The sequence below is a fragment of the Lygodium microphyllum genome, chromosome 13 (genome assembly GCF_053477565.2).
Source record: "Lygodium microphyllum isolate KBCC chromosome 13, Lygodium_microphyllum_v1.1.10, whole genome shotgun sequence".
Lineage (NCBI taxonomy): Eukaryota > Viridiplantae > Streptophyta > Polypodiopsida > Schizaeales > Lygodiaceae > Lygodium > Lygodium microphyllum.
This window is the reverse complement of record NC_141147.1, coordinates 9233840-9522197: the sequence shown is the minus strand read 5'-3', so window position 1 is coordinate 9522197 and position 288358 is coordinate 9233840. Positions and strand designations below refer to the sequence as shown.

Genomic DNA, 288358 nt, shown 5'->3' with positions numbered 1-288358 from the left:
GTCTCACAGGAGCGACTAGCCAAATGGCGGTCCCAAAGAGACCCGAACTATGTGGCACCAACTTCATTTCGAGTTCTAGCTACAGTTTGAGGTATGGACCTAGCTGAAACTAGCCTAGAGAGCGCTTTGATTGATAAAGTTCTCACTGAGGAGGAGCTACATGTTTCCAGTAGACTCAAACAAGGCTCCATGCTACTCGATGTTGCCAAATATTTATTATTGCTAAGTAGGCTACCACAGAAGCTAGATATGTGTGCCACACTCGAGTACAATCTTGAGTTCTACAATTGGTTTTTATCCTCACGGAGTGACATGGTTTCATGAACATGTACATAAATAAAAAACATATTTTGTGACTATGTAAATAATACCAAAAGAAGCAAAGGCCAACACACCCCATGAGCAATGATAACCAAGTGCAAGTGATACGCATCAAGTCAAAACTAAGGGATTCAGGTTGGCGATGTCTTGTTTAGCTGGACATTTTCATTATGGTTGAAGCATGTGACTTGCAAGCCTAAGCCTCCACGGGAAGGGAAGCTTAAAGCCTCCAAATGAATGGAAGCTTAGAAGAGCCCCCCTTAGAAGCTTCCCCAAGAAGCTTCCAGGAAGCTTCTGGGGTAATCAAATCTATGTGGAGTAAGAAAACTCCAAAAGGAAGAGGAGGGACGGCGTTAGAATTTGGCGTGTGTAAGGATGGATGGCGACTGTTGGATAATCGGCCCCATGGCACAGCACGGACGTGATCTGGAGGCGACCCCCACCGCGCAGCCGAACGTGAGCCAATGCTCGATGGACTTTCTGCATGTACTCTCACGCCTTTCCAAGTGAATGCAGAATGACACAGGTCAATGCCTAAAAGTGTTTAATATCCAAGTCACCACAAGACCACCAACTCCACAAAGAACCATTATGGAGAAAGTGACAAGAATACCAAGAAACAAAAGCTATGACGGAAGTGCCACTGGACGAGAACCCAAGGACACCTATGCAGAAAGCACATATTGCAACTGAGCATGGCCAAAGCATAATCATCGATTACCTCCTTGGCCAAACTCTATGTTCGGGCAGGAGTCACTCTCTCAACAAAGGCAAATATCTCTTCATCATCCAGGATTCAATTCGCAAGTTGCTCTGCCCTTGTCCATGCACAGCTCACTCCAAGTGCTACCTCAATTGTTCGATGTCTCACATGTCATAAAGAGGTTTGCAAAATCTCAAGTGTATCTCTTCATCTCAACAACAGTTCCTCTAGCATCAAGGCTGGTGACACAATCATCTCTGTAATATCCATTCTTCATAGCCTTTGGATCCCAACATTTCTCAATCCAAATGAAAGGCTAACCACCTCAATGTATGGCATTGATTGTATTCATTTTTTCCACCAAAAAAAAAGAAAGAAAGAAAAAAAAAAGAAAAGAAAAGAAAAAAAAAGGGCACACGATCACAGCACCGCACCTAGGGGTCCTCAAATTAGGTACGTCCAGTGACCTTGGTCGGCTGGCTCCGTCCCTAATCCCCTAGCCCTTTGTACATCCCCCACAATTGTTCAGGGCACATCAAGGGTAGGACATACCTAGGGAGCTCGCCTCGCCTATGATTAGACCTGTCACCCTGAACCACTTGCACAATTCTTTTGCACTTCATCTCAATGCCATTACAATCAACAGTGGTAAGCAACGCATGAAAGATAATGGAAAAGTACACCGTACTTTTCAAGCACTACAAGTAGCCACTAGCTACCAAAAGCTAAGACATCAAGGAGCTCAATTATGCTACATTGCCTTAACAAGACCATAATGATGTCTAAAGCAATCTTCAAGTGTACTCCTCGTCTTCATCGACAAAATTTTCCATAAACTTAGACCCTTTCTTCACTGACCCATTGCTATACAAGGAACCAGGCTGACAGTCTTCTAACTAAGTAATACCGAAATATACATGTGTACTCACTTAATATTCACACTATAACCTATACACGGTTTGGGTCCTCAAGTGCAGGACAATACTCCAGGCTTGCTTAGAGTTCGACTTGTCTCCCAAACTAATCAAAATATGTCTTGTGCACGATAAGAAGACTAGCACTACCCCTTAGGGAGAGACCACATGAGAGGTTTTCCAATTGCAGGTATTAAAGACTCCAACGAAAGCGTCATCAGCTCTACATCAACACTCAACTTTTAACTCTTGTCCTTTACTTCATCATGCAAGACCACCAAAGAATCATCACGAGCAGAATCCACCATGAGCATTCCAAGAACACCAACACCCATGCCAGCTATGAGTGACCATTCCCAACAAAGAGTAGCCCTATCGCCACCTACAACAATCATATCACTAGCCAATCAGAACAGCAAAGTGCCACCGACGACCTCCATCTGCACCAACATCAGAACTTCTCCAAGGCAAACCACAACAGTCTCTTCCACCCACGTCTTCGGTGCAAGCTCTGCATGCTACCTTTGACGAAGAGTGCCATGGGACTCGCACTCGTCTAGGAGGGGGGCAATGCTGACCCCAACACGAAGAAAGCAAAAGGAAATAAAAAAGACGCAGGGCAAAGGCAGAAAAAATGTAGCCCGACTGAAGAAAGAAAAGGAGAAAATGCCAAAAGCGCAAGGGCAACCTTAAAAGTCCAAGGCAAATGCAAAAGGGAAAAGGTGCATTTTACAATACAAAGGCGCACCCTGAAATCTTGTAAAAGAGTGCCAGGCTCTCCCCTGTGCAAATTGTAAAGATAGACGGGCGGTGGAGAAGAAGCGAGAAGGATAGGAAGGAAATAGGAAAAGATGACCTAGGCCAATGGCCGGTCATGTAAAAAGGGGATGACCGCCCAAGGAGGAGTAGGGCATGTATAAAAGCCAAAAAGTGGAATGAGAAGCTCATTCTTGTGTGTGGCCAAAAGTAGCTCTCCTCTTCTTCTTCTTCTTCTTCTTGCTTGCTTGAGCTTGTGCTTGAGAGAGGGAGTGTGAGGGAGTGAGTGCGTGAGGGTGAGGAACCGTGGGGTGGAGAAGCTCTCCATCTTCTCCTCTCTTCTTCTCTTCTCTTCTCTTCTCTTATCTTGCTCGCGGCGATGGAGCTTGGATCTTGGAGCGGGAGGATCGAGCTTGCTTGAAGCTTGCACTTGGATTGTGGAGCTACCAGAGTGCACGAGAGAGGAGGTAACTAGATCGGCATGGAGATAAGCTCACTACACCCAGTAGGAATGAGAGTGCATAGGCTATGTGATAGGTAGCCATTAGCATTCGGCTTGAAACGCTTGAAGCAATAAGCGGTCCGTGGGTCTTTACAATTGAGCGTGAGCTCCCACTACATCCTCATCTTGTAAGAACTAGGCAAGACAAGTGTTAATGGGGCTTTAAGGCCTGTGGGTTAGGATCCACCATGCATTCGTTTTGCAGCACTTTGATCACTCATAAGCATGCGGTCTTTGAGAATAACAACTTATTGTATTTTGATATATGCGAGTTTGGATTTACAAGAGAAAAGTTTATTGTAGTTACATCTCATGAATATCTTTTAGGATTTCCTAAGTATATGGTATATTCTTGATCACTGGAGCTTGTACAATTTCATTCCTTCTAAGTCCAAGTTCTTTTTGAGTTTTGTTGGGACAATTGACATAGTGATATCCAATGTTGTGGCACCCGGAGCATCAATGTTTAGGATGCTTTGGACATTTCCTTTTGAAATGGCCTAACTCCCTGCAATAAAAATAGCGCAAAGCTTTATCACTTGTGGTCACAAGATTCCTAGTTGTCCTTGGCAGGATTTTCTTCTTTAGACCAAATTGCCCTATGATCCTTTTAGCGGATCAAAGTGGTCCTTTATCTCGAAAACTCTATTTCCAGATTGTCCTCTTCTTAGTTTGGGACTGAGCTCCATGGACAATCGGCTTTTCTTATAATACTAAAGAATACTTCCAAGCTTCGAAATTCTCGTAAGATCCAATGTATATTAGTTGAGAAGAAACAACTTAAGAGAAATTCATTGCAAGTTATAACTGTCATTCCTTACTAAAGTATCTTTGATCACTTGTAAGTTCTAAGCTCAAAATTGATGCAACTCATATTTACTTGGATTAACTATAATTATGAGAATAAAGATTATTCCAATACAAGTTGTATTTCATGTCGATAAAATTTCTAAGATTTCTAGTCATCCTGAAGAGGTGTAGTGGGTTCTAAGTCTTCGTCTTCATCTGATTCCTCTATATATCCAAAGACTATACTTGTGTAGTTTTATTTTCTTGGAGACTCCATATCTTCTAGACTTAAGTCAGTAGCGTAGTCTACTTGGACATGCCCTAGCTCATTGCAGTGGAAACATCGCTGGTTGGGACATCTCCTATGAATGTTCTCTATCTCTCCACACATGTGGCATCTCTTGTACTGATCTCGGGAATCATCTTTGCTACAACTGTCCGATTTAAGTTCTTGGATAATTGGCTTTGCTTGAAGTAATATATCTTGCAATTCTATTAGACGCATTGCTTCAAGACGGTGGTTTAGAGGAGTATTCAGTAGGGCATGGCAAAAGTTGGATACTTGCTGCGCAATGTCCATAGGAGGTGCATATTTTAGTAGGGTTACAAACTTTGAGTAGTAAGCTTCCAGGGTTAATTCCAGCTGCTTGAGCTTCAATAATTCATTCATCTTCAAAGTCTGGTAGGTTGGTAGAAGGTATCATCTACGTAGAGCATATTTCAAAGCTGAACCCAAGTGAAAGCGGCTTCATAATTACCTTGATCTTTGCACCATTACTTCCACCATATTCGAGCCTATCCAACCGGCTAGAATTTCTTGATTGGTAGAGGTCGTTCTTTCCGAAGCAAAGAAATAATCATCCATCAACTCAATCCATATATCTGCCTCTGCTGCAATGTCTATCCTTTCTCCATCAAACTCGGGTGCTTTAATTTGCTTGAGAATGAATTTCTTCTCTTGCATATCAGCATTCGTGGATGCAGAAAGGTGCCTGACGGTCAAGCCATACCACTTTGGTTATTCTGTTTAGGATATGCCTACGATCCATACATTAATCAATTGGAGCCCCGAGAGGAACACCAAGGAAAAGGGAATTCTCTTGCAAGAAAATCTATCTTGTAACATCAACAAGCTTGTTTATCATGTTTCATATGATCACAATGAAGAAAAGAACACCAGGCACAACAAATCTTCATACAACATCATGTAGATCTCCCACGGATTTAATAGAATCAACCATATTCTTCAATACCTTCACAAAATCCATCAAGAGAACAAAGAAAGAAAAGGAATACACCATCTTTGAATGGAAATACATCACATAGTATTCATCTTCAATATCTTCATAGTCTTCTCTCTCAATCTCTCATATACAATCACTCTGTTTGAGTAGAATTGGCTATCTCTGACTCTCTCTCTCTCACTCTATCAATAATACATCATGTCCTCACTACAATCTCTCAAAATCATTCTCAATAATCCTTCTTAGGTCGTGGATACCCCTCCCAAGAGGTATGTCTGATATGAAGAGTCACCAGAGCCACTACAGTGTCCTTTCATAGCTCACTACTGTCACTTCACTCTAGTCTTCACTTGAGTCTTCAGCAGCTACTTCTTCCAGCTCTTTTGCACTTGTATTCACCTCTTTCCAAGGCTAGAAAACTTTCCCAAAGTCACACATACATTCCACAGAACACTTACAGAAGCATACAGAACAGTCTACAGAACAGCTACAGAACAGAAGCAGAAGCTCTACAGAAGACCTACAGAAGGTTATCAAAACCACATAACTCACTCTCAAACCATTCCAAACTCTCACAAACCATTCAACAAGCTTTCACAATATCTCATTCTTCATCAATCAATACTCCATCCCTCTTTACAGAAGACAATCAGAACAAAACAGAGCAAAACAGAGCAAAACAGAACAAAACAGAAGGTATACAGAACCTATCAAAACCTATCAGAACATCACAGAACCACCAACAAACATCATGATCTTCCAAAACAAAATCAATATCATCCAAAACACTCTCAAACCACTTCCAAATCAATCAATCATCTCATAAAATCAACCATTCAGCTCTCAAAAACAACAAAAATCAGCCAAAAAACAAGTCATTTCAACACTCAACATATCCCCACACTTAATAAGGAAGCGTCCTCGTGACCCAGGAAAAAGGGAATATAAGTTCAGGGAAAAGCTCAACTTTAATCTTCAATATCTTTTCAAAAAGAATTCATCTACCACGACCCCAACTTTTAACCTGTTTCTGATATAAAAATACAAAGAAAGGAAAACTCTTTATACATCAATACCTCTTATCAAACTAAAATCACAACAAATTTATAAAGGATATAAGAGTTTGCTTCTTCTTCATCTGCATCTGCTTCAATTCTCCAACCACGACCCCATCACCACAAATCTCCAAAACGTAGCTCGTACACGAAATCCAATAGGAAACCACCACGTTCGTTTGACATAAATGAACTCACAACACAAACACTAATACACAACACAACCATTTGAATGACTCCTTCAAAAAGAGAGTTTTTCATTAAAAGCTTCCACCATACATTGGAAAGGTATCAATGAAGATGATCCCTCTTAAAAGATTGATGTTGTCGGAATCGATCCATAGATAAGGATTCATCTACAAAGTTTTTGGGAGGATTTTGAAAAAATTGGAGACAGCACATCCTTTCCAACAGGACCAAGTATCTGCTAGGCAAATAGAGGGCATGAAAATACAATATCTCCAGTTGTTGGGAATCAATGCTAACATTGACATTCATGCACAACTTTGGAATAGGCTTTGAATCATTATGAGAGTGCATATGCATATACGCCAGGTACCAAGCAAAGTGAGCAGTTAATCTCACTGAGGGATCTGCAGACTGTGAATACTGCTGGGCAAAATGAACATAGTTCTGATAAGCTTGACTGGAAGCTGTCCATTCTCCTGGAATTACTGGCCAATTAATCTGTGGTCCTGTAAGGCAATCATCCGAACTCCATCCCCTTCTTCTGGAAATCTAATTATCAAACCCGTCAGTCACTAACCAACTGAGGTGGTTGAGATATGGAAGTGTTAGGAGAGGGTAGTGGAATAAGGGAAAGTGGATGAAGGGAAGGATAGGAAAAATCATAAAAGGAAGAAAAGGTTAAAGAAGGAGTGGCAGAAATTGGTAAGGAATCACTAAGGAATGGTGTTAACTGATAAATAGAAAATGTGGAGGGTACATTAATGGAGAGAGAAGGACAGGGTGGAGAAGGGGAAAATACCCTATCCTCAATAAAGGAACAGTAAGTGAAAATAGGAATTTGAGGGAAAGATGAAGGTTGGAAAAGAAGGGGTAAAATTATTGTGGAATTAGATTGACAAAGGGAAAGATATATAGCATAGCAGTGAGCCATTTGTTGGTAATAGAGGAGGGTAGGAACAGAAGGTCCTAAGAGAGATCGTCTATGATAGGCATCAAAGAAGGGAGCATCAAATGGATTATGTTTGGAAAGATAGGTTAAGAGATCCATCCTCAGGTGGTTAGTACTCTGGGCAAAGGTAGGAGGTGTGTTTTGTCTTTGATTGAGAACCACCGAATCAATCATGGGATGCCATGAATTATCATGACAATCAGCTACTTTGGAGGGATAACTCTGGAACATGTCAGCTATGCGCAACTCCAAATGATTGACATATAAAACAGCCTGTAAGACCACATCCCCCACATACCATGCCATATCTACCTCATCTGGAATTAACAAATCTCCTCGGAGATACATGTATGACATCAACATGGTGTCTGCTGTGACAGAATCTTCGAAGACCATTCTGACTACATCTGTCAACAACTCAGCAGACCAAGCGCCACTCCAGCCATCCTCTGGAAAAGGTAAATCCATCGTGGAAAGCTTCATGTAGAAGACCAACTTCTGTAAGTGGTAGTGGACAAAGAAAGAATGGTCTGGTAAGACATATTCCTGAAACTGCTCAAAGGTAGACCATAACAAATCCATTCTGGACTGCAACCTTTCCACTTTATCTTGGAATAGAGGGCACAAAGTAGCCTGTCTCTGAAGAGTAGCCAAGTCCTGCTGTGAAAGAGAAGGAATCAATGGAACAGGAGGGCTTGGAGGAACAGAGCGGGACTGTGCAAGTTGATCTTGCAACTGCTTGATTTGGGAGGCTTGGGATGCCACTGTGTCATTAGCAATCTGTAAAGCTGAAAGTTTGTCATCTAAGATAGCGTGGAATTCCTTCGCTTCTCTGGACATCCGCTCCTTCTCTTCTGAAAGGCTAGTAACCTGGGATTGAGCCTCGAGTAACTGGGTCTTCAATGAAGAAATCTCATCGCTTTGGGTGGCAACCAGTTGGGTTTGTTGTTCCATTTGCTTAAATAAATCTGCTAGGGTATCCTTAGCAGAAGCTAGCTCAGATGTTGCCTTATGCAACTGGTCCTTAGACTGCATGAGCTCCTCATAAAAAGACGCGTACAACTGTTGAACACAGGCTGTCACTGACAACTCAATGGAACTTTGAATATCCTTGCAGATGAAAGGAATGGCATCTCCTGAGACGAGACTGTTCAGGGAATGAACTGATATGTCCAAGGATCCTTCTCGATGTGCTCTGAACAGGTTATTACAAGTGAGATACCCAGGGAGTTCACTGCCAGAGGTAGCAGGGATAGGCACTGAGGGAAGTACAGAAGGAGCTTTATCCGCTACCCTCTTCAAGCGTTTGCGCTGTATGACCAGGGGAGGCGGAGAATCATCATCCTCTATGTCAATGGGTTCTGACTCTTCTGAAGGTGGAGGAGGAGGTACTGGATCTGATGGAGGAGGTGGAGGCACAGTCTTCTGTAAACCTGAATAGGTCAAGAAGGCAGACAAATATAATCCATACGTGACATTGGTAACATTACCCCTGGTGACTTTAACAAAATGCTGATCCATTTTAGTGAGGAGGTAAGTGCTCCAATCAATAGCAACTCCTTTCAGCACCATCCTGGAAGCTGTGAAAAGCTCTTTGGACAAATAGTGGGATGGCGTTTTGGCAGGCATAAACCTGTCCTGAAGGAACTGACAGATCGTCTTCCATACGGGATCAATGATCATAGAAAAGGAAACTCCTGAAGAGTTGATTACCTTCTTAACATCGAGGATTTTCCTTGTCTGCTTCTGCAACAGCTTTAGAATCTCTTCATTAGAGAAGAGCTGACGAGTGGTCACAAAAGGGTCACCTTTGAAGGGTAAAGACAGAGCTTTCCCTAAGCCTCGAGATGTCAAAGTCATAGACATTCCTTGGACTACGCTTGTCTTCTTGCTGTAAGAGGCCAAGAACTCATCACATAACGACGGATCCTCTGAAAGCAATGGAAAAGGAGTGACCACAAAAGCAGCAAGTCCCGCCTTCGTGAGAGGCTCAAAAGTAAGTAAGGAAGAGTAATCCCTACTAACTAATGGGACGTACTGGATAGGGGGAGGAGCATGAGAAGGCGCCATTCAGATGGTTACACACACACCACAAACACAGACAATCAAGGAGAATGCCTGCAAAGCAACAGACAAAAACCAAGGATAAGAGAATAACCAATAAAACGTGACACGACCAACTAACCCCAAGCAAACCACATCCTAGAAAAAATTCGACATGACCTTGAGACAAATGCGACCGAAAGCTTCATGCGATGCATCAGACAAACACCTAGAACCCCGTATCAGGCAATAAAAGAAAAAAAACTGCATACCGTACCCTTAACCGGAACAAAAACAGGAAACCAAAACAATACCATATCCGACACATATCAAGACTATATCGTGGATAAACCAAGACTGGACCATGGAAAATAACGCTAATAACTGCGCATACCCATCCCACGAAACAGTTCATTAAAAAGGGAATTAAGTGCAATGAAGGGGAAATAATTTAATGAAGGGTTGATTTTAATCAATTATTAAAAATGGGTGAATTTTTATTAGGTGATAAACCTTAGCAAGAAAACGGCGGTTCCTTATTATAAATTAAATTACCCATTATTAGGTTAAAACGGTGCTTTAATGCGATTCCCGGACTTCGATACCCGACTGGGTCTCTAAATGCAAGTTCATTGGTTACAAATTAAGGTGATGTGGAGCGCTTTTTTGCCAGCGCGTGCTCATGTGACGGCTGGTTCATTTTAATTAAAATTTTAAAGTGCCTCTGTAGCGCACGTAGCGCGTGCTAAGTGAACGACGGGTTTATTTTAATTTAAAAAAAATATGTGTATAGCGCGAATGCGCGTGGAAACTGTGGGTGAATTAAAGGGTTCATTTTAACAATTAATTTGTGAGTAAGGGGGAAATGAAAATAAATAAAGCACATAAAATAAATACCTGGAAGGGGTGTGTATGTAATGCAGAAATGCGCACGGAAGAGTCTCCCAAAAGAAGTGAATCCAGTAAAGGAAAAGTAAAGACCACTGATGAAACAACAAACACAACACTTTAGCGGATGTGTGGATTTGATTGTGGTTGGTTTTTGATTTTTTGTTATTTTTATTTTTATTATTTTTTAGTAGTTATTTTATTTTATTTTTTTTGGTGTTAAGTTGTGATTATTTATGGTTGAATAAATGGAAAATGAGCAAGGGAGGTGAGTATAATTTTTGAGAATTTTTTAGAATTTTGTACTATTTTTAAATGAATTTTCTACATTTATTGGCAATTGAGGGGATTAATTAGGAAAGATTTAATTTTCAAAAATTGTAGGGTAGGTAATGGCCAGCGGACAAACTCCCAAAAATTGGCAAAAAGCAAAAGGAATTTTTAGAAATTTTTTTGAATTGTTTTTATGGAAAATATAATTTAAAAATTAATTAAATCACATAAATCATGTTAATCAGATAAGTCAATTAGAAATAAGTCAGTTAAGTCTGGTTAGTGTGGGTAAGTCATGGTAGTCACAGGAAGTCAAGTCAGGTTAGGTTAGTCAGGGTAGGTTAGTCAGGGTAGGTTAAGTTAGGTTAGTAAACTAAATTAGGTCTGTGGGGACTAACCTAAGGAGGGTTAGTGTAACTAGGCTAGAGTTAGTTTAACTAGGGTAGGGTTAGTGTAACTAACTTAGGGTTAGAGTAACCTAACTAGGGTTAGGTGGTTAGGGGGTGGGGTTAGGTTAGTTAACTAGGGTTAGGGTTAGTTAACACTAATTAGGTTAGTGACTAACCTGAGGGAGGAGGTGGAAGAGGAAGAGGAGGAGGAAGGGGAGGTGGATGGCGGCGTCGGGCGGTGGCACGGCCGAGGAGCGGTGGCGACCTGCGGGCGTGTCGGCAGCGGGACGCAGAGGCACTGGGAGACGGCCGGGCGCCGCACGCAGACAGGCGGGGGCGGAGAATCACGGGGAGGCAACGCGTCGAGGAGGGCGGCGACCTGCAGCACCAAGGCGGCCGGGGGAGGGCAGCGGCTGGCTGGAGGGAGAGGAAGGAGGGGAAGGAGAGGGGAGGAAGGAGGAGAGAGGGAGAAGAAGAGGAGGAAGGAGGAGAAGAGGAGGGAGGATGGCGACATCAGAGAAGGAGAAGAGGGGAGGAGGAAGAGGGAGAGGAGGGAGAAGAGGGAGATGGAGAGGGTGGGAGGGAAGGGGTCGGGCGGTTGGGGGGAAGGGGTGGGCAGGGGCAATGGGCGGGCGGGGTGGTTGGGTAGGGACAAGGGTAGGGTGGTTGGGTAGGGACAAGGGCAGGGTAGGGTAGGGGGTGGGCAGGGTAGGGTAGGGACAAGGGTAGGGTGGGGTAGGGACAAGGTTAGGGTGGGGTAGGGACAAGGGTGCGTACCCCCGTCCCGCGCACATGCACGGGGCGGGGTAAAAAAATTTTGCCGTGACAGGATTGAAACGGCACTGGGATGACGATACGGGTTAGGCGGACACGACCGGGGCACGTGGGGATGCGTAAAATCGAAAAAAGGCGCGTTCACGCGCAAAACGGGCGCGCGAATATACGTAAAAATTAAAAAAAATTAATAACTCCCAATCCGGACATCAAAACAAAATAGCGTAAAAACAAAAAGTGGGCAGGACAACAGGGGGAAAACAAGAAAAATATATGACGGAGGTTCCGGGAGGGATAAAGGGCGGTCACGTGCAAAAAACACAAAAAACGAACCAAAAAACGCATTTAAAAATTAATATCGAAAGATCCGTGCATCGGAACGAGGTGCAGAAAAAAGGAAAACTATGCAGAAAGATATGCCCGACAATTCTATCACCTCAAAACATAATTCCGACGGAGATAAGACGCGTTCACATGGGAAAAACCCAAAAAAAAACCCAAAAATGGGATCGGAAATTAATATCGGACAAACTGTTCACCGGAATGACATACAGTAAGAAGGAAAAATGTTCGCAGGAAGGAGTGCCACAGGGTTATCATGTTAAACCGCAGTTCCGGTGGAAGTAGGAGGGGTTCACATGTGAAAAACTCCAAAAATACACCCAAAAACTCATTGAAAAATTAATAAGTAAAAATCCAGAAGTCGAAAGAGGGGGGAGGAAAAAAGGAAAAATGTGTGGGAAGGCACAAGGGACATAGCTGTCAAATCAAATGGAAATTCCGATGCAAACAGGGCAGGTTCACATGGAAAAATGTCAAAAATACGCACGAAAAAGGTGTAAAAAAACGGAAAATTAATATTGGACAAATCATGTAGCAGAATGACTCGGATAAAAAGGAAAAATGTCAGGGGAAAAGTGGTTGTCAGGGCTATGACGTCAGAGCATGGTTCCGAAGCAAGAAAAGTGTGTTCACATGGAAAACCGGCTAAGGTGCGCAAAATGCTTCAAAAATTAATAACTCAAAAACCGTGCACCGGAACAGGGGTAGGTAAAAAGAAAAAATGATCAGTTCAAAGGGAGGAACAAGGGTATAAGGTTGGATTTGAACTTCGGTGAACGTAGGGTGCATTCACATGGCAGGACCTCAAAATCAGGGAATGAAGGAAAACTGCAAGGGAACAGCCCCAAGGGTGGATGGAACATAAACGGGTGGGTGGGAAAGGACCCCATCAAGGTAAAAGCAAGGCATGGCAGACATGCATGAGGAGGTTGAGGCATATGCAGAGGATATACAATGTAGACGTGCAGGGACGCGTCCCCACACTTAAGGCCTTAACGGATAGGGTTAACCGAGCAACAGGGACCTAGGACCACTCCACAGACCATCCACTAACGTCCCCACACTTAAAACATGACCGTCACGAAGAAACCAAAGTGTAGGGTTAAAAAAACTTGGCCCGTTTCGTCAAGAATCAAGGTTGAGTGTCGACGGCACGTCCAGGGTGGTTGTCGGTGCTGGAGGGACCAAGGCATCTTTTCGGCACACGTTCATCATGGAAGGGACCACGCGGCAACACCCAAGGAGGTAGCTGATTGAAGGAATCGCAGGAAATTCGTCGATGATGAGGGATACTACACTCAACTCACAGTCACTCAATTGGAATGAAAGAACAGTCACGTGCCCCATGACTAATATCACTCGAGGAAAAAGGATTAAAACCCATATCTCATACCCGGTTGAGGAATCAACAAGGGGGGAATGGCGTAGAAGGAGTATGCCAGGGTGCACAGTTGATGGTGCATTAGTGCGTCCAACCCGTCTGGCATAAGTGTAAGGAGGAAGGCAAGGGAGCCTTATGGTGCAGTGTACAGAACATGGTGAAGTGTCTTGTGATGACGGCAAAAACCCATCCCGTGGGTGCATAGGGAAACGGGAACATACCTGACTCCAAGTGTCGTAACGTCCCTCAATCTCAACTCTCGGTAATTGATTGAAGAAACTCCAGTCACACTCAACCCACCCTCTGTCTCACTCTCTGTTGATAGATACAGGAGGGCAGCCTTTTCCTGAAACCCATTGATGTAATCCTCACAGTCGCTTGTGCAATAATTGTATGCCTTGTGCGCATTTGATGGTGCAACTGTGCATCCCGCCCTGTGCCGGCATACGGTGTGAGAAGGAAGGCAAGGGAGCCTTATAGTGTAGTGCACAGAAACAAATTGTGCTTTGTGCATTGAGAGGCCCATCCCGTGCGTACAACACTTCATTCATACTTCTCACCTCTCATTTGATTTGAAGGGAAAAGACTGGTCTCTCGCCCCACCCTCTGTCTCACTCGTTGTTGATAGATACAGAGGGCAACCGTACTCACTTCCCCATCCGGTTAGGATGAAAGCTCACGTCACTCTATTGTTTGTCGATGAAGATCACGTCATCAGTTGTTGAAGAGGCATTCCCAGGGAGGTAGCCATCAAATCGAACGTTGTATTGGACAGGAACATGGCGTCTGCTAGAGGACAGGTAGTCACTTTGCAGAGAGACCCAGGACACAGCGTACCAAGGGAGGCAGCTTCGGAATTGGATCCTAGGAATATCAATTAATGAATCCACTTTCTGGACTGCTGGGTGTTACCACCTTTTCCACAGCCAACTTCCCGTCCAAGGGTGTTTACCACCTTTGCTTGGAACGAGGCCTACTATGACAAGGAATTTCTTCCTTTTCTCTCATAACAGATTTTTTTTTTCTTTTTCTTTTTCTTGTTTTCCCCTATTCCCGAGGGTGTTTCCACCTTTTCTTGAAGAATAAGTCGGCATGACAGGGACCTAAGTCCTTTTCTCCCATGACCGATATGTTTTGTTTTTTTTTTTCTCTTTTTTTTCTCTCTCTGCAAATTGAGCAAGGGAATGGTAGAAAAACCATGTGTCAAGACCAACCTCGCCACTGTCGCTGGTGGAAAATAGAGGATAAGAGATCAAGGCTGGAAGGGAGGTTTAAGGGGACAGAGGGTTGCGCCCACTTCATCAAGAATGATTGAAGAACAGCTATCAGAAGTAGCATCATAAGAAGTACAGTGCCGCGCCAACGAGGGAAAGGATCAAGTGTCCGTGATTGTCAAGATCCCCAAGGAGGGAAGTACTTCTTCAAGCGATATCCATTAATTAGAAAGGGATCATCAGAGGCATCAATGGTCTGCACTTGGACAGAGCCATTAGGGTTGACGGCAAGTACCTTATAGGGGCCCATCCACCACTGTTGAAGCTTGCCAAGAAACTTACCAAATCGTGAATCATAGGCTAGGACCAAATCACCTTCTTTGAACTCCTTGTGCTTGATGAAACTGTCATGGTAAGCCTTACGTCGGGCTTGCGTGGCTTCCATGCACTGTAGAGCCATCCTGCGAATTTCGTCCAAACATTCCAAATGTAGGAGACGGCGTTGCAGTGAATCATCCTCCCCCAAACGCTCTTTGATAGCCACTCTCAAAGAGGGTAGTTTCAATTCAACAGGAAAAACAGCTTCTGTACCATACACCAGCTGGAAGGGTGTCTGTCCTGTTGCGGCTTTATGGGAGGTTCGGTATGCCCAGAGGGCCTCTGTAAGTCGATCGTCCCAATCACGACGATGTGCGGTAATTGTTCTTATCAGAATCGAGCAGAGGATGCGATTCGTGACTTCGACTTGGCCGTTGGCTCTAGGGTAATAGGGAGTGGACTTGTGATGGCGGATCTTATACAACTCTGTCAACTCTTCCATGACTTTGTTGAGGAAATGAGTGCCTCTGTCACTTACCAGCTCTAAGGGACTACCAAAACGGGTGATGATATTCTCGTACATGAATAGGGCCACGCTGTTACCATCGTCCCGCTTTAGGGCTTTAGCTTCACACCACTTTGTGACATAATCCGTACATACGAGGATGTATCGGTTCTGTTTTCTTCTGGTAGGAGGATCGATCGGACCTACGAAGTCAATACCCCACTTCTCAAACGGCTTCAAAGGAAGGATAGGTTGCAGTGGCATGGCACTTGTCTTCGTGGGTTTCCCCATTCTTTGACAAGCATCACATCTTTTACAGTAATCATAGGCATCCTTATGAATGGTAGGCCACCAATATCCTGCTAGCAGAGCCTTCCTGGCTATAGCTTCTCCTGCAAAGTGACCTCCACATGGCTCGTCATGGCAAGCCTTCAGAACAATCCCAATCTCATCTCTTGCAACACATCTTCTGAGCACTTCATCTTTGCCTTTCTTGTACAGTGCGCCACCTAGCAGGGTGTAGGGGGCTGATTCTAACATGAGCTTCTTCCTTTCCCGACTAGAGATACCATGAGGGTACTGTTAGGTTGCCAGCAGATTGGCAATGTCTGCATACCAGGGAGTTATAGTTTCTACCAAGAACAAGGAAGCATCAGGGAGGTCTGGATCATCTTGCTCCTCGTCTGCAGTTTGTGGGATACGCGACAGATGATCAGCCAGAACATGGGAACGACCAGGCTTCGTAATCACCTCAAAGTCGAACTCCTGGAATAGAAGGAGCCATCTCATCATTCGTCCTTTCACATCTGCTTTGTTCATCAGGAAGGACAGGGCCTCATGATCCACATAAAATTTAAAGTGGGTAGATAGGAGGTAATGGCGAAACTTCTCTAGGGCAAACACCATTGCCAAGCACTCCAGCTCGGTCACTGTATAGTTCCGTTCCCTATCAGTGACTTTTCGGCTTGCATAATAGATCGGTTGATCCAACTTCGAGGAGCCCTTCTGGCAGAGGACAGCACCTAAACCTTCAATTGATGCATCAGTGTGTACATGGAACTCTTTCGTCCAATCAGGAGGTTGCAGAATGGGTGCCTCTATCAGACACTGCTTCAGAGTGTGAAAGGCTTGGTCACATTCTTCTGTCCAAGTAAACTCTGCATCTTTCCTCAGAAGCTTGTGCAAGGAAGTTGCCTTTGTCGCAAAATGGGCTATAAACCTTCTGTAGTAACCCACATGGCCTAGGAATCCCCTCAACTGTTTGAGGTTGGTGGGTGCTGCCAGAGCTGCGATCTTTTCAATCTTTGCAGGGTCTGTTGATATCCCTTGTGCAGAGACAATGTGGCCCAACAGAACTCCAGAAGAGACCCCAAAGATGCATTTGTCGGGGTTGAGGGAAATCCCATACTCATGGCATCGATCAAAGCATTGCTCCAAATGTCCCCAGTGTTAACTGATCAAACTATAGACACAGAAGTCATCCAAATATACCTCAATAAAGTCGTGCAGATGATTTTGAAATGCAGCCATCATGACTCGTTGGAAAGTAGCAGGGGCATTGCAGAGCCCAAACGACATCACTCGGTATGCGTAGGTCCCCCATTCTGTGGTGAAGGTTGTTTTGGACTGGTCTTCTTCTGCGATTTGGACTTGGTTGTATCCGCTAAATCCATCCAAAAGAGAATAAAGTTCATGTCCTGCCACTGTGTCCAACAGTTGATCTGTGAAAGGGATAGGAAAGTGATCCTTCTTTGTTTTGGAATTAAGCTTTCGGAAATCCATACATATTCGCAATTTTCCATTCTTCTTGGGTACAACCACGATGGGTGAAACCCATTCACTGTTTGCCACTGGATAGATGAACTCGGCTTCCAGAAGCTTCAGCAGCTCCGCTTTCACCAATGTGGAATAATTCGGGTTCATTCGCCTCTGTCGTTGCCGTACTGGCTTGGCATCAGGCTCCAAGTCAATATGATGTTGACATATTGTGGGATCAATCCCCTTTAGGTCTTTGTAAGACCACACAAACACGTCCAAATTTTCTTTCAACAAGTTGTACAAGGTTGACAACTCCTCTTCTGGGAGACTGCTACCCACCTTCAAGTGGCGTTCAATGCCTTCAGCATCCACAAGGATTAACTGCCTTTCACCTTCTACTTCACGGATGAAGGTCCCGCGGACTGCTTCTGGGTACAGATCCAACTCCTTCAAGGGAGTGGTATCCTCTTCTGATGTCCCACTAGAACCAATTTCTTCTTTTGGTGGAGACTTAGGTTGCTCTTTAAGATATTGGAATGGGATTAAAGCTGTTTCGGGTTTGGTTTCAAGATTAATTACTTCTTGGCTTGAAGACTCATCTTCTGATGATACATCCAGGAACGTCACATAACAGGGACCCTCTGATGCCTGTTGGATTGGTGGAACTGGTACTTGTTGGCACGGTGCATCATCATCATCTTTCTTTGGCAAGGATGGGTTAGGACGGCAGGAGCCACTCTTAAAAGACGGCTTGTTCTTCTTAATCCATTCCTTATAAAGGTTTTGCATATGAGAAGATCCATTTACTAGACCAAATGGTACCATCACCATTCTGCCCCGTAGCATGAGGTCGTCTGTTTCTGATGCTTCTGGAACTTCTTCTTCAAATGTATCCTCTTCAGGTGGGATAGACCCTTCCATTTCACTTTCATAATCTTCTTCGTCCATATCATATCCCTCCTCTTCTGTCTCTGTCTCTGTCTCTGCGTCTGCTTCTGCTTCTGCTTCTGCTTCTATCTCTGTAGGAGCTCTGTAATAGAAGAATAGATTCTCTGTTTCCTCTCCTGTCTCTGTCTCTGTTTCTACTATGGCCATGTAACAGGGAGAGCAGTACATCCATGCTTCTATCTCACTGTCAGAAGTGATTTCAGAAGTCATGCCCGGTTCAGGCAGGATGTATTCACCCATTGATAATGGCTTGGCATCTTTTGGAAGTCGGCCTACAGTATCCACTGTTAAGGAATGTGCCACTGTTTTCTTGGGAAGGATCTGTTTGACAGCATCTTCGTCTGCTGATGTTCCATCTGTAGCCTCATTAGGGGAGTTAGAAGATAATTCCAAAGGAGGTGGATCCATGTCCTTTTTGAGAACTATACAGTTTCAGTACCACTTTGTTGGGTCCTCTACCCAAGGTCAAGGTTCCTTTGAACCAATCCGTCCTTGCTCTGGCTTCAAAAAGCCATGGTCTACCCAGTAACAGAGGATAAGATGTACCATAAGAGTTTGGCTTCACCACCAAATAGGTCAGCCAATAATCTTTTCCAGCCACTGTAGTCTTCACATATGGAAGAATGCCCAAAGGCTTGATTCTACTCTGATCTGCCAGTCTGATGAGCCATTGGGTGGGTTGCACACCTTGTAGGCCTAGATCCTTCATTGTCACATCCGTCATAATGTTTACTGATGAACCACCATCAATCAGTGCGTTTGCAATGAAGCAGCCTTCTATCCACACACCAGTCTCTGGAGTACCTGGATCTAGGAAAGCATTAGCTGCATCCACTTCTTTTACAGGCTCTGGAGCCTTATTGGACTTTGTTGCTGTTGAGGGAGCAATCCTTAAGCCACGTCTTCTTGTCAGTATACTTTTGAACCTTTTCTGGCAACTGGGAGACAACATCAATAATTGTCGGAATGTGAGGTTTGGTTTAAAGATATCTAGATCTCTGACCAGATCGTATTCCTTAATAGGATCCACTGGCTTCTCTAACCGATTAGGGAATGGGGCAACACCCATTTTCATTTTCCCTCTTTCTTCCAACAGAGGAATTACAGGAGCTTCTTCTACCAATTGTGGCACTTCCTCCTCTTCTGTCTCCTGGACCTCTGGTCCTGCCTCTGTAACTGTCTCTGTAACTCTCTGTGGCGCTGTAGTGCTCTGTACGGCACTGTTAGGCTCTGTTTTGTTCTGTTCTTCTGGTGGAAGATTGAACTTCACTATTCTGGCAGGAGGGTTATTTTCTTTCTGGATAGGTGGTTCCTTCTACTTTGCACGCGTGATGGCAACAACTTCCAATTCCACTAAATTGGAGGTAGGCTCTTGGGCCTTGGCCGGACTATCAGTAGCACTGTTTTTCACTGGGGCTGGGCTTGGACAGTCTTTTGCAGTGTGGCCTTCTCCTTTGCATCGACTGCATAAGGGCTTGTAATCCACTGACCTTCTGGGATTTGGACAATTTGGTGAAATGTGTCCCTTTTCTCCGCATCTGTAACATTTCACTTCTGATCTCTGACCACCGCCAGACTGTCTTCCTCTGTAACTTTGAGAGGGAAATCTTCTGGGTCCAAAATTAGGACCAAACTCTCTAGGCTTGGGTCCAATATCCTGTGTTGTCATTTTGGATTCCAGCAGGTTGAATCTTGCGTCTTCTTCCTTCCTTCTCCTATCATGCATCTCCTTCAGAGAGCAAATGTCCTCTGTATGGTTCTTCCGCAAACAGTAGGAACAGAAGGCTCCAGGAATGGTTGGTTTGCGTGTACATTCAGTGGCTAAATGGCCTGCTTGATGAAACTTACCACACCAAGTATTTGACCACATCATATCTCTTCCTGCTCCTGCAACGTTGGATATGCTAGCGGTATTCACTTTCAACGTCTGTAGTTGTTTTGTAATCACATCCATCAACTCCTTTTTGATGTTTGCAACTGAGTTGGATAAATAATCCTTCAAGCTTTCTCCTCCTGACTTACTGGCAGGAGGGTTTTGAGGAGTTTCTGTAATTACTGCATAAACGGGTTGGGCTGGTACAGAGGGATCTCTGTTCTGGTTCTGATTCAGAGCTCCTGTTTGAACTGTTGGTTGTTGGCTCCAGTTGGTAGGATTCCACTGTTGCTGCTGATTTGTCATTGAGGAAATTGGTTGGGAACATTGTTGTTGTGGTTGAGCCATCATTTGAGGCAGGGATTGTGGCCACTGTGGATTTGGTGCACTGTACTGTGATACCAGGGGCATCTGTTGGTAAGGGTAGGGAAGAGTCCCTGGAACTGCATTTGGTGGGTACATCATTCCTGGCATCAGAGGAGGTAGGACTCCTCTTCCTGTATTCATCGCCAATCTAGCTTCCACTTCATCGTACAGTCTTGCACCTTCTGTTGCAGCTTGCAGGGTGGCTGGTCTTTGCAGCTCCACAAACTTACGGACTTCTGGTTGTAATCCTCTGAGAAACACTCCCTTCTGAATGCCATCATCTAGATTATGGTTAGTCCATCTCTTCAGGACGGATTCCATTCGTGAGACATAAGCTTCCACTCTTTCTCCAGAAGACTGACTTAGGTTCATAAATTCCTCTCTCATCCGCTCTTCAAAACCTTCACGCCTGAATTTAGTGAGGAAGGCCAACTTCAGGTCGTCCCATGTGCCAAAAGTTCCTGTTGCTTGTCTCTCATACCACTGAAACTCCGCGCCCTTGAAAGTGGCGGGGAATATTGCTAACCAATGCTCAGGGGTTCTGGCATTGTTAGCCACACATGCTACCATAAACTCTGCTACATGAAGATCGGGGTCTTCATTGTACTCTCCCTTAAAAACTGGCAATGGAACTACATTTGCTGGCCTGTCATCAATATTTCCAGGACGGATCTGGCTTGGAAGTGGACCTCCCGCAGGAGAAAGGGCTTGATGTGCCATTGGGACTTCTATAAAGAGTTCCGCAAGGGCGTCAAAGGCGGCTTCTGCTGCTAGCTCGTTCTCAGCCTTGATTTTTGCTTTCTCTCTTCTCACGTACCTCTGGACTCGTTCTAACGCTTGCCTTTTTATTGCGTCATTCATCAGGGGTTTGGCTCCACTATGTTGTTAGTGCTCCGTAGAGGGTTACCAGAAGGCTTCAGTCTCTGGAGGACTCTCTTGCCAACATTTCTTCTACTTCTTTCCTTTCAACGTCCCCGAATTCTGCTTTCATGCCACTGCACAGAGGAAGGTATTCGGTTCTGAAGGTGTCAAAATGCATACGTCTGAGCATTGTAGTGGTGCCATCATCATACTAATACCAGCTTCTGATGGTTTCAACAGTGTATGTTGTAAAGAACACTCTGTCTACCAACTTTCAGTGGGTTGCTAATTGAACAAACAGAAGATTATCAGTACACCAAGCATCCCATGTATCTTGCTGTTGAGCGTCCACGAACACATTCCAACTTTTTTCCTTCTTGTCTTTGTGAACCTCTACAGACCAAGACTCCTGAAGCTTCTTCACAATCTCCCACTTGATGTTATCTGGAAACTTCTCAATGAATGCCAAATCTTCCATGGATGGTCAGTCTCTCTGTTTCTACTCTTCAGTTTATTCCCAAACATTTTGCCACCAAGATGCAAGTTTCTGCTGCTTCAACAAGAAGAGGAAACTGTCCACCACATAGAGCATGCATCATGATGGTGATGTACTTCCGCCATTGTGGGATGAACTTCTTGTGGAAAGTGGCTTTGATTATGAGAAATTCCAACTCTTCAGTGGAAGAAGGAACTTTACAAACATCCATTGAATTCTTCTCTTCTTGGCAATGCCATTTCCTTTATTTTCAGCCTCTTTTGGTGCTTGTTGATGGCAAGTTTCCCCGGCTGCGCACCAAAAACATGGAGCCCTAAGAGGAACACCAAGGAAAAGGGAATTCTCTTGCAAGAAAATCTATCTTGTAACATCAACAAGCTTGTTTATCATGTTTCATATGATCACAATGAAGAAAAGAACACCAGGCACAACAAATCTTCATACAGCATCATGTAGACCTCCCACGGATTTAATAGAATCAACCATATTCTTCAATATCTTCACAAAATCCATCAAGAGAACAAAGAAAGCAAAGGAATACACCATCTTTGAATGGAAATACATCACATAGTATTCATCTTCAATATCTTCATAGTCATCTCTCTCAATCTCTCATATACAATCACTCTGTTTGAGTAGAATTGGCTATCTCTGACTCTCTCTCTCTCACTCTATCAATAATACATCATGTCCTCACTACAATCTCTCAAAATCATTCTCAATAATTCTTCTTAGGTCGTGGATACCCCTCCCAAGAGGTATGTCTGATATGAAGAGTCACCAGAGCCACTACTGTGTCCTTTCATAGCTCACTACTGTCACTTCACTCTAGTCTTCACTTGAGTCTTTAGCAGCTACTTCTTCCACTTCTTCCAGCTCTTTTGCACTTGTATTCACCTCTTTCCAAGGCTAGAAAACTTTTCCAAAGTCACACATACATTCCACAGAACACTTACAGAAGCATACAGAACAGTCTACAGAACAGTACCAGAACAGCTACAGAACAGAAGCAGAAGCTCTACAGAAGACCTACAGAAGGTTACAGAAGGTTATCAAAACCACATAACTCACTCTCAAACCATTCCAAACTCTCACAAACCATTCAATAAGCTTTCACAATATCTCATTCTTCATCAATCAATACTCCATCCCTCTTTACAGAAGACAATCAGAACAAAACAGACCAAAACAGAGCAAAACAAAACAAAACAGAAGGTATACAGAACCTATCAAAACCTATCAGAACATCACAGAACCACCAACAAACATCATGATCTTCCAAAACACAATCAATATCATCCAAAACACTCTCAAACCACTTCCAAATCAATCAATCATCTCATAAAATCAACCATTCAGCTCTCAAAAACAACAAAAATCAACCAAAAAACAAGTCATTTCAACACTCAACATCAACCATGTAACTTTACAAAGACTCTTCCTGGCACTCCCATGGAATGTGACGGGGTTTATTGCCTAAGGTTTCTCAATTCGGCCTTGCAATGGAATGTTCGCGGAAAACCCACTAGGATCGACCTGAAACTTGGGTCCCTAATGATCAAGGTCTCCTAACAGCATTCTAGCATCACAGATCCTAGAGATCCTACTTTACATAGAGATACCCAAGCCAAAGTAGACCCATGCCACACTTGGTTCAAAGAGAATGGGAAATGAGAGGGATGTGCTGCTCAACCTCTCTACCCATAGGGCATAGTTCCATTCCGGTCCCCTAAAACGGCATGAATCAGGTTCTAACTTAACCATACCTAAAGGTCACGAACGACGGTAAAACCTTGTGAGAAGCCTCTTGGTTCTCTAGGACCACCCTACCATAGGATGGCCCCGTCAGGTGTTCCACCCACCCGCTTTCCTTACTAGCTTTAGTTTTCTAATTAGGTCCTATCACATTTATATGTGATATTTAAAATCAACTTCCTTAATTAAGCCTTTTACAAAACATGATTTGTTCACGTAACTTATGGCACAAACACAAAAAGACTGCCAGCAGTCCTTTTGAAAAACAAGTTCCTTAACTTATCTTCAAGTTAATCTTTGACTCCTGGCCATATAGGAGAAATTATATATCCCTTCTGCCCAACAGAAGTACATGGTCCCATTCACATAGCACCATAATTTCCATCCTTTATCTAGAATAGGATCTTCCAACGCCACACAGACGTTGGGCTCACGACAGTCTTCAACTCCATTCCGGACTAGGCAAGGGGTGTCTAGAGCTCCACCTAACCCCAAGTGACCTAGAAGTGAAACACAATTTCCGTGGTTCGCCTTTTCACCACTCAATCTTCGGCCCATGAATCGAGGAGTGCTCTCTCAGATTAATCGATTGTGTGATTCTGGGGATGATCCACCCATGAAAAATATCATTTCCTTAATTCATTTATTTAAGTATCAAGCATAAATAAGACATTCATCCCTAATATTATCTTTAAGAAAACATTTCTTTATTCCCATGGCAACTTCTCATCACAGACCTCTGCCATGCATTTACTGTCAAACACAAGCACTTGGAATAATCATCCAATCATATCGCAACAATCAGTTTAATGCAAAACTATTTAGGACGTTGTTTGATCAATCAACAAAAACAATGGTATCTTTATCTAAACATTGCAGGAATAGTCGTGATAACCTTTCCATCGTATATTTGCTCTCCCCCTTGGGATCAAGAGCGGTTCCATGTAAAATTTACTTAACACACCTTCTTTCAACTAAGGTATATGTTAAGGTTTCAAACACTGTGCAATACATAAGTTCATTCTATTAATCACTTACATTTGTCGATAACCCAGTCTTCTTCCACACAAGTACAAAAGCATCGGTCTTTCTTTTGACTTAGGGTTTCCTAATCCTTGAGCTCTTCATTTGCCCTAGAGTTGTTGTTGCATCTAGCTCAACCCCAAATATGATTGATAAACATAGTAGCTATTGGATAGATCTCACACTGCACCTTAATTTTAATCCTTATGATCGTTATTTGTGTTAACTATGCACAACATCAAGATCCCAATGAACTAACAGTTCAAGATATTAGCGAGAGCTTGGGCAAAGATGTTAGAGTTTTTGGGAATGGATTTCACTTAGGCTAGACTTTCTATCATCCAATCCGTCAAGTGTGCAGGCTACAACATACCTTCAATGGGGTGAAAAACATTACTACTAATTTGCAAGAAGGGAAAATCAACAATACCTTGGAACTTTATACATTGTTTATGCTATGCATGAATTTTATCGCATAACATCTAGTCACGGTTTTACTTCTCTTAATGGGAGTACTTTGCAAACTGCATCTTTTGAATATTTGGGATGAACTTTATCCTTTCAATTAAACCATCCTTGTGCGGCATAGTATGGGTCTAATGCGTCTCATGTGGAAATCAAAGCAAGCATTCGTAAATTTGGAAATACATTACTTACAACCAATGCAGTAGTTTGATTGACAGTGGCATCCTTGCCTGAGGTTTTGTTATGGATTATGGGATTTCTGCCTACATTCAACATTCTTTGCTTTGGGGCCATTTCCTGGTCTTCTTCGCTTTAAAAGCAATCCCACAAGACTTCAACTACCTCTTTTTGGAATAGCGGGGCCAATTGGGGGAAAAAATTAGGCTACGGATAACCAAGTGGAAGGAGGGGGAGAAGAACACTATGTGTGATCACCCTCTAAGGAGGGGGAGAGAAGGAGACTCCTTGGAATTATTTCTTCTCCCCCCTCTCTCTCTCTCTCTCTCTATCTCTCTCTCTTCCTATGTAGCATCCATGCATTTCGTCCTTCCTTTTCTCTTACCATTGGTGGGGGGGGGAGGGGGGGGGGGTGTGGTGGTGGTGGTATTCACCCCTCCTACCAATTGTCTGTTGGCCTGGCGGAGTAGTCGAGAGGGGGGGTAGCAAGCATGTGGCCTCCCTCCTCCATCATCTTTATCATCACCTACTTCTCCCACGTCGTCATCATCACCGCATTCTTCCTCTTTGACGTCTCCTTCTTCTCCATGTCATCGCCATCTCTCCTTCCTTTCTATCATCATCACGATGTCTCCCCCCTCCCTTCGCCAGCTGTCGATGTGACAAGGGGGGTGTAAGAAAAAAAATTTGATTAATTTTAATTGTCAAAGGGGGGGAGTTCCCATGCGGAGTGCAATGGGGTATTACAGTAAAGGGCACAAAAGACATTATATCAACATTCCAAGCTGTTCAAAATAGCAAGCTACTTTTCCTATCAAGAAAAGGTAATCGCCCTAACAAAAGAATGAAGCTCCAAGATAAACAAATAGACTTGAGATCTTCACCTGCTCCTCAAGAAGAAAATAATTCACCGAATCCCACAAGCTCAAAGTCAAAATCACCTACTCTTGTTGTTAGTATGGCTGCTAACACTACTAAGAATGATGGCACTTTACCTTCCATGCTGGAAGTTACATGTGCAAAGCCAATAATTTCTCTTGAGATCAAGGGAGTAGAAAGAACATTAGATTTTCTTGAGATAGTTAAAAAGAAGGGAAGGAAGGAAGAATCAGGATTTCACATGTTTGAAAAATTCTTTTCACTTGGTCCAACAACATAATTTCCTATTCTCATTGATAGGCGCTATGAGGCACCTCCTTTGTGTGCTTATAGGTCATTGTGTTGGGATTATGTAGAGAAGCTAGCCACGTCTTTCATAAAGAATCCCATGATTCCAATAATCAGCATATCTTATGCCTTTTGTACAAGACAACAATGAGAAGAGACCCATGCATAGTGATAAGGTGGATGCTAATATGTTAGACACTTATAGTTATTGGATTATATCAAGGCTTCACTCAATTCATGTAGCAAATATATATATTCAAAGTAATACTACACGTCGTCTAACAACCAAGCATTTATACACTATGAGAAATGCTAGAATATTAGTTGATTGTCCTACAGAAATGTGCATTGAGCTTTCATGAATGAAAAATATGGAATCACATAATGTTATGAAGCTCCTTATGTTGAGAAACTTCAATAATTAAGAGATCAGTGGTGGCTAGCATTTGGTTCTCCACCAAAACCTCGACAAGGGCTTTCTAAGACAAGCTCTCAAAGAGTACCATGGCAAGTAATCATATATAGGCTTACCTTCTCTTTTTTTGAAGATCAGTGTGATGCGCTTTCTTTTGTTCTATGCTCACTATTTTGATTTTTTTTTTTGCAGAGATTTGCGGCATACATTGGAGAAAATTGTGCATCTAGAGATTGCCATATGATTGTTAGCACCCAAGAAATATTTGATAGTTGGATCAAAATCATGAAGAGATACTCTAGAGGTGCGCTTATATCCCAAGAGGAGAGTTCGAGCAAGAAGGGAAGGCAACCTTGTCCTATTGCATTTCATTGCCTTATGGGTCTAAAGGATGGAGACATCCTTACACTACAAGAGGAGATCAATGAAGGTCATGTCCTTTTTCTATGAAAAAAAATGAGATAAAGAAGATATGATTGACATGGAAACAAGGGCTAAGCAAATCAAGCAAGATAGGATCCTAAAGGAGAAATTAGTCACTCTTTTCAATGCCTCAGTTCTAGAAAGTAGCACTATGATGAAGACTTGGGAAGATCTTGTTGATGACTATGATATCAATGATGAAGTCTACACAAAGATTTTAGGCATTTTCAATGATTGGGTATCAAAGAAGCTCACACGTGGGGCTGATGCAGGGTCCCTACCAAATGGATTAAAAGATATTGTGAACTTCTTAATTGGAAAAAAGTAAAATCCTCTTCAATCCTGCACTACTTTGCCTTGGCATGTATATGTTGTCAGATGCAATTTAGAAACCTTTGATATTATACATCATGTTTATAGAAATCCAATTATCATTGGGGTTGTTATTCTAGATGCAACACATGGGGTTGAGGGAATGAAATGGGACTCTATAAAGTTTGGAAAGGTTGTATCGACTCTACTACAAATGACATGTGAACCTAAACAATTCATATTATTATCATTTATTGATCAAAAGAAAATGGAAGCTTTGAAAAATACTCTTGAAAGCAATTCTTGCAAATATCACATGCTAGTTGGTAGTGTTGACTTCCTACCAATGGATAGAACCTTTGCTTTTGGATCTATAGATTCTTTTTTAGTTTTGACATTAGTGACCATGGAGAAAAGCTTCATCAATTTTGAGCGATATATAAACAATATCAACAAGCCTTCCATTTTGAACTTTGAAGGCTTGGACAAGGAGTGCAATGATGAAGATCTTGAAGAAGACTAGAGGATTGCAAAGGTCATTTTGAGAAAGAAAATGAAAGTTATGGGAACTACAATCAAAGCATTCAATGATGCTCATGAGGTTGTATTTGATGTATATACAACTGGACTTGCATCTAAGGTGGCATTGGTAAATCACATGAATACTATTGCAGTGGTTTGCAACACTCAAGAGCAAAGAGAGGCCGAAGCACAACTGTGAAGGGTCCATAAGAGTGCCAAACAAAATTAAAACTCCCAAGAGGTTCCTCCTACTAAAGTTCAAGTTCTTTAAGTACCACTTAAGGGTATAGAAGAATCAAGCCAAGATATAGCAAGTCTAATTATGAAAGAGAAATTAAAGGCTACTTCAGGTGAACTCTGTTCCTTCTCCTTTCATTAAGGAATACACATTGATGTAATTTTGATTTTTTTTCTTGAGAAGTTATTTCCATTAGCATTTGTGATATTTTCTTTCTTTGGTAATATTACTTAAAGAAACTATGTCTTTAGTTTTTTATTTTTTTACAAAAGGTACCAAGCATGTTTGGTTTAAAAAATCTATTTAAGTAAATATTTTGCTAAAATAGTATTAAAGAGCTCATTAAAATTTATCATCCTTTGTGAGGATAACTGATTAATTGTAATCTAGTGTGTAAGAGTACTTATCATAATGAAAAGTTTGAGCTAGCTATGCAAAATTTACTTAGGTATATTTTAGATCTTATTTCAATTAAACTCTTATATGTGTTGTGTAATGATTTTGTCATGTTAGTTTTAGTTAGATTTGTCCACATGGCCAAATCACTTATCTCTTATAACCTCTTTTACTACATCACTAGTGTATGTCTATGCAGTGGTTTACAACACTCAAGAGCAAAGAGAGGTTGAAGCACAACTGTGAAGGGTCCATAAGAGTGCCAAACAAAATTAAAACTCCCAAGAGGTTCCTCCTACTAAAGTTCAAGTTCTTTAAGTACCACTTAAGGGCATAGAAGAATCAAGCCAAGATATAGCAAGTCTAATTATGAAAGAGAAATTAAAGGCTACTTCAGGTGAACTCTGTTCCTTCTCCTTTCATTAAGGAATACACATTGATGTAATTTTGATTTTTTTTCTTGAGAAGTTACTTCCATTAGCATTTGTGATATTTTCTTTCTTTGGTGATATTACTCAAAGAAACTATGTCTTTAGTTTTTTATTTTTTTACAAAAGGTACCAAGCATGTTTGGTTTAAAAAATCTATTTAAGTAAATATTTTGCTAAAATAGTATTAAAGAGCTCATTAAAATTTATCATCCTTTGTGAGGATAACTGATTAATTGTAATCTAGTGTGTAAGAGTACTTATCATAATGAAAAGTTTGAGCTAACTATGCAAAATTTACTTAGGTATATTTTAGATCTTATTTCAATTAAACTCTTATATGTGTTGTGTAATGATTTTGTCATGTTAGTTTTAGTTAGATTTGTCCACATGGTCAAATCACTTATCTCTTATAACCTCTTTTACTACATTACTAGTGTATGTCTATGCATGTACCTTAGGATAAGAGAGCAACAATATATTGCACACCCCAAAAAAGATTCATTGCACCTCCCAAAGGAGTTTTACCTTAGTAGCAAATATTGGAATAAAGATTTCACCTCCAATGTATCTTTTGAGATGTGTATATGGAATATTAAGATAAAATCCTTGTTACAATTCATGAGTTTAAATATCTATGGGATATAACTAGTTCAAAAATAGAATGGTTAGTCCTTAAGAAGAAACTATGAAAACTTATCTAAAATCCTTGTTACAATTCATAAGTTTAAATATCTATGGGATATATCTAGTTCAAAAATAGAATGGTTAGTCCTTAAGAAGAAACTATGAAAACTTATCTAAATAGAGTATAACTTATCTCAATTAAATTGTCATGTGTCACTTATATGTGACATAGTTTTGGTCACATGGTCAAAAGTATCATGTTTAAATTTTCTTTTAATAATTATGACTAATAAACACCTTCTTTGTACATGCCATTTTGAAGGTCTTTTTAGAAATCGAGTATGTTTAATATTATAATGATAAGATACTTTTTGTAATTAATTACGAGAATATGTTGTTAGTATCTCAAGTATACTTATAATTAATGATAAAAAGGAGGTATGAAAAATGAATTTATTAGAATAGATTTTACCTCAAAGAAATCATCATATATATTTTTTTCACCTCATGATATTACTCTTGGTTAGATTTGTCCACATAGTTAAATGTCTATTTTCTTAAGATATCATTTATTAAGTAGTACCTATGCATGTATTTGTCAATGTGAAGTTAAATTGCTTTAGTGTTCTATGCCAATTTATAGCTTAAACATTAAGTAGAATGATGAGAAAGTAAATAAATCAAATGTGCTTCTTTTTCTTCTTTTCAACTTCAACTAAGACATCTATGGTTGGATTATTTAATAGATTCAACAACAATAGAGCACGATGATGTGATTGATGTGTTCTTGATAAGAAATACAATACAATTATGTGTAATACTTGATCACAATGGTCTTCTTTTACAACGATGCTTTGCTAGGTCCAAAAAGTTTCAAAGCTTTCAAATGGGAAAGCAATGGCTTGTTCTTCGACCAAGATGTATGGAGTTTCTTGAAGCCTTATTTACAAGATTCCAAGTGGGAGTTTGGTCAACAGCTTTACATAAGAATGTCATGGTAGTTATTAAGTGCTTGGAGATCCATGCAAAAAGAAAGTATCATTTCTTCATGATTTGGGGCCAAGAACAATGTTATAGACATCAACTCAAAATCATATATAGGCCAGATAAGATGGGAGTAGAAGCAATGTTCAAGCCTCTGAAGTATGTATGGGATCAATATGGAGATGTTTTTCAGCATACCAAGACTATTCTCATAGATGATAATACTTACAAAGGATGTCCAAATCCTATTGAGAATTGTATTTATTCAAAAACATTTGATATTGATCATGGAGACTCTGTCTTGATCAAAGAACTTCTATCATACTTGACTCGCTTAAGCAAATACCATGATGCACGTGAAGTCATCAAGTTTGATTAATATGGACAGGAGCCAGTTCAATATGGACATGAATTGTATACACAATTCAAGGTTGCCATTGATGAATGGACTAAAGCAGAGAATGATGGTATTTCATCATCATCATCATCAACACTGCACAAGATCATGATTGATAAAGACGGTATATATGTTCAGCCTTTAATTACTTCTTGCTTCAAGAGACCGTTTATTATACAAACATCCTCAACAAATGCCTCACGTCATCTGTCTCTTACATTGAATAACTCACAATTATCCATGTTGAAGTAGACTCCTTTAGTCTCTAGTTTGAAAGATATGGAAGCAATGCAACTTGCTCATAAGTTAGAATATCACAAACATTTCATAAACGGTAGTGCAACTAAATATTTTATACAAAATCTACAAAAGTTGTATTTTTCCAATATACATGATGTAACAAGGCAGTGGCTCTATATGGACTAATTTTGACTTTCATAATAAATATATCCCTTACATTAAGGGCTTTTGCATGGCTATAAAATATATTCTTGTTAGAAATTTAAAGTGTTTTATGTAGTCACCTTGGTGTTTCTAAACACCACCAATATCAATGAGAGAATCTGCTTAGTATTTTTTATTCTTTCAATAACATTAGTTAATTGTGTTGAAATTTCTTATAAAGTGGTTTAAGTCCTATTTTGTACTTTATGACTGTCTATTATACAAACATACTCAACAAATGCCTCACGTCATCCGTCTCTTACATTGAACAACTCACAATTATCCAAGTTGAAGCAGACTCCTTTAGTCTCTGCTTTGAATGATATGGAAGCAATGCAACTCGCTCGTGAGTTAGGATATCACAAACATTTCACAAATGGTAGTGCAACTAAATGTTTTATACAAAATCTACAAAAGTTGTATTTTTTCAATATACATGATGCAATAAGACAGTGACTCTATATGGATTATTTTTTACTTCCATAATAAATATATCCCTTACATTAAGGGGTTTTGCATGGGTATGAAATATATGCTTGTTAGGAATTTAAAGTGTTTTATGTAGTTACCTTGGTGTTTTTAAACACCACCAATATCAATGAGAGAATCTACTTAATGTTTTTAATTATTTCAATAACATTAATTAATTGTGTTGAAATTTCTTATAAAATGATTTAAGTCCAATTTTGTTCTTCATGTCTTAGCTAACAAATAAATCTTAATTAATAATAAAATTTATGTCTATTTCTTTGAAAACAAAAACCATTGGTCAAATGTTAAATCTTTTGTCTTAGAAAAATCATAAACTTTTAGCTTGGTATATAAATTTTTATTTTATGATATGAAATTTCATTTAGCTAGTCAAAATGTTAAGCTAGTTGGTTTTGGCCAAAGCAAATATCCATCTTGTCCATATATTATCAAGATAGATAGAGCTTTTGAACAAAAGACATTTATATATCATGCATATACATATAAAAAATACAAATAGGATGAGCAATTATTTAACATACTTGTGTCTATCGGTTTACACAAAAAAAAGAACCATCACATCATAGGTTATCCAAACTTATTACTATATGGTATTAGATCAAGTTATTAAACCACACCTAGTTAGTGAAGACTCTTTTAAGGTCCTAGTTCATGAAACTTATACAAGTCACTTTAAATGATGCTATATCTAAAAGAAAAAACTCATATTATAATATCTTCAAATCCATAACATTATAAATTTTGGCCATGATAACATATCTTCATATAATGTTTAAGGCTCTTGTATTCTAAATTCTCTCTGCACTCTTCCAAACCTTTGTAATCTTACATTAAACGAGGAAATTTCCTAGGTATATCCTAGCCTAAGCCTCCTTGATGTTTCAACCACCATATAATATCACATTTTGTTAGTATGCTAGAAAATATAGAGGTGAAATCCAAATCTCCTAATAGCTACATAGCTTACACTTCATCACTTAAGCTATCAAGATGTGTGAGCTCATATTTGTAACATACAAAGTTCCCTTTAAAGACAAACATAAAATTAGTGCTCTCTTTCATTCACAAAAGTAAGACATTTATTAAAAATGGGACTTGGGAAATTCCCAAAATCTCTAATATGGTGTTATGTCTGGATTGACCAAGTTGAACCATTCAGTTAATCAATATCCATTTGGTAGATATAAGCTGAGGTTGTGTGGGGACTCATCAACAACCCTCTTGTATGTAGATTGGGCTACATAGGTACTCATAAAGTACTATGAGTTATCTATGGACCGTCTCTCAATGTACTAACACTCCACCATTTAAGAGGTATCTTAGTTCTTATATCGTGTGTAACTGATCAACTACACATCTAATCTCATGTGATACATGAGCATACATGTATCTTGGATGAATAATAAATCCATCATTAGTAATAATACATGTATCTTGGATGAGCATACATGTATCTTGGATGAATAATAAATCCATCATTAGTAATGTGGAGAATATGGTCTCATAAAAATCCATATTTGTCTACAACACATGTGTTAGTACTAGCCATGTTCTCCTAGTCTACAACTAAATAAGATCATGTCTGTTGATCTTGCCAATACCGACATGGCTCAAGGTAAGAGACAGTGCATCAAGAGAGCACTAGAAGGATGATAGCATGTCCAAGATAAATTCATGTAACTCAAACCATGATAATATATTTGCATATCAAGAGAAAGTATCACCCTTAGCAACAAGTTGTCATGAGGACTCAAGGGTTGGCCATGGATATCTGTGTCTAGATAGCTGCCACAAGGTATGCATGAATAGTAGTAACTTAGTAAGAGTCTCTACAAAAGTCTAAGGAGTCCTCAACTTGGCTCTAACTATCATGTGGGAATGAAGCCTAACATTTCATCATGTTCTAAATCATGGATAGCAATAGCCTCTCCATCGATCTCCATCAATCATATGTGTGGCCTGATCTACTACAATGGTCAAGGCTAGGTTCCCATATCTATACTTTGTATAAAAATGTAGATGTGACCAACATATCAAATAGCCATAGCTCACTTTGGGGATCCTAGATTTGTAACTATGAGCACATCCTCTCCAACCAATCCAATGTTGCATATTGCTATGTCAAGCCAATCTCTACTGCCTCTTTCATAGAGAAAGTGGGACCGATGAGTAAGATATTCAAATATATCTAGGAATCTAAAAACTCTATCTCCTGCCCATAAGTAAAACACAATGTTGATGTTCTAACCCACTATGGTGTGGTTTTAAATCCCGTAATCTTATGTGTAGGAGTATACTTATCAAGAGATTGTTATAGCCCTTATTTTACCAAGATTGACTGAAAGCCCATAATCTTGTGTGTAGGAGTATATTACATCAAGAGATTGTTATAGCCCCTATGGAGAATCAGTTATTAACACTACATATGACAAGAGAGGTATCTAAGTAACTAGCAATGGGGTTCCTCTATCCCTTCACTTGGACATCCATATTGGAGATCTTACTATACACTAACCCAAAAAATATTGATAAGAGAGAATATCCTTGCTTCACTCCAATGGTAGAGTGGCTAGGGGTCGAAAGACCCTCAAGTGCATGTACTCTACCAACCGTCCTCTCTTTTAATGCTAGAATGACCCAACTGAACTCTCTAGGTACTCCCATGTCATATACTTGCATATGAATGTGGCTCTCAAGATAGTATCAAAAGCTTTGTTGAAATCCACAAAGTAGTAGTAGATCCATCTCCCATGGTTCTACCCCTTAAATAATGGCTCGAGTGTAAAGGCATGATCCAATGTTGAAAAGCCTCTCCCGAATTCAAATAGCCCCTTGCTTTGAGGTCCACTCTCTTTGTCCATCAACTTGACTCCTGCTTGAGGATAGAGGCTTATAACTTGCCCAATATATTAGCAACCATGATAATTATATACTATTAGGTTAGATAGAAACATAATGCATGCCTTTAAGGCTTCATGTGTCATTTCTTCCTATCTTTGAGTGTTCTTGTTGGCTAGAAGGTCCTTCATAAACCTTTTAATTCAAGAAAAAAAGAAATGGAGTGCATGCATGCATGTGTGGGGATGTCTGTGTGTATATACTTACCTATTATCACACACACACACACACACACACACACACACACACACACACACACACACACACACACACACACACACACACACACACACACACACACACACACACACATCACATCCAAAACATGTCAAAAATCCCAAATGACTTCAAAAGCTATAAAATTTGACTTCAATAAGAGAGAAACAAGAGTAAATTTTTATCCTCTTCTATTATTTTGCATGTGATCTTGTTGCTTTTATAAAGAAACTAGAAAAACTTTCTAAAATTGAACCATAAAAAGAAAATAGAAAATAATTCCATAAAGAAAGCTTATGTTAATAAAAATCTTTTTTAAATCTAATGCTCTAGTATTAATTATATTAAAATAATTAAATCAAAAAATACTAAAGCAATGATTTAGTGAAAATTATCACTAAATATCTTAGAATTATGATTCATAAATAAATTTAATAATAGACAATATCATGTAAATACATGATAGAATACATTATGCTAACTATATAGATTTACCTAAAGATTATTTGTACTTGATGATTCTTCAAAAATATTAATTCACCTAAATTTTCCTAATAATATACTCATCACAATACAAAATGCATTACTCCCCTGCCATTTATCTATCAAGCACATAATGTGACCAATATCATATGTATTGCTTATGTATAATAAGTCACAATTATATGGTAAATAGACAAATCCACAAATAAGTAAACATTACCCTTGCCTACTTCTCAATCCTTGTCAATGTGGTTGGATTGGGCCTTCATGAAAGTAGAGGAGTTTTTGAATTGGTTGGCTAATTACATCTACCACAAAATGGTAGAGGATAAGAGATGGATTACAAAGAAAACTAATAAGTTTTGCTCTCTGCATGATAGTACAATTAAGTGGCACAATCACATGATTCATCCATGGAAGTCAAAGCTTCCCTATCAAGGAAAGTATTTATATGGAGGCTTCTTATTGGTGGCTTGTCCACTAGAAATGTGCTACGAGCTCACAAGATATCATGTTGGAGATGTGTTTTTTTTATACTATTTGTGACGAGACCACTACTCACCTTTTCATTTCTTGTTTGGTGGCCATGCAAGTTTGGAACTTCATCTCCAAGAGTGTGGAACTCATTCTTAGGTTAGCGAACCATTTGTTCTTGTGTCTTAGGCAAGATGCCATCCATGGCTAGGTTGTAGACTCACCATCCCTACCTCTTTTAGTTCATGTGATGGATTGATTTTTGGCACATTTGATGAACTCCCAATGCTTTTATTTTTTATTCAAACTCGAGTATCCATGGTCTTCTGGGTCGTGTGAAAGGCTTGCTATTATGGCGGATTTCTTCCATGATTTTAGTTGGCTTTATAAATGGAGAGGTGGCTACCTTGTACATGGATATGGTTTGCTCCACCCCTTTTATGCCCCTTTCATGATCCTTTTATTTTGTTCTTGTAGAATGGTATTTTAATAGCCTTGTGACTTCATGAGAATTTGCTACCTATCATTGCTACCTATTAGGCATGGCTAGCCTAAAGGCTTGATGTAAATATTTATATACATGAATTGAAACTTCTTCATGGAGAGAGAGAGAGAGAGAGAGAAAGAAAGAAAGAAAGAAAGTTATATTAACGTCTTCTAAAGACCAAAACTGGCCTATGAGACAAACTGTGATACAACTGATGAGGTCCAACTATCCAAAATAAAAGTGTTGAATGAAAAGCTAAAAACTGGAAACTGAAAATACGGTGCTGTGAGTGTGATAAGTGTCGTGTATGTGTATGTGCGTATGCAGCTCTGGTACTCCAGATAATGGCTACAAAAGGGGAACAAATGTCGGCTGTGATAGGGGAACAACTGTCGGCTATGATAAAGTGGTGCGATGTGTATATGTAACAGATGCAGGGAGATATACTATCCTGGGATGTAGTAGCAGTCGTCGAAGTCGCTAATAGCAGGTGATCCCTCCTGGATGCAGGATGTGGTACATCGGCGGTGGAGAAAGAGCAAACTAGAGATCTGAGATCCAATGTGTCGAGTGTCGTCGGATCTCAGTCTGCTGTCAATGTAGATCAAGAATCCTCCGATCTCCTATCGGTGTGGCTGTGGGGTCTGAAACCCACGGATCCTCGTGCGGCGTCGGGTACGCTGGTCCTCAGCCTGCTGTAGTGTGAGCCCGGAGGTCTGGCTGGAGGCTGGTACAGTAGCTCTCACTCTGTCTGTCTGAAAGAACTGTGTAATAGTCGTCTGGGTGGGCCCCTCTCTGACTGGGACCCGCTGTGTGCTCTGCTCTCTGATGTGCCATGCCTCTCCCAGAAAACGGCCAAATGATCTTTGATCCATATCAGTCATACATCCCTGAAGTGAGCTGCTCAATGTGTATCTAGATCTCAACTCTGAGTATGCCAGGCATCTGAGAACAAAATGCTCCTCACTCTCCACCTCTGATCTGCAAAGGGGGCATATCCTCTCCTCCCGTGGGATGCCACTGGCTCTGCCACTCTCAATCATAAGCTGATGTGATGATACCCTGAGCTGTCCAATAAGAACTCTCAATTGATGTGGCATATAGATCTGCATATATCTCGGAATCTCTATGAATCCCTGCTCTAATATCCTCAAGAACTGTGTATAATAATGTGCCATCTTCGATGGCAGTGGCTGTGCAGGGCTGACCCATATCCTCTATATATAAATATGCCATATCTCCTGTCTGGTGACTCTGTTCCTCTCAGAGAGAGAGAGAGGGTGTAAGTGGGAGCCTGAGTATCATATAGAAGAGGTGGGAGTCTATCAATGTCTAGCCCATGTCTGTCAAGCCAAGCTCTAGTCTGTGCATACCATGATGTGGTATCCCCCGCTCGAGCCATCTCCTGAGATGCCATATATGCTCTATATGCAATGCGATCTCTGTCCATATCCTGAAATCTGTGTAGGAAGCAGACTGTCTGAAATAATGCCTCGACTAGCATGGGCGGTGTGGCAAGCTCTGCTCGCACAATGTCATGTGGGACTGAGGCCTTGTTGCGAATCAATCTAGATATCATGATCACCTGAGGTCTCTCCATCAATGTCCATACATAATCGGCAAGGCCTGGCCCTCATATAGCTGCTCCATACATCAGTGCTAGAGTGACTAGAGTATCAAAGAGCCACCCCTTGGTGCGGGGCTCCTGGAAATGTGCCTGATGACACTGTCGCTCCATAAGAGCCAATGCTGAGTATCCTCTAGTGAGGCGGTCACGAGCTGCCTGTGTCATCGAGAAAGTCCCTGAAGCTGCTGTAAAGGTGACTCCCAAATATACATATGATCCAGTGACCTCAATACTCCCTCCTGCTGCCATGAAAATACTCTGTCCGCGTATCTGAGCTGATGTATGGAATATAAGAACCTTGGTTTTACCAAGGTTCACTGTCATGCCTCTCTGTATGCAAAAATCATCCAATGCTAATAAATGCTGCTGTAATCCCTGAGCTGAGTCTGAGACCAACACAATGTCATCTGCATATAGTAAGATATGAACTGTGGCTCCACTGAGATCTATACCTCCACCAGCTCGTTGTTAAATAAACTCTGCTATCTCATCAATGTATAGCCCAAATAGAGTCGGTGAGAGTGGGCATCCTTGCTTCACACCAATGGTGCTCATAAGGGGATCTGATATACCTCTCGGACATCTGACTCTGCCAGTAACCCGCTCATATAGTGCATAAATACCCCACATCATGTCATCATCCACCCTTAGATCAAGTAGGCGTCTGAAAAGCCTCTCTCTCGGAACCATGTCAAAGGCTTTGCGGAAATCCACAAAGCAACAGTACAATCTCTGTTTCTTCACTCGTGTCTGGTCGATCAGACAACGGAGAGTGAAGATGTGGTCTATGGTAGAAAATGCCCGTCTGAACCCTGCCTGTCCGGGTGTGCGCATGCACTCTCTCTCTGCCAGCGTGCTGAGCTCCTCCTCCATCACCGTGCCATAAAGTTTGGACAAAACGGGTGTATGTGTGATGTGGAAAACTGAGTGTAGCAGAATCATGCAGAATGCATGTGATATCAGAGAGAGAGAGAGAGAGAGAGAGAGAGAGAGAGAGAGAGAGAGAGAGAGAGAGAGAGAGAGAGAGAGAGCATGTGTGTATATGTATATTGCAAAACTTAAGGGATTTCTTCAGCGGTATCTTAAGCTTATTTGACATGTTCATATCTTGAGCAAAGATGATTTAGTTTCTTGGTGTCAAGCTATCTCTTCAATGACCCTACCTTTGCTTTTTTACTTCTTTTATGACTAATATACATACTTTTTACAAAGATACACACACATGCACACATCCACACATACACACACACACATAGAGGACCAACCAAAATTTAATCATATGGCACGTTTGGTTTTCTCTTCCATTTGTTGATGTCATTCTAGTGAGCTATAAGATGTTGATGTCTTTCAGCACAACCACGAGGTTTTTTTGAATCCCTCATGGATACCATGACTTAATGGGCCAAATTAAGAGGGTGATATAGCCTATGCAACCCTTCCTTACACTTGATTCTAATTGTCCTTGGCAGAATTGGGATCTTGGAGTTGATTTAACCTAGAAAAGGATGTGACTAACCAAGTGTGTCATCTCATGATTTAAGGATCATCATTGGCTAGCCATCAACATTAATTATATTTGTAGCATACATAAATTTAAGGCTTGGTGGAAAATGACTGTGATGGAAGGTTGGATGAAAAAGACCTTGCTCAAATGCAAGGTCTTTCTTTGGAGAGTCCTCATTGGTTCCCCTTGCCTCAGCTCTTTCAAAGTGCAAAATCTCCAATTGTAATTTCGTTTTTTGCACTAGAATTAGTGTGAAATCCTTGCATCAATATTTATTTATTTCCCTTTAGCTAGAAAAATCTGGACCTTCTTGTGTTAGATATTTAGAGAGTTGCGGTTGGCTTATCACTATCTCTATGATTGAGGGCAAAAGATCCCACCTCGATGGTGCAACCACATATAAAGATTTTGTTCCATTTTTTAGATTTTGGGGTGGTTGGAAAAATTAGGTTACTCAGAATGCATTTGTCTTCAACTTTGCTATGGGCATCCAAGAACATATTGCTAGGATCAAGGGTCTTCTACATTAGTAGTTGGATCTCATTCAACAATGATGATCGTCTCCCTTCGGGGGATTTGGCTCCTTGGCATAGGGCAATCTCTTTTGTTTATTTGCCATGACTCTTTTATTCCACCTATGACTTGTGACTTTTGAACTCCTCTAATTTGATATAATATAACTACGCATTACAAAGAGGGGGGGGAGAGAGAGAGATATTAAATGAAATGAAATGCTCTATTAACATCTACAAGAGGCCAAAATGACCTATGAGACCAATAGTTACAACAAAAAACCATGGTGATACAAATCTCTAGTAAAGTAATGAATATACATGAACAATAAAAAAAATAAAGAAAATCTAAATACCTTACAAAAACTATATAGCCAAAACTACAATGAGTCTAACTAATACAAACATGGATGATAGGATCAAGGTGTATGAGTCTTCGCTCTAGCAGGAGTAATAATCTAATGTATCCATCTACATGTGTCATTGGTGCCTATGTGAGGTCTAGGATGCCTAGATCAATCAAGCTAGACCACTTGATCTGTCATAACCCTTAGTATAAGTATGAACCATAACCATGGTTATGTCTTGAAGTCTCCTCAATGCCTCAACCAAGTGTAGAGTGGGGTTGGAACTATTTTGGGATCCCTTGGACACTGGTAAAGAAACTTGTAAGCTACCTCTATGTAGGCGTATGGTGACCTAATTCTTTGCCTTTGAGTAATATCTCTCTAAACCATTATATCTCTAGGAGAAAGAGGCCCAAACATCACTAACCATCATAATCCTTGACCTCAATAGTGGTCCAAAAAAGTCTCTAAATAGACAATGAAATCAGCCTTGAATCTCATAGTATGTTGGGTAGTGGTAAATATAGTGCTCCTCAATCTCTAGTCCTAGTTGACACATGTGCTCCTCTAGGGGGATGGATCTAAAGTTTTCAATCTCTATCTCTATCCAGTGTGAGGAGGTGTGCAATTGGCCAATAGCACATTTGATTCCATGGAATATGTGATTGCCCATATATCTTAGGCCGACTAATCCTTTGTGGTATGAAGAAGATGATCATGATAGAAGGTCATCTTCATCCCCAATTCCTATATCGGTGCTATCCATGTTCTCTTGACATCTATTTGCATGAGGTCCATTATGATGACTATGCTAATCTCTAACTACATAGAGGAAGGGAGGGTGCATCAAGGGAGTATTGAAAGGGGAGCAATATATCCATAATGAAACCATGTAGCTTAGACCAAGCATATATTATGCATACCGACATGAGGTATCTCCCTCTCTATCTCTCTTGGTAAAACCCATAAATTGTGCATAAATGATACTAATTAAGTAAGGACCCCCATCTATTGATGTTGTCCCTAGCTCAACTTTGATAATATCATGTCAAAATGAGGCCTTAGACTTGATCAGCCTCTTGAGATCATGGATATAAGAGGCCCATATCTACACTCCATATAGTAGTATCGATGTGACCAATGCCATAGCTTAGTATGAGGGTCTTCGAACTATACCTATTGAACACATCCTTACCAGACCTCCTAGTGTTGCATACCCTTGTGGCTACCTATCTTATAGAGAATATGTGACATGTGAATAAGACTCCCAAATATGTATAAGAGTCTATGTACTCAATCTCATCTTGTCCATAACCAAAGCTAGGTGATGACCACTTAATTCACTATGGTGTGGTGCTAAATAACATATCCTTGGTTTCACCAAGATTCACCAAAAGCTTGCTATCTAGTTCATATTGATGCAATGCATTCAAATGCCCCCATGGTCTTTGTAGGGAATCAACTATAAATACAATGTAGCATATAATAGGAGAGGTGTCCAAGTTCCACCTAGTGGAGCTCCTCTAAATTTTCCATGAGAGATGTAATTAGCAATATCATCAGTATACAATCAAATAACGTTGGAGAGAGAGGAAATTCCTATTTCATATTGATGCAATGCATTCAAATGCCCCCATGGTCTTTGTGGGGAATCAACTATAAATACAATGTAGCATATAATAGGAGAGGTGTCCAAGTTCCACCTAGTGGAGCTCCTCTAAATTTTCCATGAGAGATGTAATTAGCAATATCATCAGTATACATTCAAATAACGTTGGAGAGAGATGAAATGCCTATTTCACCCCAATGGCATAATAAGTAGGTGCAAAAAGGCCCTTAGGTGTTCATACTTTGCCCAGAACCTTCTCACAAAGTGCCAAAATCCCATATATGAGCTTCTTACTAGCACCCATACCATATACTCTACACAACAATGTATCTCAATCCCCTTGATGATGTCATGCTAATCCATTAAGTATGGCTATTTCCATGTTTTTACCCATTTCCACTAGGTACCTTCCATACTCTCTAACCTTCCCTATATGTTGGGAGTTCCTCTCCATCTCCTCCACCTCCTACTTGTGGAGCATCTTCTCAAATGCACTAAGGAAGGATATTTGATAGTCTGCTATCTTGGTACTAAAATCGCCTAATAGGAAAATATTTCTTTTCTCTAGAACTCCCAAATATCATCATCTAGAGCAATGTAGGGTAATTGTCCGCATATTTTGACATCATAGGGGGGCGAGGGGGAAGGGGAGTACCAAATGACAATGTTTAGAGAAAGCTCTACCCTTCCCACCTTGGTACTCTCACCCACATGTTCCTAAACTGCTCATCCCTACAAACTACTTAAATCATTTGTTAGAGCTCCTCTCAAAATAACATTGCCACTCCTCTTAAGCCTTTACTATGTATAGAAATTACATGTCACAACAATCAGAATCTAAGCAAGGATTAGAGAACACACAACAAATATAAGAAGAACAAAGACTACTTTAATTTCAAACAAATTGATACAAAAATGCCTTTATCCACCCATGTGCTTCCACTGTGAAGCTTGGATGGCAATCCAAACAAATGATAGGCAAAGAGCTTAAAGGTAGCTAGAAGAACTTTGACTTGGTGAAAGACAGATTGATGATGGATTTAGAGAGGTCTTCATTTTATAGCTCGAGAAGGTAGTCTGGTTGACATGTTTGATGATATTATGAATCTTCCCTAGTTCGCCAGGGAATATTATATTTAGCTAGGGATCCTTGATAACTCTCACACCCTGCAACTCGATGCATTATGCCTCAAGTTGCTACCAGCATCACTACTCTATCTAGCCCAAAGGCTATATCCACAAAGGTCACCCTTTTGCCATCCAGTCACATAGACCTCATCTGACATACAAGTCAGGACCCACCCAATTTCCAAGCTCACACATGGCTTCTCCTCATCATGGGGTAGAGCACTATGGATCGTTGGTGGCACCTTATGAGGGTGGGTTATTGAGCATATCTAACACTATGATCAATATGTGTCTCTCTCCAAAATGCTAGCTCCCCTCTATAACCTACTACTTATGGTAATGTAGTATGTTACCCCTAGTTTATCTCTAAATGTATGTATGTATGTATGTATGTATGTAGAGACCAAAATCGACCTATGAGACAAAAACATGTACAATGTTTATCATCACTAGACATCCAAATGTGACCTACTAAAAGATGGTCCATGCTATACTATGAAACCATGAAAAGAAGTTAAGATGATCTACAAGATAAAATAGTACCTATGTAGAGATACAATAGGAAGATCAAGTGATATATATCTAGCTACATGCCTGAATGAGATACAAATATCTAGTTTGAGTGAGTGAGGATTAGTGAGTATAGTATATCATACATCCCTGATGAAATAGTATAGTACTAGCATCTAGATTAGTCTCTCATCTCTATCATATGCTCCATATATCATAGGTGGATCTCCCTTATGTCTCTCTGGTGTAGCATTTATGTCTAGTATCCTCGCATCCATGGTTAGTGTGATACTCTGTGTGTCTATCACCCCCTCTCTATGTGGTTATTGTGTGTTCTCGATAAGCTGTGACTAACATCCCCCTATTTGTATGATGCATGCCTATAATTTTTAATTATTTTGCTTCACTTTAATCATGCCTATAGAAGGATGTTAGGGCATAATCCTTTGAGGAATTATCCCTTAGGCTTATAGGGGTGACTTCATGGAAAGTCATTATGCAAAGAAGTCTTAGGAAAGTATTCTCCTTGAAATGATACCTAATTATTGAATGCTTTTATAGATTTCCCTTTTGGCTAGTTACAACTAGAAGTGCTACAATTATGCCTTTACCTTATACCTAACTTGATTTTGTCTATGGCTGCCTCAATTTACCTAGGATAAAATGTTTAGAACTTACAATCAATTCATGGGTTCCAATAAGCTCATGCCTTATTTTTGTGGCTTATTAGGCTAAGATTAATTGTTGATGGAAATAGCCTTGAAGTGGATGGTGAAGTCTCATAGTGCTTCCTTGGTGTCATGTATTGTATATGTGTAGTTCAACTAGCAATTTCGCTTTGCACTACTTCAATGGTTTGAAGTTCAGGGACTACAACAAGAGAATTAAGGTCACTAATATGATAGGCTCACCCTCTAACTCTCCTTCTTTCTCTCCCTACTCCTAGTGTCCTCTGAGCTGCCATGACATTTTAGGAGGGATTGTCCAAAGCTTGGTGAAAACCATCACCAAGGCCAATTCCAAGGTCAAGGCAAAGCTACCCAAGGCCATGGTCAAGTAGCTATGGCAAGAGAAAGAACATCAAATATTACCCTAAAATAGACTAATAGGGAGGAAGACCCTACAATGGAAGAAGATATTGAACTAGCAACTATTCATGCTACATTCCACAAGAAAGGTCCAAGTCGTCAATATTTGGTAATACAGACACTAGCTAGTCACCGAGGTAAATCATTTAAAGTTTTGATTGACTATGGAAGTACACATTCATTTATTTCACCAAAGTGTGCTAAGAAGTTAGGAGTAGATACAGTAAATGCATCAAAAGTGCTTGTGGAATTAGTAAATGGAAAGGAAGTACTTTCTACATAGCAAACTGTCAAGGTAGAGTTTAACCTAGGTGAAAACTTTCAAGTATGAGGTTCAGAGTAATGAAATTATGAGTTTAACCTAGGTGAAAACTTTCAAGTATGAGGTTCAGAGTAATGAAATTAGGAGCTTATGAATGTTTATTGTGAATGGATTGGCTCATTCCCAATGATCCTCATATCCATTGTGGAAAAGTTCAAGTCACATTCGAGGATTTGAACTGTGAAATAGCAACTACACAAGGTGAAATAGGAAAACCTAAAGTTCAATTAGCAAAAGCTTCTCGAATTGTAAAAGGCTTGAAGAAAGGATTACATGTTTACTTGATCAAGCTTAACAAGGTAAATCAAGATGGCCAGACAGAAGAAGAACCATCCTAGTTAAAAAAGTATGCCGACATTTTTCCTGAAGAGCTAACTGAGTTACCTTTGGAAAGAGAAGTTGATCATGAGATCAAACTTGTTCGAGGAGCCGCTCCAGTGGGTGGCAAAGAGACCTTACAAAATGTCTATTCCTAAAGCCATCGAACTAAAAGAATAACTCAAACAACTGCTAGAACAAGGGTATATTCGGCCAAGTAGTTCACCATGGGGAGCCCCAGTATTATTCCAAAAGAATAAAGATGGAACTCTCTGTCTTTGTATTGACTATCAAGGGCTAAACCAGGTAACAATAAAGAATAAGTACCCGATCCCGAGGATAGACGAAGAGCTTCTTAATAGTCTAAAAGGAGCAAGGATATTTTCTAAGATCGATCAGGATATTACCATATCAGAGTCAAGAATGAAGATATTCCAAAGACCGTCTTCAACACAAGATACGGTCATTTCAAGTTCATTGTGATGTCATTTGGGTTGACAAATGCTCCAGCTACCTTCAATAGGTTAATGAATGACATTTTCAAACCATCTTGATGATTTTGTTCTTGTATTCTTTGATGATGTCCTAACTTATTCTAAGGAGGAAGAAGATCATGAACCACATCTTCACATTGTCCTATAGACAATGAGAACACACGAGCTGTATGCCAAGAAGAAGAAGTGTACTTTCCTAAAAAGGAAGATTGAGTACTTGGGATTCATAGTGTCTGTTGAAGGTATATTAGTAGATCCTACCAAGGTCAAAGATGTTCAAGATTGGCCACCCCCGACCACTATCAAGGAAGTAAGAAGTTTTCTAGGTTTGATAGGATGGTATAGGGTATTCATCAGAAACCATGCCAAAATTGGAGCATCTCTTATATACCTACTCAAAAAGCAAGCTGCCATTGACTGGGTGCCGATTGAACAGTCTAGCTTTGAGCAACTAAAGCATAGTTTGGTAACTGCTCCTATCTTAAGGCTACCTGACTTAAGCAAGGAATTTGAAGTTGTCACAGATGCTAGCTCTCTTGCATTGGGATACGTACTAATGCAAGAAGGTCATCTTGTAGCTTACTCTTTAAGAAAATTGAAAGTCCATGAAGAGAGATATGCTACACATGACCTGGAGTTGTTAGCTGTGATTCATGCTCTCAAATTATGGAGACATTACTTGCTTGGGAATAAGTTTTCCTTAGTCACAAATCATAAAAGTCTTAGGTGTATTTTTACTCAACCTAATCTTAATATGAGGCAATGACAGTGGATTGAAATTCTGTAGGTATATGACTTTGAAATTAAGTTCACACCTAGTAAAGAAAATGTAGTAGCAGATGCCCTTAGTTGTAAAGCCTTCCTTAATGCTCTTATTGCTGAAGAACCATGTAGGGCAAAAACTTTGGCTATAATGGTATCAATGCCAACTAATCCTATCATCATTTAGAACTGAATCACCATCTGAACTGCGCCCACCAGGGGAGACCACCTCTTCTAGCGAAGACAGAGGGTTCTACTTTGAATCGGAGGTTAGTTCGGATAGTGATCCAAAGATCCCTAGGCCGCCAACAACCAGACGCACCAAGGGGGACCTACCTGTCCACCTGAGGCACAGACGATTAAGATAGGAAAATGCAAAACAACCCAAGGATACTCGAACGAAAGAACAACGAAAATCGAAGGACCTCCCTAAATGATTTTCGAAATTCAAAAAAGGATAGGTAGTTCTGTTAGGTACCAGACGTCAAGCACATACAAGTGAACCAATCGAGGGACCAGCCAAGGTCAAGGAGGTGGACCTAGCCCAAGAAGGGGAACCACCCCGACCAGTCTTCATCGCCGATGACTTGACTAATGAAGAAGAAACGAGTCTTGTCGCTCTCTTGCGAGAGTACATAGACGTGTTCGCCTGGTCCTTAGAAGAGCTTAAGGGGGTAGATCCGAGTGTCATGACTCACAACATACCCATGACGCTAGATGCAACACCGGTCAAGCAGCGACCGTACCCTATGAATACAAAACATGCTCAGGCTGTCAAGGAAGAGATTGATAAGCTAATGAGAGCAGGATTCATTTATGAAATTGAGCACATAGACTGGGTATCGCCCATAGTCATCGTGATGAAGAAGAATGGAAAAATCCGAGTGTGCGTCAATTACAAGAAGGTAAACGCCGCCACCAAGAGGGACAACTATCCATTGCCATACACTGAGCACATGCTTCAGAGAGTGGCAGGCAAGGAAGCGTATAGTTTTCTAGATGGCTTCTCAAGGTACAACCAGGTGCAAGTGCATCCTGTGGATAGGCATAAGACTGCCTTCGTCACTGAGTGGGGCGTCTTTGCTTACATAGTCATGCCCTTCGGGTTGAATAATCCCCTGCCACTTTCCAACACTTCATGTGCACCATATTTAAGGACATGCTTCGCAAGGAGTTAGAAGTCTTTATCGATGACCTCTGTGTCCACTCGACCTGGATCGAACACTTAGACAAACTCCGAGTAGTCTTCAAGCGGTGTCATTTATATCGTCTCTCCTTGAACCCCTTAAAGTGCTAGTTTTGGGTGAAGCATGGATGCATCCTAGGGCATGTGGTGTCGAAGAACGGCATTGCCACTGACTTCTCGAAGGTCAGGGTCATTGTTGACCTTCCACCCCCAAACAACTACAAGGGAGTTCAATGCTTCCTAGGCCATACTGGATACTATCGGCGGTTTGTACTGAATTATGCGTTGATCACCAGACAATTGTACAAGCTACTTATTGTCTTCGAATGGACTGATGCATGCCAAGAGGCATACGAAAAGTTGAAGAAGACTCTAACCACAGCACCAATCCTACAAGCCCCAGATTGGACCATCACCTTCCACGTGCATATCAATGCTTCTAAGTTTGTTGTGGGGGCAGTGTTGTGCCAACCTGGTGAACACAATTTAGACTATCCAGTGAGCTTTGCTAGCAAACAACTCACTGAGACGAAAATGAACTACTCGACGACGGAAAGCGAGGGATTAGCCATGGTGTTCGTCATGAAGAAATTCCGGCATTATCTTTTGGCCACGCCCTTTACCTTCTTTGTGGACCATCAAGCCTTGCTCTATCTAGTAAACAAACCTTGCACTACAAGATGCATAGCTCGATGGCTCCTTCTGCTTTTAGAGTTTGACTTCTCCGTAGTGGTACGAAAGGGAAAACAGCATTACATGGCTGATCACATGTCACGCATTCCCACCGAAGAAACCACTGGACAAGGTGTTGTTGATGAACTGCCCGACGCCCATCTATTTAACCTTTCCAGCGAGAGAGATCTATTTAAGATCTAATGCCGTATTGGGCAGATGACATAGTCCAAGTGCTTGAGCATGGACTGCCTGACCAACCAATAGAAAAAGCCTGACTTAGGCGATTAATCCTTAAGATCCAGCCCTATCAGCTGATTGCAGGTCAACTCTATAGGCTGGGGCAAGACGGATTGTTGCGCAAATGCGTATGCAAATATGAGGTGCATGATGTGCTCTCTGAAGCGCATGGCGACATTGCCGGAGGATACTTTAGCTGAGACACGACAGCACGAAAGGTGTTGCAGTCTCAACTATGGTGGCCCACACTTTTCCGCGATGCAGCTCAATTCGTCAAGCACTGTGACGAGTGCCAGCGGGACGAAGGTCCCAATTTGCAAGGATCAAATGGAACTAACCCCAATTATTGCTCGACAACCCTTCGAAAAGTGGGGAATTGATTTCATTGGACCCATTAGTCCCGCGGCACAGTATTCGCAGGCCAAGTACATCATTGTGGTCACAGATTACCTCACTAAATGGGCAGAAGTGTGAGCCACATGAAAAAATGACGCTAAAATGACGGCTAAGTTCTTATGCGAGCAAGTGATTTCACGATTCGGTTGCCCCATCGAATTGGTCAGTGACCAAGGCACGCACTTCATCAATGAAGTGATCGCGTATCTCCTATCCACCTTCCTCATCATCCATCGTAAATCCTCGCCATACTACCCTCAGGCAAACGGCCAGGCCGAATCAATGAATAAGATCCTGGTCAGTGTCCTAACCAAGGTTGTCTCTGCTTCATGCAGCGATTGGAACAACAAGCTGATGGCAGCTCTGTGGGCTTACCTAACGGCTTATAAAACGGCTGTCAAGTCAAACCCCCTTTAGGCTAACATATGGAACAGAAGCGATTCTCCCATTAGAATTCTTCATTCCTAGCCTAAGAATAGCACTTCAAGAACGATGGGAAGGGAAGGAGGCAATGACATAATGCGCAGTTGAGCTCGAACACCTCTCGGAGACTCGCCTTCTAGCCATCCATGCACTGATTTGTGAGAAAGCCCGACGCAAGAGCTGGTTTGACAAACACGTCAAGCAGCATGAGTTCGAACAAGGTGACTTAGTGCTCCTCTACTCGATTAAGGGGCATAAGAAAAATATGAAATTTAGAGGTCTTGGACCCTTCGAAGTTCATGCGATCAACCAAACATGCAATGTCGAACTTGAGACACTAAACGGTGAAGGAATAGGCTTCTTCAATGGGGGCAGTCATATCAAGAAGTACTGCCCTCCTACGCATCCTTTGCACGAGCCACCGATGTTAGAATCGCCTGTCAAAGTACGAGTAGCCACAATCACTGAAATCAACGACGAGGATGAGGAAGCCGTATAACCGATACCTCCGTATCATGGTCACGGCAAAACAAACATGTGCTTTCAACGCCTTGATTGACGAGGGAGCAGACTTCAACGTCTTGACCTACGATCATTGGACTCAACTTGGCAAACCATAACTTCAACCCACCACTGCAAAATTAAGCCCATATGGGGCCCATTCCTATACACTACTCGACAAGTGCAAAGCAGTCGTTTCTATCGAGTCTGAGACTGTTCCGATGATTTTTTACGTGTTGTCAAATGCTAAAAACATAGGCACAGAGTCACTGCTCGAGCGAACCTTCAAAAAGCAGACCCACCGCAATGTTGACTACGCGTCGCAGCGCATCCACCTTGCAATAGGCAACGTTCGCATTGTTACAGCTTTCAGCAAGGGCTGCTCAACCTCATCACGAGCCACAAAGCCACCGATAGAAACATCTGTGGGTGAGTCTAACGAGGGGGGTAGTGTGCGGCCGCCACTACCCGAGTTTCATAGACCGCAACCCATAGCAGCCAAAGTTAAGGCCCCACAGCCTCGCCTTCAATGGATGCCTAAACAACCGCAACACCCGCCTAGGAGTCGACGCTCCTACCCTCATAAGACCAGAAACTCTAAACCTAGGAAGCCCAAACACAGTTACAGGAATAGACGTGTAATCAGTCAAAGATGGGTCCCCAAGGCTCTCCTGCACGCACAAGGCTACTATGAGGGCAATGCTTGGCTATGGATACCTAAGGCCCACCTGGACAGAGACACCACTCATACGCCAGCCTCAAGCTTGATCATCCCAAAAACCGTAGAACTTCAAAACCACAAGCCGCAGAGCTTCCCCGACCCGCAACCATCAAGTTCATCCACGTGCGAACCCACGCGAGTCACCCAAGCCTGTCGACCCAAGCGACAACCGCCATCTCAAGAGTCATCACCCACCGGAGTTGATCTGACTTTCCAAATCCATCCTGAAAGCAATAGGCCGTCACTCGAGGCTGCTGCTAACACAACCTTCGTCCCAGCGACCCAATTGCAAGCTCAAGAACACTCATCACCACAACTTTCCGTCGCCAAAGGCTCAAGTCCTACCAAACCCCAACCACCCACCACAGGCCTTAGGCCCTCTTACGAGAGGAAATCCTTTCTCTCACTAGTAACTGATTTAGCTGAAGAAACAGGGGATGACGTAGTGGATTGCATTAAGCGACTGGATGCCACTTTTGTGTCGCTAGCTCTGAGCTACGATCGCCTCGACTTAGGCCTATTGGATTAATCCTTCGAAACCGAAGTTCAAACGATGCCTTGTTCTTGGGAAACGTTTGAATTCGCATTTGCAAAAGCCGCTACCTCCGCTGCTAAGTTGCTCAGCAGAGTGAGATCTCAAAAGAGCAAGTAATCAAACAACACCTCATCACGTTGTATGATCAGCGAACCACTTTTGCCATCACTGACCAAGAAGTGGCAGAGCAATCAAAACTTGCTGAGACGAAATCCCAGTTCTTAAGGCACTGGTATGCTCTTAGGTTGCAATGGGAAGTTGAAGGATGCCGAATAATTACCAACGCTGAGCAGTGCCACGCTATCAAAACAGCAGAGTACGACCCCACATACATCGTGCCAACCTCATATCGAGTGTTAACCACCTTGCGGGGCCGTCCTATACAAGAACACATCAAAGGACACCCCTACCTCGACCGCTTGTTGATCGAGGAGGAGTTACACATTGCTAGCCGAGTCAACTCGAGTGACTTCTTAACCGATGTTCTCACATACATCACCCAAGTGGGGATTAAACCCTCTTACCCGGACCACGAAGCCCATTTGGAATACAATCCCAATTTCCATACTTGGCTCCTTCACAAGTGACCTCTACACCTCCATGCCGAAAGCCCTTCACCTTCTAGCCCTAAATCCTAGGAAGGATTATTCTCAAATTGGAAGGGGAGGGGGTAAGGTGAATCAGATCAGAATCAGTAAATCAAATCAAAGTCAGTGAAGCATGTAGACATACATTGTGGAAAACGGATGGGGTAGGAAAAGGGCATGAAAACTTTGAAGTAAAGGGCAAAAAGTCAAAGTCTGAAAAGGGAAATTTGCATTAGATCTTAACGAAGTCATTCAAAAGCATAGAGTTTTTCTTTTTCAGCAAATTATTACGTCGCAAGCACTAATGAAAATTGTGGTTTATGACAGGAACAAAAAATGTCGCAGCAAGACCGAGCCCACCGACTCCCCTTCACGGAGGAGGAGAGAATGCGGTACAGCATCAACCTGGAGAGCCGTGCCTACAATCAATTGAAATTCCAAACTATTCACAATTTAGAAGAATTAGTGGCCAAGGAAGAGGTAGCCAGGAGCGTCATGGAAAGCTGCAACCTCAAGAAGTACCTGGAAAGTTTTGCACAAAAACTCGACCACACGAGCTGTGTGAAATTTCTCAGGTCCTACAACCTCGACAGCGAATGCGGCACCGTCACAGTGGGAAGAGGACAGAATGCTAAGCAAGTATTGGTTCATCTAACCCCGGCCTTGGTGGAGAAGGCACTGGGACTGGAACCAAAGGTGGAAAAGAAGCAGAAAAGGGATGTATACGCCATGCTGGGGACAAGAAAGGAGGATGTGCCAACAAATGACGACATCAGTATCTAGGACATCCCTAATGCAGAGACCAGGCTACAGGCGAAACTCATACATATGCTCTTTTCCAGCCAGCACTACAATGCGTTGATGCACCGGATCAGCGTACCAATACTGGAAAATGTAGCGGCCCATACCCTACACGAAGTCGACTGGAACGGCTACGTGCGCAAGACCATCGACCAGGCAGCTCAAGCGCTAGCCTTAGGAAGCATACCAGTAGGAGGAGAATCCCCAATGTCGAAGGCCATAGAAAGAAAGAGAGCCTCCTCCAAAGCCTCGTTCATCGCATACGGGGGCATCTTAACGGCGCTTATCCAGGAGACCATGAAGGAAGCAGAAGAGGGGGAGGGGGAAACACCTGACAAATCACCTCCTCATCAACACCAAGAGAGGTCCAGTGATGATCGGACGGAGACCGAGGAAGAAGGGGAAGAACAAAAAAGCAAAAAGCAGGTCAAGGAGACCAAGAAAAAAACAGCGCAAAAGAAAAGAAACAGGATGAGGGCCATAGGAAGGAGAAGGAAGACTTGGAGAAAGCGAAAAGACAATCCCTCAGGGAAGCCGAGGAGAGAGAAAGGAAGAGGAAGCATAAAGAAGAAGAAACAACAGAGCAAGTCGGCAGGCTAAAAATGCGTCAAAGCAAGAGGCTGAAAGAAGAAGAAGAGAAGAGCAAGAGAAAAAAGAGAAACTAGAGGAAGAATACAAAAAGGCCGAAGAGGAAAGGAAAAGAAGAGTCGCGGAGGAGAAAGAGGAGTTAAGAAGAAAGGAGGAGGACTTGGCCGAGGCTACACGCCGGTCCATCGAGCAACAATGCAAGGCAGATGACCCAAAGGCCTGGAATCAGCCAAGGGAAGAGGGGCCTAGCTCTAGCATACAGGCACCAAAACCCGCACCCCCCGCAGTTCTGGAAGGAAAACGCAAAGCATCCCTCCATCCTATCTCCACCCTCATGGCACCCCCCACTGAACCCACTACACTCACCCCTAGCATCACCACCAGCTTGGAAGTGTCCAACCTGGTGGCCTGGATGCAATAATTTATCAGTAAGGAAATGGCCCAAGGGAAGAGCACGAAAACCATGACCACGGGACCAAAAAGGCCAGCCGCAGATGCAGAATCAAGGCAAGACCAAAAGCGTCCACGCATGGACGCCTTAACCACCCCCACCCACGCAACAATGACGCCACCAGCCAGTTACAACGAATATGTCGCTGAGCTGCTCTCCCAATTGGAGAGTGGAGGAAAAAAGAATGGCGGGCTGAGTTGGTGACAGAGAAAGAGTCAGTGGCGGCTTTCCAACTGGAGAAAACCTGCATCATCACCATGCAGCAACGCCAAATATTCGAACTCAATAAAGAGTTGAAAGCAAAAGAGGACAGGAAAGAAAGCTACAAGCAGCGCGACTAGAGGACGAGAATCAAGAACTCGTGCAGATGCAGCGGGAATACAAGCTCCTCCTAATGCAATATAAGAAACTGGAGTCAAAGACCACCACCATTGAGCAAATGATGGAGGAACTGAGCGCCAAAGAAGAGGAGAGAAGACAAGAGAGGGAGAAACAACGAAAAGAGATCGAGTCCATGACCGATCAGCTACGCATCGGGAAGAAAGAGCAAGACAACATGAGCAAAGAGCTCAGGGCCCAGGAGCAAAAGCTCGTAACCCTAGCACAAAAGCAGGGGGAGAGCATGGAAGGAATGAGCAAAAGGGTCGAGGAATGGGCCACGCAGAACGAGAAATGGGTGAAGGCACTGGCGCACCGCCTCGCCTTGGTGGAGAAAGAAAAAATCTTAGCAGAAAGCAAAGCGGACACCACCCAGACAGCCTTCACTGCCCAGCAACAGGCCTTCCTCAATACACTACTGGACACAACTCAACCATAGGAAAAGGAATCGTTTGAGGTGGTGAAGAAGAAACTAAGCATCGCATGCAGGGCCCTGCATGCAGGGCTACAAATGCCACCCCAACCTGTGGCGGTTAGGCTGGGCTTAGAAGAGCAGCGAAAGTACCTACTACTGGCTGGCCTAACCCCCCAGGAGGCAAATGCACTCGGCTTTGAGGAAGGGGCGCAGCTAGACGATCGACAGGGGGAGGACACTGACATCGAATTCGTCATAAGAGGAACCAACAAAGAAATAATCCCACAACCCCCCTCATCGCACGATCAAGAACAACAACAACTCGACCTGCCCTTGGATAGACAAGCCGCGCTCAAGGAGCGACAAAATAAATTGGTGCAAGAAGCCAGAAGGCAGCTGCAGGCCAAGCTAGTCGTGCGGCCATCTGCATCCCTCCCACCATGCCCCGATGACCTCCAAACGCAATTTCGTGCAGAGCTAGTGGTTTGGGAATGGCAGGAATTCGAAAGGACCCTTTCTCTTTCAGCTTCCTGATGCCTAACAGCCTGAGAAGGGTCTTGCCGATCGAAGTAATGGAGGAGGTGATCGCAGCTCGCAGCCGACTAGGCCAAAAATGGTTGGATGACAGGGCAAGGACCCTCACTCTATGGGGCACGGAGGAAGCCAAATTTTGGCAAGACAAAGTATACGAAGTGCCACACACAATAAGGGGCTACGATTGCCAACTCCTCTGGAGAAGGAGAATATGCAATACCAACATGCTCACCAAGATGGCATTTTGTAACACCCTACCCTATGAGTGGAACGACCCCCTTCATGGCATATCCTTGTAGGGTAGGCGTGGTGCGCAGATCAGATGCTGTACGCTCGCGTAGTGAATGCCGAAAGGTCCCCAAGAATAATAGAACTCTACTTTTTGCACAAATTACAAGGTAAAAAGCATGAATGACAAGAGCAAGAGACCAATTGGGTGCAATCTCCCCCCATGCCTTGTGTGAGCGCTCCACAAAGCATGTATTTTATGTATTATTCATCTTCAAGCTCAAATAATAGCCCAAATTACAAAATAGCAAGCTTTTAGCTTTTGAATTTGCTTTAACACAAAATAGAAATAAAGCTAATGGACGGTGCCTAAAGAGTCTAGCACGCCCAATACAATGTCCAAATAGAAATAACATAATCGTGCGCCCATGCGCATACAAAATAATAATAAATATCCGATGCCTTAATAAATAGGCATGACAAAATATAGGCGCCATGCCTAAGGTATGCGCCCATCAAAATATAATCCATAAATCGAATACTCGCTATCCTCCAATGCTTTCCTCCGCCACTGCTACTATCTCTACACATCAACTGAAGCATTCACAATCGTTAGTAGAATAATATAATTAAACCGACAAAAGTGAATATCTAGTAGTCTTCAGCTACATAAATAAATCAACTAGTTAGAAATAAATCCTAACCTTAATTTATTACGAGTGCGCACTCTAAACTCATAAACGTTTATTAATTTAATATGCATTTTGCGGAATCACCCGCTATGGAATCACCCATGTACACACTAAATTAATGAAACGCCCGAAAAGAACAGGCATCCCCATCAACTTCTCGCACAAAGAATCCACTTTGTATATGAGCCCCGGTCATTAAAGTTTACGGAATCCACTGTGAAATATGCCTCCTAGCATCATACCCCCGAGGTAGGATAGCAATTGACCTCAATTGCTATTAGCTCAATGTGGAGCTAACAGAGTGGGAAAAGCATTTAAGTCTCTAGCGTGCATCCATTGTGCTTCCTCTACAGGATGGTTCTTAAATTTAACTAGATATCTAGAATATCTTCAGCCAGTTCTAGTGGTCATAAAGTCAGTGTCTATGATAGCTTCTAGTTCAAGTATTTCAGTCTCTTCCTCTAACAAAGGTGGGTTTTCATAAACAGGGTGTACAGGTAATTGGCCTCTAAAAGGTCTTAATAAACTAATGTGAAATGTGTTGTGAATTTTCCAGTGAGGTGGTAATTCTAACTTGAATGCATTGTCATTTATTTTATGAATGATCCTAAATGGTCCATAAAATCTAGGGGCTAATTTCACAACTGGGTGTCTATCTACACTTTGTAGTCTACGTTTTTCTATTCTCAACCAAACATAGTCATCAACTTTGAAATTCATTGCTTGTCTTTTCTTATTGGCTTGTTTGGTATATGATTGCTGGGCTTTGGCAATCATGTCTTTAACCTCATTAAAAATAGTATTATGCATACTAGCAATATCATCAGCACTCTGAATTCTATTTGACAAAGATGCAACAGGTGTAGATAATCTATAACCATAAATCACTTCAAACGGTGCTTTCTTTGTAGATGTGTGTGGTGTATTGTTATATGCAAACTGTAATAAATGCAAATGTGTGTCCCATGTCTGAGGTTTAGAGATAGTATATGCACGTAAGAGATCGAGAATAGTGCTATTAGTGGCTTCTGTTTGTCCATTAGTTTCTGGATGAAAAGCAGATGAGAAATCAATCTTGGTGCTTAGGTTAGCAAACAAAGTAATCCAAAAGTTGTTACAAAATCTAGAATCACGATCTGAAATAATAACTTTTGGCAATCCATGGTTAGTAAAAACAGTTTTCAAAAACAATTGTGCTGCTTGTGATGTTGTTAAAGTTTTCTTACATGGAATGAAATATGCTTGTTTACTAAATCTATCTACGACTGTCCAAATCATATCATGGTTAGATTTAGTATTAGGTAAACCAGTAATAAAATCCATAGAAATTTATTCCCATGGTTTAGATGGAATAGACAAAGGCATAAGTAATCCATACTGTTTACCATGATGTCTGTTAACTCTTTGACAAATCAAACATTCAGAAACAAAGTTAGATACATCAGTGTCCATATGCGGCCAATAAAAATCTTCAGTTAATGTATGTAAAGTAGATATGATACCTCTATGACCTTGATATGGGGGACAATGAATCTCATTCAAAACAAAAGATCGGAATGGAATTGTAACACACAATCTCTTTTCATAAAACATAAATCCATCATTATATGACAATGAATCAATAGGAATCAAGTTATTTTGAACTAATTTATTCCAATCAGCATGAAAGGTAATATCCTGATGATAAGTATCTTTCATAGCAATCAAAGAATCAAAAGATATAACAGAAATATTATGAATGGCAGGTCTTCTACTTAATGCATCAGCCACTACATTTTCTTTTCCGGGTTGGTATTGAATGATAGGATGAAAACTTTGAATAAAGGATGCCCATTTGATATGTCGGTCAGAGATTTGGGGTTGGCTAAGTAAATGTCTAATACTTTTCTGATCGGTCTTAATCATGAATTCTGAACCCATTAAGTAGTGTTTCCACTGTCTTAATGCTTGTACAACTGCTAATAATTCTTTGTCATATGTGGAATATTTCAGTTCAGAGGGTTTCAGCTTACAACTAGAATAGGCTATATGATGATTGTCTTGCATAAGTACAGCTCCTATTCCTGATCCACTAGCATCGGTCACTACTAGAAAGAATGGTCTATTAAAATCAGGCAACTGTAGGACAGGGGCATGGGTTAATGCATGTTTCAGTAAGTCAAAGGATTTCTGTTGATTTTCGGACCAATGATATACAATTCCTTTCTTCAGAAGTTTGGTTAATGGTAAAGCAAGTAAGGAAAAATTACGTACAAACTTCCTATAGAAACTAGCAAGACCAAGGAATGAGCGTAACTCATGCACGTTTTTAGGTACAAGCCAATTCAATATTACATCTATTTTCTTAGGATCAACTTTAATTCCAACAGATGATACAATATGACCTAAATACTCAATTTTTGTTTTAAAGTATTCACTCTTTTCAGGATTTGCATACAATTGATTATCTTTAAGTAAGTGGAAAACCAATGACAAATGCTCATAATGTTCTTTCTCATTTTGACTAAACACCAAAATATCATCAAAGAAGACAATTACACAATACTGATATTTCAGAAATATACGGTTCATCATTCTACTAAACGTAGCAGGTGCATTAGTCAATCCAAATGGCATCACTAAAAATTCATAATGACCAAACTGTGTTCTAAATGCAGTCTTGAATATGTCTGACGTATCTAGTCTCACCTGATGATAACCAGACTTAAGATCTATTTTACTAAATATAGCAGATCCTTGTAGTTTGTCCATAAGGTCATCAACTCTAGGAATGGGATACCTATTCTTTACAGTGATCTTATCTAAAGCTCGATAGTCAATGCACATACGATAGATATTATTCTTTTTCTTGACTAACAGAACAGGTGCACCGAATGGAGAACTACTAGGTCTAATCAATCCTCTATTTAGTAATTCCTCAACTTGACTCTGAATTTCTTTTTGCTCTATCTAGTTATGCCTATATGGTGCTTTGCAAGGTGGTTGTGTGCCAGGAATCAAATCTATTTTATGGTCTTCTGGACGTGAAGGAGGTAAACCAGGTGGTAGGTCTTCGGCAAAACAGTCCTTAAATTGTGCAAGAAATTCTTTATGCCTAGGATGCATATGATTTTCTTTTACTTGCAGTTCATTCACCCAAATGAGATAAGATTTACTACTCTTGCGTAATGCACGTTTAGCTTGAGTATGCGAAAGCAGTGGAAAAACATTAGATGCATGCATGCCATACAATGTAATAGGTTTTCCTTGAAAATTAATATTCATTGAATGTGTGAAATAATCTATATTTGGGTTATGCTGGTGACGCCAAGGCATACCTAAAATAATGTCACTCGACTATAATGGAATAACTAGGAAATTTCTTCTTTCAGTGTATTGACCAATTTGAATCTCTAAGTCATGCACTTCATGTGTACCATTATATCTAGTGCCTAAGAATGCTGCTTTGATGCGATAATGCGTAGGTACAGTCTGTAACTTCAATTCTTTTACTAATTTTACTAAAATAAAATCATGAGTACTACCGTCATCATGCAAAATAATCTTTTCCTTTCCATGCACCAAACATTTCATAGTCAATAAAGAATGTGGAGTTAGCATACCTGGTAAAGTATCCGAAGGAGTAGTAGTGTCGTCCTCATCTTCTGTAAAATCAGGCATATCTTCATGTTCTTCATCGTCCATTGCTCCAAGGTAGTTGATATGGGCAGGTGGCTTCTTCGAATGGCAATTTGCTGCTAGATGTCCAGGCTGGTGGCATTTATAGCATACTATAGGTTTGGCTTTGGTTACATTGTTTGTAATGGCAGGAAGTCTAGGGACATTAGGATTTGGCTGTGGAATAGGCTTAGGGTTTTGATTGACATTGAATGGTAAAGAAGGTGGTTTTGCCCAATTTTTACGGAAAGATGATGAAGAGAAACGACCTAGATTAAATCTTCTAAAATTGGAATTGAATTGCTTAGATCCATATTTACCATTGGCTTGGAATTGATGTGGACGTCTGTCTCTACCTCGCAACTTGTCTTCAGTGTCGTGAGCTAGTGAAATGGCGTCTTCAAGAGTAGCAGGCTTGAACATGTTAACTTCAGCATAGTAATGCCCAAGGAGTCCAGACATATACTTGCGCTTGTGTGTCATATCAGGTACGTCTTCAAGTATGCGTAGCTGGAGTAGTGAATTCCAAAAACGCTCTGTGTACTGAGGAATAGGCTCACGATCCCGTTGCTGAAGAAGATCCCATTGCTTAATGGCTTTCTCATGAAATTGAGGAGGAAGGAAATTCTGCATGAACTTCTTCTGGAAATTCTCCCAGGTAGCGGGACAATCTATACTCTTGCGTACAACAGTCCACCAAAGAGATGCTCTGTCCACTAAATGATTAGTGACACACTTGATTTTATCTTTTTCTGCATAGGTTTCCTCATGGAAATAGTCGTCAAACTGACTAATGAATGCAAGAACAGTTTTTCCTTCTCGTATGCCATTGAAAGTACGGAATTTGAAACTTTTTTTACTTATCATTGATTCCTTGCGGATGGTTTGGGCTTCGAGAGTTGCGTCGATGGTACGTCGAATAAGATCTTTAGATTGAGGTTCTTCTTTGTCGGTAGACGCTCTTTGTAAATTTGCCAGTTGAACTTGCAATGCTTGCCTAGCCCTTCGTTCTTCATCCAATTGCATCATGATTAAGTTCAGCTTTTGCTCCATCATAGGCTCAGGTAGGTCACCTTCAGCCATAAGATCATCCATATGTGGTTCTGTCATCCTGCAAAACTCAAAAGACCTTTCTCACTCAAAATCAAGTTAGCGGGATGAGCATAGCTCAAGTTTGGGAATACAAGGCTTATGTATTTTTGGGTATGGCTTTCACAATCTTCGAAAAATGTACGTTTTCTCATTCTTCGTATGCTGAAAATGCTTCAGCAAACCTACGTATGGGTAGAGTACCTTCCAATGAACAACTTTGCAGTTCGGAGTTTCTACGTAGGAACAACTCTTCTATGAGTTTTAGACAGAAGTCAGTTTTGACTCCAGTTGACTTGTTTGACTTGCAGATTACCAGACTAATGTGACTTGCAGAGTTTGTTGACTTGCAGAACTTGCTTGCTTTGTTGGACTTGCAGAACTTTGACTTGTTAGAACTTGCTAAACTTGACTGGTGGTGTGTGACTTGAAGTTTGTGAGGACTAGTTTGATTAAGGAGCTTAAGTAATTAAGCTTGGGGCTTAATGGACAGCCAATGACGAAATTCATGGGGGGGGCATTTTTCTGAGCGTGGCGGAATTTTCGGACACACTCTGAGAGCTCGCATTGCAATTTTCGAAGCTTTAAGCTTCTTAAAGCTTATCAAGCTTTAATACTAAGCTTACTAAATTAAAATCTTTTAAGCTTATGAGTTATGGAGCTTATCTCACTGGTTTTTGAGGACTTGATGAAGAAGATATAGGAGTGGTCCTCCGCCTCTGCAGACCGGTCCTTCACGATCCGATGATGGTAACAAAGGTTCTTGATCGCCAGAAATCTGCTTGTATTGACGGTTCGCGACGAGATTGACTATAGAGCCCGATCGTTCCAGGAGCTCCGCCTTCGCACAAGATGGGTAGCGATAGGAAGCTCTTGATCTCAGCTTCGCTCTGATACCACTGGTGCGCAGATCAAATGCTGTACGCTCGCGTAGTGAATGCTGGAAGGTCCCCAATAACAATAAAACTCTACTTTTTGCACAAATTACAAGGTAAAAAGCATGAATGACAAGAGCAAGAAACCAATTGGGTGCAATCTCCCCCCATGCCTTGTGTGAGCGCTCCACAAAGCATGTATTTTATGTATTATTCATCTTCAAGCTCAAATAATAGCCCAAATTACAAAATAGCAAGCTTTTAGCTTTTGAGTTTGCTTTAACACAAAATAGGAATAAAGCTAATGGACAGTGTCCAAAGAGTTTGGCACGCCCAATACAATGTCCAAATAGAAATAACATAATCGTGCGTCCATGCGCATACAAAATAATAATAAACATCCAACGCCTTAATAAATAGGCATGACAAAATATAGGCGCCATGCCTAAGGTATCCGCCCATCAAAATATAATCCATAAATCGAATACTCGCTATCCTCCAATGCTTTCCTCTGCCACTGCTGCTATCTCTACACATCAACTGAAGCATTCACAATCGTTAGTAGAATAATACAATTAAACCGACAAAAGTGTATACCTAACAGTCTTCAGCTACATAAATAAATCAACTGGTTAGAAATAAATCCTAACCTTAATTTATTACGAGTGCGCACTCTAAACTCATAAACGTTTATTAATTTAATATGCATTTTGCGGAATCACCCGCTATGGAATCACCCATGTACACACTAAATTAATGAAACGCCCGAAAAGGACAGGCGTCCCCATCAACTTCTCGCACAAAGAATCCACTTTGTGTATGAGCCCCAGTCATCAAAGTTTACGGAATCCACCGTAAAACCTCACGGAATCCACTATGAAATATGCCTCTTGGCATCAAGGCGTGGATTTTGTCGCCACCCTCCATGGGAGGCATTAATTCCCCGTCATCTACAATTCCAACGCTATCTCCTTTAAGGACACTCTACTTTTTGATTTAGGAAGCCTACCCGCCGCCATGGCGCACTTCCTCGCTGAGTTCTCCTCCTGTCCAGATCCCGCTTTCATAACCACCTGTAATTACCTTAGGCTCCTTAAGCTCCTACTTAAGCAAGATCCGACACTGCAAGAAAATGGCTTGCCTCCCCTCTTTTTTGATCCTAATGCTATTGATTGCTGTGCTATGACCCGCTTAATGATGAGAGCTAGTCTACTACCTTCCTTTTGCCTAGCTCTCCTAGAGGATATGAGCAACAACCAATTCACTAAGTGTAATCACCCCTTCCTATCTACCACCTCTCTCCACGTCCGCATGAACCTGAAAGGGTACATGCAAAGCCACCAATTTTTATGCAAATCCATCTACCCTCCCTCCCCCCCTCATTTCGATGATGAGAATTAGACTTGGCTATCATACTCTTGATGTAATACTATCCCTAAATGTATCCAAAAAAAGAAGAAGACAAGAAGAAAAGAAAAGCACGATCAATGCACCTAGGGGTCCTTAAGTTAGGCGTGTCTAGTGGCTTTGGTCGGCCAGTTCCGCTCCTAACCCCCTAGCTCTTTTTGCTCCCCCATGTCACGCTTAGGGCATATTAAGGGCAGGACACACCTAGGGAGGTAACACTCACCTATGGTTAGACCTGTCACCCTAAGCCACTGGCACCGCACCCCCTTGGCACAAATGGGGTCCTCAAGTGTGGGATATCACCCGGGCTCGCCTACAGTTAGACCCACCTCCCCATTCCACTAGCACGAGCACAATGCACCAACACGCTGACGAAAGCACTCCCCTTAGGTAGAGCACTGCACCTTCTTCTTCAGGCACTCCACAAGCGCCAAACCACCAACTTCGGAGGCCCTCGTCCACCCATGACATCCAATGAGCTGCTTCGACGAACATCATTCTTGAGCTTCCACAAGCACCTGAGTCTACATGTGGCCCTCACCCTTACACCAACGCCGAAGTGCCATGGGACTGGCACCCGTCTAGGAGGGAGGTAATGTTAACCCCAAGTCGAGATGACAGAAAAATGGAGGAAAAAGAAAAAGGAAGGTGGCAAAAGAGCAAAGACACGCAGGCGGCCTCTAAAGAGGAACTGGGGCAAAAATCGCAACATTAAATGAAAAAGCGCCTTAAAAAACTCGAAAAACTCTTGTAAAAGAGTGCCAGGCTCCCTCCTGTGCCAATTGTAAAATATTAGATGGGTGTAGGCTAGAGGCACAAGGCTAGAAGAGAGAAATGGAAAAAGGACCTTGCCACAATGGCCGGTCATGTAAAAAAGGGATGGGCGCCCATGGGATTTTAGGGTTTATATATATAAAGTTCAAAAAGTGAATAAGAGATCATTCTTTGGTGTGTGGCAAAAGGAGTCTTCTTCTTCTTCTCTCCTTCTCACCTTCTTGCTTGTGTGTGCTCTTGAGAGAGGGAGTGTGAGAGTGTGAGGGAGTGAGTGTGTGAGAGTGAGGGATCAAGAGGGTGAAGCTCTTCACTATCTCCTCTTCTCTTCTTCTCTTCCCTTCTCTCTTCTTGCGTGCATGGCTATGGAGGATGGAGCTTGGAGGTGGAGGAGGCTTGAGGATGCTTGAGCTAGCATCCAGGATCGTGGAGCTACCGGCGTCTGTGAGAGAGGAGGCAACTCATATCGGCACTAAGGTAAGCTCACCACACTCGTAGGATCGACGGCGCGTCCGCTAGGTGAGAGATGGCCATTAGAGCTCGCTTGGAATGCTTGAAACAATAAGCGGTACGTGGGTCTTGGCGGTTGAGCGAAAGCTCCCACAGTCGCTCATGATGGTATTGTATCTTTGGCTAGGAAACAATGCGTGCACCATCTTAGTTTGGAGTTGGATTTTGGGGTGAGGAATATCCACTAAGCCGATGCCGTCATTGGTGTGAACCTTTACCTTGTCCATTCCTAGCAATGCATATATATCTCTTTTTGGCTTCCTCTCTACTTTGTTCACTAGGCTCAATGCCCTTTCCACCAGTTCCAGGGTTAGTTCAATCTGCACCTGATGAATTTTTTATCCCTCATGCATAGTTATTGTGTCGCGGTTTCTGTGAAAAGTCCTTAAAAATTCTGCACATTGAAAGTAGTCTATCCCCTAGCCTATTGCTTCCACGTATTTTTGCAGATTGCATTGCTCGATGATCTGTCTCACTGCCCGTTCTTCGGCCACGTCTTCTAGGTTGAGATATTCCTGGAACTTGAACTGGTTGAAGGCTCATGTTTCCACCAAAAGTCCATATTTTGCTTGTTCTTCCTCTGAAAAAGGCAATTTCCAACCTTTTCTTGGCCTGCCATGATGGGTGCTTGTCATGAAGCCATATTTACCATTAGTGTTTTTTAGAATAATTACAAGCAAAAAGAAAAGACTACATACTTGTTGAACTTAAATCCTTGAGTGCAAACGTAGACTTTTTCCTCCCAGTAGTCTATTGATTTCAAAATTTATTGACCTTTTTCTCAATCACAAGTTGTTACATTCTACCCTTGCAATGTGTGCTCTTCCTTTATTGTTTTCCTTATGTGTTTGGTTTGATTCACCTTACCCCCTCCCCCTTCTGAAATAAGACAAATCCTTCCTAGGATTAAAGGGTTAGAGGATGAAGGTCCTTTAGCGCACAATCTTAGTGTTTTACTTTTGCATAAGCCAGGCGTAGAAATTCACATTATATTCTAACTTAGCATAGATATCCATATCAAAAGGGCAAATGCCTAGATGCATAATGTAAGTGAGGACATCAAGCAAGAAGTCACCGAAGTCTAATCGGCTAGTAATATGCAAGTCCTCCTCCACGAGGATGCAATCTAAATAAGGATGTCCCTTAATGTGTTCTTTGAGGGGTCAATTACAGAGGGTCGTTAACACCCTATAAGAAGTTGGAGCGACATAGGTTGGGTGGGTCATATTTAGATGCCTTGATTGCATGTCGCTCTTCAGATTTGGTCATTATTTGACATCCCTCTAGCTCCCATTGCAATTGGAGAGCGTATCATTTCTGCAAGAAGGAGGAGTTGTTGTCAGCAAGCTGTTGCAGCTTCTCAATTTCCTGGTTTGTGGCCATGATCGTGTTCTTGCTATATGACGTAATGAGATGCTGTTTGATTGCTTATTCTAGGGATATCTTAGTTGCAATTAACTCCTCAGCTGCTTCGAAAGCTTTAACGAATACAAATTCCGACTCCTCCCAAGAGCAAGGGAGTGTTCGTACTTTCGTCGCTATAGGTTCTTCCAAGAGGCCTAAGATCGTAGCTTTTAGCCAATGTCATGAAAGTAGCATCCAAGCATCAGAGGCAAGAAACCAAGTCGTCCCCAGCATTTTCAAGTAAATCCACAACCAAGGTTAGAATTGATCGCCGCTCATAAGAGGGCCTAAGCCCGACAGGTGGTTGAGGTTTGACAGAACTAGAGAGTTCAACAACTACTGGTCACAGCTTGGTTTGATCCTTAATGGGCCCCAAGCTTGATGGATTTGATTGTAGTTGCAGGTGTAGTGCTAGTAGATGTGTCAGACATTTGAGGGGGACCATCGGGGCTAGATTTGGGCACTCTATCCATCAGTAGCAGGCACTGCGGTTTTGGGTGATAGATTGGTTCAAGCCCTGCTTAGCTAGGCATTGAATGTTCTATGGACTTAGCGGCCTGATTTTCTTGTGGTTTGAGTGTCTCCTGCATGATATTTTGTGTGGTCAGCTTGAGGGAGGCGTTTGAGTAGGGTCTTTGGTTGTTTTGTCTTTAGGCAGCCAAATCTAGGTGTTACCCGCATACTTGCTTTGCACTTGCAATAAGGCCTTGGGGACCCATCGTGGCTTGATCGTACATCAATGTTTATAGTTTTGTCTTAGCTTCCCAGGTTTCAGGTATGGATCATTAGCCTTGTGAGGCCATGGGTTTCTATTCCTAGGTAGCTCTCTATGTTTAGGTACCCATTTGAACTAGGGTTCATGGGCTTCAACATTGGTTCTAGTGGGTTGCGGGCATCAAGGCTTGGTAGGTTGTGATGAGTCACGACCCCCCTCCTTAGATTTGATGGTGGGTTTCTCAACCGGTGGCTTTGCGGACTCGGAAAGAGTCACTTCACCCTTACTGAAAGTTGTAACAACACAAATGTTGCCCACGGCTAGGTGGATGACTCATAGTTCACATTGCAATGACCTTGCTTCTTGAAATTTCATCCTAACAGCAATTATGTGCATGTATTCTTAGTGTTGGGCAACACATGAAAGATTATCTGCATGCTTTCAGACTCAATAGAAACTACAACTTTGCACTTTCCCAAAAGTGTGTAGGGTTGGCCTCCATAAGGGGTGAGATTAGCATTAGTGGGCTACAACTGCGGTTTGCCAATTTGGGTCCAATGTTCATGGGTTAAGATATTAAAATCAACTCTCTCATCAATCAAGGCATTGATGGTGCATGTGTGTTTAGTAGTGACTGTCATGCATAGATAAGCTGGTGGTACTACTTCCTCATCCTCACTATCCACCTCAGTGGATAGTGACAGTGGCTACTCGTACATGGACAGGGGGTGCTAGCATTGGGGGCTCATGCAATGGGTGCATGCAAGGGAAGTAATTTTTTATGTGACTACCATTGAAGAAGCCTATGCCCTCACCTTCTAGAGTTTCGAGTTCTACATTGCTAATTTGGGTGATGGTTCGAACCTTAAAAGGTCCTAGCCCTCAAAATTTTAACTTTTTCTTGTGTCCCTTGACTAAGTATAGCAGTATTAAGTCACCCTATTCAAAGTTGTGCTGCTTGATATGCTTGTCAAACCAACATTTGCATTTTAAAAACCCAAGGTGAGTGCAAGAATGAAATATGTGAATTTCAAAATGCAAAGCCGCCCCTAGATCTTTGTAAAAGAGTGCCAGGCTCCCTCCTATGCAATTTGTAAAGAGTAGATGGGCGTGGGTGAAGCCACAATGTAAATAAAAGGGAATAGGAAAAGAGGGCCCATGCTAAAATGGCTGGTCATGTAAAAAAGGATTGGGTTCCCAAAAGGGATTAGGGCATGTATAAAAGCCAAAAAGTGAATAGAGAAGCTCATTCTTATGTGTGGCCAAAACTAGCTCTCATCTTCTCTTCTTCTTCTTCTTATTTTTGCTTGCTTGAACTTGTACTTGAGAGAGGGAGTGTGTGTGTGAGGGTGAGGAGACCATGATAGAGAAGCTCTCCATCTTCTCCTCTCTTGTTATTCTTCTCTTCTCTTCTCTTATCTCACGCACGGTAATGAAGCCCAGAGCTTGGATCTTGAGGATCGAGCTTGCACCTTGGATTATGGAGCTACCAGAGTGCTTGAAGAAGAATCCAACTTGATCGAGCATGGAGGTAAGCTCACTACACTTGTAGGTATGAGAGTGTTTATGGCTATGTGAGAGGTAGCCATTGCACTTGGCTTAAAATGCTTGAAGCAATAAGCAATACATGGTCTTGGTGGTAGAGGGAAAGCTCACACATCAATCCTCTATGGCCTTTACATGCAAACAAGAAGCAAGAGCATATGTATGAGAGAGTGCTTAAGAGAAAGAAAAAGAAGGCTTCAATTATATGGTGCCTCACAGTTACACACACACACACACACTCTCTCTCTCTCTCTCTCTCTCTCTCTCTCTCTCTCTCTCTCTCTCTCTCTCTCTCTCTCTCTCTCTCTCAATTGAAAAGCAAGAAGGTAAGAACTCAAAATTTGCATACACATGAAGAGCTTATTCTTTTCTTTCTCATCCTTTAAATATAAGAAAATTAAGTTAGGGTTTTCCCATTCCTCTTAGGTATCTTGTTCCTTTTATGGTCCTTTTTAGCCTTTCATGGCTTTGCTTGCATGCAATTAATCTTTATTGTTAATAAAAGAACAAATTGGACATGGGATGCTAGCTACTAAGTACAATTTGCACAAGAGTAAACTCAACTCTCATAAGAATAACATTGCAAACTAATTTAAAAATGAATGTTTTTTTCAAAATTTATAGAAATTTTTAAATTTGTATTCTTCTTGATGTCATGTTTTAACATTTATCTCCCCCCACATGAGTGCATGTCCCATGGCACTTTTTGCCAAACAGATGGTGCTGCTACTAGTGAAAGGCTACGCAATGTCCAAGGAGGAAAATGGTAGGGGTGACTGGTATGGTGTGGCAAAAGAGATGTGTGTGGCAAGGTAAAAGGAATTGAGAGACTTGAAGTTAGCTCGAAGAGGGAGAAAGAGGCAATGGCCAATGTAGGGTTGTGATAGGTGCGGGCCGCCAATGTTGATGGGACTTTAGAGCTCAGTTGTACCTGTTTTTCACATGCACTCTTCCTAAGGAGTGTCTCTATTTAACGTATAGTGGTTGACTGCTTGTGTGTGTGCAACTAGCAGCTAGATGGAATCCTAAGTAAACTTGAAATGTTGTCCCACACTTGAGCACCTACTTGGTGAAAGAGTATGGTACAGTGCTCTCCTTATGGTGACAGGTCATCCAAGCAAGCTTAGAATGTCTTGCCCTTGATCTCCCTTAAGGTTTTGATATGCATGAGGGGCTAGGGTGTTGCCTTAGGTGCAATGAACGTGCATGTGCTTTTATTTTATTTTATTTTATTTTGATTAAATAAATACACAACAAATAACAATGTATAAGTGATGAATAGATCGCACATCAAGAAGTGGCCTAAGCATAAGATGGAGACAACCTTTACTAAGAAGATACTCCTTAACATGCTCCCATAGTTATAGTGATATCTCTGGGTAAAATGGAGGCATACCATGGCAAACACGTTGTCCACCATGTCCTCAAGTAATTGGGTACAATAGTTTGGAAATAATAGGCATTTGCACTTGTACTTGCACATAGTCCATGATAAAGCAATGTACCTAGATCTACACATTATATTTCATCTAAACTCTTCCATATTTGCACATAGTCACATCTATGCATAGTGCACTATGCACTGTGCACTAAGCTTAGCCTCTAAGATCACCTTAGGACACTTTTCTTGTCAATTTGCATATGCATACCTTAAGGCATGATAAGGAACCCATAAAACCATAACTTACACATTGAGCAACACACTTAGGTACTCTAACCACTATACATACATTAGTACACCTCCCACACGTGTGCACTAATGTAGCCCCACTTAGTTATTGCATTCCACCATTAGCATGTAGTTGCACTTGTATACATGCAAACTGAATGGAGAAGTTAACTACAGTAACAAGGAAAGAAAAGTCACAAGGAGGAAAAAAAACTCAACAAGGAAAAACAAACACTTAGGAAAACCAAAAGAAACCATGCTTAGCCTAACTCAAAATATATTCATTTGAAAAGTTACAGTGTTGCATATAAGTGTTTTACGCATATTGTCTGACGAAACAAGAAAGTGTATTTACATGCCATCATGCACAAGCATAAGACGACTTGTAATAGGAAAATTTTGCTTGCTCAATACTCAATTATATTAAGAATAAGAAAATGTAAGAAAATGAGACTTACGAAAATCAAGAATAAAATACAAGAAGCAGAACAACAAACTAATAAATACATAGTGCTTAACTTCATAGGGTGGGTGCCATGAGCTTCCAACATCCATATTGAGTAGAGACCCTAGTCTTAGCAAATCTGTAAACATTGAAAACACCCCCTATCTGTGACCTAATTGACCAACTTATCCAATTATACACCTAGATACAATAGAAACTACGAGGATGACACCTAGCATAATGGATAGAATTGAGGACTTGAGCGATGCTTCAAATGACTTCCAAGCCTCAATCAACAACTTCCAACAAGCTGTGAAGTCCAATGTCTCAACCATGACTAATAAGGTCATGGAAACCCATCTTCACTAGAATGGAAAACACTCAAAGCACTCGAGACTAGGCAAATTTTTCTTTTTGCAAAATAGCTAGACAAGTATTGCACTAATGACAACCCTTATAGCTTTATCAAACAATTTGAGAAAGCCTATGGGCCAATAACCTTCTTAGTGATGCCAAGCAAGTGCATGCTTTTAGACTTTTCTTAAGATAAAAGGTGTGAACTTGGTTTACTGATCTTGATGCTGCTAATAAGGCATCTTTTATATTGCTTAGGGACCTATTCACCATCAAATCCTTCACCAAAGCTGGCTATGGGTATAACCACATTGTTCAACTCACAAACATTGAGTAGTCAAAGAATGAAACATGAGAGAATATGTTTCTAAGGTTCGAAGTCTACACCAAGGGAATCCTACCATAGAGAGATCCACTGCCAAGGTAGTCAATAAAAGCTTTCATCAAGGGCATCCTTGATGAAACGATCTGCAATGGGAACTCTAAACTTGATCATTTCAATATCAATAATGTTCTAAATGAGGCTATCCATGTGGGCAACCTCCATCATGAACATGGTAGGGATAAGAGGCCACATGGATCCTATCGGGATGTATTTGCATGACAAAGTTGCATAGAAACCAAGGGGACTCAAGACGTAGTCACAGGTGTTAGGAATAGTAGCAAGAACTTCTTAAGATGGAAAATCACTCAAAATTTCTAGGACATACTGCTAGAATATACAATGTGTTCATTGCAACATGGACCACCTTCCTTTAGAATGTCCGTAGCCATCTTAATCATGCACCATTGCAAACAATTCGACCATGAAGTTGCATACTATAGAGCCTCATATAGGCTGCTTGCCCCTAGCTTTGCCTTTTCCATGCCCCAAATTATGCTAGATAGCCTCCAGTTGCCCCACAATTAGCATCGTAGGCTCCTTCAGGCAGCCATGCAAAAGCATAAATGAAATGAAATCTTATCTCTACATGTTGGCTATGGATTTCCTTGGCTCTACACTTGGTAGCTTTTCCCTTTCTATAGCAGTCTCTTACGATGGCTTGGCAGCTCTTCTTTCCTCTCAACCACTCCTCTTTCTCTTGAAGCTTCCTAAGTCATAGTAGGCAACTCAAGCTCTTCTACTCTTCATATGGAAAATGAAGAAGGAAGCATTTAATGGGGTTGAAGATGATTCTAGAAGAGACATATGATGGGGTTATCAAAGAGACTATGGTGACAAAAAGTCTTGATGTGGTTTATTGCTCTTATTAGTCCATGGGCAACAATGATTCACAAATGTAAAATAGAGCCATAGAAAGAACTCCAATATGCAAGCACAAGGTCCTAAAGCAATGGAAAACCAAGATGTATATTCCCTTTCAAGAACTCAAAGATTTTTCTATAAATTCAAGAAAGGAAATGTAGGCAACCTTATTGGAGTAATTTGGGGCAAGCACAATCAATATCATTGCACCTATAGGACACATATTTATCAGCCTTGCTATTCTTTCTCTTGAACTTAGCTTTTCTCTCTACCTTAGATTTTCCTATCTATTTTTGTCCCTAACATCATGAGATGGTCAGGAGTGTGATGATGGGCACTTGTACTCTAGGATTTTTTCCCCATCAAGTTAGGCATGCAACCATTTTGCTTGAATTTCTATGTTCCACATGCAATACAAATGGACTTCTTTTCATTAAGTACTCTCAAGATCTACAAATAGATTTGAATTAAATAATGCGTCTACTCATTCTTTCATTTCCTTTAATCATTCCATGATAGCAACTTATGTGTGTTGATTGTCTTACACCTACAAATACAAAGTTCCAAACTTAAAGAAGAAAAAATTCTCTTATAAATATGCAAATGCAAGTACTGGCTATTACACATGCATTTTGGAGTTCGTTTTTGCATAGCCCTTCTATTCCACCACACAAGCATGCAAGCAACTATGTTGTCGATGTACCCTTTTCCTTGATGATAACAAAACCAAAATGTTGTGCTACAGGAGCTCAATAATGAGACTTTGGACACCCTCTTATTTGTTCAAGAGGCTCGATCTATGAAGTATGATGGCTATCTCTCATGTAGCCTCTCCAATGCATCATGAACACCAAGATTTGCTTATAGTGAGATCACGTGGCCTCTCTTTAAGCATGAAGTATGTCATTGCAAAGCTTCACAACCCAAGAGTGCATTCCTTTCATTCTCAACCCATATGGCCTTTGCATGTGAGGAGGAAGAATGAGTATAGGCATAATCAAGTGCTCAAGAGAAAAAAGAAGAAGGCTCCACTTGTAGGATCCGTCACCCACTCACTCACTCTAACTCAACTCTCTCCCTCTCTGACAATGAAAAGAAAGAAGGCAAGAATGACAACTTTGCACATATATGAATAGCCTATTCTATTCTTTCTCATCCTTTAAATACAAGAAAATTAGGGTTAGAATTTTTCCATCCCACGTGGGCATCAATACCTTTTGTCACCCTTTTCATCCAATCATGGCTTTGTTTGCATGCAACTAAGATTTAGTCTCGATTAAAGAATAGACTATGACATGCTAGCTGCTAAGTACAATTTGCATGGGAGGAGCCGAGCTCTCATATTAATAACAACACCAAGTATTACAAAAATGATTATTTTCTCCCAAATTTCTAGTCCTTTTTTCTTTATCTTTTATGTTGGCTTGTCGTAAGCAATTGTATACATAAGCAAATATCATGATAACCCCTTAAGGTTAGTGTAATTCCATGGGAACACATCTCAGAACTCAAGTAGTAGCACATCACCATTGCTTCCCTCTTCAAGATAACCTACTTTTCTAGTACCACTACTTTGATCATCTTCAGTTTGTTTTCCACAATATCCTTTCCTACCAAGTTTCCTCATCATATATCCCAAAGCCTCTCACTACTAGTAGCACCATAACTTTGGCATAAGTGCTATGAGATTGGCACACATTAAGGAGGAGATATAAACTTTAACAGTAAGAAGGAAAGATAGAAAAGAGGCCTACAATTTTTTTTAAAAAAAGGTTTTGTAACAACTCATGCTATCATTTTAATGAGAGTTGGGCTCCTACTCGTGCAAGTTGTAACAATCATTTGTGATACTTTGAAGTTATCAATTATATTAGTCAATTTTCTATTAAGGACTAAGTTCTAGAAGCATAAATAGAAGCCGTGGATAGTTATAAAGGCTACTAAAGAGGCAATATTCTCAAGGGATAGGGAAAAACCCTAACCCTAAAATTTTTATATACAAAGAATGAGAACTAATGGAAAAGGCTATCCATGTGTGTGCAAACTTTGTGTACTTGCTTTCTTGTTTCCCATTGTGAGAGTGAGAGTGAAGGACTAAGTGACTGAAGCTCTTTCATCTTCTCTCCAAGCTCTCTCTTGCCATTTTCATTTTTTCTCTCATGCATGTGGAAAGGCTGTAAAGGGTTAAGAACCAAAGGGTGCTTGGTTGGATCATGGAGTTTTGCCACATGCTTTTATCATGCTTGATGGAGTGCCCAATAAGCTTACTACAAGTAAATTGTTGTACTCATAGATTGTTGAGTGGCTCTTTATAGGTTGAAACTTTTGAAATAATAGAAGTGTGTCCAATAGTCCCAAACATTGAGCTCATGTAGTGCAATAATAAAGAAGAAAGGACAACTAAAGGACATATCAAGGGACTTGAGTGATGCAATAGGTAATCTCAAAGATACAATTGGAAGGGAGGATTTCCCTATCAAAATCAGAGGGTTCTCTTCATAGTAAACATCCTAGTGATAAATGACATTGTTTAGACTTATTACTAGGTTGCCCTTAGATGCAGAATGCCCAACTTGTTGAGGATTGGGACAACATGTTAGTCTTTTTGAACAACATGTGTAAGATAGTGAGGATAGAAATGGAGAGATAGAAGACCACGCTTATCAACTTGGATGCCTCTCAAGAGCTTATTGTCATGCAAGAGTGGTATGCATGTGCATATGACCAATGCTTAATTGTCTAAAAGTGAAACCTATGTAACCTAAACTACTCATATCCCTAGACCATGGGTGCATTGGGTTTATGTGAGTGATTGAATGTGCATGTGAATGAGTGATATATGAGTGGGTGTGAATCTATGTGAAAGAGAGTGAATGCATGTGAATACTACTTTGAGGGTGAGTGGACTTATGTGAATGCATGTGAACACTACTATGTGGGTGAGTGGACTTGTGTGTGGTTGAGTGAGACTGAGAGGGAAACTCATACTTCAAGGAGACACAAATTGAGTATCCACGACCAACACTCTCAACAAGTACATCCCTTGCCCGAAGGCAAATATGGCAAGATGTAGATTCTCAACTCTCGATTCACCATTTATGGAAGAGAATGACTATAAAAAATCCTATGAATAAATGAGGTAGTAGAGTGGAAAACAACTCAATATCAACATGGTTGAGCCTAGCACAATTGCATCAATAGTACTTATGATGAAGCTAGAGCTATCTCAACTTGGAATTGGAGGGTTCAAGGTCCTCACTAATCACATGAAGTTGAGAAGATCCTCACTTGGTGGTGGCGATAGTGAATTAAGGAGAATCCTAGGCCAAGTCTCTCATCTTTGAGGAACTACTTGAATAATAAGAGTGGAAGTGGACTAAGCTACACCAGACACTATTTGGCGATCATAAGAAACTAGTAGTGGTGCTTATGGAATTGAGAGATCTTGAGGATGAAGGATTTAGTGTATTGGAGAGGATATTTTTGGGGATGATAGTGAGGACAAGCAAGGTGATGAATCTCAAGACTATGACTCCAAGGGAAAAACAATTGAATGGATTGTAACAAATCCAAAGTCCAAAAAGATGGAGTGATTGCTAGTAGATACAAGAGTACCAAGAGTAAAGTCATAATTGGAATGGCTAGAGTACCTAGAGATCCTCAACCACAAGGGAATGGGATTTAAATTCATGGGACTTGATGTTTCTTTGATGTTATCAAGGTAAAAGGAGCCAAGGAAAATGAGGAGCACTCTAAAGAGTTAGAAACAAGTTCAAAGTGGCATGATAGCATGCATATCAACCCTAAGATCCCACAATCTAGTAGAGCTAAACAAGCTAAGTGAAATCAACCCAAAAACCTGAGAAGGAGAAAGATGAAGATGCTCAAAAGAATGGAGAATTTGATGTTGAAAATCAAAAGAAGTTGTAGGATCTCCTAGATGATTCACTTGGTTTAAAAAGAGAGATCACATTGCTGTGATGCTTGATGCTAAGTGAGAAGGGAAATCCAGTAAGCCCATTGAGGGACTAGTGAAGGTCAGGGAGGTGAACCTTGCTAAGCAAGTCTGATCTCCCAAGCTCATATACATAATTGAGGACATCCCAAATGAGGACAAAAAGAAGCTCATCAATGTGTCTAGCTTACTTATGTAGTGGTTTTGTACACATGCACGTGTAATTGTGAGTTTGGTCAAATTTCTAACAAGCTTGGAATGTTGTCACACACTTGAGGACCTAGTTGGCAAGAGATTATGGTGCTTATGCTATTCTCAGGGTGGTAGGTCATCTGAGGAAGTCCAACATGTTGTGCCTTTGATATACCCTGAGGTTATGGTGTGGGGAAGGGGGCTAGAACCATAGCCACTTAATCAATTCCCACATTGAAGGGGCTAGAACCATAGCCACTTAATCAATTCCCACATTGACATCAAAAAATAGTGGTAGTAGCATGTCTTCATACCATGCTACTGTTGAGAAATAGACAAATGATGTATGCTCCAAGAGGAGCTATCCTAAATCCCATATGCACAGTGAGGAGAGTGGAACAACTCAAAGCCTATAAAGCATTGTACTTGACTATGAAATGAACACAATATCATGATGCTTTGTACTTTCAATTAAGTGTCTGTCATTGTCGATTCTACACAAGATTGTGTTTATGAGTCCAAGCTAATCTATCTTGGAACCTAATTCACTTGTGTAATAGTTTGTCTCTACTTGTCCATGTCATTATGAACTTGGTTTACATCTTTGATCCACCATAGCTTGTGTCATGTCCTAGATCCACATCATTTAACATGGTATCAGAGCCCAGTTGGGCATGGCACAGCTCACACTCTGAATCTCTAGTCTCCCTTCATCTCTGGTGATCTCTAACCAGCCCACATTCAGCTCATATCTTCAGTTTCAACTTCAAATCTCAGTTGGACCTTGTGGCAGCCATAGCCAGCAGCACCTTGTCATCTTGAAGCTCCTGTATCTCACTCCTTATACCAAATCTCTCTGAGCTTCCTTCTGGAAAGTTGTTCCCCACCTCACAAAGCTTCCCTATATCACATCAATCCATGAGATTTGGCTATCTGGACCTCAGCATTGTCACTATTGTCAGTTGCTGCCATAGCCCCAGTTTGTGGCCTGCAGGACATACCTCACTTTGAGCTCTCATATCTCTCAAACCAAGCAATATTTCAGTGTGCTTTCTTCAGGAGGATTGTTCTTCTACTCAAGGAGCTTCTGCCTATCACATCTAAGCCTGACATTGGATGCTTACAAGCCTGGCATTGCTAAAATTCGACGTCACTGCCATAATTACGCTTGGTTACATTTCGCTGATCTGCGTGCATACTGCTGTACCCGATCTTGATGATCATCATGGGGCTCTTGTAGAGCATGGAATTATTGGAGCTGCTCAACATGGCAGAACTTGAGCAAATAGCAAAGTTCAATGGAGAAGGCTTCCATGCCTAGAAGGAAAAGACCATGTACCACCTGATGCGAAAGGACTTATGGGGCTTGTTTGAAGATGATGCAGATAACAAGAAGGAAGATGATGAAGACGGGTTCGTTGAAGAAGACTAGTTCAAATCCAAAGAATGGAAGAAGATGAATAATAAGGCACTAGGCATCATTGCTTGGGGATTAAGTGATGATGTGCTGCATCATATATCTGGCATTAGAAATGCTAAAACCACCTGGGAGGAACTTGATAAAATGTTTGGTACTCAAGCAAAGAATTCAAAGATAAAACTTCTCATGCAGTTTTATAAACTGGATATCAAAGACAGTGCTTCTATGACCATACACATTAATAAGTATAAGAGTTTAAAAACTCAACTTGCATCTCTTAAAAAGAATATTGAGGAAGATGAAGCAATAGCCGTATTGCTTGCAAGTGTAAACAAGGATCCATATTAAAATCTTGTGTCCACTTTGAGTAATGTTCCAAGCCTCACACTTAAAGATATTGATCACTCACTACTCGATGAAAAAGGCAAAGTAAAAACCAAGAATGCAAAAGACAATGTCTCATCATTTAGGGACAATCTTTTGTACACCAAAGGAGCTGTTGGACCTAAAGGAAGAGGTCAAGGATTCATCAACAACAATAACAAGGATTGGATTACATGTCACTATTGTGGTAAGACTGGCCATGTAGCCAGTGAATGTTTCCACAAGAAGAGAGCCCAACAATTGCAAAGTAATCATCACCAGAACCAATTCATGGAAGAAGGAAAAGAAGAAGAATATGCCTCCACTACCATCAACAACTCTGACAGATTGTTTTGAAGAACTTTCATTGTATCTTTCATATGTTTTTCCCATAGTGGATCTTTCTTTTCCTTAGTGAATTTGATTTGTACAACCCTTGCCAAGATGTAAAGTCTCAAGCTTTAACTTGACTAGGCTGCCTATGAGCTAGTCTTCCGGGCCATGTTATCATGAAGGGGGGGCAAAAGCCAGCAAGTGTAGGGACTCATCATTTGAGGGGGGGTGTTGAGAAATAGACAAATGATGTATGCTCCAAGAGGAGCTATCCTGAATCCCATATGCACAGTGAGGAGAGTGGAACAACTCAAAGCCTATAAAGCATTGTACTTGACTATGAAATGAACACAATATCATGATGCTTTGTACTTTCAATTAAGTGTCTGTCATTGTCGATTCTACACAAGATTGTGTTTATGAGTCCAAGCTAATCTATCTTGGAACCTAATTCACTTGTGTAATAGTTTGTCTCTACTTGTCCATGTCATTATGAACTTGGTTTATATCTTTGATCCACCATAGCTTGTGTCATGTCCTAGATCCACATCATTTAACAGCTACTAGTTGTTGTAGGAGCCTAATGAGAAGTTTGAGATGATTATAGGTGGTGATGAAGGAAGAATCATGGTGGTTGGTGAATTCTTTTAAAAACTGGCGAAAGGAAGAAACTAGGTTAGTGGACTAAAATAAGTAGGTCTTGTCTGTTGCCTACACAAGGCAAAACAGATGATGTATGTTATATAGACTCAGGGGTATCTAACTACATGAATCCTCATGGAGAGTGGTTTGACACATTGGTAGAAGGTGCTCATGGATATGTTTGCATAGGGGATGATATGCAGCATGGCATTAAGCATACATGTATTATTCCCTTGATGATGCACGGTGACAAGAAAAAGAGTCTATATGATGTGTTACATGTACCCTCCATTACCAAAAACTTGCTTTTTGTGTGACAAATGACTGAATAGAATCTACAAGTTAGATTCAATAGAGATGGTTGGAACATTGAACAGTATGCTCAAGGATGCAAACTCATTACTAAAGGCAAAAGAAATGGCAAGATGTTTACAATGGATACAAAAATTCCAGCCTTATGGTGCTATGTATTCACATGACAATGTTGCAATAAGGGACATTGAGATATTGCAGAAAAGGATTGGTCATGTAAATGTTTAAAAGCTGAAAAATATGCCACATAAGCAAGCTGTACTTGGACTTGTTGAGAAATAACAAATGATGTATGCTCTAGAAAGAGCTATCCTGAATTCCATATGCACAGTGAGGATAGTGGAGAAGCTGAAAAATGATAAAGACATGTACTTGGTTCACTTTTCAATGGAATGCTATTGTACTTTGTACTTGTACTACCTGTAACTCTATCCACTCAAGATTGTGTTTATGAGTCCAAGCTAATCTATCTTGGAACCTAATTCAATTGAGTAAAATTCTGTGTCTAGTCAATTGGTCTTCTTCATGTCTCTTGCTTAGGAGTTCAAGCCTTCATAGCTAAATTATGTTCAAGATCCATGTTTGTTAACATGGCATCAGAGACATGATGAGATCAATTTAGCTCTTCCCCCTACTTTTCTAGCTTCTCATAGCTCAGCTCAGCAAGTGGTTGAGTTCATCTCCTACTTTATTTTCACACACCTCTTCTTGGCCACCATAGCTAGACTGCACCTACCTTGAGTGGAGCTCTTAGATCTCATCATACAAACAATTTCAGCTCAAGGTGTCTTCTAAGAAGCTCTTCTTCTGCTCCCAGCATAGCTTCCTATCACATCAAAGTGTGACATTGTCCATCGTGAAGCTCGGGATTATCAAAATTCAACATCGTTGTCTCTGTTGCACCCTGTGATAGTCATATAGTTTGCGTGACGTGTGGAGGCTGTGATTCGTCCTGCTCATATGGGGCATTCAAAGACTATACTATAGGCTATCCCCCATCCAATTCTTGGCCCAAATGGCTACACCTAGCTCCTACTACAACAACAAAATCAGGGCTTTCTAAAACCCTAAATAGTGGAAGCCATAGCCAGGAACTTAAAAAAGCTTGGCAACCTTGTCTTTTCTCATTGGCATCATCAATAGTGACCTTGATCACTTTGAAATTATCTCTAAATCCTACTGCAAATCTAGAAGTGTCCAAGGAAGTTCAAAGATTACCTAGCAACATCAAGCCAAATATCAAGATCTTCAAGACATAGTGTCTATTGATATTCAAATAGTGCTTCTTGGCACTTGAGCTTTTTAGCTTACTCAAAAGTAACTCACCTTCTGATTCCTGTTTCAAAGAATATTCTCAGGTTGTGTAATGATTTAAAGTCACAATTATCAAATCCCTTGTAAATCTCAATCTTCTTGTAAAAGGATAGACACTGCCCAAGAATTGCCGTGGTAAGACCTCCTCTTAAAATGACTGAACTCTGGAACAGATAGCAAAGTTTAATGGTGAAGGCTTTCACGCCTGGAAGGAGAAAACCATGTACCATCTCATGAGGAAAGACTTGTGGGATATCTTTGAGGAAAATGATGTAGATGACAAGGAAGAAGATGCTAAGAAGGAAGATGATGCGAAAGACGAGCCTAAGACAAAGGCATGGAAGAAGATGAACAACAAAGCTCTAGGTATTATTTCCTGGGGTCTATCCAATGATGTATTACATCATATTTCTAGCATGAGGGATGCAAAGAAAGCATGGGAAGAACTTGACAAGATATTTGGTACACAAGCAAAGAACTCAAAGGTAAAATTACTTATGCAGTTTTATAAGTTGGATGTTTAAGACAATTCATCTATGACTATACACATCAATAAGTTCAAGAGCCTTAAAACTCGGCTAGCAACTCTTAAAAATAACATTGATGAAGATGAAGCAATAGTCGTACTGCTTGCAAGTGTAAATAAGGATCCATTTGAGAACCTTGTGTCCACCCTAAGTAATGTTCCCAGTATCTCACTCAAAGATATTGAGCACTCGCTGCTTGATGAAGAAAGTAAATTTAAAAGCAAAGATGTAAAAGAGACCAGCTCAAGAGAAAATCTCCTATATACCAAAGGAGCTACTGGACCCAAAGGAAGAGGTTAAGGATTCAACACCGACAAAAACAGAAGTCAAATGCAATGTCATTTTTGTGGTAAGACTGGCCATATGCCAATGAATGTTTTCATAAGAAAAGAGCACATCAAATGCAGAATGACCACTATCAAAGTCAATTCATGAATGAAGAAGAAGAAGAAGATGCTTACGCAACCATCAAGAACTCTGACAGATTGTTCTAAGGAATATGTTCCCATAGTGTTTTTTTTTCGTAAAAATCCTTGCCAAAAATGTAAAGTCTCAAGCTTTAACTTGACTACGCTGCCTATGAGCTAGTCTCCCGAGCCATGTTATCATGTAGGGGGGCAAAAGCTAGCAAGGGTAGAGATTCATCATTTGAGGGGGGTGTTGAGAAATAACAAATTATATATGCTCCAGAAAGAGTTATCCTGAATCCCATAGGCACAATGAGGATAGTGGAGAAGCTGAAAAGCTATAAAGACATGTACTTGGTTCACTTTTCAATGGAATGCTATTGTACTTTGTACTTAGAGTCTGTAACTCTATCCACTCAAGATTGTGTTTATGAGTCCAAGCTAATCTATCTTGGAACCTAATTCACTTGAGTAAAAGTCTATGTCTAGTCATTAGTCTTCTTCATGTCTCTTGCTTAGGAGTTTAAGCCTCCATAGCTAAATTGTGTTCAAGATCCATGTTTGTTAACAAGACTCCCTAAGTTCAAGCATGTGGAATTGGGACATGTATGTCAATCATATCAATTTGGGAAGCGATCAAGGCTTTTATTTTTGAGGCATGTAAGCATCACTACTAGACCATTACATTTTGTACATTTTGATGTATGGGGACCCTCATAGAATGCATCTTTTAGGGGATCACGCTACCATGTGTCATTCATAGATGACTATAGTAGGTACACATGGTTGCATGTGCTAAAGCATAAGAGTGATGTCATGAATTCTTTTAAGGACTTCAAGAGACATGTGGAGAAAGAATTGGCTTGTTACGTCTCATGCTTGAGATCTCATAGTGGTGGAGAATATGTCTCTAAAGACTTTGATCGCTTCTTGGTAGCCCATTCGATAAAGAGGCAATTGACATGCAGGTACACACCACAACAAAATGGTGTGGCAGAAAGGAAAAACAGGGTGATCGTGGAATCGAAGAGCCATGTTGAATGAGAAGATCCTACCAAATTCATATTGGGCAGAGGCTATAATGACTGTTGTGTATGTCATGAATCATACACCAATAGTAGGGATACATGAGGTGACTCCTCATGAGAGGCTTTATGGGATAAAGCATGACATTAGCCATCTTAAGGTCTTTGGATGTTTGGCATATATACATGTTCCAAATAAGAAGAGAAAAAAGCTTGATCCAAAGGCAGAAAGGGCCATCTTTATTGGATATGCACAAGATAGGAAGGCTTACAAATGGTACAATCCTTCTACTCATGAAACATTGGTCTCAAGAGTAGTATTTGATGAACTAAATTCATGGTATGAGAAGAAGACCATCTTGATGGATGATGATAATGTTTGTCAGGAGACTTATGTACATGTAGGTACAAATGAGAGTGCATAAATTTCTAGGCCTTCTAAAGATGCTACTACATCAGTTAGTCCTTGGATAGGTAGATTGAGGACTTCGGCATCTTTTTCCACTGACATTGATATGTTAGCGAGGGGGAGAAATGTGGATAAAGGCAAAGGAAACTTTGATCATGTTACAAGGCGACTCACTTCTAGTTATGATTCACCTGCACTGATAGCTTGGATAGTGAGTTTGGTATTCTAACAATTGTCTCCTAGTGTGAGACATAGATATGTACCACCTCATGAGAGACAAGAGTCTCATACTGGATGCAAAACGACATTAGGAATCCAATGCAAGTCTCGAATCTCAATTCTGAGGTTGTTTGATCCCCCATTTAATCCCCCCAAGGTTGGGGATTGTGAAGCGGCCACTAGATCTGGAAGCCGAGAAGAGCATGACGAGACCTAGCTTTGTAGATTTCGATGCCATAGAACCACTCGTCCAAACAGATCTCGAATCCGATGTCGTTTGCCCCTCCAAAAGTAAAAAAACCACTTAACACCATATTGGAGAATATGGGAATTTTCTATAAGTTTGGGACATGTGGTCAAATCTTTGGATTTGTCATAACTTGAACACTATAACTCCGAATGGAGCGCTCTATAGCTCAATAGATTCCATTTTTCAAGCGTTTTCCAATGATAGGTCACATCATATGGTTTTGAGAAACTTATGGGCATGTTATCCGAGTGTCACCTTTTTAGTATTCAAAAAATGGGAATTGTGAGATTCCCAAACTCACTAATATTGTGTTACTTGCATGAAAGCAAAAGTCATGAACTAGATAATTTGGGTTTTAAGCTTAAGCTCTAATTAAGAGCTTTAAAAAGCTCACGAAATCTACTAGAGACAGACGCCCCTTGACAGATTTCAGCCCTTGATGCATTATGTCTTGGTTACAAATGCAGGGGAGTCTTTCACTTATGATGAGGCTATGCGCAAGGGTGACAGTCACTCCTGGAAGAGAGATATGCAGTCTAAGATAGACTCCTTGCATAAGAATTAGACTTGAGATTTGGTTTCGATAGACTCCTTGCATAAGAATAAGACTTGAGATTTGGTTTCCTTTCCTAGTGGCAAGAAGGCTCTGCCATGCAAATGGGTGTACAAGTTGAAGAGTAACCCTGGATACCCCAAGATGGCTTATAAGGCAAGACTTGTTGTTAAGGGTTTTAAACAAGAGCATAGAGTTGACTTTGATGAAGTTTTTTCTCCTGTGGTTAAAATGGCCACCCTTCGCTTAGTTTTGGCCTTAGTTGTGCAGCTTGACCTGGACTTAATTTCCCATGGATGTCAAGATGGCATTTTTACATGGGGATTTGCATGATGAAATTTAGATGGAGCTAGATGCTCATAAGGCTCAGCTCAAGAAGAGCTTTGAGATGAAGAAACTGGGGCATGCCTCTCATATACTTGGTATGCGCATTAGACACGATAGGCATCAAGGACCCCTCTACTTGTCACAAAGGAAGTACATTCATAAAGTCCTTGAGCACTTCCGCATGCAGGATATGAAGCCTATTGGCTGTCCATTGCCTTCTTATGTAAAGGTATCATAGGCCGATTGTCTGGCAGAGGGCAGAGATGGCCAAGTTTCCCTATGCATCCGCAAGGGGCAGTCTTATGTATGCCATGATAGCCATTTCTGAGAGCGGAATTTAGGTGCCGGGAAGTGCTTAAAAATAGCTAAAAATTATGAATATCAAGGGAAAAATATGCAACGTCAAAGGCAGCGGCTCGATCTAGGACGATTTTAAGCGCCAAAGTGCTTTAAAGGTGCCCGAGCGACACTTGTTGATTTTTCATAATTTTTCAGACAGTCGTGCGGGTTGACACAAGCTACTGGGTGGCCAATGCGGGATGCTAAGCCGGACGCCCAGGATTTTTCAGAGCTCAATTCCGAGTCTGGACGGGGAAATGACCAAGGAAACAGTCAAGATGCGAAGGGGTGGACAAAATTTGGCCCAAATGAGTAAGTGACTCTTGGGAGCCCAAGAATGAAAGTCACATAAAATGTTGTTGAAGAATCGTGGAGAGAGAGAGAGGAGGAGATCAACGCCAGCATGCGCCGAATTTTGTGCTCTTCTTGATGGAGATGGAGATGGGGGACTGCAAACAACCCCTGCAACTAATCATGGGCCTTCATTCCCTCCTGTCTGTGGATCTTATCGCCGCCCTTCGCTCCTCAATTGATGGCCTGAATGCTGAGATGGAAATCTAGTCTTTCTCTCTCCTCCCTCTCTCTCTTCTAAGAGGGAATTCATGTGGGAAGAGGAAGAAAGAAGAAAGAATGGTGGAGGCTTGTCCGGCATGGATCGGATTGCTCCACGGGCTGGTAATGGTGATTTGTGATCGTGCTGAGCATGAAGTGCTGCTGATTTTCACATTTGCAGCCATGGACATGAAACCCGAAACACACAAACAAGCAGTAATTCAATTTTTTCAAAGGAAATTTGAGATTTCATGGCTTTTGATTGATAAAATGTTGTTCATGTAGGCTAAAATTTGTTTATGTTGCTGTTTTCCATGAGTACTTGTTGATCATAATCAGAAAATCAGAAAAATATACATCTTGTGGCTCAAAATAATACACTAAAACACGTAAAATATAGAAAATCAAGGGAAAATGATGGTTTTGAGAATAAAAATGGGAAAATGAATAGGAACACCAACTAAATTTTCATTTTTGCTACAAGAAGGAACTAAGGGCCACAGCCCATAACCTATTTTGAATTTTCAGTAATTAAATAATGCAGAAAATAAGGAAAAATACAAGAAAAATAGAGGAAAAACACTAAAAATAGGAAAAAAATGCATTTTGGGTGCGGAAAATTAATGAAAATTAAGAACCATGTTTGTGAATGTTTGTGGGGACTGAAGCATGAGTATTTTCCTCAGTTCAACCCCATCTTCTTGTTCTAGTGTGTCTCTCCCGCTTTTTACACATAAAATGATGGCAAAATACCTTATAAATCTATGCGACGATGCAATATTTAAACGGGGAAGGGTAGGGAAGTTGAAATATGTCTAAATGCCGTGTGAGATGATGGAAAAGTTTCTTATTTCTATGCATAGCATTTAGGACAGAAAATGATTAGAATTAAGAGCTTAGTAGCACGAGGATCACCTCGGTGCTAGGCCCATGCAACGAAACACGAACGCTAGACAAAGGAAACCATTAAAAGCATGTTTTGCACTTGTGCACAATACTGTTTTGCTAAATGTTTGAGCACTAGGCATCCACCAAATGCATAGAGCATGAAAAGAATTTAAAGGTATCAGAGACCAGCTCCTGGACATGCATTGCAATTGGTTTATTAGGACATGACCTACGTTGAGAGGCAGTGAGGTACCCATGCTGTAGGTAGACGCGGGTCCCAAAGGGAAAAGAGAAGTAAGGACAATGGTACATTCCTGTATACGATTATTTGGTACCTTGAGCGACTTTTGTGCGACATGTTAATATGTTGAGCGACGCATCGAGGGGCCAATCCCCAAGGTGTAGGAGAGTCGCAGAGGGTTGACGGCATTTAGTCGTAGGAGGAACCCCATGTGTATGTGATTCGAGCCTTTTGGCTATGTGAAAGGGACTCCCTCTGAGGAGTAATATTGGGTTAGGATCAGTTGGACTACAACGTATTACAAACGCAATGTTTAGGAAGGCAGAGATTTTGATAGACGCTCCTAGCCGCGAGGCCGAGGAGTTGTCTTGTGCATAGTAACGAGGCCCCGCTAGTGCATGAGCCAGTGCCGGCCCGTTTTTAGATCCATCAATTTTCCAGATATTGCCTTTACAGTTGGTGTTGTGGCACGCTATATGGCTACACCTAGCAAGAAGCATTGGGATGCCATGAAGGGTATCATGAGGTACCTGAAGGGCACTGTAGATATGTGCATATGCTATGGCAGCCAGGATACAAGAGTCGTGGGGTACATTAACTGTGATTATACAGGACATGCAAATAGTAGGAAGTCCACTTCAGGCTATGTGTTCACCTATGCTGGAGGTGTTGTCTCTTGGATGTCCAAGGTGCAAAACTATACGACTCTTTCCACCACTGAGGCTGAGTATGTTGTAGCCATCGAGGCTTGCAAGAAGGCCATACGGTTAGGTCGTTTAGTTCATGACCTTGGTATTGATACTATCCCTACACTGCATTCGGATTCTATGAGTGCTATTCAGTGAGCCAAGAATCCGGTCTTCCATGTGAAGACGAAACACATTGAGGTGAGGTATCACTTCATACGTGGGGTCATTGAGGACAAGTCTGTTAACCTTGTCAAGATCTTGACTGACCAGAATCCTGCAGATCTACTCACCAAAAGGCTCTCTACGGAGCACTTTGCCTTCCTCAGGAGATTGATAGGCGTGGAATGAGATGATGTCTTTCCTTATCCTGTTGTACATGTGTACATGTACTATCTTTTTTTTTTCTTTTTCACTCCTCATTGGGGCAGAATCGCCTTTAAGTGGGAGGTTGTTGGGGGTAAAGGCACCTCCACCTAGCCGCCCATGTATTACTACACTGATAGTATCCAGGCTTGCACATTGCAGGTGGCAAGCGCCCATCACTGTCACTTTATTCTTTTAGTGATAGATGAATACAGGAAGGCCGTCACACATTGTGACTATTGGAGTTCCCACATTGTGAGTCTCTCTCTCTCTCTCTTGCTCTTGCTCTCCCGCCAGCTCTCCTGTGCAAGCTTGATCCTTAACACCTTTCACTTACAACCCTATTTTTCCCTTTGAACTAGCCACTTTTCCTTTTTACCTCTCTTAGTTCTGAGTCACGGATCACGAGTTATTAATTTTTAAAGAATTTTCTATCACTTTAATGTGTTTCCATGTGAATGCATCTTTTTCACTTTGAAACAATGACCTAATGTGACAACCTTAATGTACACCTTCCCCTTCACATTTTTTCATTTTATTGCCCAACATTCTGATGCACGATTTGTCTATTATTAAATTTTCTGTATTTTCGGATGTTCTCACGTGTGTTTTTGGCTCTTTCTCCATGCGAACATGCCCTATTTACCTCAAAATTCAATTTGGATTCAATAGCCTTATTGGCTTGCTCCCCTTTATGATTTTCCTTTTTTTCCCATCCTATTTTGATCCACCGATTTTTTGAGACTAATTTTTACATGAGTTTTTGTGCCCTTTTTTTCTATTTTTTTCCATGTGAACATGCCTTAACACCATCGAAAATGTGATTTGATCTGACAACCCTGTCCCACAAGTTTCCTTGGATATTTTTTCTTTTCATTGCACTCTGTTCCGATGCACAAATTTTTCCATATTGATTTTCAACTCCGTTTTCATTTGACTTTTTATCATTTTTATTGGGGGTAAAGGCGCCTCCGTCGTGCCGCCCCGTGTATTACTACACTGACAGTACCCGCCACTGCACACTGCAAGTGGCGGGCGCCCGTCACGTCACTTTATTCTTTATTCTTTTAGTGACAGTTTGAATAAAGGAAGGCCCGGTCACACATTGTGACTGTTGGAGTTCCCATTTCTTGTCTCTCTCTTTCTTGCTCTTGCTCTCCTGCCATAGCTCACGTGCAAGCTTCGATCCTTCTCACCTTTCAACTGGTATCAAAGCTTGGTATTCTCTTGCTCGAGCTCGACTCGGTGCTTCCCGACCTTCGCATCGACTCGCTTCATGCATTGGGTCTCAATCCCAGCAGCCATAGCCGACCTCTTGAGCTCCCGACTCTCCCCGGCTTCCCGAGCTCCATCCCGGCCTTCTTGAGCTTCATCAGGGCCTTGCCCTTGAGGTATTGCTTCAGCATTTGCAGGCATTTGAGTGTATTCTCAGTTTGAAATAGGGCAGGAACAAAGGGCAGCCACTCTTCTTGAGCTCCATAGCTCATATCTTCCCTCCCCTTTGCATTGGGCCTTCATGGCTTGGTATGTGCCTACCTTGGGCCATCATTGAGCCCCCCCACACTCAACATTCAGCCACGTGATTAAACCAGCACTCCAGGCCTCAACACGCTGAATATGGCACCCATTTTCAGACTTTGACCTCCATGTTTTACAGCTGAATGCTTTGTTGCTCATGGAGCACTCATCATTGGCCTATTTGGAGGGCATTTGAGCCATTTTTTGGATGTCATTTTGATGCTTTGGCTTGACATTGAGGTTGAGAGCTGATCATTCTCAGTTTTGAAACTGTCATTCACTGCATAACAGTGCTGGAAATAGGGCAGCACCCCTGACACTGACATTTGTTGCTTATGCCTCATTCCATTGGTGTTATTTGATGCCCGTATGTGGTTTACTTCCTACCCAGATGTATTGGGGATGTATGCATTTGGTTTGACCATGATTTTGGCTTGAATTCGGGGCTGAAATCTACTGTTTAGAACATTAAATACATGCTGGAATAACAGTGGACTGAAGGTACTTTATATGCTTTGGCACTTACCTACCGATACCGGATGTATGCTTTGAGCTTTGGCATGATGTCTCTGACATTTGGAGATGACTTGGAGCATATGTATGAGATTATGGGATGCTTTTGAGCTTCGCATTAGCTCCGTCTTCACTGGCATTTGGACCAACTTGGCATGCTCGTGGACCGCCTATGCCTCATGTCTCTGCTTGACAGTTAGGCTTTTGCATTACATGCTTTGGTTCGTGGCATACGCTATTTGGTTCGTGTATGCCATACCGACATTTGGAGCTTGGATTTGGATGTATTTGAGCATTCCCGGCTTACTTGATCACTGATCTTGGTTGCTATTTGGATGTCATTGAGTTGACCGAGAGCTTATATGGGCTTATGTATTGCTTCATGGTTAATACGACCGGTGCTTCATGTATGTCATGCTCTCTTGGATGCGCTTGATGCATTGACAGGGTCACTTATCATTGGTGCTTTCTCTTGGGTTGTTTGAGCTTCTGAGCTCGCTTTGTACGCCTTTTGTGCCAGTGGGAGCATTTTACATGCTTGCTTGACCTTTGACAGTTCCATGCTATTGGAGCACTTACATGTATTTGGAGCAGTTTATGTCTTGAGCAGCTACATACGCATTGAGACTTTGGGATCATACTCCGATCTTTATGGATATGCATTGATGTACTTTTGGTTCACATGATGCTTATGAGCCTAGTCTCATATTTGGATCTTTCTCTTTGAGCAGACACCTATTTGTGTCAGGTTTTGGCAGTTACAGGAACACTTTGCATAAAATGTCTGGGGGTGTGCCTTTCACTGGCAGATGTTATTTTGACATGCTTCGGTATTGAGCTCATGTTCTTTTCACTGTCATTGGCCTTGCTTATGTCCGTTTCAAGCTGGCTTTGGACCTAGCATTGTTTGCTTGACATTGGATCCTATTTTGGGACAGTTTGCTCTCTAGACTGCATACCTGCAATTTATTACAGCAAGCAGTTATTGGTGGACTGAGGTGTACTTTTCATGCTGAAATATCCTGATTTGGTGTAGCGCACCTAGTACTAAGTGGGCAGCAACTTTTGGCACACTTTGCTCGCCCTTTGGACCCCGTTTTGGTCATTTTTGGGCAGTTTTTGCAGTAAAATAACAAGCAGTTTTGGACTGTTTGGGCATTTCCAGCCTGCATAATGGCATCATCTTCGCATGATAGTGCCATCTTTAACATTACAAAGTTGGATGGTACCAACTACTCTTACTGGAAGAGTCAAATATGGCAGGTTTTGGTGCAGAAATCTCAGATTAAGCCACTTCGGTTGAGTGGGGAGCAGCCTGAAACTATGGATAATGACGACTGGCTTGAACTTGATGAGCTATGCAAGTCCACGATTGTATTGTCTCTCACTGAACAGGTACATTATAATGTATTTGAGGAAGCACAGAGTGCATGGGATCTATGGAATAAGATCAATAATCTTTATGATAAGAAAAGTCCGGCGAGTCAGATGTACTGGTTGAAGCAGCTTATGGATCTGCGCATGAAGGATAATGCGACTATGTCTGCTCACTTGAGCCAGTTCCATGCTATACTGAAGAACCTGACTTCGCAGGATATCACCTTTGGAGAGGAAGTAACTCCTCTTTTCTTGCTTGGGACTCTGAATGAGTCATGGGATGTATTCCGCACTGCTCTTTGTGCCTCTAGTGCTACTCTAAAATTAGCAGATGTTGAGAGTGCTCTTCTTCAGGAAGAGGTGAATCGCAAAAACTTGGATGCCTCTCGTGGTAGTCATGCTTTGACAGTTAGAGGCAGGAATGACAGGTATGATCGTGGTAATGGCCGAGGCCGTGACTCGCAGAAGGGTCGGTCTAAATCTCATGGCAAGTCGCGTAGTAAGTCGCGTGGGCGCAATGCAAATGTCACTTGTCATCATTGTGGGAAAAAGGGCTATATTAGACCACAGTGTCATGAGTTGCGCAATGAGAAGCGCAAGGATAAGGGGAAAGATAAAGTGCAGGAGAAGTCCTCTGATCGCAGCATAGTACCTGCAAAGTCTAGTGTCAAGATTGAGGAAATTAATGTCACGCAGACTGAGGAGTCCGATGGTGGTGATGAGTTTATACTTGCAGCTAGTTCTTCTGATGCTTCACACTTGACTGAGACATCTAGTATGTATGCACAGTGCTGGTTATTGGATTCAGGTACGTCCTTCCATGTGACGCCTTACCGTGAGTGGTTTCACTCTTACCGTACTGTATCTGGATCAGTCAGACTTGGAGATGACACGTCTCTTGATATTGTGGGCTGTGGAGATATTCAATTGCAGTTTTCCACTGGCAGTTCCTTTTTGCTCAGGGATGTACGTCATGTACCTGCGCTTACGCATAGTCTTATGTCTGCAGGACAGTTGGATGATACAGGGTTTCATTTTTGTTTTGGGGATTCTACCTGGAAAATTACCAAAGGCAGACTTGTGCTTGCTAGAGGCGCCAAGGCTGGCAGCCTCTATCCTCTTGTTGTATCTGGGTCTTCTGTAGACCATGTTTTGGCAGTAAGCTCTATCCCACATGTATCACATTGGCATGCCTGTTTGGGGTATATGTCTTTGAAGGGAATGAAAATGTTATCTGGTTTGCAGTATCTTCCGCCTTTGGACTATGTACGTTTTGACTCGTGTAATCATTGTCTTTATGGTAAGCAGAATAGGTCTACGCATAAGAAATCGGGTAGGCCACGCATGAGTGAGCCCTTGGCATTGGTGCATTCCGATGTTTGTGGGCCTATGCCTTGCATGTCTATGGGTGGCACGAAGTACTTTGTTGCCTTCATTGATGATTTTTCTAGGAAAGTGTGGGCTTATCCCATAAAGCAAAAGTCTGATGTCTTGGCAGTCTTTCAGCGTTGGCTTGCTCTTGTTGAGAACCAGACTGGGTATAGGCTGAAATGCCTTAGGACTGACAATGGGGGAGAATATGTCTCACGTGCTTTTGAGCAGTTTTATGATGACAAGGCTATTAAGCGTCAGTTGACCGCCCCTTACACCCCACCCCAGAATGGTTTGGCTGAGCGCATGAACAAGACTATTCAGGAGCGTGTGCGCTCTATGCTTAGCCATGCAGGCCTACCCTAGAGTTTTTGGACTGAGGCAGTTAGTACGGCAGTGCATGTCATAAACCGATCGTCTTCCAGTGGATTGGATTTCCAAGTTGTAGAGGAAGTTTGGGCTGGTAAGCCACCCTCTTATGCGCATCTCCGTGTCTTTGGATGTGAGGCATTCTGCCATGTGCCCAAGGACAAGAGGAGTAAATTGGATCCAAAGAGCATTAAATGCATATTCCTTGGCTATGGTGAGTCAGGAGAGATGGGCTATCGCCTATGGGATCCGCAGGCACGGAAAATAGTACGCAGCCATGATGTCGTCTTCCATGAAGACAAGATGCACAGGCAGCCTGAGAAGGTGGTTGAGATCCGCAGAGTGATCTTTCAGGAGGAGCCTAGAGCTCCAACACAGCCAGTAGTACAGCGTGCACCAGTTCCTCCACAGGGCCAGGGTGTTGGACAGGCAGCAGAGCCTGTGGTGAGACGGTCTGCTAGAGACAGACGTCCACCTGACAGATTTCATCCCTCTATGCATTATGTTTTGGTTACAGATGCAGGAGAGCCTTTCACTTATGATGAGGCTATGCGCAGGGGTGACTGTCACTCCTGGGAGAGGGCTATGCAGTTTGAGATAGACTCCCTGCATAAGAATGAGACTTGGGATTTGGTTGCCTTGCCTAAGGGCAAGAAGGCTTTGCCATGCAAGTGGGTGTACAAGCTGAAAAGTACCCCTGGACACCCCAAGCCGGCATACAAGGCTAGATTGGTAGCAAAGGGTTTTAAGCAGGAACATGGTGTGGACTTTGATGAGGTCTTCTCTCCTGTGGTTAAGATGACCACCCTGCACTTAGTCTTGGCTTTGGTTGCACAGCTTGACTTAGATCTATATCAGATGGATGTCAAGACGGCTTTTCTACATGGGGACTTGCATGATGAGATCTATATGGATCAGCCTAAGGGCTTTGCAGAACCTGGCAAGGAGCACCTATTGTGCAAGTTGAAGAAGAGCTTGTATGGCTTGAAGCAGGCACCTAGGGAATGGTATCATAAGTTTGATGCCTTTATGCAGTCACAGGGCTACAGCAGGAGTGCTATGGATCCGTGTCTTTACACGAAGAAAGCCCGTGATGGCAGTTTACTTATCTTGGTACTCTATGTTGATGATATGCTGATAGCAGGGAAAGCTCATGATGAGCTAGATGCTCTTAAATCTCAGCTGAATAAGAGCTTTGAGATGAAGGATTTGGGACAGGCCTCACATATACTTGGGATGCGCATTAAGCACGATAGGCATCAGGGGCTTTTGTATCTCTCACAGCGGGTGTACATTCATAAAGTCCTTGAGCGCTTCCGCATGCAGGACGTAAAGCTTATTGGCTGTCCATTACCTTCTTATGTGAAGGTATCACAGGCCGATTGTCCGCAGATAGATGAGCAGAGGGCCGAGATGGCCAAGATCCCTTATGCTTCAGCCGTGGGCAGTTTGATGTATGCCATGATAGCCACTCGTCCAGATATTGCGCATGCAGTTGGTGTTGTGGCACGATATATGGCTACACCTGGCAGCAGACATTGGGATGCCGTGAAGGGTATCATGAGGTACCTAAAGGGCACAACAGATATGTGTATTTGCTATGGCAGCCAGGATACAGGGGTCGTGGGGTACACTGACTCCGATTATGCAGGACATGCAGATAGTAGGAAGTCCACTTCTGGCTATGTATTCACCTATGCTGGAGGGGCTGTCTCTTGGATGTCGAGGGTTCAGAAGTGTACGGCTTTGTCTACCACTGAGGCCGAGTATGTTGCAGCTACTGAGGCTTGCAAGGAGGCCATATGGTTAGGCCGTCTAGTTGCTGACCTTGGGATTGATGCTACACCTACACTGCATTCGGATTCTATGAGTGCCATTCAGTTGGCTAAGAATCCGGTCTTCCATGCGAAGACGAAACACATTGAGGTGAGGTATCACTTCATACGTGGTGTCGTGGAGGACAGGTCTGTTGACCTTGTCAAGATCTCCACTGACGAGAACCCTGCAGATCTGCTCACGAAGAGCCTCACTACTGAGCGCTTTGCCTTCCTCAGGAGGTTGATGGGCGTTGGATGAGATGTCGCCTTTCCTCATCCCTTGTACCAATGTACATTTGTACTGTCTTTTCTTTTTCTTTTCTCTCTCACTAGGGCAGATTCGCCTTTAAGTGGGAGGTTGTTGGGGATAAAGGCGCCTCCGCCATGCCGCCCCGTGTATTACTACACTGACAGTACCTGCCACTGCACACTGCAGGTGGCGGGCGCCCGTCACGTCACTTTATTCTTTATTCTTTTAGTGGCAGTTTGAATAAAGGAAGGCCCGGTCACACATTGTGACTGTTGGAGTTCCCATTTCTTGTCTCTCTCTTTCTTGCTCTTACTCTCCCGCCATAGCTCGCGTGCAAGCTTCGATCCTTCTCACCTTTCAATTTTTTCCATGTGAATGCATAGTAATGCCCCCAAAATCGAGTTTTACCTTACCCATCCTATCTAACACTTTTCTGCGGACATTTTTTGTTTTCATTCTTCCTTGTTTTAACCAACGAATTTTTTCAAATTAATTTTAATTCCCATTTTTTGTGTTATTTTATTATTTTTTCCATGCGAACGGATCTTATCTCTATCAAAATCGCATTTTTGAGGTGACAAGCCCCCATTCCACATCACATCATCCGAGCTATTTTTCCTTTTGATTGGCCATCAGTTTGGCCCATGGATTTTCCAGTATTAATTTTTGTATGAGTTTTTGAGCCTAGTTTTTGCCTTTTTTCCATGTGAACACCCTTCATTGTCACTGGACATCGCATTTCACTTTTTTGCCCTCTTCCTCTCATTCTCCGACATATTTTTTCTTTTTGTTATTTCTTCATATGGTATGTGGTTTAATTGTTATTAATTTTTTCGTAATTTTGCATTTTAACATTTACATGTTTGAGCACAAATGCCGACGTTTTCATGATTTTCCACACGCTGATGTGCTCGTGCCAACGTCCTTCTCCCATGTATCCTCCCCATCCATCATGTTGGTCCCGTCGTCGCAAATTTTCTCCACCCCCCCTCCCCCCCAACTCGTATTCATACACACAACGAGTGGGGAGCCTTATTTTTTTAAAGGGCTATAATCTCTTCCACCAATTTTTTTATTTAAAAAAATACCCAAAAAATTCAAAACAAAAAAACCCCCATTTCCTCCCTCCCCAATCGTTCCCACCCCTCAACACCTCTCTCCCTACCCTGTGTACCCCCTCCCTCCTCTATCACCCTCCTCCCTCTTCTCTCTCCTAGTCTCCTTCCAACTTCTCCTCCCTCACCTCTCCCCTCCTTTTCTCCTCCTCCTCCTTCCTTCCCTCTTCTTTCGCTTGTCGGTCGCCGTCGCTATCCGCCTATTGATTTTTTACGTTGGCTGCCCCGCATGCCTGACATTAGCCATCTCCGCCCACCTGCTCGCAGTCCATCATCACCAGTGTGATCCGTCATCGCCGCCTGTGTAGAGCCTACCCCGCCGTTGACGTCGCCTACCCCCCACCCGGCCCACCCTAACCTACCCCCTAGCCGCCCATCACACTCGGCCCACACCCTACTTCCCCTGCATCCCACTGCCCGCCCACACTAAAGTGACCCCCTCCCAACAATAGGCCGCTTGCCCAATACCAGTACCTACCCATCCCATAAAAGGTATTTCCCTCTTATTTTCTATTAAAAATTAAACAAATGAAACAAAACATAAAATCACATTTCAAAAAAAAAAAACCAAACAAACCAAAAAAAAAAAAAAAACAAACACTCTCACCCTCATTTTTATTTTAGTATATATACAAATATTTAAAAACTTTAGAATTTTAAAAAAAAATCGCTAAAGCCCTTGCACCCCATATATATATATATGTATGTATGTATGTATGTATATGTATATGTATACCTAATTTCAATTTAAAAAATCACCAAAAATACAATTAACAAAATAAAAATATATAACCACAAAACACGACAAACACATAATAAATAACCCAAACAAAGCAAACCTTAATACCACCCCCAAAACCCCTTTTTCCCTACTCCCGTTTCTTTCCTTCTTTTCGCATGTGGCTGCCCCTTTTTCTACCATGTTGTTCGCATGTCCCATTCTAAGGTCTTGTTCGCGTGTGGGGTTTTTGACATTGTATAGCACGTTCATGATCACAATCGTTCATGCCCGAGGACGCACGTGTAGTTTTATTCATGTAGTGGAGAGCTTGCAATTGTTCACATGCAGTCGACGTCCTTCGTGATTGAGTGCCATATTTCCCTCCTTTTTAATTTTCAAAACAACCATAAAAATATTTTAAAATGGTCTAAAATCAATAAAAATTTAAATAAAATGAAAAAAATTATAAGAAAAATCATTAAAAAAGCTATAATTTTCTAAAAAATGGGATACTTTGCTTAATGCAAAATGTTAATAAAAATAGTAAAATATTATAATATAAAAAGAAAAATATTTATAAAAAATCAACATATCATAAAAATTTCATTATTTTTTTAAATAAGAGAATTCCAAAAATTTTATTATAATTATGATGAGTTAAAAATACTTAAAATTTAGAAAACATATTGGAAATCATTTATTTGAAGAAAAAACAACTTCAATAATGAGACATTACATACATTTTCAAACATGGTTGTTTTGAATGCCTTTAAAAATTTCCCACAAAGTTCTTTTCATATTTTTAATATTTTTGTTGCTATATGGGTACTCACATTCATCTATTTATTTATTCACAAGAAAAAAACAGATACCAAAATCAACAAAGAAAACAAAACCAAACCCAACTTAAAATACATACACACAAATTTATTTAAAAATATTTTTAAAAAATCCCAACACATAATTTTCTAAGTACTAGACCCTGCTTTGTTGCTATTCTTTTTATATTAGTATTTGGTTTTTTATAACTCTTAGGAGGCCAACTGCCACTTGGTCGGCCTATTGTTTATATACGAGGATTTTTCTATTTTTTGGATTGTTTGATAGTGGGATTTTGCATGTCAGACCTTGTGAATGTCCACACACCGCTAGGTTTTTCTCTTTCCCTCCTTCACATACACAATCACACACATGTAATTATATTAAAAAATCAACCGACCGTTACACCCACAAAATAAACAAAATGCACATCTTAAACTTTTAATTAAAAAGAATCGACTATTAATTTATAAAAGGAACCCTGCCATTGCGTGAGCACATAGCACCATAACCCACTTAATTTGGTAACTTATAATCCATTCACAAGTGCATGCGTACACGTGCTATACACACAATTAATTTGTAATTAATTGTGTAACCCCCAAAGTCACACATGCATGTACTTTGCGCTATAGATCATATAAATTTTAAAAAACTAAATTGCATTTGTAGAGACCCCCAGCCCAGTCAAGTTAGTCTAAGTAGGGGTTGCAATGGCTACACAAATGACTCACTATGCATTAACGAAATAATTAAGTATTGAATTGTGATTAATTGACCATCTAATAAAAATGAGTTGTGTAGCTTTCACTTAGTCACTTCACCTCACCATAGGTATATGCCTTACATTTATGGGGATTGGGATTTTTATTGGCCAAAGACGAAGATCTTGTCTGTCTATATTTATTGTGTTGGTTGGAGTTTATGGTTGAGTCTTGATTTTTGTATTATGTATGGGATATGGTATGCATGGAATTTTATTTCTTTTGAGTGTTTGATTACATAGTTTTTGGGTGCATGTATGTATGTACGGCATGAAGCTTTTGGTCGCATATGTCCATAGGTCATATCAAATTTTTCGTAGGATGTGAAATGCTTGGGGAGGTTTGTCAATATGTTGTTGTTGCTTTCCCCACCCCCCCCCCCCCCCCCCCTCAAATTATTTATCTCATTGGTGGTGGTATGTGTGGGTTTTTCGGGAATCCTTCCTCCTTTTTCCTGGTTTTGTGTGCGTGTGTGGATACTCTAGTGTGGTCTAAATGGCATATTCTTCCACTCCCCCACTTGTGATCCAGCATGTATTGTTATTGGTTCATGATTATTCTCTTCTCTTGGATGTTGAATGTATTCGAAAGATTGGCCTTTATCTTTTTGTAGCATTGAAGTTCCCTCTACTAGTGGATGCAAAGCTCTGTTACTCTTTCCTAGAGACTTACAATAAGCTTTTAGGCTTGGTTTATGGCCGTCGATTTTGTTTATCCCCTTGTTCTATCAATAGGCCTTGTTTCTGCCTTTTGCAACTTTCCCTATGCCTAGTGGCAATCATTTATTATCCACTATAGAGATCCTTGCCTTGTTGCAAAAGGAAACCTCTACTCCTTTGGTAGCACATAAGGTTATCACTAGTTCAGGAGTATCAATGGAACATATTTCCTCTCCTTTATGGAAGCAATTATGCCAGTTTCTCCAGGACCGTTTAGGCAAGCCTACTTCTAAGTGTTTGTTATGAGAACTCTTCACGGCCTCTATGAAGATCCTGAAAGGGGTTAAGCTTAATTGGACAACCTTCTTGTTGGCCAAGATGCATTTTCAACGATTCATAAAAGGTAAACTCAATAATGTGTCCTATGGGGTTTTTTTACAAAAAATTATTCAATTCGTACCTCCCCCAGGTTGCATTCTAGTGTGTGATCTTGTACCACTTCCATAGCAGTCTCCTCCACCTATACCTTCTCCTCTTATGGAAGTCAATTTAGATCTAGTGGATGTACCCCCCTACCAGAATCATTTGAAAGAAGTGCCGCACACATGGTCCTTCTAATCCTCTACATGTTTCAACTCCTATCGTATAGATTCCAATCCCTGAGGTTTCTGGCAGCTCCCTTCCCTCGTTCTTGTCGTGTACCAATCTCTTTGCTACACAACGAGAAGGACAATTGGATCCAGATATTCCTCCTTCCTTGCAAATAATACTTTCTGGATCTATGCTGTCAGAGCTAGTTTCTAGTGTTCAGAATGCTTTGGAGACTTCCATGACTTCATGTCTTCAGAAAATCTATTCTTTGATTAGTCAGCTTAGCAAAGCTCTTGCGGATTTAGCTTCTGAAAAGACTACTTTGAGCGATATCCATATACAAATGCTTGCAGTGAATGTGTCCTTTAACCAAAGAGAAGAATGCCATCCTTGAGGAAATGATTGAATCACCCCGTAAGCTTGGTATCCGTGAGGGCTAGTTGCAACATTCTCAAGAGACTATAGAGTCACAAAAGAAGTTTGTTAATATCAGAAAGTTGCTGCTCTTTTTGTTCCTCCTTCAGCCCCCATGATGTCTTCTTTGTTGTCTAAGGAAGAGCTCGATCATTTGCAACAAAAGGCTAAACTATGTGAGGGATTTTCTGCCAAGGTAGAGCACCTTCAACAGCGCATGAATTGTTTCAAGGAAGATTTTGTCCATTTTGCTAATTTGGTGTTACCTCCATCATCCTTTTGGATTCAATATCAACAATATTGCTTTGCATCGTACATCTCCTTGAGTAATGTGGACTTAGAACCTCTAAAGGATGAGTGATAGAATATGTGGTCAATAGATTTACTCAAAGTAGTATTTGACAGATTTGTTGATGACTTCATCTATCATGAAGCTCAACTCTTATCTTTTATGTATCTCCGAGGAGATTTGCACATCCATTGATGAGGAGGATATGAACCTTTATACTGGAGATGTGATTTTGTAGGCAGTCATGTATGTCCATTCAGTTGAAATGGCTTTGGTTGATGGCCTGAAGAATTACATCAGCAACATTGTGATGTAAAGGCTATGCTTGGCGTCTTTCTTTGGAGGATGTTATTTTGGAGCCTCGCCATCAACGAAGTGTATTTTACAAGTCAGATATTCAACCCTTGAGATCCCAACTGTTAAACCATATTGCTAACAATTCTTTATTCAATTAGGATTTATTTTTAGCTTTTGATTTTCGATATTCCATCTATCCTTATGATCCTCGTGATATCCTATTGTATTCCTTAATTTCCTACTAATTACCCTTGTATATTACCATCCTCCAATCTAATCTAGATAGTATCCCTCTTTTATTTTTTACTCTTATTGTTTCCCCTCACATTCCAATTTTTACTACATGCCCATTTATTGAATCTACTTCTATTGTTCAACCTATTCCTTTTGTTTTTCCAATAGAATCCCTTTAGAAAATTCTGCTTTCTTTCCCTTCTTTCCCACTCTCATTATCCCTTCAAATATCTTCATTTTATGATTTATCTTACACATCTCTGCACTATTCTCCTATTATTCCTTTGCCATCTCCATCTAATTATATTAATCTTCCTCCACAATCAGTTATGGATACTCTTGGGTATAGTAATGATATCCTTCATCGACGGTAGTGGACATTGAATGATTCTTTGACAAGACTAGTGTTTAATTGGCCTATCATTTCTGGTTCCTGGGACACTTCGACGCAATGTTCCACTTCTTATTAGCAATTTGCTAGAGCATATGCTTGTTCTAAGGATACTTCGGTATGCATGGCGTCTCATTTTTATTGGTATCTTCCTTTTATGCATCAATAGTCTCACCTGAATACTAGGAAGAGTATTCCAAACTTGATGATTAATCCAAATGAGGATGTGACTGTTGCTCAAATGGATGTTCTGTATTATTTTGCACAGGCTTTTCCTACCAGGCTTATTATCGTGTTGGAAAGATGTGTTACTTACAGTTTCTTTAGAATGTACCTCTACATTTTGTGGATGAGAACAAAGAGTCTGGAACATCTCAAGCTGAGTATAAAGTTCAAGAAAAAATATCTTATCCTACATAGCTAGTTAACCCTTTCTTGGATGTATTGATCCTTTTTAATGAAAATCTTTCTCTTTTCTCTTTAATTTTTGGGAGCATGTGCCATTTAGACTACATTGTCTTGTGTCCATGTGAGTTGTATATATGTTCTATGGTGTATATGTGGTATTTTATCCCTCTTGTGTGGAGTTAAAGATGAAAATGAAGTTGATTGAGAAGATGACTAATAGTGGTTTGTGATTCTATCTATGGGATGGATGCTTATGGCAAAAGAAAACAAACCTCTTATATCCTTTAAAAGTTTGTCATGCTTTTCTATTTCTAAGCTATGATCATGGATAAATGTGGTTTCCTTTCGTTGCAATTCTTTATTTGATGCAGGTTATGAATTGGGGTCGTGTTTAGATGGTGTTTCTTGAAGATGCTGAAGAGGATCAAGCTGAGTTATATTTTGAACTTGTATTCTCTTTTTTCTGAGTCACGAGGATGCTCCTTGATTAAGTGTGGGGATATGTTGAGGGTTGAGATGACTTGATTTTTTGGCTGATTTTTGTTATTTTTGAGAACTCAATAGTTGTTTTTTTGTGGATTTTGAATGATGATTAGTTATTTTGAAAGTGTTTGGGATTGTTTTGGATGAGGTTGATTAGGTTTGAGAAGCTCATGATGTTTTATAGTGGAGATATGATAGTGTGATATGTTCTGTTGATGATCTGTTAATGTCTGATTGGTTCTGTTTGGGTCTGTTGAGCTTCTCTTTTGCTCTGTTTTCCTTTTCTATGAGATGTTGGAATAGTGATTGATGAATTTTAAGAGTGCTTGGAAGCTTATTGGTCGATTCTTAATAGTTTTGAATGATTTAAGTTGAGCTAAAGGTTTTCTAATGACTTTCTATTATCCCTCTATCGATTGTCTGTAAAGCCTCTGTCTCTGTTCTGTTCTATTCTATTCTGTATGCCTCAGTAAGTGTGATGATGGATGAATGTGTAGATTAGGGAAGTTTTTCATTCTTGGAAAGAGATGAATATAAGTTCAAAATAGCTCGAAAAAGTGGAAGAAGTAGCTATTGAAGACTTGAAGTAAAGACTAAAGTGACAATGACAATAGTAAGCTCTCAAGGGACACTATAGTGGCTTTGGTGACCTTTCATATAAGACATACCTATTGGGAGGGGTATCCACAACCAAAGAGGGGTTATGGATGATTATTCTTGATTATCTCATTGTATATTTGAGAGAGAGAATGAGAGAGAGAGTGTGTGTGTGTGTATGTGTTTGTGAGCGAGCGAGCGAGCGAGCGCGTGCGTGCATGTGTGATAATCAAATTTATGCAAAACAATGTATCTATGAATGAGAGATTGTGAGAGAAAGCTATGGAACCTTTGAAGAAGAATACTATGTGATGATTTCCATTCAAAGTGATGTATTCTCTTGTGTCTTTGTGATTTCTTGATGAATTTCATGAAGAATATGAAGAGCATAATCGATTTTGTTCAAGTTAAAGCCATGGGAGAATTATTTCTATGAAGTTGCATGAAGATTTCTTGTTCCTTGTGTTCTTTTCCTTGTTGTGGTCAAATCAAATATGAGAAAGATGTTTGTTGATGATACAACATAGATTTTCATGTAGTAGATTTCATATTTTCTTGGTGTTCCTCTTGAGGCTCCATGCACGTATGTGTACATCTAACTAAATCAACTATAATGCAAGAAAAAACTTAATGTGTCTTAGTGAAGTTGGTGATGTATTCTAATGATGGGTGCCATGTGCATGTGCAATATGTAGTGTGCATGTGTGCTGTGTACTATGCATTGATGTGTGTATACTATGAGGCACCTCTTTCCTTTCTCCTCCTCCCCTTGTTCCCTCCTTACAAATTGAGTGACATTAAGTAGAGGAGAGACCCAACACATACACTAAGTGAAATGAGTTATATGCAAGGTGTATGCAAGGTGCGATGCTCATGTGCATGTGTAAATGTGCATTGCACACTGTGCACGGATGTGGTATATAGGTTTGAACCCTTCTAGTTGCAACTTTCCATTCTCCTTGTTCCCCTTGTTCCCCCTTGCAAAGTAGGATAGCATCAGGTGGTCAAAGAAAAGGGGGAATACAATCTTGTGTTACCATCATGTGCAATGAATAGTGTACATTGTGCACTTGCACATACATGTGTGCTAATATAGAAGTGTAGTGTGTAGAATGTTAGGTCTACTGCACTATGCAAGGTTCTAGTGCATGTGCATGTGTGTGAGGGTATAGTACACAAGGTAGGGTTGCAAATGACTGTGTGTGTATATGTTCGCACACGCTAGTGTACTACACTACACTAGTGCATAAGGTTGTTAATAGTGCATGTATGTATAGTGTAGTAGGATGTATGCAAGGTTAAGGTTAGTGAACTAGAATGAAAGGGTAGTGTAAGTGGTAGTGTACTAGTGCACTATGATGTGCATGTGTGTGAGGGTATAGTACACAAGGTGGGGTTGCACATGAGTGTGTGTGTATGTGTGCACACACTAGTGTACTTCACTAGTGCATAAGGTTGTTAATAGTGCATATATGTATAGTGTAGTAGGGTGTATGCAAGCTTAAGGTTAGTTCACTAGAATGAAAGGGTAGTATAAGTGGTAGTGCACTAGTGCACCATGATGTGCATGCATGTGTGTTGGATTGCATGCAAGGTGCAGTACACTAGGCTTTGTACACTAGGGCGGAGATAGTGCTCTATGGTGTGTGGAGGTGGTAGTAGGTGTGTACGAAAGTGTAAGAAGGTAGGTTTATTGCATTTTGAAATGTTCTACTATATGTGTGCACAAGTGCACATGCAAGTGTATGTGCGAGTGTGTGTGCACACAAGTATACTAGGTGAGTGCAAGTGCACAAGGTTGTATACTAAGATGCGGAAAGTGCATAAGCAAGGCCTCACCTTCCTCTCTTATTGTCCCTTAATCCTCCCTTGCGAACAAGATGGGTGTAAGGGCGAAGTGCATACAAGTGCAAGCATACTTATGCACTTTCAATACATAAGTGTATCGTAAGTGCACATACGCACAAGTGCACACAATATATGTGTCAATGCGTGTGCCAATGTGCATGCAAGTACATGAGGTTAGGCTTAGTATTGCACAATTGAGTGCATTGTGTAGTGATCACAATAACTAGGGATAAACAAAAGGATTCAATTTTAAAGCACCACAAGTTAAATAATCTTGACCTTAATAAATATTTTAGCAATAAGGAAAGTGCAATTTAACATCCTTCCCAAAGTAGTGATCACATACAATAGCTAATCCAATGTCATAGAGTTCCTAATGTGTACAAAGTGTCCTTGTCCTAAGTGATAGCAAGAGTTAGTTGTGCAACTCTTAAACTGCAATATGCCTAATTTGAAATTATGTGTGCAATCCTATCCTACATGACCCAATTTGTTAAGATTGCCCTAGTGGTTGGTCGCAACTAAAAAAGAACAAGACTTTAGAAGCTACAACTTGATTGCAATCTTAGACTCTTAAGGTTAGCAAGTCTAGAGTCTGATTACTCTATCCAATGCTTTATGGGGAAAAAGGGCTTAGTATGGATCCCTAATGTCCAATGGTGTTGTGATGACGCCCTAGGATTTCTAACTTCCTAAGGGAGCAATCACAACTACAAGTGTTTTTGTATGCATTCTAAGATAGTTGGTAATTGTGCACCTATTGAGTGCTAGCCTAATGCCTTCAATGACCTTGAATGAGAATGATATGCAATAGACTTAAGGTCACTAGTGCAACTAGAAGCCACCAAGGTTCTTGAGTTGGCAAGCTATAGTACGATTTAATCAATGGAAGATTTCGAGTTTGAGTTCCCTTACTTCTTTCTTACTTTTGTTGCTTGCCTCAATCTTGGAGTTGATGAAGAGTTTCCCCTTGCCCACTCTCATTGTTTGAGTGCTAGCATATGCCTTACTGATTTAGGTTGCAAGCCCAATGATGCTTGGGTCTGGACCTCGTTCTACACTTGGTTTCACAGTTTTGCTTATTGACCTAAAAGGAAACCCTAATTTTAGGGTCTTATGCACCTACGAAACGTCCTAATGCATGTGCAATTTATGTTGGCCTTGCACTCTATGAGTTTTGTCACTTGGATGGTCCTAATCCTAGTAATGGCAAGGGTTTTTTAGAGGGTTTTTATGGTGCTCTATTTGTGACTATTTACTACTGTGTGAAATCTAAGCTTGCACTACCTACATGCTAAACACTATGTACAACCTTGGTGGGGTGGTTTCTACGTTTGCAAGCTTGATACCTAATGTGAATGTGTTGTTAAAGTTCGACAACTATCAAGGGTGGAATAACTAGTCAAGTGGTAGTGTAGGTGAGTCCTCAAAGGTTCGAGGCAATAAATATTTGAGGGTGAGGTACTTCTTACACACAATTGAACTATCATTTTCTAGTGAGTACAAGTACACTACCTTAGTGTGACTGTGTGCTTTGTGTCTCTATTTCTGTCACACCCCCTAAATGCATAATCGGCTACAGAGAACCTCATGCAATGTCATCTCTCATGTACTAGTTCTCCAAGAGACTAAGCATGTATGTTGTGTGAGGAAATGTACTTATGGGTGTTATGAGTGTTTGGGAACATGCCTTATGATAATTTAATGCACTTCTAGTGTCTAAGAGTGCACCTATCCCTATACTCATGGTTATGCATGTGTATGTGACTGTACTTGTCCCTACACTCATTCTTATGCATGTGCATGTGTCCCTATCCTAACATTTAAGTGTGGATGGTGTTTTCACATATGTGCCCTAGAGGTGCTAGTGTATCAAGCCCACCCCACCCCACGTCACCTCACCTCACCCCCCCCACGACATGGCGCACCTTCCCCCCACGACATGGGACAATCCCCCCCCCCCGACGACATGGCAACCCCCCTAAAAAAACCCCACTCCACCCAAGTCCCCCCCTCCCCCACGGAAGAACTTGTGCCTAGAAAATGTGTCATGTACCTTGTGCGGTGCCTAGGTGTATGTATAGTGGTGTGTGATACATTCAAAACATATGTGTGTCTTATGCAATACTCATGTTGTGTGTGACTAGGCTAGTGTGATTGTGTTACTAGCTAGTGTAGCGTGTGGTGTCTAGCATCACAAACTAGTGTGCATGTAGTGCTTAGTATTTGTATTATAAGAAAATACTTCTTGAGATCAAAGTGCTCTCAAGTACTCAAATAGACATACTCGAAGAGTGTGACCCTCGAGTGCACCCACGGACCAATGACTCAAGTGGTAAACTAGAATATTGCTAGGACTAGAGAAGGCAAGAATTGCTATCGATTAGGCTGTCTAAGTTGTGTGTGCACTTGCACTTGATTTTATAAATAGAGAACATATTCAAGCATGAGATCATGGATAAGGTTTAAAATTAAATCACTATTTGAAATGAGAAAACCCCTAGAATTAGGGAAGATATTTGTAAAGGGAACCAATACATATAAAATAATTTGGCTCACTCAAAAGAGTTAGATAGCTAAACCATGTAGTAAACCTAAAAAGAACCTCGTAAACTAGCATTGTGAGCGAAGAAATCAGCACAGTATCGACTAGCAAGGTTGCACCCAATGTAGAAAGCGCCACTACATGGCTATAGAAACATCAAAGAGTTATAGCCTCAAAAGAAAAAGAGCATCCCAATGTTGAGTAAGCTCCAAACTTTGCATTTGATATGAGTGCCATAGGATTACCTAGCACAACATCATTGTCTTATGTAGGACATGATCCTAATGTAAAGAAGTTGACTTCAAACATGACTAAACAAAGAATGAGCAAAAGCTTGATAAACAACATGCAAAATAGTAGCTAGATGAATCATTGGTTCCAATGCAATGAAGTGTAACTTGACCTTGTTGTTACAATAGTCTCCACCAACATGACAATACTACTAGGTGTATTGACACGAAGTACTTCCAACGTTTAGAAGGCATTTAAAAGGTGGATATAGGAAATAGCACAAAGAAAAAACACAAGCATCAAATCATCCATCCCTTCTCTAAGAGCTCTCGAGATCAATATTTTTTAGTCTCCACCCGAGCATCACATTGTCCTTCCTATGGAAGCTCGAGAGAGGTGACTCACTAAGAAGAGATATTATTGATATGGATAGAGTCATTATAGTGAATTAATCATTGTTAGAAGCATGGGAAAATCTGACCAGTAAGAGCATGCACTTTAACCTTATAGTAGCTGATGGCTAAAATTTCCAACCACTAGGAGTGTGAAAGTGTTGGCATGCTAAAATTGTAGGGATCAACTTCATTGTAAAGGTCATAATCATAAAGGAAGTGGACTATGACCTACTATTAGGCCACCCTTGGATGAGAAACACCTAACTCATTAAGGATTTGGATAACATACTAGTCTTCTTAGGTTATAGTCATGAGCCACTAAGGATGGAAATGGAAAGCTAGAAAACCATGCCTATAGACCTAGATGCCATATCTAGTATTCTTCAAGGAAATGCAAATTGTGCAAACACCAACAACTCACCGAGTAAATGCATTACATGCCTGGATGATGAAAAAGACTAGATGCACATCCCTTCTCCACTTGACTTACCATTTATAGAAGATGAAGAATACAAAAGAGCATGTCAACAACTCATGAAAATAGAGACAAGCTACCCAACAACAAAATGTGAGGGACTCGGTATGGTGTAGGCTATTAAGAAATTTCACCATTATCCCCTAGTTAATCTATTCCCTTGCTTCATAGACCATCAAATATTTTTTGTATAATATAAATCTCATATTCGTATTAATGTTGGGGAGCCCAATCATATATATACAAGTCTATCATGTGGATTCAACAAAAGGGATTTTTAAATCTTATTTTTAAAACCTCTTTACATACAAAAGGATAATAGTTAATAACATGCCATTAGTGAATTTGGGAATTTTCCACAATTTTAGAATTCACGGTCAAAACTTTCTCTTTGCTATAACTCTCACATCATGGCTCTAAATTTGGTGTTCAATAGCTCAATAGATTCCATTTTTCATAAGGTTTCCAAAAATTTTTAAATCTTATTTTTAAAACTTCTTTACATACAAAAGGATAATAGTTAATAACATGCCATTAGTGAATTTGGGAGTTTTTCACAATTTTAAAACTCACGGTCAAAACTTTCTCTTTGCTATAACTCTCACATCATGGCTCTGAATTTGGTGTTCAATAGCTTAATAGATTCCATTTTTCATAAGGTTTCCAATTTTGTATTAGATGGTAGCTTTGGGTGACTTGAAGGAATTATTTTTTTAGTCCCAAAGCTCTAAATAATAAAAAATGGGACTGTTAAAGTTTTCCACATTCATCAAAATTGTGTTTTATGGAAATATTCAAAGATTGAATATGCAAAGTGTGTGTTTTATTTACCATAAATTTATAGATAACGAAATTTTAAATTAGGCCTTGAATACAAATGCTAATACAACTTTATATATAGAGAACCCCCCCATTAACTCAACTTAGTTGATTGCATCCAAAAAGAAGCACTCCCAAATCTGATTAAGACATTGAGTTAGAAACATTATGGTTCATATTGGCCAAGGGGACCATAGTGTCTAGCTTTAGTACTTGCACGTCTGAACTATGAAAATCATTGTCCAAGATTCATATGCTCTAATTATGGCACCTTTAGCTAGCTTTTTCCAAAGCATATATCGTAGCCTTGTGTGTATCACAACTTAATGGTTATCATGCTTTGAACAACTACAATGGGTGTGTTATTAAGCCTCAAACTATTGCTTAGGTTATGAGGTTCAAGAGTACATTATTGCTCATGTTTCTCTATTGAGGGCCAAAACCTACTTTTTTATTTATCATCCTCCCTTTCAATTAGCACTTGTAAGAAAATTTCTCCAAAAAGAAGTTTCAATCATATCACTAAACAATATATCAGCCCTAGCTTCCCTTGCTATAGTGTTCAATTTACATGTTGCTAACATAATGCTTGAAATGTTGTTCAAAAGGAATGTGTCAACTGGTGGCCACAATATCTTCATCGACAATGGGGAAGTCATCACATATTCAAGATTGCCAATTAGTAGAATGTAGCATGCAATTCATAGGCCAAGCACACTCCTTAATTCATAGAAGCCTTGTTGCACCTCACACATATAAATTTGAAAATTGCTTCGTAAAAACTATGAACACTAGAAGTCATCATCATCATCAATACAACACTAAGTAGATAAGAACAATAGATGCATATCTGTGCCAACGTTACACGATGTGTTATGGTTATCATTCTTGTGACACTACAAAACGAAAATAGGAACTTAAAGCATCCTTCTAAATGCGAAGTCAGTGTCAGTCGGTGAAGGTGGCGAGGTGGTGCTTGTCCTTTGTGCATGGAAACTCTCGAACCAGTCCTTTCTCTTCACACGTGCAGAGTCATATCACCTTCTCTCAGCTGTCACGTGGATTAATGAATCTTCTTCCATCAGCAGCTTGACTGTGCAGCTAATTGCTCTCGATCGGTTGCAGGTGTACTGCTGTAAGAATACGGTAAGAATGCTTCCAAACAAACCCAATAGTCCATTCCTGAAAGAAGTTATTAGTAATCTGCCTTTCTGCTCTCGTTCCCCCAGCTTTATATACTATAATTGCATGAATTTGTTGCACATTTACTTGGAGGAAAGGGTGGCACCTAAGAAGGGCTTGCTCTTTAATCTCTTGCATTTCTCCAATTAGATGTCCGACTTACCCTCTGCTAGTGTAGCAGACAGTTCATCTGATTGCCGGATGGTTCAATTCATGCACTTAATTTATTCTTCAAGATGTCAGACTTACCCTCTGTTGTAGCAGACCGTTCATATTATACCCTGATGGTTCAATCATTAAACAGCATCACCAAATGGCATGCCTTGTCACATTTAGTGATATTATAGCCTAAAGATGGGCATGGCTGTAAAGTAGGGATGAAAATCGATCGCTTGAGTCGACTAATGGTGATCTTTGCATGCATAGAATATTCAGATCATGGAACTGGGGGAAACATCACAGCATCAGAATATGGAACATGCTCCAATCAATTATGGCACCCTTGAAGCAACAGATAACGTAGAGCTATTCTTAAACAGGAGGCTGTCTGCAAATGAGTTTGATAGAATTCTGAAATGCCCAGCTTGCCCTATGGGGGACAACGGGACTTTCAATTACTTGGACTTGTTACAACATGCTACATCTATCAGCAATGGTTTACAAGATGCAGATCAAGCTCGTGCACATGGCATGGTAGTCAGCTTTTTGAAAAGGAGTGTAGTGACACTCCCACATGTAGATGTAGACATGCACCTTCAAGCGGAAGAAAGATGCAGAGTGAAGAACTCTAACCAGCAGCTTGTCTTTCCGTGGTTTGGTATCGTGGTCAACATTGACATGAGCAGAGGATGTGTGGGCTCATGGAATGAAGAAATAAAAAAACGATTCTCATTTTTCTATCCATTATCTGTGCAAACATTCTTCAATGCCTTTACTGGCGTGGGTGTTCTTGAGTTCAGAGATGATATTGTCGGATATTATGATGCACAGGACTTTGGGAGGAGTTTTTGTGATTCTGGAAGAGGAAAGGTTGATTGGGAAAATAGAATGATATCCAGTGAGCACCCAGGCAAAGATCTATATGGGTGGCTTGCTGATCATCAAGATTATAATTTTAATAGTCATATTGGTGATTACCTCCGCAAGAGGGGAAGCTTGAAAATCATGCCACAGATAGTCAACGAGTCTTGGACAAATCATAATGGTCAATTGATGCAAGACTTGCGTTTCAAGATCCAAGAAAAGAATCTGAAGCTTATGGACTTCAGTAGGCAAGTGTTCCGTCTGCAAACATTGGTCTATCAAACAGAAAATTCCAGATACTCTATTGAAGCTCAAAAATGTTTCATAGAAGAAAGGCACAGGCAAGGTACAAATCGGCAGTCTTCTCTTCAGTAAGGGCAAAACATTTTTCTTATGCAGCTTTTCTTGGGCTAGTCAGGTCTAGAGTTTTAATGCTTATTGTGCTCATCTTAGAGAACAGCATATTACGATTAATGGAGGTAGTTATATGCAGCTAATATTGTTTTTGGCATCAAGAGTTGTCAAAAGGTTCCATTCTTTTAGAGGTTCTCCATGCTGCTTGACTAGATTTATTCAGTTTGTAATGATATTGGTGGTGAGTAAATCTTCTCCCTATGGCTGTTTTCTGTTTGATCTTCACCAATGGTTGTAGTAGACTTAAGATTGCTCAATAAGATCTCTTTGAAGGATCCTTTTGGCTCCCAGAAAGAGTCTTTTCATGTGTGACAAATAGATGACTAGAACCCAAAAAAATAGATGCATAGAATTCACGGAGACTGGTAAATAGATCTCTGGGCCTGCATTTTTGTTCTATGGATAATCCATTCATGATGTTTCCCTAACAAGATAAACTCTGAAAAAATTCACACTTCTCACTTGGTTGACACTGCTAGATTACAGCATTGTTAATCATTTTGTATTCTGTCACTTGTATTTATAGTCCAAGATCTCATTATTCTCTCTCTAGTTTTTTTCCTAATGGATAATTGTATTAATTATGAAATATAGAATGTGCAAGAGCCACATGACTACTGAATAACAAATACAGTCATTGAAGAGATGGCAGCACACCAGGGAGCCAAATTCTCACAGACTCCATAGTGCTCAATTTCCATTGAAGGAGACCTCACAAATAGCCTATATGATTGATCAAAATGAGAACATTCCAAATAATCCAATTATGCTAACAGCCATAAAATGCAAAAAGTAAAAGACTATTTGCACACGTGGCAGGGCAGATCATGTGAGCTTGGGTTTGCCCAAGCCTAGTTCCTCAAATGTACGGAGCCCCTGTAATCCAGTTCTTGGGACGCATGGAGTCTCTAGTAACCAAATTGCAAACTTGAGATAGTAGAGACCATATGCATGCCGCGATCAGGCAATGCCAAAAACCTATGACAAGAGGTTGCCTCAGTTGCAGTACAAAAGAAGCAAGAGGCATTGGAAATGTTGCATCTTGAGAGGGCACCAACAAGTGGGAGATCACCCACCAACATTCATCAAATGAAAACTTTGCATTTAGAAGGGGTTGTATTTAGGCAACAGTATGGATTGCACCAAGCTCTACCCTTGCATAGATCCCACAAGAAATTGCTCGTCCATCAAACATGCACGATCCTTGATAAGCAAACTGTTGGGTATTTCACTTACGCCTCACTTATGCCTATGCTCACATAGGAGTGTCGGTGATCAGTAGGACACTGGGGTACCTTTTACTCTTGGTACGAGAGGGTTTTTCCCCCATACTTGTGGTCTTATTTCGTATGTGCTCATGTCACACACGGGCACTTATTGTGTTTGGGTGTGAACACCCCCTACAACCCTAAGGTTTAAGGGTTGTACCTCGTACTTTCAGTTTACACTCTTTCAGTCTATTGCATTGGGTGTCGTGCTTTACACTCACACTGTCTACTGCACTCTGTGCTGAGCTTCGATCTTGTCTCCATCTCACATTTGGTATTAGAGCTAAGGCTCTGTTGTCACAACTCTATAGAAACAGAATTTGTATCTTTTTTTCAAGTTGAGATAGTGACTTAGTCTTCTTCTTCTTCTTATGCCTTTGTCCATGCTCGGATCTTGAGGTTGAAGATGGTGAAGTGCTTGATGGGGATGAAGATGGAGACGAGGGTGAAGAATGTCGACGCCTTTGATGATGATGAGGTTTTCCACGAGAAGGGTGTGACTCTTCGTCACTAGAAGAGGGTCCATCAGAGTAGGCGCCAGATGACTTTGAAGAAGAGGATGAGCTTCGACGCGATCTCTTTCTTTGTCTTGAAGTAGAATGGGACTGCCTCTTAGAAGTAGTTGGACTTCTTGATCGGCTCCTTTCATTGGTATGGCTTTGTCTCCTTGAAGCAGATGGGCTTTTTTCCTTGAATTCTTTGGGATTCTCAACTTTTTCTAGTTTGAGAAGTTGCTCACGAATTTGCTGATTTTCCTCTCTAAGACTTTGAATGGCTTGAAGGATAGCACTCGACTGATCCATTGAGACTCTAAGAAAAATATGCTCAAGCACTCAATGCAAGGGCTGAAAACAAACAAACTTATAATTGTAAGCACTACCAATGTTGAGGTGAAGACCGAGCCAAAGCTCAGATATCCACTGTAAACGCCCCAAACAACGTAGTATGCTTAACAATTATGATATTCGCTTGTTTTCGAGATTTAATATAAAAGAGAATGAACACTTAAAGCTGAAAATGAAAATTACTCACAAAATTACAGCCATGAAAATGTAAAAGTAATGGAGACAAAATTGAGGGTTGAAGATGGGCAAACCCCCCCCTGAAGGAATGTATTTCTGCTCAACCCAAGTCCCTTAGGGAAGAGCTTAGTTACAATCAATCTAAGAGTGAGGAGAAGTAATTCTTACTCTCACAAGATCATGCAAAGATGTACAAACACACATGCATTATCTATTATGCAATGATAAGAACGGATTTCTTTATAGTATGAGAGAAGAAAAAGGGAAAATCAGCCTTTCTCCATCATTGATCAGCAGTACATGGATAGGGCTTGCTTCTTGTTGCTAAAATGGAAGAAAGAGCTCGAGAAGGAGGTGCTGTAATGAATTTATAGGCTTGTTGTCCTGTAAAACAATAGTGATAGAAGAGGGAATATGGAGAAATTTGATAATGGAGAAGTGGGGGATGATGATGGGGATGGATGGGGCCAGTTTCTGGCTATTTGTGGGTGCTGTACATGAGTTTACAGCAAAGAAAAATGATGCTGAATGAAGAAAAACGAGCTCTTATTTATAGGAGAGGGAAAAGCTAGTACAAAAGGGGAAAGTGGAGTAGCACAAGACAAGTGTCCAGCCACATGTCATGAGATGTGACAAGTGGTGGGACTCTTGGAAACTTGTGTGACAAGTGTCTTGACACTTGTCTCTTCTCTATGGCCTTCCTTTTTGGACTGAATACTGTCAAGAATAGAAATAACCAAATTTAGTAAGCACAGTCAGAGTACAGAATTTACTATTTTTAGAATGATATCCCTATTTTTTAGGACTAGCATTTTTAGGCTAATTCGAGGCTCCTAAAATTTAGAGACCCCCCAATATGGGTGTTATATGAAAGCTTTTTCTGTGTACATCACAAAAACGGTATCAGAATCTTCATGTGACTTTCCTATGCAAAGAAATGTGCATTTCAAGCTTTCAGCCCACACATGCACATTATACAAGCATTTCATGATCATGCCATCTTGTTGATTGTAACTGTCTGTTCTGGCGGATCTAGCCCACACTTCAAGGCATCAATTCTTTCTGTGTGCGAGTCTAACCCTGATATGCGTGAGTTCTGGTCACAGGTGCCTAATCGGGCCATATAGGTGGAAGTGTGAACTATCTTTTCTCTAACCCACCGCGTGGGTCCACCATAACATGTGACCACTCATCAGTAGCCAGCTCCAATGCACTTTTCTTTATATCTAATTAGTGCAAAGGAAACAAATTTAATAAATCATTATATAGACAAATTAATGAAAAAAAGATACAAATTTTGTTTCTATAGAGTTGTGACATCTGCTCAGCTCAGCTCCGCTCAGCCTTCGGGAGTCTCTGCTCAAGTTTAGCTCTACTTTGCCAGCTAGAAAGCAACCGCCAGTGCCCAACAGGTCCGTCACTTGTGGTGCTAGGAAGCACAACAGTGCCACTACCTTGCATCTTGCCAGTTTGCCTAGCCAGGCTGCCTCTGCCCTAGCCTCTCTACTTGCGTTGCCCCTTGTCCTGGTTGCGCCGCCTTTGGCCACGCTGCTTCTGGCCACGCTACCTCTGGCCACGCTCGCACCCTGGCAACAAATCCACCTGTACCTTGCGACGTCCAGTACTTTGCGCCCTGGGTCGCTCGCCGCTGCCCGTGCAGCCCGTCACCGTTCGCTCGTTAGACTGCCTTGCCCCGCCAGTCTTTAGCCTCTTGCGTTGCTTGTGTCCGCTGCTCCAGCATCTCCTATAGCGCCTATAGCCGCCACACCTGCCTTTGACAATGTCTGCGCCACCCAGTCTGCCTGTACCCGCCAGTTCGCCTAGAAGCGCCATTTGCACCTGCACCATTTTGACCCTGCGCTTGCGACTGAATCTACGCTTGGGCCATGAGCTTATCTGGTACTTTTGGAGGTAAGTTTTTTTTAGATTTTAACCTTTTTTATTCTAGAATTTATTTTTGGACAAAGGGGCTTTAGCCTGGGCAGACACAGAACTGTGAATACGTGTCCCAGACATGGTTGAAGCAAATTTCTGATCAAAATTATCAGAAATTTTGGGGCTTTTGTGTTTTTTGAGGACATTGGTACATGTATTGCTGTCTCAGATTGTTTTGGACAAAGTTGAGGTAAGAAGTTTTGGGGATTTTGTTGATATAGTGTTGCTGAACATTGAATACACCTTGGATTGCATGCATTACAGACAGTTTTGATAGAGTGCCCCTGAGTGTACTAATTGCAGCAAGTTATCTGCTGTAATTTTTGAAAATTTTGAGATTTCCAGTTTGGTCCAGCTTGGACATTGCTCTTTTGCTTCTTCTGGTAATTGATGATCATGGCAAATCAGGGAGGAGATGCCTTTACCTATGTATCCAAGGAGGACAGATTGGATGAAAACAACTACTCACTTTGGTCCTTCATGATAAAGAATGTGCTTGTGGTGAAAAATCTTTGGGATTATGCCAATGGAGAAGAAGTTAGGCCCAGATTTGTGGCTCCAGCTACTCCTCCTCCAGGAGGATGTGGACAACGGGCACCTCAGCTTGCTCCACTTCAGCCACCTCCCCAAATATCAGTAGCTCAAAAAGCATGGGATACATGGGATGCACAGGCTTTGTCGTTGATTGCATTGGCAGTTCAGGGGTCCATCATTCCCCACATTCGTTCAACAGCTTCTTCACGAGAAGCTTGGCTAACTTTGGAGTAGATGTTTGCAGGTAAGAATGAGACTCGCATCTCTTTCTTAAAGAAAGAGCTAGAAACATTGAAGATGGATGAGGGTGATTCTATTTAGGATCACTTGAACAAAATTTAGGACTTGCGAGAGCAACTTATGAATGTTGATGAGTACTATTCAGATGCACAGATGATATCTACTACATTAAACTCATTACCTCCTTCGTACTTGGCTTTTCATACGGCCTTAAACCTCACCATGAGGATTGCCGCACAGCTGATCACTTTTCTTTAGTTAGTCAGTTTGCTTCTAGAGGAGGAGCAAATAAGAAGAAATAGTGGTGTGGATGCCATAGCCTTTGAGCAGGCTTTTACGGCTAGACAGAAGGGCAAAGGCAGCCAAATAAAGAATGCTCCACAAAGCTATGGGACTTCTGGCACATCACAGGGAAGTGAAAAACAAGGGGGCACGCAAGCCAAAAAGGGCAAATGCCATTATTGCAAGAAGCCATGTCACTATATCACTGAGTGCAGAAAGCGCATCACCAAGGAGAAGAATGAGCAGTTAGGAATATTTGTTTCTGATTCTCCTTTCATTGCTACTGGGTCCACGTCCTTTGTTGTAGACAAGGACTATTGCTTTTACACATGCAGTTATGACACTTCTTGGGCTTATCGAGCATTTAGCTCTACTGAGGATGCAAGCACTTGGTTTTTTGACAGTGGTGCTTCTAGGCATATTACATCTCGTAGAGATTTATTTGCTTACGTTGGTGCAGCTCCAGTTGGCAAGTCTGTACAGTGTGCCAACAATGCATCATACCTTGTTAGAGGTATTGGGGAGATTTTACTCACAATCATTGATGGCTCTATTCTCCGCCTACAGGATGCTTTGTTTTGGGAAAAATACATCAGTTTTCGTTTCCCCGTGAAGTTGCTTTTAGAGCAACAACCAAGTTGCACAGAGCAACAACCAAGTTGCACATAGTGCATTCAGATGTCTTTGGGCCTATGCAGACAAAGTCATTGGGAGGGTGTTACTATTTTGTGCCTTTTATTGATGACTTTACACGATTTTGCTGGGTCTATTCTTTGGTAAAAAAGTCAGAAGTGTATGATGCATTCTTGGCTTTTGTTGCACTTGTTGAGAACCAATTTGGTTGTAAAATTAAGACTCTCCGTTCGGACTGGGGGGGGAATACATGTCCTCTATGCTAAATTCTTTTTTGAAGTAGAAGGGCATTGTCCATCAGTACACTACTGCTTACACTCCACAGTAGAATGGGATTGTAGAGAGGAAGAATCGGTCACTCATGGAGATGGCTAGATGTATGCTGAAAGCAAAGAGCTTGCCACACAGTTTTGGATGGAAGCCGTTATGTGTGCTTGCCATGTTTTGAACAGATGCCCCACCAAAGCGTTGAAAAAAATTACACCTTTTGAGACTTGGAACAACTGAAAGCCTTTTGTTGGACACTTTCGTACCTTTGGGTGTCTTGCATGTGCACACATTCCACGTGTACTTAGAAAAAAGTTGGATAACAAGGTTGTCAAATGCATTTTTGTGGGATATAGTAGTGAAAGAAAAGGCTACAGACTATATGATCGTGTCTCTAAAAAGATGTTTGTCAGTAGGGATGCACTATTTGATGAAAAATCAGAATTATCCCTTGCTGGTTTAGGCACATATTAGGTTGCCAGTGATGTATTTGAAGGGCTGCTGCCCATTACATTTGGTGATTTAACTGGAGTTTCAGCAAGTGAACTCAATGCTTAGCCAGCTGCTCCATTGGAAAATGCAGAAAATCAGCTATTGGCTGATCTGAATACTTAGCAAAGTACTGAAACTGAAATTCAGCAAGAGCTTATGCACAGTCAAGAGGCAAGACAAATGCCTAGATGGTATTTACAGACTATGAAAGATAGTCATCTGGATGCACCCATGGCTGGTCGTACTAGAAGGCAAGCTCATATGCATGATACTGCACATACCATGGAGTTTGTTATGGTAGCAAGCACACTTGATGATGAGGAACCTGAATGTTTTGAGGATGCACAATAGAGTGTGCATTGGATGGCAGCAATGCAAGTTGAATTGGATTCTATAACTAAGAATCAAACATGTGATTTAGTGTCTTTGCTATTTGGGAAGAAAGCCATTGGAACAAAATGGGTCTACAAGCTGAAACGAAATGCAGATGGATCCATTGACAAATATAAGGCAAGGCTTGTAGCTAAAGGCTATGCATAGAAGAAAGGAATTGACTATGAGGAGACATTTGCTCCTACCTCTCGAATGACGACCATCAGGTCTATGGTTGCTTTGGCTGCCCATTATGGATGGACTGTGCATCAGTTGGATATTAAAACTGCACTTTTACATGGGGAACTTCATGAGGAAGTATATGTACAGCAACCCATTGGTTTTGCAATTGAAGGATCGGAACACTTGGTTTGCAAACTGAAAAAAGCTTTATATGGTTTGAAACAAGCTCTTAGAGCTTCGTATGCAAAGATAGATGCTTTCTTGCTTAGCCAAGGGTTCATAAAGAGCTCATATGAGTCTCTCCTTTACGTATGTAAAGAGGGGGGATCCATGCTGATAATTTGTCTATATGTTGATGATCTCTTGCTTACAGGGACAGAAAACTTTTGACATGTCTTGGAGTCTTTGCATTATTACTTGGGCATTCAGTTCATACATGATGCTAGAGGTATTGGTTTATCACAGTCAAGATACATTGGTAAACTTCTTGAGAAGTTTGGCTTACAGGATTGCAAGCCAGTCTGTACACCAATGGAACCTGGACTAAAGCTGTCATTACATGATGACAGTGATTTGTTTGATATACACACATATGCTCCAACAGTTGGATGTCTTATTTACCTATGCAACACTAGGCGGGACATACAGTTTGCAATTTCAGCCGTGAGCAAATATATGCATCAGCCATGCATATCACATTGGCAAGTTGTTAAGCGTGTCTTCCATTACTTGTAGGGTACTAGATCTCTTGGATTGCTTTATGCCAAGGGGGGACCACTGCAGTTACATGCTTACAGTGATTCCGATTGGGCTGGTGATTATGATTCACGTCACTTCACTAGTGGCAATTGTTTCTTTCTTGGCTCATCTTGCATATCTTGGCTTAGCAAGAAACAATCCACTGTTGCCACATTGCCATACGAAGCTGAATACAAGGAAGCTTTCACTACCACAGTTGAATGCATATGGATTAGATGCTTGCTAGCTGATCTGGATGTATTTGTTACGGAGCCTACTCCTTTGTTCAATGACAGTCAGAGTGCCATTGCAGTGGCACGCAACCCAGTGTTTCATGCATGCACGAAACACATTGAGATACATTATCACTTTGTGAGAGAGAGACTACATGCAGGTGATATTAACCTTGTCTATTGTCCTACCACCAGAGTAATGTGGTAGACATCTTCACCAAAGCTCTTCCTCATGACAAATTTGAAGCATTTCGGAATGCTTTAAAATTGATCTCCTTTGGTGGCGGATGATCCTTGTACTCTTGATCACTCTTCACTCTAAGGGGGTTTGTTGGGTATTTCACTTACACGTTACTTATGCCTACGCTCGCATAGGAGTGTCAGTGATGAGTAGGACACTGGGGCATTTTTTACTCTCGGTATGAGAGGTTTTTCCCCCCAGACTTATGGTCTTATTTCATATGTGCTTATGTCACACACTTACGGGCACTTATCGTGTTCTGGTGTGAACACCCCCTACAACCCTAAGGTTTAAGGGTTCTACCTTGTACTTTTAGTCTATTGCATTGGGTGTCATGCTTCACACTCACACTGTCTACTACACTGTGTTGAGCTTCGATCCTGTCTCCATCTCACACAAACAATATATCTTAAAGTAGATGCTCACCCTAAGTTTATTTTATAATTTATTTTCGAAATTGTGCTAGGGGCTTGCCAAGTCCAAGGGAAAGGAGTGCCAAAAAAACAAAGAGTCTAAAAGATTTTCCGTAGATCATGGTACCTTCTAGGCATATGAAAAATTCTTTGAATTGAGTGGAATGACTACAAAGTATTGCTTGCAGGCTCTAGTGCGCTCCTGCAACTTGGGATGAGCTGCCAATTTTGCATCCCAAGAAACAATTCTAGAAGTATCCAAAATTTCAGCCAAATGAATTGGCTTGTAGCCAATTATTTGTTGGATGCCAAGAGATCTTCTTAAGCACCACTTTCAGGAGCTGACAAGATGAGTCAACAATGATGAGGATTTTAGCCATATGGGGCCAATCATCATTGAATACATGCCGCCATGATGCCTGAAAGTGTTGCTATGCAATATACCCATGTCTTCTAGAAAGAATTGGGTGATGGCAATCCAAGGCTGTTGCCCAACACACATCACTAAACAAAGACCATTGAAGGGCTTTCCCATACATCATTTCATCTAAAATTGTATTCCTCCCCATTTGGAAGCGGACGGACTTTGTGATTTCTTGCAAGACAATCTTTTACTAGGGAAGTAATAGCAAGTAATATGAAATCATGAGCAACATAACTGACTGAGCACCCTTGCAACACACACGGAAAGACCTTGCCTCTGATTTCCAATGAACAAGTTTGATTGTAATTGGAGTTGAAATCGAATCCTATAGTTTCTTAGTTAGGACTTGTACACTTGTGTGATATACCAAGTGTCTTGTAATGCTGCCTTGTGTTACAACCTTCCCCTACCTTCCCAATGCCAGTAAATCTTGTTTTGTGCAACTTATGAGAACTGATTTTTGGGTGAAGCAAATAACTCCCAAACGTCCATAGCTTTATGTATATTTTCCTTGTCATCTTTCAAGAGCATACTGTTATCATCTACCAAACACTTGGCCTACTAATTGTTGCATAGAAGGGAGAGATAAGCCAACCACCTCACCAATTGCAGCCAAATGGGGTCTCATCATTAGAATCAGATGAGTTGCAAGAGCAAAGAGCAAAGGATTTAAAGGACACCCTTGTTTTAAAATTCAAAAAGTAAGAATGGCTCCCTAACACATCCATTGAGGATCAGTCTTGCAGATGAGACCTTGCTAATGGTGTAGAATAGATTGAATATTTTGAGCCCAAAACATATCTTTTACATGAGCTTGTTCAAAAAAGATCAATCTAGATGATCAACAGCTTTCTCCAAGTCCAGTTGAACTATCACTATTGCTTGATGTGAATGTCATATATAATCCATGATCATTTGAACATGGAGAATATTATGCAGAATATTTCTTTCTTTGATGAACCCATATTTAGGAGAATGCACTATGTTTGGAAGGTGCAATCTTTAGCCAACACCTTGGGAAAAATCTTATACATATCCCATCAAGGAAAGAGGTTGCCAATGTTTGAGAGAGGATAGTGTCATTGTTCTATGTTCAATAGTTGAAAACTGACCGGAAGTTTGATGACGATCGCTCTTACCTATGTGCCTATGAGATTGCTCTATCAGTGTTCATGTTAAATTCATACCACATGTTTACATTTGACAAGAAGTTTGAAGTGGTTTTATGCCTCAGTGTTAATGCAAGTTATAAGCACTTGTTACTAGACATGTGAGTGACCATTTTATGAACCTTGGTCAAGTTGGAAGAGAGAGATCAAGTGTGAAACCATACCAGCTGCCCCCAATGATTTGCACCATGATTTTCAGGGTGTGAACTACTGCTCTCAGTCTAGCGTATTCATCGAGGGAAAAAGCATAGTGGACAGGGGGGATACAAGGAAAGCATTGAAGAAGACTGGAAGAAGATATGCTGATGTCTTGTGTACGCATGAGAGGCTTGATCTATGATCTCTAGGACTGTAGTGGACTGTTCTAAACAGGGCAAATAGGCAGTTTGCTGCTGTTCACACAAAAAATACACTGATCTACCTTGAACCTGGAGGAGAATATGGCTCTGCTGTCCCAAATAGGGGTTTTGTGTGGACTGATTTGGGGTATTCTTTTACTACTGCTGTAGTAGATTGAAATATAGTTTTTTGGACTAAAAGAGGGGTCTTTGGAGGTTTTAGAACAGGGTATTATTGATTTGTGTGGGCTAATTTGGTACCGATTGTTCTAATATAAGTTCAGGCCTATTGTTGAGTCTCATACCTATTGTTTGATACTTCATCTTATGTATGGAATGTGAAGAAATGCCCTAAATGCAAAAACACAAATACAATTGTATGAGAAAGCACAGATTGATAACAAAACAAAGTTAGGATTAGGATAACTTAGAAACAATGAACGCAATCACTAATCTGGAATGAATGAATTTGAATAATACAATACTCATGCAGCAAACACACTATGCAGTGAATGAATAGTGTATCCCAAACTCTCATGTCTCGAGGACCCAAGGCAGATGTAATAAGAAGGAGAGTGTGTTGTAGTTTGATGGGTCTCGAAATGCAGCAAGGCAACCTCAGAAGATGTCTAACAACAGCAAAGGTAGTAGTAGATGTGCGAGAGTCGGAAGAACATCAAGATGAGAAAAATGCAAGGAGAGATCAAGGTGACATCTATGATGACCAAAACATAGCCTTTTGGAGATAAATGCAGCTTGTAGAAGACAAACATAGCCTTTTGATGTAGTCACCACCAGCTAGAGAGGACAGTAGTAGAGGTAGGATATGGTAGCTGCTAGGCTGAAATGCCGCCTCTTGAAGGGTAGAGGATAGCTGGTGACTCTCGGGGGAGAGAATTGTGAAGGGACTGTTGCGGACACCAGATGGGTGTAGACAATATCGGCTAGCTTTGGTTGAGATGTCCTTCACGAATGGGGTATGGGTGGCAAAGCTCTACCACTTGAGACTTGCAAAAACGAGATTGAAATGAGTGGGAGGACAAGCTCTCTATTTATAGAGAGCTTGGGGCCTCCCAAATTAGGGTTTACATGTGGGACATGAAAGTTTTTGAAACTGCTCCTGATTTAAAAGAATGGTTAAAATTCATTGAGTTTGGGGCTATTTGATGAAAGCCAATGGTAATTTAGCTTAAAACCTCTCTTAGACCCAAAACTGGAACAAGAAAGGGAATGCAAACAAGCCCAAGCCCTTTTTTTTCTTTTTCCCAAGGGGTCCCGTCCCAAAGCAACCAAGGTATCTGGCAAAAGATGCATGTTGGCTACACAGTGATCTACCAAGACTATAGAGGCGATAGTAATCTCACTAAGGGAGCTTAAGTGCTCATGTTAGAAAGAATGGAGCAACAGACAAAGGGTGCTCGTTGGCTGTCCTGTGTTCTACTAAGTCTTGCAAAGGTGGATGGAAACACAATGGACTATCTTTTTTTTTTTGGAGGGCTTTTGGTGTGTTTTCCAAAAGATTTAGCATTAAGTGAGGCTTTCAAAAAAGTTTTTGGTTGATTGAGTATGGTGCCCCAAAGGGATATAGGGATGGTCAGCCCCAAGTCCTTTACAAAACAAACCTATCCCAACCACTAGTGAGTGTTGATGACAAAGAAAATAGGGTAAGTATGGGAAGCATCTATGGTGGGTATGTGGAGAGCCTAGAAAGAAGTGCGAAAAGCAGGCAAGACAAGCTAAGCAAGCAAGGGAGGTCACCTCAAAGATTGCTATATGCAATGCTACGAATATGGTGCGACCACTCGTAAGACTTGAAAGAAATAAATGCATATAGACGCATGGTTACAAGAATAGAATGCCAATGCACTGGAGTTATGCAAGAGAGTATGCTCATGTAAAAGGCTATGCAATGGTGCCACTTGGAAAGTGCTCTCCAAGGGAATTATTTACTTTTCCAAGCACCCTTTTACAACATGGTCATCTTGATAACGTGGATGAAGATAAAAAGTACAATATACATAATGTGTCAATTAAAAGCTGTAAACAACATCGTATCACCACCAAGAGAAGAAATTTGTTCCTTCTCAAATTGAAAGGGAAAGTTGGAGGGGAAGCACCCCATCAATTTGAAGAAGTCAAGAATGGTGTATGCAAGCCAATCTGATAGATGTCGGAGAGTCAGATCCAACGGAGAGTCAGATCCACAAAAACGATGGAAAGCACGAGTGTTCTTCTCCTCCCAACCACGCCTAGATAAGTGCTGGCCCTCAACCCGGATTCCTTTGCCAGCCGTCAACTTCCTGAAGTCCTATTCCTAGACTCCCTTACTTTCTAGGCTCCCCTTAACCCCGTTCGGGCGCCCAAGAGCCCGGACGGTCATTCTCGTGCATGTTCCCCTAGATTTACCTTAATGTGACATTAAATGTCACTTTTAATGTCACATTCCATATTTATGACCTTAATGTGACATTAAATATCACTTTTAATGTCACATTAATGTCACATTTCCTTCCCCTTAAGAATCGGTTTCGTCCTCGAAAACGATACTTGGAAGGTCTAACTGTAAATCGGGAAACCTTTTCTTTAAAGTACTTACTCGCTCCCATGTTGAGCTTTCTTCTGAACAATCTTTCCACTTAACCAAACATTCTTGATAAATAGTATTCCTCGTTCGCCTATTACGAACATTTAATATTTTTTTTGGTTCATGTGGATTAGATTGGTCATAGAATAACTTCTCAATATCATCATTTAAGATTAGATTATCCAAATCACCCAGCTTCTTCCTTAATTTGCTTACATGAAAAATTGGATGTATTTTACTACCAACAGGTAGTTGGAGCTTGTAAGCCAATTCTCCCACCCTTTTAAGTATTATGAAAGGACCACAATACCTTGGTGAAAGCTTTGGACAATGTCCCTTTTTCATAGTTTTGGTTTGTTCAGGCACCTTAAGATAGACCAATTCTCCTTCTTTAAAGGAGATGTCTCTTCGGTGAGGATCTGCATATGCTCTAGCTCGATTTTGAGCTTTTTTAATATTTTCTTGAGCAAATTTTAACATACTATTCATATCCTCCAAAAAGTCTTTAGCTGCCTGAACCTTTTCCTTTTGCAGTAGGACTGCAAAAGGAGCTCTGGGCTGAAACCCATACATTAACATAAATGGACTATATCCAGTGGAAGAGTGCTTGGCACTGTTATATGCAAAATCTGCTAACGGTAAATACTCTTCCAATTAGTTTGCCTTTTACTTACATATGCCCTAAGCATATCTTCAAGAATTTGGTTAACCCTTTCAGTTTGCCCATCTGTTTGCGGGTGATCCGCCGTGCTCATGCTAAGTTTAGTATCCAATTTCCTAAATACCGCACGCCAAAAATGGCTATCAAATTTTCTATCCCGATCAGAAACTATATTTGCCGGAAGGCCATACAATCGGTATATGTTCTCTACGAACAATCTAGCCAATTGACGAACCCATATCAAGCAAGGTATGATCCTTGCTGTGTTCTTGGAAAGAATACAAGTTCATCCTCACTAATACTTCCACTATTACAAATAAAATTATTGGCAATGAAATTTCATGAGAATAGGTTGTAAACCAATGCTTAATCACCTCCTACAGGAACTTTTTGAACTCCAACAACTAGTTGAGTATGAGTCCAATTTCTTATGCAAGAAGTATATTTTGCACCTTTCATGGGCTCAAGAAGGTTGCCAAATCATTACCAATGTGGAGCAATGAATGCCATAAGGACTTTTGAGTATGACCAGAACTATGTGGCCCCAACCTCATTTAGATTGTTAGCCATAACTAGGAGTCGGCCATTAGAAGAAAATGTCATGCTTCACCCATACTTAGATAAGGTTCTAACGAAGGAGGAACTCCACATTGCAAGTGGACTCAACTTTGGTGACCTCTTGATCAATGTATTAACTTATATCATGCAAGTAGGCATTCACCCACAGGACATGGACCGTTATGCAACTCTAGAGTATAACTCCAAGTTTCACAATAGGCTCTTGTGAAAGTGAGGCACACCATGGATGCACTGAATGCCCATATACCTTGATTCCCACAATCTTAGGAAGGATTTTCATTTTCCCAAGGGGAAGGAAGTAAAAGTGAAAAATGGATGAAAACTCAAAATAAAAATTGAATTTTAAAGGAAAGAATGAATGTGTAAAAATGTGCGGATTGATTGATTTGATAATTCTCATTTTGTGGGTTATATCCTTCATCATGGACACTAATCTTTCTAGTCATTTCATTGCTTCCACACCATTTGAGATGTGGTGGCAAAGGACACCCGGGTGCACATGTGGACAATTATTGACAACCATTTAGGAATGGTAATAAAGTACATGCAAGATTGAGTGGCACATGGGATAGCAGCTCATTTCCAAAGCAATAAAGAAACTTAGTATCTCAAAACTTCTCACGAAGAAGTAGCAAATACTCATGTCCACCAATACTGCAAGAGGGGAGAAAAGGGAAGACAAAACTCAAAGATAGTGTGAGAAATCACTACTTAATGGAATATGGACATGTTTGGCAATATCACCTACACAGAGTCGTGCCCTCTCTGTGTTCTAGGTAGAGCAACAATAAAGTCCATGGAGATACTCTCCCATTTTCCTGAAGGAATTTCTAATGGATGGAGAAGTCCTCCCATTTTTAATTTTTCAGCTTTATTAACCTAGCATTTATTACATTTGACCACATAGTCAAGGACGTCCTTATTCATTCCAGGCCAATAGAACTGCCTTCTAATAAGACTATAAATCTTATTAACTCCTGGATGTCCCGCACTAGGGGTATCATGACACTCAAAGAGTATCTGGCGCCTTATTTCTATATCTTTCAGGACACATACCCTACCCTTGTAGAGTAAATAACCATTATCAATGGTAAAATTCTTCCACTTGAATCCAGTTTGAGCAGCCCCTAATGCTCCATTTCCATGTTGAATATCCTCAGATATTCCTTCCTCAGTAGAAGCACTTTCAGTTGGATCCCCATTTTTTATTGCTTCCCATATGTTGGAATATGCCGGATCAACCTGGCATTTCCCTTTTAAAGATTCAAGCAAGTTGGAAGTGAACTGAGTAAAACTCAATTCATTAATGATGGGCATTCTGCTGAGTGCATCAGCTACTATATTATACTTTCCTTTTCTATATCTGATCTCATAGTCAAACTCTTGGAGGAGTTCGGCCCATCTGGCTTTACGCCTGTGTAAATCTGGTTGATCATTAAGCCACTTAATGCTTTCATGATCCGATAAAATCAAAAGTTTGGCACCATACAAATAGTGCCTCCATTTCTTCATTGCATGTACTATTGCATACAACTCCCTCTCATAAACAGAATAATTCTGTTTTGCACGATCTAATTTCTTGCTTTCAAAAGCAACTGGTCGACCTTCTTGTAATAAGACCGCGCCTATTGCCTTATCACTGGCATCAACTTCAACCACAAATGGTTTATTGGGATCCACTATTAATAATACTGGAGCTGTAGCAATAGCTACCTTAAGTTTTTGAAAACTTTCATTTTGATCTGTTCCCCGATTAAAACTTTTCCCTTTCCCTTAAAGTTGGTCTGTCATTGGAACAGCTATTTTGGCATAATCTCGAATGAATCTACGATAAAATCCAGATAAACCTAGGAAGATTTGCAGCTCTTCCAGGTTCCTTGGAGGTGGCCATTCAATAATTGCCCTTACTTTTTCTGGATCCATGTTGATTCCCTCTTTCAAGATAATATGCCCTAGATATTTGACCTCTTGTGCAAAGAATTCACATTTAGTTTTCTTCGCATAAAGGGAATGTGTTCTTAACAGTTGGAATACTAATTGTAAGTGTTCCAAATTTTCTTCTCTTGATTTACTAAAGATCAAGATATCATCCAAAAAGACTACTACAAAATGTCCTAGATAGGGCCGTAAAACACTATTCATCAGCTTCATAAAGGTAGCTGGTGCATTAGTGAGGCCAAAAGGCATCACCAAGAAATCATAATGCCCGTATCTAGTACGAAATGCCGTCTTGGAAACATCTTGTGCCTTAATTCTTATTTGGTGATAGCCTGATCTTAAATCTATCTTTGTGAAGAATTTTGCCCCTTGCAATTGATCAAAAAGATCTTCCATTCTGGGCATAGGAAATTTATTCTTCGCCGTTATTTTATTAAGTGCTCTATAGTCAACACAAAGTCGCATAGAACCATCTTTTTTCTTTACCAATAAAATTGGTGAAGCCCAAGGTGAATTACTAGGTTGAATAAACCCTTTATCCAAGTAATCCTTAATTTGTCTTTCAACTTCTTGATGCTATGTTTCACTTAACCTATACGGTGGTTTTGAAATTGGGTGTGTATCCTTATTTATGTCAATTGGGTGATTTATTTCACCCCTATCTGGTGGAAGGCCACTTGGTAAATCAGAAGGAAATACATCTTTAAAATCATTTAACAAACTATTCAATTCATTATTAACATTCAACTCACAAACATAAGAAAATTGTTGCTTTATATTACAGAAAGTAAAAGTATTCTGTACAGGAAGAGACCATAACATATATACCTCACAAATTTCCTTCTTTATCAGCTTTTGAACTTCAGTAGAACACAGCAAAGGATTATCAGATACTTCATGTTCACCTTGAATGACAAAAATCTTACCATCCCTTTCAAATTCCAGTGTATTATGGTGATAGCTACGTTTTAAGGATGGTTCCAATCCCCATAGCCACTCCCTCCCTAGAGCAATATCAGCTCTTTCCATGTTCATTATTTGGAAATCAAGCTTATCTTTATATCCTTGAATCTCGATTTCCAAATTGGATACCATTGTATCCCATATTTTATTGTCTTGGCCTTGCATCATACGAACATATTGATGCTCACTGTTTTGTTGGGGAAGTTTCAATTTTTTGACAAGTGCATAATTTATAAAATTATGTGTGGCAGAGTCATCAATCATGACTCTAACCCGTTTTCCAGCTATCAATCCATGTACTCTAAGTAAATCATGTGGCCCAAAAGTAGGCTGCCACATAGAAGTTGACATACAACACTTATGTTGTACATCCATGTGCAAGACCTCTAAAGATTTATACTTTTCATGGCCCTTTAATTCTAAGGTCTGCACTATATGGATTTGTTTTTCTTTTCCCTTGCCCTTGTCCTTATCCTTTCCTTTGTCTTCCCCCTTTTTCTTTTGAGGGCAATTCCAAGCAGCATGGTTAGGGGATAGGCAATTAAAACACAATTTTTCTTTTTTGGCCTTATCAAAGTCATCAGGACTTAACTTTGGCCTCATATATGGTTTCTTTTCAAAAGGTTGTTTTTTACCCTTGAAAAATGGCATTTTCCTTTTAAATTTGCCCACAAATTTTGAGGTTTCCAATTCCTTAGACTTGGGCTCCGTATCAGTGAGACTAGTGAGTGTACCTAGATGCGTACTATCTTCATAAATTAATGCAAATTTAATTGCCTCTTTGAGCGTCTTAGGTAAACTCCGTTTTACTTCTTTTTTATAGGCTTTATCCAGTCCCCTAATGAATCCTCTTGTTTTTTGGAATTCATCAATTCCTTCCAGTTTGAGGATTATCTCATGATATTCCTCCAGATATGTCAGTAGGGATCGTCCCTTTTGTCTGACATAATCCCAATCTTCCCAATTTCTTTCCATTTCATTTTCAGGAAGAAATTCTTTCAAAAAGACGGATTCAAATTGAGCCCAAGTTTCAGGTATTTTATTCGCCTCCTTTAAAGTTCGCCACCACTTATATGCTTTGGGCCCCAAAGTTAAACTAGCCTCCAGTGCTTGGAGATGTGGTGGGGTATTTTTTAATTTATGTAAATCTTCCCATTTTTGGAGGAAATTAAAGATTGTGTCTTTATTCCTATCTTTTTCCTCCCCGTAAAATTGAGGTGGTTTCATATCCTTTAAAACTGGATTATCCCTCAATTTATGGTAAGTTTGGGGTTCTTTAGGATCTCGCATAGTCACATCTAAATCTTTCGATGAAGATGGGACATCCGAGGTTTCTATCTTATTTTTATCTCTTTCCAACAATAAAGTTAATTGAGATTTTATTTCAGTAAGTGTTTGGGTTAAAAATTCCATTTGAACCCCCTGAGTTTGCACATGAGCAGTAAGATCATCGAATTGCTCTCGCGTAGCAAAAAATTCTTCCCATTGTTCTTCTTGTATTTCTGGTTCATGGGGATCTACCATAGGTTGATCCCCAGAACTAGAACTTTCCATTACCCTTTCTTTCCCTTTTTCTGCCATTAATACACTGGAATTGGAAAGCAAAAATAAGAAATTTGCATACAAGTAAAGTACTTCCCTGATTTTTAATGGCAGATAGTGGCTGTTGATTCGGAAAGAAACTCGAAGAGTAAGAAACAGATTGTATCTTCCCGGATTAGAACAGTGAAGTAGTCATGCTGGAAATTCAATTTCCTGACTTCAGTCGTATATGACATTCTTCTGTTCCTCTCATAGCAGTCGCAGTCATATCCGTCTCAGGAGCAGTTGCAGTTACCCGTCAACAGCAGTCGTGAAAGAGTCACGTTTTCTCATGACCCCACGTCTGATACTGGCGACTCCACGCCTGGTCTGGTCCCACGCCTGGTCTGATCCTCGCGACCCACGCTTTTCTTTTTCTTTTCTCTGCCCGTAACGTAACGAGTCACATTAATGTGACGTGGCGTTGCGCTTCTCCGTTTCGTTTTTCTTCACGGCGCCTGGTACTCACGCGATGTGATGTGGCGTTTTTTACCTTTGTTTTTCTTCACGGCCCGTCGCCTGGTACTCACGCGACTTTACAAAAGATTGACGGCCTGACTGGCGACTGACAACCTGACGGATTTCTGACAGTTTGACGAACGATTAACGATCTAAGACATTGAACCATAGGCTCTGATACCAATGATAGATGTCGGAGAGTCAGATCCAATGGAGAGTCAGATCCACAAAAACGATGGAAAGCACGAGTGTCCTTCTCCTCCCAACCACGCCTAGATAAGTGCTGGCCCTCAACCTGGATTCCTTTGCCAGCCGTCAACTTCCTGAAGTCCTACTATTCCTGGACTCCCTTACTTTCTAGGCTCCCCTTAACCCCGTTCGGGCGCCCAAGAGCCCGGACGGTCATTCTCGTGCGTGTTTCCCTAGATTTACCTTAATGTGACATTAAATGTCACTTTTAATGTCACATTCCATATTTATGACCTTAATGTGACATTAAATATCACTTTTAATGTCACATTAATGCCATACAATCCTAGGTAGTAAGTATTGAAGCATCGGCCGGTTGACCACCTTGGTCAATATGTTTGCAAAGTTATCTAATGAAGGCACAAACTCTAGGCGAATGGTGCCTAGCTTGACTTGATCTCTCGTGAAATAAAAATGTACGTCAACATGTGTGTTTGAGGTGTGATGATAGGGTTAGTAGCTAGTGCAATTGCACTTTAATTGTCACGATAGATGATAGCCAGTGTAGCACATGGGAATTGAAGCATTGCCAATAAGCTCCTCATGCAGATAGCCTCGGTGGTGCCATTGAAGAGAGCCATGTACTAAGCCTTGGCCATGGAAGCTACCCCAAGAAATGGGACCTGTATGCAAGGTAAAGATGTAGCCGCCATGGGAATGTTGGGTGTCAGGATCTACCAAATTAGAATCAGTGTACCCCTACAAACACAAACTAAAACCATAAGCCAATCCATAAGAATAGGTACATCTCAAATATCTCAAAACATGAAGACATGTAATCCAATGTGAGATTCTAGATGCAGTAAAATACTCATTGAGCAAACTAATTAAGTATGCTAAATTTGGCCTAGTATGAATCAATCAAAGGAGTTTCCCTACAACAGATTTATAGGTATGCTTGTTGAAGGGTTAACCCAGGGTATCATTAGATAAGTGGATATTTGGATCAAGAGACTTGGCCATAGGCCGTGCCTGATTTTGGAAATACTGATCTACCAACTGAAGAGTGCACTTTTGTTGTGACACAAAAATACATTCCCTAGATCGAACAACTTCCATTAAAAAAAAAAAAGACAACAAACTAAGGTCCACGATCTTAAATGTAGCATAGATTTGGGTCTTTATTTTTGCTATGCTAGCAAATAGTCGTCACTAATAGGATATAGTTTATCCCCTCTGAACTGATACAAACATATAAGTTCGGATAATAAGGGGTAGAATGGTATCCATGGGTTTGAAGGAACTCATCTATCATTTGGAACCAAGACCGTGGTGCTACTTTAGCCCATAAAGAGCTTTTCGCAAGCGAAAGACCTTATCTTTCTAGTCAATCGAAGAAAATTTGTTTGGTTGCTCCACACAGATTTTCTTCTTTAGATAATAGTTTAGGAAGGTACTTTTGATATCCATATGATAGATCAGCCAATCGTGTTGAGCGGATAGTGCAACCAACAAACAGAATGATGGTAACCGTGCAATAGGAGCAAAGGTCTCTTTATAATCACCGCCTTGCTTTTGTCAAAACCCTTGCATGACAAGAGAAGCTCTGTATTTGTCTAAAGTTCCATGAGCCTTTAGCTTGATCCTAAAGATCCACTTCATCCTAATGAATTTCTTGTGATTTGGACAATCCACCCATGCCCAAGTCTTGTTTTGGTCAATGCTCTCAAGCTCCTTCTCCATGGCCTTGTGCCCATGGGGGTATTGAAGTGCCTCTTGCCAACTATTCGACTTAGAATGCACTATGTAATCAGCTATAAACAATCATATAAATGAAGCTTAAGGTGCAAGTTGGGCAGATTCCTAGGGATCTCCGGAGAGGAATTCAGTGGAAGGATCCCCGAATCTTGCATGTTTTGTTGGTACTAGTGAGGTAATAGGTCTCACAGAGGGGGCTTTGGAGCTGAAGAATCTGTGGTCCTAAAGATCCACTTCGTCCTGATGAATTTCTTGTGATTTGCCTCTTGCCAACTATTCGGCTTAGAATGCACTATGTAATCGGCTATAAACAATGATGCAAATGAAGCTTAAGGTGCAAGTTGGGCAGATTCCTAGGGTTCTCCGGAGAGGAATTCAGTGGAAGGATCCCTGAATCTCGCATGTTTTGTTGGTACTAGTGAGGTAATGGGTCTCGCAGAGGGGGCTTTGGAGCTGAAGAATCTGTGGGAAGGTTAGGAGCAGGGAGTAGACCCAGCTCAAAAGGCACTATCTTTGGTGGAATATGTGGAGGAATGGGCTCCGAGTTTGGTGCAAAAGACTTCACAATATCCCTCTCACAAAAACCTATATCCCTCTTGAAGGATCACCTTGTTTGTTTGAGGATCGAAGGCCTTCACTTCGGAGGAGTAGCCTATAGTAATCACGAGTTTAGCTTGGGAAGTAAACGTTTCTATCTTGTCATTAGGGATGTGCATATACGCATGACTCCCAATGACTCTAGAGTGGATAACTACAGGCAAAGAGCCAAAAAATGCCTCATACGGAGTCCTTTGAGGGACAAACACAGTTAGGCACGGGTTGAAGATGTAGATTGAAGTGTTAACAGCCTCGATTCAAAGGCGATTAGGAAGCTCTGTTGTCAATAGCATAGAGTGTGCCATGTTCATGATGGTCTGGTTCTTACGCTCTATAACTTCATTCTGAGAGGGGGAGTTGGTAGAGGTAAGTTGATGAGAGATGCCATGATCTTGTAGAAACTCAGAAAACTCGTGGGAGATAAACTTGTCACCACTATCACTCCTTGTGCATTCTCCACAATGACCAATCTAGTTATGAACCAATAGCACCCAAGCAAAGAAATAGGTAAATGTGTCTTATGCTTGAAAAAAAACACCTACATCTATCCATAATGATCATTCACTATTAAAAAAAGTAATGTGCACCATTCAAGGCCTTAATATTAGCCCACAAAATATTAACATGAATCAATCTAAGAGGTGCCTCGGCTCTATGCATGGATTGCTGAGAGAATGGGGTATAGTGTTGCTTTTCAATTTGATATGCTTTGTAGATATCTCGAGATAGCTTTAGGCGTGGAAGGCCCTCAATCATTTGATGATGTAACAACTCATAGAGAGTTGTACTCGAGATATCCTAAGTGAAAATGATAGAGACGCTTAGTGCTCGTAGGCTCTCGTGTAGTGGCTAAACATTGGAACCGATGGAACATGTAGCCCTCAATTGTTGGCTTAGAAAGGAACTAGATCATATGGTACAGGCCAATAGGCTGTGTCTCACCGTGAGTATCACTAAACCAACCTGAGAGTCAAGGATCTCAACTATGGTCATCGTAAAAAAAACTGCTTGTTCCATTTGCCAAAGCTGCTGAATGAATAACAAGTTCACATCAAGCTAGGGGAGATAATAAACATCATCTAGCGTAGCGAGATTCGGGACTTGATTAGAGGAAAAAATGATGCGATTGTGAGCTTGAATCTTGATAGAGGAGTTGTTTCCAACATGGACTATCCTGGCTACAGGGGTGCAGGAGATGAAAATGTTTGAGATGGGGTCATATGATGAGTAGCTTCATTGTCCACAATCCAAGGAGTAGTTGAAGTACTCGGTTGTGAAGAGTGGGCCTTTGTACTCACCTTGTTGGGAAGCAACTGGCAAATGTGAACAAGACTAGCATCCTCAAATATCTCTAAGGAGACAACGTGAGCCTCTGTAGACTAGTCAAGTATGCCCTCTGGCATTGAGAACAATGTAGATTGTGATGGCTCACTAGTGGCAGCATGGGTCTGGTCTCACCATTTCCCCTGTTGAGGGTTGCCACCACCTTGCCCCCCTTGCCGGGGGTCCCAACTAGGGGGCGGGGGTCCGAGTCCTGGATTTTCAATGTTGTGCCTCTTGTCTTTGAATGAAACTCGTCGTTAAAGTGACCAATCTTTTGACAATGTCGACAATATCTACTCTTTTTCAGTACATTCTACCACTCAGGTTTAAAAGAGGACCGGGTGTTCCCCTAGGAGTCTCTGGTTTTGATTTTGAGCTTGATTTTTCTTCTGATTTAGATTTGAGTTTTGATTTTTCTTGCCATTCTCTTGCTGCCTCTCCTTTGTTGGGGGTTGTTGAACTAGGGGCGGGGATTTGAGTCTTGGATTTTTTATGTTATGCCTCTTGCCTTTGAACAGCACTCATCATCAAAGTGACCAATCTTTTGACAATGCTGACAATACCTATTCTTTTCAGGTACATTCTACCACTCAAGTTTTAGAGAGGACTGGATGTTCCCTTGGGGCTCGCTATTGATTTTGAGTTTGATTTTGCTTCTGATTTGGTTTTGAGTTTCGATTTTGCTTGTCCTTCTCTTGCTGCCCCTTTTGAGAAGAAGCAATGAGAGCCTCTTATGAGGAGGTCATGGTACCAAAATGTTGAGGCGATTAACCGCCGAGATCTATGGACCGCTTATTGCTTCAAGCGTTCCAAGCCGAGCACTAATGGCTATCTCTCACATAGCCGATGCGCTATCCATTTCTACGAGTGTAGTGAGCTTACCTCCATACCCGATTGAGTTACCTTTTCTCCCGAGCACTCTGGTAGCTCCATGATCCAAGTGTAAGCTTTAAGCAAGCTCCATTCTCAAGCTCCATGCTCCAAACTCTATTACCGCGAGCAAGACAAGGAAAGAGAAGAGAAGAGAAGAAGAGAGGAGAAGACAGAGAGCTTTTCCACCAACGGTCCCTCACCCTCACACACTCACTCCCTCACACTCACACTCTCTCTCTCAAGCACAAGCTCAAGCAAGAAAGAAGAAGAAGAAGAAGAAGAGGAGAGCTACTTTTTTCCACACACAAGAATGAGCTTCTTATTTACTTTTCAACTTTATATACAAAACCCTAAATCCCTTTTGGGCGGTCATCCCCTTTTTTATTTGGTCGGCTGTGGTCTAGGCCCTTTTTCCCATTGTCCTTCTATCTTCCTAGCTTCCTTCCTACCGCCCATCCATCTTTACAAATTGCACGGGTGAGAGCCCGACACTTTTAAAATAAATTATGGTGTGCCTTACGCTTTTTTACAAAAGTATAGACTCGCGCTTTTTCTCGTACGCCTTTTTCTTTGATTTAGGACTTTTCTGTACTTCTTGTGTTTCCAGATTCTTCTTGGTACCTTCGTCTTCTGTTTTACTTTTTCCTTGGCTTTTTCTTCTACTTTAGATTTTTTCGGCTTTTTTGCCTTGTTCATTTGAGGGTTAATATTACCCCCCTTCTAGTTGAGTGCCAGTTCTATGGCACTCGTTGTCGTAGGTAGCAGGCTTTGGCATGTACCGAAGATGTGGGTGAAAGAGACTACTGTGGTTTGCCGTGGAGGAGTTTTGGTGGTGGTCCGGATGAAGGTCGTTGGGGCATGTGGTTGGTGATAGGGCTAGGAGTTACACTCATGGGTTGGCACATGTGTTGATGTTCTGGGGATTCTGCGGCCGACAATTATTGGTGGGCTTGCATGATGATAAAGGATAAGAATTCAGAGTTGAGTGTTGATGAAGGGCGAACGACACTTTCGTTGGAGTCTTCAATACCTGCAATTGAAAACCTCTCATATGTGGTCTTTTCCTTGGGGTAGTGCTAGTCTTTTTATCGTGCACAAGACATAGTTTGATTAGTTTGGGAGACAGGTCGAACTCTAAGCAAGCTGAGAGTATTGTCCTGCACTTGAGAACCCAAACTGTGTATATATTTCGGTACAGATATGATGTGAGTGCTCGTGCATACTTTAGATATTACATAGTTAGAAGACCGCGGGTCTGGTTCCTCGTAACAATGTATGGATGAAGCAAAGTTTTCCATGTTGAGAAGAAGTACACATGAAGGTGTATGAGACATCCTTTGCATTGTGACAGCACGATATAGCTTTCATGGCCATTCATGCGGTGCTTACCACGATCGATTGCAATGGTATTAAGGCGGAGTGCAAAAAGGAATCGTGCAAATGGGTCAGGGTGACAGGTCTAACCATAGGCAAGACAAGCTCCCTAGGTATGTCCTGCCCTTGATGTGCCCTGAGCAATTGTGGGGGATGTGTAGAGGGCTAGGGGACTTAGGACGGAGCCAGTTGACCAAGGTGACTAGATGTACCTAATTTGAGGACCCCTAGGTGTCGTGCTATGATTGTGAGTGTTAAAAAAAAAAAATCTTTTTTTTTTCTTTCCTTTTCTTTTCCATTTTTTTTCTTTTTTTTTCCTTAACAAAAAAGAGCATGAGTACAACCATTGCAATACGTTGAGGCTATCAGCCTTTCAATTGGATTGGGAAATGTGGAGATTCAAAGGCTGTGAAAATGGATATTACAGTGATGATTGTGTCCTAGCCTCGTTGCCAGAGGAACAATTGTTGAGATGGGGAGATACACTGGAGATTTTACAAAACCTCTTTGTTACGTGCAATGTTGATACAATTGAGGTAATAGCTGCCGTGAGTGCCAGATGTAGAGTTTGACCCAGAAAGAGAGAGTGGCCACTGATCATGCTTTGGACCATGTGATGTGGGCGATCGGCAAGGGTGATTTTCGATTTTGGCGGTAAGGCTTCGTCATGGCTCCTTGTGAGATTGGTGGTCTTGCGGTGACTTGGGCAGTATTGAACACTTTCATACAAAGACGTGTCGTGGTGCATCCACTTGACACTTCGTGAGAGTATATGCAAGTCACATGCATCAATTATAATGATAGACGTAACACAAAAAGATATTACTTTATCAAAATCCTATGGTGCTGACTGCGATGCATATCATCGGTGCTTGTTTAAGACGTGATATGTATTAGTAGTAGGTAAGGGAGGTTTGTACAGTTGGGGAGTCTACCCCTTTAACCACTTAAGGACAAAAAGTTATGGCAAGGTGGCCTTTGTTAAGCAGCTTATACAACATAGGGGCTATTCTATTTGTATGAGGCGAGGTGAGTTCGGGTGGCTGGGCGACTCAGGATGTGCCGGTGAGGGGCTCCCATCAAGCCGGGCAGGGAAGATATCGGCTGGGATCTGAATGGTGTAATCCCTGGCCGTAGCTGTTTTAAGAATCATTTTAAATAATTCGTTAAATTCCCTCTTGTTTCTAGTTGCCTTTTCCTCTTTCGAGCACTTGGTGTCCGACCGTCTGGTGAGGGCCTGCACGGCAGGTGTCGCTACACCCCAGGTGCTCCCTTAAGCCTTCGTTCTCTTGGCTTGGGGAGTTTTCGGCTTGCGTCCTGGGCGGTGTCACTTGGGGCCTCTTTTTGGCACTTACCTCTTTAGAGTAGGCACGTAGCGTTTTGGTGGAGGTGCTAGTGCCTTATGCTCCCTCCGACGGCGGAGAGCTTTCTTGTAGGCCAGTTGCACTATGTGCTCCATGATGGCTACTGTGGGGGAATCTGCAAAATGTGAACCAAGGTTAGGCTTTGAGGCAGGATAGAATTATTTGTATGAAAGGGATTAAATAGTGGATTATCAAGCGCATATGACGAGGGGTGAGGCATGCAGTGTTTGTTGTAGAGGGACGGTTTTTGTGATGATGTTCATCCTGTTTCGACTGCGGGGTGTATTCCGGCCATTAGCAGACCTTGGCTTATGCTAAGTTGTGCGGATTGGTTGTGATGAAGTGGAGCAGGGCTCGTCCATGGAAGGATAGACCGAAAAGGGAAAAGGCATATAGAAGGGGACGGCCCTCCGTCTACGCCCTCAGAGGTGTTGATCAGGGCTTTCTATGGCGGTAATGAGGGTTGCATGCCCTCCACCTGGAGACAAGAATGGCCACACAACTTCTAGACGTGTGGCGAGAGGAAGACCTGAGGAGCTCAGCTTGTCACACAAACTCTTCTCCTTGCGCTTGACTATCATTGCTTTTATGTAATTTTATTATCTCAACATGGTCACAAAACTCATTGTTTATTTATGTACATATTTACGAATCCATGTCACTTTGTGAGGATAAAAACCAATTGTAGAACTCACAATTGTACTGGAGTGTGGGACACACATCTAGTACTCGTGGCGGCACACACATCTAGTACTCGTGGCAGCCAGCTCACTAACAATAGATATTTCGCAACATTGAGTAGCATGGTACCTTGTCCGACCCTATTCACAAAATGTAGCTTCTCCTCAGTGAGAAACTTATCAACTAGAGCATTTTCTTGGCTAGTTCCGGCTAAGTCCATACCCCTAATGGCAGTCATGACTCAAAAGGAAGTTGGCGCCACATAGGTTGGGTCTCTTTGAGACCGCCATTTGGCCAATCGCTCCTTTGAGAATGTCATAATGTGGGCTCCCAGTTCGGCCATTGTAACGCGGTTTTTAAATCAACGTTTTTCAAATTGACTTCGACCCTTTGATTGTTGCTTTAGTTGCTCTATCTCTAAGGGATTTGGTTAGCAGAGCACATCATTGAATGTCACAGTTAACCGTAGTTTGTCGGCTTCCTCGTCAGAGATGAGTCACATGTATTCATGTAGGAGCTTGTCATAGTGCTTGTTAAGATGTTCTTGCTCTTCCCAAGGTAGGAGAAATGGCAAGTATTCTTCGAGTTGCTCCCTAGGAAATGCGCCTATGTCTGCCAGGATGTAGATACGTGCGAATACTTTGAGCTTAGCATCCAACTCAATTAAGCATTCTGCGATAATTCTATGTTCAATGAGGGCTTGCCCGATTGCTATCTCATGCAAGGTTCTAGGAGTTTCCCTAGGCTTTAGCATAGCTGGGGGCTCAGGTCTAGATGAGCAAGATTGGTCAACTCTGGGATTGCTTATGTCCTCAGAGTTTCCATGTTTCTCCTGAGGCTTTGTTGTTATTGCGTCATGGTTCTCCTTGGATGCGACTGGTATAGATTTGTCACCTTGTTGTGACAGTGTTGTATCCACTCTTGATTGGTCAATGCAAGTTCCGTTGTCGGTGGACTGAGTGTTGCCAACAACCGTTGATGGTGATGGTTGCTTTGACTTATTAGAACACATAGATGTTTCTGAGGTTTCACCACTGTTAGGGGAGATGGCAATGGGTTGCTTTGTGGGTGGACTCGATGCTTTATTCCCAAGTTCTTTCGTGCTCTTGGCCTCAATCTTCTTGGCGTTCATAGCCACTTGTAACTGCCGTTGTGTTCGTTGTGTCTCCTCTTGTTTGTGGGCAATGAAGGTGTCTTTCTCAACGACTCAAGACTCTGAACTAGGTCAGCCGTTGATGTGCTTGGTTGGGCCTTAGCACTCTCTTTCTCTGGTGTGCTCTCATTGGACTTAACTGTGACCTGCTAAACAGCCTTGCTAGGTTGATTGGTTAGATGCGCTATCTCCTTGGCCACATCTTCGAGAGGTTTCTCCTCAAGCCTAGGCTTTAGATGCTTCGGAATTACTGGAGGTATCAGGAATGTTGGTTGAGACACCTCTTTCACCGTTGAATGGCTAAGGACACATTCCGCAAGGGGTATCGTCACGGCCAAAGTCTGTGACTACTGCGGTTCTTGATTGGAAGTAGTAACGGCTAGTTCAGCGGATTGGCGGTACGTTGCAGTATCAAGTCCTTAAGAAGATCAGAAGTGGCCGTGTCTTTTGTTGCCCTTTGTGTATTTACTTGTGCAGATTGAGCCTTAATTGATCTAGTTACATTGGGTTGCATAGGTATATCCTTGGGCCGAGAGCTACGGGTGGTGTCATGTCCCACCTCTTGGACATTTGGAAGCTTAGATGGAGATAGAGTTTGGAATTGAGCAGCTGCACTTGACGACTGCTGTTGTGCTTCCTGTGCCCGTTTAGGGAAAGAGGGTGTAGGAGACTTGGAACTCCTCAGTGGCTTTGACACTGGCTAGAAGATTTGCTCGTGGCTGTTAGATGATTCTGCCATTTGCTTTGTTGAGCATTTAACCTTGCCATGAGCAATGTTGTGCCTATGATGCTTGTTATCCTCTTGGAAAATCAAAGGCTCCTTAGGTACTAGTGGCTTTTGCTTACCCTCAACGATTATATCTAATATTTGCTCGTCAAGCACGCTAGGCTGAGGTTCTACCCTTCGAATAGTCCTGTTTGGTTTCTTGATTTCCATCGGGAGGGGCTCAGTCACTGCAATGTTTTTGACTCGAGACTTGGGTTTTTTTGTTTAGATTTCCTCCTGCGCTTCTTTCCTCTTAATACGATCTGGCCTTCAGCTGACAGAGGTGGTTTAGCTGAGGGTTTTGGTATCCAAATCCATTGGTTACCTGCGTAATATCCTTGAGCCCGTAGCAACGCTTTGGATATCCATCGCTCCGTTGTGCTAGCTCTCCATCGATACCTTCGTCTATAAGGCTTGGGTTTCTTTTGTAGTCCTCTATGATATTTGTAGGTCCAAAGCCTATCCTTGGCATTATCTCCTGACCTTCTTGTTTCAAGCATGGCCTCACTCACTGGTTCTCTTTGTTCAACATGCGCTTGTACCAACTTTTTCAACAAGTCATTGCCCTCATTACTAGGCTTGCTTGCTATGTCAAAACGTTTCTTATTTTTCCCTCGAGGTTTGATGAGGTCACCCTTACTAAAGGTCGTGATTATCCTCACACTCAGTAGTGTCAAGTGTATCCTATGTGCTACATAGTTGGCCTCACACTTTGTCGCCTTTTTGAAAGGTCGTTCGAGAAGGGTTTTTTTTCCACAATTAGCACTATTTGGAGGGACATGGAATAGGATAGGTAAGCTTTCCGTTTCAATGGTTACAAGGATTTTGTACTTCCCCATAAGTGCTTGGGAGTGTCCGCCATAAGGACTAAGAGTTGCATTAGTCAATGTGAGCTCTGGTTGGCCTAGTAGAGTCCATGCTTCATAGGTCAAGATATTAAAATCAGCTCCTTTGTCGATGAGAGCGTCGACAGAGTGCTCCCTTTTTGGCGGTGAGTTTGACCCTAAGATAAGCAGGTGGTACTATGTCTTCGTCTTCCGAGTCTTGTCTTGTAAATTCAAGCCTTCTAATACATGCCCTTGAGTCCCCAATTATACGACCAGATGTGGATTCTCCATTGATTTCTTGGGTTGTTTGTGTAGCGCCATTCAAGGTGCATCTATCATGAAGACTGTCATGTCTAGTCATCCATGCATTTGTAGCTTGATGTTGTTCCATTCCGCTTTAACTAGTTACATTCCAGACGCAATCTATACATGTTTTTGTGGTATGGCCTTTGTGCCCTTGTTGGCTAGATTGGCCCATTGAGATTCTAGGGTCTCTATTTGCCTTTGTTCGGGTATGGGCTTTTGGTTGCTGTTTTGCAAGTGAGGATCTATGTTTGTGCAGAGCCCCTACTACACTAGGATCTAATTTGGAGGATCTGTCACGGCACGCGTTTTCTCTCCAACTTACTTAGGGGAGGTGCGGAGAAGCCCCTTTTGCGGGGGTTTTGTGGGGGGGAGGGGGGGGGGCAGTCCCCCCCGGCCCGCAGGGCTGTTATGGTAAATGCCATGCGTGATTTGAAGGACCCCGTTCGCAGCCAAGTTTTGAGCTACTTGCTCTAGATTTTGAGCCTAGTAATAGATCTATGATGTGCTTTTGGCTCTATGTGGTCTCTGGTCGGTTTCAGAATCTACAGGTTAGAATTTTGAAAAAACCCGAATTCGGCCCAGTGAGTCCGAATTGCAGGGGCCGAATGTCCGATTCAGCCCGTCCGAGGGCCGAGGGTTGAGTCAGGTGGGCCGAATGCAAGCGGTCCAAAGGGTGAATTCGGCCGGGTTCGAGGGCCGAGTGGGCCGAGCGGTTCGAGGGTCGAGTGGGTTGAGGGCCGAGTGGTCCAAGGGCCAAGGGTCAAGTGCCAAGTTGGGCCGAATATTAAGTTTGTCCGAGTGGTCGATTCGGACGGGCCGAGCGGTGGGTGTCTGAGTTGAGTGGGCTGAGGGCCGAATACAGGACGGAGCCAAGGGCCGATTCTAGGACTCGGCCCAGAATTGCCGTCACTCAGACGGGCCGAGCGCAACGCGTTTTTCGCTGGACTTCACAAAATTCGTTGCGCCGAGGGATCGAGGCCTTTCTACTGGTCAAGCACCTCCAGATCCAAACTACTCATGCAGGGAAATGTGTGGAATCGCCTGTGGTGGGCAAGGAACTCCTCGATGGCAAGATCAAAGCAGATCCGTGAAATGAAGCTTTCTCTCCCTCTCTCCAGTTCTCTTGAAACCCTGCAATGCAAAATGTGGTCTTTCTTGCCACTCTTGGCCCCTTATCACCCTGCCTAGGCCTGTACTCATCTTAGTCTTGCTCCCCTCACCAATATTTAATCCAAAATTTCTTTTGTTGCCATTCTTTTCCCTATTTCAGCTTGTTATACAGCAACAGAAAACCCTACTGCGTGCTCCAATGTTTCACTCCTATCCTTCCTAAATGCAAGAAAAAATCATAAGGGAAATACCTACACTACTTCAACATGCTTTTCCAAGTCTAAAAACCAAAAACCGACTTGCTAAGGAGATCGAATGCCTCTTCTGTTAGATATGATCAATGCCCCACCCTCATTAGGTGCTACCAATGATCCATGGTGCTCAAAGTTGTAAGGCCCCCATTATGAGGAGAAGCCAAATGTGAGCCCGGACATTGGTTGAGTCCTGACTTGTATATCAGATGAGGTCTATGTGACCGGATGGCAAAAAGGTGACTGTTGTGGGTCTAATCTTTGGGTTAGACGGAGTGGTTAAGCTGGTAGCAACTCGAGGCACATTGCATTGAGTTGCGTGGTAAGGGAGTTAAAAGGGGCCCCTATTGTGGGGTCCGGGGGCCGCGGAAGCGGCCCCTGGCTGGGGGGTCCCAGGGGGGCCAGCGGCCCCCCTGGCGGGGGTCCGGGGGCAGCGCCCCCGGCCCGATGGTAAAGGGAATATTCCCTTGAATATTCCCTGGCCGACTAGTGGAGGCTCATATGGTAGGTCGGTCAGCAGGCCGACTTAACGACCTTCGCGGGCTATAAAAGCTAAACCCCTTCGCAGCCATCAGACACTCATATTTCACCCAGTCAGAGTTGTTGTTCCAGCTAGCCTTAAACTCTTCACCTATCTTCTGTCTAGTTCGCCATCTAAGCTTCACACAGTGGAAGCGCACGGGTGGACAGAGCCATCTTTGTATCAGTTGTTTGGAGTTAAAGAATTTACTGATTCTCCTCTTATCTGTTGTGTACTCTCTATCTCTTTCTCAGATTTTGTTCGCTGCGCCGTGTAATATTTTACATCTTCAAACTCCCTCACTTTCTACCTATCTACCTCAAGCACCGGTTCGGGAAAAACCCTACTTTAATGCTCGATTCGAAGCGCGTGAGCACTTAAGGCTTGAATCTGTTTGTCCCGACAACAGAACCAAAATGTTGAGGCGATCAACTGCTGAGACCCACGGACCACTTATTGCTTCAAGCGTTCCAAGCCGAGCACTAATGGCTATCTCTCACATAGCCAATGCGCTATCCATCTCTACGGGTGTAGTGAGCTTACCTCCATGCCCGATATAGTTTCCTTCTCTCCCGAGCACTCTGGTAGCTCCACGATCCGAGTGCAAGCTTCAAGCAAGCTCCATCCTCAAGCTCCACGCTCTAAGCTTCATTGCTGCGAGCAAGACAAGGGAAGAGAAGAGAAGAGAAGAAGAGAGGAGAAAACGGAGAGCTTTTCCACCAACGGTTCCTTACTCTCACACACTCACTCCCTCACACTCACACTCCCTCTCAAGCACATGCTCAAGCAAGCAAGAAGAAGAAGAAGAAGAAGAGTCATCCCCTTATCCCTTTTTTTACATGGCCGGCTGTGGCCTAGGTCCTTTTTCCCATTGTCCTTTCTTTCTAGCTTCCTTCCTACCGCTCGTCCACCTTTACAAATTGCACGGGTGAGAGCCTGGCACTCTTAAAATAAATCATGGTGTGCCTTGCGCTTTTTTACAAAAGTATAGACTCGCACTTTTTCTCGTGTGCCTTTTCCTTGATTTAGGACTTTTCTGCACTTCTTGTGTTTCCAGATTCTTCTTGGTGTGCCTTTGTCTTCTGTTTCACTTTTGCCTTGGCCTTGTCTTCTGCTTTAGATTTTTCAGCTTTTCCACCTTGTTTGTTTGAGGTCACCTTGTTCTTTTGAGGGTTAACAGTTATCCAATAGTTGAGTGTAACACAGGTTGACACTCTAATCTATAGAATGTGGACATGGTCAGTTGTGAGATCACCTACTATACAAAATGGAAGTATTTTTGCAGTAGCTTATTAAGGAACAATGTGACCTGATGGTTTGGGGACTTAGGAGCCCTTGTGGTAGAGAACTCAGATAGAAGTCGTTCGTAATCAACCAACTTGACTTTCAAGTCATCCCGGTCAGTGATTTTAAAGTTTTCGAGCTCATGGTCAAGATTTATGCGGCAGGTCCTATCCCAAGCTACACAGTGGTTAGCCAAGTGTGCCAAACATTCTGACACTAAGTCAAAATGATGAAGCTGAGAATGAAACTTAGGCAATAAGCCTTGCATTAGCTCGACAATAGCGGAGGTATTCCTAACCTTCCATGAGTGGACAACCTTGTATGGAATAAGTGTAGGATTGGGTTGGGGAACCCAATCCTTGCACAATATCCTATAGGTTCAAAAAGTCAAAAACATATCTCATCATATTGGACCAAGTAGTGAAGTTAGATCGTTAAAACGAGTCTTGTTTGTAAAGGCATGTTTGGTAGATGGGAGGAAGAAGAACCATGAGGTGTTTGATAGGTGGGATAGGAAGGATAATGGGGATAACAAGAGAGGTGGAGGAGGAGGATAAGAAAGAGGTGGATAGGTAGTTAGGGATTGAATATTTACGTAATTACTCAAAATTTTCTATAAACACTCAAAGTAATCACTCTATTTTTTGTTCACTCACGAGTAGGTCAAGGATGACCTGGTAACCTACAAAAAGCTTGCCGGGGTTTTCCATTTTCGTGGCAGGTTTGTTGGGCTTCTAAGTTTCCCTCTAGGGCTTTTTTGCAGAATATTTTAATCACCATTTATGCATAATTTAAAGCAAGACAAGAAGTGGTATAATGTCGCAATTAGAAACTCTCATGGAGAGGGGCTTGGCAAACACTCACTTTGTTCTTGGACTAGCAACTTTCCTTGTCGGGTCGTACTTAAAAATCTAGAGCTAGAAGCTTGGGGCCTTTGAGATTGAAAGGCATTCAGATGGTTAGAGGAGGAAGCATTTGTTGTCTTTGAAAATTAGGGAATTCGTGCCATCATATTATTGCATGTTGCAGTCCACACGGAGGTAACAAGTAATTGATCAATGATCATTGCTCTATAATGTTACTAGTTACAAGTTACAACAAACTAGAAATACATGAAGCTATCCATGGAGTAAACAATCAAATAAATAGACAAATGAACTATACAATAATCCATGAAATGATCAATCATTTCAATTCTTTTTTTTCCCTGTAAAATATGGTTAATTATATTACTAAAAAGAATTGATTACAACGGAGTACTCATGCTCAACAGACCAAGCTGGAGCTGATGAAAGTCACAGATACATCATATATACAAGCCTCTCAAGGCGGTCTGGGGGGGATAGGGGCAAGAAGCCATGGAGGCGGGGTGTATCGCCATCTAGGGCTGCCTGTATGCATCACGAAGAATAGGTCCTGGCCGCCCCAAGTGCGCATGAAATGACCTCGGAGCTCTTGACGAGCCCTAGACTTGCCTTGTACTTGATCCCATCGGCCTTGAAGGGAGTGGATGATGGAGGTCCAGAGCTCTGCTAAGGTCGCTTGTACTGAAAGTCTCTCTCCGCCGAAAGCCACCTGACACCGCGCCTTCCAGATATGCCAACCAGTAAGTCTCCCTATCTAGATGAGACTTCATATAGACAACAACATTTTCCTCTAGCCAAGGAGGAATGCAACCAATGCAACCTATGATTTCCCATACCTCAGAGCGGTCTGCTGTGGGCTCCAATACCCGGCAGATGGGTAGAGCCTCTAAACCCACCACTGCACACGACCCTGCCTCAATGATGAATATCGTATCCTGCATCCTGGCCTCATACAGAAGGTGACGGCCCTGGCTGACCGCTTGCGAGCAGAAAGCTCCCTAAGAGATACATCCAAGGCTGGGTGCTATGCGGCGAAGGATTCGGTATACTCCTCTCCACACGAGCTGTGCTGCCTCACATGACCAAAGGTAGTGCTTTGGGGTTTCCATAGACTGCTGTGTGCAGCGCTTACAAACTCCCTCTTGCATTTAGGCAAGCCAGCTTTCCACCACCAAGCCTCCATGTGCCACCAGCCATAAAAAATACGATACCCTCCTCGGCCTCCAGCTGTCCCATAGGCGACGCTAGAAGGTTCGTTAGAACGGCTTCGTGATGCTGTGCTCCATCCAATGCCTGCTACGTGACGGTGCCCAATCCATATCCTCTTGCATTAGTACGTGTCTGCCAATCTTGGTGGTGTACTCCAGGAACCTCGGTGGCTTCTTGGCGACCACAGTGGCCGGCCAAAGCCACTCTCCCGGATCCCACTCCAGCTCATCAAGTGGCCTTCCTTCCCAAATCCAGAGGTGCCACTCCCTGAGCTCCTGCCAAAAGACCAAAGGGTCCAGTCGCCATGTCTTCCCCTGAAGGCCAACCACCCGGATCCTCTTCCATGAAAGGAAAACTATTTCCTCATCCTGTTGCCCTCTCTCAAGAGTCGGGCGCCCCCCCTCCTGCACTGTGAAAAAGGTCCGAGGTGGAGCGCCACCCACTCTTCTTGCCACCTGTAGGGGGATGCTTGCTGGTGAAAACCTAGCGGCCCATACCTCCTTGGACTCTATCGTCTCTCGTATCAGGGGAGTAAGCCTTTCCTGACGTATTGCTGCGTCCATCTCCCTTCTCCTCAGCTCCACTCCTCACTGGCAGCCTGATACTTGCTGCAACACCTCGTCCGCCATTGTATACACCTCCCGCCATGTCCTGATGGTACACGTCCCGCCATCCTGCAACACCTCCCAACCAGCCCACTGGATGAGGGCGCTCGCCAATCTGTGTCCCTTCCCGGTCCCTGACGTGGGGGTTCCAAATCATTGGTTGACAGTCTATCTCCTCTTGGCAGCGTGGGGGGCTCTCGATTAGGGCCTTACAGAGGCCTTGCCACACGCGGAGCAAGCTGCGTAGGAAGGGTGATCTGGGGGGGTGATTTGGGCTGACGTGAAGATCCATCTCAGGGACGGCCTCCACTCACCGCCAAGTCTCGGTCTACAGTCCTGAAGACCCTCCTGCAATAGGACCTTCCAGGTCTGCCCTCTCGGTGTGAGGCCGCGGACAACTAGCTTGCCCAGGACGGCCATAATCTGATACTCTGGGTCTATGATCCCAAGGCCTCCCTCTGACCGATGCCGTATGATGGTCGCCCACACAACCTTGGCCTTGGAATCCTTGGAACCATCTGAGCCGGACCAAAGGAAATTCCGCACTAGGCGGCGAAGCTGTATTATGCAGGAAGAGGAGAAGCACCAACACGAGGCGATGTACTAGGCCATCGCTAGGAGGACCTGGTTAACCACCAGGGCTCGGTCGGCTAGTGAGAGGCGAGCTGTGCTCAAGTAGGTCAACTTCCTCCGAATAGAATCGAGGACTGGAAGAAACTGTTGGGCGGGAGTGATGTTGAGTCCCACCTGGAACCCTAGGTACCGGATGGTCTGTCCTCTGCTCACCCATCTAAATCCCAGGTGGACCCCCCACTCCGTGCTAGAGTCTAGGTCTGTGAGAAAACCAGCCGACTTTCGCCAGTTGATTTTCGCTCTTGCTGCAGAATAGAACACCTCAAGAGCGAGCCTCACTCTCTCCAGCATCAACTCGTTGTTCTCTATGTAGAGTGTTGTATCATCTGCATACTTTGAGTATAACAACTTGGTCTCCTCTCTTACTGGAAGTCGGAGGCCACGTAATCCGCTCACACGTGACCTGAGGAAGTGAGACATCACCTTTGCAAAGAGAAGGAATAGGTACGGGGCAAGGGGGCAGCCCTGTCGGACCGATCTCTCCAGCCGAAACTCCTCCCCTCGTCTACCACCTATGAGAACCCTGCTGGTGGCCGATCTGTAGACGCCGCGAATCCAAGCCTGGGGGAAACCCAACCTCACCATGGTGCCCTCTAGAAAATCCCAGTCCACCCTTCATAAGTTTTCTCGAAATCCAAGAGTAGTATGGCCAGTCTTTGCCCACTGTGCTAGGCTCACTCTCTCGCCTCAAAGAAGGTGAATACATTGTCCAGGATGATCCTATCCTGGACAAAGCCTGTCTGTGTGTCATGGATGATGTCTGGAAGCACGGGGTGTAGTCGCCTACCAATCATCTTTGCCAGCCCCTTATAGGCCACTGACAATAAGGTGATCGGTCTCCACTAGGAAAGCTCCAACCGGTCTCCCCCTTTGGGGAGAAGACTGATAAGGCCTGCCAAAAGACGCCGTGGCATCTGTCCTGAAGTGAAAATCTCCTGAAAGGCCATCAGTAGGCGGTCCTTCACCACTTCCCATAAGGTAGTGAAGAAAGCCTTAGAGAGGCCATCCTCTCCCAGGCATTTCTGCCCGTCCTGTGAATAAAAATAACTATGTGAAGGGGACTAGGAGGGAGCGTCCCATCTCCTCTGTGACGAGGGACGGGATGTAATCCCAGACCTACTATCTACATCGCTGTCCTCTAGCTGAGGTTGTCTCCTGCTGGAAGAGGCGACTGTAGTAGTTGGTGGCAATCTCGATCACCTCGTTTAGGCTAGAACGGGTCCTCCCATATTGATCTTGGAGGCTTTGTATGTGCTCTCCTGAGGTGCGAGGTTGGTGCACCTAGAAAAACTCCCTGAACATCGTGTCCCCCTTCCGCTCCCAGAAAGCTACTAAGGTGCGGAAAGAGAACTCTGAGCGCTTGTACTCTAGGCCAGCAATGGCTGCTTGCGCGTGCACCTCTTGTGCGTGAAGAGTGGGATACCCTGGTGTCTCTTGTAATAACCTCTACGTGGCTGCTAGGTCCCGCCGGAGTGCTCTCTCCTCCTCCCAGCTCTGCTGCCTGGCTTGTATTGCTCCCTCTTGGCAGATTCTGCTCGACTCAGCTAGGACCTATGCAACCTCCTCTGCGATTTGGTCCCTCCTACCCCACTCTTTGGTCCAAATATGCTCTATTTGTCTTGTCACATCCTCCCTCCTATAGATCGAGTCAGGGATCCGACAACAATATGTATCTAGGGCAGATGTTGGGGGATCTAGTGTCAGGAGAACCGGACAATGATTGGACAATGTGGTGCTCGTCAACTGCCCAATCTGGGCTCCCTGAGAGCCTCTCCACTCTCCCACATAAAACCTATCCTACCGCTCCAGCAGGGCTCCACCTAGCCGCTTGTATCCCCAAGAGAAGTCCAGGGACCTCTCCCTCCTATGGAAGACAGGGTCTCTCCAGGCATTGCGTGCTCCTATTGCCAGTTGAAAGACCTCCCAAGCCTCCTGCTCCTCCACGGCCATGCCCTGGTAGTTTCTCTCTCTGCCTTGTTGGTCCTCCAAAGCCTCCAGGTTGTTGAAGTCTCCTCCAACAATCCAGGAGTCCACCTCTGGGAGTCCTTCCGCGATCTCCACCCAGAACCTGTTGCATGCCCTAACTTCCTTAGGGGCAGAGATATCAAGGACTCGAAGGCACGAGTTCCCAATATCCAATGTGATCCATAGCACCCTCCCTGCCACTATCGTCCTGTGGTCTTGTACACAAGCGGTAAGACTCGGACCAATAGAGGTGCATACGCCTCCACTCTTGTCATGGCCACCTATGGCATGCTCCCAGTAAGTGTGCGAGCTGCCTGGGAGTACCTTCCCTATCTGTTGGGCTTGGGTGGGGGTGAGCTTGTGCTCGTGTAGAAGTAAGATGTCGATCCGTCCGGCAAGCGCAGGCTGTAGCTCCTGCCCAAAAATCAATTTCCTGGAACCACGTGCCCCACTGTAGTGGAGGCTATTCACATTCCAGGATGCAAGTTGTAAGCTCATGGGGAAACCTGTGACTGACCGAATAGGCATCTGTTCCGTGTGGAGGCTGTCGATGAAGAGGAGAAACTATGAGGCATGCAAGTACGCTTTGCCGCCGGTCTGGACGGCAAACTCCGATCCCCCATGGTGGCCCTCGGCCGGACCATAGGGGTGATAAATGTTCCAGGTGGTACTATCAATGCATCTATCAGCCATGTTGAGAGTTGGGACTCTGTGCATTGGTAGAAACGGGCCGCCTGTGCCAGCTGTCACTCGATCACATCCCTCGGAGCTCTCCACTGTGGGGGGGCTCGAAAGATAATGCTCAGGTGAGGGACCTCGGCACCAGCCCACCAGTTAATATCCATCATGCAACCAGGCCACTGCTGTGCAAACAATGCTAGTCCTTCATCTCCATCCACTGGGAGGTGTGGTCCGCCACTTGACTCTTCAATTCTTCCTCTATCTATGTTGTCGTCCACTCCCCTGAGTGAGAGGACTGAAGAAAAAAGGTGTAGTTTGGTCCATCCGGTGGTGTTAGTAGATGGACCTTGCCCCTCCTTGACTTACGAACCACGAAGATCCCCACCTCTAGAGGTAGTGGGAACTCTCTACGCTCCACAGCTCTTAAGTAGGACCATGGGTCACTGTGGAAGAACTCCTGTGGCGACAGGTGTGCCTGTCTCAGGAAAGTGTGACGGGCGGCAGGGGTGGATGAGCTAGTGGCTGTATGGGAGGGGGACTGCTGGTGCGAGGAGGATGTAGGCGTGTGTGGCTCATCCCCTCCTATGGGAAGGGGGGGTGGGTCTGGGGGGGATCACTTGAACCAGGTGTGGATCAGGGGGGGTGCTCAGTACGGGGGGTGGTGGGGGGGGGGATGATCGAGGGATGGTGGGATGGACGGAGGTACATGGCGGGTGTGGGGGGGGGGGCTGGTGGCCCTGGAAATGGGGGGCTATGGGCCAGGGTGAGTTGGGGGGGGGGGGGGGCATGGGATGTGGGGGAAGGTGGGTGTGGGGGCTGCGGAAACTCAGGAGCGAGTCTGTGGCACGGGTGGTGGATGTGGGGGGTTGCGGTCCTGCTGGGTGGGGCTGTGGAGTGCTTTGCCGAGGGGCGTCGCTCGCCCACCTGATCTCTGCTGCCAAGGCTAGGTCTGAGACACTGGCTGTGCCCCCCCTGCCGTCTCCCTCTCTGTCGTCTTTGCCCAAAGTCGTGGCAGTGCAAGCACTGTCATGGCTGCCTGTCACAATGACCCGCTGCCTGAAGAAGTGCCTGCCCGCCTCAATCTCTAGGAACTATGGGATATTCTTTGTTCTCTTTCACTTCCACCCGTACCTTTGGGACTCCTGCAGCTGTCACTGCATCCGCGAAGGACGCGGGAAGGATAGTGCCAAAGAGCCGTCCAAGGTCTTCCACCAAATGCTATACTCTATCGCCAGGACGGGGAAAAGAAGGGTGATTGGGTGCCAAAGAAACCTGTTGTGGAATGCAAATGCCTCCACAGTAAAGCCACTGTACCAAGGGGCCATGTATATGACTTCCTTCGTGGACGCATATGGAATTGGCAAGCAACTCGCGAGCTGCGTCTACCGAGCTGAGCCTGAGCATGAAAATCCCTTGGGCCAATAGGACCGCCTCCACGATCTGCGCTTTGGTGATGCGCAGCGTGGTGTGAAGCCAGTCCCGAAACTAGGCCCTGGCTGGGGAATGTCCTACTATCTGACCATAAATCGCTGTTTCCTTTAGCTCCAGCTCCTTAGCTCGGACGGCTAAGAGCTGCTCCTTAGAGAGGACGATACGCAAGGTGTTTGACTGGGGGGGCACTCTCTAAGTGCGCCGGCCTTGGACCAGAGGTTTCCATTGCGCGACCCTTTTGAGAAAAACTACCAATCACGTCGCGGTGCTACTTGAGGGGGAAGAGTGGCTGTAGGAGAGGGAGCAACTGGAGGGTGGGGGGGAACAATGGCGAGGGTGGGGAGAGAGCTATTGTTTTTGGCGGTTTGGGGGGGGGGGGGGGGTGTTGAATCCCGCGGATTGAAACAAGGTCGCGAACGAAGGCAACGCGCCGGGGGGGGGGGGGGGGGGCGAGGGGGGCGAGCTGTTGTAGCGGGCAGATGTCGTGGGGGGCGCGAGCTGTTGTAGCAGCGAACTGTCGTGGCGGGCTGCCGATGGGGGGCGAAATGGGCTGTCGTGGCGAACTGTCATGGCGGGCTGCCGATGGGGGGCGAAATGTCGTGGGGGGCACGAGCTGTCGTAGCGGGTGCTGGCGATGGCGTGAGCAGATGTGACGGGGGGCAGCTCGCGACGTGAGGGGCGTTGAGCGGAGTCCAATCATTTCAATTCTTAATCTTCAATATACAAATTAAGTGCAATTAAACTAAGAAACATGTACTCATATGTGAATGCTATTCCTATATCGTTTTGACAACTACATATGATACAAAAATACTATTCATTTTGACAATAAAGTAAAAATTTGTAATTTTTTTTTGGTATATTAATTATAAACACATAATGCATGTGAGCCATGACATGAAAGAATTATGAAAAAGATAAGTAAACATGCAATACAGATGTGAACATTGAATGCTTTTACACCTAAGGAATACACATAAATACAAGTAAACATGCAAAAATATTCTAACATTCATAATCCTTATACCACAAGAATATTGCAGTTTGCATACTTATATTGTAATATTATATATTTAATTAATTTGCAATGCATATACACAACTCATCAACAATAAGCATGGCATTAAAATTTAAAGTACATGTTTAAACTAATGATAAACAAAGCTAATGAACTAATCTTTTCTTGGTTAGGGACAACATTGTCTAGATAGCACAAACAACAACCATACCATAAATTAACATTGCCTAGGATAGGACATTAATCTATTAGAAAAAGTTCACATATATTTAATTGCTATTTTCTAACCTAATGCTTCATATCTAGGATACATGTAGCCCATGATGTTGGGTTCAACTCGTGCCTATGCTCATAGAGGAGTGCCAGTGATCTTCACAGTAGGACACTGGGGCACTTTTTACTCTCCGTACGAGAGGTTTTCTCCCCCATATTTATTTCTTTTATTTTATGTGCCTATGTTACATAGTTTTAGGTACTTATCGTGTTTCACACTCTTCGGGTGTGAACACCCTCTTACAACCCTAAGGCTTAAGGGCTGTACTTTGTACTTGCACCTTACACTTTAGATTATTGCATTGGGTGTCGTGCTCACACACACACACACACACACACACACACACACACTATTTTGTCAATTGTACTCTCAACTGAGCTCTGAACTGTCCTTCCTCTCATGTTTGGTATCAGAGCTGAGGTCAGCTCAGTCTCTACTTAGAGCTCCAGCTTCAGCTTGTTGCCTAGCTCCAGCTTGGTGAGCTGTTGCCAGATGCTGCTACCCTTTGGCTGTGGCAATTTCACCTTAGGCATTGCCAGTTCTTGTGCGCTTGGTTCGACCTACCACCTGCGTCATGCCCACGAGCTTTGTGCGTTGCCGCCAGAGCCGCCCGCCTGCAAAACTGCCAGCACGTCTGCTACTGATGCTGCCTGGTTTTGGTCCTGTGAGCTGCAGCTTGCTTGTTCTGCCCAGTCCACCTGTTTGTGCGGCCTGCTCAGCCATCTTTGCTGCTAGCACCACCACCTGCTGCACCAGGTCTTCCAGGTCCGTCTGCCAGATTCGGCTTGGCACAACCTGTAGCAGAGGTTAAAAGAAAAAAGTATTAATTATTAATTCAAATTTATTTATTTGGAAGGGGCTTTTGCCAGACAGGCAATCTCTGTTCAAGCATGTGTCTGGGACACAATTACTGTAGAGATTTTGTGAATTTGGGTCAAACATTCGGGGCTTTTGCAATCAGCTCAGAGATTGACAAATGTACATTTGTGATAGTATGATATAGACTGATTTCGTGCATTTTGGGACAATAAATTTTGGGGCTTTTGCATTTTCAGTGATGTTGAGCACTTATTGCACCTTGGATAGTGTGCATTTTAGATAGTTTTTGACAGAGTGTGATTAAATTTGCTAATTACAGGAAAGTACTTGCTGTAATTTTTGGAAATTTAGAGATTTCCAGGTTGGTCCAGCTTGAGATATTGCTCTTTTGCTCTCTGATCAGTGACATTTATCATGGCAAATCAGGGAGGTGATGTATTCACATATGTATCCAAGGAGGGTAGGTTGGATGTTAACAACTATTCCCTCTGATCCTTCATGATGAAGAATGTGCTGATTACAAAGAATTGTTGGGATTATGTCAGCGGTAAAGAAGTTAGGCATGGAGTTGTGGCTTCTGCTACTATTCCTCCAGGAGGACGTGGACAGTGGGCAACTCAGCCTGTGCAGCCCGCTCTTTCTCAGCCACTTCCCTAGAGTCACTGATTGCATTGGCAGTTCAGTAGTCTATCATCCCTCACATTCTGTCTACAACTTCTTCATGAGAAGCATGGCTAACCTTAGAGCAGATGTTTACTGGAAAGAACGAGACACACATCTCTTTCTTGAAGAAAGGACTTGAGATTGTGAAGATGAATGATGGTGATTCTATGCAAGATCATCTAAATAAAATTCAGGACTTGCATGAGCAGCTTATGAATGTAGATGAGTATTACTCAGATGCATAGTTGATATCTACTACCTTGAATTCATTTCCACCCTCGTACTTGGCCTTTCATACGGCCTTGAACCTCACCATGAGGATTTTTCCACAGCCACTTACTTTCCTTCAGTTAGTTAGTTTGCTCTTAGAGGAAAAGCAGACAAGAAAGAACACTGGTGTGGATGTTATAGCCTCTAAGCAAGCTTTTATGGCAAGGCAGAAGGGCAAGGGCAGCCAAGCAAAAAATGCCCCGCAAAGCTCTAGGACTTTAGACACTCCACAGGGCAGCAAAAAATAGGGGGACACACAAGCCAAGAAGGGAAAATGCCACTATTTCAAGAAACCAGGACACTATATTACTAAATATAGGAAGTGCATAGCCAAGGGGAAAAAGGAGTCTCAGAGGTCTATTTTTGATGCACCTTCTACTGCCACCAATTTCGCGTCCTTTGTTGCAGATAGGGACTATTGTTTTTACACATGCAATTATGACTCTTCTTGGGCTGATAGAGCATTTAGCTCTACTGAGGATGCGAGCACATGGTGGTGCTTTTAGGCACATCACATCTTGCAGAGATTTGTTTGCTTTTGTTAATGTAGCCCTGGTTGGCAAGTCTGTATAGTGTGCCAACAATGCATCATATCCTGTTAGAGGCATTGGGGAGATTGTGTTGACAACGATTGATGGCTCTATTCTTTGCTTGTAGGATGCCTTGTTTGTGCGAGGCATAAAGAAGAATTTGTTATGTATTTCTTCTTTGGCAAGGTGTGGTTTGCAGGTCACATTTGATGATGATAGATGTATGGTGAGAGATAAGGAACACATGACTTTGGTTTTGATTGGCACTCTATGTCATGGGTTATATGAGTTGGATGATTTTTCAATTGATCGATTGGTCTTTTTAGCGTTCACTCTTACTCTTGCTATGTCACAGGTAGAGGTAAATCATGCTTGCATGATGCATGTAAACTATGGTAGCTTGATGCTTATGGAGTGTACACAGATGCTTGATGGTTTACCTCTCTTGGAGAGACCTCTTGAGCATATATGCGAGAAATGTATTTTGGAAAAAATGCATCGCTTTTCGTTTCCCCATGATGTTGCTTTAGAGCAACTGCCAAACTATAGATTGTGTACTCAGATATATGTGGCCCTATGCAAACAACATCATTGGGTGGTTGTTACTATTTGTCACTTTCATTGATGACTTTACTTGTTTTTGCTGGGTCTACTCTTTGGTGAAAAATTCAAAAGTGTATGATGCATTTTTGGATTTTGTAGCACTTGTTGAAAATCAATCTGGCTGCAAGGTAAAGACTCTTTGTTTGGATTGAGGGGGGGAATTCATGCTCTCTATACTGAATTCTTTTTTGAAGCAGAAAGGCATTGTTCATCAGTATACTACTGCCTATACTCCATAGCAGAATGGGGTTGCAAAGAGAAAAATCGGTCACTCATCGAGATGGCTAGATGTATGTTGAAAGCAAAGTGCTTGCCACACAGTTTTTGGATGGAAGTAGTTATGTGTGCTTGCTATGTCTTGATTAGGTGCCCCACCAAGGCATTAAAGAATGTCATACCTTTTGAGGCTTGGAACAGCCGAAAACCTTTTGTTGGGAATTTTCATACTTTTGGGTGTCTTGCATATGCACACATTCCCAAGGTACTCAAGAAGAAGTTAGATAAGAAGGCTGTTAAATGCATTTTTGTGGGGTACAATAGTGAGAGCAAAGGACAGATTATAGGATCCCGTCGTTAAAAAGGCATTTGTCAGTAGGGATGTGTTTTTCGATGAAAAATCAAAATTATCCCTTGCTGGTTTTGAGGCATATCTGGCTGCCTATAACGTATTTGAAGGGCTGCTACCCATTTGTTTCGATGATATAGTTGGAGCTCCAATGAGTGAACTTAATGTTCAGCCAGCTGCCACCTCGGGTAATGCAGAAAATCAGCCCATGTCTGATCTGAATTTTCAACAAGGTGCTGAATTTGAAATTCAGCAAGAGCTTATACATAGTTAGGAGGCTAGACAGATGCCTAGATGGTATTTGCAGACCATGAAAGATGGCCATTTGCATGCTCCTATTGCTGGTTGTACTAGAAGGCAAGCTCTTCTTCACGATGGTGGACATAGCATGGAGTTTGTTATGGCAATAGATACATTTGATAATGAGGAGCCTGAATGTTTTGAGGATACACAACATAGTGTGCATTGGATGGTAGCAATGCAAGTTGAGTTTGATTCCATCATAAAGAATCAAACATGGGATTTGGTGCCTTTGCCTATTGGGAAGAAAGCCATTGGTACAAAGTGGGTCTATAAGCTGAAAAGTAATGCAGATGGATCCATTGACAAATATAAGGACATGCTTGTGGCCAAGGGCTACACACAGAAGAAAGGCATTGACTATGAGGAGACATTTGCTCCTACATCCCATATGACTACCATTAGGTCTATGGTTGCTTTGGCTGCCTATTATGGATGGACTATGCATCAACTTGATATAAAGACTGCATTTTTACATAGGGAACTTCAAGAAGAAGTGTACGTACAACATCTCGAGTTGCGGGATCTGAACACTTGGTTTACAAGCTGAAAAAGGCTTTATATGGTTTGAAACAAGCTCCTTGAGCTTGGTATGGAAAGATTGATGCCTTTTTACTAAGCCAAGGTTTCATAAACAACTCATCAAAGTCTACCCTTAACGTATGTAAAGAGGGGGGATCCTTGTTGGTCATATGTCTATATGTTGATATCTCTTGCTTATAGGGACACATGTTGATCAGATTTCAGCATTCAAACAAAATTTGCAGCAAACTTTTGAGATGTCAGATTTGGGACCTTTGCACTATTACTTGGGCATTTAGTTTATTCATGATGCTAGAGGAATTGGATTGTCACAGTTGAGATACATTGGTAAACTTCTCGAGGAGGTTTGGCTTATAGGATTATAAGCCAGTTTGTACACCAATGGAACTTGGACTGAAGCTGTCATTGCATGATGCCATTGAATTGTTTGATATCCATACATATGCTCCAGTAGTTGAATGTCTTATTTACCTATGCAACATGAGGCCAAGCATACAGTTTGCAGTTTTAGCCCTAAGCAGATATGTGCATCAGCCACGCATATCACATTGGCAAGCTGTCAAGCGTGTTTTCTGTTACTTGCAGGGTACTAGGACTCTTGTATTGGTTTATGCCAAGGGGGGACCACTACACTTACATGCTTATAGTGATTCTGATTGGGCTGGTGATTATGATTCTCATCACTCCACTAGTAGCAATTGTTTCTTTCTCAGCTCATGTTGCATCTCTTGGCTTAGCAAGAAACAATCCATTGTTGCCACATCGTCATGTGAAGTTGAATACAAGGCAGCTTTCACTATCACAGTTGACTGCGTATGGCTTAGATGCTTGGTAGTTGATTTGGATATATCTGTCATGGAACCTACTCCTTTGTTCATTGACAGTCAGAGTGCCATTGCAGCGGCAGGGAACCTAGTGTTGTATGCACGTATGAAATATATTGAGATCCATTATCACTTTGTTAGAGAGAGGCTACATGTAGGTGATATGAGCCTTGTTTACTGTTCTACTACCAGTAGTGTGGCAGCCATCTTCACCAAACTCTTACTTGTGATAAATTTGAAGCATTTCACAATGCTTTAAATTGGATCTCCTTCGGTGGATGACCCTTGTGTCTTGATCACTCTTCACTCTAGGGGGGTTTGTTAGGTTCGACTCATGCCTACGCTCATAGAGGAGTGTCAGTGATCTTCCCTAGGACACCGGGGCACTTTTTACTCTCCTACAAGAGGTTGTTTTCCCAGGTTTATTTCTTTTATTTTATGTGTCTATATTACACAGTTTCAAGCACTTATCGTGTTTCATACTCTTGGGGTGTGAACACCCTTTTACAACCCTAAGGTTTAAGGGTTGTACTTTGTACTTGCACCTTACACTTTAGATTATTGCATTGGGTGTCATGCTCACACACTCCGTCAAGAATCGCGTGGTGGGGGGAGTTGCTCAAGATGCTGCGTCGAACACACACAGAATGCACAAGGAGAAGCTCACTCAAGAGACAAGAAGAGAGATGGAGGCCAAAACGTTTTCTTGCTGATTTCTTCTTCTTCTTCCACACACTTTACAATATACACAAAGTATAGATAAGATACAACATAAAAGGAAAGTGGCCTACTAAGTCAAACAATGCATAACCGACTACACTAGTCGACTGGCGCTATAACTATGCCAGCTGTAAATAGGTGTAACGACCTGAATATAATAAGTAATGAGTCAGTGGCCATGTGAGATGCATAATGACCACCGACGTGCTAAGTGTAGACGTGTGGATCCATCTAACCGGGCGGTCCATCATCAATGTCCGCATGTGTTGAGCTTGTCATCTCAACACTCCCCCTCAAGCTCAAGTGCATCTCTGCAACTCCAAGTAAGCTTCGAAACTTTTGAAGCTTCTCTGTACCCAATGCCTTCGTGAAGATGTCAGCTATCTGATCCTGTGTGCTGACATACACCAAGTCAATCTCACCTGCTAGTACCTTCTCTCTCACAAAGTGGTAGTGTACCTCAATATGTTTTGTCCTGGCATGGAACACAGGGTTCCTAGCCAACTGTATACTGCTCATGTTGTCACAATAAATGACAACTGGACCTTCCACCTGGACATCCAAATCAGCCAATAGCTTTTGCAGCCATACTACCTCACATGCTGCAACAGCGGCACCTCTATACTCAGCCTCTGTACTCGACAAAGCAACTGTAGATTGCTTTTTGCTGCTCCATGCAACTGCTGCACTACCAAGAGAGAACATGTATCCGCTGGTAGATCTTCTATCAGACATACTACCAGCCCAATCTGCATCTGTGTATCCAAATACCTGTACATCTGTACCTGCCTCATAGAAAAGTCCATAATGTAATGTGGACTTCACATATCTCAATATGCGTCTAACTGCATCCAAATGTGGCTTTCTAGGTACTTGCATAAACTGACTCACAAGACCAACAGCGTAGCTCAAGTCTGGCCTTGTAATGGTCATGTAGATCAAACTCCCCACTATCCTCCTGAACATAGTAGGGTCTTCTATCTCATCCCCAACATCAGCACTCAGCTTTACATTCTGCTCCAACGGGACTGAAAGTGGTTTGCATGCAGTCATACCATACTTGGACAACATATCCAAGCCATACTGTCTTTGGGACAGCCATTTACCATCATCACATCTGATCACCTCAATGCCAAGGAAGTACCTTAGCTCACCTAAATCCTTCATCTCAAACTTCATCTTCAAACAGCCCTTGACTTCAGCAATTCCACTATCACTATCACCTGTAATAATCAAGTCATCCACATAGATGACTATGATGACCGAACCTGCATCTCCCTTTCTCACATAAAGTGAGTGATCAGCATCAAAAACATAAAAGCCAATATTGACAAGATACTCTCTAATCTTGTCAGACCATGCTCTAGGTGCTTGCTTGAGCCCATAGAGTGCCTTCTTCAACCTGCATACATACGTGGGATGCTCTAAATCTTCATAACGTGCTGGCTGATCCATATACACTTCTTCCTGCAAATCACCATGCAAGAAGGCATTCTTTACATCCATTTGCTGCAACCTCCAACCTTTGGCTGCTGCCAATGCAATCACACATCTGATAGTTGTCATCCTAGCAACTGGACTGAAGGTTTCATCATAATCTATGCCATATGTCTGAGCATAGCCTTTTGCAACCAGCCTAGCTTTGTACCTGCTAATAGAACCATCTGCATTGTACTTAATCTTATAAACCCACTTACATCCAATAGCTTTCTTTCCCTTTGGCAATGATACTAGATCCCAAGTCTTATTGGCCTCTAATGCAGCCATCTCCTCATCCATTGCTGCATCCCAATGAGCATGACCAACAGCCTCCTCAAAACATGTAGGCTCAACATCCTCAACTAGTTTCACCATATAAGCATAATGGTGAGCTGCATAACCTTCAAAACCAAATCTTTTAATAGGGTATCTCACCCTGCTAGACCTGCGTACCACTGGATCACTCAATGGAGTCTTTGCATTAACTCGTGCTCTCTGCACACCTGGAGTCCTCACTGAAGGAATGCCAAGCTCATCATCCAAGCTCTCTGAGCCATTGGAGTCTCCATCAAGAACTGCATCAATGCCTTCTGACACTTTACTTTTTCCTTTGTCTTTACTTGTAGTGCTACTAGATGCACCTGAAGATGTAGAGCTACTCCTTAGTCTCCCAGACCAAGGACTACCAGATGATGTCTCTGGTCCACTAAGAGTTCGTGATTCTTGCTTTTCAGCCTGCACATGAGTGTCATGATCATCATCATCATCCAATGCATCACCACTAGATGCATACCAACTGCTCATTTCATCAAAGATGATATCCCTGCTCACTCTGAACTTACATGTGACAGGGTTGTAACAGCGATACCCTTTCTGCTCTAAAGAGTATCCAATAAAGACACACTTTTCAGCCTTTGGATCCAGTTTCTTCCGCAACTCATCTGAGACATGAACATACGCAATGCAGCCAAATACTTTCAAGTGTGAAACATCAGGCTTCTTACCTGTAAAACATTCTTCGGGGGTCATACCATGAACTGCAGCTGTGGGAATTCTGTTCATAATATAAACAGCAGTATGAACAGCCTCAGACAAAAAATGCTTAGGCATATTCTTTTCAGCCATCAAGGCGCGTGCAACTTCTACAATATGCCTGTTTTTCCTTTCTGCAACCCCATTTTGCTGTGGGGTATACCTGCATGTGAACTGTCTCTTTATCCCATGAGACCTCAGAAAATCACTGAACTCATTTGAGAGGTAGTCTCCCCCTCCATCTGACCTCAGGCACTTTACTTTCAAGCCTGTTTCTCTTTCAACTACAGCCTTGAAAGTTCTAAAGTGCTTAAACGCTTCACTCTTTTCCTTCATAAAATATACCCACAGCTTTCTAGAACAATCATCAATGAATGTGACGAAGTATGAACTACCTCCAAGAGATACATTTTGTGTAGGCCCCCAAATGTCTGTATGCACAACATCAAGGATATTTCTGCTTACATCTCTGTCATTTGAAAAGGGTTGTCTTGCCTGCTTACCAAACTGACATGCTTCACATATCTTCTGAAATTCTGCAACTTTAAATGTAGGCAAACCTGTAACCAACCCTTTGGACTGTATTAATTTCAGCCTTTGTACATTTGCATGTCCAATGCATTTGTGCCAAATTTCAATGTCTGCAACAACACCTTTTCCTTTGGCATACATAGCAGCATTCATAGTAGGAATTCCAGTATCTAGAGTGAACATACGTCCAACTCTACTTCCCTTTGCTACCAATCTGCACTTGTCATTGAAGTCTTCTACAAAGCAGCCCTTTGCATTAAATCTGACTTGCAGCCCTTGCTCTACCGTTTGACCGACTGACACCAAGTTCTTTGTAATAGATGGCACATGTAATACATCTGAAAGACTCTTTGTCTTACCATCATGCAAGGACAAGGGAACTTTTTCAATATGTGAAATTGGGTGGCATGAGTCATCACCCGTCTGCACATAACCTGCATTCTGCAAATCCTGCATCTCTCCAAACCATTCTGCATGGCTGGTCATATGATTGGATGCACCTGAATCAACATACCAAACATCTTCATGTGTTCCCTTTCCTGTAACAGCATTCAACATATGCTGCATAACGAACAAACGTTCATTTTTATCTTCATTCTGTCGTGAAGACGATGCATAGTTTCCTTGCTGCAACTTACCACTGCGGATATCATCTTTCTTAGCATAACATTGGGCTGCAATATGACTTGTTTTGCCACAGTAGTGGCACACAATACCAGAGTTGTTAGAACCTCTGTTCTGCCATCCACCTCTTCCTCTAAAGCTGCCCTTGCCTCTAAAGTTACCACGACCTCCTGAAACCTGCATATCGCCAAATTGCTGATTCAATCTGTTTTGCTAGTTTTCACTACCACGTCCTGTACCACGGCCTCTTGAAGAGAACCTACTACGTCTCCTTCCAGAACTGGAGTAGAAAGCTTGGACCTGTTCACCACTTCTTTCAGATGTCTCACTCTGCATGTTGATTTCTTCAGTGATCATTAGAGAGACCAACTCATCGAAATCTGGAAATGGCTTTCTGACATATACGGAAGTTACAAAAGACTTCCAAGCCTTTTCATTGTTAAGTCCACCCAAGGTAGACGACACCAAATCATCATCATCGGGCATTGCATCAATCGTTGCCAATGCATTTGCAATGCTCCTTAGCTTCAATACATACTCATTGATAGACATCTTCCCTTTCTTCAATGTATTCAACTCTTGCTTGAGTTGAATCTTTCGTGCCTTTGTATTTACAGAAAACATACTTTCAAGTATGGTCCAAGCTGCATATGCATTCTCTGCATTTCTAATGTGTCCCAGCATATTATTGTCAATTACTGCAGACAATCAATATATGACCTTCTTGTCTTTTGCATTCCATTCCTTTCGTGCCTTTGTCTCTTCTGCAGTTGGAGGATCACTCACCTCTGGCTCCTTTTCTTCACCTGAAACGAACTCGTAGAGGCCTTTTCCAATAAGGAAGTTCGTGACACGAAACTTCCATGATGGGTAGTTGTTCTTGTCGAGCTTCTCAATGATGGGGCTTCCACTGTTCTCTGCCATTATCACAAAACTAATACCAAATAGCAAGCAAATCTTCTGCAACCCTTGACCTGTAGTGCACAGCAATACACCAGACAGCCTTTTTCACTGTCTGCTCAACAATACATGCAATCTGCAACCAGTTTGCAGATAAACCTTGTGTTTACTCACTGTAAATACCCTTGAACTTACATATCTGAAATCTGTACCCTGCACACCCACGTTCGGTCAATACAGTCGAAGTCACAGTGTACCCTGAAACTGCTGTCCGCAACCTTGCGGCTCTAAAACGGACCCTGAAACGGCCTCAAATGCCCAAAATAACTGTGGATAAGCTTATCTGCAGAATATACAGCGCTCTTCGCGCACACCAAATCTCACTGCAATCTGAGATTTTTGCTCTGCCCTGCTTCCAGTGTCTCCACAGGCACTATCCAAGAGAAGGAGTGGAAGAATGGGAGAGATTCTTACCCGTAGCTTGCTTGCTCGAACCTTGCTTATTTTCCTTCACTTCAGCCTTCGAAATCAGCCTCTCTCAGTGGCGCGGCTCTGATACCATGTCAAGAATCGCATGGTGGGGGGAGTTGCTCAAGATGCTGCGTCGAACACACACAGAATGCACAAGGAGAAGCTCACTCAAGAGACAAGAAGAGAGATGGAGGCCAAAACGTTTTCTTGCTGATTTCTTCTTCTTCTTCCACACACTTTACAATATACACAAAGTATAGATAAGATACAACATAAAAGGAAAGTGGCCTACTAAGTCAAACAATGCATAACCGACTACACTAGTCGACTGGCGCTATAACTATGCCAGCTGTAAATAGGTGTAACGACCTGAATATAATAAGTAATGAGTCAGTGGCCATGTGAGATGCATAATGACTACCTACGTGCTAAGTGTAGACGTGTGGACCCATCTAACCAGGGGGTCCATCATCAATGTCCGCATGTGTTGAGCTTGTCATCTCAACACACTCTACACTGTCAACTGTACTCTTAGCCGAGCTTCGATTTGTCCTTCATCTCACACATGAGAGGACCAAATACCCAAGATATGAAGCACTTTGTGATTGCCCCAATGTTTGTTCAAAATTAGAACCAAGATTAGCAAACAATTAAAGATTACCTCTTGCTCTTGTTGGAACAAGTAACCCGATCTTATTTACATACACTTTGGTTTTTGTTTTTAAGTATCCCTACGTAAAGAATGGAGTTTGGATCATTGAAAGATTCTTAGAACCATCTACTCAATGCACATGATACTCCCAGGCTTGTCCCGTAAGAGAGTTCTTCACCCAAGAAGGATGTACTCCCTAAGAGACTTACCTAGAAGATGGAAAAGTGACAAATGCGGTGCTGTTTGTTGATAAAGCAAAGGGCTTTTGGATTAGCCAATGAGATTGTGGAATCTTGGCTTGTAATAAATCCTTTGGCAATTGAAGTTCAAAAAATACCAAAAGGGGCGCTAGTTTTGGGGCCAACACGGTGTCCATTGTCCAAGATTATTAAGGTAAAGTGTGCATTTCAATCTATGTTTATTTTTCTGATTGTTGTAATTAAGTGCTTGATTAGGGAATTACCGCCCTATCTGAGAAGGAAGGTTGGTTTTAATAGCCACATAGTACGTGAAAGACTCTTCTAATGGTGCGAAAGGACATCAGGGTGCCTTGGGGCGAGAAAGTGGCTGATGGGGCGAGAGAGTGACATCAGCCACCAAGGTCAATCCAAGGTGTGCCATGCGATTGAATTTAGGTCTCTCCTCCAATTTGCCTTTCCACAAAAGAATAGGGGAGACGGATAGAATTTCCATTGGCAATGAATTAACTGCCTATTTGCTCTCTAATGGATGCCAATGGGCCTCGGAAAGGATGATTTTCCATGAAGACACCAAATGATTAAGAAGACTTGAGGCAAACGTAGAAAAGTCAGCTTTGTATTGAGCACATGCCACCAGGAATTGTGAATCCTTGTATTGCCATGCCAAAGGCCTCATTCTTCAAGGAAAGCACAAACACTAAGAGTCCATGGTTGTTGACCAATACATAGGGCTGAAATAGTGACCAATGGAGGACTATCATATGGGTCCCCACATCCAAAATAGCTCCACCTCCCATGGATTTCAGGGTGCAAACATGACTCTACAATATCCAAGATATACATGCTTGCAAAGAATCCTTCTTCTAGATTATGAAACAGAACTAGTGGGCGAGATTCTTCAAGCCAACATTGTTCCGAGGCAGAAATAGCAAGAAGTAGGTGAGCATGGGAAGCATAATGGTTTGGGCTACTTTGAGACGCACATGGAATGGGCAAGCTTGAAATTTCCAATAGACAAACTTGGCTTCCAATTTTTGCGATATCTATTTCAGCAAGACTTTTGGATGCACATTGTGGCATCCTAAATTTGGAAGATTTGAGGCCGTGCAATCAGTAAGGGAAGATTTAGTAGCATTGATTGGAAATCTTGATGCATGGCCAAACAACTCCAATACATCCAAGGCTGACCAAAGATTTGAAGCAACGGCTTTCAGAATCATGAAAATGCCATCAACCAGTGCATGACCAACAAACTATCGTTGCAGAGGTAGAGAAAGACCAGCTCATTGCCCTGTATCCACAAGATGCGATAGCATGAAAATAATAGGGTGAGTAGCAAGTGTAAAGAGGAAAGTGCAAAGAAGAGTGGGCTGAGAGGACAGCCCTATCGTATCAATTGCGCAAGGGAAAAAGAATCAGTGACTCCACCATTTAGTATGACATGGGAGGTGGCACCCATATTGATGGTGTAGATCAACCTTGACATGTGAGGTCCAAATCCCATGACTTCCATGAGATCTGCAACAAAATACCATTGCAAGAAGTCAGGGGCCTTTTCCAAGTCTAGTTGCACCAAAACTTCCTCTTGGTGCATGTGCCACACATAGTCTATGGCCATCTGTGCATTGAGGATATTATAAAGAATGTTTCTACCCTTAATAAACCCATATTGGTGAGGATGAACAAGAGTAGGGAAGTGTTTATGGAGATGATTTTCCAACACCTTTGCAAAGATCTTATACATAGAGCTCATCAATGAAATGGGTCTCCACTAGGTGAGTTTGGATGGGGAGAGGACTTTGGGAATCAACTTGATTAGCCCTTATTTCCATGATAAAGGCATGTTGCTCGATGCCCAATTGGCACACGACAACCAAAATTTTTGCCAAAAGGGATGTGTAGGTTCCCAAGAATTCATTGATGATACCATCTCAGTTGAGGCTTTTATCATTTGGCAGATGCAATAAGATGCCCATAACTTCGCCCTCATGGATATCAGCTTCCAGGGAATCTTGCATGTCATGAGAAACCTGATTTCTGACCAAAGCATAAAAGGGTGCATAGGCTTGCACAACCTACGAAGAAGATATCTATCACGAACCCAAAAGGTTTGCGAAGTATTCCCTACATAATTGATTTATGATTTGTGACTATTTGACCTTTTGCATCTTGCAATCTCACCACATTTTCCTGCACTAGGGATATGTGCAAAGGCAAAAAGAATTCACGAGTCTGAAAGGAACCGTCTTGAAGACTATTAGTCAGATTCCTTAGCTTAGCTTGTTGGTAAGATCGCAGATGAAAGCCTTGCATATATTCACCCAATTGGGCTGCCAACAAGATAAAAAAATCATCATGTGGTATGTCGAGCAACAATAGATGGACCAAGGCCAACATGTCTTCTGTACCATGCAAACATTGCCTATTAATAAGTGAAGCATGATAGATGCAATATTTTCTTGACACCTTATGGGCATTGAAAATCAATCGGTCAAATGAAACCAATCCTTGTAGTGAAAAATCACATGAAAAACTCTTCAGCAACAACTGGGCCATGTAGCTCTTGAAAACCGCATGACTTGAAAAGGAAGAGTTGAATCTCAAGGGCAGCCTACCTAGGAGATTGGAAAAAACATCAACCAGCTGCCAATCATATCAAGCTGCAAGGGAAAATGGTCGGATAATACATATTGCTGCAAGACTCGCATCTCCAAAATTTATAGTAAAAAGGAGTCTTCATGCATGGCATAAATGCGGTCTAATTGAGACCATGTTCCCACATATTCAGGCGATTGATAGGTAAATCTTGAAGCCAATGGAGAAAGCCAAGACCAAAGATCATGTTTAAGGACATCCATGGCAAAGGACTACCATGCCCTACTTTCTAGGTTATCCATTAGAGAGTGTTTCGAAGTGGAGTGGGATAGGTCAACACACGTGTTAAAATTTCCCGTAAGCAAGCTCGGTCTTCCCATGCGTACAAAATCCTGAAGACAGCTCCACGGTGCCTAAGTAGCCATAAGACCTGCCTTCAAACACAATCTCAATCACCAAGAAGCATCCGTGAACATCATTCTTAATAAGCATTGGCTGGAATTTCTGGCGTATAACCATGAGGACACCTGAATAGTGTTTAGCCTTGCAACTAGTATTAGAAAGACAGAATCCATGACAAAACCCGATTAGCATCATCATGGCTTTTGTGCTTATCAGCACATAAACCATCCTAGTGGTTCTCATGCAAAATACGCCACACATCATGTTGCTTATTGCAAGAACAAATCCCACAGACATTCCAAGTGCCAATCCACATTTGTAAAATCAAGGTATTCATGGGTGAGGCTGCTCATGCCTCGCTTGTACCTTCTTAGCTAAAGCCTCCAAAATTCCTTCATTCAAAATATCTGCCAAAGCTGCAAAAGCATTCTATCCTGTGTGAGGAGGTTTCGCCAAGGGAAGGATTGTTTCCATTTGTCGTAGGCAAATGAGGATATTGATGATCCCATGGGGTGATCACCTGACCTCTACGATCAAAAGCAAGGCTTGCTGGAGGATCCCCGGGGTGCTCTCAAGGGCGCTAAACCTGCGATCTCTGCTACGCAGCTTGCTTTGAAGTAGAGGGTTCCATTACAGTTGTACGTGGCAACACAGAAGATTTATCCTTTCTATGCACATATGTACGAAAGGCATCTTGAGTGCCTGACGATGAACCCATTGGTTGCTAAATTTTAACCTTCTTACCCTTTCTACATTTACATCCCGAATCATGTGGGTCTGAAGAAAGCATAGTTTGCTTTTGCTAGACCACATCCTTTTGCGGCGGCGGCTGTTCCCTAGTGAGTGGTGCCTCCATCATCATTTTAGTATCCCCATTATGAGTAATAGTAGCATCCTTTTTGTCTAGACACTCCTCCATGAGATGACAAAGCTTGCCACAAGTGAAATAATGACCTGCAAAGGTGCCCTAGTTAAGCTTAAACCATAGTGGATGCATGCCAATGCAATTAAGGTGCATCCAATTGGGCCTTTTCCTTGAGGTGTCCCATAGCATCCATAAACGATTCTTGTTGTGTGCCCTCATACTGTGAGGCACCAAGATAGTACCAATTGCCACCATTGCCTCCCTTGATAGGGGCCAATAAACTGCAGGGCAGCTTTCTAATTCAACCCACATTGGACATTCCTGCTTGAATAGATTTTGAAAATCCGCCATAGTCTCCATGGTACCACATGCATCAACTGCTGTCAAAAAAGAGGAGCAGCCTACTCAGGTCATCTTTGTTTGTGGCCGATGTGAGCATGACCTCATAGAAGCACCTGGGGACTACGAAAACCTCGTCAACACAATTACACTTGAGAATGGAAGCCAACCATCGACTGATCCAAGGCTGAAGGGATCATCAAGATCCTGCTTATGAAGAAGAGTATGATGCCACGTTCATAAAATGCACAGAAAGATCGAAGCACGTTTTGTGAACTTGTGCATCCAAAATGTCTTGCTCGTCACAATTTGGAAGATTACTATGGTTGTGCTAAACATATTCTCCTAGTAAAGAGTCTGTAAACTCTATTAGATGTTCCCAATCCAATTCTGGGGAGTCGTTGGAAGCATTGGCAGCCTGCACATACGAATGCGGCAGGGATTCCAAAGGCACTGAGCTATCAAGAGTCATCGTAGGAGCATCCTCATCATGTTACTTCATTTCGGTGTAGTTTGTGCATTAGAGATTGGAGCCTCTTCGTCAGCTGTCTCCTTTGTGCATGGGACCATCTCATCCTTGCCCTTAGAATTGGGCCCCAAAGCATCAACCACCTAATCTATAAATGACATATTGAGCTCGGACATGCTGCATTTGGTCATCGGTTGGCGCAAAATACACTACAGGTTGTACCCTTCTGATTACACAGGCCTGCTGTAATTTCTGCAGTGCTCCTTCTGTAGCACACAGAAAGCAGTAAGTTGCTAGCTGGGTTCAGAACAGGGAGGGCACAGCACAGAGCAGGCTATGTGCTGTGTTTCTCTCTCTTTCTTTTCGTGAATAAGTGTATATTAATTAATGTTGGAATATATACATTCGGCCTTCGGGCCATCCAAATAGAAAGGATACAAGATTCACATCAGGCCTTCTGGCCAGCCAAGAAAATCCTATCAAGCACAAGTCGAGACCAAAGGCTACTAAGAAAACAACCCCCCCCCGCGCCGAAAATGTTATAAAAAACATATGGGGTTAGTTTTTTTTTGCAAATAAAAAATGGCTAATTATATTACTTCAGAAAAACCTTGAATACAAAGAAGTGCTTTTGCTCCACAGACTAGCTGGAGCTGATATAGAGTCACAGAAAGATCAAATATACAGGCCTCTTAGGGCGGTCTAGGGGGGATGGGGGCAAGAAGCCATGGAGGGGGGGGGGGGGTGTATCGCCATTTGGGGCTGCCTGCTTGCATCACAAAAAACAAGTCCTTGCAGCCCCAAGTGCGCATGAAGTGAAGACGGAGCTCTTGATGAGCTCAGGACTCGCCTTGCACTTGGTCCCATCGATTGCGAAGGGAGTGGATGATTGAGGTCCAGAGCTCTGCCAAAGTCGCTTGTATAGAAAGTCAAAAACCTTCTGACACCGTGTCTTCTAGATATGCCATCCCATGGGGGTAGATGATGTGTTGTTTTGTTGCCACTTCCTGATGGTACAGGCAGGGAGTCAATGTCTACTAATTGCATGGCAATATTTGCAAGCAAGTCATCATTGTTTGTCAATTGCGTGGCAAATTGTCATTGTCTGTAGGGAGGTCTTGTGGTTTTGCAAGTCCTTGATTGAATATGAGGTGGCTTGGAATTCATGCAATATGCTCTAAGTCTGCACGAACAAGGCGCAACACGTGAGAGGCGTTGCAAGTCAAAGGTGTAGGGCGCAACCCATAGGTTTGCATAACCTTAGGGATGTGATGGGGCACATGAGGGTACTCTCTCTCTCTCTTTCATAATAGGTAATTGTATTAATTACAAAAAAAGTACAAGATTACATGATTACAAGATGCAGGATGTCTTTAGGCCATTGTGCATAAACTTGCTTTATAGAATATCAAATAACTAAAAGAGTACAAAGCATACATGAAAGGGCCACGCTTGTGTTTTCCAATAGGTAAAATTTGCCTCCATCTCTTGGGAGATCCATTCCAGCAAGTATTTTGACTGAACATCAACACCCAAAGGATATCCCAAGTGTCTAAGAACATTGCCATGGGGCACTAGTACCCCTTGCCATCCCAAGGATTGAATGTCAGATTCAGTGCAGCTGATGAGGGATGATTTTGCAGCATTAACATGGAGACCAGAAGCATGCCCAAACAATGCCCAAATATCCAATGCCTTGCAAAGATTGTCCTTCTCTGCATGCAAGATCATGAAGGTGTCATTTGCTAGTGTCTGTGCAACAAAATGCTGTCCAAAAAAGGAGATAAACCTACCAACTGCCTAGTGCTCACCATATGGGATAACATGATGAGCACATGATGCGTTGACAAGGAAAAAAACAAAGGGCTCAATGGACAGCCGTGTCGGACTAAGTGTGCAAGGGGGAAGGGGTCAGTAACACCATCATTTAACATAACCTCTGAAGAAGCATCAACACTAACTGGGACATATACGGCCCAAAACCTATAGTAAGCATTGGTTTTGCAAGAAAGGACGAGTCCAAGTAATCAAAAGTTTTCTCCAAATCAAACAGCCCTAATACCACCTCTTGGTTAGAGTGCTTGGCATAGTCAATTCCCATTTGCACATTCAACACATTATGCAAAATGTTTCTACCCTTAATGAAGCCATACTGATTGGAGCACACAATAGCATGGAGATGTCTATGGAGGCAGTTAGCCAGCACTTAAGAGAAAATTTTATACATGGAGCCCATTAAGGAGATGGGTCTCCAATGTTTCAACATTGATGGAGATGGCACTCTTGGGATCAATTTAATTAACTCCCTCCTTCCATGATGCTGGCATAGCTCCCGTCTCCCAAACCTGTTGACACATCACAACCAAAGGTTTCACCAGGCGAGTGGTACAAGTCTCAAAACATTCACCAGTGAGGCCATCCCAACTGGGGCTTTTTTCCATGGGTAAGTGCAATAAGACATCCATGATCTCATCCTCATGAATGCCACTTTCTAGTGCAACCGGTGTGTCAAATGAAAAGTGGTTTCGAACCAAATCATAAAAAGCCAAAAGGGCTATAGAAATATGCTCAGAGGGGTGTTGGGATGTTCCAAGAAGCTCTAAAAAATAGTTGTGACACATGCAAACAATGGATTGCGGATCTATAACCATGTGCCCATCTATATGTTGTAGTCTAACTATATTCTCATGGGCAAGGGAGGGATGCAGACCACCCTAAAAAGATTTCACTTTAGTTTGCTGATAATATCTCAATTGGAATTGTTGGATAAGATCAACCAATCGCATAGCCAGTGAGGACAAGAATGTTTCATTTGGGGATTGAAGAAGCAATGAACACATAAAGGCTACTAGTTCCTCTGCCGCCTCTCAATGCTGTTTGCAAATGGATGCATGATGGATACCATATTGTTAGGTGACCCTTTGTACATTACCAATCAATTGCTCAAAGGAGTGAGCTCCTCCTGACAGGAAATTAGACACGGATTGGTCAAGTAATTGCCTTAGATAACCATTGAAAAGAGGGTGATTAAAATAAGATGAATTGAAGCGCAATGGAAGCTGACCTAGAAATTGTGCAAAAGGAACCATTGACTTGCAAAGCATCTCAAATTGCATAGGAAAATGGTTCCACAAAGCAGGACATTGGAGTACCAGAGGGTATACGATGGAGTGTCTATGCATTATATGAGGTAGTGACAGGTCATGTATGAGCACCTGGGGGGCTATCAGAGAGGATTGAGAGTACCATAGGAGTGAAACAAGGATGTCCACTTTCACCCACATTGTTTGGTCTATACATAGATGAAGTGTCTGATTACATGGACCGAGGAGGAGAAGCTGGAGCCAACCTAGTAGGGGTGCTAATACCGATATTATTATATGCAGATGATATTGTTCTCATTTCAGATTCATCGGAGGGATTGCAGTGCCATTTGGATGCTTTGCACATCTTCTATAGAGATAAAGACCTCACAGTGAACCTTGGGAAGACCAAAACCATGGTTTTCAATACTTCAGCAGCATGGGTGACTAGATCTATGTACCAGTTCACATTTGGGGGAGACATACTAAAGCATGTGAGGGAATATCTCTATTTGGGAGTCACCTTCTCTAGCCTACGTTTTTTGTTGAGAGGGGCATCAGAGGCACATCTGGCACATGGATACGCAGCACTAGGAGCACTCAAGAGTCAATGTGCTCACATACAGTTCTAGGAGCCCCGCACCAAACTGTGGTTGTTTGACACCCTAGGCACACCTATATTACTATATGGAGTAGAGGTATGGGGCTGTAGCTTGTACCACATGCGTCTTAGCCCATTCACTAATCAGATTGGAGTAGAGAGGGATTATTATGATGGTTGGGATAGCATGGAAAGGCCATTGATCATGATGTTAGCATGCACGATTAGGAGTAAGCCCTCCACTCCACATCCCATTGTCAGAGCATAGCTAGGGGCAACACCTATAGTTACTGAGGCACTCTTCAGGGTAGTGACCTTTTGGCATAGACTATGGGAACTTCCATGCCATAGATACTCTAGATTGGCACTAACCTCATCTAGACAACTAGCAGCAGGAGGTGAGAAGAACTGTTGGTTATCACACATGACTCTTTGTATGAGCCTACATGGTTTGGATATTGACCGTCTTCCACCTTTGGATTATAGCCTTGACACCCTACACTTTCTCTCAGCCGATCAGAGCTGAACCAAGTGATCAGAGTTGATATCTTGAGGATTGAGATAGCGAGGACATGGATCCATACACCACTCCCTCTAGGATCGAGGATGGAGTTCTACAGGAGTCATTTCTTGTGTCTCTCTAATGATAGTTTCACTATTCGGCCAGCATATATAAACACCCATCTTTCCCATAGCGTACGGGTTGCTATTGGACAGATTCACACCTCCTCACATAGGCTTCAAACGGAGACGGGCAGATGGACAAATACCCTAGCAGAGAATAGGACTTGCTAGCTTTGTGGTCGAGAGGCTGAGACGGAGGAGCACTACATATGCATATGCATAGTCTACTATGACATACGAGGATGGTACCATTGCCTCTTCTGTGATGGATTTGGACCTCTTCGTCGTGTCATGAAGTACGAGGACCAGAGAGGCCTAGGTCTTTTCCTCTTGGAGCTCGAGAGGTGCCAAACTGCACTACTACAAGACAGGAGGCCAGCTCATCCAGAAGGACACACACAAAGAGCAGTGACAGACTTCTTCTACAGAGCTGAGCAGAGACAGAGCCACCTCGCCAGACACCTTATAGGCCACGCCGTGGAGTCACATTGGATAGAGCCATTTCCCTTGGTCGAGCACGACGACCCCGTCTACCAGGACCACACTCGAGGAGGCCAAACCATAGTCGGATTAGAGCCATTATCACAAGACACCGAAGACTCACCACCAAGAATATTAGTGAAGCAGCTAGGGACCGGATCATAGTTGAGATCATGTGCAAATCTTGAGATCAGCTACAACCCATAGTCTCCACCACACTTTTTGTACATGGCTCTATCAGATCTGGTTCTCCTTTCCTTTCCTTTTCTTTTCTATCGATGGAACAACACTACAGATGGTTCAACCCTAGTATAGTCCCATCGTATAGTTATTTTCAGTATTGTTTCATAGGCCACCCACTTATTTGTAATGTTATCTTTACCTTACTGATGAGATGACATTAGACATGGATGTACTCTGGATTTTGTCTCATAGGCCACATTGGCCTTAAGTAGACGTTAATATATCTTTCTTTCTTTCTTCTTTCTCTCTCTCTCTCTCTCTCTCTCTCTCTCTCTCTCTCTCAATAGGTAATTGTATTAATTACAAAAAAGTACAAGATTGCAAGACTACAAGATGCAGGATGGCTCTAGGCCATCATGCACAAAAAAGATACAAAGTCATAGCAAAGGAATAGAGGAGATTGCCCTATGCTAGGGATACCATCATGCTGTATAAGGTCCACCTGCAATTGGAGAAGTCCCTTAAGCTTTGCAACATGACGTGAATGAAAAATGAATGCATTTCAAGTGACCCAAATATGCCAACCACCCCAAAATTTGAATCTCTCTTTTTCTCTTCATAATAGGTAATTGTATTAATTCTGAAAAAAGTACAAGATTACATGATTACAAGATGCAGGATGGCTCTAGACCATCATGAATAAACTCGCTTTACAGAAGATCAAATAACTAAAAGAGTATAAAAAGTCACAAAAAATATGTAGTAGAGATTGCTATATGCCAAGGAGCTAAATCCTCCCTAGGGAGAAGTTCAACATACCGCACAAGATCTAATTGTTAGTGTAAAAGACCCTTGAGTTTGGCATTGTGTACTTGAACAATCATGACAAAGTCAAAGACAAGGCATTCCGGGTGAGCCAACAGCCCCAAAATCTGAAAAATGGAACAAGACCTTCATATATGGCTACACCAGGGTAGGATATTTGGCCTTAGCAAAAACCCAATCAAAAGGACACAATGGTAGACCAAAAACCGCTTGCCAAATATCAGTTAGAAGAGCCCAAATTTTCCAACCAAAGGGCAAGAAATGAATCTATGATGCAAAGATTCCACGCTGGTTGTGCAAAAAAAGCAATCACTGTTTCAATATCTCTCTCTCTATTCATAATAGATAATTGTATTAATTACAAAAAACATACAAGATTACACAATTACAAGATGCAGGATGGTTCTAGGCCACCGTGTATAAACTTGCTTTATAGAAGATCAAATAACTAAAAGAGTACAAGAGTCACTGCTAAGAAGTAGTAGAGATTGTCATATGCCAAGGGATCAAGTTCTCCCTAAAAAATGATAGAGGTTAGTTTGCACCTAGATGCGAAATCAAAAACAAAAGCATTCCGGGTTGTCCAATTGTGCTAGCAGCCCGAGAAACACGGAGGAATGGAAATAAAATCCTCATTTGTGGTTGTGCTAGAGAAGGATATTTGGGCCGAGCAAAGACCCAATCAAAGGGTCACACTGACATGCTAGCCACATCCCACCAAATAGCAGATGATAGGGACTTGATTTTCTATGCCAAAGGGCATGAAAGAAAATGGTGGCAAGAAGTTTCCGGAGTGGTGGGGCAGAAAAAACAAGGGCCATTTGAGATGTAGCGTTTTGCAAGTGCTGCGGCAAGAGGCAGCCCACCAACCACGATACGCCAAAGGAACACTTTAGTTTTGTACAATGTCTTATTGAACCAACCCTCCATGATAGTCATTTCCACCAATGCCGAGATTTGTGCACACCCCAGATGGTATTGGCCTTAGTGACCAGCCAATGGTGGTCCTTAATCACAAGTTGGTATGCTTGATTAGCTGAAGCCTTTTCCAGTTGGAGTCGACTTGCATCATTGAAAGGAGGGCTTGATCAATTAGAAAGGAGGGCAAGTAAGGATTCTTTAGGCTGTAGCATCATTGAAAGATGGTCCCGTAAGTCCCTATAACCTCGAGGGATGTGAAAAAGCCTCTTGGCGGTGTGGAAAGACATCAATCCTTGGCAAATCACTAGAGTGGCATCCAAAACTGAAGATAAGCCTAATCGTGCCATGCAAATAAATTTAGGGCAAGCCTCTTGCTTCCCATCCCACAAAATCAGCTTGGATACTGCCAACAATTCCATCTAAAAAGAGTTAGTGGCCAAATGATCCTTTAAAAGGTGTCATTGAAGGAACAACTTCCGTGAGCAGATGAGCTGGGTGAGCAGGAAGGAAGAGGATAAGGAAAAGGGGGCGTTAGCATTAAAAAACCTACCAACCATGAATTGTGAATGGTCGTGTTACCATGAACCACGTCCCACTCTTCCAAAAAGAACCAGGCAACAAAGACCCAAGGGTGTTGATCAGTGCATATGGCATGAAAGAGAGACCATCAAGGAGTAACCATGTGAGTGCATGCAAAATAGCCCCACCACCCATACTTTTAGAAGTGCAAGCATGGCTCCAAGAGATCCAAGAGATACATGCATGGAAAGACTCTTTTTTCCATAACATAAAGCGAATGTGCCTAGCAAGAACCCTCAATGTGGCGGCAGTCTAAGGTAGAAGTGGCAAAAAGTATGTGATCATAGGAAGCATAATGGACTATGTCACTTTAAGACAAACATGGAAAGGCCAGGTCTACGTTTTCCGGTATAGAAACTTCACCTCCAATTTCAAAGAAATCCATTGTAACAACTGCTTTGGCTGAACATCAATGCCCAAGGGTTAACTTAGATGCCGCATGACATTCCCATGGGGGATCACCATCTCTTGCCATTGCAAAGAAGGTAGATTTGGTTTAGTATAGCTGATGAGGGAGGATTTGGTTGCATTAATACGAAGACTAGAGGCTTGGCCAAAAAGTTTCCAAACATCCAATGCCTTGTGGAGATTCTCTCGTGCCTCTATGTGTTGGATAACACAGTGGAAGGAGGGTCTCTAAAGGTCCTTAGATATAAAATTCAACTTGGTCAATAGCATAATGCCTTATTGTTTTCTTCATCGATTGATAAGGCCAATCTAGGCCTAAGGCCCATTTCTCTTATTGACAGTCAAATAACTGCCTTTTAAAGGTTCGGCTTTGAGAATCATGAACCTGTTATCTGCTAGTGATTGGCCCAAAAAATGTTCAGCAAGGGAAGAGAAAGATGAGCTAGCTGTCTTGTGGTCGGTGGACTAGATGGGTTGCTAGGGCAAAGAACAAGGAGCTCAAAAGGCAACCTTGTCTAGTTGATTGCGCAAGAGTGAATGGCTAAGTGACTCCACCATTCAGCATGACCCATGAAGAGACATCCATGTTGATCATGTGTATAAGACGGGACATGTGGGGTTCAAAACCCATTACATGCATGAGCTCTCTCACAAAAGACCAATCCAAATAATCAAAAGCCTTCTCAAAATCCAATTGAACTAGCACTACTTCTTGCTTGGAGTGCTTTGCATAGTCAATGGCTAGTTGAACATTTAGTGTATTGTGCAAGATATTTTTCCCTTGACAAATCCGGAGGTGCTTATGGAGATGATTAGCCATGACCTTAGTGAGAATTCTGTACATAGATCCTATCAGAGAAATCGAGCCTCCAATGTTTCAACATCGAGGACAATGGCACTGTTGGAATTAGCGTAATAACCTCCACCTTCCACAAGGTAGGCATATATTAAGTCTCCCAGATTTGTTGGCACATGGCTATCAAAGGTTTGGCAAGAGTGACAGCATAAGCTTCAAAAAACTTATTAGTCAAGCCATCCCGTTCTATACTTTTATCCTTGGGTAGATATAACAAAGCATCCATGACCTCCCGCTTTGAGATCTCTCTCTCCAAATCATCATGCATAGGTAGTGACAATTGATCTCCTACCCGTCGCGCTACTGCCCGCTATCGCACCCAGCTCTCCCCCCTTCCATCACGTTGCGCCTCCTCCCCTCCTCTCGTCGCCCAGCCTTCCCCCCCTCCCTCCTGTTACGCTATGCTCCCCCTCCTATCAGCTCCTCCTCCTCACGCATCTCCCCCCCCCCCCCCCCCCCCCCCCCCACCGCTCTTTGCATTGGCCTCCGCCTTATCCCCCCACCTTGCTAGCCACCAAGCAACCTCCTCCCATCGCCCAACCTTCCCCCCCTCCCTCGTGTCGTGCTGTGCCTCCCCCTCCCGTTAGCTCCTCGTCACGTCCCCCATCCCCCCTGGTGCTGCCCCTACCTCCTTTGTTCGCCTTGCAATCCCGTCCGGAAAGCCTCCACCCGCGTGTTCCCGTCGGGAGCCGGCCATCCGTGGAGTCCAGCGCCTCCCCCACCGCTAGAAAACAGGCCCCCCCCCCCCCCCGCCCCCCCCCCTTCCAATTTCTCCCTCCATCTGCAACAACACTCCCCCCCTCCAGTAGCATAGCAGCATGATTGTTAGGTTCTCTGTAGGGACGTGCAATGGAAACCTTGGGTCAGATGCTGGTGCATTCTGTGAGAGCCCCTTGTCAAACACCTTGCGCATCGTCCTCTCTGAGGAATAGCTCTTAGCGGTCCGTGCCGCAGAGCTAGAGCTGAAAGAAACAGAGCTGGAGCTAAAAGAAACAACAATCTTTGGTCAGATAGTAGGACACTCTCCATCTAAGACCTAGCTTCGGGATTGGCTTCACTCCACGCTACAAATTGGCACGGTGCAGATCGCGGAGGCGGTTCTCATGGGTCAAGGGATCTTCATGGTACGACTCACCTCGGCAGACGCAGCATGTGAGCTAGTGGATAGTTCTCACCCTATGCTTCCAGGAAGGGGGTCATTTATATGGTTTCCTGGTATAATGGCTTCACAGTGGAGGCATTCCCGGTCCATAATAGGTTCCTTAGACATCCGGTCACCCTACTCTACCCCGGACTAGCGGTAGAGTATCGCTAGTTAGTGGAGGACTTTGGACAGCTCTTCGACACTGTCCTTCCTACCTCCTTCCCGGACGCAGTGACAATTGCAAGAGTCCAAAAGATACGAGTGGCGGTGAAAGAGACAAAGAATATATCACAGTTTTTGGAGATTGAGGTAGGCGGACACTCTTTTAGGCAGCAGGTTATTGTGACTGGGCAGCCAGGGGAGTGCCTGTGTTGCCATGACTTTGGGCATCAAGCAACAGATTGCACGCGCTTCGGAGCCAAGGCGGCTTCGTCGACAGGCTCATAGGTGGATGTGGACGGTTTTACACAGGTCCAGAGACAACAGAGGGAGACGACAAGGGGGGCCGCAGTAAGCCCCTCAAAGACAACCACGGTAGCAGGGGAGCAGGAGGGCGAGCGTCGCCCCCCCCGGTAGAGCACCCCCCAGCCCCCCCCCTCCTTGTCCCACCTAGCAGGACCACCCCCCCCCCCCCTCCCCCCCCACATCCACCTTGTGCCGCCGACCACCCCACCACCCCACCATCCCACCATCCCTCCATCCTCCCTTCCCTCCCCATAGGAGGTGAGGTACCCCATACGCCGACATCCTCCACTCACCAGCAGCCTAGCTCTCCACCTCCTCACACAGCCACCAACTCATTTGTCCATGCCGCTCATCACACTTTCCTGAGACAGGCGTAGCTGCTAGCACAAGAGTTCTTTCACAGTTGGTCCGTGGTCCTACCTGAGTGTTGTAGAGCGCAGAGAGTTCCCACTACCTCTGGAGGCAGGGATCTTCGTGGTACACAAGTCAAGGAGCGGCAAGGTCCATCTACTAGCACCACGTCGGATGGACCAAACTATGCTTTCTTTCTTCAGATCTCTCATACAAGATATTGGACGATGACAGAAATAGAGGAGGTGAAGAGTCAGGTGGCAGACCACATCTCCCAGTGGATGGGAGGAGGACTAGCACTCTTTTCCCAGTAGTGGCGAGGTTGCATGATGGACATTAACTGGTAGGCTCTGGTGCCGAGGTCCCACATCTGGGCATTATCTTTTGAGCCCCTCCATAGTGGAGAGCTTTGATGGATGTGATCGAGTGGCCCCTGGCACAAGCAACCGGTTTCTACAAGTGTATAGAGTCACGCCTCCTCTCAGCCTAGCTAATAGATGCCTTGGTGGTACCACCGGGAGCATCTATCACCCCTATGGTTTGCCCACCATGGGGGAATGGAGATCACCATCCAGGCCTACAGCAAAGCATATCCGCATGCCCCATAGCTCTTCTTATTCGTCAGTAGCTTCCACACCGAATAGATGCCTGTTTAGTCAGTCACAGGTTTCCCTATGATTGTTTGGAAGGAGTTGCAACCTGCCCTCGCCGGGACAGATCGACATCTTACTTCTGCAGGAGAACAAGCTCACTTCCACCCAGGCCCATCGGGTAGGGAAGGTATTCCCAGGCAGTTCACACACTTACTAAGAGCACGCCATCGGTGTCCACGATAGGAGTGGAGACCTATGTACCGCTACTGGCCCGAGCCTCACCGCATGTGTACATGACCATCGGACCATTGTGGGAGGGAGGGTTCCATGGATCAGATTGGATATTGGGGACTCGTGCCTTGTAGTCCTCAATGTCTATGCCCCTATTGAGGTTAGGGCACGGAGTAGGTTGTGGGTGGAGATCGCAGTAGGACTCCCAGAGCTGGACTCGTGGATTGTTGGAGGAGACTTCAATAACCTGGAGGCCTTAGAGGACTAGCAGGGCGGAGGCAGAAACTACCAAGGCATGGCTAGGGAGGAGTAGGAGGCATGGGAGGTCTTCCTACTAGCAGTAGGAGCACGTAATGCTCGGAGAGACCTAGCTTTCCACAGGGGGGAGAGGTCGCTGGACTTCTCTTGGGGATATAGGCGGCTAGGCGCAGTTTTGCTGGAGCGGTTGGATACGTTTTATGTGGGAGAGTGGGGATGCTCTCGTGGAGGCCAGGTAGAGCAATTGGATGGCACCACTTTGTTTGATCACTGCCCTGTTCTCTTGACACTTGATACCTCAGCCTATGCCCTAGACACATGATCTTGTCGGATCCCTGACTCGATCTACAAGAGGGAGGAGCTAAAGTGACAAATTGAGCAGCTCTAGACTAGGGAGTGGGACAGGAGGGATGGGATCGCAGAGGAGGTTGCAGACGAGCAGTATCTACTAGGAGGCAGCCCTATAAGGGCAGGCAATAGAGTTGGGAGGAGGAGAGAGCACTCCAGCGGGACCTAGTAGCCACGCAGAGACTACTACAGGAGGCACTAGGGGATTCCACCCTCCTCGCATAGGAGGTGCGCGCATGAGCAGCCGTTGCTGGCCTAGAGGACAGGCGCTTAGAGTTTTCATTCCACACCTTAGTAGCTTTTTGGGCAAGGAAGGGGGACACGATGTAGGGAGTTTTTTCAAGTGCATCAGCCCCGCACCTCAGGAGAGCAGATACGCAGCCTTCAGGATCAGTATGAGAGGATTCGGTCTAGCCAAGATGGGGTGATGGAGATTGCCATTGACTACAAAGGCCTTCTCCAGCTGGAGAGAGCCCCAGCCAGAGGACACTGATGTAAACAACAGGTCTGGGATCACATCTCATCCCTCATCACAGAGGAGATGGGACGCTCCCTCCTAGAACCCTTCATAGAGAAGGAACTTGAGGAGGCTTTCCATGCACAGGACGGACAAAAATACCTGAGAGAGGATGACCTTTCTAAGGTTTTCTTCACTACCTATTGGGAGGTGGTGAAGGACCCCCTAGTGCTCACCTTTCAGGAGATTTTCAGCTCAGGACGGATGCCACGGAGTCTATTGGCAAGTCTTATTAGTCTCCTCCCCAAAGGGGGAGACCAGTTGGAGCTATTCCAGTGGAGATTGATCACCCTGTTGTCAATGGCCTATAAGTCACTGGCCAATATGATTGGTAGGCGACTTCGCCCTATGCTTCCAAACATCATTCATGACACACAGATAGGTTTTGTCTAGGATAGGAGCATCCTAGACAATGTTATCACCTTTTTTGAGGTGGCAGAGTGGGCGGAGCAGCACAGTGGTTAGGGATTTGGCAGTACTACTCTTGGGCTTTGAGAAAGCCTATGATAGGGTTTACTGGGACTTTTTAGAGGGCACTATGGTGAGGTTGGGCTTTCCCCAGGCACGGATCCTTGAGGTCTCCGCACTTTACAGATCGGCTACCAGAAGGGTTCTCATAGGTGGTAGGTGGGGAAAGGAGTTTTGGCTAGAGGGATCGGTCCGGTAGGGCTGCCCTCTAGCCCCAAATGTGTTTATACTCTTTGCAGAGGCGATGTCTCACCTCCTTAGGTCAGGTGTGAGGCGGGTTACATGGCCTCCGACTTCCGGTGAGAGCGGAGACGGAGTTGTTAGACTCAAAGTATGCAGATGATATAACCTACATAGAGGACGATGAGCTGATGCTAGAGAGAATGAGACTAGCTCTCGATGTGATTTGCACTGCAACCGGAGTGAAAATCAACTAGCGAAAGTCGGTTGGTTTCCTTATGGACTCGGACTCCAGCATGGATTGGGGCATCCACTTGGGATTTAAATGGGTGTGCAGAGGGCAGATCGTTCATTACCTAGGGTTCCAGGTGGGACTTGACATCACTCTTGCCCAGCAGTTTCTTCCAGTTCTCGACTCTATTTGGCGGAAGGTGACCTATTGGAGTATTGCTTGCCTTTCCCTAGCGGGCCGAGCCAACCAGGTCCTCCTAGCAACGGCTTGGTACATCGCCTCGGTGGTGCTTTTCCTTCTCCTGGGTAGTTCAGCTTCGCCACCTAGTGCGGAATTTTCTCTGGGTCGGGTCAGATGGTTCCAGACGCTCTCGGGCCAAGGTGGCGGGGGCGACCATCATCCATCATCGGGTAGAGGGAGGGGTTGGGATCATAGACCTAAGCTATCAAAGCCTAGCCCTTTTGGACAACCTAGTAGTCCGCAGTCTTACACCAGGAGGGCAGACTTGGAAGGTCCTATTGAAGGAGGGTCTCCAGGAGGGTAGACCAAGGCTTGGTGGACTGGAGGCCATCCTTGAGATGGATCTTCATGACGGCCCAGATCACGCCCCCTAGATCCTCCTTCCTCTGCAACCTACTTTGTGTGTGGCCGTAAGGCCATGATTCAGAGCCCCCTAGGTTTCTAGGAGGAGATAGACTGCCAGCCGGTGAACTAGGGCCCTCAGGTCAGAGATCAGGATGGGATACAGAGATTGGCGAGTGCCCCCACATCCAGTGGGCCGGCTCTGCTTCTACCATTAGGACATGGCGGGAGGTGTACAGGATGGTCGACCAGGATGTGTTGCAGCAGGCGTCAGGTTGTCAAAGAGCAGTTGAGCTGAGGAGAAGGGAGATTGATGCAGCGATACCCCAGTAGTTGCTTGACCCCCCGATATGAGAGCTGGTAGAGCCTGGTGAGGTATGGGCTGCTAGATTTTCACCAACAGGTATCCCCCTACAGGTGGCAGGTAGAGTGGGCAGCGCCCTACATGGGAGTTTCTTCACCGTGCAGGAGGGGGGCCGTCTGGTCCTTGACAAAGGGCAGCAGGATGAGGGGATAGTTGTCCTGTGGAGGAGGATTTGGGTGTTTGGCCTTCAGGAGAAGACATGGCGTCTGGACCCTTATGTGTTGTGGGAGGAGTTCCGGGAGTGGCACATTTGTATATGGGAGAGCAGGCCACTTGATGAGTTGGAGTGGGATCTTGGAGAGTAGTCTGGACCCTTACGTGTTGTGGGAGGAGTTCCGGGAGTGGCACATTTGTATATGGGAGAGCAGGCCACTTGATGAGTTGGAGTGGGATCTTGGAGAGTATCTATGGCCGGCCACTGGGGTTGCCAAGAAGCCATTGAGGTTCTTGGTGTACATAGCCACGATTGGCAGACACGCACTGATGCAGGAGGACATGGACTAGGCCCCTTTGCATAGTAGATACTGGGCGGAGCACAATATCACGGATGCTTTTCGCCGGACTTTCTGGCGCCACCTATGGGACAGCTGGAGGCCGAGTAGGGTATTGTATTTCTTATGGGTGTTGGCACATGGAGGCTTGGCGGTGGGGAGTTGGCTAGTCTAGATATAGAAGGATGGAGGGTGTAAACGCCTCACAGAGTAGTTTTTGGAAACTCCAAAGCACTCCCTTTGGTTGTGTGAGGCAGCGTAGCTTGTGTGGAGAGGAGCATGCCGCGTTTTCCGCCGTCTAGTGCCCAACCTTGGATGTATCTCATGGGGAGCTTTCTCCTGGTAGGCAGTTAGCCAAGGCCGTCACCTTTTGTATGAGGCCGGGATGCAGGACACGATCTTCATCATTGAGGCTGGGTCGTGCCCAATGGTTGGCTTGAAGGCTCTACCCATCTGCTAGGTACTAGAGCCCACAGTATACCGCTTTGAGGTATGGGAGATTGTAGGGAGTCTTACTGGATGGCAGATCTTGAAGGCGCGCTATCAGGAGGTTTTTGGCAGGGCGAGACTTTCAGTACACACGACTTTGGCATAGCTTTGGACTTCCATCATCCACTCTCTCCGCGGCCGATGGGACCAGGTGTAGGGCGAGTCTCAAGCTCGTTAGGAGCTCTGTTTTCACTTCATGCCCACCTGGGGCGGCCAGGGCCTGTTCTTCATGATGCAGGCAAGCAACCCTAGATGGCGATATATAAACCCCCCCCCCCCCCCCCCTCCTGCCCCTTTCGCTGCCTTGAGAGGCTTGTGCACATGATGTATTTATGACCGTGCGCCAGCTCCAGCTAGTTTGTCAAGCATGAGCATTCCATTGAAATTAGTTTTTTGAGTAATATAATCAACCACATTTTACTTGAAAAAAACAGTGACACTTGATCCTTGACCAAGGCATAGAAAGCGAAATGGGCTTGGATGGTCGCCAAGTGTTGACCTAGGAAGTACCATTTGAAATGATCTAAGCCTTTTTCAAGGTCCAACTGAACCATCACCATTTCTTTCTTCGTGTTTTGAGCATAATCTATTCCCATCCAAACATTCAAGATATTGTGTAGAATATTGCACCCTTTGATAAGTCCATACTAGGCAGGGTGAATAATGTCTAGAGGATATTCATGCAATTTGTTAGCTAGGACTTTGTTAAAGATCTTATACATAGAGCCAATCAATGAGATTGGTCACCAGTGCTTCAAGGCTGAGGGGGACAACACTTTAGGGATCAGTTTAATCAGACCTTGCTTCCAATAGGGTGACATGTGTCTAGTTTTCCAAATTTATTGGCATAAGGCTGTCAAAGGTGCAGCCAAGTGAGTGGCATAGGTCTCAAAAAACTCATTGGTGATACCATCCCACCTTGGGATCTCTTCTTTAGGCAAATGCAAGTGGATATCCATGACCTCATCTTGGAATGCCCATATCCAAAGTGTTGGCAACATCTGATGGGACTTGATCTTTAACCAAATCACAAAACAATGAACCAGCCGCATCTATTGCATGCGAAACAAAGGAATGGGATCCAAGCAAGTCCATGAAATAGGTTTTGCACATTTGCACAATTTCTTGCAGATGTCTGATCATATCACTATCGGAGATGCTTAGGCGGACCACATTTTTCCTACAAAGGAGGCATGAAGGCCATGATAAACTTATGTGATTGACAATTATTGTCCTGCAGACCCTCTGATAGTGCAACAAGTTTTGGCTTGCTGGTATGATCTCTCTTGAAAAGTATCAACAAGTGCGAATCTTGTAGAGATGGAAAGTAAAAGGGGATCTTGTGGCAAATCCATCAAAACAGTGTGTGTCAGAGCCAGGAGTTGCTTGGCACCTTGTAATCGTTTCTTGCGCAGGGTAGCATGATGTATTCCATATGTCTAATGAGCGTTTGCACATTGCATATCAACTAATCAAAGGAAGCTACCCCTAGGGATGGAAGGTCCAATGAAACTTAATGTAGAAATTGTTGCATATAGCCATAACTTGCAATGACCAGGAACACCATCTGGAGCATAGAGATCCACCAGCCATAGCAATTCCCCTTCATACGTGATTTCCACGACTATAAATCTACCCAATACATCTCTCTTGATAATGATTGAAATTTCTCTGTGACAATTAGCAACACACTGGGATGGGTTCTTGTTGAAATATCAATGTAAAAAAGCTTGAAGCCATGATAGTGTAGGATTCTCCCTACTTTGTGACTCTTGTGCTACGTCGCACACAAAACATCCTAGGCATTAGAGTGTAAAGCTTGCCACATGAACAAATACCCTGAACATTCCATGGGGCGATTTTCATGATGAGACGGGAGATCAAAGGTGGGGTTGCGGCTGCATTGCTATAGCTTTATTTGCTACAACAGCAAGACACCCTCATCCAAAAAATCTGCCAACATAGCGAAGTCATTTGTCCCATTAGCATGTGCTTTTGAAGTCAAGGGCTGATCCACATCCAGTGTGCTACTATGCGGGTATCTGCGGTCCCATGGAGTAATGACCTTACCGCGCTTGTCAAAGGCCAGATGCTAGGGGGTGCACGTTATGACTCCTGTTGAGCCTTAGGATTAGAGGTTGCCTTAATGCTTGAAGGTACGACACCAGCACCTTGGGACAAAGGCTTGTTACGGCGCACATGGGTGCGCAAGGCATTCCATGTATCCTCCAAGGATCCGATGTTTTGAACACCATTCGACAGTTCCCCGCCCCCTCCTCTCTCTCTTTCTCTCTCATGATGCTGGTCTGATGTGCTGGTAGGAGCAGACGTGATGCTGGTTTGACATGACATGGAAGTGATGTTAATGGTCTGACATAACATTAATTCTGGTCTAACTTGGTGGCTTGATGCGGGACCGAGGTGAGGATGCTGGTTGACATGTCGTTAATGCTGGTCTGACGTGATGTTTGTAGACCTGGTATGATTGACTGCAGGCAATAATGGTCACGCTGCAGTGAGAGACAAATGCAGTGTATGCTGTGCAAGATGAATGCTGTGAGCTCTGAATGCCTGGATGTGACATGGGATGCCTGCACTACAGGAGACCTGTTATGGATATGGCTTGAAAATGCAGTAAATGCAGAAATATAAACGTGGGATGCCATACTTCTGACTGCTGAAACTTGTTACATACGTGTGGATAGTGTAGAACCTGCTGATTCGGTGAATGTAATAGTATACACTTAGTGTAAAATATGATGTAACAGTAAATGCAGTAGTCATACATGAAACTGTGAATACAATGGTTATGCATTGGATACTGTTGTGCCAGTAATGCAGTCTTGTATGCTCTGTGGTCTGACATTGTGAGACAAGTTCTGAATATATTTAATGCAGTGAAGGGAAGGGGACTTGTGAAAGAATTTGGTAAGGGGAGTAGGGAAACCCTGAAAATTGTAGAAAGCACAGACATTGCTCTGATTTGACGTGTACAAAATACAAGCTGAGTGGCCTTGCACACACCGTGTGAATACAATTAACTATGGGGATGGATGATGTAGACAAATGTAAAAATCCAACCATGGAAAATGAATATTTAGGAGGTGAATCTGATCAAGAACTAACACAACCAGCCATGGAAGCAATGTTCCACACCTCTTTTAAAAAAGTACAAGACGTATGGCCGTAGGGCCTGTGACTGGACCGTCTCCCAAGGATCTGACAGGCATGGAAACACGTCATGCACCATGAATGAAAAGAAGTATGAAGAACTTTGTCTCATGATTCGCTCTGAACTACGAATTATGAGATAGGAGTTGGAAAAAGAGATTTGAGAGCGGGTTAGGGCTGAACTAATACTAGACGAGAAGGCAGAAATGCAAGACGAAGTTAAGAATGAATTGTAGGCACAAATGCTATGCGAAATGCACACGCTGAAAACTGAAATGTAGAAAATGGTAGATGCTTGCCTATCTAAAATCTTGGAATTGAGGGAAGAATCGGACACATTCTAGAAAAAAGAAATAAATGTGCAAGAAGAACCACAAAAAGAGAAAGAGGCTCACAAGCATGTGAAAGGGAGTTCAATCATGGATAGAAGTGGCAAAGACAACATAGAAGTAGATAGAAGAGGCAAGCCCATGGATTGAGGTAGTAAAAAAGAATAAAGGAACATCAGCAAACAAGACAGAGGTAATGAATGCTACTTTGGAAGAAGAGGCCAAGAGACGAGCTAGGGTTCTACGTGTACGGGTAGTAGGATGGGAGGAGAAGAGCAATCCACAGGAAGATGCTAAGACACATTGGGGTTTATAGTTAGTGCTTGGAGAGTGGGAAAAGAGGACTCTTAAGTCCAAGGTTTCCTTCGCTTTGAGGATATAGAGAAAAAACAGGCCTTCCTATCTAAGAGGAGAGTCGTCAAAGGTGAGAAGATTTATTTGGATGATGATCTTACCCTAGCATAGATAGCATATCACAAAGAACACATGCCCAAAGTATTGGAAGCCCGCAAAGAGGGAAAATGAGTTGTTTATAGGGATGGACATGTCATTATCACTACAAAAGGACTGCATGATGGTACGAGGCCTATGAGACACTTAGGATGTTGGTATGGAGTTGTAATGGAGCCCTATGCTTGGATGTTGGTTACTTTAAAGATAGCTTCTAAAACATAGACATAGCTATGTGCATAGAAACACACCAATGTAAAGGTAGTTGACTGCCAGATGTGTAGGGGTACATGTGGGAAAGTGCATTTCGTTGAGCAGCTAGAAAACTGGGAAGCACTAGGGGTTTTGGAGGTGTGGCCATACTAAATCGAGAAGACCTCAAAAGAGTGGTGTATGTAATGAAAAGAGATGATGATGCACGTCACTTATGGATTAGGTTACATGCGAGAAGAGTACGGGATGTATTCATTTTAATATGCTACTTTTCTCTTGCAAACTCAACCTATGCCACATGAGATGGATCTCCGTTTGATGTACTCTATGAGGATATTATGAGATATGCTAGCATCGGGGACATTATTAGTGGGAGATTTCAATGCATGCATTGGACATAGATAGTGTGACCTTTGTATGCATGATAATGCCATGTTCAAAGAGATTGACATAGATGAAATACCCCTATGCAAAAGAGCGTAGGATAAAGATGTAAGTACCTATGGGATACATCTATTGTCTTTGGGAAGTGCACATAGACTAGCCATCTCTAATGGTCACCACAATGGCCAGGATTTGACACTTTTACATGTTAGAATCACAAAGGAGGGGCAAGACTATGGATTACTTGATAGGCTCACTAGTGTTGATACTAGGCATCCAAAACTTTGAGGTGTCTAAGAGACCAATTGGCATAGTAGTAGACATATGAGACATGGAATATCACGCCTCTCTAAACATCCCAAATATCACTTTGTGGAAGACACCTCACACATCTACTATGGCGCTTTGTAGAATAATTTACATATATTGGACTTGAGTAGATCGTTGGAGGAATGTACAAGGGACTTAGCAGAAGCCATACATACATCAGCCATGTATGCATTTCCACATAGCTTGCCCCGATGTAGACCCACACTCTCTATTACTTTCCAAGATAGCTGGTATGATGATGAGTGCACAGTCACTCGAGCTAGCTTACAGAGAGAAGTGGAGCTCGACACTTGGACACATCATAAGCAAGATCATTCTTCAAATGCCTTGTGTAGAAGATGAATCGAGACCATTTGTTGGCAAAAGCAAAATCAGAGATATATAAGTTATTTTTTGGGATAGGATAGCAAGAGTGCACAGATGTTTCATGAAAACAGCCTCCCATAAAGATTGCATCACTAGATGCTTGGCTTGACTATGGAAGAAAACTGTATGATTTGCCAAGACAGCTGCCTATGCAGCCCCCATAGGCTTGAAGGCCAACACAATGGTCTTTCTTCAGCTGGAAAATGGTTAGGGATGCAATTTATAGATTACAAAATGGGAGGGGACAGGATGAGGATGGGCTAGTTGCAAAATATTTCTCACATGCTTGCAACATACTAGCACCCATACTAGCACATATGTTCAATAGAGTAGTATACGAGGGCTTCCCTATGAGCTGGTCAGACAATACTTGAATTCCACTCTTTAAGAATGGTGATCCCTTGATCCCTAGCAACTACAAAACTATCATGATCAGCCGTACCTTGGCCAAGGTTTATGGATCTATACTAGAACATGAACTCACTGAGTGGGTTGAGATGCAAGGCAAGAGAGCACAAGGATAGGCAAGTTTTAGACACAAATATACCACATTGGGGAGAGATTGTAGGATGTTGGAGTGCCTAAAGGTATACGATGGGGTATTTATGCATTTTATGAGACAATGATGACAAGTCATGTACAAGCACCTAGAGGGCTATTAGAGAGGATTGATAGTACCATAGGAGTGAATAAGGATGCCCTCTTTCACCCACATTGTTTGGTTTATAGATAGATGAAGTGTTTGATTACATTGATTGAGGTGGAGGAGCCAGAGCTAGCCTAGCAGGGGTGTTGATACCGATATTATTGTACGTAGATGACATTGTTCTTATTTTGGATTCACTAGAGGGATTGCAGTGCCACCTAGATGCTTTGCATATCTTTTGTAGAAATAGAGTTCTCATAGTAAACCTTGGGAAGATGAAAACCATGGTCTTCAATACACTTTAGTAGAATGGGTGACTAGATCCATTTACTAGTTCACATTTGGAGAAGACATAGTGGAGCATGTGAGGGAATATGTTTATCTCAGAGTCACCTTCTTTGGCCCATGATTTACATTAAGAGGGGGATCAAAGGCACATCTAGCACGAGGCTATGCAACACTAGGGGCACTTGAGAGTCAATGTGCTTACATATATTTCCAAGAGCCTCGCACCAAACTATGGATATTTGATGCCCTAGTCACATCTACACTACTATATGGAGCAGAGGGATAGGGTTGTAGCTCGTACCACAAGTGTCTCAGTCCACTTATTATGATGGTTGGGATATCATGGAAAGGCCACTGATCATGATGATAGCATGTTTGATTAGGAGTAAGCCCTCCACCCCATATCCCATTGCTAGAGCAGAGATGGGCTAGCATCTACAGTCATAGAGGAATTCTTCAGGGCGGTGACCTTTTGACATAGATTATGGGATCTCCCACGTCATAGATACTCTATATTGGCACTAACTTCATTTAGAGAACTAGCAGTAGAGGGCGAGAAGAAATGTTGGTTTTCACAGATGACTATCTGGATGAGCCTACATGGTTTGAATATTGACCTCCTTCCACCTTTTGATTACAGCCTTGACTACCCTATACTTATTCTCAGTCAATCAGAGCTGAACTAGGTGATTAGAGCTGATATCTTGAGGATCGAGAGAGCGAGGACATGGATGCACCCACCACTCTCTAGGATTGATGACGGAGTTCCGACCGGAGTCACTTATTGTCTCTCTGATGATGGATTCACTATTCAGCCAGCATACATGAACACCCATCTCTCCCACAGCATACGGTGGATAGATTTGTACCTCCTCTCATAGGCTAGAGATGGAGATAGGTAGATGGACAATACTCCAACAGAGGATAGGACTTTCCAGCTTTGTAGCTAAGAGCCTGACACAGAGGAGCATTACACATGCAAATGCATAGTATACTATGGCATACGAGGATAGTCGCACTGCCTCTTCCATGATGGTTTTGGACATCTTCGTCATGTCATGGAGTACGAGGACTAGAGATGCCTGGGTCTTTTCCTCTTGGAGCTCTAGAGGTGCCACATAGTACTATTGTGAGATAGGAGACTAGCTCACCAAGAGGGATCCACACAAAGGGCAGTGACAGCTTTTTTTCACAGATCTGACCCTATTGACACTACTAGCCTTGTAGAGGCAAAGCCACCCCACCAAACACCTCCCATTCCACACCGTGGAGTCACATTGGATAGAGCCATTGCACTTCATCGAGCATGACGACCCAGTCTACTAGGACCACATCCGAGGAGGCCGCACCATAGTTGGATTAGAGCCATTATCACGAAACATGGAATACTGACCAGCAGGCATATCAATGCAGTAGTTAGGGATTGCATCATAGCTCAGATCATGTGTAGACCTTGAGATTAGCCACAGTCTACAGTCCCCACCACATTTTTCTATACATAATTCTGTTAGATTTGGGTTTCCTTTTCTTTCTACCAATGGGACAACGCTAGACATGGCTTTACTCTAGCATTAGTCCCATTGTAGAGTTATTTCTTAGCATTGTTTCAGTGGCTACTTATTTTAATGTTATCTTCACCTTATCGATGAGATGGCATTAGGCATGGATGTACTTTGGATTTTGTCTTATAGGCCACATTGGCCTTATGTAGACGTTAATATATCTTTCTTTCTTTCTTCTCTCTCTCTCTCTCTCTCTCAGCCATCTCTCTCATTTTGTCTACCTGTTCAGGAGTGATGTTATTTGCAGCTCTGTTCCTACCACATGGAGGAATCGTCAACCTTGTGGTGAATAATCTTAAAGCTCATAATCTCCTCAATTCAAATTTGCACAACGTCCGATGAAGCTCCTTGCTGACGTGCCGTTGCCTGCCATCGTGCCTCCCCCATCCCTCCTGCCGCCATCTCACCTTTCCTTTCCCCCCCCCCCCCCCCCCCCCCTTCCTAGCCCCCATTGCGCCTCCCTCCTCCCGCTTGGCCACCATCACGCCTTCCCCTAATCTCAGCAGCCATCGCCCCTCTCCCCCTCCTGGCCGCCATTGCGCCTCCCTCCTCCCGACTGTCCGCCATTGGGCCCACTGTGCTCCCCTCCTTGCTGCCACTGCACCTCCCTTCTCTCAACTGTCCGCCATCGGGCCCGTTGCGCCCCTCTCCTCCCAACAGCTATTGCCCCCTCTCGTGGCCGCCATTGCGCCTCCCTCCTCCCACCTGTCCACCATTGTGCCTTCCCCCTGTGTTGTGCGCTGCGGCCAGCGCCCTGCCGGCATCCACGAAATCCCTGTGCGGAAAACCCCCCCCCCCCCTCCCCCCCCCCCGCCCACCGTGCGCGCGCGCCCCCCATGCTGCCCCCGCATCCCTCGCCTTGTGGGTTATCGTGTCAGGCCCCTATTTGCGGGATCAGGCCACCAGTGAAGTCTAGCAGTTTTCCCACTGCCGGAAAATAGAATGTGCTGCCCCCCAAACCTAGCCGCCCCCATCCCTCCTGCCGCCATCTCACCTTTCCCTTCCCCCCCCCCCCCCCCCCCCTTCCTAGCCCCCACTGCGCCTCCCTCCTCCCGCTTGGCCACCATCACGCCTTCCCCTAATCTCGGCAGTCATCGCCCCTCTCCCCCTCCTGGCCGCCATTACGCCTCCCTCCTCCCAACTGTCCGCCATTGGGCCCACTGTGCTCCCCTCCTGGCTGCCACTGCACCTCCCTTCTCTCGACTGTCCGCCATCGGGCCCGCTGCGCCCCTCTCCTCCCAACAGCTAGTGCCCCCTCTCGTGGCCGCCATTGCGCCTCCCTCCTCCCACCTGTCCACCATTGTGCCTTCCCCCCTGTGTTGTGCGCTGCGGCCAGCGCCCTGCTGGCATCCACGAAATCCCTGTGCGGACCCCCCCCCCCCCCCCCCCCCCCACCACCGTGCGTGCGCGCCCCCCATGCTGCCCCCGCATCCCTCGCCTTGTGGCTTATCGTGTCAGGCCCCTATTTGCGGGATCAGGCCACCAGTGAAGTCTAGCAGTTTTCCCACTGTCGGAAAATAGAATGTGCTGCCCCCCAAACCCAGCCCCCCCCCCCCCCCCCCCCCCCCCCCCCCTTGCAGAAACACTCCCCTCTTTGGCAACACAATAGTGTGATTGGTAGGTTCTTAGAAGGGACGTGCAATGGAAACCTCTGGTCAGACACCGGTGCACTTTGCAAGTGCCCCCCCAGTCAAACACCTTGTGCGACATCCTCTATGAGAAACAACTCTTAGCCGTTTGTGCCATAGAGATGGAGCTAAGAAACAACGATCTTTGGTCAGGTAGCAGGACACTCCCCATCCAGTTTTGGGATTGGCTTCACTCCACGCTGTGCATTGGCACAATGCAGATTGTGGAGGTGGTTCTCATGGGTCAAGGGATTTTCATGGTACGACTCACCTCAGCAGATGTAGCCTGTGAGCTACTGACTAGCTCACCCTATGCTTCCACGAAGGGGATCATCTATATGGTTCCTTGGTACAGTGGTTTCACACTGGAGGCATTCGCAACCCACAGTAGATTCCTTAGATATCTAGTCACCCTAGTTTTCCCTGGATTGGTGATAGAGTATCGCTAGTTAGTGGAGGACTTTGGACGGCTATTCAGCACAGTCCTTCCCGGCTCCTTCGTGGACGCAGTGACGGCCGCTGGAGTCCCAAAGGTACAAGTGGCAGTGAAAGAGACAAATAATATACCATAGTTTCTGGAGATTGAGGCAGGAAGACACTCCTTCAGGCTCAGCAGGTTATTGTGATTGGGCAGCTAGGGCAATGCCTATGTTGCCATGACTTTGGGCATCAGGAAGCAGACTGCACGTACTTCGGGAGCGAAGGCAGCTTCGCTCACGGATCCATAGGTGGACATGGATGGCTTTATACAGGTCGAGAGAAGACAAAGGGGGAGTTAGCAGGGGGGCCCGCAGTCAGCCCCTCAGACACAACCACGATAGCAGGGAGCAGGAGGGCGAGCATTGCCCACTTGGCAGAGCACCATGTGGTCCCCCTCTCCTTGCCCCACCCGGCAGGACCACATGCCTCCACATCCACCCCCCCACGGAGGCGTCACAAGTCACCTCACCCGAGGGCCCACATCCCCCCCACTCTCCCCCCCCCCCCCCCCCCCCCACACGGTTCTCCTCCCGGATCCTAGCCCAGCGTCGCCCCCTCCAGAGCCACCGGTCCCCCCACACCCGCCTTGTGCTTCAAACCACCCCACCATTTCTCGATCATCTCTCTCCTCACCATCCCCTTTGCTGATTAGCACCCCTCATCCCCATCCAGTTCAAGTGACTCCACCCCTCCGCCGCCACAGGAGGTGAGGAGCTCCATACGCCGATATCCTCCACTCATCAACAGCCTAGCCCCCCCCCCTCCCCACACAGCCACCAACTTATCCATCCATGCCACTCGTCACACTTTCTCGAGACAGGCGCAACTGCCCTTGCCGACGGACGGATCGACATCTTACTTTTGTAGGAGCACAAACTCACGCTTGCCGAGGCCGAGTGGGTAGGGAAGGTACTCCTAGGTAGTTCACACACTTACTGGGAGCACGCCATCGGTGCCCACAGTAGGAGTGGAGGTGTATGCACCTCTACTGGCCCGAGCCTCACTGCTTGTGTACGTGACCACTAGAGGATTGTGGCAAGGAGGGTTCTATGGATCAAACTGGATATTGGGGACTCGTGCCTTGGAGTCCTCAATGTCTATGCCCCTACTGAGGTTAGGGCACGCAACAGATTGTGGGCGGAGATCGCAGCAAGACTCCCAAAGGTGGACTCGTGGGTTGTTGGAGGAGACTTCAACAACTTGGAGGCCTTAGAGGACCAGCAGGGCAGAGGCAGAAATTACCAGGGCATGGCTAGGGAGGAACAGGAGGCATGGGAGGTCTTCCTACTGGCACTAGGAGCATGCGATGCTTGGAGAGACCCAGCTTTCCATAGGAGGGAGATATCGTTTGACTTCTCTTAGGGATACAGGTAGTTAGGCGGTGTTTTGTTGGAGCAGCTAGACAAGTTTTATGTGTGAGAGTGGGGATGCTCTCGTGGAGGCCAGGTAGGGCAATTGGCTAGCACCACTTTGTTAGATCACTGCCTGGTTCTCTTGACACTTGATGCCAGCCTCTGCCCTAGACACACGATTCTGTTGGATCCCAGATTTGATCTATAGGAGGGAGGATGTGAAGAGAGAGATCGAACAGATTTAGACTAGGGAGTGGGGCAGGAGGGACTTGATCGTAGAGGAGGTTGTAGAGGCCCTAGCCGAGTTGAGCCATATTTGCCACGAGGCAACCCTACAAGGCAGGCAATAGAGCTGGGAGGAGGAGAGAGCACTCTAGCGGGACCTAGCAGCCACGCAGAGACTACTACAGGAGGCACTAGGGGATTCCACCCTCCTTGGACAAGAGGTGCGCGGACGAGTAGTCACCGCTGGCCTAGAGGACAGGCTCTTAGAGTTTTCATTCCGCATCTTAGCAGCTTTTTGGGCAAGGAAGGGAGACACAATGTGCAAGGAGTTTTTTCAGGTGCACCAGCCCGGCACCTCAAGAGAGCAGATACGCAGCCTTCGGGATTAGTATGGGAGGATTCGCTCTAGCCCAGATGAGGTGATGGAGATTGCCACTTACTACTACAAACGTCTTCTCTAGTAGGAGAGAGCCTTAGCCAGAGGACAGTGATGTAGATAGGAGGTCTAGGATCACATCCCGTCCCTTGTCACAGAGGAGATGGGACGCTCCCTCTTAGAACCCTTCACAAAGAAGGAACTTGAGGAGGCTATCCATGCACAGGATGGCAAAAATACCTGAGAGAGGATGGCCTTTCTAAGGCCTTCTTCACTACTTACTGGGAGGTTGTGAAGGACCCCTTAATGTTGGCCTTCTAGGAGATTTTCCACTCAGGAAGGATGCCAGGGAGTCTATTGGCAGGTCTTATTAGTGTCCTCCCCAAAGGGGGAGAGTGGTTAGAGCTATCCCAGTGGAGACCGCGGTCACCCTATTGTTAGTATCCTACAAGGAAGTGGCAAAGATGATTGGCAGGCAACTCTGCCCTATGCTTCCAAACATCATTCATGACACACAAACATGCTTTGTCCAGGATAGGAGCATCCTAGACAATGTCTTCACCTTCTTTGAGGCGACAGAGTGGGCCCAACATAGTGGTCAGGGATTGGCGGTACTACTCTTGGATTTCGAGAAAGCCTATGACAAGGCTGACTGGGACTTCTTAGAAGGCACCATGGTGAGGTTGGGCTTAGGCATGGATCCGCAGCGTCTCCGTACTTTACAGATTGGATACAAACAAGGTTCTCATATGTGGCAGGCGAGGCATGGAGTTTCTAGAGGCCTTAATTCAAAGCCCCCTAATATGCGAGGGGAGATAGACTGCCAGCCAGTGATTTGGAACCCCCAAGTCAGAGATCGAGATGGGATACAGATTGGCAAGGTCCCCCACATCCAGTGGGTTGGTTGGGAGGCCGGCCCAGCTCCTACCATCAGGACACAGTGGGAGGTGTACAGGATGGTGGACCAGGAGGTGTTGCAGCGGGCATCAGTTTGCTAGAGAGGAGTTGAACTGAGGAGAAGGGAGATTGACGTAGTAATGGCTTAGGAGTGGCTTGACCCCCTGATACAAGAGCCGGTAGAGCGCGGTGAGGTATAGGCCACTACGTTTTCACCAATAGGCATCCCCCTACAGGTGGCACCCCACATGGGACTTTCTTCACCATGCAGCAGGGGGGGCGTTTGGTCCTTGACAGAGGGCAACAAGATGAGGGGTTATGTTTCCTTTTGTGGAGGAGGTTTCGGGTGGTTGGCCTTCAGAGAAAGACATGGCATCTGGATCCTTATGTGTTCTGGGAGGAGCTTCGGGAGTGGCGCCTTTGGATTTGGGAGGGCAGGCCACTTAATGAGTTGAAGTGGAACCTTGGAGAGTGGCTATGGCCGACCATTGTGGTCGCCAAGAAGCCATCGAGGTTCCTGGAGTACATAGCCAGGATTGACAGACACGTACTGATGTAGGAGGACATAGACTGGGCGCCTTCGCGTAGTAGGTATTGGGCAGAGCACAACATCACGGATGCTTTTTGGCGGACTTTCTGGCACCGCCTATGGGACAGCTGGAAGTTGAGGAGGGTTTCATATTTCTTATGGTTGTTGGCACATGGAGGCCTGGTGGTGGGGAGTTGTTAGCCTAGATGTAGAAGGATGGAGGTTGTAAACGGTGCACACAGCAGGTTTTGGAAACTCCAAAGCACTGGCTTTGGTTGTTTGAGGTAGCGCAACTTGTGTGGAGAGGAGCATGCCGCATTCTTTGCCGTATAGCACCAAGCCTTGTATTTATCTCATGGGGAGCTTGCTGCTGGCATACAGTCAGCCAGGGCTGTCACCTTTTGTATGAGGCCGGGATGGAGGACACGATCTTCATCATTGAGGATGGGTCTTGCACAGTGGTCATTTTGGAGGCTCTACCCATCTGTCAGGTACTGGAGCCCACAACACACCGCTTTGAGGTATGGGAGATTGTAGGGAGTCTTATTGGTTGGCACATCTAGAAAGTGTGGTGTCAGGAGGTTGTTGGCGGGGAGAGACTTTTAGTATAAGCGACTTTGGTAAAGCTCTGGACCTCCATCACCCACTTCGTCCGTGGCCAATGGGATTAGGTGCAGGGCGAGTCTCGAGTTCGCCAGGAGCTCTATTTTCATTTCCTGCATACTTGGGGCAGCTAGGACCTCTGTTCTTAATAATATAGGCAAACAGCCCCAAATGGTGATAACCCCACCCCACCCACACCTCCCCCTCCGCACCACCCCCCCCCCACAAATGGCTTCTTGTCCCCATCCCCCCCAGACCGCCTTGAGAGGCTTGTACACATGATTTATTTATGACATTTAAAATTTTTTTAAAAAGTAGAATGTGGCTAATTATATTACTCAAAAAAACTGATTACAACGGATTGCTCATGCTCAACAGACTAGCTGGAGCTGATGCAAAGTCACAAATACATCATATATACAAGCCTCTCAAGGCGGTTTTTGGGGGGGGGGGAGGGGGGATGTGGGCAAGAAGCCATTTGGGGGGGGGGGGGGGGGGAGATTTGGGCAAGAAGCCATTTGGGGGGGGGGGTGTATCGCCAACTGGGACTGCCTGCTTGCATCACGAGAAACAGGTCCTGACTACCCCATGTACGCATGAATTGATAACGGAGCTCCTAAAGAGCCCTGGGATCGCCTTGCAGCTGATCCGATCTGCTGCGGAGGGAGTGGATAATGGAGGTCTAGAGCTATGCTAAGGTCGCATGTACTGAAAGTTTCTCTCCCCCGAAAGCCTCTTGACAGCATGCCTTCCAGATATGCCATCCAGTAAGACTCCCTATGATCTCCCATATCTCGGAGCAGTCTGTTGTGGGCTCCAGTACCTAGCGGATGAGTAGAGCCTCCAAACCCTGCCTCGATAATGAATATCGTGTCTTGCATCCTAGCCTCTTACAAAAGGTGACGGCCTTGGCTAACTGCTTGCCAGCAGAAAGCTCCCCATGAAATACATCCAAGGCTAGGTACTATACGGTGAAGGATGCGGCATGCTCCTCTCCACACGAGGTGTGCCTCCTCACATGACCAAAGGCAGTGCTTTGGGGTTTTCAGAGGCTACTGTATGCAGCGCTTATAACCTCCCTCCTTCTGCATCTGGACAAGCCAACTTCCCACCGCCAAGCCTCCATGTGCCACTAGCCATAAAAAATATGACACCCTCCTCGGCCTCTAGCTATCCCATAGGCGGTGCCAGAAGGTCCGTCGGAGAGGCTTCGTGATGCTGTGCTCCGCCTAGTGCCTGCTACGTGACGGCGCCCAATCCATATCCTCCTGCATTAGTACGTGTCTGCCAATCTTGGTAGTGTACTCTAGGAACTTGGGTGGCTTCTTGGCGACCGCAGTGGTAGGCCATAGCCACGCCCCTGGATCCCACTCCAACTCATCAAGTGGTTTACCCTCCCAGATCCAAAGGCTCCACTCCTTGAGCTCCTTCCAGAAAACATAGGGGTTGAGTCGCCATGTCTTCCCTTGAAGACCCACCATCCAAATCCTCCTCCAAGAAAGGGCGGCTATCCCCTTGCTGCCCTCTGTCAAGGGCCAGATGCCCCCCCTCCTGAATGGTGAAGAAAGTCCCCTGCGGGGCGCTGCCCACTCTACTCGCCACCTGCAGGGGGATGCCTGCTGGTGAAAACCTAGCTGTCCATACCTCCCTGGGCTCTATTGGCTCTCGTATCAGAGGAACAAGCTACTCCAGAGGTATTGCTGCGTCTATCTTGCTTCTCCTCAACTCCAATCCTCTCTGGCACCCTGATACTCGTTGCAGCACCTCCTTGTTCGCCATCCTGTATACCTTCCGCCATGTCCTAATGGTATGAGCCAGGCCGGCCTCCCAACCAGCCCACTGGATGTGGGGGCGCTCTTCGATCTGTGCCCCTTCCTGATCTTTGACCTGGGGGGTTCCAGATCACTGGTTGACGGTCTATCTCCTCTTGGCAGCTTGGGGGGCTCTGGATTAGGGCCTTATGGAGGCCCTGCCATACGCGGAGTAAGCTGTGTAGGAAAGGTGATTCGGGGGGGGGGGGGGGGGGGTGATCTGGGCCGATGTGAAGATCCATCTCAGCGACGGCCACCACTCACCACCAAGCCTCGGTCTACAGTCCTGAAGGCCCTGCTGCAATAAGACCTTCCAGGTCTACTTGCCTGGTGTGAGGCCGCAGACAACAAGCTTGCCCAAGAGGGCCATACTTTGATACTCTGGGTCTATGATCCCAAGCCCTCCCTCTAACCGATGCCGTATGATGGTCGCCCACGCCACCTTGGCCCTGGATTCCCTGGACGCATTTGACCCTGATGAAAGGAAGTTCCGCACTAAGTGGTGAAGCTGCACTATGCATGATCAGGAGAAGCACCAACATGAGGTTATGTACCAGGCCGCCACTACGAGGACCAGGTTAACCACCAGGGCTCGGCTAGCTCATGAGAGGCGAGCCGTGCTCTAGTAGGCTAGTTTCCTCCGAATAGAATCAGGGACAGGAAGAAATTGCTAGGCAGGATTGATGTCGAGTCCCACCTAGAACCCTAGTTACCGGACGGTTTGTCCTCTGCTCACCCATCTAAATCCCAGGTGAATACCCCACTCCGTGCTAGAGTCCGGGTCTGTGAGGAAATCAACCGACTTTCGCCAGTTGATTTTTGCACCCGCCGCAGAACAGAACACTTCAAGAGCCAACCTCACTCTCTTCAGCATCAACTCATCGTCCTCTATGTAGAGTGTTGTATCATCTGCATACTCTAACAACTCAGTCTCCTCTCTCACTGGAAGTCGTAGGCCACGTAATCCGCTCACAAGTGACTTGAGGAAGCGAGACATTGCCTCTAAAAAGAGTAGAAATAGGTATGGTGCCAGAGGGCAGCCCTATCGAACCGATCTCGCCAGCCGAAACTCCTCCCCTCGCCTTCCGCCTATGAGAACCCTGCTGGTGGCAGATCTGTAAAGGGCGGAGACCCCGTGAATCCAAACCTGGGGGAATCCCAACCTCACCATGGTGCCCTCTAGGAAATCCCAATCCACCTTGTCATAGGCTTTCTCGAAATCCAAGAGTAGTACGACCAGTCTCTGCCCACTGTGCTGAGCCCGCTCAGTCGCCTCAAAGAAGGTAAATACATTGTCTAGGATGCTCCTATCTTGGACAAATCTTGTTTGTGTGTCATGGATGATGTCTGGAAATACAGGGCGTAGTCGCCTACCAATCATCTTTGCCAGTGCCTTATAGGACATTGACAATAAGGTGATCGGTCTCCACTGGGAAAGCTCCAACCGGTCTCCCCCTTTGGGGAGAAGGCTGATAAGGCCTAGCGAAAGATTCCCTGGCATTTGTCCTGAAGTGAAAATCTCCTGGAAGGCCATCAGTAGGGGGTCCTTTACCACTTCTCAATAGGTAGTCATGAAGGCCTTAGAGAGGCCATCCTCTCCCAGGCACTTCTGCCCATTGTGTGTATGGAAACCCTCCTCTAGTTCCTTCTCTGTGAAGGGGGCTAGGAGGGAGCGTCCCATCTCCTCTGTGACGAGGGATGGGATGTGATCCCAGACCTAATGTCTACATCTCTGTTCTCTAGCTGAAGCTGTCCCCTGCTGGAAAAGGCGCGTGTAATAGTCGGTAGCAATCTCCATCACCTCGTCTCTGGGCTAGAACAAGCCCTCCCATACTGATCCCGAAGGCTAGATTTATTTATGTTCTTGCACCAGCTCCAGCTAGTCTGTTGAGCATGAGTATCCTGTTGTGATCAGTCTTTTTGAGTAATATAATCAGCCACATTTTATTTGCGAAAAAAAATTCTTAAAGCTCTCTTTGGTTGTTTCATTGCCTTTGTCATGTGATCTTTCCTTCTATCTCTCTCTTCTCTCTCTCACTCTGTAATCTCTTTTCTTTCTGCTGTGCACTCTCAGAGCATCTTCCTGTTGCATGATATGAGAAAAAATGTTTTGTCCGCAAATTGTCCAAGTCAAGGCTCCTTCAACACATTGTTTGAGAAACCCCACACATATTCTTGTTCCCTCTGGAAACTCTAAATTTACTATGTCACGCCTTGGATGCGATGTGTGAAGAACTCGCAAACAACTCTCTTCTTGAAGCTGAGAAGCAAATGGTTTAGTACAGGATACTATACTTTAGAAGGAAATCCATTCAAATACGATGGGCAATGCTTGGCATCATCAAAAAATGAAATTCCTTATTTTGGCTAAACATTTCCTAGCAAGCTCATTGGTTCAACTCCAGTACTCTTTGTGCATCAATCTTTCAGAAACTCCATTTGTCATATCTCTGGATTCTGACATCTCCTAGAGGGGGCCTGCATCATACTTGTGTTAATGATCTTCAGTAACAGCTCCTTTTTATCTTTGTTTCTGCTGGTTTCCAGATTCAAAAGCACCCTTTTATTTCATAGAAAAGTAACTTGCGATATATCAATCAGCAGACATTGTCTTTCATGTTTCTTTACTCTGAATTTCTGATTTTGTAGATTTATGGAGAGGTTGAATTGAAGTGTTGTTTCTTATCTAGATATTAAGCTTGTCAAAGAGGAACTACAGCGAAACATAGAGCTGCATAGTGTCCAGCTGAAAAGGGAGCAGGAAAAGTTTGACATTCTACAAGCTGAAATGACTAAGATCCAAGAGCAGTATAACGAACTTGAATCTCACAAGGTGCAAAAGGAAGAAAAGTTTGACATTCTACAAGCAGAAATGAGTAAAATCCAACAGCAGTATAAAGAACTTGAATCTCAGAAGGTGCGAACAGAAGAAATAGATATAAACAAGGAGATGGAAGACACGGTCAGTATCAGCATCCCAGATCATGTTTCTCGCCTATGTTGTCTTGGCTTTTAAAAGTGTGGCAAAGTTGAATTGGCAAGTTCAGAACTTGTTTCAGCACTCTCACTGTGAAGCTATTGACTGTAATTACTGTGTTAGGTTATCTTGCTTTTTAAAATTGTGGTAAAGTTGAAATGGCAAGTTCTTGACTTCCTTCAGCACTCTCAATGTCAAGCTAAGGATTCTGATTACCGTTTCTTGTAGCTCAAAGAATTGATGGAAGATAAAGAAGCACTGGAACAAACAGTTCAACAACTAACATGGAGAGAAAGGGAGATGAATGATGTAATTCAGCATGCTTCTAAAGCGGCTCTGAAGGTGTTTATGTTAACATTTTTCCGCTTTTACCTGTGTTGCTATGTTGAAATTTTTTTGTTGCTTGAGTTCTAGTTGCATATTTTGTGCCATACATGTGAAAGGCATCTCAGTTTACTGGAACCTCCTTTAAAACTGGTTTTACCACAAAGCATTTTCCCTTATGTTTTATATAGTGAAAACTTTACCATCTCATATGAGGGTCAAGAAAATGATCCAAGCTGGCAAACTGAGTATATACATATGCTTGGTCAGAGCCCAAGACAAGGCAGTCTCATGTAAGCAGTATGTTGACTTGTGCAATTGCATGTCCTTCCTGTTTGAGCCAAAAGATTATCTGAGAGCATGCTTTTGGTATTATGATGCAGTGCAAAAATGAAACTAACTGAGTGTATATTCAACGGAAGTAAATGAAAAATAAGTAAAGAAATGTGCAGCAAAAGATAGGTTAAAAGATGCTAGAAGAAGGCTTAAATTGCAGTAGCCTCAAATAGCCTAAGAATCTAGCTAGAGTACCTAAGAAATGATGAGCCTTACATAAGTCTAAAGGATGGTAGTTTGACTAGTCTAAGAATTCTAAGGGTAATCTAGTATATGGCTATAACCGACCTTTTGTATATCAATTGCTACCACGACATATTGGTTCAATGATTCAAATTAATTTCATGCTCATGTACTTTGAAAGGTGATTTGTATTATTTGAGTATTTCAAAATATAATTAAATGTTCATATTTCGATTTAAGAGTGGGCAATGGTCAAAACACCCTATAATTATACTTGGGTTATAATTGATGAGATGCCCAAGAGAAATTAAAAGTTTAGTTGGGCTGTCAGATTGACTAGAAAGCTTAGATGACTAAAACTTTTACACTCAGATAGTCACATTGACTAGAAGCCCATATAATGAGTAGTTTCAAAAAGTGAAACCAGATGCTCATGATGAAAGAAACAGACCATGAACTGGCGATCTATTAAATGAAGCTCTTTAGAATTTACATTTGGTGACTCCCAATATTTAGGAGGTTCCTATTTTTTGGAAGTTGCTTAAATGGAAATTTTATTCGTGACAAAGGCTCCGGAATTTTGCAAGGAACAATTTTTTCTTTAGCATTTATCTTAAATTCTTAACTATTTAAGAGATCTTTAGAGGAGAAGGTTTAGAAGCTTCTTTCTCTAGAAAAGGTACATGTGGCATTTAGAATAGGACATGTGTAATTTTAAAGCCACAAGTGTCCTTAACTTGTTATTTTCAACAAACACTTATCATTTGTAGCCTCTACTATCCACTTTTGAGAACCCAAGCCCCATACCTATATATTAGAGATCTTTCTCTTTATTTAGAATAAGCTCTCATGTTGAAATTTCAACCACATACTTTGTACTCTCCTATTTATCTTTAATCCAAGAAACACTTTTTATTTAGCTTAATCTAATCTAAGCACTAAAGAAAAAATCAGCTTATTGTGTGTAGTTTGCAGAAATTAGGGTTTTAAAACTCTAATTTTCAGAAGTGTAGCAAATTAGCCCTTTTGTATATGATTCAAGCACTTGTTGCTTGTGGTTTGTTTCAATAAATTCTTGTAAAGGAGAAGGGGCAAATACCTTGCATCATTAAGCTGTCCAGTTGACATAAGGCTATGAGTCAACGCAAGTACATGGCGTACATCATGCAAAACAAAAGAACTGCCAGAAGGAAACTGTAGTCTAATATCTCCAGTGCCCACAATGTCAAGAGATCTGTCATCACCAAGACGCACAAAATCAGATATCGTACGATAGGTATGAAACCAATCTCTATAAGGTGTCACATGAAAGGACGCACCCAAATCCAAGAACCACCACTGCGCATCCATAGAATGTATCTTAGAAGCCTGTAAGGCATCGCATGAAGAAGCTGCAAGTATGTAATCATCATCTGAATTAGTGGCCTGCGTGACATTAACCTTTTCTATCTTCACACTAGACTTTGCAGGTACAATACTGCGCTCAGAAGACTTTTTCTGCACTTTTTTTTTCCCTTTTTCTTGTGCTTATCATCACGCATTTTATGGCACTACGGCCTAATATGTCTTGCTTTCCCACAATAATGGCAGGTAAGATCAGACTTCCGTCCATGGGACTTACTACGATCATGTAACTTGGACCTGGACTTCTAAGAGTCCCTGCCCTTATGATCATTATCATGCCTGCCATGTCTGTCACCTCTAACAGTCAATGCATGTGAAGAGCGGGAAGCATCATTGTTTCTCCTATTGATTTTCTCAGTCAGTAAAGCACTCTCAATATCTTTGATTTTCAGCCCATCAAGCTTGTTCGTGTATATGGCAGTATGGAAGACATCCCATTATTCAGGCAAAGTGCCAAGTAGAAACAACGAGTGAAAGTTGTCTTTGAACTTAATACCCTGTGACAACAGACTCTTCATGATAGCATGAAACTGACTGAAATGAGATGAAAGGGAGGTCCCCTCCTTCATGCGAAGGTCCATTAACTGCTTCAGTCAATACATCTGTGACGCAGGACTGTGCTGCGCATAGAGCTCCCGAATCTTCTCCCATAAATCCCATGCACTCGATTTTCATCTTCAACAACATTATGATGGATCTCTTCTGAGAGTAACAAAATAATGGTAGACTTGCATAGCTCATCAACTTCCATCCAAACATCATCATCCATATCCTCAGATTTAACACCCTTGAAACGCAAGGGTTTAATTTGCAACTTCTGCACCAAAACTTGGCATATTTGGGACTTCCAATACCCATAGTTGGTACCATCCAACTTGGCAATGTTAAAGAGAGCTGTGTCTTTCAGATGACCAGCCATACTGTCCCAAATCAAAGCAAAAAATGCAAAATTGCAGGTTGCTGTAATTAGTAGAAAATGGACTAAAACCACTGCTAAAACTGGTTGAAAGAGTGGATATCACCAAGAGAAGCACCTGTCCACCAAATATGACCAAGATAGCACCAAATAGTAAGCATTATCTTCATAGAAGTGCTCAAAATCTGCAGATTTCAGCTTCCTGTAATAAATGACAGCAGTATGTAAAACTGTCCCAAAAAGCAATCACTGATACATATGTCATTGCATCTGCCAGGTAGCAAGATACATCCAACAGTGAGTGTCCAAGGGCAAGGAGGTACCAAGAACTGTCAAATCAATCACCTGTCAGGCAAGAGACATCTCATAAGTCTAGAAGTCATGCATGTAATGGGTCTCGGGGTAAGAAAAGAGACTAAGCACAAGCACAACTGATAGAGCAAGAAGCTCAATACATAACCATCCAAGATGCATGCAAAACTAACAAACCTATGATAGAGATAGGTGCCGGCCCCAATAGGTGTATCAAATCAGCCCACTACAGACTAACTGCAGACATAAAGCTCTCAAGAGAGCAAATGCATGTGACTATCCCACAAGCTCAAGCTCAAGTGTAAATAAGACTTTGTGTACATCCGAATATACCAAGAGACTTCTACTGGAAGTAAAGTCAGATGCAAAGAGAGCAACCAACGCTCTAATACATCGAATACATAGCATCAGACATGCCAAATCCTAGTAGGGTACATTCGGAGCATAAATCCCAAGCTATCTCAGACCCGTAAAGCATAAGCCTGAAAGCATTCAAAGAGCATGTAACTGACAACCCAATGTAATGCCGAGTAGATCCAAAATGCTCAAATACATCTGAAGATGAAGCTCCATTGTAACTGTCAAGCATGGGCAAACCAAGTGGCACCCATATTTGACCAAAGCATAAATGCAAGACGCCTAAATGTCAAGCAGTGACAATAGGCATAGGCCGGTCCAAAGCATGCCAATTGAAGCCAAATGCGAGTGAAGAACGACCAAGTCAGAGCCTAATCCAAGCTCAAAAGCATTCGGGAACCAAGAAGAAGCATTTGACAACCTCCAAATACATCGGTATGATCATTCAAACCTCGAGTAAGCACCTTGTATCCATGAAGCAATGCATACACCAAGTAAATGAGCTTTAGCCCATTGTATTGCAGCAAGCAATTTACTGTTAAATGAAGCTCAAACAGTGCTCAAATCTTCTCCAAATCAGTCCCAAAGCACAGACATAGCATCCCATAACATCCGGGCATCACCGGGCATTAATAGGCATCAAACGGGCAATCCCAAGAAGCATCAAACAGTAAATGTCAAGTGCTGCCCTGGTTTGACTGTCTTGGGACTGTGTATACAGCAAGGGCTGAAGGGGGAAGCACTCAAATCGATCACCGAGAGCCAAGTACTAATGCCAGGGAGTCAAACAATGATCAGGAAGGTTGCCAAGAGTGTCGGGAAGCTGAGAAAGAGCAGGGAAATGCTAGGAGCAAGTCAGCTCAGCCCCCTAAAAATGCACCGAAATTTGCGCTAGCTGTTCCTTGGGGCTGGGGGGTCTTCAACAGTCCTCAGGTGCACTTGGCTTTGTCGAGGGGGCTCCAATGCAGCCCGAGAAGAAGCCAATGAAGGTTTGGAAGCTCGGGGAGGAGGCGGGAGATGAAAACATTCCTGCAAATGAAGGTGCCATGGCTGCCATTGGAGCTCGGATTGAAGCTCTTCAAATCTGGGCTGAAGAGAATGCCGGGCAAGCTCCAATGCCTTTGCTCTGATACCAGTTGAAAGGGAAGTGGAACCCAAGAGGAATAAGCTTGGCGGTGAGAGCTATGGTGGATGGAGAGCAAGAGCCAAGAGAGAGAGAGAGTCAAAGGTGGGAACTCCAACAATCACAATGTGTGACCGGGCCTTCCTTTATTCAAACTGTCACTAAAAGAATAAAGAATAAATGACTGTGACGGGCGCCCACCACCTGCAGTGTGTAGTGGTGGGTACTGTCAGTGTAGTAATATATGGGCGGCTAGGCAGAGGTGCCTTTACCTCTAACACTTCTTGGCACTTGTGCTCAACTCTTCTGCTGCTGAAATCTAGAACTTTTGGAGCTGATTTGCTACTGATCGTGCAACCTCAACATGGCCAAGGACTCACCGACAACTCGATTTAACAGTGTTGGATTCCATACATGGAAAACTAGGATCAAATTGATCCTAATGAAGAAAGGCTTGTGGTCAATCACAAGTGGTCAAGAGAAGAAACCAAGGGAAGCTACACTTTCAGTCATATGGGGATAAAAATGATGATAAGGCTCAAGCTATTATCAAGCTCGAACTTGATGATAGCTACATTCATCATATTGATGATTGTGAAACCTCTCATGCGACATGGGATCGATTAGAAACCCTGTTTGGAACTCATTCAAAATCCTCCAAATATGGTCTACTGATTGAATTTTTTAGGCTTGACATGAAAAGTAGTACCTCACTTGCAACTCATTTGAATTATATGGAAAGCTTGTTGACACAACTTGCAGGAATCAACTTGAAGATGGATGAAGACATTTGCATTGGAGTTCTTCTCAAGAGTCTTCCATCCGAGTTTGATAATGTGTCTACCACATAAATCAACATGTCAAAGCCGAAGCTTGTGGATATCAAAGCCTCTCTCCTAGAAGAGGAAAAGAAGATCAAGAGCAAGGGAGAAACAAGCATCCCAAGAGGAGACCAACAACTCCTCTATGTGAAAGGAAAGAAGAGCATAGTCTATTACTTTTGTAAGAAAACTGGGCATATTGAGAAATTTTGCTATGCTAAGAGAAGGTCTCAAAGAGCATATCTTGCTACAGTCAAAGAAGATGAAGACAACAATAAAGAAGAAGAAGAACTCCAAGAACAAAAGGATAGGACTCACCAGTCCCTCTTTTGTAGCTCATTTTCTGATAGACTTTTTAAAGTTTAAAATGTGGACTTGCCTAATGCTCCCACCATAAGCTCTTATACTCCTCATGTAACCTCTGCACACTACAGCCTCTACACACTTAGTGAGGCCTTGTGACAGCCTCTATCTTTGTATGGTTAGTTCTTTCCATGTCTGCACTTAGCAAGGTTTTATTCATGACAGCCTCTGTATAGTCAGTGTCTTTCTTGGTTGTGATTGAGGAGGGGTGTTGACAAATGTGCAATCACATCCACCATAGCCTCTGTGTAAGGAACAAACAAGGCAAAGAAACACATTGCAAATAAAGCCTTAGACTAGGTCATGTATGCATGGTTTATTAAAACCAAAGTTGGTGAATACCATGGTCACTTTCCACCTTTCTCCACCTACCAATACCACCTGCTGTAAGCCTATAAAAGGCACTCATCTCAACACTCATTCTATCAGTCATTCTCATTAGTTGTACTTGCATTATGCTTGGATAATATCAATTGCTCTTCTTTGTCAATGCTTATGTCTCATTATGATTGTCTATTTGCTCATCAGTGATCCTTCTTAGCATGCATCCTCAATATTTTAACAGAGGACAGGTGCTAGGAGTTCTCATCCCCACATCAGCAGCCTTTTGGGTGTGGAAGGGGGACACGATGTGCAGGAAGTTCTTTCTGGCACACCAAACTTGCACCTCAGAAGACAAGAAACGCAGCCTTCAAGATCAGTATGGGAGGATTCACTCTAGCCCAGACGAGGTGATGGAGATTGCCACCGACTATTACAGGTCCTTTTTATGCAGGAGACAGTCTCAGCCAGAGAACAACGTTGCAGACAACAAGTCTGGGATTACATCCCGTCCCTCGACACAGAAGATATGGGATGCTCCCTCCTAGCCCCCTTCACGGAGAGGGAACTAGAGGAGGCTTTCCACACACAAGATGGGAAGAAATGCCCGAGAAAGGATGCCCTCTCTAAGGCCTTCTTCACTATGTACTAGGAGGTGGTGAAGGAGCTCTTACTGATGGCCTTCCGATAGATTTTCACATCAGGAGAGATGCCAAGGAGTCTTTTGGTAGGCCTTATCAGTCTTCTCCCCAAAGGGGGAGACCTGTTGGAGCTTTCCCAGTGGAGACGGAACACCTTATTATCAGTGATCTATAAGGAACTGGCAAAGATGATTCGTAAGGTGACTACACACCGTGCTTCCAGACATCATTCATATCACACAGACAAGCTAGACAATGTATTCATCTTCTTTGAGGCGACAGAGTGGGCTTAGTACAGTGGGCAGAGACTGGCCATGCTATTATTGGATTTCGAGAAAGCTTATGACAGGGTGGATTGGGATTTCCTAGAGGGCACCATGGTGAGGTTGGGTTTTCTCCAAGCTTGGATTCGCGGGATCTCCGCACTTTAGAGATCGGCCACCAGCAGGGTTCTCATAGGTGGTAGGTGAAGGAAGGAGTTTTGGATGGAGAGATCAGTCTGGCAGGGCTGCCGTGTGGCCCTGTACCTGTTTCTACTCTTTGCAAAGGCGATGTCTCACTTCCTCAGGGCACGTGTGAGTGGACTATGCGGCCTCCGACCTCCAGTGAGAGAGGAGACTGAGTTGCTAGACTCAGAGTATGTAGATGATATAGCACTCTACATAGAGGATGATGAGTTGATGCTAGAGAGAGTGAGGCTAGCTCTTTAAGTGTTCTGTTCAGCAACAGATGCGAAGATCAACTGGCGAAAGTTGGTTGGTTTCCTCATAGACCCAGACTCTAGCACAGAGTGGGGCGTCCACCTGGAATTTAGATGGGTGAGCAAAGGGCAGACCGCTCGTTACCTAGCGTTCCAGGTGGGACTCGACATCACTGTCGCCTAGCAGTTTCTTCGAGTCCTTGATTCTATTCGAAGGAAGCTGATCCACTAGAGCATGGATCGCCTCTCACTAGCAGGCCGGGCCCTGGTGGTTAACCAGCTCCTCCTAGCGACGGCTTGGTACATTGCCTCATGTTGGTGCTTCTCCTTATCCTGCATAGTGCAGCTTCGCTGCCTAGTGCAGAATTTCCTTTAGTCGGGGTCAGACGGTTCTAGGGATTCCAAGGCCAAGGTGGCACGGGGGACCATCATATGCCATCGGTCAGAGGGAGGGCTTGGGATCATTGACCTAGAGTATCAGAGTATGGCCCTCTTAGGCAAGCTAGTTGCTCTCCTGATACAAGAGCCGATAGAGCTCGGGGAGGTATGGGCCGCTAGGTTTTCACCAGCAGGCGTCCCCCTACAGGTGGCAGGTAGAGTGGGTGGCACTCCACTTGGGCCTTTCTTTATTGTACAGGAGGGGGGGCATTTGGCTCTTGACAAAGGGCAGCAGGATGAGGGGATAGCTGTCCTTTCATGGAGGAGGATCCGGTGATGGGCCTACAAGGGAAGACAAGGCGGCTGGACCCTTTCCTTTTCTGGAAGGAGCTCAGGGAGTGGCGCCTCTAGATTTGGGAGGGTTGACCACTTGATGAGCTGGAGTGGGATCCGAGAGAGTGGCTATGGCCGGCCACTACGGTCGCCAAGAAGCCACCAAGGTTTCTGGAGTACACTTCCAGGATTCATAGATATGTACTGATGCAGGAGGATATGGATTGGGTGCCGTCACGTAGCAGGCATTGAGTGGAGTATAGCATCACGGAGCCTTTCCAACGGACCTTTTGGCGCCGCCTATGGGATAGCTGGAGACTGAGGAGGGTATCATATTTCTTATGGCTGGTGGCACATGGAGGTTTGGCAGTGGCAAGTTGGCTTGCCCAGATACAGGAGGATGGAGGTTGTAAGCGCTGCACACTGCAGCCTCTGGAAATCCCAAAGCACTGCCTTTGGTCATGTGAGACGGTGTAGCTCTTGTGGAGAGGAGCATGCCGCATCCTTCGCCATATAGCACCGAGCCTTGGATATATCTCATGGGGAGCTTTCTGCTGGCAGGCAGTCAGCCAGGGCCGTCACCTTCTATATGAGATCGGGATGCAGGACACGATATTCATTATCAAGACAGGGTCGTATGCAGTGGTCAGTTTGGAGGCTCTACCCATCCGCGAAGTAGTGGAGCCGATAGCAGACCACTCTGAGGTATGGGAGATCATAGGGAGTCTTACTGGGTGGCACACCCGAAAAGCGCGATGTTAGGAGGCTTTTGGCGGAGAGAGACTTTCAGTACAGGTGACCTTAGCAGAGCTCTAGACCTCCATCATCCACTCCCTCCACAGCTGATGGGATCAGGTGCAGGGCGAATCCAAGGCTCATTAGGAGCTTCAATGTCATTTCATGCGCACTTGGGGTGTCTAGGACCTATTTTTCGTAATGCAAGCAGGGAGCCCTAGATGGCGACACATCCCCCCTCCATGGCTTCTTGCCCCAATCCCCCCCAAAACTCCTTGAGAGGCTTGTATATATGATGTATTTGTGACTTTCATCAGCTCCAACTAGTCTATTGAGCATGAGCACTCCGTTCTAATCAGTTTTGTTGAGTAATATAATCAACCACATTTTACTTGCCAAAAAAAAAAAAGTTGTAATTTCTAGAAATTCTGAGATTTCGAGGTTGGTCCAACTTGGGACATTGCTCTTTTACTCTCTGGTCTCAGTATTGTTTATCATGGCAAATCAGGGAGGTGATGTATTTACTTATGTATCCAAGGAGGATCGGTTGGATGGTAACAACTATTCACTTTAGTGCTTCATGATGAAAAATATGCTGATAGCGAAGAATCTTTGGGATTATGTCAGTGGTGAAAAAGTGAGGCTCGGAGTTGTGGCTCCACCTACTCCTCCAGGAGGACGTGGACAACGGGCAACTCGGCCTGCTCCAACTCAGCCACTTCCCTAGAGATTAGCAGCACAAAAGGCATGGGATACATGGGATGCACAAGCTTTGTCACTGATTGCATAGGCAGTTCAGCAGTGTATTATCCCTCACATTCAGTCTGTAGCTTCTTCACGAGAAGCTTGGCTAACCTTGGAGCAGATATTTGCGGGAAAGAATGAGACCCGCATCTCTTTCTTGAAGAATGAGCTTGAAATAGTGAAGATGGATGAGTGTGATTCTATGCAGGATCACCTAAATAAAATTCAGGACTTGCGTGAGCAACTTATGAATATTGATGAGTATTGCTCAGATGCACAGTTGATATCTACTACCTTAAATTCATTGTCGCCCTCGTACTTGGCCTTTCATACGGCCTTGAACCTCACCATGAGGATTGCCCCACAGCCACTTTACTTTCCTTCAGCTGGTTAGTTTGCTTCTAGAGGAGGAGTAAACACGAAAGAATAGTGGTGTGGATGTTAACAGTTATAGCCTCTGAGCATGCTTTTATGGCACGATAGAAGGGTAAGGGAAGCCAAGCAAAGAATGCTTCGTAGAGCTTTGGGACTTCAGGCACTTCACAAGGCAATAAGAAACAAGGGGGCACACAAACCAAGAAGGGTAAGTGCCACTATTGCATAAAGTCAGGCCACTACATCACTAAATGTAAGAAGCGCATAGCCAAGGAGAAGAAGAAGGAATCAGGGATGCGTGTTTCTGATACGGGCGGCTAGGTTCTATTCTTTGTGATGCAGGCAAGCAGCCCCAGGTGGCAATATACAACCCCCCCCCCCCCCCCCCCATGGCTTCTTGCCCCCATCCCCCCTAGACCGCCTTCAGAGGCTTGTTTACATAATGTATTGGTGACTTTGCATCAGCTCCAGCTAGTCTGTTGAGCATGAGCACTCTGTTGTAATCAGTTTTTTTGAGTAACATAATCAGCTACATTTTACTTGCCAAAAAAAAAAAAGTCAGCGTCCTTTGTTGCAAACAGGGACTATTGTTTTTATACCTAAGTTATGACTCTTCTTGGGCTCATAGAGCATTCAGCTCTACTGAGGATGCAAGCACATGGTTTTTTGATAGTGATGCATCTAGGCACATCACATCTCACAAAGATTTTTTTGCTTCCGTTGTTGCAGCCCCAGTCGGCAAGTCTGTACAGTGTGCCAATAATGCATCATATCTTGCTAGAGATATTGGGGAGATTGTGCTCACAGCCATTGATGGCTCTATTCTCCGCCTACAAGATGTCTTGTTTGTGCCACGTATAAAGAAGAATTTGTTATCTATTTCTTCTTTGGCATGGTGTGGATTGCAGGTCACCTTTGATGATGACAGATGCATGGTGAGAGATAAGGAACATGACTTTGGTCTTGATTGGCACTCTATGTCATGGGTTATATGAGTTGAATGCACTTTCAATTGATCAGTAGGCCTATTTAGCGTCCACTCCTACTCCTGCTATGTTACACGCGGAGTAATGGCATGCTCGCATGGGGCATGTAAACTATGGTAGCTTGATGCTTTTGCAGCCTACACAGATGCTTGATGGTTTACCTCTCTTGGAGAGACCTCTTGAGCACTTATGCAAGGGATGTATTTTGGGGAAAATGCATTGGTTTTCATTTCCCCGTGATGTTGCTTTTAGAGCCATTGCTAGGTTACAAATAGTACTCTCAGATGTATGTTGCCCTATGTAGAAAAAGTCATTGGGCGGTTGTTACTATTTTGTCACTTTTATTGATGACTTTACTCACTTCTACTAGGTTTGATCTTTAGTGAAAAAGTCAGAAGTGTATGATGCATTTTTGGCTTTTCTAGCACTTGTTGAAAATCAATCTGGCTGCTGGGTGAAAACTCTCCATTCGAACCAAGGGGGGGAATACATGTCCTCTATGCTGAAACCTTTTTTAAAGCAAAAGGGCATTGTTCATCAATACATTGTTGTTTATACTCCACAGCAAAATGGGGTTGCAGAGAGGAAGAATTGGTCACTCATGGAGATGGCTAGATGTATGTTGAAAGCAAAGAGCTTGTCACAGTTTTTGGATGGAAGCAGTTATGTGTGCTTGCCATATTTTGAATAGATGCCCCACCAAAGCATTAAAGAATATCACCCCTTTTGAGGCTTGGAACAGCTAGAAACCTTTTTTTGGGCCCTTTCGTACTTTTGGGTGTCTTGCATATACACACATTCTCAAGGTACTTAGAAAAAAGTTGGATAACAAGGTTGTCAAATGCATTTTTGTGGGGTACAGCAGTGAGAGAAAAGGATATATAGATTATATGATCCTGTCTCTAAAAAGGTATTTGTCAGTAGGGATGCGGTTTTCGATGAAAAATCAGAATTATCCCTTGCTGATTTTGACACATATCAGGCTGCCGGTGATGTATTTGAAGGGCTGTTGCCCATTTCATTTGGTGATACAACTGGAGTTTTAGCAAATGAACATAATGCTCAGCCAGCTGTTCCATTGGAGAATGCAGAAAATGAGCCCATGGCTGATCTAAATATTCAGCAAGGTGTTGAATCTGAAATTCAGCAAGAGCTTGTACATAGTCAGGAGGACAGACAAATGCTTAGATGATATTTAGAGACTATGAAAGATAGTCGTGGCTGGTCGTACTAGAAGGAAAGCTTGTATGCATGATGGTGCATATACCATGGAGTTTATTATGGCAACACATACAGTTGATGATGAGAAGCTTGAATGTTTTGAGGATGCACAACAGTGTGTGCATTGGATGGCAGCAATGCAAGCTGAGTTTGATTCCATCATAAAGAATCAAACATGGGATTTAGTATATTTGCCTATTGGGAAGAAAGCCATTGGAACAAAATGGGTCTATAAGCTGAAAAGGAATGCAGATGGATCCATTGACAAATATAAAGCTAGGCTTGTAGCCTAGGGCTATGCACAGAAGAAAGGCATTGACTATGAGGAAACATTTGCTCCTACCTCTCGTATGATCACCATTAGTTCTATGTTTGCTTTGGCTGCCCATTATGGATGAACTATGCATCAACTAGATATAAAAATTGCATTTTTACATGGAGAACTTCAAGGAGAAGTGTATGTACAGCAACTCATCAGATTCTATTTTTTACGTATGTAAAGAGGGGGGATCCATGCTGATCATTTGTCTATATATTGATTACCTTTGGCTTACAGGGACACATGCTGATCAGATTTCAGCATTCAAACAAATTTACAACAAACTTTTGAGATGTTAGATTTGGGATCTTTGCACTATTACTTGGGCATTCAGTTCATTCATGATGCTAGAGGTATTGGTTTATCACAGTTGAGATACATTGGTAAACTTCTTGAGAGGTTTGGCTTACAGGATTGCAAGCCAATCTGTACACCAATGGAACCTAGACTGAACTTGTCATTGCATGATGACAATGACTTGTTTGATATACACACATGCTCCAGCAATTGAATGCCTTATCTACCTATGCAATACTAGGCTGGACATACGGTTTGCAATTTCAGCCATGAGTAGATATATGTATCAGCCATGCATGTCACATTGGCAGGCTGTCAAGCATGTTTTCCATTATTTGTAGGGTACTAGGACTCTTGGATTGCTTTATACCAAGGGGGGACCACTACACTTTCGTGCTTACAGTGATTCTGATTGGGCTGATGATTATGGTTCTCGTCACTCCACTAGTGGCAATTGTTTCTTTCTTGGCTCATCTTGCATTTCTTGGCTTAGCAAGAAACAATCCACTGTTGTCACATCGTCATGTGAAGTTGAATACAATGCACCTTTCACTACCACAGTTGAATGCGTATGGCTTAGACGCTTGCTAGCTGATCTGGATGTATCTGTCACGGAGCCTACTCCTTTGTTCACTGATAGTCAAAGTGCCATTGCAGTGGCACAGAACCCAGTGTTTCATGCACGCATGAAACACATTGAGATCCATTCTCTTTGTTAGAGAGAGGTTACATGCTGGAGATATCAGCCTTGTCTATTGTCCTACCACCAATAATGTGGCAGACATCTTCACCAAAGCTCTTCCTCGTGACAAATTTGAAGCATTTCGTAATGCCTTAAATTTGATCTCCTTTGGTGGCAGATGACCCTTGTATTTTGATCACTCTTCACTCTAGGGGGATTTGTTGGGTTTCACTCACGCCTACACTCATAGAAAAGTGTCGGTGATCTTCAATAGGACATTGGGGCACTTTTTACTCTCCGTACAAGAGGTTTTTTCCCCCAGATTTATTCCCTTTATTTTATGTGCCTATGTTACACAGTTTTGGGCACTCATCGTGTTTATTGCATTGGGTGTCATGCTCTCACTCTCCATACTATCTACTTCACTCTCAGCTGAGCTTGATCCATTCCTGTTCTCATACAGTCATCTTTGTTGCCTTTAGGTGGTGCAATCGAATTCCTATGTGTAGTAGGCCTAGGATCCCTGACAACTATCCATCATCTCTTGGCCTGCTGCTCTCGCCTTTGTCTCTCTCCCTTTCTCTGTCTCTGCCTTCTCTTTTTTCTAGGGGTGTGTCTCCTCTGCCACTCCCTCTCACTCTTATGAGGCAAGGGCCCTCCCCCTTCAGATTCTTGATAGGAGTTTGGGCGAGGCCTAGTAGTTTGTCTCTTCTACTCCATCCTAGGGCAATCTACTATAAGGTGGCTTGCCATCTTGCAAGCAAAGCACTGTCATGGGAGACCAGTGTAATATATCGTCTGAATCATACACCCTCCATGCATTGATAGAATCTTGATGCCTTGATGAAGCAATCCCAATGCTGAAGTAGGGACCATAAGTCTGAATGATGGGTGCTGAGGTCATCCCTCCTCCCACTGCATCTACGAAGGTCCTGTCCCGCTGAATGACATGCCCAAAAGCTTTGCCAATTTGGGCTGTATGAGGCAGAAAATACTCATCAAGGCCGATGAGGTGTACTGTGATAGCCGTGCCATCTCTGAGCGTGGGATAACCCTTGCCCTCAATCCATCTATCAAAGAAGGAAACCACAGTTTGGACGTCTAATGGGCTAGTGGCAAGCGCCGCTGTAGACTGCTTTGGTGTCCTAAAGCTGACCTTGAAGCACCCTTTACCCAATGGGGTTACCTTTGTAACTATCACTGGAGTGCTTGTGAGAGCTGCCTGTATCATGTCTTTCAATGTGTGCATTGGTGGTTGGTCACCTACAAATCGGCACGCCAGAGATGATGTCTCCAAGGCCGCCACTCTATCTATAATGTCAAGCTCTGTGTCAGGATCAAACCTGATCTGTGGTATAGTGTCGGCCGTGGGAGCTATGGGGGTTGCACTAGAGTCCAAAAGGGTGGAGGATGGACCAGCTACTGTCTCATGGATCAAGTTTTCTCCTCCTGGCTGCTGTGCAGGATCTTGTAATGCTGAATTTTCAACACTTTGCTGATCCTGTGGTAACTCTTTTGAGGAGGGAATGAGTGATGAGGAGAGGGCAGCCAATGCTTGGAAAAGTGCTGCTATGGTGGGGGAAGTAGAGGCCACGGGTTGAGCAAATGGTAACTTCTGTCTACCCTTCTCTGTGTGCAAAGAAGCATGCCCTCAGCTTGAGCAACCCCCCCGCTTCTGACAAGCAGCCCCTCTGCTTCTGTGAGTAATGAAAGTTTGACTTCTGCTGACCTTAGAGAACTGACACGACACCTGTGCACGACCTGTACAGCCATGAACTGGATGTGACAAACACAGTGACACAGAAAGCTGATGTGACACATGTGCATGACCTCTATAGCCACAAACTGAATGTGACGAAGACTGATGCAGAGAGTTCTCTTCTCTCTCTGGATGTGGCGCAGACAGATGCATATGCACTGTTGTTGAAGTCCGTTCTAGTCAAATTTAAGGTACTGTGGGTTATGATATGAGTGTGGTCCATCCCTACAAGTATTTACGTTTTGTACCTGGATTAGACAACTTAAAACCATCAATAAGATTGCTGCTGCTAGTTACATGATATTAATTTACTGCTGTTGGGAACAAACAGATATTTCTGTAAACAGATGTTCTCAGTTTTCAGTCAGAACCAGGTCACCAAACTTTCATCGTGACATGATATTCTAGGTTGCCGTTTCAGATGGCTTGAAAAGAGCACTCAACTTGCTTACACATGGAGCAATTGCAATTCTTTGATTTTGCTTTAGTCTCCATGTCAAAATTATCTTATGACCTTTATACCTTATCTAATTGTTGCACAATATTGATTGTAACCTTTTAGTCCTGTTAGAATTAAGACTCAATGGAGTTCTTGTTGCTTGAATTAAGAATATCAATAATGGTTATTATAATACAATTCAGATGCTTGATGGTAGAGGAGATGGTGAAAACATTTGTATCAAAAGAGTGGGAGAGCTGGATCCTGAACCTTGGAGGGAGTTTTGCAAAAAGCAATTTAACAATCACGAGGAGGGTTGGTATGTGCCTTGTGCTTCTCTGATTTCACTGTGGGAAAAGCATTTAAGCGATGGTACATGGTATCCATTCAAAATGGTGCAGATCGATGAAAATAAACATAAGGTACTCTCTGATCACACTTGCAAAGGTCGAATGGGCCATGCATATTATGTCACCTTCAATGTTAAAGGATGCTTGCAAAGGTCAAATGGGACGTACATATTATGTCACCTTCAATGTTAAAGGATGCTTGACTAAACCAATGTCCATGTAGCTGTATAACATTCCCCTCCAGAAACTTTTCAGCTGGCACAGTTTTCAGGTATCACGAAAAGAATAACTAAGAGTTTTTGAATACAGCACTGTGACTGTCATTCCTTGTTATGCTTCAGGATCCATAATGTGTGGTATAGACTACTAATAGTTATTGCCCTTGTATTTCTTATCATTAAACAGTTTAAATGCAAAATTTGAGATCATGTTAATGATTGGAAAATGAAAGACTTTGAAACAAACCTAGAAGTAGACTCACAGGCTGGCTACTTAATAAGGAGGGCTGTAGAAACGGCTAGTTTGATAATCTACAATGCCAAACCATACACAAGGGCTATGGAAACAGTTAGTCAGATGGTCTTTTTTTTTTTGCAAGTAAAATGTGGCTGATTATATTACTTAAAAAGCTGATTACAACAGAATGCTCCTGCTCAACAGACTAGCTGGAGCTGAATCAGAGTCACCAGTACATCATGTATACAAGCCTCTCAAGGCGGTCTAGGGGGGATGGGGGCAAGAAGTCATTTGGGGGGGGGGGGGGGGGTGTGTGGGCGTATATCGCCAAATGGGGCTGCCTACCTGCATCACAAAGAACAAACCTTGGCCGCCCCAGGTACGCATGAAGTGACCACGGAGCTCCTGACTTGCCCTGGACTCGCCCTGCACCTGATCCCATCGGCCGTGGAGGGAATGGATGATGGAGGTCCATAGCTCTGCTAAGGTCACAAGTGCTGAAAGTCTCTCTCCGCTGAAAACCACTTGGCATCGCGCCTTCCAAATATGCCATCTAGTAAGACTCCCTATGATCTCCCATATCTCCGAGCAGTCTCCTGTGGGCTCTAGTACCTGGCGGACGGATAGAGCCTCCAGACCGACCACTGCGCATGACCCTGCCTCGATCATGAATATTATGTCCTGCATCCCGGCCTCATACAAAAGGTGACGGCCCTGGCTAACTGCCTGCGAACAGAAAGCTCCCCATGAGATACACCCAAGGCTAGGCGTTATACGTCAAAGGGTACGGCATGCTCCTCTCCACACGAGCTGCGCCTCCTCACAAGACCAAAGGCAGTTCTTTGGGGTTTCCAAAGGCCACTGTATCGGGGGGGGCAAGCCACTCCGGAGGTATTGTTGCGTCTATCTCTCTTGTCCTCAACTCTACTCCTCTCGTGCAACCTGATACTCGCTATAGCACCTCCTCGTCCGCCATCTTGTACACCTCCCGCCATGTCCTGATGGAACGAGCCGGGCCAGCCTCCCACCCAGCCCACTGGATGTGGGAGCGCTCACCTATCTGTGCCCCTTCCTATTTTTGACCTGGAGATTCCAGATTACTGGCTGATGGTCTATTTCCTCCTGGCAACCTGGGGGGCTCTGGATTAGGGCCTTACGGAGGCCCTGCCACACGCGGAGTAGGCTCTGCAGGAAAGGTGATTTGGGGGGGGTGATCTGGGCTGACATGAAGATCCATCTCAGGGATGGCCTCCACTCACCGCCAAGCCTCGGTTTACAATCTTGAAGGCCCTCCTGCAGTAAGACCTTCCAGGTCTGCTCACCTAGTGTGAGACCACGGACAACTAGCTTGCCCAAGAGGGCCATACTTTGATATTCTGGGTCTATGATCCCTAGCCCTCCCTCTGATTGATGTCGTATGATGGTCGCCCACGCCACCTTGGCCCTGGAGTCCCTGGAGTCCCTGGAGCCATTAGGCCCAGACCAAAGGAAATTCCACACTAGGCGGCGAAGCTGCCCTACGCACAATGAGGAGAAGCACCAACACGAGGCGATGTACCAAGCCGTCGTTAGGAGGACCTGGTTAACCACCAGGGCTCGACCGGCTAGTGAGAGGCGAACCGTGCTCCAGTAGGTTAGTTTCCTACAAGTAGAATCTAGGACAGGAAGAAACTGCTGGGTAGGAGTGATGTCGAGTCCCACCTAGAACCCTAGGTATCGGACGGTCTACCCTTTGCTCACCCATCTAAATCCCAGGTGGACGCTCCACTTCGTGCTGGAGTCCGGGTCTGTGAGGAAACCAACCGACTTTGGCCAGTTGATTTTCGCACCTGCTGCAACGCAGAACACATCAAGAGCTAGTCTCATTCTCTCCAACATCATCTCATTGTCCTCTATGTAGAGACTTGTGTCGTCTGCGTACTTTGAGTCTAACAACTCAGTCTCCTCTCTCACTGGAAGTCGGAGGCCGCGTAGTCCGCTCACACGTGACCTGAGGAAGTGAGACATCGCCTCTGCGAAGAGCAAGAATAGGTATGGGGCCAAGGGACAGCCCTATCGGACCGATCTCTTTAGTTGAAACTCCTCCCCTCGCCTTCCGCCTATGAGAACCCTACTGGTGGCTGATCTCTACAGGCCGGAGACCCCACGAATCCAAGCGTGGGGAAATCCCAACTTCACCATGGTGCCCTCTAGGAAATCTCAGTCCACCCTGTCATAAGCTTTCTCGAAATTCAAGAGTAGTAGTGACAGTCTCTACCCACTGTGTTGAGCCCACTCTCTCGCCTCAAAGAATGTAAATACATTGTCTAGGATGCTCCTATCTTGGACAAAGCCTGTCTCTGTGTCATGAATGATATCTGGAAGCACGGGGCGTAGTCGCCTACCAATCATCTTTGCCAGTGCCTTACAGGCCACTGACAATAAGGGGATCGATCTCCACTGGGAGAGCTCCAACCGGTCTCCCCCTTTGGGGAGAAGACTGATAAGGCCTGCCGAGAGACTCCCTGGCATGTCTTGAGGTGAAGATCTCTTGGAAAGCCCTTAGTAGGGGGTCCTTCACCACATCCCAGTGGGTAGTGAAGAAAGCCTTAGAGAGGCCATCCTCCCCCGGGCATTTCTACCCATCCTGTGTATGAAAAGCCTCCTCTAGTTCCTTCTCTGTGAAGGGGGCTGGGAGGGAGTGTCCTATCTCCTCTGTGACGAGGGAAGGGGTGTGATCCCATACCTGTTGTCTGCATCTCTGTCCTCTAGCTAAAGCTGTCTCCTGCTGGAAGAGGCGCGTGTAATAGTCGGTGGCAATCTCCATCACCTCATCAGGGCTAAAACGGGTCCTTCCATACTGATCCCTAAGGCTGCGTATCTGCTCTCCCGCGGTGCGGGGCTGGTGCACCTGGAAGAACTCCCTGCACATCGTGTCCCCCTTACGCGCCCAAAAGGCTGCTGAAGTGCAGAAAGAGAACTCCGAGCACCTATCCTCTAGGCCAACAATGACTGCACGCGCGTGCACCTCCTGTGCGTGGAGGGTGGGGTCTCCTGGTGTGCAATAATCTATGCGTGGCTGCAAGGTCCCACCGGAGTTTTCTCTCCTCCTCCCAACACTGTTGCTTGGCCTGTACGGCTACCTCTTGGCAAATTTTGCTTTACTCGGCTAGGACCTCTACAACCTCCTTTGCTATCCTGTCCCTCCTGACCCACTCTTTGGTCCAAATCTGCTCTATCTATCTTGACACCTCCTCCCTCCTATAGATGGAGTCAGGGATCCGACAGGATCGTGTATCTAGGGCGGATGCTGGGGGGTCAAGTGTCAGGAGAACCGTGGATAACGTGGTGCCTGTCAACTGCTCCCCTCCTGTGGAAGGCAGGGTCTTTCCAGGCATCACGTGCGTTTGCCACCGGTCTGGATGGTGAACTCCAGTCCCCCATGATAGCCCTCGACCGGACCATAGGGGTAATAGATGCTCCAGGTGGTAGTATCAATGCATCTATCAGCCATGCTGAAAATCGCGACTCTGTACACTGGTAGAAGTGGGCCGCCTATGCCGAGGGCCACTTGATCACGTCCCTTGGTGCTCTCCGTTGTGTGTGTGGGGGGGGGGGGGGGGTTTGAAAGATAATGCTCAAGTGTGGGACGTCGGCGCTAGCCCACAAGTTAATGCCCATCATGCAACTTGGCCACTGTTGTGCAAACAATGCTAATCCTTCATTTCCCATCCACTGGGAGATGTGATCCGCCACCTGGCTCTTCAACTCCTCCTCAATCTGTGTAGTCGTCCACTCCTCTGAGTAAGATGACTGAAGAAAAAAGGCGTAGTTTGGTCCATCCGGTGGTGCTAGTAGGTGGACCTTACCCCTCCTTGACTTACAAACCACGAAGATCCCGACCTCTAGAGGTAGTGGGAACTCTCCGCGCTCCGCAACTTGCAGGTAGGACCATGGGCCACTGCGGAAGAACTCTTGTGGCAGCAGTTGTGCCTATCTCGGGAAAGTGTGGCGGGTGGTAGGGGCGGATGAGCTGGTGGTTGTGTGGGAGGGGGGAGACTGTTGGTGTGCAGACGAGGTAGGTGTGTGTGGCTCATCACCTCTTGTGGGAGGAGGGGGGGTGGGTCTAGGGGGAGCTCACTTGACCTGGGTGCGGATCAGGGGGGGTGCTTGGTAGGGGGGGGTGATGGGGGGACTGTGGGCCAAGGTCAGTGGGGGGGAGGGGGGACTGTGGGCCAAGGTCAGTGGGGGGGAGGGGGGGCATGGGATGTGTGTGTGTTGGGGGGGGGGGGGGGGGGGGTTTGAGGGGCCTGTGGGAACTCAGGCGAGACAGTCTGTGGCACATGTGGAGAATGTGGGGGACTGTGGTCCTGTCGGGGGGGGGCTGTGGAGTGCTCTGCCGAGAGGGGGCTGCTTACCCGCAACACCCTATTGACGAGGTTGGGTGTGAGGAGCTGGCTGCGCCCCCCCTTGCCGTCTCCCTCTCTGTTGTCACTCTGAACCCGTGTGAAACCGTTAGTGTCCACTTGCGGACCTGTGGGCGGAGCCGCCTTGGCTCCGAAACGCGCACAAACTGCTACCTGATGCCCAAAGTCGTGGCAGCACAGGCACTGCCTTGGTTGCCCAGTCACAATGACCTGCTGCCTAAAAGAGTGCCCGCCTGCCTCAATCTCTAGGAACTATGGGATATTCTTGATCTCTTTCACTACTACCCATATCTTTGAGACCCCTGCAGCTGTCACTGCATCTACGAAGGATGCGGGAAGGACAGTGCCGAAGAGCCGCCCAAAGTCTTCCACCAACTAGCAATACTCAATTGCTAGGCCGTGGAAAAGAAGGGTGACCGGGTGCCGAAGAAACCTGTTATGGAGTGCAAACGCCTCCACAATAAAGCCATTGTACCAAGGGACCATGTATATGACCCCCTTCGTGGATGCATATGGTGAACTGGCGAGTAGCTAGAGAGCTGCGTTTGCCGAGCTGAGGCGGACCATGAAGATCCCTTGGCCCAATAGGACTGCCTCCATGATCTGTGCTGTGCCGATGCGCAGCGTGGAGTGAAGCCAGTCCCGAAGCTGGGCCCTGGCTAGGCGATGGTGTGGTAGCCTGATAGAGGGCTAGGCTAGAGGAGGTTAGGGGGGAGGAAAAAGATAGGCGGAGGGGGCAGGGCGGGCGCAGTGGAGGGCATGGCGGATGCAGGCGGCGCAAGGGCAGGAGGCGTGCAGGGAGCTGGCGAAGGTGAGAAAGATGGGTGCAGGTGATGACGAGGAGAGTGGTTCTTGTCGATGGCAAGAGAGGGAGTCGCTAGAGATGGCGCTGTACCGGTGGGGCATGACAAACAAACGGGACGGGGCGGGGCAGGGCATGATGACCAGACGGGCGGGGGCACGACGAACAGGCGGGCAGGGGCACAGCGACGTGACAGGCAGGAGAGCGTTTTCGCGCACGTTTTTTTTCCGATGTTTTTTATTATTTAGTCGGATGGTCTAGTACAAGTATTGTATAAATAGCTAGTTTGCTGGTCTAGAATATTAAAACAAGTATGAAGGGTCTCAATGGAAGGTGTTTCCATCCCAAATGGCTAGAAAGGCCTCTCGTCACCACCTCGTGTGATCTGAGTCACTCTATAATTTCTCCCATCCACCTCTTGAGACTATGGATAATCTTTTGGAGGGCTTGCGATGTCCCTTGTGTGAATGTAGATTACGCTCTTTACTCTTTTGAAAGGAAAACAATTTGTGAAACAAATGCTTCTGCCTTTGGTATCATAGCTGATTGATTTAATTATGAATCTAGGAGGAAACATGGGACACTACATTTTCGAAACTTATAGATAAGAGCAAGTAAACCCTATTACTAGGAAAGGAGATGGACAAAAAGTTGAGCTAGTCCAAAAGAGTGAGCACCAAAATAAGGATAAAATTCTTCTATCTAGCTTCAAGTGTCCTCACCAATCAACACAAATCTTATAATTTTTTGTTTGTGTTGATAGAGCATCCCATTTGGCAACCTCATCAGCATATTACTTAGGTTCCTAGCAGATTAGAGAGACATATATGTCGTGCCATGTTTGGGATTCACATTTGGCTTAGAGAAGCATAGCATGGCTAGAGATCCATGCTCATGTATCTAGAGGTGGTTTGGAGATTTTTCAGATTCTATATAGGTACTCTTGTGATCAACCTACTAGACACTTATGTTTCTATGATCATGCTTGGTTATTTACTAGTGTAGTATCATTTTGATAGTTATGAGTTTGTATAGTTGGGATTGGTTGTATACTAGTGTAGTGACTACCATTTTGGATGAATGTACATTCCCAATACATGGAGTAATAGCAGTGGGCTTGGTTACTTGGAGACATGTATGGATAATTCTACAGTGGCAGTACATGGAATAACAATAGTGTACTTGATTATTGAGAAATATGTATGAACAACTATATATTGACAATGCATGCAATAATTGCAAAACGCTTCATTATTGGAAAACTGTTCATTTCATATGTTGCATTGGATCTTAATTGCATGCAATCAGGGTTGCTTGCAATGTTTTAATAGAGGGATATATGACATGTCACTAGAATTAGAAATGAACTTAATGATTTAATTAAACTTGTATAGTAGATAGATGGAGAGATTGGGCATATAGGAGGAGGTTGCTACACAAACTTCAATGGGATTCTGGGAAGCAAGTATGGAGAGATCCATTTGCGAAGACACCTTGAGGTTCTTCTTTCGCTAAAGCACTAGGTTAGGGAGGACGATACAGATGAACATGATTAGAGTGGTGCTAACAATAGCTAAGCATCGGACTACCCAAGGTACATCACAACCTTTCCCTGCAAACTTCTGGAGGAGATTAGAGAATAACTTTAGACCAATAAAGTTTTCACTCTTTCTTAGGTTACTAGCACACGAGTTTATAGTTCGTACATGGCTTGGCTATGGTGGAGACCTTGTTCCTTGTGCTAGATGTGGGGAGTATGAGGAGATTCGAAGGCATTGCATATGGAATTATCCTAGGACTCACAATATCTAGAGGAGAGCCCTTATCCTGGATTGTGTTTTATGGCATTACATACTTTATAATTGCTATGTGGGGGATGGTTGCTTGGATCACAAATAGAGGCTGAGCTTGTGGATATGAGGATGTGCAAGGGTATCATGCCTACTTATTTCGGAGGCAGCTTGTGAGTAGGATTATTATACTAGATTTCTCACAAATAGTATGGACTTGGGGGCATTTTCAAAGATGGGCGCTCATAGCTAGAATTATTGCTTGGCACATATGGACAGCCAGATGTAGCTAGACTATTGATTTCTTGGACATATCCATTGCGTAGTCTCTCTAGGATCTAGACAAAGATTGTATATATTCTCCATGGGAGATGGGTGAAAATACAAGGCAGTTCGGAGACTATGAGGAGGTGGAGAGATGTTTTTCTCAGGACATGGGATTTTGGCACTTTTTCCTTTTCCAGATCCACATGGTTTGGAATTATTGACCCAAATGGCTGTTCATTCAAGCTTTGTAATAGACTTTCCCTTGTTATATATTTCTTGATATGGAAGCTTCTTAGATGTCTGCTTTGTATTTTGCTTTTTTGCTTTGGGGCACTTTGTTCTGAGTATTAATAGAATTTTTACTTCTCTTTGAAAAAGAAAAAATTTGTTGTACCAAAATATTTAAGTAAATTAAACTTTAATTAGAAATGTATAATTAAATTGAACTTTAACTCTGGCAACCCTAGTTCTTGGCATGATCACCATTGGACCAATAGGGAAGGATTTGACATCGTACATGCAATGGACAAGTGTATAGGCTATGTGATATAAGGGCAAAAGGAGCTAGATGCAATGTGAAACTTTCATAATTGAAATTTGAAAGTGTGCACCTTAGAATTGAGTTACTATTTGAAAGCTTTGCCTACTAAGCAACTTAGTTAAGAAGTTATAAAGCAGGCTCTATTCTTAAATTTGGTCTAGAGCAACTCACTTATGATTAATGATCCAAGTATTAATTAACCTTTAATCAAACTAATTAAGGAGTAGCCAGTTGCTCATTTAGTTGCTCTTGGCTATTTGGAGTCTCATACTCTCTTATTTGAGTAGCCCAGGTTTGGAGACAACCATTCTTCTATTCTTTGTTACAAAAAATTGCACTTTTCAGCCCTGGACAATGAGTTGATAGCATGTATGGAGTGAGAACAATAGCCAATCCTCTCTTTTGGGGAATCCATTGGACAGCTTTGTAACTGCGTTTACAGCAAGGTATGTTATTGTTTTTAATCTAAATTCTATAAAAACAGGTTATGACAACAAAATGTGCTATGACACTCTCTTATCCTTAAGATTTCAAGCCTTGTGTACGTTTTAAATAACCTTGTTGCAAATAAAGTGATATCCTTATAATATCATTGTGAGAAATTCCTCTATTTATGAGAGGAATAGTATGGGAATGGGAACTATGCAAGTAAATTTTCAAGGTCAATGCTTTATAGAATCAAGTTCAAATGTTGGGTGAAGCCAACCTTCCTTCTTGGAGAGGGTGGTAATTCCCTAATTAAGCACTTAGTTATAGCAATCAGTATACTAACATAAATTGAAATGCACAATTTACCTAAGTAGTTTTGGACATTGGACACCCTATTGGCTCCAAAACTGATGCTCCTTTTGGTATTTCTTTAACTTTGATTCCTAATTGAATGAGTACGAGCTAAGATTCCACAATCTCCTTTGCTGTTCCAAAAGCCCATTGTTGTAATAACAATCAGCAAGCAAATTCAGGCCATTCTGCCCCTTGACTTTTCACCCAAGACTTGCACAATTGGAACCATAAATTGGCTAAATGTTTCCCCAATTTACAATGAATGGGTTGGCATCTGAATTCCTTAACAATTACACAAATTTTAGGGGCTGAAAACATTGTACGATGCCTTCTCCTATTTTCATGGGTCTCAAGGAGGCTATTAAATCCTAATTGCTACAAAAATTTAGGGTTTATAACAGAAATCCTTCTATTGTCCATCAAGTATGGTTGAGATCTGTTCCAAATGACTGAGAAATACAGAGATCTTTTGAGAAATTATTGCATAAGGTGACAGAAAGCCAATATGAGAGAGAAGGCATCTCCAAAATGCTATCACCTAATCAACAATGTTGTTGCCAACCCCTGGAAGGTATCTCCTTGTTGTCCCTTGCCTACTGAGGTTCCTAGATGGTTATCTTTTGTAGCAAATTTCCATTCTCTAATCAGGAGATGGATCAATAGCTCCCTCCCTCTCTCTCTCCCAGGCTTTAAACTAACTAAATGGCTGAGATCCAGCCCCCAAAAACGTTTTCTTAGTTTGCATGGGAATTTTTGCCTAGTAGCAACCTTCTAAACCCATTTTTCAGCTTTATCCAACTTATTAAATTAATTTTTAGAATATTAATTTTGATAATTGATTTAATGATTATTCTAGTACTTAGAAAATTACTTTCACCAACCAATAATTAAATTGGCTAGTCCAATTTATCTTCCAAGTATCCTTAAGAAGTTATTAGCCCTTAGATCGGCATTAATTAATTAATTAGTGCTAGTCTCTAATATTACCATCGACATTAGTGGCCAATACATTGGTCTAGGTCAAAATCTGACATCGGGTACCATCTAGTACATGTTAGGCATAAATTATTATAACTTTTTTCTTTCATACCCGTTGTATTCTCAAGGTCCTTAGCCTTTTACCATGAAATAACTTCCATGTGCATCACATGTGCTAAACAACCTTGCACATGTGATTAATAATTTAATCAAATGTTATCAATAAGATTGAAGCATCTCAAGCTTTCACATCCCCATGACATTGGGTATCATTTTGAGGTTTTGAGAGATTGAATTATTCACATATATTTTGGAACACTCTACAATTGGTTTGAGACCAATATTGAAGCTCAAAAGGTCATTGTGCATCTACAGATTAGTTATGCTAGAAGAAATTATTGAAATACAAACATATGTAACTAATTTTGAGCATATATCATAAAAACATACCAAAGTGGATGCCAAGATTTGAGGCCAACAAGTGTCATATGTGGTGTAGAAGTGCTCTAGCTCTACTTATATATGGATTTGTCTTGTTGAATTTACTATTTAGTTGTGTTAGGATTGCTCAGTGCCCCACCCTAGTAAGGTGCGGCCAATGATCCATGGTACTTTAAGTTGTAAGGCCTCCATTATGAGAAGAAGCCATGTATGAGTCCAAATAAGATAAGGTCTATGTGATCAGATCGCAAAAAGGTGACCTTTGTAGATCTAGCCTTTGGGTTAGATAGAGTAGTTATACTGGTAGCAACTCGGGGAACAATGCATTGAGGTGCGGGGTGTGGAGTTACCATGAACCTCTATTTTGGGGTCCAAGGGTTGTGGAAGTTGTCCTTGGATAGGGGGTCGTAGGGGGACTACTAGCCCCCTTTTTGGGGGTTTGAGGGTAGCACCCTCAGCCCGACAGTAAACAACAAAGGGAATATTCCCTTGCTGATTAGAGAAGGTTCATAATATGGTCGAACAGGTCGATCAAACTACTTCTCGGGCTATAAAAGGAAGACCCCTCCAAAGCCATCATCAATTTATCTTTCACCCAGTAAGAGTTCTTCCAACTAACCTTAAGCTCCTTTGCTATCATTTGTTTGGATCGCCATCTATGCTTCATACTGGAAGTGCACGGATGGACAGAGCCATCTTTGCATTAGTCCATTTGAAATTAAAGCATTTTCTGTTCTTCTCATATTTGTTGTGTATTCTCTACTTGCTCAAATTTTTTCCATTGTAGTGTATAATTTTTACAAGCGTGAAAGGCTAGAAATTGACGCCAAAGTATAGTAGATAATGATGGGGAGATTTGGCTTTAGATGTCCTCTGCGAATGGGATGTGGGCAACAAGGTTTTGGCACATGAAACTTGCAAAAATGAGATTGGTTTGAGTGGAAGGTTAGGCTATCTTTTAAAGGAGAGTTTTTATTTTGTTTTCCAAAAGATTTATCAGTAAATGAGGATTTTCAAAAAGTTATCAGTCGATTGAGTGACAATGTCCCAAAGAGAGAAAGAGATGATCAGCCCCAAGTCCTTCACAAAGCAAACCAATGTATCCCAACCACTATTGGAGGATTTTTTTTTTCCAAGAAAAGAGAATTCTATTAATAACACCTTGGAGAAAGTCCCCCTAAGGTAAATACAAAGTACAAGAAACTCTGTGAAGAGTAACTAAGTACATCAAAGATACAATGGTTATGTAAACAACTAATCTGGTGGGCTAAAGTGCCAACCATCTGAGGGGTAGTGTGAAGGAAGGTGTCTGAATCCCAAATCCTCAGGAAAGCCTCTCTTTTCTTCTTCATCCTCTTAGAGCTGCCCTGCAACATCTCCCATCTCCCACGGAGACTATGGACTATCTCTGTCCAAATCCTCGATAAAGACTCTCCAGTGGGTATATTCTGAAGATCAATGACCTGGCTACATCTCGCGGTCGATATGTACCAAGCTATAATGCTAGAAATCAGCTCCCATCTGTGACAATGTCCCTAAGTCCACTATGTCTATGAGTAGTCTAGGGTAGGGATCCTACTCAGAAGGTTTCCAATGATGAGAAAAGAAATGCTCCCCTGAGTGTCCTCATAGCCACATGTTGGACCCTCTACCTGTGACCCAAGCTGCAGCCCCCCATGTTGTCACCATGGACTCTACTATACTATGGAATACTATCCTAAGAGCTGTCCTCCAAATCTCTTGGGCTTTAGGACAGTCCCATAGGCAATGTCTCTGTGTCTCCTCTAGCTCACCACATCATGCGCAAGCCACTGGGTCCTTGCCATATCCAAGCCAAGTGCCAACTGCTAAACTCCTATGGGCTAGAACCATAGAAAGAGAGATATCTTCTTGGTCCTGAAGCTGTCATGTAGCCACCTCCAAAAGTCGTATAGGAACTCATCTAGGACTCCCTTTCTATGCCAATGAGGGATGGCTCCAGGCTGTGCTCTAATCTTGCTCATCTGTATCCTCCGTCCCAATCTAGTAGTGTAGCCAAAGAAGGGGATGTTAGCCTATCAAGGAAGGGATTCCTCCACACCCACTCTCCAAGATCCCACTAAAGTCTCTTTAGAGGCCTCCTCTGGTATGCCCAATATCTCCATCCATCTATAAGACAAAGTGGTTGGGTCTGGGTCTATGTGCCATTCTCTTTGAAAGTGTGCCACTACTTTGATTCTCTACCTGGAGCAGCTAGTGAGTGCTATAAGGTCAAGGTCCTCTCATTGGAGGCGGCTATCCTCCTCAACTGTGAAAGTGAATGTCCTAGCTTTGCTGCTAGATGCAATGACTGCTAGAAGGATATCCCCTCTAGAGAAAATATCAATCCAAGTCTTAGAGGAAGCTGTTTTAGTTTGCCAATCTGGTGGAACCCCTTCCATCACGGCCTCAATCATAGCCCTGACTCCCCTAAGACCCTGTAATCTCTGCCTTTGGGTCTCGTGTGGTAACTCTTGAAATGCAAACCACTCCCCCACTGATCTAGCAACCTGTAAAGAGAATCTCCCCCATGATAAGTGTGTCCGGACTAATGGTGTGCCCTGACTCTGATCTCAAATAATGATTAAAGAGAAGAGGCTATCTCCTCTACTCTTCAATAGTAGTCAAGGGGAGTTGGTGGTGCCCTGAAGATACAGATCTCCAAGCTCCAATAATGGCAGCTGCAAATCTGACCTCGAAGCTCCTCCCTAAATCTCTGGTGCTGATCTCCTGATATATCCAGTGAATGCTGGGCTGCCACAGTCCTCCATGTATAGGTGTCAAGTCTTCTAACCTCCCCATCAGAAGTTTCTTCCATGGCTCCTCACCTAGAAGCAAACCCCTAACAATGAGCTTGACCAATAAGGCTTTGTTCTGACTATCTGGGTCTATGATCCCCAATCCTCCTCTGGATCTAGGTTGTATGTTGACATCCCAAGCCACCTTTTCTCTGGTTGGACTCCCATCTCCTCTTGACCAAATGAAGTTCCTAATGAGGTGTTTCACCTGGCCAATACACGACCTAGAGAATGCCCAACAAGAATTGATGTACCACATGGTCACAAGAAGAACTTGGTTGGCAACCACCAATCTTCCTGCCAACAAGAGTCTCACCGAGCTCCAATACAAAAGCTTCTGTCCAATGCTCAAAAGGAGGGGTGCTAGCTGCTGCTCTGAGGTAATGTCAATCCCCACATGGCATCCGAGATATCTCACAGCGGTTTTGCGGGGAACCCATGTGAAATCCTCATGTGGTCTCTTGTTCAAGGATGGGTAGCATGATGCCTTTGATACCTGTAGATCTGTCTCTCAAGGAGGAACTCATGGCCTTTGCTACAAATAGAAACAAGAATGGAGCAAGTGGACATCCCTGTCCAACTGATCTATGGATGCTGAATCTATCTCCTCTTGCCCCTCCAGTCATGACTTGGCTATGTGCTGAAGAATAGAGAGCCACTATACCCTTGGCCCACTACTCTGGAAAGCCCATCCTCAGCATTAAGCCCTTCAGGAACTCCCAATCCACGCGATCATATGCCTCCTCATCCACCCTTGCAGCCTTCGTAAGATTCCTTGCACAAGCAACATCCATCTCCCCTTCCCCCGCACAACCCCAACAGGCAGACCAGCGGCTATACCCTATGCCAGCAGACCAAGAAGCACCCGCACCACTGACACATGGAGCTAGCATATCTCCCGAGATTGCAGCCTGTCCTCCACCATCCCCAGGGGGTTCCAGTGCAGCCCCCACATACACTCAGCCGATGCCTTCCCACCGACAATCCGCTTTGCTCCGGACACAGAGCTGGCACTCAGGGAGAGAGTGACAACCCTAGAAGCATCATCCTTGGCTTGCAGAATGGTTAGAGATCGTCCGCCTATCCACAATCTTAAGGACTCCATCGAGTGTGCTCTTACCAGCACCCCAACCAGGATCACGCGAGTGGTGCCCCTCAAAAAGGGATGCTTCATACTCCAGTTCAGCTCACTCGAGCAGATGGAGGCAATAGTTGCTACCAGCCCGCTTGATGTCAGGACCTCAGTAGCATACTTTGGCAGATGGATCGAGGGCCGAGACTATTCATTCCTTGGAGATGGCACTGCCATCACTCCAGGGATGAGGGAGGTGGTAGACCTGAGACCCGTTACAGGAGTGATGCAGAGCACCAAAGACGGCGCAAGGCTAGACAGAGGGGGCGACAGCGTCAGCGAAGAGAGCGTGCTGATGAGAGGTAGAGGCACCAGGGCCTAGAGCTGAGACGGTGGAGAGTGATCTGGGACCTTAGGCCGCCAGCCCATGCAGAGCCACTGCAGCCCCACGCTGCTCCCATAGACACTCCTTTGGATGCCCAAGAGCCAGAGGTCCCACAGCCACTGATAAGGGCTGCATTGCAAATGGATGTGATTCAGCCCACGGAGGTAGAGACACCAGTAGCTTCTCAGGAGCTACAACAGGCTTCAGATACGCCACAGTCCCCCAGGCCATTGCTCCATCAGGTTGAGCTTCCCAAGCTTAGCCCATCTCAGGTACTCGACACGCAGCTGGCAGGGGAGGCCGTGATAGCCTAGGACAGTGAGTAGGAGGTAGAGGACTCAGATGCCTACTCTGAGGACTTCCCCCCATTACACCCCGTAGCAGAGATAGCAGAGAGGACACATGATCGGGTGTATACTAGGAGACAATAGAGGCAGGCATGGGATGTACAGCTACGCCGGTCCAAGAGGTTGAGACACACTCCATGAGGATACTCTCATGGAATGTACGAGGTTTCGGAGGTCATCACTTTAGGCAGGGCCGGAGCCTCATGTGATAGGATCTGCACAGAGCTCTAGTAGGAGGATCGATTGATTTTCTTATGTTACAAGAGCACCATCTTTCGGTAGACAGGATATCCCGATGCTGTGGGAAGCTATTGCCAAGTCAGAGTCACACTTACTGGGCAGCAGTTGTAGGTGCTACCGAGATACAGGCTGGAGTATGTATATGTGTTGGGGAGCAGTGGACGCAGTCGGTACAGGGCTGGGGTATTATGATTCCAAGGAGAGCCACGTGGGTCTCGGTGAGAGTGGAGGAGGTACTCATTGGCTTGTTGGCCATTTGCGCCCTGAATGGCCAACAAGACAGGAGACAATTTTGGACCACCCTCAGTCAGTCTCTACCACAGGTTGATCACTGGATGGTAGGGGGTGACTTTAACATGGTGGAGGCTCTCGAGGAAAGGAGAGGCAGATGGACAAAAATCATTAGGGGAGGAGAGCAGTCTTCTTGGGAGGAGTTCTTATTCTAGATTAGAGGCTAGGACCCATGGTTCACAGTAGAGTTTGGCGGGACCGCACGCTCACTTCAGTTCTCCAGGAGAGACAGGGCAATAGGAGCTAGGACTTTCTCCAGGATTGATCGATTTTATATGGATGATTGGGCATACGACAGAGGCGGCCTTACAGGCATCATACTTGCCACGACCCTCTTGGACCACTCGCCGATTCAAATACTTCTTCTTGAGAGAGTAGGGGGACCCCATTCCAATGTCAAGATTCGAGAGCACTTGTTTTATGAGGATGATCTTAGAGAAATAGTCACACAGTGTTGGAGATCTAGACCCTTCTCAACTGGACGGGCAACTAGTGACTTGGATGAGAGCCTACAAGAGATTAGTTCCCTCTTCAGAGAGGAGGCCACAAGGAGGAGACAGAGCCTTCTAGAGAAGGAAAGAGCTGTTAGGGCATCATTGGTTGCCTTACAGAGGGAAGAGGAGAGATGGCCAGGATGCAGATGGATAGTTGAGAGGATGCATATTGCCAAGGCAGAGATCGACTCCATGAAGGAAGCTAGATCAGAGTACATATTTCATGTGAGAGCCTCTTTTTGGACTCAGTCTGGGGACAGGGTTAATAGGGATTTTTTCTGCACCACAGGGCCTAAACACTCTAGACAGGGTGTTTGGAGACTCAATAGAGCTGATGAATCCATTGCACAGGGCCCTCTAGAGGCGAGACAGGTGGCCGCACAATACTATGCGTCCCTTCTAGGATCCACCACCAGACCCCCTGGATATGAGAGAGATAGAGAAGCAGTCCACCAGAGCATGCAAAGGGTGGTTACAGACAGGATGAGCAAAAATCTGATGGCCCATTTTACAGAGGAGGAGTTGGAGGAGGCACTTCAGGCACTACCCTTAGGCAAGTGTCCAAGGGAAGATGGACTAGATGTTAGAGGACAGGCATAGGAACCCACTATAAGCAAGGGAATATAAGGGCAGATGAGTGTGAATAGCCCTAGGGGCAGAGGAAACCCTAACCCTAGCTTGGCAAAGGCTATATAAACAGCCTATGGGTCACTATCATGAGAGGGAGAGTGTACCCAAGTTGTACTCTAAGAAACTTAGTAAGCAAGATTTTGTTCTTGTACTTTGAGCTCTCTTCTCCCTCTTGTGCACACATTCCAATGCTGCTCTGATTCAAACACTAGATAAATCCTTCTTTGTGAGCTACTGGGATCTTATCAAAAAAGGCCTTCACTCAGCCTTTCAGGAGATTATGGCATTAGGGACTATGCCAGAGAGACTCTCTGAGGGGCTGATTCATCTTATCCTGAAAGGAAGTGGAGATAGATTGGAGATCACACAGTGGAGACCGATCACCTTGCTTGAAACTGCCTATAAAATCCTCGCAAAGGCGATTAGTCTCAGGCTGGCACCATTGATGTTAGATATTATACATTCCACTCAGACAGGATTCGTCCGAGAGCGCAGCATCTTGGACAACATCTTCACCTTCTGGGAGACCACAGCTTTGGCTAGATCCAGGAGGCAAGACCACTATTGGATGTTGATAGAGTAAGTGAGTAAAGGAAATACAGTGGGTATATCGATAGGCAAAAAAAATGTGTAGCAAGTAAGCTAGACAAGCTAAGAAAGAAAAGCAAGCAAGGGAGACTATCTCGGAGACTACCATGTGCAATGCCATGAAATTGTTGGATCCGGAGCCAATCACTTTGAAGAAAAAAAGAGATAAATGTGCACATATACATGTTTACAAGAACAAAATGCCACTGCATTGGAGTTATGCTAGAGGCAATGCAAGTTTGATCGTGTTCATGCAAAATGTAAAGCAAGGGTGCCACTTGAACAGTGTCCTTACAAGGGAATTATTCACTTGCTTAAGTGCCCTTTTACAATCATGGTTATCTTGATGATGTGGATGAAGATACAAAGTACAATGTACATAATGTCTGAATCAGAAACTGCAAACAACACCCTGTCACCATCAAGAGGAAAAAAGCCGCCCTCTCTCAAACTGAAGAGAATGTTGGAGGAAAGCACCCTCTCCTTGTCAATTTGAAGTAGGGGAGGATGTACCCAAGCCAATCTTGGGTAGTAAATACTAAAGCACCACCTTGGTCAATATGTATCCAAGGTGATCCTAGGTAGTAAATACTAAAGCACCACCTTGGTCAATATGTCTACAAAGTTTTCTTATGAAAGCACAAACTTTAGGCAAATATTACCTAGCTCAACCTGCTCTTTGGTGAAGTGAAAATTTACACTAACATGTTGCGTCCGAGGTGAGATGTATGGGGTTACCAACCAATGCAATCACTCTGGTTGTCACAGTAGATGACAGTTGGTATAGCACATGGGAATTGGAGCACCACCAATAAGCTCATCAAGTGGATGGCCTTGGTGGTGCCATCAAAGAGAGTTCTTTACTCAGCCTCAACTGTGAAACCCACCACTGTTTTTGGCTTACAGTCCAAGAATGGGAGCCATGCCCAAGGTAAATATGTATTTGCTATGAGAATGCCGGGTGTGAGGATCTCTTGCCCAATCAGAATAAGTCTATCCCTAGAAACATAAACTAGAACCATAAGTCGCATTGAATAGATATACCACAAATATTTCAAAACAGGAAGACATGGAATTCAATGTGGCATCCTAGGTGTTATGAAATACTAACTAAGAAACCTAATTGAATATGCTAAATCTAACCTAGTATGAATCAACCAAAGGAGTTTCCCTACTATAGGTCAATAGGTGTGCTCATTGAAGGGCTGACCCAAGGTATTTTTAGATAAGTGGACAATTGGATTGAGTGGTGTGGCCATAGACCATGTTTGATCCTGGCAATGCTGATCCACCAATTGAAGAGTGTACTTATACTGTGACACAAAAATACATTCCCTACATTGAACTACCTCCATATCCAAAGAATAAGACAACAAACCAAGGTCTGTCATCTCAAATGTAGCACAAAGCTTGGCCTTAATTTCTACTATGGTAGCATCATTTGAACCAGTGATAAGTAAATTGTCTATGTACAATAGGATATAGTTTGGGTCATAAGGGGTAGAATGGTATACATTAGTTGGAAGGAACTCATGTATCCTCTGGAATCAAGACCATGGTGGTTGCTTCATCCCATAAAGAGCTTTCTGCAAGTGAAAGACCTTATCTTCTAGTCAGTAGAAGAAAATGCGGGTGACTACTCCACATAGACTTCCTTCTCTAGACAACCATTCAAAAAGGTACTTTCAACATCCATCTGATAGATCAGCCATCCGTGGTGAGTGGCTTTAGACACAAAGATTCACACACGTAGTAGGAGCAAAGATTTCTTCATAATCAATGCCTTGCTTTTGTTGAAACCCTTCCACTACAAGGCAAGCTTTGTACTTGGCTAAAGTCCCATATCCTAAATATCCACTTTTTATCGATGACTTTCTTGTGACTTGGATGATCCACCACTGTTCAAGTCTCATTTCAGTCAATGCTCTCTAGCTCCTTTTCCATCGCCTCTCACTATTGGGAGTGCGGAAGAGCCTCCTACCAACTATCTAGCTCGAAATGCGCTATGTAATCAGCTGTAAATAACGACACAAATGATGCCTGAGATGCAAGCCGTGTAGATCTTTTAGGACCCTCTAGAGTGGAATCTAGTGGAAGGAACCTTGCATCTTGCATGGTTTGTTGGTTCCAGCTAGATAACAAGTCTTGTGGAGGGGGCCTGGTGGGTGATGAATCTGTGGGAAGGTTAGGATTGGGAAGTAGACCCAAGTCAAAAGGCACTATCTCTGATGGAATATGTTGAGGAATTAGCTACATCTATCCTAGTGATGACCTTCTTTATTTATCTTATCATTAGGTGTGTGCATGTATGCAAGACTCCCAAAGACTCTAAAGTGGGAAACTACAAACCAAGAACCAAAGCATGCCTCTTTTGGTTGGAATTCTCTTAGAGAGAGCTGCAGTCAATGGGCACCGGTTCAGGATGTACACCAAAGTGTTAATAGTCTCCACCCAAAGGTGCTCAGGGAGCTCTACTGCAAATAGCTTAGAGCGTGTCATACTCATTAATTTTTAGTTGCTACGCTCTTCAACTCCATTTTGAGAGGGGAAGTTGATAGCAGTAAGCTAGTGAGAGATATTATGTCCTATAGAAACTTGGAAAACTTGTGGGAGGTAAACTTACCACTAATATCACTCCTCATGCATTCTACATGACTAGTCTTGTTATCAACCAGTAGTACCCTAGGAGAGAAATAGATAAATGTAGTGGATTTATGCTTAAGAAAGTACACCCATATGTATCTAGAATGATCACCCACTATCAAAAAGAAGTCAGCATGCTATTCAAGGTGGCAATGGATGTGGGCCCTTAAATCCATCTAGGAGGCCCCTCAACTCTATGTATTGACCGTGTGGTGCTGCTTCTTGAGTTGACAAGATCTACATATATCTCGAGATAGCTTTAGGCATGGAAGACCCTCTACTATCTGGTGATGCGACAATTGATAAAGAGAGATCGTACTCGAGAAGTCCCAAGCGAAAATGCCAAAGACACTTATTGTTCTTGGACTCCTATGTGGTGAATAAAGTTTGGAAGTGATGGAACTCTAACTCTTTACAGTTGGCTTGGAAAGGAACCTGATCATGTGATATAGGCCACTAGGTTATGCGTCATCATGAGCAATCAATCACTAAACTAGTCTAAGAGCTAAATTGTGGTCGCCATAAAGAAAATTTATCATCCCAATGGACAAAGCTATTGCTAAATAGATAACAAGTTCACCCCAAGTTGGGGGACATAGTATATATCATCCAACATAGCCAGATCTAGGACCTAGTTAGTGGTAAAATTGACAAGATCGTGAGCCTGAATCTTGACTGAGAGGTTGTTCCCAACATGGACTGCCTTAGCTATAGGGGCACAGGAGATGAAAATGTCTCAGATAGGGATCATATGATGAGTAACTCCACTGTCCACAATCCAAGGAGTAGCTGAAGTGCTCGGCTATGACGAGTGGGTCTCTGTAGTTAGAACCTCTTCAAGGGATAACTCACAAATATGGAAGAGACTTATATTCTCAAATGTCTCTAAGTAGATGTGGGCCTCTATAGACCAATTAGACATACCCTCTAGTGTTGAGAACAATGTCCACTGTGATCGTTGATTGGTGGTAGCGTTAGTCTGCTAGCCTCGCTACTACCCTTGTGTTGGGGGTTGCCACCACCCTGCCTCCCCTATTGGGGGTGGCCCAACTGAGGTGTGGGGGACTTGAGTCTTAGCTTTTGGTGTTGTATCTCTTGCCTTTGAACAACACTCATCCTCAATTTGACCAACCTTTTGACAATGCTGACAATACCTATTTTTCTTAGGTACATTCTACCACACGAGATTTAGAGAGTACCGGGAGTTCCCTAGTGTCTCACTAGCTTGGTTTTGAGTTTGATTTTGATTTGAGTTCTGATTTTTCTTGCTCTTCCCTTGCTGCCTCTTCTGAAGAAGCAATGAGATCCCTCTGTGTGGAGATCATACTATGAAATTGATTGAACAACTGAGTGTAACGTAGTAGCTCACACTCAAATTCATAGAATGCAAGCATGGTAGGTTGTGAGATGACTTGCTATACAAAATGGAAGTATTTTTGTGGAAGCTTGTTAAGGAACAATGTGACCTAATCATTAGAGGACTTAGGAGCCCTCATGGTAGAGAACTTGGAAAGAAGTCGTCGCATGGATTGCATTAAAAAATGGCACTTGATGAGAGCTTAAGACCCTTGCTTCAACCATTAAACCTTGTGTAAGCTTAACCCTATCCTAGTTAAGGCTCATTCATAGTAGTGGCTACACAAACTGCTTTCCAACTTTCACCTTGACTTTGGCATTGGCATTTGTCATCTTAGAGAATGTTTTTGTAGTATTATCTAGGTAGTCTAGGGCTGAGTGTATGCTAGTGGCCCTACATGGGCCAAGATGCTGAATGGGCATTTGTGCGACCAAGTCGGCGAGTGTCTAAGTAGGTAGGGCTGAGCCCTTGTGGAATAAGGGTCATAGGATAGGTAGGGCTGAGCCCTATGGGTTGAGGCCAAGCGATTGTGGCCAAGAGAAATAAGGGTTTAAAATGGACCATTTTTCATGTTGTTTTGTTGCAATTTTTTATGCCAACAATATAGTCTCATGCAAGCTCAATCTAGAGTAAAATTTCTAGATTTTTTTGGATATTTTTTTCCCTTTAAATTGGCACTTGAAAGTTGGGGGGTTCCGACCCTTGGGTAATATCCCATAGGTTCTATAAGTCAAGGACATGTCTCATCAAGTTGGACCAAGTAGTGTAGCTAGACCCGTTAAAATGAGTCTTGTCAATGGCAGCATGCTTGGCTGATGGGAAAGAAGAACCATGAGGTGTCGAATAGATAGGGTAAGAAGGATAGTATGGATAAGGAGGAGGTGGTGGAGGGGGAGGGGGATAAGGAGGAGGAAGAGGAGGTGAGTAGGTAAAAATATCATGTAAGTGTCCAATGGATGCCAATTCATACAAAGGCACTAGAACATGGATGTTTCCATAAGGTGTCAGTGGAGGTGGAGGCACTGGGACACATCAGCTGTGTCCAAATTGTGGAAAATCTAAGTGGAAGCAATGATTGAGGTGTGCACAAGAGGGAGAGAAGAGTTCTTAAGTACAAGAACAAGTCTTACTTATTCAATTGCTCATGAAAGTACAACTTGGGTCACTCTCACTAAAAAGTTTATGTAGACCCTTGGGCTATTTATATAACCCCAATTGGCTAGGGTTAGGGTTTTCCCTTCCCCTAATGACCATTCACACCTGCCTACCCTTATCCACTCCTGCATAAGGAGGGTTCATATGCCTATACTCTCAACACCCCCCCTCAATGCCAAGTGACATTGGAATACAAAGCATAAGAGAATGCCCCCCCTTAACCCAAATTAGGATGCCTTTATAGAGCAGGCTTACAAGGATGGTTGTAGGTAGAAGAAATACAGGACTTAGAAGAGTCCATCATCTGTGGATTGGGAGGCAAAATTGGCCTCCAATTCCTTAGGTGGTTCTGGAACACTGGGACACTTATTGGTGATATGCCCAGTCTTTTTGCATTTATTGCACTTCATTTTTTTGGGATACTTCTTCCAACAATTACTTACAATATGTCATTTTTAATGATAGAAAGAGCACTTTGTAGAAGCTATATGGACTAACACTTGCTCAAGGAAGTAAATGTTGGAGTGCCTTCATTATGGTTCATCTTCTCTTCATCTAGGCATGACTACATGGTACTTGCTAAAGTTGGGTTCGGGATAGTAGTAAGGATAGTAATAAGGGTTGGAAAGACCTCCTTTACAGACTTCAGAAGGATGGCAATGGCATCCTCATCATGAATTGGTGCTTGAACGGAGGCCTGTTGTGCCATGAGCCTCTTCATATATGAAATAAACTTACTTAAATCTTCTCCTTGTTTATACTCCCAAGCTAAAAAATTCCATTTTTAGAAAAATCTTGGAGTTCTTCCTTGTAGTGCTATAGAGCCTTTCAAGCTCATCCCACTTCTCCTTGGTAGTGGAGAGTTGGTCAATTTGATGAATTAAGGATTCATCCAAATGAAGCATGATGATGGCTTGAGCTCTTTCATCATCTTCTACATCAAGGGGATTTGATGGGTCAATAACTTTGGTCCCTTTTATGAAGGGCCAGTAGCCCCATTCCATCATTTTATATTTTACCAGGACTTGCTAGTAATGGAAATCTTTTCCATTAAACTTGCGGATTTGAGGCCTTACATTTGTATAGGCCATGGCCATTATAGGAAGATATTACCTATTGCCTTAGGCAATGGCAGTGTCTAGTCCTTTACAGGTGGTCATGTACGAAAAAAATAACAGAATTGATAGCCCTACAAATGATAACCAACTTTAAAGCTGTAAGGATGAAAAAGGTTGGAAATCATACATATGTAATATCTGAAGGTAATATTTTGGCAGTCTTGTTCTTCGAACAACCCTTGATTTAAGTTTTACTATTTTCCTAGGTTTCAATGAGGTGAACTTTGATTGGACTTTTGGCTCCTCCCTACCTTGTGGTTGAGTGTATAAACATTTGGTTTAGCAAGGTCGATTAATGACTTCGACACTTGATGAAGAGTCTGAGGAGATCTCAATTACACGAATATTCATGTTTTGACATAAGGTAGTAGCACTAATGTCACTAAATGTCACTAAATGTCTTTTCAGTGCACAATGTTAGGGCTTTTTGTGCCACGCTGCTGCGCCTTGAGCTGGGGAAGAGGTCTTCAGAAGGGATCTTAAGCTGAAGTGCTCTCCTTTGCTCTCCCCAGGTCCTCCAACAGAGGTGGACCAAGCTATGGCTATGGTGGTCAAGAGGCAAGAGGTAGAAGTTGAAAGCTCATGTGCACGTAATGGTTGAAGGAGGCTGAGGGAAGCTAAAGGATTAGAGGTGGCTCTAATACCGTGTGGAAAATCAGAGTGGAAGCAATGATTGAAGTGTGCACAAGAGGGAGAGAAGAGTTCTCAAGTACAAGAACAAGTCTTGCTTATTCAGTTACTCATGAAAGTACAACTTGGGTCACTCTCACTCAAAAGTTAATGTAGACCCTTGGGCTGTTTATATAGCCGTAATTGGCTAGGGTTAGGGTTTCCTCTTCCCCTGAAGACCATTCACACCTGCCTGCCCTTATCCACTCCTGCATAAGGAGGGTTCATATACCTATACTCTCAACACAAATGTCGTATGGGGCACAACAAAATGACTAGAAGGCCCACTAGTTAATGCCATGGAGGAAAACTATGGTACCAACTAATCCACACTCCATAATGGCTAGGAGGAAATCCCAAGCTATGATAAGCCCAAAGGAGTGTGGATGGGAGGAACATAGTTAGAGCTAGGGTAACTTAGAGACAATGAACATAGTGAATAATTTGGAATGAATGAATTTGAGTAATACAATCCTCATGCAGCAAACACACTATGCAATGAATGAATACTAAACCTCAAAACTCTTTTGTCTCGGTTGGGGGTGAGTTCACCTCCCACACGTTTTTCGAGTTACCACAGGAGTATGGTATTTAATGCCGCTTACCTCTACCAACTTTACTTTACAGAATGGAGTCATAGAGCGTAGGAAGAACTGGACCATCATAAATATGGTACACTATGTTGTTCACAACATAGCTCCCTAAGTGCCTTTGGGTCGCGGCTATCAACACTTAGGTGTGCATCCTCAACCGGTACCTAACTACAACTATTGGCACTCAACTTGAAGTTTTTAATGGAGTCTTTGGGAGTTGTGCTTACACACATGCCCCTGATGACAAAATAGAAAAGCTCACTCCTCGAGCTGATCTCTCAATTTTTATCGGGTACCCGAAGTGAAAGCCTATTGTCTGTTCCATTCTCAAATAAACAAGGTGATCATTAGGAGAGAGTGTGTGTTTGATGAGAGGAAAATTGAGCAGTCTTCTATACAAGATTCTGTACCCTTTTCTCACATTGTTCCTTCTGAGATAGTTCCTTTTGAGCCAGGCCTACTTCCTGCTCCTAACCCACCCGCATATTCTTTACCTCCTAAGCCTTCTCCATGAGATCCATTATCTCGCTAGTACAAGCAAACCATTCGGGATTCAGAGATTCTTCCACTAGCTTCCACTCTGAAGGTTTCCAGAATAGCTTCCCGGCTCACAACTTAGGCTTTATTTGCATCGTTGTTTATAGTTAATTACATAGCACATTTTGAGCCAAATAGTTGGTAGGAGGTTCGTCAATGGCCCCAATGGTGAGAGGCCATGGAAAAGGAGCTAGAGCGTATTGATCGAAATGAGACTTGGACCTTAGTGGATCCTTCAAGTCACGAGAAGTTCATTGGGACAAAAAGGATTTTTAGGACCAAGCTAAAAGCTGATAAGACTTTAGACAAGTACAAGGCTCGCCTTGTGATGCAAAGATTTCGATAGAAACAAGGGATTGACTATGAAGAGACATTTGCTCTCTGATTGCGCGGTTGACATCATTTCGTCTGCTAGTTACATTCGCTGCTCACTATGGTTGGCCAATCTATCAAATGGATATCCAAAGTGTCTTTTGAATGATTACTTGGAGGAGGAAGTCTCTGTGGAGCATCCTCCTCGATTTTCTTCTGTGCTGAGACCGCAAAGATAAGGTATTTCACTTGCGGAAAGCTCTTTATGGGCTGAAGCAAGCACCACGGTCTTAGTTCCAAAGGATAGATGAGTTCCTTCTAACTCATGAATACCATTCTACCCCTTATGACTCGAACTTATATGTCCGTACTATTTCAAAGGGGATTAGCTATACCTTGTTATACGTAGATGATTTACTTGTCATAGGCTACTTATCATAGGCTAAGGCAGCAGGTAACACAGAGGGTATCTACTTGATGAGCTTATTGGCGGCATTACACTTTCCATGCGACTCTTGAACTGTTGTCTACTGCAACAAAGAAAGTGTCATTGTCCTTGCAAGGGCAATCCGATCACTATACCACAAACACAGGATGTGGGGGTTCACTTTCACTTAACCAAAGAGCAGGTTGAGCTAGGCATCATATGCCTAGAGCTTGTGTGTTACGAGGACATGAAATTTTAAGATGTTTTAATCTTTCCGATAATAGTTGATAAAATTATTAATCAAATGTGCAAAGTTGTTAGCACATGTGATACACATGGTTGTTATTTCATGGTAATAGGCGAAGGACCACGAGGATGTAGTAGGTGTCAAAGGCAAAAGTTGTAAGATGTTATGTCTAATAGGTACTAGGTGGTACCCGTTGTCAGATTTGGGCCTAGACCAATCTATTGGCCAGTAATGTCAGTGGTGACATTGGAGACTAGGCATTAATTAATTAATTAATTAATTAATTAATGCCAATTTAAGGGTCAATAAATGCTCAAGGATACTTGGAAGACAAATTGGCCTAGCCAATTAAGTTAGTGGCTGGTGAAATTAATTTTTTGAGCACTAGAATAATTATTAAATTAATTTTCAGAATTATTATTCTGAAAATTAATTCAATAAGCAAAATAATGTTGGAAAATGAGATTAGAAGGCTGTCACTTGGCAAAACTTGCCCACATTGGTGGAGTCTATTTCAGCCATTGTGAGAGAGAAGGAGACTATTAGAGAGCAAGGAGAGGCTACTCATGTGATTTGCAGCCACTAGGGATTAGTCCTACAACATGTGACCGCAATTTGGAGCCCTCCAAGAGCGGGTGACTGCAACCCAAGGTCCTTTTGGTGCAGATGATAGCATACAGGAGGGGGTAGTAGTCTTTCTGGTGGTCATAAGCCGTAGGTGACAGCTTCCATGGCTATTTGAGCAGGGCAGCAATAGTTTTTCTCTGTTTCTTATGATAAAACTCTAGAACTTCTCTCTCTATAGCACTCTCTCATCCCCCAGCCATCTCTCAAGTTATCTCATTACTTTCCAGTAGTTTGAACCATCGGAGAAAGAGATTTCAGTCAATCTTTGCTATAAACACTAATGTATAGCAACAATTAGGGTTTTGACAACCACCTCGGGATGTGTGCTCAAAATTGAGGGCCTAGGACTTGAATTCCAGCCACTAAAATTGAGGATTTTCAGGGATACTCAAGAGGCTAGCCAGTCAATATGAAATTTGGGGCTAAATTTGTATTTCAAGGACCAGGGTGAAGGCTAAGAAAACCAAAGGGAAAATTGGTTTGGAGGCTTACTAGTCAGTTTCGATAGCAAGAGGCACTTGGAATAGTGGAGGAGATTCAAGGATCTCAATTGTAGTGCTTCCATTTGTAGTATAAGATTAAAAAATACCACAAAGGGGTGCCAATTTTTGGGGCTAATAGGATATCCAATGTCCAAGACTATTAAGGTAGATTGTGCATTTCAATTTATGTGAATTTTATTCTTGCTGTAATTAGATCTTAATCAAGTTATTTATCACCCTATCTAAGGAGGAAGGCTAGTTTCATTGTGCCTTCATCCAACAACTATGCAAACATTTTGACCAGGGTGCTATCAATCGGCCGGTGTTGCAGTATATTTTACTTGGGATCGGCTTGGGTACACCCTCCTCTACTTCTTCAAATCGACGGGGAGAGGGTGCTTTCCAATTTTGAGAGGAGGTGTCTTTTTTCTCTTGGTGTTGACAAGATGTGTATAGTTTCTTTCTCAAACATTATTGTATATTGTACTTTGTATCTTTATTTGCATCATCAGGATGGCATGATTGTAAAAGGGCACTTGGGTAAGTGAACAATTTCCCTACAAGGATACTATCCAAGTGACACCATTACATAGCATTTTGCATGAGCATGAGCATGATCACACATGTATTGCTTCTTGCATACTTGTTTGCATTTATCTAGTTTCGGTCTTTTTGAACAATCGACTCTAGATCCACCATATTCGTGGCATTGTACATGGTCTTCAAGGTAGTCTCCCTTGCATCTATGCGCATTTATCCCTTTTCAGTCCTACTAAATGGTCGACTCTAGATCTACCATATTTATGGCATTGCACAATCTCCAAGGCAGTCTCCCTTGCTAGCTTGCTTTCCACACATCTTTTTTGTCTCTCCACATATCCCCCATATTTACTATACTCTACTAGCCTCTTTGTCATCGACATCCAATAGTGGTAGGAATAGCCTACTTATTTTGTGAAAGCCTTTGGGTCTAGCTACTAGTCTTGCTCGTCAACCACCACCTCCCTTTCTTGAAACAATCATTATCAACATTAAAAAAAATGGTTCACTGTGGTTTCATTTGCCTTTGTAGGAGTTGGTAGGCCACTGGGCAGCCGACGTGCACCCTTGTCCAATGCCTTGGCCTCTTTGGAGTGACCACTTGGACTCCTTTGGTAAGATAACCATTGCCTCTATAGTCTTGGTAGGCCACTGAACAGTTACTGTGCACCCTTTATCCAATGCCCTAGCTACTTTGGGTGGGACACCTTGGGGTAAAAGCACATTTAAAAAAAGACCACCAACCACACTAAAAAATTTGGGTTGGCCTTTCTTTCTAGCTGAATTTTTGGGCCTAAGATTGGGTGTTGAGTTGGCATAAGCTTTACATGTTGAAATAGCCACTTAAAGAATCCCAAATATACTTAATTCATAAAAACCCTAAATTGGTGCAAGGGTTGAGAGGGTTTTAAAACAATGCACAGGCAAAGGTCCCAAAACATTTTATAAATAGGCATGGTGCCCTCCATTCAGCCCAATCTCGGTTTTGTAGGTTTTAGGAGCTCTAGCTCTGTTGCTCACACCCTGTTCGCAGAGGACATCTTAGTCAAAGCTTTGGATAACATCTTAGTCAAAGCTTCCCCTTGCTATTTGCTACCATCTCGTACTTGATTCCAGCCTCCATCTCCTCCATCCATCCCTTGTTGGAGGTGACTGCTATTGTGGAGCATTTACATGGTCTACATCACTCCTACACTGTTGCCTCACCATCTATTGGTTGCATTTGGTGTTTTCTCTCTCCACCACCTATTGCCTATTTCCTAGTGGCTGCATTTGGACTCTCTCCTTGGGAGCATCTCCAATTAGTCGCCTACACCCAAGAGGTACACAGTCATTTGTGTTTGTTGTTTTTGCACTTGTTTCACTGCTTGTCTCCATCAAATCCAGCTTCCATAGTTGCGTTTGATAGTGTTTGACTCTTGGAGGTTGCCTTCACCATGTTTCGAGATTTGTAGGAGTATGCCACACTATCCCACGTAGCACCTCTGCCTCGGTCCTTGAGACACGAGAGTTCGTGGTAGAGTTTTTGTTCTTGCACGGTTTACTACATGAGCATTGTATATTCAATATTCAGTCATTCATTCAAATTCCATTGTGTTCATTGTCTATGAGTTACCCTAACCCTAACTATGTTCTTTTGAGTTTATACTTTGTCACACACTTCTATTCATGTTTCTGTGTTAGGGTATTTCTTCACACGGATCACTAGGTGCTCCTATTATGGCAAGGCCCCGGCAACTGTTGTCATCAACCTTTGGTCTCTACCCCATCGGAGTATATGCATCTATCTCCTAGCACTCCTTGTGCCATCTCCTCACTCTGGGTGACAAAGATCATTTTGCATCACCTATTTTTATACTCAAGACAATAAGATGCATATGACGCACACTAAGCCCTTGTGAGCAAAAGGAGGCTCTAAGATCTCATGAGGTGATAAGCCCTCCTAGAGACTCTGGCAATTCACTATGAGGGTTTTCCCCCACCTACTTACAAGTTTAGGGCTTTCACGGCTTGTGGCTTTGCAGTCCACTCCACGAAGAGAGAAAGGCTGTTGGACATTGCCTTTGTGGCAGTCCACTCTATCGAGAGATAGAGGCTATTCGACTCCTTCGGCTCCACAATTCACTCCATTGAGAGCCATAGGCCGTTGTCCCCTCATGGTTCCATAGGAGCTGCACACTTCCCCTCATTTCTCGTATGGCTCCGTGGACTCTAGTTTCAATGAGGGCGTCAAGTAGATTACCCATGATAACCCTACTTCCCATCCCTCTTCCACATTTGGCTGATGTTTGGTCTCTGTTCCAGTTCAGCCTCAGATACCTTCATGCATATGTGGACATATTTGTGTTTTTTTGTTTCAGTAACATCTTCCGTGATAGCCTGTTGACATCATGCTCTAAAGCACCAACATGCATATCCTGAGTAGGCGGTGTGTTTGCTCAAATAGATTTAAAACCATTTGGAACAAGCTCTCATCTTTAGTTGCAATCTCTTCACTCTCTACATCAATGCTAGAACTTTTTGAATCATACTCTTAACTGGTGGAACATTCCCCCTTAATATAGTCCCTCATGTGATTCCATGTCTATGATCCTCATGTTATAGACCATGGTTTATTGTGGATTGCCACTCTATGAACCCATGACGCACCTTATCCACTATCTCCCGAGTCTTGATGTCAAAGCAAGCATTTAACCAGAGGCAATGTTTCCTTTTGGATGCTGCAAATCTTTTACAAATCATACTCCTCCAACCCTTGTTCCAATAAATAATCTTGCCATAAATTGTCCTGCTGGTCCTATTGTGACTATGTTCAGTACCTCTAGTGCTTTTGAAAGAGAATCCAGATGTGCCCAATAAAGAAGGTTCTGTTGATGATCGCAAGTAAGGGTTCTAGCCGGTTCTCTGAGGTAATGTCAATCCCTATGTGGCATCCAAGATACCTCACTCAAGTCCCATGGGGAGCCCAAGTACACAAGACCGGTTTTCCACCAACATCCCCATTACACTTTTATGTCATGTACGAATTCCACATTGATTCCACCTTGGATACCTCTTGACTTGTCCGTCATAAATGAGCTCATTGATTCCACCACAAAAAGGAAAAAGAAAGGGGCAAGAGGAAAACCATGTATGACTGATAGCTAAGTATTGAATCTTTTCCTCCAGCTCAACAGAGAGACCTAGCTATGTGCGAAGAGTTCAGTGTTGCAACCCTCCCACTACATTGGAAATCCCATTCTTAACATAGATGATAGTGCCCTTGAGAATCTTCCAATCTACTTTGCAGAAGCCATCTCAATGTTGAGAAGAGAAGCAATAAGAACTTGGTTCCTTGAGGTGGCAACAGTTGACTCCCAAAAGGTGAATATTTTGTCATGATGTTGTGCTTTTGGCAAAAGGTTGTTCGGGTAGGGTGATTGATGTCTAGCATCAAAGGAGACAATTTAAGACTGCTTACCTGGTAAGCATTTTATGCCCTCTATGCTCCGAATGATCCTTTATCTCGCCGGGAGCTTTGGCAGACTTTGCAGACTTCCTTGTCACTTGGCAGACGGGGCTTCTTGATGGGGGATTTCAATATGTGTGTTGATTCTTCCCAGTCCACATCAGAGCATTTGGTAATGGACGCGCCGGAAAGTCGTATGTGGCATGAGTTGGCTCTTGCTGTTCTTAAGCAAGATCTCTGGTCCTGGCTACACCCGTCTTCTAGAGGGTTTACTTTCCATTCTGCCCAGTATGCAACAACATGGTCGTGGTTGGACCGCATATACATCATGTAGAATGATGATTTTCTTCCTGAGATGCTCGAAATGAAAGTGTTGTAGCAATATGCCTTGTCGGACCATTTTCCTCTGCAGCTTGAGCTGCTTGCACAACCCATTGCACCTTTCAAGCAATTTCTGGAGAGACTCTCTTTGCGTTTCAACTCGTCTTACTTGAAGCATGCAATCTTTCAGGGCTATATGCAGCAATTGATTGATAGATTCTTATTGGACTTCTCCTCTCAGGGCACTGCTTCATTTGAAAGATTGCTCTCTAATGTGCAGCGGGTTGCTCGGCAGTATGGGACCCATCATGCCTCTCTTTGTCGGCGGCGTCGACAAGCAGCGGAGGACCTGCTGGCTTTGGTTCGTTCTCTGCTGGTGGACACTCCGGATGATGCATTTCTGCTAGCACTGGCAATGCAGGTGGCTGATCTTATTAAAGAGTTTTAGTTGAAATCGTATTAGTAGGCCAAATTGGAACATCTAACAGAGACTTTGCAAGATAGTGCATGTCAGACTCATAAGTTCTTTCGAGCTCTCCATGGCTCTCCTTCTCGAGAGAATATGACCAGACTCGAGGATGCAGAAGGCCACCTGGTCCTTGATCCGCAGACTATTGTGCATATGTGTAGGAATTATTTCCGCGACCTTCTTGATTTCACTTCTCCACCTTCAGCCCAAACTACTCAGGCCCGTTCGGTTTTTTATGACCTGATCCACAATCAGGTTCCGCAAGACATGCAAGATACTATGGAGTCAGATATTTGTGAGGCAGAGATTATGGACGTTTTGTTACACTTGCCCAAGGATAAAAGTCCGGGTTGGGATGGTCTCACCAATGAGTTCTTTGAGGCTTTTGCTACCCAACTGGCGAAACCATTGAAGGCTTTGTTTCAGTAGGTGTGGGAAACAGGGATCATGCCTTCCTCATGGAAAGAAGGACTTATTAAACTGCTTCCAAAGGTTCCTTCGCCGTCTACGTTGAAACATTGCCGCCCAATTTCTTTGATGGGTTCTATGTATAAAATCTTTTCCAAAGTAATGGCGAATCGGCTCCATAAGCATCTCCCTGCCATTGTCCACCTTGCCATTGTGCACCCTCTCTAATATGGTTTCATTAAGGGCTGAAACATTCTGCACAATGTATTAAATGCGCAACTGGCGATTGATTATGCAAGGCATTCTAATCAGGAGGTCGTACTGATTCAATTGGACGCGGAAAAGGCTTTTGATTATCTAGACTGGTGTTTCGTTGCTGAACTTATGTCTGCTATGGGCTTTGGTGCTCGGATGTCTTGTCTAATCTACACCATCAGTGCTGCGGCGTCTTCGCGAGTCATGCTGAATGGAGGCGTTACTGAGCCTTTTGTCCTTGCTCGCTCTGTCAAACAGGGGTGCCCTTTGAGCCCTCTCTTCTTTGCCCTTGCGACTCATCCAGTTCTTTCGATGTTATCTCATATGGCAGCTTCTACTCAGTTGGCTGGATTGTCGCTTCCTTCTGGATATAATCAATCCTTGGCTGATGACAGCTTTATGATTTTGCGTGTGGACAAGGATAACCTTCAAAAAGCATTGGATGTTTGGGTTCTCTTTGGTCAGGCGTCCGGCCTTCACATCAATGCGTTCAAATCCGCCATTCTCAGCTGCACGGAGTCGGATTTGCAGTCCTTGGACTAGCAGGGTATGGTTGTTCCTCGTGGCTCCATTGTCAGGCATCTTGGGTACCCTTTGGGTGTTGATGTTCCCCCAAAGCAGCTTCTGTAGTGGATTTCTCAGAAAATGGCGGCTAAGTTTCTGTATTGGAAGTCTCAGGCCTGGCCCTTCCATGTTCACCTCAAAGTAGCCCAGACAATTATGTTGCCAATGCTCACATATTTCTTGCCATTGCTGCCCTGGACTACTACGACTCTGAATGCTCTTACTCAGTCTATTCGTTTCATGCTATGGAAGAAGGATTCCTTGCATGCAGGTATTTCCTGGATTTCTTGGTCGCATGCGTGCACCCCCAAACGCATGGGTGGAGGGGCTATTTTAGATGCCCAAACTCACATGTTGGTACTCCGTTGGTCTCTTTTCCGCGCCATGTGCTCGGATCATCATCCATGGGTCGTTATAGCCTGTTATTTCCTTGAGAATCATGGGCTTCTGCATGGCAATACCCAAATCCGGAGTTCTTGGTGGCATGTTCTTAATGTTGATTCGCGGTTCTCTAGTTCTTCTTCATCGCTGCTTACTCATTTGGTATGTTCCTAGAAACTGGTCCTCCAGAAGGCTCAGTGGCATCCAGCGGAGGATCGCTTAGCTACTAATTCTTTTCAATTGGAATTGCTGGCAGTCTCGCGGTTACTTTCATGGGAAGGTAAACACGAGCTTAGACCACAATTCAACCGGATGGCACGTTTGGGCTTATCTTCAATCGCGGATGCCACCCTTGCCAGTCGCAATGTGCTAATATCGTTTTGTACAGCTAGGAGGCTTTTTAGGATCCCTCGTGGATATAGGCATTTATGGGAACGGCTTTTGATGGTGCTCCAGAGCAGACAACCCTTTCCTGCCCTTACTTCGGATCATCCCTGGCAAGATTGGGACTTCGAAGGCCGGCTGAATTTAAGCACAGCTTCTGCTAACTAGGTGTATCATCTTCTGATTAAAGATCATCAATGGCTGGTTACTAAAGCGAATACTCTATGGGGATTGCGTAAATCCCGGTCATGGTGGAGGGCAATTGTGATGGAGGGCTGGTTGAACAAGACACCCTTCAAATATAAGGTCTTTCTTTGGAGAGTGATGATTGGTGGTCTTCCGCTTGCTTCAGCTCTTTCCAAGCGACGAATCTCCAACGGCAACTGTTTCTTTTGCACCACTACTGTGGAATCCGCCCCGCACCGATTTATTTCTTGCCCCATTGCTAAGAAAGTCTGGTTATTCTTGACAGCCGTTTGGCGAGCGGTGGTTGGTTTCTCACTACGCCCCTTTGATTGGGTTTTTGGGCAGCCCAAATACCCCACTCCGGCACAGCCACATATGAAGCTCGTGTATCACTTTCTTCGATATTGGGGCTGTTGGCATAACTGGACCATTCGGAATGCTTTTCTTTTTGATTCCGCCTATAATGTTCAGCGGCATATTGCTAGGCTTAAGGGCCTCTTGTATGGGCAGCTAGATCTTCTCCAGCATTCTAACATGCTCTCTAGGGAGGACTTACGTCCTTGGCATATGGCAATTTCCTCCGTGTCTTTGCCATGACTTTGTAACTCGTAGTACTGGAACCTCTTCACATGATGGCTTAGTGTCATCATGTATCTTGTAATCAAGTAATCTTGTATTTTTTTCATAATTAATACAATTACCTTTTACCGAAAAAAAAGAGAGAGAGAGAGAGCACAAGACTCAATATGGGTACAATCTTAAAAGTACACCCTAACACTGTAAAAGGCACGGTGACCCTTTATTCCCAAATAACCTCCCACCCAAAGGCAACGTGCCTAAAGGAAGAGGAAAGAATCAACTTAAGTCTATGTATGTACAAATCTGAAATACACATATACTATCCAACCCCTATCATCTAGTGGCAATGAGTAAATTGCTTTGCTAGAAGACCCTTTGTAAGAGCTTAGGTCTACAGGGTTATCATCAATATGTACCTTGACAAGCCCAATGCTCTTGATGTCAAGTACATCCCTGATAAAATGATACTTCACTTGTATGTGCTTTGTCTTTGCATGAAAGATAGGATTCCGTGCTAGCATGATAGCACTCTGACTATCATAGTGGAGAATAGAAACAGATGTGAAAGCCATAAAGCCTCCTTGCATGCCTCAGTGGCAGCCACATACTCTGCCTCTGTAGTAGACAATGCAACACACTTCTGTAGCTTGGATATCCAAGAGACTGCTCTCCTTGTGAACATGAACACATATCTTGAAGAAGTAGACTTCCTGTAGTCAAGATGACCAACATAGTTTGCATCTGTGAAGCCAACGACAGATGCTTCCCAAAGCAGATGCACAAGTCCTTTGTGCTCTTAAGGTATCTCATGATACCCTCCACTGCCTTATAATGTTTTTTGCTAGGATATGCCATGTACTTGCTAACCACTCCCACTGCAAATGCAATGTCAGGACGTGTAGCAACCATAGTATACATCAAGCGACCAACAACTGAAGTATAAGGAATCTTGGCCATCTCAACCTTTCCATCATTAGATGTAGGGTTTTCATTTGCACTAAGTTTCACATATGGAGGCAACGGCACACCAATGGCTTCCCCCCCTCCATATTGAAACGTTGCAAAATCTTAGTAACATACTCCTATTGTGACAAATAGAGAAGAACCTGTGATCTATCCTTGAGTATACGCATGCCAAGAATATGATTGGCCTCACCAAGATCCTTCATATCAAAGCTACAATGTAGGCTTTCTTTCAAGGAGTCTAAAGCATGAACATCCCTGTCTGCAATCAGCATGTCATCCAGATACAAAAACCAAGAGAGTAAGGCTGCTATTTACTGCCTTCTTGGTGTATAAGCAATGATCAACTTGAGATCTATGGAATCCATGAGATTTCATAAATGTATCAAATTTATGATACCATTCTTGTGGTGCCTGTTTTAGCCCATACAAACTCTTGTTGAGTTTACATACCATGTGCTCTTTCCCCTTTTCAACAAAACCCTTTGGCTGTTGCCCTCATATAGACCACCATGTAAGAAAGTTGTTTTTACATCCATCAGTATGAGTTCTATATCTTTAGATGCAACCAAGCCCAAAATGGTTCGCAAAGTAGTCATTTTGACTACAGGAGAAATATTTCACCAAAATCAATTCCATGTTCTTGCTTGTACCCTTCACCAATCAGTCCTGCTTTATACCTTGGTAAAGAACCAGAATTAACTTCCATTTTGCAAACCCATTTGCATGGTAGCAATTTCTGCCCTTTAGGAAAATACACCAAACCCAAACCGGTTCTTCCTGATGTTCCCAATCAACAGCAAATGCAGGCATTTAAAGCATGGTATGAGAGAGCCAGGAAAGTTATGTACTGGCTGTCTATCAGCATTTCAGACTCTATGATTGTGCATATTCAGGATGCAAGTACGCCAAAGGAGGCATGGGATACTTTGTCAAAAATGTATAGCACAAATACGCAAGCCAGGAAAATGTAGCTCAAGCAAGAGTTGCATAATGTGCAAAGAGAAAATATGAGCATCAATGACTACTACATGAAGGTGAAGAAGATTGCAGATGCACTTGCTTCCATCGGGTCGCCAGTGGAAGATGATGATTTAGTTTCTAAAAGTGCCATTTTTCATAAGAGATTCCATCTTTGACAGCATAGCCTTATGTCATTTCTTGATGTCTTTTCTATCAATTGCTTCTTCTAAGCATAACAGCTCACCAAAATCTGTCAACATGACATAATCAGCCACGTGATTGACACCAGGAACAAACCTATCCGGCTGTCTTTGCATTCTGGTCGACCTACCGACCCAATGATCAAGATTTGTTGGCCGTTCAGCCTGCAAATCTGCATTAATTCTGCAGGTTCGGCATGTTGTATAGCCAGTTTTGGTTGTTCCAAAGGCATTTGTTCTTGCTGAAATTGTGGTACATCATGGGCAATATCTTGCTGATCATTTTCAGCATCATTCCCTACATTTTTAGGGCCATTAACAGTAGGTATTTGCTACTACCCAGTGGGCATTCTTTACTGTCCTATCAGTACATCTTCCCAGAATACAACCTTTCTGGCTTCCTCAATATTTTCAAGTTGTTTGTGCATGCGATCTTCTCAAATGATAACGTCATTGTTGCGTACAATTTTCCTTTATTGAGGATCCCATAGCCTATACCCCATTTCACCCTCATCACCATATCCTAGGAAAATATATTTGTTGGACTTTGGCTCAAGTTTGCTGCATTCTTTCTTGCGAATGTACACAAGTGCCTTGCAGCCAAACACTCTCAAGTGAGTATATGAAGGTGGCTTGCCCAATCACACTTTTTGAGAAACTCTCCTCCCCCCCCCAAAAAGACCTGTTTGGTGACCAATTAATCAAGTGTACAACTGTCATAATAGCCTCTACCCAAAATCCATGAGCTAAAGCAGCATGTGACAGCATTGTACAGACCCTGTCTTGAATGGTCCTATTCATACACTCTACAACACCATTTTGGGGTGGATTGTGAGGGGTGGTTAGCTCCCTCTTAATTCCTTTGTTGTCACAAAAGTCCTGAAAGGCTTTGGACATATATTCCCCACCATTGGCAGAGCAAAGACACTTTAATGTCTTGCTGGTCTGATTTTCAACAAGTCTCAGGAATTTTTTAAATTTATACAAGGCCTCATCTTTACGATGGATTGGATAAACCCATACTTTGCATGTAGCATCATCAACAAAAGTAATAAAATACTTCTTTCCCTCTAGAGATAACCTTGGCATCTGACATACATTTGAATGTACTAAAGGGTGAAGACTTTAGAGAGAGATTTTTTAGGTGACATTTGAGCATGCGTACCATAAATACAATGATCACATTGTTCAAAATCAACATACCTCAAATACGGCAAATAACCCAAACAAGAAAGCACTTTCATTCTAGTTTGACTCATGTATCCCAACTGGCTATGCCACAAACACACACTTGGCTGCTAGGTTATGGTGACTACATGGTCTCGCACGCTAGATACATACAAAGGATACAAAGTGTTACTTTGGAGCCCTTGGCAACAATGCAAGAGCCCTTACAAATTTTCCATTTGCTATCCCCAAAGGTTATCTAATAGCCTTCATCGTCTAGTTGCCCTGTGCTTATCAATCTCTTCTTGAGCTAAGGTACATGCCTCACATTATGCAAAACAAACATGAAGCCATGCTGAAATTTCAATTTCACATTGCCAATACGTGCAATTTGACATGCATAGTTATTCCCCAAGTGGACAAACCATGTGCACCACGATTGCAGTAAAAAACCACATTAGTTTATCAGCGGAGTGCACGAGGATCGAGACGCGATGTTGTGGTTCGCACACACACACGCACAGAGAGAGAGAGAGAGAGAGAGAGAGAGAACATGGCAGATCGTGGTCGCGACCTGCTACTTGCCCTGCTTCGTCATCCGTCGGCTGCTCCCACAAGTGTGCAGACGGCGTAAGCGTCGCTCGTCGCTCATCTGTCCTGGGTGCGGGGGTCCCTGCCATCGCCCTTCAGTCACGTGGCCCCGCGTCTCTTACGTCTCGGCCCTGAGCGTCGCCTATTTTGTCCCACCTTCTGTCCCGCCCTGTCTATTGCCTGTCGCGTTGCCACGTCTGTAGCCGCCTCGTCTCCTTCGCCTGTGCTGCTGTTCGAGGCTCCGCCTGCGTGTGCTTGTCCTTTCCTGCAGAGGCGCCCAGCTCTTGTAAACCGTAAACCTGACCGTCGTCAGAGAGGCAGCGTCCCGGACAGCGTGCCCACTGATCTATACAAAGAGAGAGAGAGAGAGAGAGAGAGAGAGAGAGAGAGAGCAAAGAGAGAGAGGGAGAGAGAGAGCAAGGCCGGCGCGGTTTCTGCTCCCCGTGAGCTCCTGGTTCGACTGTTGACTGGTACACATAGTGGTACAGCATGGCTGGTCTGGATATGGCTTTTATACACCAAACGGTGGTAGCTCTTGGTCTGGATTCCGATACAGAGGAACCTGAAGATATGGTTCCTTGCACAGAGGAGATGCCCCTTGGTCCTGACTTCCAGTCTGTGGGCAAACGCACCAAGCATACGTCGGATGAGACAATGGATCATCAGGATCGTTCTTATGCGCAGGTTGCCTTGGATTCTGTGGACTCTCACGATGTTGACTGAGAGCATCTCTTGGAGTTTGCCAACACTCTGCTTGGCGATTATGTGCAACATATTCAGGAAGCGTTTTCTGACTCTGGAACTGAAGATGTTCTCGAAGCCACTGTGGACCCAAAAAATGTATTGCGCTCATTTTCAATGTTTTATGAACGTGCTGTTATACTCTTCTTCACTGGCAGGATCCTAGTGCTTTCCCGTATCCGTCAGTGGCTGCACAGTCTGCTACAAGGAGAGTGTGTTGAAGAGATTTTTGTTGGGCCCAGAGGCTTTTATGAGGTGCTGTTGAAATCTGCTCGTGCTGATCTCCTGTTCAAACTGCCATTGTTCTTTGATCGCCGTTTGGTCCATGTTGTGCCATGGCGCCCAATGGCAGATTTTCAGCGCCTGCTTCAACGTGAATGCCCGGTGTGGGTTGAAGTGGAAAATTACCCGGCTGTCTATTGGCCCCTACTAAAGGATGTCATGGCCATGGTGGGCACTGTTGTGGTCCCCTCGAGCCTCAGGGCCATGAATCATAACCGTTTATGTATGTTATGGGACACTGCTAGGAAAAGGTCTGCGTGGTTACGTCTTAACTGCTCAGGTATGCATCCTTTGCACTTTTGGTTGAACTGGGGTAACTTTGCAGGGCATGGCTTTTCGTGTAGGAAATTGGGGCATTTTATGGCTGAATGCCCAGAGAAGCCACTGACTTCAGATACTGAGCATGTTGTATTGCCCATGGATGATATGGCGCTTGCTGCTCCGTTGCAGGATGCAACCCAGCCTCCTAGAGTTCTGGACAAAGGTAAACAACAGGTTTCGGGTTTGGATTCCCGTGGCAATGAATGGGGTGATGTACGTACAAAAAAAGATAAAAGGTTTGATGTTGGCATGGCGGATACTGTGCCTACTACCCCACAAGATTCCATGCGCACTTATATGCGCAGGAAAGAAATGTTGTCTTCAGAGCACAATCCTCCTGCTATGGCTTCCTCTGCTCCTCGTCATCAGCCTACCAGGAAAGTATATGGGTCCAAAGGGTCCACCTGCTAAATTGGCTTTTGATACTAGAGGCAATGTGATTACCCCGTGGGATCGTCGTTATCCTCGTTCCATCCCCAAGACAGCAGATATACCGTCCACCTCCAAATCTGGACGTCAGAACTCTTTTGTTGTGTTAGCTGATTTTTTGGATGAGGGAGTCCTTGACATTCTAGCAGAAAAGGTTAAATCGCGGCAAGCTGTGCCTTGTACCTGATTTTCCTTTTGAACACACATGAAGATAGCCACGTGGAATGTGCGGGGCATTTGTTCTCGCCATAAGCAACATGCCATGTGGACTGTATTGCATTAGAATCAGTGGGATGTCCTTTGTGCTGTTGAGCACAAGAGTCACGGCAAAGCAGGAAAAGTTGTGGATTGCCATGGCTTTCATTTGTTTTATGCAGGGACACATGCCATGCATTATTCTGGGGTGCTTATGATTGTGCATGAAAAATATCAGTCGGTTCTTATTAAAAATGATGTGCATGGCCGTTTTGTGGTGATTGAAATTGTATTTGAAGGAGAGATCTTATGGCTACTTGGCCTCTATGCTCCAAATGATCCTTTATCTCACCAGGGTCTTTGGAATACTTTGCGGGCCTCCTTGTCACTCGGCAGAAGGGGTTTCTTGATGGGGGATTTTAATATGTGTGGATTCTTCGCAGTCCACATTGGAGCATTCGGTAATGGACGCTCCGGAAGGTCATGTGTGGAATGTGTTGGCTCGTGACGTTCTTAAACAAGACCTTTGGTCTTGGCTACACCCTTCTTCTACAGGGTTTACTTTCCACTCTGCGCAGTACGCGACTACATGGTCGCGGTTGGACCACATGTACATCATGCAGACAGATGATTTTCTTCCTGGGATGCTCGAAATGAAAGTGCTGCAGCAATATGCCTTGTCGGACCATTTCCCTCTACAGCTTGAGATGCTTGCACAACCCATTGCACCTTTTAAGCAATTTCTGGATAGACTCCCTTTGCGTTTCAACTCGTCTTATCTAAAGCATTCAATCTTTCAGGGCTATATGCAGCAATTGATTGGCAGATTCTTATTGGACTTCTCTTCTGAGGGCAATGCTTCGTTTCAACGATTGCTCTCTAATGTGCAGCGGGTTGCCCGGCAGTATGGGATCCATCATGCCTCTCTTTGTCGGCGGCGTGGACAGGCAGCGGAGGACTTACTGTCTTTGGTTCGTTCTCTGCAGGTGGACACTCCAGATGATGTTTTTCTGCTGTCACTAGAGATGCGTTTGGCTGCTCTTATTAGAGAGTTTCAGTTGAAATCTTATCAGCAAGCCAAATTGCAAAATCTGACGGAGAATTTGCAAGACAGTGCTTGTCAAACGCATAAGTTCTTTCGAGCTCTCCATGCCTCTCCTACTCGTGAGAATATGACCAGACTCCAGGATGCAGAAGGTCAAATGGTCCTTGATCCGCAGACTATTGTGAATATGTGTAGGAATTATTTCCTCGACCTTCTTGGTTCCACTTCTCCACCTTCAAACCATATTACCCATGCCCGCTCAGTTTTCTATGATCTGGTCCGCAATCAAGTTCCCCAAGACATGCAAGCCACGTTGGAGGCAGACATTTGTGAGGCGGAGGTTATAGATGTTTTGTTACACTTGCCCAAGGATAAAAGTCCTGGCTGGGATGGTCTTACCAACGAGCTCTTTGAGGTCTTTGCTACCCAATTGGTGAAACCATTGACAGCTATGTTTCAGCAGGTGTGGGAAACGGGGTTCATGCCTTCCTCATGGAAAGGACTTATTAAACTGCTTCCAAAAGTTCCTTCGCCGTCTATGTTGAAACATTGCCGCCCAATTTCTTTGATGGGTTCTATGTATAAAATCTTTTCCAAACTAATGGCGAATCGGCTCCATAAGCATCTTTCTGCCCTGGTGCATCCTCTCCAATATGGTTTCATTAAGGGCCGCAACATTCTGCATAATGTATTAAATGCGCAACTGGCTATTGATTATGCAAAGCATTCTAATCAGGAGGTGGTGCTGATTCAATTGGACTTGGAAAAGGCTTTTGATTATCTGGACTGGTCTTTCGTTACACAACTTATGTCTACTATGGGCTTTGGTCCTCGGATGTCTCATCTGATCTACACCATTAGTGTTGCGGCTTCTTTGCGAGTCATGCTGAATGGAGGTGTTACCCAGCCTTTTGTCCTTGCCCACTCTGTGAGACAGGGTTGCCCTTTGAGTCCTCTCTTTTTTGCCCTTGCGACTCATCCAGTTCTTTCAATGTTATCTCATCTGGCAGCTTCTTCGCAGTTGGTTGGATTGGCTCTTCCTTCTGGACAGCGCTTCATTGGTCAATCCTTGGCTGATGACAGCTTTATGATTCTGCATGCAGACAAGGATAATCTTCGTAAAGCATTAGATGTTTGGGCTCTCTTTGGTCAAGCCTCTGGTCTTCGCATCAATGCTTTGAAATCAGCTATTCTCAGCTGCACGGAGTCGGATTTACAGTCATTGGACTGGCAGGGAATGGTTGTTCCTCGTGGCTTCATTGTCAAGCATCTTGGGTGCCCTTTGGGCGTTGATGTTCCGCCAAAGCAGCTCCTGGAGTGGATTTCATAGAAACTTGCAGCGAAATTTCTGTATTGGAAGTCACAGGCTTGGCCCTTCCATGTTCGCCTCAAAGTGGCTCAGACAATTATGTTGCCAATGCTCACATATTTCTTGCCATTGCTACCTTGGACTATTACTGCATTGAATGCTCTTACGCAGTATATTCGTTTCATGTTATGGAAGAAGGATTCCTTGCATGCAGGCATTTCATGGATTTCTTGGTCGCATGCATGTACCCCGAAATGTATGGGTGGTGGAGCTATCTTAGATGCCAAAACTCATATGCTGGCACTCCGTCGGTTTCTTTTTCGCGCCATGTGCTTGGATCATCACCCATGGGTTGTTATAGCCCGTTATTTTCTTGAGGATCACGGGCTGCTGCATGGTAATACCCAAATTCGGGGTTCTTGGTGGCATGTTCTTAATGCAGACGCTCCGTTCTCTAGTCCTTCATCATCTCTGCTTGCCCATTTGGTATGTTCCTGGAGACTGGTCCTCCAAAAGGCTCAGTGGCATCCAGCGGAGGACCGTTTAGTCACTAACTCCTTCCAATTGGAATTTTTGGCAGTCTCGTGGTTACTTTCTTGGGAAGGGAAACATGAGCTTAGACCAAAATTTAACCGCATGGCACGTTTGGGCTTGACTTCAGTAGATGCCACCCTTGCCAGTCGCAATGTGTTGATAGTGTTTCGTACAGCTAGGAGACTTTTCAAGATCCCTTGTGGATACAGGGATTTATGGGGATAGCTTTTGATGATGCTACAGAACAAACAACCCTTTCCTTCCCTTGCTTCGGATCGTCCCTGGCAGGACTGGGACCTTGCAGGCCGGCTGAATTTGGAAAACGCTTCAGCTAACCAAGTGTATCATCTTCTGATTAAAGATCATCAATGGCTGGTCACTAAAGCTAATACTCTATGGGGATTGCGTAAATCTCGGTTCTGGTGAAGGGTAACGGTGATGGAAGCCTGGTTGAACAAGACCCCTTTTAAATATAAGGTCTTTCTTTGGAGGGTAATGATTGGTGGTCTTTCGCTGGCTTTAGCCCTTTCCAAGCATCGCATCTCCAATGGCAATTGTTTCTTTTGCACCACCAGTGTGGAATCGGCTCGTCATCGATTTATTTCTTGCCCTCTGGCTACGAAAATATGGTCCTTCTTGTTGGCAGTTTGGCGCGCGGTGGTCGGGTTCTCGCTACGCCCGTTTGATTGGGTTTTTGGGCAGCCGAAATACCCCACCCCGACACAGCCACATATGAAGATCTTGTTTCACTTTCTTAGATATTGGGGCTGTTGGCATAACTGGACCATTCGGAATGCTTTTATTTTTGATTCCGCCTCTAATGTTCAGGGACACATGGCCAGGCTTAAAGGTCTCGTGCTCTAGCAGATAGATCTTATTCGGCTCTCTGACTTGCTCCCTCGGGAGGACTTACTTCCTTGGCATATGGCAATTTCCGCTGCGTCTTTGCCATGACTTTTTGTAACTCTTGAGTTGTTTACTTCTTGTAGCGAGAGAGAGAGTTCTTGCACGCGATGGCGTAGAGCCACCGTCTATCTTGTAATCATGTAAACTTGTACTTTTTTCGTAATTAATACAATTACCTTTTACGGAAAAAAAAAAGAGAGAGAGCACAAGACTCGATGTGGGTACAATCTCAAAAGTACCACTTTAGGTTTTTGATAATATATATATATAGTACATGTGTAAGGGTGCATGCACACCTGAACACTATAAAAGGCACGGTGACCTTTTATTCCCAACATGAGGTGTGGCATTGATATTGCTAGCTAGGCCTCGTGTGTCACAAGCCCAGTCATTTATGTAGAAAATTCTTGACCTTGCTGCCATATCTGTCTTAGAGGAGTATAAATTAGACCCGTAGATTTGTCCAACTCTGTCATAAACCAAGGATTCTGTGGTTGAATCTAGAAGATGGACTCCTCCCATGCTTCCCTTACCGCCTTCTAATGGTGTTAGTACACCTGTCTCCCTTGGCTGCAGGACCTCAACCATGTTAACAGCTTCCCCATATATTCAATGGTTCACTTGAGGCAAGGTCTCACTAATGGTAGTCCAAACCTTTCTCCTGTTGTTCTTTTACTAGGCTTTATGAGAGAAAGTAGTTGGAGAAAGGATGCATTGAAAGACTCAGGATACAACATATTAGCAGATCCAAAAGTTTGGCTGCAAGTTTTGCTCACCCAGTTTTCATTTCAATTAACCCCTTTAAGGATACACTGCAAAAAAAATCCGTATAAGCTAATATTAATAGAAATGTCAGGCCATTTAAGTGTTGTCACTCTATAGTAGACTTAGCTCTGTTAAGATAACAGAGGTCAACAAGTAGACTTTTCAGCAGGGCTTCAAAAAATATTTTTTGCTCATAAAGAAAGCACAGAATCGAATAGAAGAGGAACTACTTGTGTTGGGAGTCCATTTGCAACTTATGAGCTTTAGATTCAAACTGACTGTAAGACTTCATTTGTATAATAGTCTTCTTATGTTTTTTCTGTGAACCACTGTCTGCCGGTGATGTATCCCCAAGATTGTGGTAATCAGTAAATATTTATCTTACATGCTGACGTATATTCCTTCTGCAACTCTACTTGTAATAAATGAGAAGAAAGCATTCTAAACAACCCAGAGGCACAGATTTGTGGCAAGTATGCACATGACAATCAGAACACCTAAAGAGGGGTTCCAACCCAGGCCAGCTATTCTTAAAGGGGGTACCTTCCTGAGTACAGGAATTATCATTGCATGATTTCGTACCATGTGATACTGTTCATTTCCATATTCTTCCATTTCTTTTGATCATATCTAATTAGGAAAATCTGAAATGCTGCAGGAAGTCATCAACAAAGAAGATGCAAAGCTAATGCAGTTAAGGCAGGATTTTGGTGAGGATGTCTACATGACTGTCATAAGAGCATTGAATGAGCTTCAAGTATATAATGCCAGTGGCAGGTATCCTGTTCCTATTGTGTGGAACTATGAATTGGGAAGGCAAGCAACTCTGGCAGAAATCATTTACCATCTAGGCAGCACAAAAGCCAAGAAGAAACACAGAATAGATGTGTCTTATCAGTTTCCATGAACTTGTAAAGTTTGTTGAATAGCAGGTCAACATACTATCATGATGCAAATGCAACACTTCTCTGAAATGAAAAGATCAACTTATGCTATAAGTTAGTGTCGATTATGTGTGGATCAGTACAAAGTGTTCTATGGATCACTATCCTAATCTGAAACATTCATAATTTGTGATTTTTCCTTGATCACTTTGGAAGTGTTTGTTAATCACTTACCAAACCTTGTATTTGGCACTTACCACTCTCAAAACCTTCCTTTCTTATCTTTTCTTGCACAGCACAGAGTAACTTGATATTTGAATGACACCACACATTTCTGTACCTTACCCTTTTATAATGTGCTGAGTATTTAATATTATGAACAGAAAGAAGTATTAACAATGCCTTAGAAAGCCCTTAGCAAAACACTTTGAAGACCTTCTACACTGTTCTAAAACCTTGGAGTGCTGACAAAACTTCACATCACAGCCTTATCCACCTATCCCTGGAGACAAGGGATTTTAACCCTACCAAAGAGCTTATCATTCCTAAGTCTCCGTATCTCCTAAGTCTACATATCTCCTGCATGGGCACAGCCCTCAGAATATTCAAAGCTTTCAAGTTTGCTCATCACATGAGCCTTTGTCTCCAAAGAGGACTAGCTTGCAATCTATTGCTCTGGACTATCCAGCTCTGCACACCCAGGCTTGCAAGCTGTCTCCCTATGTGTGTAACTTCCTTACATTCCCAAAAGTGGTGTCTTACAGACTCTTTCTCTTGTTTGCAGAATAGGCAAAAGGGAGACGGGCATTAGCTTGCTTAGCCTCTCTTGTGGGCAGCTTGTTAACGGCCACTCTCCAGAGCATAAAATTCAGTTTCCTTGAATGGGTGGCCTTCTATGTCTTCTGGAATATCTTTAGCCAAGTTCTCTTCTTGTGGCCTCCAATTTACAAATTCCTTTCTGTCAAGCATCTAGCTAGCCTAGGCTCTTGCCGAATCAGCCTATCTGGAGGCTTCTTTAAGGAACTATATAACTCGCTTTAATGAAGAGTTGCCTGTTCTATCCTTCCCTTTTCCCACTTAGCCACCTCCAGCACTGATTGCCAAGTCTGCAATTTTTTATGCTACGTGTGAGTGGGGGATTTTTATCTTTTGGCCTGAAAGTAGAGGATGAACCCAAGAGTTGGCCATGCCCAGGCCTTTGATACCAGCATTCTGAAGCCAATGGTCAAACAGTGAGACCCATGACTGAGTTCCTGCCATCCTTCTAAATAGGCTAACGAGTAATGCAAATGCCTTTAGAGCGAGCCTATGGACACCAAGGCCACTTTCTAATGCCTATGAGATGGCCCTCTAGCCTCACTGACCTGGCCTCGCTCTATGGACACCAAGGCCACTTTCTAATGCCTATGAGATGACCCTCTAGCCTCACTGACCTGGCAGTTTGCCCCAAAGCAAACCAGCAAAGAGAGACTCAATCTTAAACTAAGTGGCATTACTAAAAGTTTAAAGCCATAGCAACAAAAGTGGCAGTTGATGTGTTTTAATCACCAAAATCTTGCCCCAAAAACAAAGTGGGTGCCCCTCCATAACTCGCTGACCTTGCTCTTGTTGACTCTTTGTTCCATCCAGTCAGCCCGCTGTTTCATGGATATCCCTTCACCAGGTGGGCAGCCAAGAGATCTAAAAACTTGCACATGTTTAATAATTTTGAATCCAAGCTCCATGATCCAATCAACATGCTTAACCCAAGAAGACAAGTTCTGTTTTAGGAGGACTCACCACTAAACTTGAAAGCTCTGAAAACCTTTCATAGACTTCAAGAAGCTCCTGGACTGACTGTTTATCAGCCTTCACCAAATTTTGAGTTATCATGTGCAAAAATTGAGCTACAACAATCAGGTCTAATTTCCGAAGTAGTGGGTCGGCAAACAAGAGCATGGCTATAAGTCAGCCCTGTCTCACTAACCTCTTATGTGAAACGGTCTGGAGGAAATTTAATTTAGTTGAACATCTGCTATAGCATTGGTAAACAAAGCTTTCCCAATTTTGAGAAACCCATGACCATGGCAGAGTACAGCAAATAGGGAAGCATGGGACAAGAAAGAAATGAACACAAGAGAATAGGGGGAGAGAGAAAAGAGACAATAGAACACAAAAATTTGCAGTAGATGAATGCTGAAATGAAAAAGGAAAATGTACAAATGGGCTGTCAAAGTATCTCCATGAGCCGATACCTCTCTCCACCTCAAAACAGACAAGTGAAGTTGGCTTGCCCATAAATAGCAAGAAAATAGGCCAAAAACTGATCAGGTCAGCTTGCTAAATTTGGCCAACCAACTACTGATCTGGCCGATTAGGCCAAAACTGGCCAATAGTACAATAAACAATGAAGAAAACCTGCGATCAGCAACGACTGATGTGCCATGTGGCATTGCCACTTGCCATGCATCTTTGAGCTGCCTGGAATAAGGTGCAAACACTTGGCAACGGTTGGAAAATGCCCAAACTAAGAAATGCATAATTGTGCCTGAGAGAACTAACTATATAATAGTAGTCTAACAATGTCAGTCCAAGAAATGAATGAATCTCTTACACCCCCTCTCAAATCTTGGATGGGGCATAAGGCTCAGGGATCTGGGGTGGTGTTGATGTGAGGGTGGTGGTCACATGACGATGTGCATATTACAAAACATGGTTGAGCAAGAAGAGAAAAGAGTATGGAGGAAAGAAGAACAAGAATGAGACCATGATAGCATGAAGGAGACTTAATTGATTTGATTGTGAAGGAAGTACATTGTTTTATGGTTTTCTAACTTGGATATACACCTCACTATTTGCTAATGGGATTCAGCTATAGGTGCCTCTAGCATCACATATACATTTTATCATCTCCCCTTGGTGCTAGCTTACCTTGTAGATAATTGCACTTGAGGATCTAGAATTCCCCCCTTGAATGTTAGCAAGGCCTCTAGTTCATGTAGTGTCAAACAAGGTGTAGGAAATTTACGATTTATAAGAGTTTTTGGACTTTCTTCAGAGTTTGTTTCCTTTATAGAATTTGATTTCTGGCTCCAATATTTCTTTCTAAGTGTGTCCAAACTTGTTGCATCTTTTGCACCTTGGTTTTCCTTTGTTCCAACAATCTTACTCTTGTGTCCATTTCTCATGCAAATCCTACAAACAATTTTTGATGAAGAACCTTTGTTGTAAACTGTAGTTACTACAGGGCTCGATGTAGAGTCTTAGGCTTTCTCCTTAAGTTTACATTTTTGCTCATATAAGGCAACTTCAATTGCATTGAGTTTTCTATCAGGTACATTTCTTAGTGTTGCTATCGTTTGTTCATAACCTTTGTTAGGTTTGTCTACACTATTGGGTAGCACAATGATGCCTTCATTGAAGATACTATACTTTCAGGCTTTCAAATTTCTTTATCAATGATGTTAGGGAATCATATTGGTTTAGATCAAGCTTGAAAATTTCCATTAACAATTTAATTTGAGAGTTTTTTATTTGAGAGACGAATATCTTATCTAGCACTTTTAATTTTTGAAATGTGATATAGGACATCAACAAATACACCCGAAGCTATTATCTTGAGGACTTTGTGATTTTTCCTCTTTCACTTTGGATCATTAGGATCTTTAGGATCTTTGAGAATCTCCCCAAGGTCTTTTCTCATCATATGATACGTGGAAATCCACATATAACCAGCCCTTTAGGCCTTTTAATATTACAATGTGAACAAGTTTGAAAATGAACCAAATTTGAATTCGACAATATGAAAACCGATTTATGCCCAAGCAATGTGAACAAGATTCAATGATAACTAGTTTAAAGGAAAGAGGGTGTGAAAGGGGTTAAATTAGAACTAAGGTTTCAAATAAAACCTTTAAGAATATTAAAAGGAGGAGGAAATCGTGAACAAGGCCCTTGTTGGACAATGTGAAATGTGCCAAGTCTCAAGTGTGCCATGAAGGCGTGGATAGTGGGCAGCACGTCCTCAATTAGCAAGCGACCACATCGGAGCTTCAAGATCTAACTAGTAATCTTCCTCCTCTCTGTCTGTGTAAAATAAACTCCGTGCTTATGCAGCAAGCTGTCCCCCTACTAAGTAGGCCATCAGTTCGATGGACAAGTAGGCTTCTTAAGGCCCCAACTTGAGCAGGTTCCTAAAAGCCCCAACTTGAATGAAGCAACCCTTCAGCTTCTATGAGTAGGCCCTCAATAAGCTGCCCCCTTTCAATTAAGGGGTGATAGAGAAGGCCAGCAAGTAGACTGTATACAACCTTTATGAGGGTTGCCACTCCTATTTTGCTTGGTATAATGAATGTCTTAAAATTGAACAAAATAAGCATAATAAGTTATACCTTGATGATGATGACCTTTCTCAATGCGGTCTATAGCTCCTCGCCTTCAATCTCCACTAAGAGCTTCTTGGACAACACCACCACCAATGCTTGGACTCCTAACCCTTGAATCACAACTCTATGGACACTCCCACAACCACACCACCTCTAGGAAAGAAGTTCTAACTCTTATAAAACATGGTTGAGCAAGAAGAGATTATGGGGGAAAGAACAACAAGAATGAGACCATGATAGCATGAAGGAGACTTGATTGATTTGATAGTGAAGCAAGTACATTGTTTTATAGCTTTCTAGCTTGGACATACACCTCATTCTTTGCTTATGGGGTTCAGTTACATGTGTCTCTAGTACCGCACATTTTATCAATGCAAACAATGTGCTAGAGGGGGCAAGGGCTAAAGGGACGGGGTCCATCAAAGCAATATACTCACTTTGCAATTAATGCATATGCCTCCAAATTCCTTGACATGGCTCATTAATGCAAAGATGACTATGAAGGAAAGTCTAGTGAAGAGGGGGGGGCAAGTCTAGGAGGAAAGGGAAGTATGAAGGAAAGAGGGACAAGGTTGCAAAGAAGTTAGAGAAGTTCACGTGCGAGAAGTCTGAAGACAAATATGACTCGGAAGGAAAGGGGAGTATGAAGGAAAGAGAGACAAGGCTCAGAGAAGTTAGAGAAGTCCGGGTGCAAGAAGTCGGAAGTCAAAGATGACTTGAAAGGGGTAAATTCTCGAGGCAGACAAGTCTAGGAATAGAGAAGTCTAGGGAAAAGGAGAACTTTGGAGGCAAAGAGAAGTCTGTGGAAGAGAGAAGTCTAGAGACAGAGAAGCTTGGGGAAGAGAAGTCCAAAGACTGAGAAGTTTGGGAAAGAGAGAAGTCACACAAAGAAGTTTGGAGTCAAGAAGTCTAGAGAGAGGAGCCTAGACAAAGAAAGACGTGAAGTCTAGAGAGAGAGAGAGAGAGAGGTCTAAGTCTAAAGACAAGTATAGAGAAGTAAAGGCAGGGCAAAACAGCTAGGAGGAGAGAGGAGGGAGAAAGTAAAGTTTGGAGAGGAGAGAGGATAGAGAAGTCAAGAGATATGGCTAGATACATGAAGTTTGGAGGAAGGATATGAGAGAAGTGAAGTCTTAGGCATAAAGAAGAGCAAAGAGAAGTCTTGGAGAAAAGAATGAGAAGAGGAAGATAGTGATGCCTGAGTGGTGAGAGATAGAAGTACACAAATTTGCAAGAGCACACTTCTATTAGCATAAAATGATTGCTTGATACACTGGTAGCCTCAACTCTCTTTTTATAACAGAAGAGATGAGAGGGCAAAAGATCTTCATACAATATCAATAGCTAGAGGAGTTTTAGAGGAGGTTTTCTTCAGGCTATTACCAAAAAATCTTTGGGTTGGGAGCTTGCAATCGAGCCCTATCTCCATTAACAAGTCTCCAAACAAAAAGTAAGTTTGGAGGAACGGGGTGGTTCTTCAAGATGGCGAAGGTCCAAGAAGCCTCCAAAGAATGTCTACTTTGGAGAAAATACAAAAAATCTCTCTAGAGAAAAACATAAGTCACTCAAGTACAGGAGTAAAAGTATCCTACTAAACTATCTTGTACATGATAAAATATTGTTCCTATACTATATACAATGTGAGTACAACTCAAACACTTGTTGCTACATACAAGTATGAAATACAGCTCAAAGCTGCTGCTTTTTTTTTTCCAAATTCTGTACAAAAGAGCTCAACTGTGGTGTTCCCATGCGGTATACAAGTTGCCCACCACTAGATGGCTCACCGTCCTCAGTGAGCATCAATAAAAGTAGTGTTCCCATGCGGTGTACAAGTTTCCCACCACTACATGGCTCACCGTCCCGGATGAGCATCAGTAAGTGTGGTGTTCTCATGCGGTATACAAAAGAGCTCAAGTGTGGTGTTCCCATGTGGTGTGCAAGTTGCCCACCACTAGATGGCTCACTGTCCCCAGTGAGCATCAATCAGTCTATCCTCCAAGGCTCGAAAGAAATTATGGGCCTGTTGGAAAAGAACCCTATCTTGATCTTGATCAGCTTCTAGGGTGCAGATCTACTACTCTAACTCGGCAATCTTTGCATCTTTCTGAAGAAGTGCATGCTCAAACTCAGTCAATCTCTGATCTCGGGCATGTATTTGTTGATGACGGTTGGTGAGGTCGCGGTCCTCAAGGAATCCATCTCTTGAGAAAGCTATGCCACTTTCGTGGCAATGGCAAGGATGTCCTAGAGCAAAATGTGTTTAATAGATTGTGTTGGCTCCATGTGTGGAATGAAACTTGATAGACGATGGGCCGTCGCCTGGAGTGATGATGTTGACATGAGAGGAGATGCACTAAGAGCTAGTGCTGGGGAGGTGGATGTTGACGTTTGCTAGAGTGAAAGCTAGATGATATGCATCAAGAAGTCTTGCTGTGAAGGGTAGTGAAGATGGTGGTGTCACGGTAGGGGGACTAAGAGTCAAGGAGGGTAAAATGGATGCTGGTGATGCCTGAGCCGGATGAGAAGGAGAGTGGTGCAGACAATGGTGTCACGGTAAGGGGACTAAGGGTCAAGGAGGGTAAAATCGATGCTGATGATGCCTGAGCCGGATGACAAGGAGAGTGGTACAGATAATGGGGAAGGGAAAGTAGAAGTTATGAGTGGAGGGAAAAGGGAAAGTAGATGGTCGAGGGAATGGTGGAGGTGAGGGAGGTGGTGGAACTTGGAAGAATGATCACAGCAGTAGGGGAGGTAGTTGTGCCAGTTGGGCCTTCTTTGCACATTTGGACTTGCGCTCGTAAGTGAGGACTTTGGGGTGATATTTGGACTTTTTGGTTTTAGAAGTACAGGCACTAAAGACAAATGGTGGTAGAGAAGATAGATGTTGAATAAGAAAAGTTAAAAAGCGAGTAGAAAAAAAAGTAAATTTGGAGTTACAATTATCATTTTTTATAGCTCACTTGAGTCTATCCTGGGGTGATCGTGCGAGAGAAGTAGCCCAAGGATAGGATTGGGTTGTTGAGAGATGATAGAAGGCTTCTTGAGCTTGGACAACTCTAAATGGTGTGGGATGAAGATAAAGGTTATAGTGAAAGAGGTGGTAGAGTTTCAGAGTGAAAGAGGTGGGATCTTCAAGAAGATATTGTACATGGCTAACATGGCTAGATCAGCAATGTTAATGAGGCGAAGGCAATAGCAGCTAATGTTTCCTTGGGGAGTGAGGATATTGGTGATGGTGTTAGAATCAATCTTTTGACCTTTGGGGAGTTGAAGATGCTTATGTATATAGGATTCGCACAGAATTTCATTTTGGGGGGGGGTGGAAGTTTAGAGGTGAGAGTATCAAGTTGTGTGAGTGAAAAAGAAGCATAGTGGGGAATGAATGGAAGAGAGAATAGGAGAGGGGCGATCCACAAATGTGTAGGTGGAACTTGGTTGTGAAGAGGATAATTGACATACCTGCTACTAAGGGGATTCTTTGGGGGAGTTTGTTGAAGCTGATTGGCAAGGAAGTTGATATGTCTCATTGTCAGTGTCACCACTAGTGCTCGTAGAAGTGTCCTAACCTCCTCATTCTATTGATAGTATGAAGAGCTTGAGGATGTTGAAGTGCTGGGAGGAGTGAGAGGGTGTCCAAGAGATTTTGAGTTGGGCCAATGGGATTGGGCGGGAGGAATATTGCAAGAGTAGGTCAAGAAGAAGGGTTGATACCAAGCATAGTTACATAACAAATGTGCTCAACAATAGCATGAGTGTATAAAGAAGTGGCGAAGACTATGTGACCTATAGGAAAGTTGAAAAGTATAGCCCAAAGTGTAGGTTGAGGAGGTGTCAACGGCCTTGAAGAGACTGCTAGCAATGCAATAGATGACATGGAAGTTGCATTGAGGTTGAGCACCTTAGATGGCTCTACAAATGGTGTGATGGGGCTCCTTGACAACTCCATGGCAACGTAGAAACAACTTGCTACTGCCCTTTTTTTAAACCTTCACCTACTACTGCTTCTACTTCTTGTTCTTCTCTTTATTCTATTGCTTCTCTTCTTCTTCCAAACAAAGCCATGATCATCAATGGTTTTCTCTTACCTTGCATTGATAGAGTATTAGAAGATGTGGCTAGTCAAAACTTTATTGCCAAGGCACATATATATGGTTCTTCGGAGATGTGTGCACCCCCATGAAGCTGAAGATTTGGTGTCATCCACCTATTCTGATCTTGGAGGTAACCACTACTTAGCTCATGATACAACTTTTAAAATCTTACAATCTGGTCTTTGGTGGCCCATTTTGTTCCAGGATTGCAAGTGGTATGTTGAAAATTGTGATGCTTATTAATGATATAGACCCACGCCTACGAGGACTAACTACTTACCACTTCACGTCTCCATTGGGTGGTGGCCATTCGCCAAGTGGGGCTTGGATTTTGTCAGGTCAATCTCACCAACCACCAAGAAGGGTAACAAGTACATCTTGGTTGCCCTCAACTTTGCTACCAAGTGGTAGGCCAAAGTTGTTCATTTAAAGATGCTACCACCTCCATAGTTGCAACCTTCCTCTACTCCCATGTGTTCTCTTTCTATGGTTTCCCCCTCAATATCACGACAAATCGTGGCATACACTTTAATAATGCTCTTATCAATGACCTTTGTAGTCATTACACGATTTTCCATTAGCAATCTTGTGCCTACTATCCATGCACCAATGGCCAAGTAGAGAGCACCAACAAAACAGTCTGTCACCTCATCCTCCACAAATGTCACTCACACCCCAACATTGAGATGAGGCTTTGCTTGGCTGCTTATGGGCATACGCATGACACACAAAATAATGGGCCACACACCTTTTCAACTCGCATTTGGCATGGACGTAGTCATGCTGTTCAATTTTGCCACCCTCAAAGCTTGCCTCAAGAATTCTGATGTCATGACACTCCTCTTTGAGCACTTGCTACATTTAAACCTTCCACAAGAAACTTGCATCCATGTTGACCAAGCCCTGAAGGCCATCCAGTAACAATGAAAGACCTTGCATGATCACTATCTCTGAAAGCTAACCTTTCACATTGGAGACCTAGTCCTTGTTTACAATGCTAACTACATTGCCAAGAAGCCTAAGTTAATTCCACGATGGGAAGGTCCATACAAAGTCATTGATATACTTTCTAATGGAGCAATGGCACTATGAACACTCAATGGCACATCCCTACCCCTTGTAAATGGGGCTCTATCTCCCCAAGCCATAAAATTCACGGTCTCATTCTTCTATCTCACTCTCATATCTCTCTATTCTCTTTCTCCTCTCTCTCTCTCTCTCTCTCTCTCTCTCTCTCTCTCTCTCTCTCTCTCTCTCTCTCTCTCTCTCTCTCTCTCTCTCTCTCTCTCTCTCTCTCATACATATGCAATGTTGCACAAATAAATAATATTTGTACCACACACACACACACACACACAAAATAGCTGCCCACCATAATATATGTTGAAGCACCCCCTACTCTCTTTGTTCACTTTTGAAACTATGCCCATCGTACCCCACATAAGCATGGGCATGTTCCTTTATTCTTTTAAAGAAAATAGAAAAAACAAGAAAGAAAAAGAGAAGAAAAAAAGAAAACAAAAAGAGGAAAAAAAGAAATAAAAAAGAGAAAAAAACATACAAACCATACCAACAAAACCTCCCTACCCTTAATTTGCCCTAGCCCAACCCTACCCCACTCGGCCCTACCCTACCACGTGCCCTGACCTACCCCACTTGACCCCCCCCCCCCCTACTCTGCACCCCAACCCCCATAAAAAGAAAAATAAAAACCATACCAACATAACCTCACTACCCTTAACCTGCCCCTAGCCAACGACTACTCCATCTAGCCCTACCCTACCACGTGCCCTGACCTACCCCACCCAATTTCCCCCTGCTTTGCACCCCAACCCCCGTGAGCTACCCTTTCGCCTCACCCTGCCCTCCCCCTAACCCCCTTGCTTGCCCATCTACCTCGCCCTTCCCCTTTACCCCCTCGCCTTGCCCGCCCGCCCCATCCCTCTTAACTCGTCACTGATCTCCCCATCATGTCCCCTTTGACCTGCCCCAACATCCTTGCCAAATCTTACAGGCTGTCCCACCCCAAGAAATTTATTAATAAACAAAGAAGAGGAAGAAGAAGAAGAAGGAAGAGAAGAACAAGAGAAAGAAGATGAAGAAGAAAGAAGAGAAGAAGAAGAAGAGGAAGAAGAGAAATGAGAAAAAGAAAGAGGAGAAGAAGAAGAGGAGGAGGAAGAAGAAGAGAAGCAATAGAATAAAGAGAAGAACAAGAAGTAGAAGCAGTAGTAGGCGAAGGTTTAAAAAAAGGGCAGTAGCAAGTTGTTTCTACGTTGCCTCGATGGCTATCAAAGTGAAGAGTGTTTAGTTCCCAAGGATCAATGTGCCCAAATAAGGTACTTGTAGTTGAGATGGCCAAACCTAGCCATAGCTCAATCTAAGTTTGAGAAGAAAGAAGAATAGAAGTAAAGGCCGATGAAGTCTGCATCTTGTAGACTCCATTCTGCATGACCTGTACAAATAACTTGTCGAGAAGCTCAATTGAGAAATCAGAAAGAGCCCTTATCAAACTCGACTATAAGACTAAGAGCACAAATCTTGCTCATTGAAAGAATAAAATATCCCTAGCACATAGAGAACTTCTGATGTGTGGGCACCACTTGCCCATCTAGAATCAACTGCATATCACATTGGCCTTTAATAGGGACCAAAGAACTATCATCTATGAGAATTTGCCCGTGCATCTAACGTATACATGCAATATCATTTGAAGGAGTCATGTGGTGGGAAAGGCAACTATCCATGATGCATTCATGAGATTGGGGAGCCAACATCACTACATCAATGGCCATTCAAGGAGCATCCTTAATCACCTCCAAATGGAGAAAGGTGGCCAATGAAGGAGTAGTCACTGCTCTTGAGTCCTTTGTAGTCTTCTCCTTCTTTGTGTCCTTCTTGTCCTTGTTGGGTCAATCCTTCTTCCAATGACATGTCTTGCCACAAATGTGGCAAGTAGACTCCTTGACTTTATCTTGCTTGGTCTTCTCGCCTTGTTGTTGTTGTTGTTGTTCTTCCCCTTCTGTTGAGAATATTGGCCTGTCAATGCCTTGGAATTGGGAGCATTCTAACCTTTGGCTTGTTCCTCTTGGTCTAAGACTATCAAAACCAACTCCTCTCACTTAAGGGTATCTATCTACTCAAAAGCAAGCAAGGTGAAATAGAATACACTAAATTGGGGTGGTGGTGGTGAAAGAAGAGTTATTGCCATGTCCTCTGAGGTGATCACCTTCCCTACATCCTTGTCTTGCATCTATAATTGCTGACATGGCAATAACTTCCATTGACATGCTCCCATATATAGAAGAATTGTTGGGACTCAACATTTTGGATCTGAACCTCCAAAGATAGGTGCTTCATAACGGTCATCCGATTGTACATTTGATCCAACTCTAAGCATATCTCCCAAGCCATAGTCAAGTGCTTAATGTGAGCAATAACGGCTAGAGTGCAAGAGAGAAAGATAAAAGAGAGAATGCAGGCATGCAGTTTATCCCAATGTGGATGTACCTTAACTAACTCATCTTTATTATCAACAAAAAGATTGGAGGCATCATGAGCTGTAGGACGGTTCATAGCCTCAATCATGAGCTTTGCCAAATCATAGGACTCTAGGATGGCAAGCAACATTACCCAGCAGATGCAATAATACTCCCCATCAAGCTTCTAATCTGAAGAGCCAATAACATGGGGACCTTATTAAGTGTACAATAGTAGCCTGACAATGCCAATATAGGAAATGAATAAATCTCTAACAAACCAAACACCATAGCTTGCATGACATCTAAAATAAATCTCTAACTTATTATATCATAAGCCTTGCCGAAATCCATATTTATAAGCACAAACTTAGATCTTGATGATAAGGCATGGTCCATAGAGAAAATCAGATGCCATTGTGTATTTTTCCACCTTCCAGGAAGCCATGCTATTGTGGATGAAGTATTCTTCCAAGCAATAACTTGATCCAATAGGCCATCACTTTAGCTAAGGCTTTGTAGCCAACATTGAGCATTGTTAAAAGTCTACAACTACTCATTTTAATCCTATCCAAAGAGTTTGGAATTAGTTTGATTAATCCTATCCAAAGACTTTGGAATTAGTTTGATTAATCCTTGATTTAGCTCCATAGGGACCTCTCCATCATGCCTAATTGGATTCAACAATCTACATAAATCACTAGAGCTTTCATTTCAAAGTGTTTGAGATATTTTGATCTGAATCCTATCAATACCCTTGAGGATTTACCCCTTGCCATCTTGTCCACAACATACTTAAGCTCATTGATTGAAAATGGCCTGCTTGGAAGGGCAGACTCTCCTAGTTTGATTAGATTTCTACCCTCTTTCAGAAAGTCAAATAGCTTGGGTGATAATCAACTCGCATCATGGACCCAAAACCAACTATAGCTGACATGTGCTTAGTGAAAGCTTGCGCTATGTTTGCATTATGTTGAGGGACTTGGCCTTCACCATTTTCAATCATGGCAATCATTTTGTAATTCTTCTTTATGTTTAGGGCCCTAGAAAAGCAATATTAGTTGCATCTCCTACTAAATACCATGATTTTTTTAGCTGAGTTTTTTCAACTTCAATTTGATATTTTTGTAGGCCTTGAAGGAAATACTCTACTTCCTTGAGAATATTATGCAGTATGTTATCACGAGGATGACATGCAAGAGAAAAGACAATGCATTCTGTGACTTGCTTGCATCTATCATACCGTCATCTCCTATCTTTAGCTTGAGTCCTACCATAATACTTGGCCACTTCAATCATTGTAGCAACGCATCTAAGCCAATTTTTGAGAGGATGAATTCATTGATCACTATTTCCTAGCCAAGCCTTTCTAAGATATTGAAGAAGGATTCCCTCCCCAAAAAGGAGGTATTGAATCTAAATATAGGCAAGCCATGGCCCCTATGTTAGTTGCAAAGATCCTTAGAGTGCTATCTAAATTTGGTGGCATGCTAACAATGATCGACTTTCTTATTATGCCAAGTATAGGCAAGCTTATTGGCTCCTAATGCCAAGTATAGGCAAGCTTATTGCCTCCTAATGCCATGGCAACATCCACCAGATCTTATGAGATTTTGGGCTTGTGCTAATTATCTCTTTCCCAGACCAGCATGGTGCCACCTCCATGAGAATAATTAGAATATTGAAGTGTCACTTTCCAATATCCTAGGAACAAAGCATTGTCTTCAACCCTAAAAACATTCATCTCCCTTTATAAAGCTGCTCTATCTATGAAAGAGTTCAGGCCATAAAGTGAGCCACAACAATGCTCCCCCCCCAAACTTCAGCCATTGTAGCAACCATACTACAATCATGTTTGCTCCAATATTGAGTAGGGTAAAGACTCTTTAATCAAAAACATAGATCCTTTGTGACCCTGTCTAGACTAGTCTCCCATAACTACATATCCTCTACATCCAAAGCATTTTCTTCTTTAGGGCCTAATTTTTTCTCTTGTAGTGCTAAGACATCAAGTTTCCTCTTCTTTAGTAAAGAATAGCAATACCCTTTTTAGCTTCACTCCCAAACCTTGAATGTTCCAAGTGACCATACTAAGACGTTTCATGGGGATCTATTCATAGATGTAATCTCCTTATCTCCTTTGCCATCATCATCTAACAACAACTTATGCACAAGTTTCTTAGGGAGAGATTGCCTTCTTGTTGAGAAAAAAACTCATTCAATACATTTTCTCTCCTCCATTCCTATTTTTGGTTTCCATTTACAAACCCAAAAAGGATTCCTAGGCACCTCCCAAGAGAGTTGAGGTGCCACCTAGGAGACTTCAGTGGACATGACTCAAGATACTTTGTGTCTTTAAATATAGCACTGACTCCACCCATTCATCCTATCTCACATTCATTCATTCTGGCATTCTATCACTCTCTTCCATCTCTCCACTTCTCACCCCCCACTCAGAGGACATTGCAGTTTGTGGTCTCCATCTTCCCTAGCATCATACGCCCTATCTTCTACACCTTGAAAGCTATGTTTTAGGCTACAAACATACTCTCTCTACCAAGTGTCAACTTCCATCACCTGGTGATTGGCTCTCTTCAGCTTTGATGATTGTCTCCTTTGTGCTAGCATCATTTTTTCATGCATCTAGACATTTGCATTTTACTCTATGCACTCCGACACTCCATCATCAGGCGATCATCTTCTCCATTAGGAGCCATCATCCCTAGCTTCATTTGGTAGTCTAGGCCCTTCCTCAGCATTGGCACTACCTCTAGCATGCACTTGTTGTGTCATCTAGGCTACATGTTGTAGTTCTCAACTCATTTGGGTCAAATTCCCTCATCTAGTGGGCCATTTTGTTGATCCTCATATTTTGTAGTATGCGTTTGTAGTTGGTGATCATCTTCTTCTACTTTAATGGATTGAGAGAACTACATTCTCCTCCCTTGATAGTTGTCCTTCACCTTCAAAATTTACCTTTAATATCCTACTACTGGAGAATTGTGTCTCGTGTCCTGATTTAGGTGTTCCCACCTGATTCAGATAAGATAGTGTAGTTATCTTTAGAGCTTCAACTTTGGTGTATCATCTTGAGAGTAAATCATTATTCAATGATTCATCATTCATCATCTTCTTCTTCTATGTTTTCTGAGTCCATCTTCTCTCTCAGTGTTTGCCATACACACTTTATGTTTCTTTCTGAAAACCATATTATCTCTTAGGTTTTTCTTTCACAATAGTCATATTTTGACATGGTATTAGAGTCAGAGGTGCTCAAATAGCTAAAGCTCCTCTTCATTGGAGAAGGCAAACAAAGATTGCAGATTTGGTATCACCTCTACCTTTTTCCCTCTATATTCCACAACACCATTGGGAGATATCCTTATCTTTCCTTCCCACCCTCTTATCAAGAATCGTGTGGTGGGGAGACTTACTTAAGCTGTTATGCCAAACACACACCTTGCACACAAGGAGAAGCTCACTGGAGAACACAAGAAGAGAGATGGAGGCCAAAACGTTTTCTTGCTAGTTTCTTCTTCTCCTTTCATGTACACAAAGTATAGATAAGATACAGTATAAAGGAAAGTGGCCTACTAAGTCAAATAGTCCATAACTCACTATACTAATCGACTGGTGCTATAACTATGCCAATTGTATGTAGATGCAACATACCAAATATAGTAAGTGATAAGTCAATGGCCATGTAAGAGGCATAATGACCTCCGGTGTTCTAAGTGTAGACATTTGGACCCATCTAACTAGGTGGTACATCATCAATGTCTACACATATTGAGCTTACTATCTCAACACCTCCCCTTATAGGTTTGACATGTCGATGTTATGGCCTCTACAGAGATCGATGGACCGATCACTGTATGTATCTCTTGCAGCAAGAATGATCATACCACTGAAGATTTTCAACTTTATTATTTGCTCCACGCACCACCAAAGTATATGAGTCTACCACTAGGTACTCCTTGTGCCACATCTCCCTTCTAGACGACAGAGATCATTCAACATCAGCTATCAAAGTATTATACTCGAGGCAATAAGACGCATTCAATGTGCACTAAGTCCTTATGAGAAAAAGGAGGATCATCAGATGCCTCAACCTTCTAAAGATTGCTACAATGTGCTATGAAGGTTTGTTGTAAGTCCACACCTTTAAGAGACAAAGTCTATTCAACTCTTTCCTTTTCTTCGATTGTGTAGTCTACTCCACTGAGAGATAGTAACTGTTGTCCACCCTTGTCTTTCCAAGAGCTATCCATTCCCTCACCTCCCTTGTCTTGGTCCATAGACATCGACTCTAACATGGGCATTGAGGACATTCTTGTAATACCCCTTCCTCTTCTACTTAGGTTCAAGAGGCCATCTTTGGGGGCTACCTAGCCTTTGTTCCAGGAAGCCTTAAATAACTTATTCAACATCAATGGCAACATTTCCTTCACCTTTCGATGTTTTGAAGGCCGTGATCCATGAGTTTCTTAATTCCCTCTCTCTCTTTGAGGGGGATTTAGTCAGGGAATAAGAGGGGGGGCTTTCTTCTTCCCGCATTCCTCTACCGCCTGAGAGGGATTCCTTTCTTGTTCTATGGTTCTTCATATACCTTGTCAACAACCCTAACCTCCTTGGGGTGGTGGAGATGTCTAAGCCATATCACCCATTTCATCATCCATTTCCTCATTTATTTACTCATACTCTTTTTAACCTTCGCAAACAGGATTTACAGGTTCTTCGTAGCCATGAATTGGTGGCTAGGCCTATATATACATTCCATTATGGAATAAAAGAACTTGTGGCTTCTCTTGTGAGATTGAGTTTCCTAGTGTTCTTCACTACATGTTACCTTAAAGGTGGAACATAGGGATAGGAGACTTCAATGAGCACCACTTGAGTCGATCTGTGCCTATGAATATGGCACTAGCTCCATCCATTCATCCCATCTCACATTCTTTTTTTCTAACAATTTGTTAATCTCTTCCATCTCTTCATTTCTACTCACACCCCACTCAAAGAAAATTGTAGTTCATGGTCTCCATCTTCCCTTGCACCAAGCACCCTATCTTCTACACCTTGGAAGTTGCATTTTGGATGGTGGACACACTCTCTCTCTATGCAGTGTCAACTTCCATTAGCTGGCAGATGGCTCTCTTTAGGTGGCAAGTGTCTCCTTCGTAATGGCATCGGTTTTTCATGCATCCAAATATTTACATTTGACTTTGTAGACTATGGTTGGGTGCTCCATCATCAAGTGATCATCTCCTCCATCACATGCCATCATCCATGGTTGCATTTCATAGTCTAGGCTCTCCCTCAGCATCGGCACCACCTCTAACAAACATTTTTGTATCATCGAGGTTGCATTTTGTAGTTCTTGGCTTATTTAGGGCAAGATTCCCTCATTTGAAAGGCCATCCAATTCATCCCCATCTTCTGGGGTGTGTATTCATAGGTTGTGATCATCTTCTTCAACTATGATGGCTTGAGAGGATTGTGTTTGTTGACTCCTTGGATAGCTGTCCTTCACTTTGAGCATTTATTTACCTTAAAGGTGAAACATTGAGATGCCCAGATTGATCTTCTCCTCTCTTACACTCCTCTTTTTCACTCTTTTTTGCTCCTGCAAGAGGGGGTGTTGAGAATCCAAGTCATTTAGTACATTTTTCCTCCATCTCTATTTTTGGTTTCCATTTAAAGCCCCAATAACACTTTCTTTGCACCTCTCAAGAGAGTCCGGATGCGCCACCTGAGAGGCTTCAGTGGGGCACCACTCAAGACAGTCTGTGCCTATAAATATGGCACTAACTCCACCCATTCATCCATTCTCACATTCATTCCTTCTGACCTTTGTCACTCTCTTCCATCTCTCCACTGCTTCTCACACCCCACTCGTAGGACATTGCAGTTTGTGGTCTCCATCTTTCCCTTCACCAGATGCCCTATCTTCTACACCTTTAGGCTACATTTTGGGATGCAGACATTCTCTCTCTATGAGGTGTCAACTTCAATCACCTAGCAACTGGCTCTCTTTAGCTCTAGCAATTGTCTCCTTCATGCTAGAGTCAGTTTTTCATGCATCGAGACTTTGCATTTGACTTGGCAGGAGACTGCGCTTAGGTGCTCCATCATTAGGCCATCATCTCCTCCATCATGCACCATCATCCTTGGCTATGTTTTATAGTTTAGGCCCTCCCTCGATATTCACACCACCTTCTATAGGCAAATACTGTGTCATCCAAGGTATGTTTTATAGTTCCTAGCTCATTTGTGGTCAAATTTCCTCAATTGGCGAGCCATCCTATTGATCCCCATCTTCTGAAGTATATGTTGGTAGTTGATGATCATCTTCTTCCACTTTAATGGCTTGAGAGGACTATGTTCCACTCCCCTGATAGATGTCCTTCACTTTTGGCATTTACCTTCAATATTCTATTGCTAGGGGACTATGTTTGGATTGCTTCATTATTGTGTAGATTTCAAACAAGTGTTGATGCCTAGTTCAGATAGGATAGTGCAATTATCTTCAGAGCTTCAGCTCTGCTGTATTAACTTGATTCACTTAGCATGATTTAATGATTCATCATGCATCATCATCTTCTTCTTCTTTGTTTTTTGAGTTTTTGTCTCTCTCAGTGTTTGTTGTACATACTCTATTTTTCTCCTCGTAAACCCTACTATCTCTCTGGTTTGCTTTCAAAACAGTCATATTTTGACACTTCTGTTGTGACCCTTGAAGGTTGGTGATAGTATTTTCATGCCTCTTCTTGCTATTGCCAATCTTTTTGTTTGATCTTCACTTGGCTACATTTGGTCTACTTTCTCCTGACTTATCTTGTTTTGTACCGCAGTTGTCTTGTTTTCTAATCAGCCTCTGTGATTCACTGCTCACCTTTAGAGAGGGTTCTTGTGTATTGAGTTGTCATGTTTCTCTACACTACACTCTATGAACTATAGATCCATTCTCTATGTGTTTCCTTTACTACTTGAACTCTTGAATCCCCTTGTGAGTTTGTATTTTTGGCACACATATATTCCTCAAGATCCCTCGCCTCCACTCATCTTCCTTGTATCTCCCTTATCATGGCTCCTCTAACTTCTGATATTGGTGCTTAGCATGTAGCCATTATTTTCTCATCTATGAGTATTATGTTGGGTACTTGTTGTATTGAGATTTAGGTTTCAGTAAAGATGTTATCTCTTGGTGCTCCAGATGTTCTAGTTTGAGAGATGGGCGACATACGGAAGAAGAAGTAGAAGTCTCAATGCTATCTTTGTGGCAAGAAGGGATAACTCTAGAAGGATTGTAGGACATTAGCAACTTTATGAAAGGAGGACATGGACAGTGACAAAGGGTGACAACTCTCGCAGTGTCTTTGTCATCTAGGAGAGATAGAGAGAGAGAGCTAAGGGTAGGGGCAAGAGGATAGAGGGTGAGGGAGAGAGAGCTAAGGGCATGGTGGAGAGAGAGTAGAGTGTGAGAGCATGGGGAAGATGACTGAGGGCGAGGTGGAGATTGCTGGGGGTGAGGGCGAAAGAGAGAGAAAGCTGAGGGTTGCAATGAGAGGGTAGAGAGGGTGGGTTGGGGAGAGAGTTGAAGACATGACAAGGAGAAGGGCTCAAGATAAGGCACGTAAAGATTGAATGTGTTGTGGAGACTAACTTCCAAAAAAGGCATAATCAATTGGAAATTAAAAGAAAAGTAAAATTCAGCATCTATCATTACAAAATAGGAGTATAATATGTCAGAAAGTCCATCTAAACATTTTCATATGGTTACTTCCCTTATGCATTGTGTGTCCAAAACTCTATAGTGATATAGCTCTAGCATATCTGTAGACCAACCATTTTCCCTATCTTTGGGCTTCATGTACTTTAGCCAATTCTTGTATCCTATTCTTGAGTTGGTTGGGTGTGACCTCATTTTCCATCCATATCTTTTTTCCTCGTTGCAAAGGTCTAGCTTGCTTCATTGCTTCTATTCTTTTGCATGTTTGTGTATATTGGAATTAGAGTCTAGATGTTTTCCTTTAACCAATTGAAGGATCCTAGTGTTAATGTATGAGATGGCTCTACACTTTCTTTGTGTGATATCATGTTCCAATACAAAAATATCTTTCTCAATCTCTTCATCTTCCGAGAATTCAACCTTGAACCATCCCTCATCCGAGCCTCCTATCTTTATTCCCTTGGTGACCCAAGTTTCGAGAGAGAGAGTAATTGGACTAGTCACAATGCTTTTTTTTAAATTCTTGTTTTGATATGCACAACTATATCAATTGTTTGTGAGCTCTCCTTCATTGGAAATTGAGCATCATCAAGCATGCATGTCTTCTTACTAGTGATGACATGGCCCCTTGGCACATTGACATCTCTTCAATCACCTTGTTTGATATGTAGTAGTCATATGACTTCTACATCTTTGCAATTATTACAATTACTCATCATGGAAAGAAGTGAAGAGTTGTGTAATAGATTAGACTAGCTATTAGAGTCCAAGTAGAGAAGGTTCAAAGCAATGAGTTGGCAAGTTTGTTAGTTATGCATGGGCACTTATCTTGTTGTGCTTCTTGACTTGGTGATAATCATTGACCTATGCAATCCATTTTTAGGAGCCTTAGTTTGCATTACACTTGTATATTTGGGTATATCCAAGGTCAACATTTGTTTGAAAAAACTTCTTGTGTAGCTTTTCAAAAGGTATTTAAAAGATTGAGAAAGTTCCCCTCCAAATGTAAGGGATGGGTTTCAAAAGAACAAACTGATGGTTCACTCTTGTACAATCCTCAAGAACCCCCCCCCCCCCCCCCCCAAAAAAAGTTTCCATTTATAAAAAATCAAATTTTGAGGGCTTGCTAATCTCCTAATTTTAGTTTTAGAGGTCAATTTCAAAAGTTAATGGTGGAATTACACTAAAGCTAGGGCTTTTCAAGCACTACTCATGTATCAAAACAACTTGATTGAGTTTTGATGATATTTTGACTGTGATATGTGCAAGGCAAAGATGTGTGTTCAGAATAGTCTAAGAATCTCTCATTTGATGCAACTTCTTTCAAAATCAGATAGTAATATTTATTATAAGTATCTATGGAAGCATGCAGAGTGATACAATAAATGACATAGGAGAAGGGAGCACCTAAATAAATAGGCTAGAAATATACCATCAATATGGTCAATTTAGTCATCATTAAATGTTGGTCAGTCAACAATAAATGCCTAAATCACCATGAAAATGACAAGTACAAAATGCATATAATATCAAAACTTTTCTCGTCCACTGAAACATACAAGACTCACATTCCCAACTTTGCATCCTTTGCCTTGCCCCCACCCTTTGATCCCTCTACCTTATTTGCCTCGCTCATGCCTATTGCCACTAGAAAATATCTCTCTCTTTATTTTTACACACTTGTTTACTTGAAACAGAGTAAAATAGAGAATAACTTAGAGAGAAATGTTACAGAAAATAAATTAGAGAGTGAAATAGAGAATAAATTAGAGAGTAAAATGAAGGGCTAAAAGCTCAAATAGATGGTGAGTGTGGGCGCTAAGCTAGACATGCTTGAGACAGTGATGAAAGTGCTAATCACCAATATAAAAAAACCCTTCATA

The 288358-nt window shown here is 43.2% G+C and overlaps 1 protein-coding gene and 1 pseudogene across 1 annotated transcript; both read left to right on the top strand.

Annotated features, from left to right (window-relative positions):
* The first annotated feature begins 27093 nt into the window (after nucleotides 1-27093).
* Nucleotides 27094-28489, top strand: LOC148026326 (uncharacterized; annotated as a pseudogene).
* An 80999-nt stretch (nucleotides 28490-109488) lies between these two features.
* On the top strand, nucleotides 109489-267123 carry LOC148026325 (factor of DNA methylation 3-like). Its single transcript, XM_087690742.1, has 6 exons — nucleotides 109489-109706; nucleotides 110169-111111; nucleotides 203786-204057; nucleotides 204301-204414; nucleotides 220345-220563; nucleotides 266590-267123. The coding sequence occupies exons 2-6, from the start codon at nucleotides 110181-110183 to the stop codon at nucleotides 266836-266838; spliced, it is 1785 nt and encodes a 594-aa protein (XP_087546868.1). The 5' UTR covers nucleotides 109489-109706; nucleotides 110169-110180; the 3' UTR covers nucleotides 266839-267123.
* Nucleotides 267124-288358: the final 21235 nt, after the last annotated feature.

Excerpts from the sequence above, each read along its gene's own strand:
- LOC148026325 (XM_087690742.1), top strand. The coding sequence starts at position 110,181 with ATGGAACTGGGGGAAACATCACAGCATCAGAATATGGAACATGCTCCA. Across the intron at positions 111,112-203,785 it reads AGAAGAAAGGCACAGGCAAG|ATATTAAGCTTGTCAAAGAG; the intron begins GTACAAATCGGC and ends TTTCTTATCTAG. Across the intron at positions 204,058-204,300 it reads ACAAGGAGATGGAAGACACG|CTCAAAGAATTGATGGAAGA; the intron begins GTCAGTATCAGC and ends CGTTTCTTGTAG.